The following is a 288358-nucleotide window of genomic DNA, read 5'->3' as shown; positions in this document are numbered from 1 at the left end:
GAGACGTTTAATAAAATATTATGCTAGACCATTTTGAGTATGAATATGAGCTACTGAATGTTCAACAGTTATTCCAATTGACATGCAATAATGATTAAAGGCCTTAGATGTAAATTTATTGCAGTATGAAGACGAATTGTCTTAATAGCATATTCTGAAAACTGTGTTCTTAATTGAGTTATTTGAGTAAGTAATCTAGCAAATGCCAGATTTCGAGTTGATAATAAACATACGTGTGACCATCTTATTGATGCATCTATTAACACCATAAAATATTTAAATGGTCCACATGGTGGATGAATTGGTCCACAAATATCACTTTGTATACATTCCATAAATCTAAGTGATTCATTTTGAATTTTGCTGGGTGACGGCCTAATAATTAGCTTTTCTTGAGGGCAAGCCAAATATAAAAATTCATTAGATTGAAGAATATTTTGGTTCTTCAATAGATGACCATAAGAGCTTTTAATAACTTTTTCGCATTATTGTTGATCCAAGATGCCCTAATCGATCATGTCAAATAAGAAAAATATTTAGATAAGTAAACTTCTGGTTTACTACCACATTTATTTCAATAGTACATATATATGTGTAATATAAGCCAGAGGAGAAAGTTGGTAATTTATCCAATACATATTTATTTCTCATTGTGAGGGTTGTAACATAGAGATATTCAATATTTTTCACATTTGTAGTTTCAATATGATATCCATTTCGGCGAATATCTTTAAAGCTCAATAAATCTCTACGAGATTTTGGGGAGAATAATACATTTTTAATAAAGAAATATGTACTTCCAGATAATAATATATTTATTCTTCAGAAGCCTTCAGTTATTCTTTTACTACCAAATATTGTATTGATATAAGTTTTTCGTATTTTTAAGTGAGAAAGATATTTTTCTTTTAATATGGTGTGCATAGTAGCACTCTCTGCAAGATATAAATTTACACCATTTGTTCTTAATCTTACTAATGATTGAGTAGGATCCAATATTTTCATAAAAATAAAATATATTTACAAGTAACAAAATAATAATTCAATAAAATCAATCCAAAAGTACTTAAGAATTAATAAGTTAGTAACACTATAAGCTAGTGTTTGAATAAAAACAATTATGAAAAAAAGCAAACTAAGAAGCTAAAGGAAACACATAATTTTAGGCATTCACATTGCCATCGTCGATCAAATGTTTAATTTTTCCTTCAGAATCTTCAAAAAAATATGACACCTCTAAATGTGTGAAATCAGCAAAATCATCACCAAAATCATCATCACTTTCTGCCAAATTTGCCTTTATATTTATATTTTTCTTCTTCAAGGACTCTTCATATAGATCAGTAAGGTACTTTGGTGTATGACAAGTACGAGATCAATGCCCTCTCATGCCACATTAATAGCATTAAATTTTTAAATTTTGCTTTGCTCTATTGTTCTCTTCACAATTCTTCTACTTCTGGTGGAAATGTGCATTATTATTTCTAACACTACGATTGCTGTTATTATAATTTCGGTCACATCCTCGACCATGATTCTTTCATCCTCTTCTTCTTTCATGCCCAGTATTGTTATATGTTGTCTCATTCACTTCAGGGAATGGAGTAGAACTAGTTGAACAAGTTTGATGATTGTTTAATAAAAGCTCACTATTTTGCTCAGCAACAAGAATACATGAAATTAATTCAGAATTTTTCTTAAAATCTTTTTCTCAATATTGCTACTATAGGAGTATATTCGAGGTATGAAAAGTAGTAAATATCTTCTCTAACATATCATGGTCAGTAATATTTTCTCTACATAATTTCAATTTAGAACTAATTCTAAAAAACTGCAGAGTTTTATTCACTTACAGTTTCGAAGTCTTGCAATCGTAAATGCATCCATTCATAACGACCTTTTGGAAGAATGACCAATTTATGATGGTCATATGTTTCTTTCAAATTTTTTCAAAGTACTAATGGATCTTTAATTGTCAAATATTCAAGTTTCAGTCCTGTATGAAGATGATGACGAAGAAAAATCATCGCCTTTGCGCGATTTTATAGAGATTCTTGATTATCATCTTTGATTGTATTTCCAAGACCCATAGCATCCAGATGTATCTTGACATCTAGTATCCACGACAAATAATTCTTGCCCGTGATATTGAGTGCTACAAATTCGAGTTTTGTCAAATTTGACATTTTCTATACAAAAATAAATAACATGTTAATCAGTATAAATCTCTTAGAGACTAATATATTTAGTCCTTCAGGAACATAAAAATATTTATACTTTAATAAATTAGGATACTAGATTTTAAGATATTTAGTTCTTCAGGAACTTAGGTCAAAATTCTTCAGAAATTTATATCTTAGTTATTTATTTAATTTAGTTCTTCAAGAACTAAAATTAATACTAGTATTTTAGGAACTAAGATTTATAATACAGTTCTTCATGAACTAGAAATTAATTAACATTAACTAATAAATAATTTATCTATGCAATTTATAAAGTCATACAATTCATGGTCATGTTATAAAAAGAAAATTCATTAGAAACAAAACTATATTGATAATGAAAAGAAAAGAAAAACAAAATCTATGAAGATGCATACAAAATTAAAGTGCAACATAAAACAAGACACTATTGTTAATTTGGATAAAAGAATTAACAAGATCCTAGCAAAACTCAAGGCAATAAATAAAAAAAATGGCACTGCACATTCAAATCAAAAGTAATAAATATTTTTCTTAAAAAAATAGAAGTAAAGATGGATCTTATAAATTCAAGATGAACATATATAAGTCATACCAAAAAGCATTGATAGGAGAGGAAAAAAATCAAAATATGTATATAAAACTAATAAATCAATATCTAAGCATTAGTAGAATGATTACAGGTCTATTATGCCAAAAAAACGTGCAAGATATCAGTAGAAATAGAAAACTTAAATACAATACCATAAAAGCAAAACAAATAATCTGTCTAAAGCAAGATTTAAAATCTTTTCAAAATATATAATATATAAATTATGTTATGTAAAAAAATTATGGTATATAAAAATTGAAAATGTCAATTTTACCTTGAGTTATTAAATTTTATTTAAGCAATCATACTCATAACGTATTGTGAAATAAAGAATAAGAATAAGAATAAAGAGTATTGTAAAATAAAGATTAAGAATAAAGTAAATAAAGAGAAAAGGGAGAGTAATTTTTCTATATCATTTCATTGATTGTAATACCTATTTAAGGTGTAAAGTATTGTAAAGATTGAGATCTATTTACATAAGAAAATATATCTATAGACATCCAATATAAACCAAACACTTTAATATTATCAATAACATTTCATATTTATTTACTTTCTCTTTTTCACTTATCTCTATCCTTATTTATTAATTACCTTTAGAATTTTTTTACTTATCCTAGTCTAGTCTAATTTTAAAATTATGACTAAAGCATTATATTTTTTATATATATATATATATTCTTAACTCTGACTTCAACAAGTTATATTGTTTTATAATCACCTTCCATTTGTAGGAGAATAAAATAAATCTTGTTTAGTTTTACATAATATTTTAGATTTTATTTATGTATTTCATAGTAAGATTTTGACTACTCTTTCTATTCATCAATCTATTATATAATATTTCTTTTTTTAGGTTGGTAATCATATTTTCTCTAAACGTATTTGATTAAATATGATATTAAAGTTGTATTTTTTAAATTTTTTTAGAACCGAAAATAGCACCGAACCGAACTGTATTGAACCGTAAAATTTGTACAATACGGTATTGGATCCTTTTATGTTTGGTACGGTACTGGTACCTTCAATTTTAAAATAACCGAGGTTTGGTATGGTACTGGTGATTTATAAATAACCGAATTGGACCGATCCGTACTCAGCCCTATGAGTGGTTGCCTGTTAGTGGTGGTTAATAAAGGGATAAGAGGGCGCTGATGTTGGTAATGAAGCAGTAAGAACAACATAAACATAATTTTGTTATCTTTGCTTGTATGTTCTTCATTGCCTCTAATGACATATTCAAGTTTCTCAACTACAAAGGAACAACTTTTATTAAATTGAGAGAGTTTGAGGTTTGTATATGGATTTATAGAATGAGGTTATTTTACTTTGGGGGAGCAGTAATTTAGGTCAAAAAGTGAACATTTGTATCTATAAGTTTTCAGTCCTTATTTTTGACAATGTTTAGTGAAGGCTCGATCTCTATGTTAAATGATGGGAGGAAAGTGATATACCGATAAAAACTTCTAGAAGAGAGAAAATGAGACGAGAATTAATTTATATTTTTAGAAAAATTTCAATAAACTATCCTGTGATTTAATATATCTTCACTTAAGGTATGTGGTTTACTTTTTTTTCACTGTGGTACCTTGTGAATATGATCATTAGCAAATAATGACTAAATTGCATAATACCGTTAGCAAGTATTGACGTGACAGTTGGAAGAACAATAGCTATTGCGTGTCACGTCAGAATCTCTAAATGGTATTGTACAATTTAATCATTATTTGATAATAGTCATATTCACAGAGTATTGAAATAAAAAAAAAAAAAACCACATATATCCTAAAATGAAAATACATTAAACTATAAATATTTCTTCTATATTTTCTCATCATTGGCATGCATGTGCGCCGAGTTATGCTTGGGCTATGAGCCCATATTATATGTCTTAATTGGTCTTGTATCTTTTACTTTCAATTTAACCAATCAAATACCTTAACTTTATTTTTATAATTTTTTGAAGTTTTTAATTTTTGACTTTATCTAAGACAGTTGAATCTATTTTTAATAATATTAGAACAACTAATACTCAATACATACATGTTGACATTTTGGATGAAGCCACATGTAAAATTATTTAACTATTATAAAAAATATAAATTGAAAGATTTATTAGGTTATATTTAAGGTATTAAAATAGCCAAATAACTAAAGTTTTAGTATCCAAATATACCTTTAGTCAATATATATACATTTAAGCTAAAATTTTAAAAATTTTGTCATTATTAACAGTATACAATATTTGTAGAATAACAAATTAGATCAATCTTGATTCACAGTTATCAGATTTACACTGCAACACTCTATAGCAAATTTTTAAGACGGGTAATAGCTACTGTAACTTTAGTGTAGAAAGATTTAATTATTTTTCAAATACTTTATATATATTAAATTGGACAATATGCTTTAATACCATTTAAGGCTTCCTATTTAATCTTTACCATTTATCATTTATATATATATATATATATATATATATATATATATATATATATATATATATTCTTTATCTTTTGGATACTAATAATTTTAATTTTTTTTATTTTTCCGGAGATTCTCAAAAACCATCAGTGCAGTTTTATGTGGTAAGAAGTAAATACATAGCCGCAGATAGTAAAAGATGAAAAGACTTTAGGTATATATATATAAAAAGAAGTAGATTTCCACCGACGCTGGATAGAGAAAGCGTCTGGTCGGGATCACCCCACCAGCCACAAACCATAACCACACAACCAAAACCCACACCCACCAAATTCTACCCGACTTCGGCTTGCCGCCGTGATCTATCTATCTATCTATCTACTTCCTCTTTTTTAAAAAAGTCTTTTAAATTCCGTCAAAACGGATATATATACAGATATCGATTGGAGCACTAACAAGATGACCACATCAGTCGGTGGCGGCATCACTGGCGGTGGTGGCGGTCGCTTTATGGCTTATTCTCCGTCTCCTTCTGCTCCTCACTCTCCACATCTCTCTGGCCTCCGTTCGGCCTCCTCTGCTCTTGTCGAGCAAGAAAAGTAACTCAATTCTTTCAGAGATCTGGATCGTTTCGTTTTCCTTCAGTTATTTTTTTGACTGGGGATTTTAGTTTTTCTAGATAATTGAGTATTATATGTTGTTAGATTTGCTAATACACACACTTCACATATACTGTGTGATCTCGCTATTGATACTTGTATTAAGTAGTAATTTTATTCTATTATGCTCGTCACTTTTCTGTGTGTATCAGATATTTTCCTTACAAGTCTTGAACTTCTGTTTTACTTTGCAAGGGTTTACTGTGCCTTATATTCAAAATAAACGATGTGTGTGTAACCTTCTTTATTGACAATGTACAATGCTGTGATTTCGGTTCTTGTGTTTTGAATTTCAGTGGTGGCTTTCATTTTTCTTTTTTAAAATTTGTCATCTTTCATCACTGGTAATTTAAAGTCAATGGGATAACTCAATCTTCATGATCTTAACATAGATTTTCTTGTTTGTGCACGTCACAAGTGCTGCATGCTTAACATATTTGTGTTTTTGTTGCAGATATCTTTCAGAGTTGTTAGCAGAGCGTCATAAGCTTAGTCCATTTATGCCTGTGCTCCCTCATACTTATAGATTGTTGAGTCAGGGTGAGTTTCTTGATAAAAGTTACTTCTCCATTGGTTCTACTTGCACAGTTATAGCAACAATTAATGAATCCAAAATGTATACATTGGGCTACTTATCCGCGAATGGGTGGAGGTTATGGTCAGTCCGTTACCCTACATGGTTGGGATTTGCATCATTTGATAAAGTGATTCATCAACTGATGGCTTTTTAGTGTTAGATGTTCGTTTGCTGATATATAAATTTTTAAAGCCTTTTTATCAAACAGGTTCTGTAATTTTGTTAATCTTTGTGTGTTTGCGGTTGTTTAGAGCACCACACTTTAGTGCACCTTCACTCTCCTAGAGTGCTTCGTAATTGTCTATAGGTGCGGTTTGACTAGAGATGGTTCAAATCTTTTCTTCTGGTGTAAAATCATGTATATTTTGTTAGGTAGACTGCGTGAGCAGAAACATCATCTTTGGCCTTCTATCTCCTGTATTTATGTACTCCTGTCATCATTGGTCTCATGGGGTAGGAACATCCTACTTGAACTGCATTCTCAGACTGGATAGTGCTGTTGATATCTATTATACCAAGAATAGGTGATGGGTTGGGGGGAATTACTAAATTGGTTTTCTTGAGGGTCTTAGGGTCTAGAGTCCACAAAATTATTCTTCCTGCATGAAAGGAACTTTGGGCTTCAGGAATTATTGGAGCAGCATGAGTACAACTATGTGAATATATTAAGCTGCAAATAAAAAGGAATTTATGTTGTCATTGCAATTTATTGTGTTGAGCTGCATAAAGCTGATTCAGTCACATTTCTTATAGAACTTTGCGAAACATATCCATTTGTCATAACAATATTTCTCTAATGCTGTTGATAATTTATGCATTTTTCCTGATAGTTTTATTAGATCTGAGATAGTCTTCGATTCAGATTTTCAATGTTTATACAATTTGTTATCTGATTTGTTGGTTGCTTCACTTTTGTAATCCCTTAAAAACATCTGAGGTGTTAAGCATAGTTTGTTGTTGAAGAGCATGTACATATAGGCAGATAGCATGCTGCAAAGGAACTTGCGTAAGAATTTTTTGGCTGCATAACTTTTAGTTGCCAAGTTGTTTCTTTTTCTATTATGATAGTCTAATGCGGGCATAAATGAAACCCCTTTTTATATTCCTTTCTTTGTGTTAAGAGTTGACTTCTTCTTAGTTCATTATGGAGGAATCCATACCTTAGAGGCTAACATATTTTGGATAAGTGGATAGGACAAGTATATGGAGTATAATTTAGGCAAAAAGCATAATTAGGTCCCTGAACTTTAACTTTTTTTGTAATTAAGCTTTCATGTTTAAAACGGTTGGTTTGGACCCTTTTACTTTATGATTTGGTGTCACTGGCCCCTTTAGTTAATAGCGTAATAAAATAATATTTTACGAGTTGAAGCTATTAAGAATATAATTAAAATAATTCTTTTCATTATTTTTTGAAAATAAGAAAAGGAAAAGATATAGAAGCGGATATAAAAACAAAAGCATGGGATTTTAGGGTTAGGGTTACATGTGTTCTTGATTTGGGGAAGAAAGGAGCTGGAATTAAAATCTCTCTTTCTCCGTCTCAAAATCATGCAATGGCGTCCCAACCAGAAAGTACAATGGTGTTCCAAAGCCAATCTCGAAGCACATATAGTTCAAGAGAACTTTTAAACTTGAAATGCAATTGTGGAACTCGATTGAAGTTGATGATAGCAAGGAAAAAGAACAATAAGGGGAGAAATTTTTGGGATTGTTCTCATGAAATTGTAAGTGAGAAGATTGTTTATTGAACTTTTGGATGAATGCAATGCAATGTTGCTACAGGAAGTAAGAGAAATGAATCGACTTGCTCAATTGGATCGGTATCGTATGATGACCGTTAATAATGTGAAGAATGAGATGCAGATTTTGAAGGATGATTTCAATGCTGAGTTAAGGGATTTCATTTTGAGTTAAGGAGTAAAATTGAAGCTTCTAAGCAAGAGACGGAAAGGGTGACTAAAGCTCAAAATGGGGATTTTTCAACTCAAAACACAAGGGCTTAATTATAAAAAATATTAAAGTTTAGGGGCCTAATTATACTTTTTTTCCCTGTTTTAATTTTAATTGAGGTGGGTATACTCGTTTTTATAAGCACTTTTAATACACGTGCAAATGGCCCTTATCTAAAGGGCCTTGTGACATTAAATCGTTAAGTTCAGGGGCTCAAATCAACTGTTTTAAATATCAAGGGCTTAATTACAAAAGAGCATTAAAGTTCAGGGGCCCAATTATGCTATTTGCCTATAATTTAATAGGTGTAGGGGAGGCTAATGTAGAATTGGATGGGGATAGAGGGTATTTTTTTTTTAATTGAAAAGGAGAAGTGCAAACATTTGTTATGTGATCATGGAATTTATGTTATGCTAAAATAAATATTTAAGATGATTAATAGGACCCTCTTGCGGGTTTGTGTAATCAACTTCAAGTCCATCTTGTTCCAAAATCTATACATTAGTTCTTAATGCATGTTTTTGGTGCACTTATATTCTTTCATTTGAAATGTTGGAAAATTTAAATATTGAGTTGCTGAAAAAAAATAAGAAACACAACTTGACCATCAGAATTACAGTCTTGTTGAGATTAAAGACTGCCAAACCTCTCACCACGTGCATATTCTCCTTCTCATGTATAAAATTTCACTTTAGCACATTCCTTTCAAAGCTTAACCAAAAGAATGGTGTCATTATTGTTAAAAGAAGTGGAGGACCATCCCGGCATAATGGAAGAAATCTTGAGCATAGCACAATCAGAACTAGTGCAAACAGAATGGATGGATTTAAGTAGTAAGACAAGAGGAAAGAGGTAGACCAAAACTAATGAGGTCAAAGTGGTGAAAACTATTCGGTATTACCATGGCTCACAGAGGGTTTGGCACTAAACAAAGTTTGATGGGGAAAAGATGCATGTAGATGGCCTTCTTTAGTTTGGAAGCCTAGAATTTAATTAAGTCATTATGTGGCTTTGTGTCTAAAGAGACTTATACCTTGCACTTTGGATCTTGTTTCTTGCACCAAATATAATCTAATAGAATTTTTGTGAAAGGATGAGACTTATATCTTGTTTCTTGTTTCTTGCACTGGGACATTCTTGATGTTATCTCTATTTACTATATCGTGACAACTAGGATGAGACCTTTTCATTCGTGCAGAAGAGGTTTTCCAACTCAATTAGGTGGTATAATTGCTGGTTGGCCTAGTACCATATCATTTAGTATGAATTTCTGGCATCTTGGGAACTACGAAAGATGATGCCAACAAAGATCTAATTGGGTTCTCACAGAACTACTCTTATGGTGTTCTGGGCTCAAAAATTGGAGAATTTAGATGCTGAATTTTCAGCTGAAAGGACTGTCTTGCTCTTGACGTAATAGCTTTCTGTTATTGCTTGTGTTCTGCCCTTTCTTTTCCACGCATTTCTTTTAACCATGTCTCTTCTCTGTGCCTTCTTGATGCATATAATAAATTCTCATATTTGCATGTGCTAACATTTGATGTTTGGTGCTTGTGCTTGTAATGGCGCTTGTTTTTAAAGTGGACAAACAAATGATCGCCTGCAGTCAGTTGTGTTTTGGTATTTATGTTTTAGTTAACTTGCTGTTTTATCAAACTAATTTATCAGATTCTTTGTAACTATATAATTTTCTTACCATTTCATAGCAGACTAAGTTCTTAAGTTTAAATACATTTCATGGGCAAGCATTAATTTACTAATTTATCAAATTATGTATTAACTTATGTTATTTGTTTACCATTTCATATCAGATTAAGTTCTGAAGTTTAAATACATTTTTATGGGGCAAGCATTGATTCTTAACTAACTCAGTTAACAATCCGTCTTGTCTCTCCATTTTGTGGTGACTGCTAACAAATCTGTTAACAATGCTAACCAGTACATCTTGTTCTTGAAAATTGACATTTTGGAGCAGAAATTTTGCGTGTAACCACACTGTTGGGGAATGCATCAGTTTTAGGTCAAAGTGGGCTTGAACATGCTAGCCCTTTGGCCTCTGGAGGAATGTTCTCAAATGGAGGAGCCGATGCAAATGGCTGGGCATCACGGTTTCAATCAGAAGTATGAATACTAACCATTAACATAACCTTCTTTTTCCATCTAATTTTACTTTTTCTAGAAGCATTTCTGACTAGATGCTTTACATTTGTGCTAACTTTAACTTTTCTTGAGATTGTAGTTCAAATTTCCGAGTTTTTATGACAGGTAGTATGAGTCTGAGGCTAACTTCAACGACCAGTGAAAGTAGATTTTAACTTTAGCATGCTGTTCCAGAATCTCTCTTTTAGTTAGCTGTTGCATGCTTTATTTATACTTTCATGGGACCTGATACAGGTTTTTTCTTTCTAATATTGATAACAAACTGGGGATTTATAACACAATTTGTTTTGATAGTTCACATCTAGTATGGCACTGCAACCTAATCTTATTAGGATTCCTGACGTAAACAGTAGTAAGCTATGGTCTATAGATTGCTAAGATAATTGGAATTCTGTCGTGTGAAATGCTGACCCTTTAAGTTAACTATTCTCATTTGCTCTGCAATGTTGCCAAAGTGGCTCTTCATATGATTTGTACAAAGTGAAAGATGACCAATCTTTCCAGAATGCTGGTTTTTGTCAAATTTATTTGTCATTTGGATTCTGTTACACTTTGTTATAGGTTAGAGCCGTAGTCGTTACTGTATGTCATTATGCTTGAATATGAACTGCTTTGAGCATTTTATCCTTATAGATGTCAAGGTGTTGTTGTTTTACCACTTTTTGGTTGTGTTTTCACCTCTCCTAGTGTAATGTGTTGTGCATTTTCTCTTGAAATGCTCCAGGGGAAGCTGTATATTGTTATTGACTTTCTGAAGCTTATCATTTTTGTTTTCTCTTCATAGAAAGCCAGATAATTGCACTTTTATATTTTGTGGTTTGACAACATTTAGAATTATATTGGTGGCAGATGTCGGGTTTAATACAGCCCTCATCGGCACAGAACTGGCTGAGTTCTCAAGGCAGCTCATCTGGTCTTATCGTTAAGAGAACAATCAGAGTTGATATTCCCATTGAGAGATATCCTAGTGTATGAGGCATTATTTCTCTCCCTTGCATATTTTCCCCCCTTTTCCTTTCATATGTCATCTAACATCACTCTTGTTTCAGTACAACTTTGTTGGGCGCCTCCTTGGCCCTAGGGGAAACTCTCTCAAGCGTGTGGAAGCAAGTACTGAATGCCGTGTTTTGATCAGGGGGCGTGGCAGCATTAAGGATCCAGCTAGGGTAATTACAAAATCTTCCTCCCTTATGTGTACATACATGTTCATTAATGTTCGTGCAATTCATTATTATTTTAAACAGGCAATACCATTTGGTATCGGATTTATGATATTGAATTTAATTACACTATCAAGTTGTTTGTAATTAAAGCTTACTCTGACCTCTAACAAGTGAAAGAGCAGTGTTATGATAGATTACTACAATTTCTCACATTATCAAATTGGAGATATCAGAATCAATATGGTCTATTTAAGCTTCTTGCGTCTGTGCTGTCAATTTTGCCTTGTTTTGGTAACATTACTTTGTTAATTTGTTAAAAGGAAGAAATGATGAGAGGGAAACCAGGATATGAGCATCTAAATGAACCTCTTCATATCTTAGTTGAGGCAGAGTTGCCAGTTGAAATAGTTGATGCTCGCATTGCACAAGCACGCGAGATACTTGAAGACTTATTGAAGCCTGTGGTAACTAAGTTTGATTCTGTGCATTGATATTGTTTCCAAACATGCTCTTAACCTTCCTGATTCATTAATAATGTTCCTTTCCCATAGGATGAATCTCAGGATTTCTATAAGAAGCAGCAGCTAAGGGAGCTAGCGATGTTGAATGGTACACTTCGTGAAGAAGGTTCTCCCATGTCTGGTTCTGTCTCCCCTTTCCACAACAGCCTTGGTATGAAGAGGGCCAAGACCAGGGGCTAATGGATCCCCATTGTTGGTGAGCTTTTTGGAGCTTGTGTGATATCCTGCCAGTAATCAGCAGTTCCCACGCCACAGGTGTTACTGCATCAGCCTTTGCCTCCGACCGCCATCGGGGCACTGGCACTTGGGTGCCAGTTCTAACTGTTTCTATATCAATTGTGTTTATCTTATGTTTGGGGGAGGTTTTAATGATGGTATCGGATAGTAAGGAGTCGGTTGAATTTGGGGAGTGCTTTTATATGTTGCTTAAGGCAGTTTGGACTCCAGGACTGCCCCTGTATTAAATTAGGCTCTACTATAAGCGTGTGTTGACAGTTTTGATAGTGATGGGGAATTATGTGAGGTTTGTATACAAATAGCGAGCTAAAGATGGTCTACTCTATTGCATGTTGTCTGAGATGGAATGTTTTGTAATTTCAAATGTAGATTGAGCTTGATTTTGAAGGCAGTCTTTGTCATCTTCCAGCGCAGGTGTATTTTTCTTTCTTGCCCCTTTCTCCCTTTTCAATGTCCTTTCCTTCTGTGCTACACCTTTGCGGCTGTTGAGCATGCAGGTGCTAGATTTGTTGTTGCTTGCAAATTCAACTAGTAATCTAGGTAAGCTGAATTTTGTTGCTATAATATACTATCATTTTGATTTTGGAAGTTTACAAGTTTGATGGAGAAGTAAATTTCCTGATTGTTCGGCACAATTTATATTTTCATGTCATTCTTCATGATGAATGCAAGTAACCCCGTCATCCAGACAGGTTGGTGCTTTTGTCGCAGGGTGACGTCTAGTCAATTAGAAGCCAGTGTTTTGAATTGAAGTTAAAAGGGTTGCGCACTAGATCGGTAGAGAAAATTGATTTACATTTTTTACTCTCTGAAGGATAAGCTGCCATGATTACTCTGTTCATGAATAGATTCTTGTTTACAGTGGTGTCAGGAGCAGCTTTCACAGAACATTAGTATTCACCTCGTATGATACGATGGTTTTATCATCTTATAGGATAAGCTGCCATGATTACTATGTTCATGAATAGATTCTTGTTACAGTGGTGTTAGGAGCAGCTTTCACAGAAGACTAGTATTCACCTCGTATGATATGATGGTTTTATCATCTTATAGGATAAGCTGCCATGATTACTATGTTCATGACAGTGGTGTCAGGAGCAGCTTTCACAGAACATTAGTATTCACCTCGTATGATTTGATGGTTTTATCATCTTATAGATCAGGAGATCTATTGCCGGAAGCATAGAACAGAAACTATTTTCCGCCATTTAAAGCAGCCAGATTATTCCCATCTCCTGCAAGGTATTATGGTTTGTTTATCCTATGGAGCCTATGGTCAGGTGGGTCCCTAAACATTACAGGAATAACCAAAGATGGAAGCCATTTGCAGAATTACTCGAGTTCAATTGATGCAGCTGTGCTTTGTTTAAGTAGTTATTATAGGAGTCGCTATTTGCATCTCACAAGGTAGTCATGACACCTACTGGCCGATGCAACAGAATATAATATGCTAGCCACAGAATTGGATTTCCTGAATATGGAAATAGAAAGTGACTTCTTAGCTGCAGGATGGATTCCTTTCATGGGTCTAACAGAATGTTTCCATCCCAAGTCCACACTATGGGAAACTTGCTCTTACCACTCATCAATAGCTTGTCTGGATTGAAGTTCCATTACAAGAAGAGAAGCAGAAAGTTTCTACTGAATTGCAGGTTTTCACATCCAGAGAATCTCTGTTTCTCACTAATGATTGACAGAAGAATAGCAATAAATAAGTCAAATTTTAAATGCATAATTTTAATACAGTAATTTTTTTATTTATTTATCAACAGTTTAAGGCTCTGAAGATGAGGATGATTCTTGGTTGCAGCACATAAAGAATTATGCCTCAGTTATTTTCTTTGAATTGTTCGTAAATTCCTTGTTAAAAGAAAAAACCTTGAATTATAACACATTACTTCCTTCAACCTGCAGACTCTCCTTCTAATTACAGTTCATATGCTGCATGATAAATTCTAGTTATATTTCCTGTGCTGATGAACAAAAAAACCTCCTGAACTGCAATTATACAATACACGGTGGTCTTTTTTTATAATTACGAGTATGATGGCACCTTATTGTAATACATTTGGAGTCCTAATCTTGAAGCTATTTACAGCACAAATTCAAGAAGGAACGAAGCATTACTCCTACACATCATTATCAACTTTATCATTATTGGAATGCAAACACTATCTTATGTAGGAACCTGACTTCTTGGGTATTTAATCTCCAGTTGTGATTCTCGAGTACACAGCTAGAGTCGGACCTTATCTTCACCTTCTTCTGAATCCTCCATGTCATCTATTCCTACCCATCGAGTGAAAGCGAACAGAAATTCCTTGAAGTTCACCATCCCATTTTTGTCCCAGTCCATCTCCTCTGCAATAGCAAGGAGATATACTTATTAATATTAAGAAAAGAAAGAAAAATAAAGTGCAGAAAGTTCTTACACCTATGAAACCGAAGCAGAAATGTGGACTTGGTAAAGGATCTAGGTATGCATCTCTCGACCTCTAAACTCTAAACCTTACGGAAAATATCAACATGGGTTTCAATAGAGAGGACAGAGTTTTGCAGGTTCACTCATGCATACAATGTGCCTATGTAACCCAAGAAAGACGATGATGGCCGCTTGATGGAGAATGATACACTATTCCTAGAAAATGGAGTATTCATCATATAGATCACACAGACACAGATACACAAATTTTCTTTCTTCTATATAGGAATATGCGTCCTGGAAGTACGTTATCATATTACGTACCTAATATGACTGACCATAAACAAATGCACAGAGAGAGAGAGAGAGAGAGAGAGAAGATACCAAATCGCTTCATCGCTATTCGTCCAGAAGAACGTTCCCCTGACTCATTTATAGCTTGAACCATTTCATTTTTGCTGACATAGCCATCCTTGTTCTTGTCCAAGAATGCAAATGTGTCGACCAACGTCTCAAATGTGGCTTCTAAATTCGGCATCCCCATCTTTGATTTCTAGTGCTGTCATGGAATGCAAATATAACACAGAAAAAAAAAAAAAAAGAGTATAAATTTGCTCACAGATGGTAACTGGGAAAGGCAAATGGTGAGATGCAAACCCCCCTTATCTGAGCCTTCATTTTTTATATTAATGGAGATTCAAATCATCTATTAACTTCTAGCAATGGATTGGAAATTTTAGATCCAATATCCAACAATTTCTCTGTTGCAAGAAGATCAGAAGTCCGCTTCATATCAGCAGATAGAAATCAGAATATGTGCATGAAAAGCAAGATATCTTCTAAGATTGCCAAGACATATCTATAAGTTCAATGCCAAATGCACTTTTGTCGGCAACAGTTTAACAAAGATCCATTAAATTGTCAGTCCTCACATATATGCAGAAGCTTGAAGAGGCTAGACTATAAAAAATTCAACGAAATAAACTTACCATTGTTTCCTAGATTCAGTTGGATTAGGAGTTGCCTATTTGTAGAATTTTGTTAAAATTCCTAAACTCTGACTGGAAAATGTTCTAATTCAAGAAAGAACAGCTAGAGAAAAGCAAACTCAATAAAGAATCTCTATGTTATTGAGCAATAAATATGCCATCTTCAATTGGAAACTTTACACTAAACTTAATCATGGGTCAAAAATATGTATGATTCATCGCATTGAAGCAAAAAAAAATGGTAGCTTGAAAGTTGGATACAGCATGAACAGCGGCTGAATCATCCTTAAGAAGATAGACAAGACAGAGAAGTACAATGAACTCATTGAACTTCATGCCCATATCTTCATTGATATCACATGCCTCAAAGAGATCATTAGTTTCTTCTTCTGTAAAAGAAATTTCCAGCTTACAAAAACATTTTCTCAGCTCTTCTTGATCAATTGTACCATTAGAATCCTCATCTGCAAAGACAAAATTGAAATACTTAACTCTTGCAAGTAATTAAGGTATAAAATGTACATGCATGCTTGCTACCTGTATACAAGCATGTGTGTCACTACCTGTATACAAGCATGTGTGTCGCACAGCATAAATAGGATTTGGATTGCCATAATTAAAGGTGTTCCTAAGTCTGGAAAAACATGCTGTAAATAAAAACTTCTTAAGAGGGATTTTCTCTTATAACTAGAACTCGGAATACAACTATGCTCATCTATTACCCAACCACATTAAAAGACCTAAAGGCTCGGAGTTGTACCCTTTTGAGTTGAAGTGTTGAAATTGAGAAACTTTCAAAGGCAAGTGAAATTGACAAAAATATTTGAACCATTTCTAGCTCCAACAATCTGCTGCATACATCAATATCTAAGAGCAAAATTCACAAAGATATTGATTGCTCAAGTTCCAAATTTCATTGAGTAAAGGCATATGAATGTTTGGTGTAAAACCATATGTTTTTCCCTGCTAAATGCACATAGTAACAAAAGAATACAAAGGCGAAAACCAGATTCATACCAAATTGCTCAAAAATAGCTTTACATTTTCTCAAGCTCTCGTCAATTTTGGGAAATTTTAAGATTATGCTGTTGAACGACTTTATGGAACATCCTTCAGCTCCCCTTCGTCGCATAGCTTCAACCATTTTTGCCTCGAGCTTTGTCTCTGGTGTATATATAGGTGAATCAGCCTTTCCCACTACACCTCCCATTGTCAAACTATAAGACAAAATGGGATGAGAAAGTACGCTAGTTCACTGTGTATCTAGCCAATATGCGTATGAAGATGTAAGAAAATACTTAAACCAATCATGGAACAACCAAGTGGCACTGTGAAGCATGAATAAATAAGTAAAAATATACGAGACAGTAAACATAACAAAACCCTTACTGTAAAATAGAAAGAAGAAACAGAAAATCAAGAATAACACCAGTAAATAAAATAACCATTGGTTCATTGGTCACACTTCTAAATTAAACTTCAAGAATTACACCCCATGGATGAAATATGTAAAAACCCACTTTGTGAATTACTTTTATTCTCTTAATTTTATTGAATCGTGTATTTAAATACCGAACCCTTGTATGGCACTTAGATCATGCTATACAATATCTATCTACTAGCATGTGTATTCCAAACTTTGAAACCTAACCAACCAAATTGATCTTCTACTTTCAAAATTATACAAGAGACAAACAATCTAACTTTAAAGCATAACTAGATATAGATAGATTAACAATAGAGCTTCAACTAGTCAGATTTATTTAGATGCAAATAGATACAATATACGAAACACCATGTTTATAATAACAATAATTGTCAACCGAGAAGAAAGGTATCCAAAATATTCGGCCTTCATAAATTTTGTCTTACGCATATAGCACACAGTACAGGGAACCCCACTTAATCTTTTTTCCATTGCAGATTAAAAATAAACCCCGAATTAATTAACAAACACCACAAATTAATCACAATAAACTAAACCTTTAACACAAAGAAAAAAAGAAACTGAAAGGGCGTAAACACCAAACAGAAGTAGCTCAAAACAGCTCAAGAACAAGCAAATGAACCAGATAAACGATATGATAACTGAGAAGCACCTTCCAAATAGAAAAAGGGCCAAGAGCAAGATGACCCAGAAAGTTAAAGGGTGAAAAATTAGTTCTTTATCATCAGAAAGTAAAATTTAAAGGAGAAAAAATCAAAAAGGGAAAGGAAAAAGAAGAAATGAGAATGTCAAAGTTTTATGGGAAGAAGGAGAAGTGCGGTCAAGTAAGTGGGAGTTATGAAATCCAAGTTTTGTGGTGAACCCAACACGTACACTCGATCTTGGCGCTTGTGGTTAGGCCACTAACTAACCACGTCTGCTGACTTTTCGTTTTCTTTTTTCTTCAAGAAAAAAAAAAAAAAAGCAACAACAACACGCACAAAACAGACATATACAAACACCAGATCACCAATAGCTTTTGTTCTGGTAAATGATATTAAAAACCCTTTAAAGCTTTGATTTATGATGGTATGTGCATTTCCATGTGCATTATTTAGAATTTAATCTTTCTGCTACAGAATCTGTGTAGAAGTGTATGATTTCAACAGACTAAGAATTTTATATTATTTCATCTTTGTAATAATTGGGAGAAAGGACACAGAGATACTGTTTCTATAATATATATTTGTTAAATCATCCATAAGAACCATGTTTTGACTCTTAGCAAAGACAAATAATTAATCACAGCTTTTATTGGATGAACAAGGGATCCAATTTCTAAAAATAATGATGTTTTCTAATTACAAACAAATAAAGGGAGAAATTTGACCTTTTAGTAGCAATTGGTTTATTATTACTATTCACACAGTATTCATAATTTTTTCTTTATTAGAGGTGCAAAGTAATTTTGTTAAAAAAATATAATAGAAACAAGTCTTTATATTTATCATAACTTATAAACGTAATAACTCACCTAATACAAAGTGGGAATTTCAACTCAAAATTTTATGTTTTAAACACTTATTATATAAATGCATTTTTGCGAGATTCTTTAAAATAATTAATTATATTGATATGTTATTATCTATATATTGTGCTAGTTATTGTTTTAATTATATAAAAAATATATTGGACAAGGTTTAATTTAATAATGAGTCGATTTTTTTAATATTTTATTATATTAAAAAGAATTTATTGAATCATCTTTTAGTGTAAAGAACCAATTCAGTAATTTAAAATTAGAATTTAATTTTTAAATTTAATATTAAATATTAAACTCGTGTATTATTATATTAAATTAGATTGGAATTATATTATTAACACAAATTATTTTTGGTGCTAAATAAAAATAATTAATTGATATTGTTTTACATGCTATTTATTTTTATAAAACAAAAATTACTTATATTTACCATAAGATTATTAAATTAGGTAGAAATTAATTTTAAATTATTAATATAAAAAAAAGTTTCTAATTAAAAATATCATTTCTATTATTATTTTTATTATACACTATATTTAATTTATATTAAAAGAAAAGAATTTGTTCAAATTTCTTAATAATATATTAAATAATTATATCTTAATTTAGCTAAATATTTTAGATGTCTATTAGTTTTATAAAAATGTAGAAGTTGAAAAATCCACCATCAATAAAAAAAGACTGATAATCTTATAATTTAAAAATAGAGTCTTATATCAATAATTCGAATAGATTAATGTGCGTAAGATTTTTATTTTTATATATTTTAGTTTTAAATCAAAAATAATAAAATTTAATCATTTATTTTATTTAATAGTTCAGTAATATTTCTCCAAAAGGTAAATATTTTTAACACAACTATTCTTTTGGTTAAATTGTGCTAAAAATAAAAGATTAAAGCAAATAAGAGAATACTAATTAATTATTTTGTTAAATATTAAAATTAATTTATATTAAAAATAAAATTTTATTTTATTTCAATTAAACCAAATAGATGAATTCGATATTTTAATAATTAAATCTAAAATTAAATTATAATTTTAAATTATTAGTTTTATTATTTAACTATATTAACCGAACATAAACTAAAATTAATAGTTAATCCTAGAGAAATTTAAGAGAGTTTTATTATTTAAAACAAGAACCGAAACCTCAAAAATTATTCCTATCTTTTCAATCTAAAAAAAGGAGCTGATAATTTACGATTTGACTAGTAATAAATGTTTTTAATTAATAAATTAATGAAAAAACTATCTTAACTTTATAACGTTCCTAATATATTAGAATTCTATAATTTTTAATATTTTAAAATTAAATATAATTACTATTAAGATAAGATTAACTTATTTTATGAATGATGTTATTTTTTATAACATATTAATAAAACTGTATTAAATGTTTAACTGAACATTGAAATTCATGCATAAGGGCATGCAGCTAAAGTAAATTTTATTATGAAATAAAATTTTAAAGCCTAAATTATTTATAATTCGTATTAAAGTTGGGTATATGATCCAATTAATTAAATTATTAAATAACTTAATTTATGAATTTGACAGTTTATACTATAATTTGATTGATTTTTTAACGGTTTTCTTTAATTCAATATTTTAATTGTTTATTATTTTTATTATCATATATATATTATTAACTGATTTTAGTATTATATAAATTAATACTATTAATATAATTAATATTACTATTTTTTGGGATTAAAAAATTTATTATATAATTAAAAAAATTTATGGTAAAAAATTAAATATACATATCAAAAGAATTTTAAGTTTCAGAAATATTAAATATATTTATTATTTAATTAAAAAAATGCAGTGTGATTATGACTTTTGTGTTATTTAATTTTTGTTTTTGCTTTTGATGTTAGATAGACAATTTTTTTCTTTATTTTTTTTAACCAAGATAATATATATAATATAAGAAGGATTAAAAATCCAATACACTGTGAGCTATGTTATGAGCCATAGTGTTAAAGGAATAAAATGGTAAGAGACAAATTTAAAGTCAGAAACTATTAGATGAATATCTGCATAGATAGCTTGAGCAATAAAAGAGGGTAGAATTTCTTGACGAGCAATTTGAATGACTTGTAAAGCATTATCTTCAGTACCCACTTGACTCCATCCCTTGCTCCTCGCCCAAACCATACAATCTCTTAAGGCCATAGCTTCCAGAATAAAAGGTTGGGCTAATACCAATAATTATTTTGCCATTTGAGCCTAAAAAGTTTCCTTGCCAATTAAGTGCTACAAAGTCAATGCTTTCCTAACTAGGTGACCTCTGTAGCTTGCATCAAAGTTGATTCTTACTGAATCTTTATCCATATCTAGCTTCTTCCTGACTCCATGCAGCCTAGAATTTTGAGAAATCATAAGGCACATGTGACAATAGAGATTGTTGATTCTTTAGCTTTGTAGAAGATTAAGTTGGAAATAATGCAGGTCAAATTTTTAACTTATCCCAGCAACTGGAGAAGGAACCTATTATCAAATTTGATATGAATCCCCTATCGGACAGTGAAAGAAGACATATTCCAAAGTTTCAATTAAACCACAAGTGCCACATAAATGAAATAGCTATAACCGGTTTTGGAGCAACTGACCAATTGGAAGGGCATTTGAGAATATCTTCCACATAAAATTTTTTTATCTTGTTAAGAAGTTTTATTTTCTAAAGATGCTTCCATCGAACAGAATCTCATTCCGGCTCCTGGGGGAGAAGAAGGCTTGCCATGCAAAGTATCTCGACTTGACTGTTTATTTCCCATATGCATGAAAATGCCACACAATATTGTGACCCTGATTGCAAATGATGCTTAAAGGAATCTGATATAGTCCTGCTTTCCAAACTTTGAGATTTTTATCAATCAAGGTGTTATTTTGATAATAAAAAAATAAAAGGAAGTAGTTATAGCTGTGGTAGCAATATATTTTATTATTTAATTTTTGGTTTGTGTATCTAATTTTATATTTCTTTATTCAATTGAAGTTATAGTTATTAAAATTAAGAAAAAGATTATAAAAAATATGGAAAGATTTGAATTTCGTGAGCCATTAGGTCAACAGTATTTGCCATGTGTGTTTGTTAGCATGCAATTTTACCACGTGTATTTTGCACATCACTAATTTTGATCCACCTTGGCAATTGGCTGTAATAATCCAATGGGAAAAGCACATAAATACTGAAAATAAGCTACAAATACTTATTTTTACGGTACAAAATGATAAATTTTGTTTTCTATGGAAAGTCAACTCAAATTATTTTATTTATACTGTTTTCAATTTTTCAGCATCTTCCCTATCAAAAATAAGTGTTTCCTTCCAAAATTGAAACTCTCATAAAACAAGAAATAAAATTAAAAAATCTGCCAAGAGAGCAGTAAATCTGCAATTTCATTCTGACATACAAAGTGAGAAAAAACTAGAAAATCATAGAAAAACAAATTAATCAAACAAAAAGAATATTACGACAGCAAAAGAGAAGAAATCAGGTTTGTAATGTAGCTGAAAGTCAGTTTTCAGCATTCAAATCAAGCTTTAACTCACAACTCATTAATAATATAGATGTTTTAGAGCTGAAACAGTAGATTGAGAAGAAATTGCATCAAATTATAAATCGAGATAAACACACAAAAAAAAACCTTCAATTAAAATTTAATATATTTGAGTACAAGAAATATATGTTTTATAACTCTGTAAAAAAAAAAAAAAACCAATTGTACATGTAATATTATAATAAAATATTGAAGAAATTGCTTGTATTAACGAACTATTTTGAATTTTGATTCAATTTTAAAAAATTGGTGCATCAATGTGTGTTTTTTAAAATTTTATAAGATTATAAGATATATAATATATAACTTTTTAGTTTATAGTAGTATCTTTTATAAATTCATAGTAATGAATATTGAGTATATAAAAAATATCTCTTTTACATTAAATTTTTTTTATTAACTTATGATTTTATATATATATATATATATAAAGATGTAGTAAAAATATTTTTAAATATTTATATAGTATATTTTATACAACTGAGTAATAACTTTATATATGACAAGTTTAAGTAAATCAATCATAAAAACAAAGCTAATCATATATTATGAGTATGTTATTGATATACTATACTTTATTTTATTCAAAAAAAATTATGCAGGAATGGAAGCAATACCAGTACTGTATAACACAATTGACAATGGGATGAAAATATGAACTTTTTAACTTCAAAGTTTGTTGCATTCTGATTCCAAGAATTTCAAGCTTCTATATATTAATAGATATTATATTAAAGCAAATAGAAAGCAAAAGAGAGGTGAATTGAGTGAACATTCAGTATAAAGTGAAGGACGGATATCCACCACTGAAAGTACAAAATGATTTAGATCTGCAATTCTATTTAGAGCTAAAAAAAAAAAGCAGATTACATAACTTACCTACTTTGCATTACATTTGTGACTAAGAGAATAAAAAACACAATATATGTATCATGTCCAAGATCAACAATATCGAAATCATAATTTTTCAACAAAATCCAGCACCATCAACATCAGCATTAGAGAAAAGTTCAACAAATAGAGCCGACAAAGAAAAAATTTCATATTTCATTGAATATGCAAATGCTATAAGCAAAGGTATTGTAGAAGCAAAAAAAAAAAAAACGGAATAGCAAGAATCAGAAAGTGATAGTATTGACCCAAGAATAATTAATAACATAAACCAATTAGAGATTGAGCAAGGACAAAAGTATAGAGACAAGGTAGTTCTTAAAATAGTCATGAGCTTCTATGCACTACGGAATCACTTTCAATACAAAGTGATTAAATCATGTCACAAGGAGTATCTACTGCAATGCATAGAAGACAATTGCAAATGGCATTTAAGAGCATCAAAATATTCAAAGTAAAAAATGTTCAAAATCAGAAAATTAAACAACATTCACACTTGCTCTTTAGATATCAGATTCAACGACAATCGACAAGCAACATCAGATATTATAGGAGAGTGGATCAAATCAAAGTACCTTGATGTCAAAACCATATACACTCCAAATGATATAATATAAGGGATATGAAGCAAGAGTATGATATTTTTATAAATTATGGAAAAAAATGGAGATCAAAAGGAAAAAGCTTTAGAGAAAATTAGAGGTACAATAAAAAAAACTCTTACGATTTAATGTAATACTTCTTGTATATATATACTGTTATGTCATATATTTAGGATATGTCATAAATATCTTTTAAATATCTCTTACCTAATAATTGAAACAAAAATTTAAATTTAAAAATAATGTGTGATACAGTTATATGGTATACTTATGATATACTAGTGGTATCTTATTTAATAAATTTAACTAATATTTACAGGTTACTAAATTAACTTGTACACATACCATAAATATCTTTTAAATATTTTGTTACTAAGAATCAAAAGAGAAATTTAAATTAATAAGTAATATTAAATACAGTTACGTAGTATATTTATGATATATATTAAGAGTATCTTATTTAATAAATATATATAATATTTGCAGGTAACCCAAAAGAGTCTTATCAATTAGTACCAAATCTTTTATACATGCTACAAATTTTGGTTCAATAGTTGATATTCAAAGAGATGACAACAACATATTTCATTATGTCTATATGGCTCTAGATGCATCAATCAAGGAATGAAAATACTGCAGGCCAATAATGGTGGTAGATGGAACTTTTAAAGACAGCCTATGGAGGTACTCTACTTTCAGCAACAGCACAAGATGGAGGTGGCAGAATCTTTCCTCTTGCATTTTACATAGTGGATTCAGAAAACGATGCATTATGGGAATGGTTGTTTTCTAGACTAAAAGAAAACTTTGGTTTAGGAAGTGGCATGTGCATAATTTCGGATAGGCATAAAACTATTGAAACTTCTATCAAAAAACATATGCAGAAGTATCTCATAGAGTTTGCATGTATCATCTGCTGAAAAATTTGGAAAACAAATTCAAGAAAAATGCGAAAAAAATCAAGGACTCTTTTTATGCAGTAGCAAAGTCATATACAATTGAGGAATTCAACTACTAAATAGAAGAACTAAAAATAATACAAATAGAGATGCTAGAGAACAACAAATTACGACTCTACTTGAGTACCTACAAGCTCTAATTCAAGATCGAACATGGAAAAACAGAACTATTGCAAGGACTACATTCACAAAGCTATTGAAAAGAGTAGAAAAAATGTTAAGTGAAAACTACATCTTATCCATGAAAATCTAGGTATGATTCAAAAAATATATATTGTCATAAAATATACTAAAAATATATCAGAAGTTGACGTGGCAATCAACATTCTGCAATCTAATGAGAATCAAGGGTGGGATGGTTATGAATTAATATGTTCTTCCCCATGCCTTTCTAGTAATCCCACTATAATAGTACAACCTAAGGATGTTATTCGAGTTACAACAATAGTCTCAACAAAAGATTCTGATTGTGTAGTGGATCTGCCATCTCAGGAAATATTTTATAATAACTTCCTTTAGGAGATGGAACCAGCATATAGAATAAAAGATGGAAAGTAAAGGCAAGACAGGGGGTTGTGATAAATAAGATATCATAGGCTTCTTCAGCAATCATTCCTTTTAAGCAAGGTTTGGAAGAAAATGAAGTAATAACTATAGAAAAAGCAAGGCTAGAAAAGTCTCGGAGGGCAGTTCTGAAAAGGTAAAGCAAGCTAGCCTTGAATGGCCCCAAGCTTCATCATGAGGATATTCAATAGGAACTGTCAAGGCATTGGAATAACCTTGATAGTTATGCGCCTAAAAGACCATATTCTTTATCATCTTCCATATTTTGTTTATTTCATGGAAACTAAAGTCTCAGAAGCTCGAGTGTGCAGGATTTTACATTCATGTGAAATTTATGATCATATAATAGCTAACCTTATAAGTACCTTGGGTGGATTAGCTTAAGGTGGAAAAACCTATCTATCTAAGTCCTATCTAAATCAAAAAAAAAATTGTCATTGTAAAGTTAGTAATTATGATTCAAATTGGGACTTGAATACGTAGTAATCAAATTAATAATTTTTTTGCTTATTATCGTGCTTTAAAAATTAAGACAAGCTAATTCTTGGGTGATTTTAATGTCATGCTTTCCCCTAAAGACAAAATAGGAGGCAATGACTTTATAAGACATAATCATCACAGCTTCATTCAATTTAACTTGGCTTTGAGTCTTAGTCTAGTGCCATTCTAAGGACCTTCATATACTTAAAATAATAGAAGATCTTGGCAATACAATATTCAAGAAAGGATCGGTTAAGGTCTTTGCTCACTAGAATGGAATTTGTTATTTTCTCAAGTTGTTATTTATCACCTAAATGATACAGGATCAGATCATAGACCAGTACTGCTATATAATTGCCCCACATCTCAGCATCACAGAAAAATATTCAGATTTGATAAGCGCTGGATTAATTCTCATGAGGTACAAGATTTACTTCAATCATCTTGGAGTAGGTATCATACTGGCTCGCGGATGTTTCATATAATGTCGAAGTTAAAAAATTATCATCAATCTCCAATTAATTGGTATCATCGGCACAATCAAAATTTAAGAAAGAAAATTGAGGCAATTAAAGCTAATTTAGCTAAAGCCAAGCTTCTTTCTAGTGGAACAGATATACAATCAATTAGAAGATTAGAAGAATGTTTATAGCAAGAAATGTCCAGAGAGGATAATTATTAGGCTCAGAAAGCTAGACAAACATGGATAAAATATAGGGACAAAAATTCGTGCTATTTTCATTCGGTTATAGCTCAATGAAGAAAGATAAATCACATATGGGGAATACTTAATGATCAAGGAGAATGGATATCAGATCGCACAGGCATAGCGAATGTAATCATTAGTTACTTTCCGTAGATATTTACTAAAATAAACCCTTCAAATTTTTAGGAAGTAGCGGATAATATGTACCCTAGATTCAATATGGAGAAATTCTTTCTTAGTAGCTCCATTTACAAAGGAGGAAGTCAGGAGTGCAATCTTTTCTATTCATCTTGACAAGGCCCTAGGATGGGATGGCTTTATAGCCATATTCTTTCAAAAGTACTGGGATTTTCTTCAAGAGGATATATTTCAATCTATTGAAAGTTTCTTTACAGAAGGCCATATGCTTCGTAGTGTTAATCACACTATTATCACACTGATACCTAAAGGCTCTAATCCAACATCCTTAAAGCAATGGCAACCAATTAGCTTATGTTCAATTTATTGCAAAATTTATCTGGAAGCTATTGGTTTCTAGATTGAGAAGAATTATGCCGAAATTAATTGGTGACTATCAAAATGCTTTCATAAAAGGAAGGTTGATTTCAGACAATATTCTGATATGCCATGAAATAATGCATTTTCTTAAGAACAAAAGGAAAGGTAAAATGGGCGGTATGGCTATCAAAATGGACATGATTAAAGCATATGACAAGTTAGAGTGGCCATATATCAAACATATTCTTAAGACCTTCGAATTGTTGAATAAGATGAATTATGGAATGCATTACATCAGTATCCTACTCCATCAACATTAATGGCTCATTTGAAGGATATATCTAGCCTTCTTGAGGTAGTAGGCTGGAGATCCACTTTCACCCCTCATATTTTTGCTTTTTGTTGAAGGTTTGTCTCATATGTGGATTAAAGCTAAGGATAATGGTGCCCTTAGAGGTATTCAAATATCTAATCATAGTTCCTACATCAATCATTTGCTTTTTGAAGATCATTCCATGTTCTTTTTTGAAGCATCAAATAATGAGGCATCTAGTCTAAAGCATATTTTCAAACATATGGCAAAGTCAGTGGACAGGAAATCAATCCAACTAAATCAACTATTTATTTTAGCGCATATACTACAATAAATATCCAAGTCCATATCGCGAAAATTTTCAAATCCCTAATATTGGTACATTAGATCGTTATTTGGGATTACCTACTATGACTGAAAAATCTAAAAAGAAGACTTTTGCTAAATTGATTACCAAAGTATGGAAGAAGGTGTCATGATGGAAGGAAAAATAGTTATCTCCGACTGGAAGAGAAATTCTCATTAAGGCAGTAGCATGCATCCTGTCTTTTCAATGGGTTGCTTCATGATTTCAATTAGAGTATGTCAGGAAATTAATCGCCTACTTTGCTAATCTCTGGGTGGGTCAAGCCAATGATGAAAATAGAATTCACTAGGTAGCTTGGCACTCACTATGCAAGAGCAAATCAACATGAGGGATGGGTTTAAGGATTTTCATGGATTTAATATTGCATTACAATTCGGTTATCTATAAATTACCAGTACCATACCAAATCTCGGTTCTTTTAAAGTTGAAAGTACCAGTACCATACCAAACATAAAAGGATCCATACCATATTGTACCAATTTTTACGGTTAAATACAGTTCGGTTCGGTACTATTTTCGATTCTAAAAAATTTTAAAAACACAACTTAATCTCATCTTTAATCAAACATATTTAGAGAAAATATGATTACCAACCTAAAGAAAGTAATATGAAAATCTGAATTAGAATTGCAATCACATTCTTGAACAAAATGTTTTGCAATTTAGTCACTTATAAATATAATAATTCATTCAATATTCAAATATAAATCATTAAAATATATGTTACTACTAGTATAAAAGTATTTTGTAGATGGCAATCATTAAAACGAAATATTTTTCATAGTTGCAGCCAACAATCTACCTAACAAAAATAAAAGTAAAAGAATAAAAAATAGAAAGAAAAATACCCGAGACTGAGCAATGGCGGCACAGTTATGGGAAGAGAGAACGCTAAAGAGGAAGACGTCTACGTGAGCTAATTCTTGCTTCTGTCTTTCTGCGAGCCAATTATGTATGGCGCTAAAGAGCAAGACGTCTAGGCGAGCCAATTTCTTCCTTCTTCCTTTTGATTTTCTGTCTAAAAATTTGCCTTAGGGATTTTGTCTTTCTGAATTAAAAATTGAGAGGTGCGGCGGTGTGTTCTAAATAGGAAGATGTCTACGCGAGCCAATTTCTTCATTCTTCCTTTTGATTTTCTGTCTAGAAATTTGCCTTAGGGATTTTGTCTTTCTGAATTGCAAAATGGAAGGTGCGGCAGTGTGTTATAAAGAGGAAGATGGTATGTTCAAATTATTAGGTTTAGGCTTGTAGTATGTGGTAAGAAAAAGTATTAGGGTTAAATTAGTAGATAGTAAATTATAAATTTAGTATTAGAGTAATGTATATTAGTATCAGTATACTGTATGATATATTAATATATAACTTATATTTTTTTATAGAGTATAAAGTACATTATAATATTATAGTTACTTTTAATATGTAGTATTTTTTTCTTATTTCAATAATAATTACTTGAATTATATAAAATGATAAATATAAAATAATTTTTTTATAGAGTATAAGTATTTTATAATATTATAGTTATTTTTAATAGGTATTATTTATATAATCTAAATAATTATTAATAAATATATGTAAAAATTTCGGTTCTATGGTTGGTCTGGATCAGTAGAAGACGGATCGGTTATGGTATGGTTATGGTACGGTTTTTACTAAAGAATCAGCACCATACCGTAATAGTAAAAAAATCTGAATCAGTTCAATTCAATTATAAAAAATTTCGGTTATTTCGGTTCTGGTATTTTTCAGTATGGTTATTCGGCTTCGGGCGAGAATCACCGAGATCCATGCTCAGCCCTAGTTACTAGCAAAGCAATTCTGGAGAGTGATAATCAAACCAAATTCTTTAAGGGCGCAAGTTCTCAAAGGGAAAAAATTTCCAACTATAGACATTCTTCATGGCAATATAGGTTTGAATCCCTCATGGGCATAGAGGAGCCTATGTGGCGGAAGAAGCTAATCTTCTTAGGCATCATATGGCAAATTGGTTTCAGTCACCAAACAATAGCTTTCAAAGATCCATGGATACTGCTGGAACATCCTTCGATGGTAAGGGTACTTCCCTTACAAAATCTGGTAGACATAATAGTGGATCACTTTATTGATTCTAATTATAAGGCATGGAAGATTTCTCCACTGTATAAGTATTTTCCTCCTAGTTAGGTTGTCGCTATAACCAGAATCCCCATCAGCACTAGGAATGCAAGACACATTAATATGGCATTATTATTCATCGGGAAGCTATACATTAGGCTCAAGTTATTTTATTTGGCATTCAAGAGATCAGTCAGGTCAATTATATTATCAATCTCCAAATTCTATGCCTGCTAATAGAAGATGGAAACATTTGTGAAAAATGAGAATCCTAAACAAAATCAAAGTTTTCCTTTGGAAACTCTTATAAAATGCCTCACCTATTGGAGCTCGACTTCAGTAAAGGCTAGGTAAAGAAGACTAGTGTCATTGGTGTGGAGCATCGGAGACCAGTATGCATTTATTCTTCCTCTATGCATTTACACAACATGTCTGGCGTCTCTCTCCACTAGGTATCATATCGATAATTTTTCACTTGGATTTAATCAAATCAACTGGGATAAACTCATACATGATCTTCAAAGTAATATTAATGGTGAAAAGGCGACCACACTAGTTAGTTTCATGTTGTGGAACATATGAAAAGCAAGAAATAAAGGTATTTTTGACGGAAAACAATCCTCAGAAAAAGACATCATCGATGCATCCCATAAAGAGTTAATGGATTATAATTCAGCCTTCCTAGAAGAATTGCAACAAACTGATAGAAACCAAGAATCTTTGGGACATAGACAAATTTCACAATAAGATTAGGTAAAGGTGAATTTCGATGCTGCTACTAGGAACCACATTAATAGAGTAACTGTTGGCTTTGTCACCCAAAATAACAATAATCAGGTAATTCAATCATCCTCCAAGATATACATAGGCAACTTGGATCCTTTCATCCTAGAAAGCCTGGCGCTTCGAGACTGCATGGAATTGGCAGTTGACTTTCATTTGCCAAAAGTAATATTTGAAGGAGATGCTTTGAAAGTCATCCAAATAGCTATGGAAGAAATTACGATTCCTTCCTCAGTTTGGACTATCTTTACTGATATGTTTGATGTAGTGAGGTCCTTTATACATGTTAAATTTTTATTTATTACTAGATCTTACAATATGTTGACTCATAACAAAGCCAAAACGATATTTTAAGTGCATTAATACATTGTTATGGGTCCAGCCCATCTTGCAATATTTTTATTACTTTTGGACACATGTATTATGGGTTTTTATGATGGACTTGTTATGTCTTATTTTTGGGTCCACTTTGGCATGGATTTTGTGGCTTCCAAGAGAAGCTTGTAGAGGCTATTGTGTAGACACTTAGTGTGTGAAGGGAGCAGCTAGGCCAGATATTGCACATTCTGTTAGTTTGGTGAGTAGATACTTACCCAATCTCGGTAAGGCTCATTGGGATATAGTAAAGTGGATCTTCAGATATTTGCGTGGCACCTCTAAACTTTGTTTTTGTTATGGAGGTGGCAAACCTATTCTTGAGGGTTATACAGATGCAGACATGGCTGGTGATCTTGATAACAGAAAGTCTACCTCAAGTTATGTGTTCACATTTTCAGGGGGAGCCATTTCTTGGCAATTCAAGTTACAGAAGTGTGTGGCTTTGTCAACTACCGAGGCAGAGTATATAGCAGCGGTGGAAGCAAGTAAGGAAATGCTTTGGTTAAAGAGGTTCTTTCAAGAGTTGGGTTTGAAGTAAGGTGAGTATGTTGTATTCTGTGATAGTCAGAGTACTATGGATTTGAGTAAGAACTCTATGTATCATGCTCGTACCAAGCATATTGATGTTTGATATCATTGGTTGCGAAATGTGATCGAGGAGAAGAAAATGAAACTGAAGAAAGTCCACACTAATAAGAATGGTGCAGACATGTTAACAAAGATGGTTCCCGGAAGCAAACTTGAAGTTTATGGTGAGCTTGCGGGAATGAGCTTCAAGTGATGATTGAAGCGTGATCGTCTTCCCCGTGTTGGGCTGGAGGGGGAGATTTGTTATGGGTCCAGCCCATCTTGCAATATTTTTATTGCTTTTGGACACATGTATTATGGGCTTTTATGATGGACTTATTATGTCTTATTTTTTAGTCCACTTTGGCATGGGTTTTATGGCTTCTAAGAGAAGCTTGTAGAGGCTATTGTGTAGACACTTAGTGTATGAAGGGAGCAGCAATTTTCAGATTGGAAAACATACACAAAAGAGAGAGGAAACTAAAGAGTTCCGAAGGGTGCTGTCCCGCTCTTTTTTTCAGCACCAGTCCTAGTGTTTTGATCGCCGGAGAAGATCCCACCGTTGGATTTTGCTGAAATTTTGTCAGCTTGTTGAGGACCCAGGGGCTACATTCTGACCGTTCGGATCGTCAATTGGAGCTCCGGTTCATCGGGAATTGTCTCTGGACAGAGCTACTTTTTTTGGATGAATTCTACACTTTTTTGTTCTCTATTTCAATTCTCTTATTGTTGGTGTTTGTTGGTGGGTTGTGAATCCTTTGTAGACTGATTTGGGGTTCTTTTTCCTTCAATTTATAAATAAGAGAAGTTAAGGGTGGACTCCTCAAAAGGTCCCGTAGTTTTTACTCTTCACATCGAAGGGGTTTTCCACGTATAAATCATGTGTGTTGTTTGCTATTATTTTCTTTTGTTATAGCTGGTTATTTACTGCATTTAGTTGCTGGTTTCCTTTGTTAATTTGGTTGTGTGACAATTTGGGTTGATTGGATTGCATAATTGGTTGGTTGTCTTGATTGTGTGACATTGTAGGTGTTGTTGTGACCCTCTTCCGATCCCTACATACATATCCACTTTTGCTTGAAAAAAGTGAGAATTTCTTATTATTTGGTTATTCACAAAAATTATGTCATGGTGGTAAATAGTAATTCGCTTAGACTTGGCCAAAGTTGGATAGAGCTGCTAATCAAATGAGTCAAATTCAGAACTGTCCTTAGTAAATTTAAACATTATTTAGAACTATTAAGATTTAACATTATGTTGAATGTAAACTATTTATGAACTAGAACCGGTAATTCAAATCCATTCAACCTTTAAGAAAAAATTAAATTGAAATTAAAAGTTTAAATTTATATTTAAATTTTTATAATTTATATAAAAATATGAAATATGAAAGAAATATCTCCTTATATTATTTAAGTATATAGTTAAATTCAAACTTAATTAGTAATTGAAAAGAATAAATTTTATCATAATTATGAACTCTCATGAAAATATATATAATAAATAAAAAATAAAATAAATAAATTAAAGAGTTTGATAAGTTGAATCTTTTATAGTCTTTGTAATTTTTAATTAAAATTTAATTTTCTTGTTTTCTATTGAACCGAATTTTAAACTGAACTTTTATATGCTGAACATTCAAGACATAGTCTCTCAATAATTTATGAACCAACACTTCAGAACCGATTTCGAGTCGGTTTAAGTCGTTGGCCAAATTTAAATTCACCCATTAAGATAAATTAATTAATAAATAAAAAAGTGATAGGTAATAAACAAAGGTTAATAAATAAATAAATAGAAAAAAAAAAAAGCAAATAAAAAAGCGACAAGTAATTAGCATACGTGGCAAATGGTGACCGCCACAATGCGCCTTACTGAAGCATCACTCAGAATCTCTCTTTCATCATTCACTTCTCTTTCTCTATATATTGACATATAAAATAAATATTTATCCCCAAACACAGATTACCGTCTCTGTTACGCCACTCTCAAATCAACACCACCTCCTTCACTGACACCAACCCGACGAACCCTAATCAACAGGTAACCTAATTAAACGCTAACGCTAAGGGGCAATTCTTCTTTTCTTTAATATACTTGTTATTAATTTTACGATTTTTTTATGGCTGGTCTGTTCTAATTTTTTTTTTTTTTTTTAAAGATTGAGGTTTTGGGGTTTTTGATATGGAATTTTTTTATCATCACCATCATCATCATCATCATTTTTATTATTATTATTTTATTATTATTATTATTATTATTAATTTTAACTGAATTATTTTAAGAATCTCGTGTTAACTGAATTATTATTATTTTTTATCATCACCATCATCATCATCATCATTTTTTTTTTTTTTGTTTATCAGTGGTTATATTTTATTGAATGCTCTGTTTATAGATCCTAAGTTTCCTGCCATGTTAGTGCTTCATACTGTGTTTAACATGGGTGATTCACTGATTTTCAAAACCCAGCTTTCTGTTTGGTTGTAGGGAAAATTAAGTGGGATTATCTATTTTGACTTTGAGGTGTTTGTTTCAAGAAAAAAGGGGACGGCAATTTTTATCACACGATGAAATGGATTTTTTAATACCCTGTATTCGTGATATGTTTCTTTGCTGTTATTGAAGATATTCTTGGGACCCAAAAGGATTCAATTATCTTGAATTGTAGATATTTAGTTGCAGTACTTTTCAGTAGTACTGAAGAGGATCGTGTCAATCTGAATCCCCTTTCACGTTGTGGCTTTATAACCTAATGACAATTGATGTAAATTTCATAACTTTGATGTGTTTCTGATATTCCAGAGAACTGTGATGGCTTCAAAACGGATTAACAAGGAATTGAAGGACTTGCAGCGTGACCCTCCAGCATCATGCAGTGCTGGTTCGTTTCTCAGTTACTGTATTATTCCCGTGTAGAATGATAAGTGTTGTATTGGCATGTATTGGTGATCGACATGTATATATATGTATGATTCACACTTGGGGATTTTAAATGATAAAATCAGTACATATTACATGGAAACATTTGAGTAGTACCACTTGATTATATTGCATTAGTTCATTAGAATACACTTATTGTCTGTTTGTTTGTTGAACTTGTGTTCCTCCCCACCTCCACAAACTCTCTCTGTGTGTAATTTGTGTATCTGTGAAGGCCCAAAATGTTTACAAGTTGGGTTTTTAAATTTGATATGGAGGTGTACGGAGCAGCTTATTAGAGAATATTTTCTAGAACTGCATGGTGGACCGGCTTAATTTTAAGTATGGGTCATGATATTGAGGTTTGCTGTTTCCTTTTAATCGTTAGACTGGGCTGCTGAAGAGTGTATTGGGTTACTTATGTTTGAGCTAAATATATGCTATTTGGACTTGAATATGTTATTTTAAAAGTGGGCATGTTTACAGGTCCAGTTGCTGATGACATGTTCCATTGGCAAGCAACAATCATGGGCCCGGCTGATAGCCCATTTACTGGTGGTGTGTTTCTTGTATCAATTCACTTTCCACCAGACTATCCATTCAAGCCACCCAAGGTAACGTTCAAGCTTTTTTTATCTGTGATAGCTTTTCAGTTCATTGATTACCCTTCCCTTTAGAAAATTGAAAAGAAGTAAAACCATCATTTATCATACCATGTTGTGTGTGTGGATTACAATAATTTATTCTGTTTAAAAACTTAAGTTTGTAAAACTTCTTTCCTCTGCTAACAAGGATATTTGAGTCGTCACCTTGGCATATTTGTGGATTGTGCTATTGCTGTTCATCGAATATTATGGGATTGGACAATTTGCAATTGATTGTGATCAGTGAAATGCGTGAGAGTAGTTGTCTTTTCTTCCTATTTGGATTTATAAATGTAGTTTATTTTATCATGTGTAGAAGTGTAGGCTCAGAATTTATGTTTTCAATTTAGTGTTTGAACAAACTGCTTTTTGCCGCTGGCCAATCCTCCACTAGATTTGATTGCTCAGGACTCGAGTTATCAGGTTCCATTTTACAAAACATCCTCAGTTTCCTGAATGAAAGGCAAACATATCATTTACTTGCTAATTGCATCTATTTGTATTTGAAGTTATTCATGAGTTCAGTTTCCTAACACCATTAACTATGATCTGGATAGGTTTCCTTCCGTACAAAGGTTTTCCATCCCAACATCAACAGCAACGGAAGCATTTGCCTTGACATTCTCAAAGAGCAGTGGAGTCCTGCCCTTACCATATCTAAGGTATATTATTATTTCTCCGTTCATGATTCATTTGTTTTTCTGTCATTTATTCAGGGACGCCATCCTACTATTTGCCTTGTTCCAATTAACAGAGATATTTTTTGAATATTGCCTTTATACTAGATGGAATGATTTGAACTTTGTTTTTTCCCATTATTACAACGCCAAGTATAATGCCTTGTGATGTTGTTGGACTTGCATTATATTTCTAAGGAGATGCATCATCTTTCATGCAGGTTCTTCTGTCAATCTGCTCACTCCTGACTGATCCAAACCCAGATGATCCGCTGGTGCCTGAGATTGCTCACATGTACAAGATGGATAGAGCAAAATATGAGACTACTGCTCGATCCTGGACACAGAAATATGCCATGGGTTAGGATCAACGCCTCCGCGGACATCATGTGCTTTGTCCTATTAGTAAATAATAGAAACTTCTGGTTCAGCTTTGTTGTCTTTGTTTTCAATCATGGTATGGGAGTTATCTCAGAATGAGACATCAAACAGTGGTACCCTGAATATGCAAAGCCTTTAGTGAAAGAAAAAAAAGCAGATCCGGTGTTTTTTTCTTTTTTTTATCTATACTCGATATATTTGGCATTCACTAGTGAATAAATTGGTGCATTAGAATCTCTAATACAGACTGCTAGCATGCATTTGTACGGAAAACCTCTTGGTCTAGAAGGTTGGAGCTGATGTTGGTTTCTAATCATAGATATGCATGCCATATTTTGAAGTAGTTGGTGTTGCTTGCTTAGCTGATGTTGGTAATGATAAATTCTGCTCTGCCTTGAATTGGGACTATAGGTTTACCACCCCATTCATTCAATAATTCCAGGTCAGGTTTCCTGGTGAGAATTGTGGTTGGAAATGCATCAGCCTATTCTATCAGCTTCCTGTTTCATTTGGAGCAGACAGCTGCCTATTCTATTAGTTTTCTGTTTGATTTGGAGGAACGTGCATGAATCCTTGCTGGTTTCTGTTTCATATTAATCTGTGGTGAAACCTACAGTGTAGGATGATGTCTGATTAGTTTTGTACAGACACCCAAGATTCAGCTGCTCTAATTAAAGAGATCAGTGAACTCCATCCAAGAGATGTTCAGCATACTTGAGTTGGCTGCCCTCTCAAATGAAGCCTAGCTTTGACCTTTGCATGTCGCTGCCAATATGCTACCAAGTGCCAACATCACTGTAAATTGGGCCGAGGTAGCCCAAAATGTCTCTACACTTCAAATTAAGTTTGAGCTTAGCTTAGATGGGACAAGTACAGTCCAAATAATTTATTAGAAACGAAAAACCCAATTATATAATTACAAAAATAATCTTTCCATTTATACAAAGCGATCCTTCAATTAAATTGGTCATGTACATTTACATCTTTAGTCATGCAACAAAACTGCTATTACCTATAAATTAAAAAAATATATATATCAAAGCTTTTTTTCTAAATTTTATCCTTTTATCTTAAATATTAAAAATATAGCAAGTGGAAGTAGTGCCTGAATATAGCTTGTGGACTTAAAGAGGTTTACTGATAGCTCAAACCTTAACAGCAATCTGTTTCACAGCATCATAATAGATGGGTACCATTGTGTATTTTCAGTTCACTAGCTAATTACAGATTAGCAAAAAAGCAAAAAAAGAAAAAAAAAAAAAGAGGGTCCACTCTGTCTACCCACCAACCATCACATGCATGGTAGTATGTTTGCCTGTAAGATATTTTTTTGTTTGGCAAAATTTTGCATATGTCCTCTGGTGTCAATGGCAAGAAGTGTAGCAGGGGGTCCATCATCCTCATCCACAGTCCATTATTAATCAATTGGTAGCATTGACAGCAACTAAACTGCCCAAGAGATAGAAAAAGATGAAAGAGGCAGAAAGAACTTAATAGGACATGTCCCTTTTCAATATGGTTTGCTAGCTTCATTTAATTCCATTTTCTAATTTTTGTTTTGGGTTTTTGTGTCTGTAACTAAGCACCCATTGTGTTCTCTTCCATAGTACTGCCACTCTCCAACCTAATATTTAGGAATGGATGGTCCTAACATACTTCAAAATATTAATGCAAGAGATGCTTGTCAAAACTTGGCAAAGGAAGGGTCACCATATGTTTGTTGTTTCTTTATGATATACATTCAATTGGAAGAAAAAAAAGAAGAATGAGAGGCATAATATGAGAATATTACAAGAGGTCATTTATTTTAATACTATGTTTGGATCTTTGAGTTGCTCTTGGGAGTTGTTAGCATATTTTCATTATTATATTAATAATCACACATTAAAAATATGGCATATATGAAAAGGAAAAAAATAAATAAAAGAAAAGAAAGATTCCAAATTAGCGCCAAGATTTACCTTTTCATCCACCCAGATATTATTCGACTTTTCTTGGAGAAATAACAAAAAAAAAAAAAATAAATGAAAATTAAATAATACAAAATCGTAATTTGCCTTAAGTCTCAAGTATTTGACTTTGATTCTGGGTATCTTGTCATTACAAGAGTTGTCGGTAGATTCACCTCTCTTTCTCTCGTACTTTTAGGTTCCTTTATGTGTAAATGTATACATATTTTATTAATATCATTAAATTCTGGAATAACCAGAAACAAAAATGTTTTCCAACATCTTCTTTTAAATGTATTCCAAATATGTATGTTTTGAGTTTCAGATACTTTATCACTTCTCCATTAACATCAGCTATCTAACAGTAGGAATCCATCCATGTTTAAAATAAAATTGGACTATTCGATTTTAATTTTAAATAAAAATATTAAATTAAATCTTTGTTAATCAGTCGCTCGATCATTTTTAATTAACTTAAAAAATTTAATAAAAATAAAGAGATGAAGGAAGAAAGAAAAAAAAAAAAGAGAAAATGATGTGATACCTCGTTTTTTCTTTTTACCTTTATGAGTTTTTTCTTATAAGAAAGTTATTTCTAAAAATAATATAAAATGTAGTTTTGAAATGTTATACAAAATAATATAAAAAATAAGCGATTAACTTTCGGTCATTTAAATTAAACATTAAAAGCATATCAATTAATCATATTTTTTAAAATTAAAACTAAAGCTGAACTACTAATTTAGTTAACTTACTCTTTTTTTATTTTTCAACGGATTGGATTTGTATGATTTTTTTCATCGATTTAGTTTAACAAATTATTTTTTTCAGTTGATTTGATCTATGAGATTTTTGATTCGTCCGTCACTTATTCTGATAACTAAGTCGGTAAAAATATTATAAAAGCCGAAAGCAATTGAGTTATAAATGAGTTGTGTGCCCTAATGTTGCCTTTTATATGCATTACAAAATCGTCCTTGTCCAATCAGAAAAGTTCAAACTAGGTTTGTAATCCTAGTAAATTTTGGACCTAATCAATCTCAATTTATTCGACTATGTTTGCTCGGCTTATTTTGGTCCATTATCAACACTATTTACTCCCGGTTTCTTTTACTAATTTGATATTGCTTTAAAATAATAATTCAGTTACGAAAACTATATTTCTTTAAATAATAATAATAATAATATTTACGTATAAAGCAAGGGATGTTAACTCAGTATTATAAAATGGTACGTTTTTTATTTATATATTACTATCAGCACATGATGAAATATTACTGTTAATGTTATTAATAAAATGAACTTTATTTCATAAGAATACTATAAAATTTATTTAATTGTCAACTAGATAAAATTGTTTATCAAGTCCGCAATATTATCATATTCTTTTTTTTTATATAATAAAATGGATTTAATGAAAGGAGTATGTTTTTGGTCAATTTTATCAAAATCAACCTAATATAACATTCGTATATACTTTACAAGTAACCATTTAAACTAAAATGATGTTCATTGTTAACTTGATTATCACTTAAATCAATCCGAATTAATAAATTTATCAAAAATTAATATTCGCTCAATGTTGTTATCAATATAATATATAATCTTGATTATTTTAAAATTTAAATTTAAACTTTTTTAAAAATATTTCAACCATTTTATTTTAAATAAAAAATAAAAAATTCAAACACGAAAAGTCATATTCAATATGATAGGATTTACATCCATTAGCCAACATAATATTTGCCATGTGACTTTAATTTTGACTAAAGTAATAAATTAGCTAAAATTACACCTAATATTTTTTTAGCCAAATAAAAAGGGAGGGAACGATCCGTGATAATAATTCTTGCTGACCGTGATTATACGGGTTTTCATCTGCTGCGGACTGTTCGTAGAGCCATAGATAGCTTAGACCAGACCTAAGCTCGTCATCGCAGCACTGACCTCAAAACCAGAGAAGGAAATCCAACCAATTGTCCTCAAGGAACCGTCCCGTTAGATATTACACTATTAATTTATTGAAAGGGATGGTAAAATTGATAAAACAAATAGAGACAAATAACATATTCCACCCATGAAGGGTAGGAAACAATTTCCGCAAAACTCATGGACTGTCAAATACAAAAACATTAGAAAAAAATAAATGATTTAATTTAAAAAGAAAACACACAAAGAAAGAAGAAGACAAGCAAAAGCTGAAGATAGCAAGTGGGTAAAAAGAAGCAAAGGCTTGAAGCACACTAGTTTCTGAGGGTTTCAGTTGAGTGCCCAACTGAGTCCACTTAAAACATGGCGTTAAAGAGGGGAGGTTCATTCTGAAAACTCTCTATATCTTTACTTTTCTATCTATCTGTCTGTCTGTAATCTTTACTTTTAACCATCAATTTTTACCCTATTTCTTTCTCTGTTTCTGTGGTCACTGCTCACTCTTTCTTTCTTCTCTGCAGCCTGTGTGTGTCGTGTTTCTTCTTGTTGTCGTCAATGCATATATATATATATATGTGGATAGGATAGGTATTAGCTAGAAGCTGCAGATGGTGGCAGTGGCAGATATAATAGAGCAGCAGAGATAGGATCACGGGTACTCTTTGATTACAGTGATCATGATTCTTTAATTATTCAAACAAAGAGAACATACATAATTCCTCAATCTTTATGAACATACAGAAATAACGCTAATGTCAAGCTGAAATGATAATTTTGATTAGATAAATATTAAATATTCTATTTTGATTTGTTTTAGCTCTTACTTATATAATCTGAATTATAATATTTTTATAAATTTATTTTATTAATGTAAAAGTATTAAATGGGTTATTTTCTTGAAAATTAATAATAATAAATGTATGTATGCTTTTGTCGATATGCATGTAAAGCACAAGAATGTGAATGTTTACTTGCAAAGCCGACACTCTTTGAGACAAATATGTCGCTGCTGCTGCTGCTGCCATTCTTATATATAAATACCAAAGTAAGAGAAGAAGAAGAAGAAGAAGAAGAAGAAGAAGAAGAAGAAGAGCCTCGAGAGAAGAGACCAGAGGAACGATTCAGATTTTTCTTTTTCTAATATATATATATATATATATAGAGAGAGAGAGAGAGAGAGAGTCAGAGAGAAGAATGCATGAAAGAGACTAATAACAGCAGCAGTATTTTCTTCTTGGGGATGGTGTTTTCGGTGGGTCTCTGTCTTTTTGAAAGTGACTTCACTACCGACTCTGCTCCCCATTTTTCTTTCTTCCTTCTTCTTCTTCTTCTTCTGGTTAATCTTCTGCTACATTTGAGTACCTTTTTGGATTTGGATCTGGATCGTGAGAGGGTCACTATCTTGTTGTGGTGTTGTGTGTGCCATCATTTGGAAAAACAAGACTCAGACCATTTAATCCTTTCCAATTTCAATGTCTTTGTGTTTCTATGTATTCTTTTTATGCACATATCACATTCTCATAAGGGTACTATATGAACTTTGTAGTACCTTCCTCCCAATCTGACACTCCTTTTTCAATTATAATCTAATTTTTTTAAAATAAAAAGCCCAACTGTTAACTAAATTATTATTTAATTTACTAAATCTAGTTATGACAATTTTATTTTTTTCTTCTAGTCTGCTCCAAAACTAAACCTAGATATAATTTAATTAATGGAGTATCATAGCTTTAAATAATAATGATTATTATAATAATAATAAAAAGAATTGGGTGCAATCCCTTTCTAATTTGGTTGAAAGGTGCGTCCAACATGAAATTGACAAATTGTTTTAATGGAATTATGGTACATATTGACCACTCAATTGGAACTTATGAAGCCAAAATTGACCAATCATTTACATTATTGCTCTTCTTTTATTTATTTTTTTCTTTCTTTTGGGCTGCTACATTATTGCTCTTCTTTCTAGAACAAATTCTAGGCAATAAGAATGCTTAACACATCATCTATTAATTGTGGAAAAGGACCTAAAGATTACTACTACGCTACTCTATTGCCTTATTATATTAATTATGGAAAGTTACTTGTATTTGAAATTGAAAGTTCAATATTTCGCCACTAGTTGAGAAAAAGTGTCGCTAATTACTTAAATAAAATGCTACCAACATTCGTACATTTCGCCGGTTCTTTTTAATATAATATAAAATGCGATCAGTACTGTGAGAGGAAAAATAAATATATTATTATTATTATTATTATCGAAGAGTATTGTTATTTCTTGATAACCAGAGTTTGATCAATACTCTAAAAAAAAGCTAATATAATGTTAAATCCTAAATATTTTATCAAATAATTAAAAATATAGTATCGTTTTAATATATTATAAGTGTATAATATTTTAAAATTTTATAACAATTGATATAAACTTAATTTTAGTAATTTATTAATATAGTTGGATGTTAGATTAATTAATTATATATAATACTTAATTATTGATTGAAAAAATATATTATTTTTATTTTTATCTAAAATTTTCATCTATTTCTAAAATTTAATCAATAATATTTAACAATTATGAGGTCTACTAATATAATTTTAACTTATATAAATAAAAAATATATATTTATATAAATTTATTGATAATCTAAATTAGTAATGTTTATGAAGAAGTAAATTTAAAAAGATAATAAGTTTACCTTAAATCTTAGTTTTCAGATAAAACGTAATGTTTATGTAGAAAATTTATATTTAAAAGTAAATGATATTACCATCTTATTTTAAAAAGTAATAATTCAAAAATTTAGCGAACTAAATTTTTATTACGATTGAGACTATATAATAGGTCCTTAATTACAATGTAATTACTTTAAAAGATATTTATTAAGGAGTACCCAAAATCCATAATAATCACGAAACTGTCACAAATAAGTTTATGATGGCAACTGCACCCTCCGTTCCATTTTGATCATTTTTTTTTCCATCCTAAAATATAATTGCTCCTTTCTAAAAGAATAGTCCTTTTCCATTTTTATCCATCCCGAATTATAGTTTATTTTTTTATTTTTTTATTTAATAAATAATTTTTAAAGATATCTTTTATTAATTAACATAAATATTAGTTAATTTTAAATTTTAAATTTGAAAATTATAACTTTTACATAAAGTTTAATAAGATATTTTAGAGAAATAAGAATAAGAGTTAATGACATTAATTAGAAATTTCGCTTTTTATTTGCATGTAAATTAGACTATATGAAAAAATTTGATAATCCGTTTTTAATTTGCATAAAAATTAATAAATTTATTTTCTTAATTAGTACTGCTATTTTTAAGAATTTTCTTACTAAATACTCATAATAATATTCTGACGCAGTACACGGTAATTTAAAATATTAATAGATTTAATAATTTACTTATAATTTTTAAAATTCAAATAAAAAGGTTATATTGAAACTAAGAAAATTATGTATAATAATTTAAAATTTTAAAATTAAGTAAGTGGAAATTAATTATAATTATTAACATTTAAGTTAACTAATAGAAAATATTTTAGACTTTTAATTATTAAACTAACCTATAATTTTACATGGATTAAAAAAGAAAGGAAAAACAGTCTTATCAAAATTGAACAGAAAGAAAGAAAGAAAATGTTAAGATCCTAGAATTGTACAACTCTCCTTCTTTTCAGAAATAAAAAAGATTTTGACCAAGGATCAAAATTCACAAATGGTTCTATTTATATAAAGGGGTGATCAAGTTCCAATACAGTATGATAATAGTATATAAGGAATTCAAGGCTGAAATGATTTGGTGGTGCATGTGAACAGTAGTAGAAAGCAAAAAAGGGCAGAAGAATGATACTAATTGCCTTTAACAAATGATGTGGATGGAGGGAGTATTGTTAATGCAAACAGCATGAAGAAGCCTGATGATGACTGGTGTGCATCTATTATGTCTTTTTGTATTTGGAATTTCTGATGCAACCCAATACTATAACCTAATCCCCTAATAAAATAATATTTTTTTTTATTTTTTTACTTAATTCTTTTCCCTTTTCCAGAATCCACATCTTTGAAATTTTACCTTTTGACTGCCCAATATTATGCAGGAACTGCATTGATGTAAAAAATAAAAAATAAATATTCACATTCTTCCAAAGCATTAACTCAAGAGGCATGGAGGGAGCACATGCAATTATGGCATTATCATCCACAGATTGGGGAATCTTTGTTCTTGTTTCTTCTTCTCTGTTGCTGCTGCTTGTAAATTTTCCTTTTTACCATCTCCATTCCCAAGAGTCAAATCTAAATTATTGGGTGAGAGAATTTATTGCCCTTTCTTGGACAAGTAAGAATATGATTAGGTAATCAAGGTTCAAGAAAGCTTCCATTTCTGTTAGGTTAACTAATTTCAAACAGTAATTCATTTAAAGAAGACAAAAGGAATTAAATGTAGGAAGACAGGGTTAGAAAATTTTTTTTTTTTTTTTTCTTTTGGATTGGGTTCTCTGTCTCATTAGTAAAAGTATCTAAACCAATTTTCTTTTTAATGACATTTCTATGTGATAATTGCATGAGGACACTGTGCTAAAAGATGAATCTTTTTTTCCCTTTTAAATGCCAAAAGACTAATTAAACTTAACTTTAGGTATTATGAGGAAACAATGCCTCATTAAGCTAATTAATATTATAAATCCCCCAATTAATCATGATATATAAGTATTAATGTGGACATGAGAATGCAGGTCTAGTCAGAGTAAAATGGTGTATGTGCTGTAGAACCAACTACAGCTTAAAGCCAAGTGGGTATAAGATTTAATAATTAATGGTAGGAAAGTAGGTCATTTTGAACCCTGCAAATGCACACATTCTCTACAATATTGGACTCTGACTAATCCATCATTTCTTCACCTCTTACATCCCTTTATTTTTTTTCCCCAAAAATAAATAATTAAAATTGTGAGCATTTTAAGCATAATGATGAGTTGACTACATATTTATAGAATTTGAAAATTTAAATTTTTTTCTTTTAATTTTAGTGATCTAGAGTGTGCTGAAATGATTTTTACATGTCAAAGATTTTAACATAGTAAAATTTAAAATTTTAATTAAATTAAAAAAAATTCTTAACATCTCATCTACACATTTTTTTAATAAAAATTTAGATGTTAATTTTTAAAATAGCATAACGTTACTATTAAAAATGAAAATCTTTTTACTGTATTTTAGAAGAGTTATTACTTTTAGAAAAAAATATAAAAATTAATTATGTGGTTTAACATCTTGACACAAGAGGTCATGCAGTTTTTTTGTAACACTTTATCCTGAAAATTAAAACATTAACAATTTGTGTCCAAATTCCTTAACACTGTTAATAGTTCTGAAAATCGATTCTCAAATGAAATCCGACTGCTACAAAATCGGTCTTGTCGAATAGACGACGAAATATAAAGTTCTCTAGTCTTATCAGATCATTTAAAATTTTCAAAATTGATTAATTTTTTTTAAAAAAAATCAACTTATAAGACTATTTTCTTTCTCTTTAATTTTTCTATTCAAATTCTATAAAAAAGTTCACATGGCTAATCTTTGATGAAAACTAAATTGGTAATGAATGAAATAATGGTAGAATTGTAACAAATTAACAGAATGAACTATAGTTCTTTAATTAATAGTGTTAGTAAATTTAGATACAAACTATTAATGTTTAATTCTCAGAGTACTAAAATATTACAAAAACATAAAATCTCTTTTATAAAAAAGGTTAAACTATTCTTATTTTTATAATATAATTATTATAGTTATAGATCTATTGGATCTCAATAGATTTTAAAAAAGATTTCTTTATATAAATGACTATTTTATTGCAAAGAAAAAAAGGGAGTAAAAGATACAAGTACAAAGAGATAAAAATAAGGTATAATTTTTACTTTAACAGATGATATAATGATTATACTCGAACATAATTAATGTGGGAATTTCCATTTTCCTCAACATAGGGCATGGAATCTTTTATTTCAGAACAATATTATTATTATTAATAATAAAATAATTATATACCACTGAAATAAGTACACAAACGTATAAAAGTCCAAATAAATGATTTTCTTTTCCTTGGGGGTAAATTAGGTAATCAACATTAAAATTACAATAAAAAGGTACAAAAATCAGAATTATTGGAGTAGGCAATAGGAGAGAATATGTTCCCTTCATAAGGCAGATGAATCGAATATTAAAAAATAAAAAATAAAAAATAAAATAAAATTGTCCATCAATATTTTGCTTGGTTGGTATCTTTAGTAACATTTATAAAATATTTATTTTGGTTGATAAGATTGGATTGGAGAAAGACAAATATTCTTAATCTTATGTTTATCACGCAAAAGGGATATTAATAAGAGAGATAGATTTTATCAAATTTTAATGCCCATTTTTGTTTTTATCTTTACCACAATATCTTTTAACATTTTATTTCAATTTTTTTGGTACGTAAAATTAATGATATATCGAAATATTTCATAAAGTTGGTAGAATAATAAATATGATTGATTTAAATAAATAATAAATATGTAAAAACTCTTAAAAAATAAAAAGATTTGAGTCTAAAGATAAAAATTAATATCTTATTTATTACTTTGATGTACAAAATGTTGGGAAACTAACTTATTATTATAAATATTATATTATTTTGTTTAATAATTATTTTAATTATGATAAAAATAGATAAAATAAAGAGGGTTATGGTCATTTTAGTGTCTATATTTTTAACTTTTTTTTTTCTATTTTATCTGTTTATACTAAAAACATAACTAAATAACAATTCATATTATTGTGTCCACTGTGTTATACGGTCCATTTTAATATACCAAATTCACATAAATTTGAATTCTTGGTAGTATCAAAAAGCCCTTCATAATATTATATTAGATGAGTTAAATATATAAATTTAATTTTTTTGATGTACACCAAAAAGAAAAAATGTAAATTGATAAGGTTAATTTTTTATCTTTTCATTTGATAATTGGAAAAAGAAAACAAAAAAAGAAAACCTAAATTCTTGCTTGGGTAGTATTAAATTGGACATAATAGGTGTTATATTGCTCTAGGTACTAGTACTATCATAGCCTTATCCACGAATTAATTAAGGAATACTACATTTCATGAATTTCGTGATGAAATAATTATATAATTAATATTCTATTTATTTCACATTAACCAATATTTATTATTTTCTTTATTTTATATATCTAATATAATATTAATTTTTTTAATTTTATTTTTCGTGTTGAAATAGATATAATAATTACAATATTTATAAAAAAATAAATTAGTATAGTTTAACTAGCTATTTTTATAATTAAATATATTAAATATTTTTTAATCCGACTGAACTATTAAACGACAGTTAATATAAAATAGTAGAGATAAAAATTTATTTTAATTAAAAAATATTTAAAGGCTGATTAAATTTTAGATGAGAAATTTTGTAAAAACATAGATCTAGCTTAAATTCATCATTTGACAAATAAAAAATAGTCTAAATTTATAGATTTTAAAAAAATTCCTTTTTTTCTAAATTTCTCATTTTTAGGGTTTTAATTTCCTACCTAAGTGATGAAAAAGTACAAAATCCATCATTTTAAAAGAATGATAGATTATTATATTACTTTTTTATTTTAATATTATCCCTAATAAATTTGTCTTATTCTAAAATTATCTTTAACTTTAAATAAAAATTTATTATTTTATGTTTAATCCAAATGATGAGATTTTAAAAATTCATAGATTTTAAATGTGTAGATTCCAAAATCTCCCAAATAATATCTTAATAGGCTTAATTATCAAAAAATAGTTAAATATAACTAAATTACCATTCTATAGCTATTATTAAAATTCATTATACTCTCTTATAAACTTATAAAATTTTGTAAAAGTGTTTATAGATAAGAGTGATACAAAAATGAAATAGAAAACGAAAGTTATGTATTAGATATATATAAAAAGATTAATTAATATAAAATAGAGGAAGTAACACGTTATTAAAAAGTTTAATTACTAATTAAATTATAAATTTTATATTTTCTAATAATTTTATTTAATTGTCTCAAAATTTTAAAATAAATATCTATAGTTTTAATTTATTTTTAAAAATATTTTAAATAATAATTTCTAAAATTTGACAATAAAAAAATAATATTACAAGTCAATTCAGTTTATTAACATTAAAATTAGTGAATTAATAAAAATTTATTACATTTAGATATAAAATATATAAAAAAATAACATATATATAAGATCTTGAATAATCATATTATTAAGTCTATGATAAACTATTTTTAGTTATTCATAATTATTATTATTTTAGTTAGTATTATAGATTTTTTCTCATTATTTTTTTATTTTAAAATTTAAAAATTATAACTAAAAATATTTTAAAATAATTAGATAAAATTATTAAAAAATATAATTTAATTTAAATTAAATCTTATTAAAAATAAAAAAAATACGTAAAGAAAAATAGTAGTAGTAAACTAATAAAACTGATATTTCAGAAAAAAACGTAAAACAGCTTAAAAAGTAGTATTATATTATATTGCATAATATTATATATTATTTACGAAGTAAAGCAAAGACACGAGAATCTAAACAAAAACAGCGAAAAAGGTGAAAAATGAACGGAGCACGCCGTTGCTTTCTTAAAAACATAAACCTATTCTTCCTGGTCGGTCCTCTTTTGCCTCCCATTAATCTTATACAAATTCAATTAGTTTTTTCTTTTCTTTTTTTAACTCCTTTTCAATAAAATAATAATATTTTTATGACAATAAATCACTCAACAATATTTATTCTTTAATAAACTAATCCCATATATAAGACTTTTCTTAAATTTAATTAAATTTATTTATTTTTCATATTTTAAAAATTTAAGTACTTTTCTATCTCATATTAATTATTATTATTTTATCTATTTAATAATAGTAATTTTTTTATTATTATATTAAAATAAATTTTATAAATTCTTAAATAATAATATAATATATTTTAAATATAGTGAACCCTATTAAATGTTTTTAATTCAGATAAACTACTAGAAAATAACAATTAGTATAAAAATAAAAGTAGTATTTATTTTCAAAACTAAGTATCGGTGTCTTGTTAATAACAAAATCCTAAAATAACAAAAAAGAAATTTGATATTCAGTTCCTATATCCGTATTTCTTTAAAATTATTATGGTACAAATATAACTACACAAATATATATTTTTCTCTTAAACTTTCTTAAACAATTTAATTAATTTTTAAATTTTACTTAATACATTTTTTAATTTGTTGCGCAACAAAAATAACATTAGAAAACAAATTTCTATATATAATATATAAAAGTATTTATATATATACACATATATTTTACCTACTCAATTATCAATGGTTTGGCCAAATTTGGCATTTAAACCTGTCAGGTTATTCACTAAATTTAATTTCAATTTAGCTGAATCAGAAAATAAATTAATAAATAAATAAATAATTAATTAACAAAAAAACAAAATTGGTTTAAAAGTCAAAATCTTTGCTGTTTTTTTTTTTTCGTAACTATAAAATACCAAATATAATTCTAGCAAATATCTGTAAAACAAATAAGAAAATTAAATGACACGTCAGCAGAAAACTGCGGTGAATAAAAAGCAAGCATTAAAACACACACTCCCTCGAAACTTCAGCACTTCGCATTTATTATTCTTTTTTTTTTCTTCCTTCTCTTTAAATTAAAAAGAAAAAAGAAAACAGAAGAATTTAATAGAGAGAGAGAGAGAGAGAGAGAGAGGTAGAGAGAGAGAGGTAGAGAGAGAGTGAAACACTTGCTTTTTCTTCTTCTTCATCATCTTCTTGTTGTTGTTGTGTGAACCGATGCTTGTTGGGTTTGTAGCTTCTCAGATTCATTCGGTGCGTTTTGTATAAGCATTGCTAAAGTTTTTGTTGTTTTATTTTGGGTGTATTTAATGGTGAAGTTATGGGTGAGATCCGTACGGTTAGTGTCGGCATTGGAGAGATTTAAAAGTTGTAGCAGTGGTGGTTTTGGTATAAATGTGACAACTGATGGTTTATGTACTGCGCTTCTCTTAACTGTTTTTGCCCTTTTCCCCTTGCCATTTATGAGTTTTAGAGCTCATTATTATTATTGCTATAATTATTATTATTCTTGTATTTTCTTTTTGCAGTTTTTTTATTTATGTTTTTTTTTTTTTTTAAAGTTTTGGTGTGTAATTAGTATTTCTTCTTGACAGAAGATTGATGCTTTTGGAAAGCTTATTAATTGGGTTCTTGGTTTGTTCAAGGAGATTGGAGATTTTCTTTCCTTTTTTAAAGTGCATTTTGGATTACCTTTTATTTTCTTATCTTTTTTTACAAGATTTAGATGCTTCAGATCCCTTGATAAATTTCCAGATATTGAGAATTGTATTTCTGTTTGATTTATTTCAGGTGATTGCTTGATGCCATTTTCGTTTTAAATTAGGATAAAAGAAACAACCATAAAAAATAAACTGGGATAGTTTGTGATTAGGCACTTGATTGCTCATTGGGTTTATGTGCTGTATTTTGTTCTTATTTTATTTTTTTAATTTTTCTGGGGACATGAAATTGCTGGTTTTTAATGTGAATCAGTTAAGATTAGAGTTTATTAATTATAACTTTTTGTTTGCTGTTTTTTTTTTCTCTATTCTGACAGTTTATGGTGGCATATATGTCTCTGTGGCTGCTCTGAATCTGCTTGTGGACTCAGATAATTAGGGTTTTCTTTTTATCGAATCAGAGATATGTCAGGTCAGTTTAGCTATTCCTTAGATTGATCCTTGTAAACTGTAAAGTGTTATTCACATAATTCACAAAATATGGTTTTCCTATTAGTAATATTTGGTCTTTATTTACTCATTGTTTTCTTCAAGGACTAGAAGGAATTGGGGCTAGTGATGAAATCCGAGAGAGAAGATCTGATTTTGAAAATTCTGAAGATGAGAGACGGCGATCGAAAATTGGCAATCTCAAGAAGAAGGCATTAAATGCTTCTAATAAGTTCACTCATTCTCTTAAGAAAAGAGGGAAAAGGAAGATTGATTATAGAGTTTCTTCTGTTTCCATTGAGGATATCAGGGATGAAAAAGAGGAGAGTGTTGTACTAGAATTGCGCCATACTCTTCTTGAAAGGAATTTGTTGCCTCCTAGGCATGATGACTATCATACTTTGCTAAGGTCAGTTAGTCATTTCTTCTCAGAAAAAAAGGCATTGACCATTAATGAATTTCAGCAAATCCTGGAAGCTGGATATTATGAATATACCAGAACTATCGATTATGATTTTGTTTAACACTTTGTTTAATCTTGTAGATTTTTGAAAGCTAGAGAATTTAACATTGAGAAAACAGTTCACATGTGGGAAGAAATGCTTAATTGGAGGAAAGAGTACGGAACAGACACCATACTGGAGGTATTTCAAAATAATTTATGCCATTATACGTGTTTATTAACTTAGGATGTAGACTTTACTCTCTTTATGGGAGGAGTTTATTTCTTGTACATTTTCTCATTGTAGAAAGAATGTTAGTGAAACACAAACTTGGAGCTGCATTTGTAGGTAATTGATTTCTCATAGTTAGCCATGTATTAGAATATTTTTTCACTTTTCTATTGGAATTACAATTTATATCAGTGCTTACAATTATAGTTCAATTCTAGCATTAAATGAACTAGTGTTCAATTGTTAGGATTTTGGATTTGAAGAGCTTGATGAGGTCTTGCAATATTACCCTCAGGGGTACCATGGAGTTGATAAGGAAGGCCGACCAGTTTACATTGAAAGGCTTGGAAAAGCTCATCCCAGTAGACTGATGCGAATCACAACCATTGATCGATATTTGAAGTACCATGTCCAAGAGTTTGAGAGGGCTCTGGTGGAGAAATTCCCTGCATGTTCAATTGCTGCAAAGAGAAAGATATGTTCAACGACAACGATATTGGATGTGCATGGCTTGGTATGTCAAATTGCATCCAGATATGCAATTTAATTTTCGGCCCCATGCATTACTGTAGAATTTCCATGCATAATTTTGCTATCAATGTAGTTGTAGGGAATCTCTATCACTCTATACCTACAACTCTTTCTGTGCCTTGCTTACACTTGAAGAGTGAATTGAATCCCAATATCTTTTTTTTATGCTTTTGCGGAGTAGCTTTATAATTAGAACTTTCCTTGATCATTTTTTATGGTGAGTCAGTTGGGCAAGGACAAGAGAGTAAGTTCAGTCCCATCTTACAATTTCTATGATTCATTCTTTGTGGAGTCGCTGGATTTGGGAAAGGATAAGAGAATAAGTCTATAACAAGGATGTTGATAGATTTTCTTCCTTCATCAGTATCTGGTGTTTTTGATTCCTTGCAATTGGTTCTATGCAGAGTTTGAACTGGTCACTGATGTTATTTTAAAAACAGGGCATTAAGAATTTCACACGTACTGCTGCAAATCTCTTGGCTGCCATGACAAAGATAGATAACAGTTACTACCCTGAGGTATTAAAGTTTTTCTGAAATGTTCTCTTTACCCTGTTTAATTGAATTCAAGTGTTAACCATGCAATTTTTACAGACATTGCATCGGATGTACATTGTTAATGCTGGCCCTGGCTTTAAGAAGATGCTTTGGCCTGCAGCGCAGAAATTTCTAGATGCAAAGACTATTTCAAAGATACAGGTCGGTAATATCACTAAGCTTATAGTTTTTGATATTCTTTTTCCTTTAATCCCTACTAGCTATATTTAAATTTTAAAATCGCAGGTTTTGGAGCCCAAGTCTTTGCCCAAGCTACTAGAAGTAATCGACTCAAGGTATGTTTTTCTTTTTCCTCTTTTCCTAATAACTGTCTTACCTTTTGTGTTTAGCATCTATAAATTGTGTGCACATCTTCCTTTTCAGTCAATTGCCAGATTTTTTGGGTGGCTCTTGCACTTGTTCTGATGACGGAGGGTGTCTTAGATCAAATAAAGGTCCATGGAATGATCCTGAAATAATAAAGGTTGGCTATCTAGTAATGCTGTTTGTTTATGGCTACCCCCGAATTTTTATATGCTGCATTCATTGTGCTTTAAAGTGATTCTGGGACCTTCATATATGGAACTTGTATTTGTAAATTGATCTTGGCCATACCTTTTGTAGCTCGTGCAAAATGGGGAAGCAACTTTTGTTAGGCAAATCACTAGAGTATCTAAGAACGAGCGGAAATTTGACTCATCCCTTCAGATATACCCACTGAAGGCAAGTTTCAGTCTTTCTGGTGAAAACTACTTTTGTTACTATATTATCTTGTTGCTAAATATTTGATGTATTTTATATTGTTCAGGGAAGAAGTAGCGAGACATCAGCAGCAGAATCAGGGTCCGATATTGATGATCCTTCTTCTCCGATTGAACGAAGTTCTATGTTTCCACGTTTGGCTCCAGTTCATGAGGAAGTAAGCAGTCTTTTGTGATTCTAAGTCGCTGTAATGTTCGTGTGCTAACATTCATGTGCATCTTATGAATTAATCTTGTATGTAATATATGTCTTTTGCAGGTCAGAGCATCAGATCCGAGTGCCTATTACAGTTGCGATGATACTTTTCCTGTTGTTGAGAAGGCCAGACTAAGCAACTTGGGAGTAGGACATTCAGGAAATTTATCACTTAAAACCAATTATTTGGGTAACTTTCCTAGTGAAGTGGCATTAAAACTGGAAGGTATATTCTAATGCTTTCTTACTGCAATTGTCAATTATTATCTCTACTCATCTCTCATACCAACAAAGTTATGTCTTACTTTCTAAACTGTCAAGGTTGATTAGAAAACGAGTTTTAGTCATAACGCCATTTAGTTGTTGAGTTTCATCTGTTATTGCTGTCTCTGGCGAATATATATTAAAATTTTATCTGATTTCAGGTTACATCGTGCACTGGTTGGACATAGTCAAGGAAAAAGTTAGGAGAAGGCATAATATGTGCGGTGCTAAAATGTTGATGTTGTTTGTGGACAAATTGGTTGCATTTTTCCAGAGTCTACCATTTGAATTTTGGAGAAGGCAGAACAATGTTTTTCCATCCAATCTCGTGGAACCTGATGCTGGTAGTCATTCAATAGCTGTTGAAACTGAGAGTGAAGACCACATTCGCCCATGTATAGAGCGTCTAGAGAGACTGGAGAAAGTAGTTGAGGAAATTGGCAACAGGCCTGCTGCGATCCCATTGGAAAAAGAGCAAATGCTGATGGAATCTCTAGAGAGGATAAAGTCTGTGGAGTTTGATCTTGAGAAAACAAAGAAGGTATGGCCTTGTTACTTAAGATTTGCGACTTTAGATATCTGGAAGTTGGACTTCTAATCGTACTAATCATCATTCTATGTAAAATCATGCTGTTCTTGCAGGTATTGCATGCGACCATTATAAAGCAACTTGAGATAGCTGATTTGCTAGACAATTTACGGGAGTCTAGATGCAGGGTAAGCATCTTGTATTTGACTATTCATATTGAAAACTCTAATTTAAATAGAATTATATCATTTTAGCTTCATCTTGTCAAGCAACATGGAGAATGTGACCTATTGGAGTTGATAGTCTGGAGTGAGGTAAGATGCCTGGCTGCCATGTTGAAAATAGGCGGGTGAGGTCGTTACATGACTTTGAGTTGCAGCTAAAATGACTGAAAGTCAACTCTTGAGCTGGTTTCGTAGTCCAGGGATTTTGTTTCATCATTATCATGCCATCCCATATAATATGTATATATATTTATTTGTTTTTCCTTGGACAATGTGACATTGATGAGGAACCTTCTTGCAGCAAAGAAGATTGTTCTGTTGAATACTTGAAGTTTGATGCCGGTACATGCTATAAAGTGGTGAAACTGGGGATAAGCGGAGATTGAATTGCACAGATAGGAAACATGCGGGCAGCCGTGGCCGTCGGAAGACGCATGGGGAGGACCCCTCCTTTTTTTTTTTTTTTTTTTATATTAACATGAGGTGAAGAACCCCCCCGCCCCCGATTTTGTTAATCCTTCTTCCCTTGAATCTTTTAATCTCCCCTTTATAGTTAGTCCTTACAAAAGTTACAGTTTAGCTGAGCAGTTGGTCCTGATCTTAGCTTTGAAACAATGTAGAGAAAGAAAGAAACAGAAAAGAGTAAATGAAATGCGTTATAGCCAAAGTATATATCCTTTTCCTGTCCCTCTTTCCCCAACTTACCATTCCATTTTCAACAATGGGGAGTTTACCATTAGTCGAGTTTGTTGGAGATAAAAAGGTTAAATTCGGAAGTGTTTTTTCTTCCAATTTAGGGATTAAGGTATCAATCCTTGTGATTTCCTTCAGAAGGTTACTAAAAGAAGAGGGAGGTGATGAGACATGGCTTATTTCCGGGCATCGGAAACTGGTTCATCATGGTTTAGGTTGGATATTTTAAATTTTTTAAAACTTTTCACTTGTTCTTATTATATAAATTAGAATAAATAAAAGAAAAATAAATTTTATTAATATTAAACTAATTTTGCAAAATACATTTTAAGAAAATTTTCTTTTAAAAGAATTAAATAAAAAATACCTTACTCAATATGTAAAAATTAGTATCATATATACAAACAGAAAAATATAAAACTTATTTGACTTTATCTAACAAAATTTATTTTGGAAACATATACATTTGTCTTATTAGTTTAAAAGTTTATGAAACACTAAATCAAATATTTGTTTTTTCAAGCTTGAATTAATTTTTTTATGATCTTAGAAATAATATCAAATTTGGTTCATACATTCTTTTAATGAGCTTGAAAGAGTTAAAAAAATGAGCTGAATTTAAGCCAACCTTGAATTGTTCATATTGTTTACATCATATGTGTGCTATAATTTTTTTTTTACTTTTCTTTTTCTCTTATTTTATTTCTTCATTTTCTATAATTTATTGTTAATAATTTATTATACTTTTTATCTTAATTTCATATTTTCAATATATTTATATTTTCATTAGAAGACTGAAGCTTTATTAATAAATCAGTTTTTTTATAAAAACATAAAATTTAATTATATATTACATCTTATTTCACAAACTGATAAGAGGAAAGATCTCCTTCAAATAAAGTACAAACTACTAATACTCTAAATTCCATCACCACGACTAGATTGGATGTCAAAACATCTCCATATAGAGTGGCAAATGAAGCAATGTTTTTAGTACCTTATTCCTATTTTTTAATAAAATTAACTTGAAAGAGCATATTAAGATAAAAAAAAAAATTATTTTGTTCATAATTAATTTACAGAACTTTAACGAAATATAGACTAATATGATATGAATAATTATTTCTTTAAATTCGCTGTAATAGTGATAACTTATTAATTTACGAGTCATAAATATTGATAAGACTATTTTATTTAGCACCACATTAAAATGAACATAGAGATAAAGAATTTAAATTCAAAGCCTTTATTTTCCAAGAGTACATATTCTTTATCAAAATTAAGTGTATTTAGTACATCTAAAGTATGTATGGCAATGAAGAGGCAAAAAAAGAGGAAAGTATTTTAAAGAGAAGGAAAAAGAAAATATTAACCTATTATGTTAGATAGAAATAATCATTAAACGGAAAAAAAAAAGAGAATTATTAAGTTTGAATCTTTTTATCACAATAATAAAGATAAAAAATAGTTAACAAAGCTACGAATTGAAATTTTTTACACCTCATCAATTTCATATAGAAAAATAAAAATAAATAGTTAATAAACAGAAGAAAATATACTTTTAACACTTTATATTTAAAATCTTACATTGATTAAAATAATACTTGGTAAATTGCTATTAATGGTATGTAAATTCATGCTCCCTTGTTGTATGTCAGTTGTATATGTGGCATATGTTAAATCACCAGCAATTGGAAACTTATGCAGCCTCAAGTAACCCATTGAGCCCTTTCCACACCTCATATATCTCTGCAGCCTCATTATGAATGGTATCCCCTACTAAAAATTCATGAATTGTGCCATCTACTTCAATGAAACTGGAGCCACAAGTTGTTTCCATCCCTTGATCCTCGATCATCTTCCTTATCTTAGTAGCTTCCTGTTTCTCTCCTGCATTGCCAAACATCAGCCCTGCTAGCTTGTACCTGTCACCTGACCTTGGCTCAAGCTCTATCAAGTGCCTGAATGCCCAACTCCCTCTATTCAGGTCATTGTGAGTTCTGCATGCACTGAGCATTGACCCCCATATGACTGAATTTGGCTTTTCTGGCATTGAAATGATGAATTCTTCTGCTTCTTTTAGCTGCCCGGCACGGCCAAGGAGGTCTACCATGCATCCATAATGTTCAATGGACGGTCTTATCCCAAGATCTACTATCATTTGATTGAAATATAGCTTTCCCTCTTCAACATAACCAGCATGAGAGCAGGCTGACAATATGGCCACAAATATTACCCCATTTGGATAGATTCCATCAGCAACCATTTCCTCAAACAGTTCGAAACATTTTTTAGCTTGTCCATAGATAGCAAATCCTGATATTATAGCTCCCCATGTAACAATGTCTCTTCTAGGCATTTTTCGGAAGAATTTATACCCAGATTGTATATCACCACACTTGGCATACATGTCAATGAGGGTAGTGCTAAGTCTAATACTCATGTCAGCCCCTATTCTGTCAATATATGCATGAATCCATCTTCCTTGATGCAGTGCACCTAAATGTGCACATGCAGATAGCAAGCTCACCAGTGCCGATTCGTTTGGCAGGGTATGCGAAACCATCATATCTTCAAAGAGAGCTAATGCCTCGGTATGCATACCATTCTTTGTGCATCCTGTTATAATTGCACTCCAAGATGCAACATCTTTTGCTTTCATTTGATCAAACATCGCTCGAGCCTTGTCTACGTGACCCTTACTCAAGTACCCAGAAATCATTGAGTTCTTAGCAAGCGTGTTTTCCTCTGAGAACTCTCTGAGAACGCATTCTGCTTCAACTATGCTACCTGAGCTAGTATACATATGGATTAGGGAGCTATGAATGTGCGTGTTCGGGGAGATTCCTGCCTTAATTATCTGGCAATGTACTTGTTTACCTTCAGGAAGAGCTTTCTGATTGGAGCATGCTTTAAGGACAAAGGTGTAAGTGTAGTTGTCTGGTTTAAGGCATCCAAGTAAAAGCTCATTGAACAGTAACAAGGAATCATATGGACGCTTACCAAGCATTAGGCCCCTTATCATCGTGTTATATACGAACACATCGAGGTAAGGTATTCTCTCAAAGATCGACCGGGCATAACTGATCTCAGACATTGTAACGTAGGACTCAAGAAGCCTCCTCCCGCAGAGAGAATGATGGTTAAGGAGTCCTGAGACGACAAATTGAGCATGTAATTGTCTTACTTCATGCATATTTTGGCACAGTTGAAGCAATATAACTGTTGCTGGTGATCTAGTTAGAGTTGCGAAAGGTAATTTTACCTCTCTCTCTTTAGGAAAAAATGGGGATGCCATAGAAGAAGCCATGTGCTAGTTATGGAGAAGAGCAGCAGTAAAGGCTTTTTGCAGCCAATCAGGGTTGGAGTACCTTTTCCCTTGCAGGTACTTGGAGGAGGTTTGAAATATCTTTAATCTGACAAGTTAAAAGATTTGTATCACTCATTCATGGCCACACAAACCCTACCCAGGAAATAATGACATGTTTGATGACAGCTACTGTGTCTTTAGCCCATAGCAGAACTCGCAAGCCAATCTGGCACTAGTAATATTACAGACGATAAAGGGTCAAATACCCGTCAAATAAATTTAATTTCGACTATTTTAATAAATAAATTCATAATTTTTATTTAAAAACCAAATAAATTCATATCTTAAAAAGAATTATAAATATGTATATCATACTCATTATTCAAATTAGTTAAATAAAATGAAATTTAAACAAATATTAATTTTTGATATTTAAGTAAAATTCAAATTTAATTTTTTTATATTTTATCAAAAAAATTAAAATTAACAATTACTGCTTCTATTTCACTGTCGTGACTTTATTATCATTAACACAATTTTCATCAATTTCATCAGTTTTAGTCAAAATTTGGATCTATTTAGCCTTTAAACAGAAGTTATGAAAATAGTGTAAAAATAATTAAAATTAAACTTATTTAGCCCTAAATTACAAGTTGAAGAAGGTATTTGACCCTTTGTCCATATTACAGATGCAAGCTGTTAGCATAACCCTTAAATAAATAGGAAAATAAAATAAAAAGAGGAAAAAGAATAGATTACATGAGCCCTTGAATTTAAATTTGGGGTACATATAGGTTTATACACGAATCTCTCGACAAATCACAAACAATATACAAATTAAATTTTTGGTATATGCCTAAGAAATGGTTTCAACTGGAGCACATTTAAAATATAATGAAGCGAATGTAGCTCAGACGTGGTTAAGACAAATCATTGGAGTGAAAGAATGGACTCAACATTTTGAGCCTTCAGAACAAGTGAACTAACAGCACAAGGAATCCAGATGTAAGCATTAGGGATGGATTCTGCATCATCTGGCCATTTTTATCATCAGCCAAGTGCGATGGTGGTGGTGCAGGGCATTCAAGCCCCTCCTTTCCTTCCCGGCATTCACTAGCAAAAAGACCAGGAGGGTATTTCCCATAGAGGTTAATGTAGCTGAACATGGTTGATGCGCAGTCATTGGTCAAGTCATTCAAGACATCTGCAAATGGGCAAGCAAATTCCTTGAATGCTGCACAACAGGTTTCAGGTGCGTACTTGGGCCCTTTACATTGACTTGTGATGACTGTATAGTTCTGAAACTCAAAGTTTACTGGGCAAGCTGCGGATGTGGCAATGTAAAAAGAAGAAAACATCATAGTCAGGATGCTAATCCACAATAAATAATACAGCATATTTAAACCTGGAACAGAATTTCTAGCTACATTTGACATTATGTTCCACGAGATTAGTGTCTTTTAAACCTTGTTTCTATTCATACGACACAGATGCACGAGAGCACCGAGGCCTCAAGAAATTAAATGAAACACTTCTAGTCCAAGATAAAGAAATCAATAGAAAAATTCTAAATACAGATCAAAGATCAACAAAGATAAAATAGCACCATTTGCATTTATTGATATCTAAGCTATCATTGTGATAGATTATGGAACAATGATGACCCAAACAATCAAATGTGTGCAAAAGCACCAGTAACATTCTAGGCCTAAATTAGAAAAGCTGAGTACACTTCTAGCATTTATGATTTCACTATACTGATGTTTTTCAGTATTAGATGTGTAAACCAGATCAGGAACCGGTCAATTAAATAACATTCTACCAATCACAATAACTTTAAGATTGGACAAATAATGGGAATTCAAGCCTTAAAGCTTGTAGTAGAAATATTGTCATCATTTGATCCTCTAACTTGCTCAATGGAATGTTTTGAATCCAACCAATTATTAGCAATTCCTACAGCAATTTATAATAATCAAATATGCAAGATTGCCAGGGTCTCGAACTAATAAATACAATGTACTATTCCTTGAAATCCTACTATTCTCATTTAATTTTTATAAAATCCAATTGAAGCATGAGCTCCCACACGATTTTTTGCTTCACAAGTACAGGACATGTGAATGTAATCTACAAAAAGATCAGATAAGTTAAGTTTTCAAGTCTCTTTAATTAAAATGTGTAGCAAACTTATGCAAGCGTTTCAAGGAATTCATAATCAATAAACATTGTGCAGAGAAATAAGAACTTAGAAGACAATAGTGAGATCACAACTGTGTCAACAGATAATGCTTGAAATAAAAAAGTCAGTTCAAAATTATGCAGATTTCTTAAACCATAGTCAGCTCAGGAGTGACATCCATCAAAACAGAAAGCATTATGGCAATTAAGTAACACTAAATTTCTCGTCAGGTTTTATTGCAATGTGTTAATTTTCGAGCACCAAAGGAGTCAGAATAAAATGACAAGAAGTGTTACTCTTACTGTATATCTCATTCTCAAAAACGACCAAAAAAAAACCACACTACTGGTTTGCTTTAATACATCAATATTTTCGTTACCAGAAAACACATTGCTCTAGGTGATTAAACTTGCTACAGAGCCTTATAAACTATCTTGATAAACACTAAAGCCAGGAACGCTACTATGTAAACAGAAACAAACAAGATAACAACTGCTGTAGATCAGCTAGCAATTGATCAAATAATTAATTGGAAAGTTCTTGCTTTACAACAAGAAAATGATGGTTAAATTAATTCTAGAGTAGAAGTGAAACAAGAAAAGCAATTCAAATGAGTATCATTGTTTGCTTCATAAAACAAATTTCGTAAACTTTATAGTAAATTATGTGGTATAAAATCAAAGAAATTACTGAAATTCATAAAATATAGTCTTGCTTATATAACATTATTTGTTGACCACAAAAAGTAACAGTAAAGACGTAGATCACATAATAATCCAAAATGATCAAAACCCAGAAAAGTATAATCAAAGTTTAAAATCCCACCTTGCACCCACAAATACGAAAATGAAAATTAAGCAATGAGTACAGAAGAAAAAAAAAAAAACCTTTCTTAGCCTGCAGCAAATTCCTCCCAATAGAACCATGAGAATCTAAAACAGAATCTGGATCCAAATCAACAACAAATAAACAAAAAGCATTAAACAATATTCTAAAACAACAAATTCAATTAACTAGCAAATTGACAACCTTATACATTTAACTATGCATCAACTAAATCAACAATACCTGAAATAAAACTGGAAGCAGAAGAAGCAGTAGCAGCAAAGAGTACCATCAACAACAAAAAGAAAAGACTTTTAGAACACAGATTCAAATCCATTTTTCTTTGTCTTTATCTAATTCTTTCTTCTGGGTTCTATATATATATATATATATATATATATATATATATATATATATATCTTTTGATTCTACTTCTGCAAATAATAAAGATTAAAACTTTAGAGAGATCTGGGACTTGGGTCAGAACAAAACAGAGAGAGAGAACTTATCAAAAAAATTTAAAAAAAATTGGGAAAAAGACAGAAGTTTATGTATATATATGTGTATATAATTGAAAGGGAGAAGTGGGTTCCAGCAAATAACGCGAAAACTGGGTCACAGTCATACTCTTTAGGGAAAAACAGCTGCTTATTGCTTCTTCAGTTTCTGCTGTCTGTTAATTTAGTAATTAAATTAATGCAAATTTAATACTCATTTTCTTTCTTTTTCCCATTTTCTTTGATGTTTCATGGTGGGTCCTGGAGACAGCTCAGGCACCCCGAGACTCTTTCAGTCTCTGTTAATTCTTTTGACGATTACACGACTGCGTCTGTTGTATTAAGACATTTTGTGCTTTGTGCTACACACGATAACTCTTTTCTTGACAAATTTGGTGTTTTAATTTTTTATTTTAAAATTAAATTATTTTATTTAGTTAAGTATGAATTTATTAATTTATATATATTGTGGTATATTTTATAAATTTTACAGGTTAAATTTTAACTCATTCTATTTGTAAAATAACTTAAATATTTTTATTTTTCATTATTCATAATTATTTTATTTTTTAAACACTAGAAAAGTAAAAATATTTGATTAATTTTTTAAATTATTTATTATTTTTCAAAACAAAAATTTCATCATTTTTTTTTATTTTTAAAATCTCATTAAAAAATGTAATTGTTGAAATGTCTTTAGTGACTACGGCACTGTAAGACTTTTCAACCTATTGTGGACCACCCTAACTACTCACTAAAACTAGCGCGAAGATGAGAGTAGCCATCCAGATAATCATCGAGATACTTTTACTAATGAGTGACGTTTTTCAGATTCCATAAAAGAAGCTTACGCCACAAATCTAGAAATGGATTTGGAATCTAACTTCTTTATTTTTGTATATTAGTCTTTGATTTTATTGTTTAATAAATCATTCCTTATAAACACAACAGTTCATACACAGATATACTAAATAATACATATAATTTACCCAGGTCTAGCCCATTTTATTAAGTTCAGCTCATATTAAAGTTGTATATCTAGCTTACTAATTAATTATGCACATAACTCACTTAGTGTAGCCCAATTACAAGTTATATTTTAACTTCCAATCTTTAAGTCTCATGAACTGCTTATTATGATAAAGCCATTTTTATGTGAACCTAATTCTAATATAGCCCAATCCTAACTAAAAACATGGTAAAACCTACTAAGTCTACTTCAATTTTAGAGTTTTAAGCCCGGTTAATATTGGTTAGCCTAATGAACTACAATTTTCATATTGAGTGCAATTTTAACCTAAAGTCTAGATGTCTATTTTTTTAATTAGAGAATCATATTATAATTATTTAACATATATTAAATCAATAAATAAATAAAAATAAAGAGCGAAAAAATAAATCTAACTATTACAACCCAGCCTATAACTAAAATTGCGAATAAAAGCTATAAAGCCTAGCTTTAATACATAAAATCAACAAAATTACATCAAATATCGCAAAACACAAAAAAAAAAAAAAAGAGTAAAGAGACATAAGGCCGATACAATCAATTGAACCAAAGATCCTAAAAGCTGATACAAAACCTAAAAACTGAAAACACAATGAACAGGATTTCAGATTAACCATATAACCCTAATAAATTAATTGGTAATAAAATTATAATTAAAATAGAAATCTAATCATATAATTCTATGCATGTGATTAATCAAATTCAAAATTCCTAATGCTGGCATATTATAAAATTCAAAATCCTAATATTCTTATTATTGGATTTCAAAATCAAATAAATCAGTAACATACAGATTTATAGGAAACTCTAATCTAATCATGTAAACGTAGAAACCAGTAAAAAAAATCCTAATCATGTTCCTAGAATTAGAAAAACACAAGAACCAGTTGAAGGAAAAAGTGATGATGATACTGAATGTGGAGAACTCTGAGGTTGTCATTGTAGTTTGCTGATCTGCGGGTCTCTGAAGATGATGAGGCTGTTTAATCAAGAATCGGTTTAGAACCCAGTGCTACTTAAGTTTGGAAAATCTTTTGTCATTCCACAAAAAGACTTCCTAATCTAGAATTCTTTCTTAGTGACTTTTCTCTTCAATTACCAAAAAAGCTCTCTACTTAATCGAACTTAGGTTGTTAGTATTTTCAGTAATAATATCCTATGATCGATGTAGCTCCTCTAGACCTAAGACATCATGTTCTATTTATAGCAATAGGGTTAGGAAACCCTAGATAACTACTAAATTATTTAAATTAAAAAGAAATAATTATCTTATCCTTTTATTGGATAAATAAATTTTTTAAGATTAATATCCAATAAAATACATTAAAATCCTTAAAATTTAAATAATTTTCATTAAATATATATTTAAAATCTCAATAATTATCATGAATATCTTCTATAAACTTATTTTTATTCATTTTAGTGTTTTAAGTCAAATACGTGTAAAACGACGTTCAATTTTAAAAATCAGCCAATCGGTATTGTGCAAAGCCGATTGCTCTATATATGAAAAGTTATGAAAATCTAATCAATTTAGTCTTCGAATTTGTATAAATTATCGTTTCACCTCTCAAACTTAATTTCTCATGCTAATTGAGTCCAAATTGATTCTAGAAAAGTAATATCAATTATCCTCAACTTTAACTTGGATTCATCCATCCTTAATCTCCCGATATTCGAGAAAAGCAATAACTTTTATCATAATTTTCCTTAATTCTCTCGATATCTGGATCCAAAAAATGAATGCTGACAGTAATACTTTCTTCTGTTTCTCTTCTCTTATTGTTTTAAGATAAGAAAATATATTTTTATTTTTTTCTTAGGTGAATACAAGAAAAAGAGATAACGTTTAGTTTTTTTTAATTTTTTATTCGGATAAATGAGAAAAAGTTAATTTATTATTCTTTCTTTTAATTTCTTGAAAAATAAATAAAAATTTTAAAAAATAGTACAAAAGATAGATGGGAAAAAACACTAGATTATTTAAAAAAAAAAGGTATTTCAGTCAATTTATTACTTGTAAAACCAATTAAAAAAAAACTATGCCGAATACTTTTAGCAGATTTAAATACATAAATGAACAAAAGATATTTTAGACACTAAAATAAAAAAATATACAAGATTTATAGTTTATCCTTTTTTAATGACAAAGAACAATCGATATAGATATTAGAGTAAAATACTTTTTTGCCTCTCCAAACTTGGATCATATTGACATTTTTATTACCTCTTATTTGAAAATCAAATTCAATGGCCACTGACTTTCGGTTTAATTTACACTTAATTTTTGCTTCAGATATTTCAATTAGTCAAAAAAACTTTATAAGTGAAAAAATCCACTTTGATTCTTAAATTTAATATTATTATGAAACTCAAATGCAAATAATTGTTTTTATCAAATTAGGCAAAAAAAAGTTCAGGTTCAAAAAAAATTAAATATTTTAACTATTTTTTACTTGTTTTAATTTTCATTTAACATATTGTTTAAAAATACCAATCAATAATAATAATAATAAAATTCGATATCAAGATTAAGAGTGGTTCTAGCATGCACCAGGTGTATTTTACATATGTACAAGTGACATGCAAATAATTCTTTTTTTTTTTTTTTTTATATATGTGACAAATATAATTATTACAAATTAAATGACCTTTTAAATAGTTTATGGGCTCAATCTAAACGGGTCCATAAGATTACCTTCTTAATCTTGAATTTATTGTGTAAAATTCACTTTTTCAAAAATATTGTCTTCAGTTCAATTCTCTCAATAAATAAAAATTTATTTATTAGTTTTTCTAGTACTCATTTAAGATTTAATAATATTTTCTTTTAAATATTTATAAGAAATATTATCTCCATATTATGATTATTCCTTCTAAATATTTTTATTTCTGAATTTACTTTTTTGTTATTTTGCAGTTTATTTAATAACTAAAATTTTAAAATCAATAGAATAAGGTTAAATATGTCCAATTAATTTTTTTAATAATTTTCAGTAATTATAATTATCAAACATATTAATTAAATTTAACGGTTAAGATTTAGTATTTAATATATTCAACCATATGAATATTTTTTTTCAGCACTTAATTTTCAATCTTACGAAATGCCACATTTCTCTCTCCTTCTTTCACACACAAACATGTTTAGATTGAAAAATTATATCTAAACACCACTTTCTCACTCTTTTTCTTCTCTACCTTCTACCCTCATCATTCTGTTTCTACTTATGTGGATTAAAAAAAAAAAAAAAAAGCAGAATTTTAAGGGTCATCTTTTAATTTAAGATTTTTCTTCTTTTAAGGAAATGGGTTTGTGTTTGTGAAAACAAATAGCAAAATTGATGGGTTTTCTTTTATAATTTGGTTGTTATTGTGTTGAAAATGGCAGTGAGGTACCTGCTCTTGTAGTGGCAGTAGTTTTGGTAATCACAGCACTAATGATTTAAATATTTACCGGAGGTATTTAATTGATAAAAGCGTTTATTTTTTAAAGCGAAAGATTTTAAATTTAAGTACTTTTTTCTATATTACGGGAATTTTTATTAAAATTTACTATCCGTTATATAGCTCAAAATCTATCGGTCCTTTTTTAAAGTATTCCTATTTTGATATAAAAGAAAAAAAAAAGATTGGTGGTGGTAGTAATATGAGACAGAAATCTGTTGTTATTACATATTTGTTGACTCCATCATCTTTATCTATTTATATATATTTTTTCTCTATTATTCATTTTGGTTTTTCTGTATTGTTTTGTGGACTGTGAGAGATTTGGACCAATTTGAATTTTGTCTATGGCCATATTGATTTAGCAATTTGCCTTTTTTTTTTTTTTTTTCTTTCTTATTTTGTGCTCCGTTGATTTAGCAATGGTGATTAGAAACAAAAATGAGGACGCTAGTTTAACAATAGTAATTTATTTTTATTTTTTTTTACAATTATAGTTCTTAAAATAGCAAATAGACAATTTAATATAATAATTATATATTTCTTAGACAGTAAATTACACCCTCAAGCTTTGATTCTATTTAGTGCAAAAAATATTTATTTGTTGAAAAAAAAACTGAAATTCAGCTTCTTTGACCCCTTGTTACAAGTTTAAGGGGTAAATTGATCATTTCTTCCTATTAAATTTGATTTTCAACATGAGGTATTAAAATATTTAGTATAATCAAGACTTCGGAAGGTAAAACAAATTTACTCTAGAAATTTACTATATATATAATAAAAATAGTTACTCTTTCCAACGAGCTCTTAAATCATGTTTCTTTTCTATTACAGATTTTTGTGAGACTCTCTAATTTATCCTTCTTTGCTAAAATGATTTAAGAACTACATTTTCTCTTTTTAAATTTAAAGAGGGAGAAAGTGGCTTTTAACATTATCTCCAATGGTGCTCTTTATTTTAAAGAGCATAATTTCTATAATAAAGAGCATCTTAAGGAATATTTACATATAAAGAATAAAATATTTTATTTAAGTCCAATAAACTCTTTATATTTTATTCTATAATTTGCTTTTATTTTCATAAGCATTAATAGTTTTAATTTCTTTTTTCTCTTTTTAACTTTTGTCAATAGAAAAACAAGAATTACAAATATTAATTAAATTAAATGTATAGAAATTTGCAGTGTATTTTTTAAATATAGAATAGAGAATGAAGTTTAGTTCTCCATATGTAGAGAGCCAAATTGACTTTCTTCTTTATATTTAAAAAAAAAAAGAGTGCATTGGAGAGAATCTTGGTTTGCCCGACATATTGATAATTGTAAATTATTGATTTTGTGAGTTGATTCTTGCAGGGTATTTGTAAGTCCTATGTTAGGCAAACATCAATTTCCATTTAGACAATAAAATAAATCGTGTATAAAAGTTCTATGATAAAACATATTAATAAAAGAGCAAACATTATATAATGTAACCATAATCAATCAAGAGTAATACTTAATGAATATTTGCAACATCTATAAATTATTGACACTTTTATTTATTTATTTTATGTATTAGATGGATGGTTAAAACAATAAAAATAATAGCATTGGATTCACCTTGCAACGCTTATATCATATAACTCTTGTACAAGTTGCTTGTCTTGTTGTTTATTGGATGCTTTACGAAGGTGAACTATTAAAGACAATCCTACCCATAGCATGATGGAAGAAAGAAAGCAAATAAGACAAGAAATTATGAGTAAACTTATTGGAAGTGACAAATATTATGACATAGTTCGATAAGTGCTAGCACATTTTAAATCTTTGTGATATATTAGTTAAAAAAGACGGACTTCAACCAACAAAATGTGCTAGTATAGAAGAATAAATAGCAAAATCTCTTTATATTCTTGGATACATAGTGAAGAATCGTGAGATATCATTCTATTTTCGAAGATAAGGAGAAATAGCTAGTCATCATCTCCATAATATCTTAACTTTGCTTATTAGATTAGAAGACTCGTACCTCAAGAAACATGACGGATAAAAAATTCCTCCTGAAATTCTCAAAAAAGATAGATTTTTTAAGGTAAATTAATAATTCATTTAAACTTTTTAAATTATTATTTTCTTTCGATTAACGATATTTTAATAATAAATTTATTAATATGATTGTGTGGGAGCAATTGATGAAGCTCATATTCATGTAAACGTTTCTCCTCGAGATGCACCTAGATATCATGGCAAAAAAGATTTTCCAACATAAAATATACTTGTTTGTTTTTTTAATTTAAAAGTTACATATATGGGAGGGAACAACATGTGATTACAGAATTATAAAGAATGCATTGAACTGACAATGTCCTTTTAAAATTTCACAAAGTAATTCAAAATTATTTCTTTTTTTAAATCCAGACTTAAAGTAAATAATAGTTTTTAATTTTCATAGAAAAGTATTATCTTGTCAATGCCAGTTTTATGTTGAGGAGTGAACTAATTCGATCTTATAGAGGAGAACGATATCATTTGAAAGAATATTCAAGAAAGCCACCACGAAATACTCGTGCACTATTCAATCTTCGACATACATGCTTAAGTAATGTGTTTGAAAGGACATTTGAAGTGCTTAAAAAGAGATTTCCAAGGTCATCAACCACAAATTTACCTACTTATGATCTTGAAACCCAAAAACTAATGGTTGTAGCTTGTTGTATCTTATATAATTATTTGATGGATGTAGATCTAGACGAGACTATGATTGCTGAAGTAGATGAGGAATTTAGGAACCAAAATCAACCACAACTAGAGCAATCAACCAACATAAATGAAAATGAAGAAATAAGAAGTGGAGAAATACCGAGGGATAATATAGTAGCAAAGATGTGGATAGCTTATCATAGAAATTAATATGTTAATTTATTTTTACTTTTCATTTATAATATTTTTTATTTGGATTGATCTATTAAAGTTGTATGCCAGTTAAATTTTAACTATAATTTTTTTTTAAATATATTATTGTTGCTTAGAATATTTTTTTATATTAAACATACATTGTTATTAATTATTATTTCTTTTCTTATTATTGATATTCTTAAATTGATAAAAGTATGTCAAAAAGAAAGCAACAGGAACAAAGTGATATTAAGAGCGGTCCTTGTCACTAGACAAAAGCAATGGATGATTATCTAATTAGTTGTTTAGTACATCAAAATAATATAGGATTTAGAGTGAATGAAATCTTCACTACTGAAGCTTTTAGTAATAAGGTTAAGGCCATCAGTGAATACTTTCGAGCAAAAAAAAAAGGCAAAGATAAAATTCAAAATAGAATTAAGTATATAAAATGCACCTTGAACAAATACTATGACATTTTAAAAAAATGAAGGTAGCGGTTTTGTTTAGAATCATGTGACTTGCATGTTTCATGTTGAACCAGAAATTTGGGAACAACTAATTGTGGTATATATACATATTTTAGATTTTTTATTGATTGTCCTACAAATATTTATTACCATTTAATGCTATTACTATCTTGATAGGATCATCCGAAAGCTCGTGCATGGATGAACAAACCAATTCACAATTATGAAAAATTGATGCAACTTTATGGACATGATAGAATAATGGGAGAGTTTGCTGAAACTGCATTTGAGATGAGGCAGAGACTTGCTACAACTAATGTTCCAAATAATAAAGATATTAATATTGAAAATATTGACAATTTGGTATCCCAAAATGAAGTTACTTTAGAGAATTGTGCGATTTTTTGTAATGATATTTTCCATATTGGATCTCTTGGGACATAATCTTAAAATACAAGCTCATCTAAAAAGGCAAAAACCAAAGGTAAAAAAAAAGAATCTAAAAGCATATAATAAATATGATCAAGATTGTGAGATAGTCAAGAAGGGCTTGGATAATGTTGCACTTGCAATTAGAAAGTCAATGAACCGATTAGTAAATGCCCACAAACCACTTCCTACACTAGAGCAACATGTATGAAATAAGTTGCAGGAACTAGAACTTCAACTTCATTACATATGTACTGCTTATCGCTATCTTGTAGGTAATGTTGCTGACTTACGTGCTTTTCTTAGATGTCCTGTAGAGCAGTGGAAAGAGCTTTTATTTGATATTATATCTATATAGTCTTTTGAACAATATGTGATTGGTTTAGCTATTTAGGTCAGATTTTTTTTTATCAATCTAAGGAATTTTCTTGGGTTGACTTTTTTCCTGTATCTTTATTATATTATAATATTTTAGTTTGAATTAACATAAAATATTTATTATCTTTATTTTATTAATTCCTCTTAATCTTTTTCAAATGTAATTCTTGAATGTCTCCAAAATCATATGTAAATTGATTGTTCATTTCATATTGCTGCATGAGATAAGGACTTGGAGCTAGTAAGTTTACTAATAAAGGAGGACCCAAACTGACTCCAGCTATAGATAATGTTGGAATTGTTGCTCTTCTTTATTGTGGATAAAGAATTTTCACAAGAATTGCTAGACATATTATGAGCTTCTCGTATGTGCTAGTATGGAGGAAGAAGTGGCATAAATTTCTTGTATGCATCTATTATTTGACCAAATCCTTCCAAGTAAGTTTAAATATGATTTTATATTATTTGTATAATTTCATCACTTTCCATGTTTCATAAATAATTATCTCATAGTTTTATCAAGGTAAAAAGAAAATTTGTATACATTTCATTATAAAATTATTTAAAACTAAATATTATTAATTAAAACTTATAGAACTTATTTGTATTTTATTATGTAGTGATATATCTTTGTGAGACTTATATATCAATTTAAGGATTATTATGATGTTAAATAATTATTATTTTCTTCTCCTACTCAAACAAATAAATATTACATATTTCTCTTCCATTTCCTTTAATGATTATTTTTATAGAACCAAACACAATAGAATAATATTTTTTCTCCCTTTCCTTTTATTTAAATTACATTTCCCTCCTCTCTCCTCTTTGTTGCCATGCATAGTGTAAGAGTCACATTCTCTCTCCTTATTTATTTTTTTATTTTATTAATAAAAATTAACTAGAGTAAAATAAAAAATGTTGTTAGAATATATATATATATATATATATATATATATATATATATATATATTTTAAGATAAGTTAAAATAAAAATTAATTATTTATAATTTAATAAAAAGACATCCATAAGATATTGAAGATGCTATTAAACATAATTTGTAATTAGTATATTGGAACTCTACTTAAAAAGGCTGAAGAAAACAATCTTAATAAAAATTTCTTATGGGTTTTGCCATCAATTGTGCATTGGAGCCTTAAATTGAAAGTAGATGAGTAAGGTGCACCATCAACTATATCATAATATATATAAAAGTGCAAAAAGGGAGAAAGACAGATAAAATTACTGAAAGGGTTTTATAATTAGTATTATTAAGAGTGATGAATTTAGTCTTTTACTAATTTAATATAATTAATAGAAAATAACATTATGCGGTAGTAGTATAGGAATAAAGTTTGTATAGAAATAGAACATTAAAATATTGTAAATAAAAAGACAAATTCTATTGAAAAAAATAATGATTGAAAAAAAAACTAAAGAAAATTATATTTTAAAAAAAAGAAAAAATCAATAAAAAATATGCATTTTTAGATACATCTTATGCCCTTGAAGTAGCAAATTTGGATATCAATCATTATTGTTATTATTATTATTATTATTTAATGCAAATTTAGAGAAGTAGTGATTAAGTTTTTTAAAATATATTAAATAATAATTTATAATAAAAAATTTCACATATATATATATATATTAATTGGAAATAAAATTTAACTTAAATTTTATAGCTGTAAACAATTAAAAATTTCATACAAAAGCAGGAATTATTTATGGACTAAATATACGATTAAAGTAAAATATGATTTTTAGCTTTATTTTCTTATTTTTTCAAAACAAAAGAATATTTCTTAAAAGAAAAGTTTTTTTTCATATGCATACAATCAATAGAAAGATTTTCGAATAATATATTTATCAAACATTCTATAAATTCATATCTATAAATTAAAATTATATTTTTTTTAATTTTATATATTAAGAAAAGAAAAATTTTAAATTAATCTCTTACATCTTTACATTGATTAAATTTGAGTATTGTTTATAATCGACTTTATGAATCTAATGACAGAAAAATAACATATACAAATATGAGACTCACGTGATTCATCGATTTCTACTCTTAAATTAAATATAAAAAAAATATATTCTTACTTTGTTAAGTCTAATAGTTTGTGAGTCTCATCTCAAAATACTAAATTCTAATTAATAGTGAAAATACTATAAATATAAAAAAAGTAAAGAAATACAGTTTCTAGATTAAAAAACAACAAAAACTAAGTTGAATCGCGTGGACATTGTTTAAAGTGGTAAAGATTGCCAGCGAAAACACGACACATTTTTTAATTATTTTTTAAAAATAAATCCAATTACTTGAGGAGTTAAGTATCTAAAACTAACATTTGGATAATATCTGAATTTTAGACTTTATGAATTTTAAACTAAAAATTAATAAATGTAAATAACATGTTTTGCATATCTTTTTGGTCAATAAATAATTTGGCCACATATAGTATAATGTTATTGAAAAATTAATATTTGGTAGTAGAGATAGAATATTAAAAAATTATCAATAAAAACTTAAAAATAATTCGATAAAAAACAAAAAAAATATTACAATTTAGACTGAGTGAGTTTTACAGAGAATTTATTATTACTATTCTCTAATAATATATTCTGAATAATTATTAAATCAATTTTTACAGTATATTAGTTGTGCATTAGTTAAAGTTATGAAAATGTAATTAAACTTCAGTTGTGACGAGATGTATTTAAATTTGAACTTTTTAATTACAATTGAGAAATTGGAGACTCCTTTCGAGTCTATTTAAATAAATATATTGGCTTAAGTAGCTAATTTTTAATTTTAAGTATTTCCATTAATTGATAAAAAATTATTTACCAAAATGAGAAAAAAAATTGAAGGTAATTATAATAAAGAAATAATTTTTTATTTTGTTTATTAAAAATTCAAATCAATGTTAAAATTTATTAGTACGAAGATGTGAATCTATTAACTAATTAATTGCACAAATATCTATAACTAACATGAGAAATTTTAAATAAATCACCAACTTACATGTTAACATTTTTTTTTATGAAAATTGAATTTCTTTAGATATTTAATGAAGATATAAAATATAAAATACAAAAAATAAATTAGAATAAAACTGAAAAAATCTAAAATAGATTAATACTTCTGTAATATTATTATCTAAAATTAATATTATTGATATATTTCATTATAATTTTATATTATGGTCAACAATATATGAATTTTATAATGATAATGATGATTAATTCTGTAAAAATATGCATCAAATAAAAAACATGACAAAATTAAAAATTTAAAAGAAAAATTTCAAATAGAGATAGTCCTATTACATTATACTTATTAGGAATATTTATTTTCAATACTGTCATACTATTTTAATAAAATTAATATATTTTTATAATATATATGAATCTTTAGTTTTCTTTAATAATAATATTAAATTTAAATATTTATAGCTATAACAATTAATTAATAAATTTTAAAAATTATAAAATGATTTATTTTTTGATGAATTTACTATAATAAAGAATTTTTTTTCATTATTTTGACACTAAAAATGTTTATAATACTAAATTTAAAAATATATATTATTTTATTTTTTGAATAATACCAAATCAAATAGTTAATATTCACTTCTAAATGTTAAAGCTACCCGATGCTAATCATCCTAATTAGTATGTTAGCTAATAAATTACCCTTTTTAATTAAATATGACTTTTTAATCTTAAAAGGTATCTATTATATTTTATATAAATTCATATAAATATAATCATACTAATTAGTTTTCTCCTTTTACATGGCATCATTGAATTATTAAGACATATTAGGAGTGTAATCGAGTCGAGCCAACTCGCGAGTTCAAGCTACTCTAGTATTAGTTTAACGAGCAGAGTTCGAGCTCTATAATATCCGAATCGAGCTTAGGCTTAATTGAAAAAAAAAAAAATCAACTATTGTGTAGAAAGTAGGATATCAACTTGCAACCTCAATAGGATATCTGTAAGCCTTATCCATTAGACTAAGTATAGACATATATATTAATTTGATTCCGTTATAATATATATAATAGTTAATAAAACTTGGTAATTTTAACATGAAAATTTATATATATAATTAACATAAAATACTTTATATTTTTATTTTATAAAATAATTATTTATATTTTATATATATGATAAATGATTAAAAATATATAATTTAATAAAAATATTAATAATTATGTGCATATTTACAACTATAAAATAATTTAATTAATTTAAATTTGATAATTAATAATTTTTATGTTAATTTTTTTAAAAATTAAATTTATTACTCAAGCTCGATTAGGCTCGAACTCGACTCAAATAAACTCGAGCTTGAACTTGAGTTGAGCTTTTCGAAACTCGGCTCGAGCTCGAACTTGAACTTGAATTTCTCAAAACTCGACTCGACTCAACTTGTTTACACCCTAATATATATATTGTTACTATATTCAATTTAGTACATATAAATATTTTTTAAATAAAAAATCTAATTTAATTTTTATAAATTAAAAATATAATAAAAGCCGTATAGCAGCGATTATACTACCCGTTTAAATAAATTTAACCCAAAATTAAACTTATAATTTTAACTTGACATTAGCCAAGATGTATACTTATCATGCTCTCCTATAAATACCAACCTCATTTATCAAAACAGGAATTTAATTTCTTTTTCAGCCAATCTCCACATATATTCTCAAGCATTATTAATTTCCCCTCTAACATGTCAACTTTATACTAAATTATTAGGCTAAGGATGTTCATCCATAATAATATACATAAAGAAAATTCCTGTGCATCTGTATAATACAATTTCCCCTTAGAATTTCCTACTAGAGCCGCTTATTTCTTCAATGACAAATAAAAAGAAATTCCTTCATTTTCTAATAATTTCCTTTCTAATTCTAATTTCACTTTTGAAATTAGTAAACGATACTCGGAACAACTATTTGAAACTTAGATACCCTTAAAGCCTTCGCAACAGCAACACCAACAGGCTCTTAAGTTATACTCTTCCTTTATTACAAATAACATATGTAAAAATTAAACTTCCAAAAAGACTTTCTAGGTCATTATTCTTCTTTAGGTATAGACCTTGGCTTGAGAGTGAGCAACTGGTTGAGACTCCCGATGGGAGTTGTTAAATTCAATTGTGATGCATCCTGGGTCAATGGGTCATGTAGAGCAGGGATTGGGATTGTGTGTGGAGATCACTCTGGTAAGCTAATGGATGGTAGAGCTGTCATTAGAAATTGTTTAAGCATCTTACCAGCGGAAATCACAGCAATTAGTGAAGCTTGTTGTATGGCAGAATCGATGGGAATGGCCAATACTATTATCGAATTAGATTCAGAAGTGGCCATGCTTGTCCTAAATGGCAAGAGGACAACTCCCTCGGAAGTTCAAGCTCTTGTGAAAGATATCCAAAGTAATCAGTTCTATAGCACCTTTTATTTTAGTTATGTTAGTAGAAAATGTAACCTTGCTGCAGAAGGTAGCCAGACTGAGACAATGTCCATATAATTGGTTTCATGTCTGCGCTTCTTCCTATCCATACTTTCAGCAAAAGATGTTTTTGATTATGGGCATTTGACCCGTTAATGCAAGTGATTACATCTGCTCAGATTTTTATTATTCTTTTTTAAAATGACTTAAAAATTACGTTTTCTTTTCTTAAATTTACTTAAAAATAATTGATTCATAAATGGCTTTTAAATAATATTCTATTATTTTTTTCTTATTCTTTTTAAAAGTCATATTCTTAATTTTTTTTTTATTTTATTAATAAAAAATTAATTAAAAAATAAAATAGAATACACACATTTCAAGACAAATTGAAATAGGATTTTAATTATTTATAACTTAATAGGAAAACGTACAAAGAGTATTATCGGAAATGCTCTTATTCATTTAACAGAAAGAGAGAAAAAAGAAGAAGCTCAAACCACATCATTACTGCGCTATTATACGAGCTTCAATTCAGATATCATATTTTACCATCAGGCGAATGCGGTGGTGGGGTTGCAGGGCAGTAAAGCCCCTTTTTTCCTTCCTGGCAAGCACTGGCAAAAAGGCCAGGAGGGTATTTCCCATAGAGGTTGATGTAGCTGAACATGGTTGATGCACAGTTATTGGTCAAGTCATTCAAGACATCCGCAAAAGGGCAAGCAAATTCCTTGAATGCTGCACAGCAGGTTTTGGGAGGGTACTTGGGCCCTTTACATTGACTTGTGATGATTGTATAGTTCTGGAACTCAAAGTTTACTGGGCAAGCTGCAAACAAGGCAATGTAAAGAAAATCATAGTCAGGGTGCTATTTCCATAATGGAAAAATTACAGCACATTTGAACCCGGAACAGAATTTCTAGCTAATCATGTTCTAGGAAATCAGCATGTGTATCTTTTTACTCATACCTGGGGATCAAGATTTTAACTGAAAACACTTTTTGATCCAAGATAAACAAATCAATAGAAAATGTATAGATGCAGATCCAAGAGATACTAAGCTATCATTCTGACAGATTATGGAACACTAACCAAAATCAAATGTGTCTAAAAGCAACAGCTAACATTCTTGGCTTCACGTTTCTGGCATTTATGATTCTGCTACACGACTCTCTTCAGTATTAGATGTGTAAACCAGATCAGGAAAGTCTATCAGAAAACTTTACTAATCAGAATAACTTTAAGATTGGATAAATACTGGAAAAGTTGAATTTTGAAGCTTGTAGTGAAAAGAATTTCCAACTCTGGTTTTTCTAACTTCCTCAGTAATCAAAGGTTCCAGATCACCAAAGTCATAAACAATGAATACAATGAGCTATTCCTAAAACTCCTGTTATTCTCATATAATTGTTACAAAAGATAATTAAAGCGTTCAATCTTTGTAACCTCTCGCATGACCTTTTGCTTCATAAGTAGAGGACATATCAGCATAATATACAAATCAGATAAGGTTAAGGCTTCAAGCCTCTCTAGTTAAAATGTGTATCAAACTTATCCTAGCGCTTCAAGGAATTTATAATCAATGAACACCATTTAGAGAAGCGGAAACTTGGAGAAAATAGTGACATCACACCTGTGTGAACAAGTGATGCTTAGAATAAAAATGTCAGTTCAAGGTTATGCAGAATCTTTTAAACCAAAATCAGCTCAAGAGTAATATCCATGAAATCAAAAAGCATGTTATGTTAGTCAAGTAACAATTAAATTTCTCATTGGTCTATGTTGCAATGTGTTTGAACCAATTTTTCTAGATGGATGGGGTAAGGTATTAATACATCCCGACACATAATTTAAATGTGGAAATTTGTCCTCTAAAAAGGAAATATTGAATGAATTGATCGTAATTTATGAGATTTTACTATCTCCCGACATTTCTCGTTCTAAAAAAATAGGATTTCGCATAATAAGTTTTTGATATTCAGCAATTCCTGTTAAAAAATAATCGCAAAAATCCAAACATTTATCTTTCTTTAATTCGCTCGCTAAAAAAGGTTCTAAGAGAATTCTTTGGGACAAAATAATAAACGTCATATATAACTGGTCCTATAATCGAGGTTACATAGATGCTTTTTATGAAATATTTGAACACATATGAGTCAGTATAGAATGATAAGTCGGAATCATCAGATATCTCATTCTCAAGAACTAAGACTTCTTCTCTCTGTAATGAATGATAAATTAAATTAAAAAAAAAAAAAAAAACCACATCATTACTGCGCTATTATACGAGCTTCAATTCAGATATCATATTTTACCATCAGGCGAATGCGGTGGTGGGGTTGCAGGGCAGTAAAGCCCCTTTTTTCCTTCCCCGGCAAGCACCGCAAAAAGGCCGGAGGGTATTTCCCATAGAGGTTGATGTAGCTGAACATGGTTGATGCACGTTATTGGTCAAGTCATTCAAGACATCCGTAAAAGGGCAAGCAAATTCCTTGAATGCTTGTGCAGTTTTGGGAGGGTACTTGGGCCCTTTACATTGACTTGTGATGATTGTATAGTTCGGAACTCAAAGTTTCACTGGGCAAGCTGCAAACAAGGCAATGTAAAGAAAATCATAGTCAGGGTGCTATTTCCATAATGGAAAAATTACAGCACATTTGAACCCGGAACAGAATTTCTAGCTAATCATGTTCTAGGAAATCAGCATGTGTATCTTTTTACTCATACCTGGGGATCAAGATTTTAACTGAAAACACTTTTTGATCCAAGATAAACAAATCAATAGAAAATGTATAGATGCAGATCCAAGAGATACTAAGCTATCATTCTGACAGATTATGGAACACTAACCAAAATCAAATGTGTCTAAAAGCAACAGCTAACATTCTTGGCTTCACGTTTCTGGCATTTATGATTCTGCTACACGACTCTCTTCAGTATTAGATGTGTAAACCAGATCAGGAAAGTCTATCAGAAAACTTTACTAATCAGAATAACTTTAAGATTGGATAAATACTGGAAAAGTTGAATTTTGAAGCTTGTAGTGAAAAGAATTTCCAACTCTGGTTTTTCTAACTTCCTCAGTAATCAAAGGTTCCAGATCACCAAAGTCATAAACAATGAATACAATGAGCTATTCCTAAAACTCCTGTTATTCTCATATAATTGTTACAAAAGATAATTAAAGCGTTCAATCTTTGTAACCTCTCGCATGACCTTTTGCTTCATAAGTAGAGGACATATCAGCATAATATACAAATCAGATAAGGTTAAGGCTTCAAGCCTCTCTAGTTAAAATGTGTATCAAACTTATCCTAGCGCTTCAAGGAATTTATAATCAATGAACACCATTTAGAGAAACGGAAACTTGGAGAAAATAGTGACATCACACTGTGTGAACAAGTGATGCTTAGAATAAAAATGTCAGTTCAAGGTTATGCGAATCTTTTAAACCAAAATCAGCTCAAGAGTAATATCCATGAAATCAAAAAGCATGTTATGTTAGTCAAGTAACAATTAAATTTCTCATTGGTCTATGTTGCAATGTGTTTGAACCAATTTTTCTAGATGGATGGGGTAAGGTATTAATACATCCGACACATAATTTAAATGTGGAAATTTGTCCTCTAAAAAGGAAATATTGAATGAATTGATCGTAATTTATGAGATTTTACTATCTCCCGACATTTCTCGTTCTAAAAAAATAGGATTTCGCATAATAAGTTTTTGATATTCAGCAATTCCTGTTAAAAAATAATCGCAAAAATCCAAACATTTATCTTTCTTTAATTCGCTCGCTAAAAAGGTTCTAAGAGAATTCTTTGGGACAAAATAATAAACGTCATATATAACCGGGTCCTATAATCGAGGTTACATAGATGCTTTTTATGAAATATTTGAACACATATGAGTCAAAGATAGAATGATAAGTCGGAATCATCAGATATCTCATTCTCAAGAACTAAGACTTCTTCTCCTGTAATGAATGATAAATTAAATTAAAAAAAAAAAAAAACCACATCATTACCGCGCTATTATACGAGCTTCAATTCAGATATCATATTTTACCATCAGCGAATGCGGTGGTGGGGTTGCAAGATAAAGCCCTTTTTCCTTCCCTCGCAAGCACCGGCAAAAGGCCGGAGGGTATTTCCCATAGAGGTTGATGTAGCTGAACATGGTTGATGCACAGTTATTGGTCAAGTCATTCAAGACATCCGCGAAAAGGGCAAGCAAATTCCTTGAATGCTTGCGGCAGTTTTGGGAGGGTACTTGGGCCCTTTACATTGACTTGTGATGATTGTATAGTTCGGAACTCAAAGTTTAACGGGCAAGCTGCAAACAAGGCAATGTAAAGAAAATCATAGTCAGGTGCTATTTCCATAATGGAAAAATTACAGCACATTTGAACCCGAATAGAATTTCTAGCTAATCATGTTCTAGGAAATCAGCATGTGTATCTTTTTACTCATACCCGGGGATCAAGATTTTAACCGAAAACACTTTTGATCCAAGATAAACAAATCAATAGAAAATGTATAGATGCAGATCCAAGAGATACTAAGCTATCATTCGATGATTATGGAACACTAACCAAAATCAAATGTGTCTAAAAGCAACAGCCTAACATTCTTGGCTTCACGTTTCCGGCATTTATGATTCGCTACACGACTCTCTTCAAAGATTAGATGTGTAAACCAGATCAGGAAAGTCTATCGGAAAACTTTACTAATCGGAATAACTTTAAGATTGGATAAATCACTGGAAAAGTTGAATTTTGAAGCTTGTAGTGAAAAGAATTTCCAACTCTGGTTTTTCTAACTTCCTCGAATCAAAGGTTCCGGATCACCAAAGTCATAAACAATGAATACAATGAGCTATTCCTAAAACTCCTGTTATTCTCATATAATTGTTACAAAAGATAATTAAAGCGTTCAATCTTTGTAACCTCTCGCATGACCTTTTGCTTCATAAGTAGAGGACATATCAGCATAATATACAAATCGGATAAGGTTAAGGCTTCAAGCCTCTCTAGTTAAAATGTGTATCAAACTTATCCTAGCGCTTCAAGGAATTTATAATCAATGAACACCATTTAGAGAAACGGAAACTTGGAGAAAATAGTGACATCACACCTGTGTGAACAAGTGATGCTTAGAATAAAAATGTCAGTTCAAGGTTATGCAGAATCTTTTAAACCAAAATCAGCTCAAGAGTAATATCCATGAAATCAAAAAGCATGTTATGTTAGTCAAGTAACAATTAAATTTCTCATTGGTCTATGTTGCAATGTGTTTGAACCAATTTTTCTAGATGGATGGGGTAAGGTATTAATACATCTGACACATAATTTAAATGTGGAAATTTGTCCTCTAAAAAAGGAAATATTGAATGAATTGATCGTAATTTATGAGATTTTACTATCTCTGACATTTCTCGTTCTAAAAAAATAGGATTTCGCATAATAAGTTTTTGATATTCAGCAATTCCTGTTAAAAAATAATCGCAAAAATCCAAACATTTATCTTTCTTTAATTCGCTCGCTAAAAAGGTTCTAAGAGAATTCTTTGGGACAAAATAATAAACGTCATATATAATCGGGTCCTATAATCGAGGTTACATAGATGCTTTTTATGAAATATTTGAACACATATGAGTCAAAGATAGAATGATAAGTCGGAATCATCGTATATCTCATTCTCAAGAACTAAGACTTCTTCTCTCCTGTAATGAATGATAAATTAAATTAAAAAAAAAAAAAAAAACCACATCATTACTGCGCTATTATACGAGCTTCAATTCAGATATCATATTTTACCATCAGTGAATGCGGTGGGTGGGGTTGCAGGCGAGTAAAGCCCTTTTTCCTTCCCCGGCAAGCACCGGCAAAAGGCCGGAGGGTATTTCCCATAGAGGTTGATGTAGGCCGAACATGGTTGATGCACAGTTATTGGTCAAGTCATTCAAGACATCCGCAAAAGGGCAAGCAAATTCCTTGAATGTCGCATGCCAGTTTTGGGAGGGTACTTGGGCCCTTTACATTGACTTGTGATGATTGTATAGTTCGGAACTCAAAGTTTACTGGGCAAGCTGCAAACAAGGCAATGTAAAGAAAATCATAGTCAGGGTGCTATTTCCATAATGGAAAAATTACAGCACATTTGAACCCGGAATTTCTAGCTAATCATGTTCTAGGAAATCAGCATGTGTATCTTTTTACTCATACCTGGGGATCAAGATTTTAACTGAAAACACTTTTTGATCCAAGATAAACAAATCAATAGAAAATGTATAGATGCAGATCCAAGAGATACTAAGCTATCATTCTGACAGATTATGGAACACTAACCAAAATCAAATGTGTCTAAAAGCAACGGTAACATTCTTGGCTTCACGTTTCCGGCATTTATGATTCGCTACACGACTCTCTTGGTGATTAGATGTGTAAACCGGATCGGAAAGTCTATCGGAAAACTTTACTAATCAGAATAACTTTAAGATTGGATAAATACTGGAAAAGTTGAATTTTGAAGCTTGTAGTGAAAAGAATTTCCAACTCTGGTTTTTCTAACTTCCTCAGTAATCAAAGGTTCCAGATCACCAAAGTCATAAACAATGAATACAATGAGCTATTCCTAAAACTCCTGTTATTCTCATATAATTGTTACAAAAGATAATTAAAGCGTTCAATCTTTGTAACCTCTCGCATGACCTTTTGCTTCATAAGTAGAGGACATATCAGCATAATATACAAATCAGATAAGGTTAAGGCTTCAAGCCTCTCTAGTTAAAATGTGTATCAAACTTATCCTAGCGCTTCAAGGAATTTATAATCAATGAACACCATTTAGAGAAACGGAAACTTGGAGAAAATAGTGACATCACACCTGTGAACAAGTGATGCTTAGAATAAAAATGTCAGTTCAAGGTTATGCGAATCTTTTAAACCAAAATCAGCTCAAGAGTAATATCCATGAAATCAAAAAGCATGTTATGTTAGTCAAGTAACAATTAAATTTCTCATTGGTCTATGTTGCAATGTGTTTGAACCAATTTTTCTAGATGGATGGGGTAAGGTATTAATACATCTGACACATAATTTAAATGTGGAAATTTGTCCTCTAAAAAAGGAAATATTGAATGAATTGATCGTAATTTATGAGATTTTACTATCTCTGACATTTCTCGTTCTAAAAAAATAGGATTTCGCATAATAAGTTTTTGATATTCAGCAATTCCTGTTAAAAAATAATCGCAAAAATCCAAACATTTATCTTTCTTTAATTCGCTCGCTAAAAAAGGTTCTAAGAGAATTCTTTGGGACAAAATAATAAACGTCATATATAACTGGTCCTATAATCGAGGTTACATAGATGCTTTTTATGAAATATTTGAACACATATGAGTCAGTATAGAATGATAAGTCGGAATCACTGTATATCTCATTCTCAAGAACTAAGACTTCTTCTCTCTGTAATGAATGATAAATTAAATTAAAAAAAAAAAAAAAAACCACATCATTACTGCGCTATTATACGAGCTTCAATTCAGATATCATATTTTACCATCGAGCGAATCGCGGTGGGTGGGGTTGCAGGCAAGAAGCCCCTTTTTCCTTCCCCGGCAAGCACTGGCAAAAAGGCCAGGAGGGTATTTCCCATAGAGGTTGATGTAGCTGAACATGGTTGATGCACAGTTATTGGTCAAGTCATTCAAGACATCCGCAAAAGGGCAAGCAAATTCCTTGAATGCTGCACAGCAGGTTTTGGGAGGGTACTTGGGCCCTTTACATTGACTTGTGATGATTGTATAGTTCTGGAACTCAAAGTTTACTGGGCAAGCTGCAAACAAGGCAATGTAAAGAAAATCATAGTCAGGGTGCTATTTCCATAATGGAAAAATTACAGCACATTTGAACCCGGAACAGAATTTCTAGCTAATCATGTTCTAGGAAATCAGCATGTGTATCTTTTTACTCATACCTGGGGATCAAGATTTTAACTGAAAACACTTTTTGATCCAAGATAAACAAATCAATAGAAAATGTATAGATGCAGATCCAAGAGATACTAAGCTATCATTCACGTGATTATGGAACACTAACCAAAATCAAATGTGTCTAAAAGCAACAGCTAACATTCTTGGCTTCACGTTTCTGGCATTTATGATTCTGCTACACGACTCTCTTCGGTATTAGATGTGTAAACCAGATCAGGAAAGTCTATCAGAAAACTTTACTAATCAGAATAACTTTAAGATTGGATAAATACTGGAAAAGTTGAATTTTGAAGCTTGTAGTGAAAAGAATTTCCAACTCTGGTTTTTCTAACTTCCTCAGTAATCAAAGGTTCCAGATCACCAAAGTCATAAACAATGAATACAATGAGCTATTCCTAAAACTCCTGTTATTCTCATATAATTGTTACAAAAGATAATTAAAGCGTTCAATCTTTGTAACCTCTCGCATGACCTTTTGCTTCATAAGTAGAGGACATATCAGCATAATATACAAATCAGATAAGGTTAAGGCTTCAAGCCTCTCTAGTTAAAATGTGTATCAAACTTATCCTAGCGCTTCAAGGAATTTATAATCAATGAACACCATTTAGAGAAACGGAAACTTGGAGAAAATAGTGACATCACACCTGTGTGAACAAGTGATGCTTAGAATAAAAATGTCAGTTCAAGGTTATGCAGAATCTTTTAAACCAAAATCAGCTCAAGAGTAATATCCATGAAATCAAAAAGCATGTTATGTTAGTCAAGTAACAATTAAATTTCTCATTGGTCTATGTTGCAATGTGTTTGAACCAATTTTTCTAGATGGATGGGGTAAGGTATTAATACATCTGACACATAATTTAAATGTGGAAATTTGTCCTCTAAAAAAGGAAATATTGAATGAATTGATCGTAATTTATGAGATTTTACTATCTCTGACATTTCTCGTTCTAAAAAAATAGGATTTCGCATAATAAGTTTTTGATATTCAGCAATTCCTGTTAAAAAATAATCGCAAAAATCCAAACATTTATCTTTCTTTAATTCGCTCGCTAAAAAAGGTTCTAAGAGAATTCTTTGGGACAAAATAATAAACGTCATATATAACTGGTCCTATAATCGAGGTTACATAGATGCTTTTTATGAAATATTTGAACACATATGAGTCAGTATAGAATGATAAGTCGGAATCACTGTATATCTCATTCTCAAGAACTAAGACTTCTTCTCTCTGTAATGAATGATAAATTAAATTAAAAAAAAAAAAAAAAAAAAACCTAGTGCTTTGCTTTGATACAAACAATATTTTGATAACCAGAAAAAAAAATTGATGTAGGTGATCAAACCTGCTACAAAGTCGTACAGACTATAATGATGAACACCACAGCCAGGAAAGCTACCACGTAAACAGCACAAACAAGATACCCAGTAGTCTATGTCAGCTAGCAATTGATCAGATATCCTAATTGGGTAGTAGCTCTTGCTTTACAGCAGGAAAGTGATCAATTAAATTAATTCTAGACCAGAAGCGAAACAAGAGAAAATGAAGAGCAACAAGAACAGCCATTCAAATTTCATAAACTTCAGAACGAATTAGATAGTGCAAAATAAAACCAGGTCATAGACACACACCCATAAAATATAGCCTTTCTTTATACAACATCATTTCTTGACTAGAATAAGAAGAATATAAACAGGAAGAACTGGAATAAATAGACAATGCATAATGATCAAAAACCAAAAGAAGTTCTCCAAGATCAAAGTTTGAAATCCTACCTTGAACCCACGAATTAGAAAAATGGAAATTAAGGAATGAGCAAAGAAGAGGAAAAAGAGAAAACCTTTCTTAGCCTGCAGCAGATTCCTCCCAGTAGAACCATGAGAGTCAAAAACAGAATCTGCGTACACAAAAAGCATTAGAGAACGTTAGAAAGAAAAAGGAAAATCAATTAAGTAGCAAACTCACAAATTTGTACGCTGATATATGAGTCTATTCATTAAAGCCACAATACCTGAAAAGGAACTGGAAGCAGAAGAAGAAGAAGAAGAAGAAGGAGAAGCAAAGAGGACCATCAACAACAAGAAGAAAATACTTTTAGAACACTGACTCAACTCCATTTTTTCTTATTTCTTTATTTACTTGTTACTTCTTGGTTCTACATATAATAAGGCGAGAACTGGGTAGCGAGGAATTTAGTGCAAATTTTTTCTTTGACGTTTCATGGTGGATCATCTAGACAGCCAGGCAGACCAAGACATTTCGGTCTCCCCCTGCCTAATTTGGATTCTTAATCAAAGTCGGCCCTTCTAGAGGATCTCATACAATCATTTTTCTTTTCTGTCTGAAATTCAATCGCCAATCTCATTGTAATGTGAATATTTTACAATCAATTGTTGAATGATAAGTAATTAATATTTTTTTTTCAAAAGGAAAAAAGTTAAGTATTTAATATTTAGATCATAGAAAAAAATGACATATACTTTCAATTTTGTGTTGCTATTTGTTCAATAATTTAATGTATATATAGCATGAATAAATAAGAAAAATCTGTTCTTTTTAAGGCAAATAAGGAACTTGCATTAAACAGCCCTAGAATGGGCATCTGAGTACAAAATATCCTCCATACTTTCTGAGGAGAAAAAACCCATTGACTTGTTCTTTGCTATCCAGTGAGCAGCTGCATTAGCTCTTGTATCAATAAGGCTAACTCTAGAATTCTCAAAGTATCCCAATACATGATGAATATCAGAGATGATGGGATCTACATCCCATTGCTTCATTCCTGCTGTAAAGGAGAGAGCGTCAGTCACTCTTTTTGCATCTGTCTCGAACAACATCTTCTGAAATCATTCTTCCAAGCCAACACATCCTTGCCTTAGTACAGGGGCTTCTCCAATGGTGGCATTATTATACCTGAACTTGAAGGCTTTTCCCTCTGTCACACTCCCATTCGAGTTCCTCATAATGATTGCTCCCCTCGCAAATTCTTCACCTTGTTTAAAGGACACATCTGTGTTGCATTTGACAAAACCTGCAGGGGGTCATCCATCTTGATCCTGGCTCCAAAATCAAGCCTGCATCAGCAGTAACTACACTCGCTTGTCCATCAGTAGGTTCATCCGTAACATTGGCTATCTCAAGATTGATTTGCTTCTTATTTACTTTTTGGGTATGTGAGAGCTTTTAATTTAATTTAATTTTTGAAAAATTTAAAATTTTATCTTTATGCATTATCATTGTTTTTTTTTCTTCTTTAAGTATCACTAGTGTCTGTATAAAATTCCCTCGAAACTGGGGAGAAATTACAATACAGTTAGCAGGACAATCGGATGAATGAGCCAACTCCGCAAGGCAGTCCGCCGCTTTGTTTGGCATCTCTTCTAACTACAGAAATCGATGCTTGGACCAAGAAATTACTATCCATTATCAGCTTTAATTAATTCCATTCCCAACCTGATATTCTTATCGCCGATTAACCATCTCCAAACTGAATCAGTTTCAGTTTCAAAAGTGACTACTGAAAATGAAAACTTTCAGAAGTGACTATTAATATTCTTACCACAACATATCATTTTGCCATTGTGGTTTCTGCCTATGATGCCCAGATGGGCTCCCGGGAGTTAGTCAGGACTCCAAGCCACATCAGAGTTAAACCTAATTCTATCTCTCCTGTTAAGAGTTAGAGGTAGACATCTGGCTGAGTTGAGGAGCACTCTGGGGCCTGCGTACACTGCCCACCTCGGGTATAAAGTTTTCCCTCAGCTGAAAATTAACTCAATTCTCTTTTTTTTTTTCTCCTGCAATTTTGCACAGGATCAGGGCTTGAGTTGAATGAACCATTGAACAAATACTGAGTTGCGCGCTTCCCATACGAACCAACAGGAATTAGCTAAATCTGTGATGGTATTCTCCCATTAAGCACCCCAAAAAATAGGATGCCACCATTTAACAGACGAAGAAAAACCCAAAATAAATGAGGAAATAGGGATAGCCCAGTTTGCTCAGATACCAGCTTGCTCTACCATGTGGACCAAAAAAAAAAAAACAAAAAACAAAAAGCAGAGCTCGTTCCCAATTTTCTGTCTTCCCCCCATATAGAGCAGGAACAAAGTTTCTTCGTGCAGATTGCTTTGCAGAGGGATTTGTTTTACCAGCATTTACCCACGGAAGACCCATCATCATTTGTTAAGTTCGTACCATGTAACACATGATTACTGATACAACAATAACTTTATGTGTATTATTTTAGTAGTATGAATTATAATCAATACATTGATGTGAGAGGGAATGTATATGGAAGTGGTAGGTGAAACTAGTTACTGTCTTCCTTCTATTACGGCTAAATATTCCAATACCTAATTTAACAATCCAATTGTTCTCCCTGCAAAAACAGTTGTCTTTTTTTTTGGGGGGGGGGGGGGCCTTTATTAACTAGGATGTTAGTAGCAGACAGCACTACTGACATAGGAAACTATTACTATTATGTTTGATTTAGGTATAACGAGAATTATACGAAAGCTATATATATTTATATTGCCTACTGGGCGCAATGGCCTTGCTGTGAAATGGAGACTGGGCAGATGAGAGAGAGAGAGAGAGAGAGAACTATTAAAATAATTCCTTTGCTAGCAAGATATATACAAGCACAGGTGAATCGTTGTAATAGCTCACAATATCTTCAACTTAAATATGTACCAAAAGATGCTTAGCCTCCTCTGATTTTAACGCGCTTAATTTATTATAGAAGATAATCGAGATAACAGTTTATTGGAGAGATAAGAAACGGCAGGAAAGAATTTTGCCACAGCAGAACGAAAAGAATAGTTTAACACAAACTTTTACCTTGTGAAATCTGGGCTTTAATCATACAAGAAAAACCCCTGGAAGGTCTTCCACCTGGGGAAGCCTGTATTTACCATGCCAGTTTGAATCTTGAATTCCGTCTAAATTGTTTCTTTGTCACACACCATGGTCCAGGAAAGGTGCTCAACTGCAATAAAAGACAGACAGGTGAACATGGTATGGGCAGACATAATGGTTTATGACCAATAGCCCCAAAGACAGGTGGACACTATTGTTAGAAAACCTAGCCTATCAAAATTGTTGAAAATCCAAACTAAGTTCTTTTCAGCAAATCTTAATGTAGGATCAATCTTACGGAATCTGCTTCCAGTTTGCATATCCAAGGAGGTAAAGTAGCTTACATTGCTGATAAGCTTTGCTCCAAACCATGCAGTGTCTGCACCATAGGGAGGAGGAATGACTCTTGTTCCATTGCAAATAGATTCAGGAAGAAGTCCATGCAATTCTTTCTCCAGTCTCTCTGAAAGTAAAAGAAAACAGAAGTTGGTACTTTGCCAGTTCCTGTTCACTAATTAAATCAAATTTTTTTTATCCCTTCATCTCATGTCAACTTATTCACTAGGTAAATAATTTCTTTAAACTTTTTCAACTCAATTCGACTTCCATTTATCACAACATAAAGGGGAACAGCGCAGAACTGTCTTTCTTTAATTTATCTACCTGCTAGCCCTGGTAAACATGCAGTCCCTCCTGACAAAACCACAGTCTTATACCAAGAATCGTCAGCAGTCAACTCTGCAGCATGACAGTGGTCCATGCAAAGTGCTACTGCCTGGTGCAAACCCATTGCGCGCCTGTGCCATGTTGCAAATGGATTATTTTAACCAATTGCATATGGTTTACAGATCTTATTGCTAACATTTACAAAAATGAATCTGGTTGTTGTATTGTGAAGAAAACTATACAAAGGAAATAGTTGTATATATAGGTATACATGCCACAATTAGATAATTACCACAAACAAATGCATCATTTTTCATTATTGAATTACTAGGTCTTGTATGTTCTAGGAAGAAACATTTCAAGATGCAAAAAAGATTCCTGTAGAACAAGTTTGGTGATCAAAAGTCATTGAAGAGATATTTCAATTTATGAGCATGCTTTAGCAAAAAAACCAAGGGGTATTTTTGGAATATATGGACTTACACTCCTGCTATACATGGCTGGAATAAGACCTCCCCTGTTTTAAAGCGTTCTTTTGAAAGAGTAAACCATCCTTCTCCCTGGACTTCTAATGAAGCTTGTGTATATTTTGCTAGCTCAGCTTCATAGTCAGCAGCAACATAGCAAAGCTTCTGTATTTCCAAAATTCCAATGGAGCATGGAAAAATCAGAAGGAAGTTGTATTCCATGAATGCTGAATTGCTGATTACACAACAAAAGCAAATTTGTAGTTTTGAACCCTATGTATGCAAAATAACCATCCATCTTCACTTTTCAAATTTAAAATGCAACAACCTATACACTTTCCAACCTTTGACACATAAGAAAATCATTCAAAGGACAAACGGAGCATGCAGACCTTTCAAATTTTAGTCCTGAAAGCTTAGTTTCAGGAACTGAAAGACTGCACAAGGTTGAAGATTGAAAAATGGAAAACTACAAAGATCCTTCAAGAATGTGCAAGAAAAAAAAAAGACATTTTAAGGTGCACTATCTCACTAAATTCGGTTTAGACTTTGACAAATCCATCAGTAATATTACATGGCCTGGCATATATTGGACGACTTAAAAGCATTATGCAGGGAGCAGGAAACCTAGAGACTGAAAGTGCTGTCACTGAGACCAGGGAACCTACACCAGAAACCTGAGAACGAGAACAACTAAAAAAGGAATCCTAGTAGAAGCAAGGCAACTACATCAAAAAGGCCAATCCTTCCTAATTCACGAGCCTCTTATCTATTCTCATTCGATCATAGCGGCGGGGGAACAAGTCAAAATAGAAAAACTCACATTGGGTTTAGGGATAATCAGGCTCGAACTGATGACTTCCACCACGTCAAGGTGACACTCTACCGCTGAGTTATATCCCTCCCCTTGCCCCTATCGAGAAAGAGAACTGACTAATCCTAAGGCAAAAGGCCGAGAAACTCAACACCACTATTCTTGAAGAACCCTTACTCTCAAGTCCGTACTTTCTCATCCCTGATACAAGTGTTTTCAGTCTTATTAAGTTTGGGCATGAACTTTTAACATTCGTAAAAGTTCTGAGCAGTATATTGAGAAAGTGCAATAATACACATGTGAAGCCTAATAGCAAGCTCAGTTGTAGATTTTTCTTTATTTCGTTCTGATGTTAATAATACAAAATAATTATCAAACCTTTTGCTCTTCAAAAGTTTAGACATTCTTATTGATCAGCCATTTCAAAAAGATATCAGCATAGCTAGAATATACAATGCCATTCTTTGTCACCAACTTTGGGTCCATTCATACATTACCACATCCATTTGCTACATTGGGTCATGATCGCACTTGATCACATTAAAAAAAAAAAATCAACAAGATCAAAAGAAAAAGCACAAAATTGTGAATTCTTTTATCAGGCCAAAACAACCTACCAATAAACCTAAATGCTTTGATCTAAGTTAAAGTTGAAACTTTTTCTGAACCTTAAACAGCCCTAAGAAATGAACTGAGCTCTGTGTAAATAACAGAAAAGGTATAGAATGAATCAATACAATTTATTACCTCCTTCAATGTGCGAACGGTGTACAGTGATTCAAAGTTGATGTTGTTCTGTTGCATCTGTTCTCTAAGGAATCCTGTAACCTTCAGTGCTCCCACACCGATGACTTCTACACCCACCTTGCGCATTACTTTGCCATTTAAAACTATAAAACGCAGCAGTCAAAGTGCATAAGTTTCTAAGTCCCCATAATTTTGAAGCCAAAAAGAGACACTAGAGAACAAAGAGTTTAGAACTGTGAAAAACAAAGCATAATACCACTGGCATATGCCAGATGATAGAGTTGGGGCAATGAATGAACAGAAAGAAGAACAAATCAGAAGGAATATACAACATACTTCCTAAGTAAGTGCAGAGGTGATCTTAGCATAAAGAAAATAGACATCATATAATAAGCATTGAGAATGAATAAGGCCTTACGTTCACTTGATTTAATCACAAGACATTTTGGAGGTTAAAATGAGATGATCACTTACTTGGTACAACAGACGTGACTTGGAAACCAATATTAACAGCAATTCCTGAAGTTCGCCGAGCAGCATATAGTGCTAAAGTTGCCTGCGCAACATTGTTATATTAATGCATTAATGTACAAAAATTGGAATGATAAAAGCTGATCTGCTATTTAAATGAGGAACAGTTGGATTTCAGCATTGCGGAACTTAAACGAAAAGAGAAACAAAACACCCATCTCAAGATAATAGATGAATAAAAAGCAACATAACAGAACAAACCTGATTAATAGCACAAACAGCTGGAGCATTCATGTCAAACAGCGCAGAATACATGGCTTCTTTTAGCTGTCGCCTTGATGCTTTGGCACATTCAGTATCTGAAAATGTAAAGAAAAAATACAATCATCAGGAAAATCTATTGGTAATGCACGCACAAATTCTTAACAATATTGGAAAATGCAGTTTTAACCTTAAGTAGCCAAAGCCCCCCCACAATTACATAAGAAACAGATAATTTATAGCCAACATTCATGAATATATGTTGCTACTGTCTGAAAGGCCATCATCAATTTCAGAAAGCAGAATAATAAATCATACAACACAAACGCTATATATTTGCAGAAACTAATTATCTTGCAGAAACTAATGATCTAAGCAGATACTAACCATCATAATGGCAAATTGGAAGGGACACAACAATTGGCTGGGCTGATGGTCTTACCTGCATTCTGTAAAAGATACTATAAGCTTCTCGAAGGTATAAAAATATAAATTAAAAAATCAAACAGATAGCAAAACTTGCATGCACTAACCCTTTGAGGAACAACAAACCTGCTATAAATAGTGGCAAAGAAATGTCTAAGCCTAGAGTACATTGGTGACTCAATGTTACCAAATTCCTGCCCGAAATAAATAAAAAATTTAGTGAAATTGCTTCCATAAAGCAGGGTTAAAAAGCAAATGCTCACCAAAAATGTAGCTGAGCGTCCAGATGGACATGCATACTTGCTCCATCCAAACTTGCAATACCCGGAACCACCTTTTTAACATACATTTTAAATTAAACAAACAATAAAAAAGAAAGATGAAAGAACAAAAAAACTAATCAATGAAGGGTTTCGAGAGCTCGCCAATTCTCATGGCCGGACCGTCCCTGATTGGCTATTCTGTTTAATATGTATGACACTTACCATCAATAATAACACAACCAGGCACTTGTTCCCGCTGTCCATATATTCGCATAAATGATAATTCATTCGTAATATCACCTGCGTATGTCCTGCATACAACATTCTCAATTTCACGGTAATAAATATTTAACCAGTACTTTTACAGCATAGTTAACAACAACAAAAGTGAAGAGAAATTACTGGATTGGGTAACCGGATCGGAGATGAGTTTCGGAAAAGAAAACAGAGTCCCACAAGTCATGATAATTCTGGAGAAAGAAAATCCAAAGGCGATTATCAGATACAATTGATCTCCATGACCTACAAACTACGCTCAATCTCGCTGCGTCTTTTGGTCCCACTAATTTCACTATTTGTAACATTACATCTATTGGTATTCGGTCAAAATCTCCTAGCGAAGCTGTTGACTCTGTATAACTCGATTGATTCGCTGAGTTAGTACTCGAACTCGAGCACGAACTCGATCGGTGCGACACTGACTCCCACACTTTTCTTAGGAGCATCGCCATGGTTGTCGAGCTTTTTCTTTAAAAAGAAAAGGATTTTCCCGGGAAAGTTCTGAGGTTTGGATTACTGGTTTTTAGGAAAACAGACAGGAAACCGGGAAGGTGAGAAAAAGTGTGTGTGTATATGGTGGACTTAGAGAAAGGGAGTGACGGATGATGACGTGTAAATAGAAGATTATGGCACGTGGCGAGAGCTGAGCCGGTGATTGGAAGTTGGTTGGCTCTCATGTTTTTCGTGCGATTACTTGTGTGATCACAAGCGGGGACAGGAAAAAATAATAATACGACCAAACCGACCGAAACTCAAATCGAAAGTGCACTAGAAAATTAATAAGGAAAAATGTTTTACCAAAAAAAGGAAAATTTACAGCCCTAGATTATATATCTCTTTTTCTTTTTTCTCATTGGATATCATTCAAATTATTTAGTCTTTGATTTCTTTTCTTAACAATTAAAGGACCTGCTGGATTAAAAGGTTCAGAAGCCCAAAAGTATTTACAAAGAAGGATCCATACCAACCTACATTTTAAGGGCCTAAGGCCCATAGTAATTTATAATTAAAATGATTTAGAACTAAGGGGATATAACCCAACAAATCCAACATTTCAGGCTGAGGCCTACAAATACTGAAAAAGTATAAAATGGTCCCTAACTTGATACTTTGTATCCAAACGTGTCCTTCTTCTTCCTCCAAAGCACAGCCATCATAGAAAGCCAGAAACCACAAGTCCAATCCTTCTCAAGCACCTAAAAACCTAAGTACCACCTGCTCTAAAAACACAACACCAAAAGCACAAGGAATAAACCATTGAAGCACAATCACCACTAGCTAATGGAATCGACAGAAATAATATGACATTGCCATTGACGATCTAACCACCTCAAAGCTTCCAGCTATAGTGAAACAGAGCATTAGTAAGTTTTGATTTGAAAAGTACCGATAATTACCCAAACTCTATAGAAGAGCCAACAACTCTCCTTCTCCCTTACCCACATCCATGAAAAGGCAAACTCTCACAGGACATTGGCAGGCTCAATAGGCGGACGGTGCCGCACTTCTAAGCCTAGCAAAGGCCGAAAAAAGAGTAACCTTGTAATAAAATAAATAAAATTCCAAAAATTTATATTAATACAAAAATTATAACTAAAATAAAGACAACATAAAACATATGCATGAAACAGAGGCCAATAAGACCACTAGGGAGGTAGCCAGTGGCATGAGCCACCCAAATCGCCTAAAGCACAACCTTAGAATAGCTAGGTAGAGAGAGATGCATAGAGAAAATGCTAAAAGTAAATACCATTTAGTCTTTAATGTATAGAGACATCAATAATATAAGATATTATTTGTAATACTCGGAATTTTACTTTAATAATAATAATAATAATATTAGTGATAATTGATAAATGAGTTTTTATTTAAAGTAATTTTACTTTATTTTTATTTGATTTAATTGGAATAATTTAAATGAAATTTTAATGCTGGACAACATAAGGGAGTTATTTTGTATATCTAATTTGTTTGATTTTTAAGAAATTAATTAAGTAAATTCCTTGGAAAATGAATTATATTTTCAGTCGTTCAATTTTTATCGGATATGAATATATAAATTAATTTCTATATTGAAAGTTATGAAAGAATTAGTAAAGAATATTTTATAAAAGAATTATTGGAGAAATGACATTTTAATTAACTAATGGTGTAAATTTTAATTGGAAAATATTTAGCAAATTGATTAATTAAATTAATTGTGTTAGGATTAAATTGAAAATTTATTTTGGAATAAGGATTAAAAGCACAATTTTATTAATATGGGATTTTAATAAAAATTTGTATGTTTGGTATATTTGTAATTAAATGTGTCGGCAATGGCACTTTGGTAATTTTACATTTAAAAAAGGATAAGTAAGTATTTATATATTTTTAATAATTCTAATTTGGCCCAAATTAAATAGTTAGGGGTTTAATTGAAAAGCTAAAGAAAAGTTGAAGAGTTAATCAGAAATTTTACTAGACGAAATTGTTGGTAATTAAAGAAGTTAAGGGACTAATCGGTAAAGACAAAAAGTTCAGGGACTAAATGCTGATAAGGGAAGAAAGGAAAAGAAAGAAGAAAAGAAAAAGAGAAGAAGGAGATCGGGGAAGAAGGAGAGAGAAGGGGAGGAGGTGCTGCATCCCGGCGGAAGAGCAGGGGAGGCTCGGTTGAAGGTGCAGCGGAGGTCGGCGAGTGCACCGGCAGCGGCGATGGCGGGAGAACGCGAGGAAGCGGCAGCGGCTTTCTTGCCGCCGTTCCGAGCGTTTCCGACATCTAATGGCGACATTTTTGGTCTCAAAATGACCAATGAGTTAAGGGCTTCCTTTTGAGAGTAGCGGTGTCGGCTTTGGTGGCCGGAGGAGGGAGTTCCGATAAGGTGTTGGCAGCCGCGTTTTCTAGCTTTTTCGGTGAGCTTCGGCGAGTTTTGGCTGACCGGAGGACATATCCGGACTCCTCTCAGCTCAAGCTTTCCAATGGCACAGGTTTGGTGACGATCAGACTCCGTTTGAAAATTGACGGCCGAGATCGTTCGTAAATCTCTCCGGATGATCGAGGGTTGGATCGGAAGATCGGAAGCTGGGATCGTCATCAGCGCCTCGTTTCGAGTCCGTTGGTGCGTTCGGATCGTCGATCGGATTCCGACGACTGGAGGCGAGTCGACCGAGCGATCAAGCATCTCAGTAGTTCTCTGGCCCATTAATTTTAGAATTCATTGGTAAATTTATGTGTTTATTGAATTGTGTTAAATATTAAAAAAATATTGTGAGTTAAAGTTATAATATTATAAGGGATATGACTTAAAGTTAAATACCAATGAGAAATTCAAAGTTGGAGCTAAGTGCGAGTGTGAAGGTCATCATTTTCTATTTTTATCTTATAAGATGTAAAGATGGAAGATTAATCATGAAAACTTGACTACCTGATCACAGTTGTTATAAGGTCTTCAAATATTAGTTAGCAACTAAATCTTTTTTAGTAAAAGAGTTTAAACACAAGATCTATAAGAATCCTAACACCAAAGTAAAAGACTTAGTGGCATATGAAGAAATGGATATAAGGTTGATTGTTTCCATACGAAGTTTAAAAGAGTAAAAAGACTGGTGAACATTGAGTTAGAGAGGAATTATAAAGTTGAGTTTGCCTACCTAGCAACTTATGCTAAAGTAGTTAAAAGTACTAATTCTAGCAGTATTGCTAAAATAGATTTATGTAAGGAGTTATTGAAGCAAGGAAGAAGAATTTTATTTATTTTAATGCACTAACAAGGGATCAAAAGGCTGGATGTAGACTTATAGATGGAAGTTTCATTAAAGTAATAGTTAAGGAAATTTTTTAATGACAATTAGGAATGAAAGATGTCAACAGACTCACTTTTATTTAATAAAAAATATAATAATAATGGTTGATTAGGTAAAAATGGTTGAATCCTTAGAAATAAAAAAATGGTTGAATCTTTAGAAATTAAAATTTTTAATGGTGCTTATTTTTTATAGTATATAATCACATAATTTTTTTCGTTTTAAAAAATATATATTTAAAATTATCAAAGAGTGAATCCTTTTTTATATTTTTCTACTATAGCCTCCCCTAAAAGCATAATTGATATATTTTTTTTTCTATTTGCCCATCTGAGTCATCTCGTACTTCAGAAAAGCAGAGGTGAGGTTCGAAGACTGGAATGGATCTACTTGCCCAAGGTGCCAATATAAAGTGGTTCTCTGATGAAATATGGCTCGTGCTTTCTTAGAAGGCAGTTCTGATTAGTCAAACTGAGAGGAGTCGGTTGTTCTCGAAGCCAACATGTTTTTTTAAAAGATATCTCTTTGTAGTAGTGATTCATATCGTAGTCAGCTTTCTCTCAGAGCACAACAAGATCTATTAGTAAAAAAGATGTGAATCAGATGATCAAGATTCGGGCTCTGTATTGGAACTAAGAGTATTACTCTTTTTTTCTAGAGGACAGTTCTTTGAACTCAAATAAAATGAAAGAAAAAACTCATTTAGAGGTTTCTTAGTATAACAACAACAAAAATAAGAAAGAGAATGAGAGTCTAACGAGCTACTATTGGCTTAGATGTAAAAGCATTAATTCTTCTTTTTTTCTTTTGAATTTCTACTTATCTCGTGAGTCGGTTAGTTAATGTAATAGACAAATTTATTAATAGCAATAGAAGGACCTGAATACAAATATCTACCTACTAAAATAGGCATTTAAAGAGTATGACTCTATTGCGGGTCTAGTTTTTATTCAATTTATGAATTAGTCCACTAGTGTTCACTATATTTATAAATTTTTATATATAATAATGTCATATGACTCGATCTGTGGGCCTGTGACCGGCACTAGGGAATGGGTAAGCTTAAGGCCGCCAAATCCCGTAGTAAGCCTGACTATTCACTAACTCAATCAAGTTAAAATTCGGACTCAATCCAAAGCACTAGTTCACAATTAACCTTAACCATCAAATTCTATATATTTAATTCGGTGTGCCAGCATAATTAGACGAGACCCGAATTTACATAAAATTACAACTGACAAGTCTAAAATTTTTACTATGGAGAATCTAAAATTTTACAAATCAAACATACTAAAATCAATTACATCAACCCAATGATGAAGGAGTCGGGTTGCTAGATAAGAACTGCGGGAAGACTAACAATCACCTGAAAATAGTGAAATTGAGACTGTCAGTTTCGAGAGTGAGTTAAAATCATATATCCCAAAAACGAATATAAACACTTCAATAAAACATTTACTTAATTTAAAAAAAAAAATACATGTCATGCTATGCTTTTACAAAATAAAATAAAATAAATTTTTATTTCATACCACAGGACAAAATAAAATAAAATAAATTTTTATTTCATACCACGGGACAGAGTACATCTGCAGAACCCTAAACCCAACGCTAACATCTCGACTCTCTCATTATAACAGAACTAGCGCCTAGAGAGCGAAGCTCGACCAGGGTCCTTAACTCCACTCCGGTCACTTAATTATCACTATCAGTCTTAGCCTTTCGGCTCCCTTACTCCAATAAGACTGGCACCCAGAGAGCGAAGCTCGACCAGGGTCCTTAAGTCCAGTCTGGCCACTTAGGTTTCCAAATAAGCCGGCACCCAGAGAACAATGCTCGACTAGGGACCTTTACTCCGGCAAACTCACTCTACTCAGCCTAGAGAGCAATGCTCGACCATGGTAAGTCTTAAATTTACCTTTTAAATTTACTCTTTTTACTATCTAACTCAGATTCCTACCGGTGTGCACACGGTCCTGATGCAACTCATCAAATAGCATGTTCTACAGTCGTCTCATCCCGAGTCAACACGGAAACACAAAACCATAATGCAGTAAATGAAACATATATGAATAGTGATTAAATAAATAATTAAATAATTAAATTATTTAATCAGAACTATCACGTAAAAATCTTAGCATGATAGGTGAACAGATATATGAATTTAACTCACAGTTTTGACGACCTCCTAGCTTTGCTCCGATGCCTCGAGTGGAACGAGCCGAACTGACAGATTATCTAATCATGGAAAATAATGTAATCAATAACATTGAAATTTGGATTGTTACCATCCACATTATGCCTAACATTTTTTCTTATTTTGCTTAATGATTTATATATTAATGGTTAACCTCTCACATTCATCTTTATCTTATGTGTTTTTTCCTTCAATATCCTCTTCCTAATTTCCTTCACTATCCTTCATATTGTCCCTGTAAATCTTACTAGCCCCATTTACTTCATGCCTCTCACTATAACCTCACTATTCTTATCTCCTTCATGCCTCTCACTAGCCTCATGTGTAGCTAAACTATCCCCATGAAACTCATTACTAGCCCTTTGAAACTCATTCTTTTCAGCCTCATTTCTTCCATATGCACCTCATGAGCCCCTTGAAACTCTATCCTTTTTAAACTTGTCTGTCTCACTGTGCACTTCACCAGCTCCATCACCGAATAGTTCAGACAAATATGGGTCTTTATCAATATCGGCAAATAAGTCCCTAAACTACCCAGTATAATTAAAACCATTTGCTTTACCATCACCAACATCATCACCATCGCTAGCACCTCTGCACCATCATAAGCCAAGTTGGTGAGAATACTCAACTTTTTTTAGTATTAGAATTCTCCAAGTCATTCTTACTTCTGGATATAGTTTCACTTTTTAAGCTTATGATTGAATCTAAATTTATTCAAAGCATGGACTTACTCGACTTCGCCGCATCTGCATCCCATTGTTTTAAATTGAAGGAAACTCAAGATAATTACTCATGCCATGAACAAGTGCAAAATTTGAATAATTATTCTTCATAGTATTATAGCCTCGAATATTTTCAAGATTAAATGAATAAAGATTAGGAAGAGTATTAGAGTAATTTATAAGAGTTAAATATAATATAAATCAATTAATTAGTTTAGATTTAGACAATTATTTCGCTATAAGTGAAAAGGAAAAAAAATATAAAAATAGAGAAAAGCAAAGAAAAGAGAGATAGTGAGAGTGAGGGCGAGGGTGTAGTGATAAGCTACGGTGTTAGTTGTAGAAATGAGTTTTAACTCACTCCATATACACTCATACTTTCCATTTTCATATCCTCCAATCCCAAAATAAAATTATACATGTTTGCATTATCTTCTTGTTCATAGCTTTTATGCAACTACTTATCTTTATCTCTATTCTTTTTTTTTTTTCTTTTAAATGATAAGGAAGAAAGAAAAAGGTCAGCTGAGGTGTAAGTATCATTTTCTTTACAAGCTTATAAATAATAGGCTAAGGTTAATTCCATTTAATTTTAAAATTTAATGAGGGGCTTAGGTAACAGTTTTTAATTAATTTAAGAGCTTATTTGAGCTCAAAAATAGTATTCCTTGAACGGTTATTAAGAGCAGCTTTATCCCATTTCTAAATACAAAAACACCATAAGACTATATTTGGTAGGATGTAATGAAATATATAACGGAATCACTATTAAATTACATGCTTCGTTACTTTGTTTGGTAATAGAAAACTTTTTGATATAATGTAATAATAAATACATCATCTAATCAATATTCTTAATTTGATGTAATGTTCAATATACAAAAAATCTATATAATCGCGATCCTTATAATATATATATATTTACCTTATATTTTATTTCTTATTAATATAATTTAAACCTTTTAATCACCACTAACAACTATTAATTTTAAATAGTTTATTTTAAAATTGTGATTGTATTATATATCCTAATTCAATAAAAAATTATTTTTATAGAATTTGACTTTTAGTGTGAATTCAAGAATTAATTGTAACTTTTTGTATTGGTTAAAATATTTTAAATGGGTTGAATTGATTACTTTTTCTAAATTACTTTATACACTCATTAGAAAATTAAAATATGAACAAATTGACTATTAACTCTAAATTTAGGAGGTAAATTGGCACTTTAATTATTGCACAACCATACAAAAATAGCTTGCGGATAAATGGTAAAGATAAAAATAAATTAAAATATCCTCATTCTCCCTTCCTCCCTTCTTGTCCCTCTCTTGATTTCTCGCGATTAATTCATTCACCGACTTTAGAATAATAGTCATAATATTAATAGCAATAAATATTTTATCGCCAAATAATTATAAACTGAATATAATAATATAAACATCAAATTCACCTTTCTCGCTCATATATTAACAATTTAAATTTGTCCTTTTCTTCTCATACATATCTGAAAACCGGAGGACCCTTCTTCTAACCCCTTAATTGCTCATAGGTAAAAATATTAATAATTTCACTTAATTAATTCTCTCTTTTTTTTTTCATTAATCAATTTGTTATAATGAATTATGTAAATCAATTTTATAGATTTCTCTGATTTTTGTTTATATGTAAATTTAATTAGAAAATTTGCTTTTAGGGATTTATGAAAAAGTCTCAATCTTTTTATCATTACTTGTTTTTTTTTCAAATTCTTTTCTTCTTTTGGGAATATAATTTCAATTAGGATTTTGATGAATTTTGGTTTCATACTCAGGTGAGTATTTCTCTTTATGGTAGGTTTTGTTGTTATATTTTGATAACAATGGAAAAAGAAAAGTAGATTTAATTTTGGTATAACCTAATAGTCATTTGAAATTGAAACTCTCTTATTCTTCGTATTGTAAGAATCTATTGAGATGTTGTAGAGAAATATGAGGAAATTTATCAACTTTGTTATTCATAAATAGAACGGGTTGCATGCTTATATATGATTATATTACCTATTAATTACTACTGCAATTTGTTTCATGTTAGAAATTTGATCATTGTGGCCTATCCTATTGCCATGATTTTTGAGATTTCAGATAATACTGTCTTTCTCTTGTGTGATGACTTACATGGTGTCATTTAGTTTTTCAATGTTATTGAAGGTAATTTGATTTGTTCATGGCTTATAGTTTTAGTTAAGGACCATTAATATGCGGGGAAAATCATAAATAAATCTGAGTTGGTATCTAGAATTATCAATACCTTTAATTTATTTATTCTAATGCATATCCGATAAGTAACTTAAACTTTCGAAGTATTTAAGTTTGTCTCTTAATAATTAGCTCATGTCTTATTTATATTAGGATTTATTTTGAAGTACAATATTGCCATTAGGGTTGATGTTTGATCAATTGGCTTAACTTTGTGTTAGTTTTGTATGGAACTTTTTAGGCAGAATATGTCCTATTACCAAAGGGATGATCCTGAATACATGGCAAATGAATATGAAATGGGAGATGTTGATGATGATATGGAGGAAGAGTTTCATAGTAGAAAGATGGGCTCAGACTTGGATATTGATGAACATGATTATATGGTTTGTGATATGCTTTGAAGAATTTGCACAATTCTTATCTATTACTGTTGTTAAATTAGTTTAATGTAAGGTTTTGCACGTTTTATTTTTGTGTAGAACAATAAAATATCTGACACTTCTGCTGCTGATGCTAGAAGAGGAAAAGACATCCAAGGAATTCCTTGGGATAGGCTTAGGATAACTAGGGAGAAATATAGGCAAACTAGGCTAGAACAATACAACAACTATGAGAACATCCCCCATTCTGGAGAAGCCTCAAGGAAGGTAAAAGCTTCTATTTTCCTTCTATTTTATTTTTTTCTTACTTTTTGTTTCAATAGGCTTATTTTTTATAGTTTTACTGATTTTCTTTGTTGATCTAATGTTTTACAGGATTGCGAAACAACTAAGAAAGGGGGCTTATATTATGAGTTCAGGCGAAATTCTAGATCTGTGAAGTCTACCATTCTTCATTTTCAGGTCAGTGAAATTCAATTTTGCTCTAAATAAGATGCTAATGATATTCTTTTAAGATTTTATTTTCTAGTTATGCACCACATAGTTATTGATAGTGTACCCATGAGGCTCTGCCTCTGCTTGTGAAAGGCAGGCTCTCTTGATAAGATGTATGCCTTAAGTTAGGTGCAAGGCACAGAAAAGGAGCACCTGATTAACATTGTCCTTATATTTGTGTTATTGTTATTATTTTCTGTTACTTTTTAGCAAGCAACCTGTACTATTAATGCAAGAAAAAGAGGTATTATGCTTCGATACACACTATATACAGTATATCAAATTAAAAGAACAAATATGCGAAAAATAAAAAGGAAAATCAAAAGAAAAATATATGAATTTGGCGGATTATTATTTGACTTAGAATGGGATTGCTAGACCTAGTAGAGTTGAAGAGGCAAATATCATGAAAGATTGGTTAAGTGCAAAATTGTCAATATCTAAAGCCACTCAAGTGTTAGGCCTAAAGCGATGGAAAGGCAAAAGCCTCTTTTCATTTGAAGACGGATAATCCTTTTACAGTTGCAAATGAAGAAGATATTAATATTCAAAGAAGTGTATAAGAAAATGAAGAAGAAAAAGAAATGGAAGTGATCAATTTGAATGTAATGAAGAAGAAGAAGAAGAAGATTAAGTTGAGTTCAATCATCAGTTTTATGGTTGCTTTAGGGACTTTTTCTATTTAGTAGGAGCAGGATTATTGTTAGTGTGTTTTTAACATTTTCATTTTGATATTTTCTTTGGATTTAGAAAACAATTCGATGATATGAATATTAGTAGTTTTTTTTGTCTTTTTTGGTTTTATATACATAAGCTTACTTGTCTTATATTTTAGAGTGTAGGCCTTTTCTTTTTAGCCTCATGGCACTCACATAGGTCAGACGCCTATATTGTGCGGTAGGTTCTAGAATAGGATTAATTCTCCTTGCTGTTTTAATAACCATGGTCTGCTGATTTTTCCTTTTAGGAGCACTAACCTCTCATTGACATATGCCATTATATGAACAATGCTCCAATTTATGTTTCAGGAGGATCTTGGGCCAGTATGAATTTGATCTTCTAGTTTATTTGTAAAAATGAGAATAGTCACAAAGCTTTTACTTTAAATGAAAAAAGAAAAGAAAGGAACTAGGATGTTAACCAAATTAGAGAAGTAATTTGTCTACTGCAATATGAAGCATCAAATGTGTATGCCACACTTTTGTTTCCTCATTCATGATTTATGTTTTCGTCTATTCACTTAGCTGAACAGAATTCTTTAAATTAACATGCAGCTCTCTCTCTCTCTCTCTCTCTCTCTCTCTCTAAATTAAGCACCAAACTTTATATTTCTCAATAGATTGGTCAGTTTTGGAAAATAAACTTTAATCTCTGTGATAGATCTACAATTATTTTTCTTCAAATATGCAGTTGGGCTGTACATAATATAATTTTTGGCTTGTGTATTTGTATTAACTTGCCCTTTAAATTTAGATGGCTTTATTTTCTAAAGGAAGCTTTATGCCTTTTATTGGCTTTTATACATATTTTAAGTAATTAGCTCATTCTATTTGATGTATGGTAATGCATTATTATGTAATGTCAATTATCAATATAAGCATATATGTGGATATTTGACAGCTTGCAGGCATATATGCCATAATAAAACATTGTGTACCGTTTAATTGACTGAAAACATATATGGCTTATGGTGCAGTTAAGGAACTTGGTTTGGGCATCCACAAAACATGATGTCTACCTTATGTCTCATTTCTCGGTTGTTCATTGGTCTTCGTTAACATGCAGTAGGTCTGAAGTTCTTGATGTTTTAGGACATGTTACACCAAACGAGGTGAGTCAATAGTATGATATTTTACCTTTGGACTTAAATGTTAGTTCCTAAATTATATACTTTTGTGCAGCTTACAAATTTTTTTTATTTACAGAAACATCCTGGAAGTTTGGTGGAAGGATTTACACAAACTCAAGTTAGTACGCTTGCAGTAAAGGACAAACTGCTAGTTGCTGGAGGATTCCAGGGAGAACTAATTTGCAAGGTAATTTGAAATACTTGCATTTATGTTTTGTGCTTTTTCTTTTTATTAATTCAAGAACAGAAGAATTGAAGCTATTTTTGTGATTGGGTAAAGTAGTGGCAGCATTTCAAATGTTACTTTCTCAGTTTTTGTAACAATTAATGACGTCTACAAAATTATACTAAAACAAGAATGAAAGTATTGTATTTAAGGAAAGTGTATGGCTTAGACTTATGGTAACTGTTATCATGTCTGTGATTCTCACTGTTCTAGAAACTGTTATATTGGTTTTTGCTAACTAAGAAATCAAGGCTAATGATCATTCTTTAGTGGGACGCAGCATTTAGATCGACCTGGAGTAAGCTTCTATTCTAAGACAACTTATGATGATAATGCTATTACAAATGCTGTTGAGATCTATACCAGTCCTAAGTATTTATCTTTCCTTATGTTGTTGGCATAACTATTAACCTATTATATGAACCTAACTGGACTTTGATTTCTTAAATTCTCAGTGGAGCAATTCACTTCACTGCTTCAAAGAATGACACTGGAGTCAGAGATTTTGATATGGAGAAATATAAACTCTCTAAGCATTTCTGTTTTCCCTAGCCAGTGAATGTGAGTTCCTCATACAGTATCCAGCTTAGTAATCTGAATCAGTATATATTGCATTTTGCACTTATGAGCTGTAAATAATTTTATATGGATAATTCTGTCGTTGAATGTGATAGAATTTTTCATTTTCTCTAAGTTGATATCCAAAAAGTAGTATTGTCTTCTGCAAAGTGTTATGTTATCTTGACAAAATAATTAGCTTTTGTGTTGCAGTGGTTAAGTTTAAAGCATATTTGATTGCAGGGAAGTAGAAATGCCATAATTTACATGAAATTGAGTTTTTTGGCAAACCATCCATCTAACCCCATTGTTTTATTTTTGTGATAGTAGGAAATGTATGATTAAGTGGATTTGATCATGAATTATACATGAGACATGGGTATTTCTATGCATCATTGTGGCCGCTACAAAGTAATTAAACCATCAACTGATACGTCGTTGTTATGCTTAACTTCTTAACTAATTCTATAGGTGTCTGAAATGGAGCTTGCAATATATATATAATGAAAAGACATTTTTTCATTGTTCTGACACCATTGCTTTATACTTTGCATGATCCTCCAATATTGCATTACTGAATAGTGTCCTATGTGGGTAGGCATGATTACCAAGATTTGTATTAAGGGAATGATTATGTAGATATTGTCTTGATATAGAATAGTTCTAATGATAACTAGAAACAGTTGATACTAATTGCTAAACTTTTGGCCATGCCCACAGCATACTTCTCTAAGTCCTGATGGCAAGCTTCTTACAATTGTTAGAGACAACCCAGATGGTTTATTGGTAGACTCTAGTAGTGGAAAGGTAATTCTTGTTTTCTTCTTCTATATAGTGTTTACACTCCGATTTTACGTATTGAAATTTATACCAACTTTAGACTTTTGAAGTTTTCAAAGAATGCAAGTGGTTATTTAAATTTTGAGTCTTTGCAGATAGTGAGGCATTTGTCTGGGCACTTGGATTTTTCATTTGCATCAGCATGGCATCCTGATGGTGTTACTTTTGCCACTGGGAACCAAGACAAAACCTGTCGTATTTGGGATCTACGGAATCTATCCAAGTCGGTTGCTATTCTGAAGGGCAATCTTGGAGCAATTCGATCTATTCGTTTCACATCTAATGGGCAGTACATGGCAATGGCTGAACCAGCTGACTTTGTGCATGTCTATGATGTAAAAAGTGGGTATGAGAGGGAACAAGAAATCGATTTCTTTGGTGAGATATCTGGTGTATCGTTCAGTCCTGATATAGAGGCTCTTTTCATTGGAGTGTGGGATCGCACATATGGTAGTCTCCTGGAATATGGTCTTCGCCAGAACTACTCATATCTTGATTCTTTCTTTTGAGTTGAATGAGCAACCTGCAAATAAGTGCGATTATGTTGTTGCGTACTTGGTGTAATTAAAAACCCGATACAACCAGGTTTAGGTGTACATGCAAGGTTCAGATGTAGGTTCTTATGTGGTTTTCATACTTTTGTTTTTGTTTTCTTTTTTTCTTTTGTTGAAGCTCTTATAAGATGTGTGTAGAAAGGGGAATGTACAGAAGGCTAGAAAGTGTCTTTTATGTGAGGAAAAGAAAGTTGCAATTGGAGCTTTACTCTGTGTTTGTGTAAGTATGGAAATATTTGTGATTGGTTGTTTTATATCCAAGGATTATTTCTCTTTGTTCACAACAAGTGTTTAACATGATTGGTCTTTGTTGTTTTGCCTTTGAAAAAAAAAAGTTTGGTCTTGAAATTTAATTTACTTTGCCTAAACGAATTCGAAAGAAGCTTTTTATGTGTTTTTTTTTATTTGACGTGATAAATATTAGAGAATCTCTTAAAAATACTTTAAAATTAATAAAATAATATCATTTTTACTGTGTAAGTTTTTCTTCAAAAGAAAAGTTTAAGGGTTAATTGGAATTTTTACAGGATGAAATTGTTAGTAATTAAAAAGTTGAGAGGCTAAATGGTAAAGAAGAAAAGTTCAGGGACTAATTGCCAATAAGGAAGGAAAAGAAAAGAAAGAAAAAGAAAGAGAAGGAGAGAGGAGCGTCGGGGGGGAAGAAGAGAGAGAGGAAGGAGGACCTTCAGCCATCCATGATGAATGGCGAAGGAGGCCCGGCCCGAGCGAGGTGGCGTCGGCTAGAGGTGCGGTGGTCAGCGGTGAGTGCAGTGGCAGTGGCGGCAGCAGCTACGGGGGCCGATGAGTGGCGGAAAGCGCAAGGAAGAAGAGGCGGTTGTCGGCGCCGTTCACGGCGTGTCCGCTGGCACCAAGGATGGCGATCGGCTTGTCGGAGAGTGAGCTTCCTTTTGGTGGCAGCGACGACACAAATGGTGGTCGGAATAAGAAGATCCGATGAAGTGAGGAAAGTAGGGGCAACCGCGTTTTCTGGCTTTTCCAGTGAGGGATGGATGATCGAAGGGCATATCCGGACTCTCCTCAGCTCAAGCTTCCCAATGGCACCGGTTTCATGGCGATCGGACTCCATTTGAAAATCGACGGTCGAAATCGTCCGTAAATCTCTCCGAATGATCGAGGGTCGGATCGGAAAACCTAAAGTGGGAATCATCATCAATGCGTCGTTTTGAGTACATTAATGCGTTTGAATCGTAAGTATATTTTCAATATCGAAATAGAAAGGATCCAATTCTAGCAAATTTCAAGTCCAAGAATAAGGTTTGGTCAATCAGACTTCGGCGGCTGGAGGCGAGTCGACCGAGTGATCAAGCGTCTCAGTAATTTTTTTCTCTGGCCCGTTGATTTTAGAATTCTTTGGTAAATTATGTGTTATTGAATTATGTTGAGCATTAGAAATATTGTTAGTTAAAATAATTATTTGTCGGACTGTCTACTTTTAGTCGTCAATTGTGATGTGGGGCGGAGTCGGAAAAAATAGTGAAGTCTTGGAGACCCGACTCCTGTTAAGAAAATTATTGAATATTTGAAGTGTTTTCTGGCAGGTCCTGGACCGTTTTACGGGAGGGTAAATGTCCATATTTTATGGGAGGTTCTACGAATTTTCGTAGAATTTACCTGAGTCGAGATTTTTTTAGACAGTCAAACCTAGGAATCTAGACCTAGGATTAATTGTCAAATGTTTCAACGTTATTGATAAATTATTTTTCATGATTAGATAATCCGTCAGTTCGGCTCGCTCCACCCGCGGCAACGGAGCAGAGCTAGGAGATCATCAAAGCTGTAAGTTAAAGTCATATGTCCATTTACATGTGTTATGCTGAGACTTTACAAAATAATTTTGATTACATGATTTAATATTTTAATAAGTTATTTTAATTGCTATTTATATAAGTTTCATTTTCTGCATTATAATTTTGTTGTTTCGTGTTGACTCGGGATGGGACGACTGTAACACTTGCTATCGATGAGATGCATCGGTATGAATCACAGACATAACATAAATGGGTAAAGGTTTGTAAATTTTAAAAGGGTAGATTAGGAATTGCCTTAGTCGAGCATTGCTCTCTGGGCTGAGTAAAGTGAGTGTGCCGGAGTAAAGGTTCATGGGCGCCGACTTATTTGGAAACCTAAGTTACCATACTAGAGTTAAGGATCCTGGTCGAGCTTCCATCTCTGGGCGCCAGTCTTATTGGAGTAAGAGAGCCGAAAGGCTAAAAGTGTTAGTGATAATTAAGTGATTGAACTGGATTTAAGGACCCTAGTCGAGCTTCGCTCTCTGGGCGTCAGTTCTGTTAGAATGAGAGAGAGTCGAGATGTTTAGTATTGGGATTAGGGTTCTGCTGAGATACTCCGTCCCGTAGTAGGTGAAAGTTATTTTTATTTAACCATAGCATGATATGTTTATTTTTGCATGACTTAATATTTATTTCAAATTAAATAAATGTGTTATTGAAGTGTTTGTAAATATTTTTGGTTATATGATTTTAACTCACTCTTAAGACTGACAGTCTCAAATTTACTGTTTTTCAGATATGTGATTGTTAGTCTTCCCGCGGCTCTTATCCAGCAACCCGACTCATTCATCATCGGGTGATGTAATTGATTTGGTATGTTTGACTTGTAAAATCTTAGATTCTCCGCAGTAGAAGTAATAGATTTATCGTTTGTAATATTATGTAGTTTCGGGTCTCGCCTAATTCTTCTAACAGGCCGGATTAATTATGTAGAATTTAATAGTTAAAAAATTGTAACACCAGTGATATTAGATGAAATGTAATTAAGTTAGTGAGTGGTCAAGCTTACTATGGGATTCGGTAGCCTTATGCCTACCCATTTTCTAGTGTCGGTCACGGGCCACAGATTGGGTCGTGACAGTATAAATTGATCTTTTGCTATTGTAATGAATATCATGTGGAAAGCAAAAATGCAAAGAGAAAATATTAATAGATTCATTAGATGAGAAGTAAAAAAACCAAAGATTGGACACTATTTGCCAGAATAGAAATATGTAATGATTTCATTATATTTGTCACAAAACTTTCTGATTGAGTAAATTTAAAATTGTAATCTAAATAATAAGTTATTATCTATTAGTAAATCATAGTGTAATTTAGTTAATGACAGATTATACTATCTACAGATTTCTTTTATTTTATAGTAATACTATATTTCTTTTTGTTGAATCCAAGAGGTGTTTAATTCATTAAATGGAGTTGGAATAATCCTGTTCCTATTATTATTGGGAAATTACTATTACGACAAAAAGCAGGGTAAGGAAAAAGAAAAAGAAAAAGAAAAGGCTAAGTAAGATCCGGAATTCAGGAATTGAACCCGACGTGAATCGAACACGCAACCTTCTGATCTGGAGTCAGACGCGCTACCATTGCGCCACGGATCCCTTCGATGTTTTTTGTTGCTAAATATTATAATTATAGTTTATGTTGTTGGCATTTGGAGCCAGGAATCTCTAATCCAAAAATAACCAATAAAGCAAAGCCAACTCATTTTTTCAAAATCTTATTCTATCATTCCCATCCTCACAACTCTAACTTCTCAAATATTTGATATCTTTTATCCACCACAACCCCAATATCCCCATCATCATTTCAATAATCCATCTCCCAAAAGCAATTCTCATCACATCCCCATTCATTAGCCGCCACCACCCACCCAAAAAAAAATGGCAACCTCCACCTTGTTCTTCACCCCCACCATCCAAAACCACCACCACCACCACAATCTTTCCCCGTCCAGCATCTCATTCCAAGGCCTCAGACCTCTGAGCACCAAGGCCAAAACCTCCCTCTCCAAACTCACCGCCAGCACCAACTCAAGAAGGAACTTTGCTATCAAAGCTGAGCTCAGTCCACAACTGGTCATAAGCCTAAGCACCGGACTGTCTCTCTTCCTGGGTAGGTTTGTTTTCTTCAACTTCCAAAGAGAAAACGTCGCCAAACAAGGGTTGCCTGAGCAAAATGGAGTCACCCATTTCGAGGCAGGAGATGTTCGTGCCAAAGAGTACGTCAGCCTCCTCAAATCCAATGATCCTGTTGGTTTCAACATTGTTGATGTTCTTGCTTGGGGCTCTATTGGCCATATTGTTGCTTACTATATCTTGGCTACTGCCAGCAATGGTTACGACCCCAGCTTCTTTCCTAAATAAACCATTATTCATGTTCTTGATTTACTTTGTATAGTGTTGCTAGCTTTTTTTCTTTCTTTTACTTCTGGAAAATCTTAAGTTACTGCTAATGTCTTTTTCTTGCATGTAATCTTGAACCTTGTTTTATTGCTCTGCGATTTTTCTATTTGATGCCTTGTTGTTAGCTATATATTTGATCATGCTGGAATCTTGATTTAGATGGCCGATTTATCTTCAATTTCTTTTAATTTAATAAACCATCAAATAAAATCTTTGTAGTTACTTTTTAATTTAGCTAATGTAACTTGATGAATTACTTTGAGAAATATTTGACCCTAGATTTCTAAAAATCTGATTTATATGATTTGTTTTGATAAATTTATAACAGAGTAAGAGATCATCTAAAAGAAACTTCAAAATTTGAATTATTATAACAATTTGACCAAATTATAGTATTTATGTTTGATAATCATGTTTAACTTAATTTGGCAAATCTCACTGCAACGTGGCTTAATTTAAATCACCTTTTTTTAGGTGTTGTGAAAAAAATGATTTAAAATCATTGTTATTCTGTTTTATAACTTTTATTATCCAAAGATGTTAGACTTACTTAAAAAGTTAATTTAAAAAAAAACCTGTAATTACTAAATTTAAAAGGTATTACGTTTTTTTAGAACAATTTCAATGATTAGTATCAAATAAATCTTTAATACTTAAATAAGTCTTTTAAAATATTTGTAAGGATTAAAATAATATTTTATAAAAATTATAAACACTTCATAAAAGATTGAAAATATATCTCCAAGAGTTAAATCCACTAAATTAAATTTTTTAAGTGCGAAGTTCTCTCTGAACTCATATTCAATAGTCAAATATATCAATTTTAATTTGTTTAGCAAATAAATTTTAATTTTAATTTTTTAAAATAAAATAAAAATAAATTTTAGATTCTAATTGGATTATAAAAATTAAAAAAATTATTTATTTTATTAATTTACTAATATAATATCTAGTGACGCATTATATAAGAGTGTGTTTAGCAAAATCTAAAATTCGGGGGTTGTTAATGAGACAAATATTATTTTTAATTTTTATAATTCAATTAAAAGTTAAAAATTTAATGTTATTTTATTTTATTAAAAAGTTTAATTTGAGTGTATTTGATCCTTGGATACAAGTTCAGTGGACTATTACTGAAAAAATTAAATTGGATCTATTTAACCATTAAACATAAATTCATGAGGCTATTTGCTAAAAAAGTTTAAATTAAGTAGATTTAACTTTTATAAATAAGTTCAGAGGCAAATTAACCCTTTGTTGAATAATAATAAAAATTTATTAGGATAAGTGTTAAATTGGGTAAAAAATTAGTTCAGGTGCCAACTGACTAAAAGTTACAAAATCATCATTCTGCGTATGCATTTGGCTAATAACTTAAGTCGGGCTTGTTGTGTATTGAGTCGGCATATCCTATGGTTAATTTTACTTGCAGCCCCTGAATAGATGTGTTTTCTTTATATATATATATATATATATATATATATATATATATATACTTTTTAACCTTTCATATCCCTTTTAAAGAACTCTTTATTTTTGTTTTTTTTTTTAATTTTAAAAGTAATTTATCTAGTTTCATTTAAAATTCATTAAGACATTGATATTAGAAATGTGAAAAATACAAAATTTTAGAATAAAAATAATGAGGAAAAGTATGGTGATTTTGTGTTCTTTTTAATTACATATGTGATTTAATTAATAATAATTCATACTTTTAAATTATAAGCGATTTCTAGTATATGTATTAATACTGTCAACTTATTCTGACATGACGATTCAATTTAGTTGTGATTATAGTTGATGATAGGTCTCATTCAACTTGTCACAACTTAGTCTTATACTATTTGGGAGAGTTTTTTAGGGGAAAATTTATATATTGATGGATAATTATATAGTCTAGTTTTAGAAATAAAATTTGGTATAGTTTTGGAGCTTGAGAAATATAGTTTTTAATTTCTGAATAAATTGTGTTAAAGCTTTTTGACTAAGTTCGTGAATATGAGATTAATTAGAATTAGTGAGAATTTTAAGAGGAATTTGAACATGTTCTTCTTGATATTTGTAGGTCTTAAAGTATAGTTTATTAGACAAAAAGTTTTATATCAATTCGAGGTGTATAGAAGACACATTGACCGAAATACTTAAGCATGTTCAAACTATCACGATCGGATGAACAATAAAATACTTTAATTTTTTGAAATATAAAAATAGATGATTTTGGAATTTCTCAAAACATAAAGTTATATTAAATTGATCAAAATTTCTAATAGGAAACTCGATTCATCATTTGAAATAGCATAAGATTTTAAATTTTGAAATACCTATGATATAAAATGTCATGCATGTAAAAAAAAAAGCAAAAAGTTGGCAAAAGAATTAGAATTCACGACTTGCATTAACAGTCATAAAACAAAGTTTCATGCCTATGTAAGATCTTTCTTGATCGTGAACACTTGAAAACCCGTTTTTTAAGGCATTAGAGTGGGAAAATATAGTTATTGCACTTTTCATGCTTGTAATACCTTTTAAATAATTATAACTTCATAAAAAAAAAACTAGTTCTTGTTTGGGTCTATTAATACTCATTCGGGAATAGAACTAAAAGGTTTTTAAGCTTTCTAAAATATATGTTGAAGTAATAATATCTTCAAACATCAATGTAAGATTAAATCATTAAATCATTTTCTTCTTCATTCTTAATATTGAAACTTTTTATTAATATGCTCACTTTACTTTTATTTTTAAGCTTTTTAAAAGATCGTGAGTTGGGTTTTTCTTATAACATCATTAAAAGATCTTTTAACAAGATTCAAGATTAAATCTTGATTAAGTTGTTTGGATAATATTTTTTAAACATTTCTTGGGCAAGGAGAGTTTGATTAGAAATGAATAACGCTTATTCTATTATAAAAGTTTAGGTTTTAATGATAGAAAAATATTCAGATTTAAGTACTAGTTATTGAAATACTAATAAAAACTTGAGCGTGAATTTGACGACATTCGGATTCGATCTTATACCCATAAAAGAAAAGAATAAAATTTTGGCCACTAATCTTGTCACCCAGACTCAATTTAGTTTTTTTTTTAAATTTATGAATTTTTTAGCAAAAATCTTTGTATATTTGACTCAAATAAATCTTATTTTAGAAAAAAAAAGAGAAACTTAAAAATAAAAAATAAATAAAAATTTTATAATATCTAAAGACTATTCTAAATATTAATACAATTAATATAATTAAGCAATAAATAGTTATTACCATCATTATTCTCGCTGAAACTGCTCTCACCTCCACTACCCTCGGCACCGTTTGTCTCTTTCGTTGTCATTACTAAGAAAAAAAATAGTAAGAATACTGAAAAATAAAAATATTTATTATTTTATTGTGTTGTGTTTTAATATCAATATATATTTTTAATTTAAATACTTTAATTTAATATAAAAAATTAGTGCTTTTTATTTTTTATTTTATCTTTTATTTTTTTAAAAAAATGTATAATTCACTTTTTTATTTTTGTAAAAAAAAAAGAGTAAAATTTAATCTCTACAATAAAATCGATAGCCAAATTAAATTTTATCCTTAAAAAATTTATTAATAATGAAAATATCGAGTGAAACTAATGGAAGCGCTCGAAAAGATTTCTTTTTTGTGGATGATTTACTTTATATTAATTGCATTTAAGTTTTTCAGACCTTTCAAATATCACCTCGAATTATTGCTCTTGACCTAATCTAAATCTAACCCTACCCATGTGTCCTGCCCTTTTACCTCAAACAAAAGGGGAGTAAGAAAGAAAAAGTTTTCTATGGTCTCTTTTTAATATTTTATATTTTCTCTTCAATTAGGTTCAGTAATTTTGATTAAAAATAAAATTAGAATTATAAATTATAAAAATTTAATTAAAATTTATCTTATAAATAATTTAAAATTTGAAAAAGCTTTTAAAAAGGACAAATCTTTAAATAAATTTTTTATTAGGATTAAAATACTTAAATTCTAAAATTTCATAAACAGAAATTATAATTTTTAGATTTTAATGACATTTGTAATATTTCAACCATTTGATTTTAAGAAAAAAGTTAAGTTCTTTTAATCCACAATATAGCCATCTAATTTTTAAATTAATCAGGATTGTTCCTTTTAAGTTAAATAATTAAACATAACTTATCTATTTAAAATTATTAAAGAATTTCAATTTTAAAATTTAAAAAGAAAATTTTGATCTAAAATCTAGAATTAAAGAAATAACTAACTAAATTATCTAAAAATGAGAATAATGAAATAGTTAAATTTCAGAATAAATCTCAAAATTTTAAAATATGACTAGTAAAAGATATAATTAAAATCTCAATAATCTTATTACTATCTTTTAGACCCACCTTATTTAGGCTGAATTTGTTACCTTATTCTATTCAAAGAATTAACAAGATATAAAAATGAAATTACGATCCTATTAGACTAAACTCTTTCTTTACCTTCTCTTCTAGTCTTAACCAAAAAGAGAAAAAAGGGGGAAAAAAAATGTCGACCCATAACCCAACTGCTACAGTTATTTCAACTCAACAGGAAGTACAGAGTGAGACAAGAAACTGCCAATCCTTCAGGTCTTACCCTTCACCAACTGCTCAGTTTGAAGATGTTGTTCAAAGTTCAGACCTTTTCTGGGAAAAGCTTAAATCTTTTCATAAATCATTTGGCACCAAATTCATGTAAGTGGTTTTTGTATAAACCCTTTTACAAACTACTTGTATTTTTTTTTTTTTTCATTAAGTCATCTTTTCTATCTGGGTCTTATGTGATTTACTTTTTTAATTGGTTTCATGTTATCTGCTTTGTGTTTTGAGTTTTCTTTTTTCTATTATTCAATTTTTTTTTGCTGGGTTTGTCTTAAACTCTTTGAATACGCTTTCTTTTTTAGCTACCCATTTTTCAGAATTTGGTTTTGTTATGTTCTACTCCTTGGAAATTATTTTGTTTATGTTGCTTTAGATTTTCTATTAATGAAATTCTTTTAAGCATGTGGCCCTCTTTTCCAGGGCTAATGGGAAATCGATATTGTAATTAAAGTTAAGCTGTAATCACTTTTGGGATTGAAGATAAGCTCTTTATCCTTTTTATGGGGACTGCCCTAAGTTCTTCTGCAGATTTAATAAGTTTCTTACCTCTTTTCTAGGTTGCATGTTAATTTGTAGTTGATGTTGTAATGCGGCGTTTTTCTATGAAATACCAGACGAAAGGGGAATCTTAAAAGGGGTATAGTGAGATTCATGATTTTTTTTTATTAGTTCTTCCGAGAGAAATAATCCTTTTATTTTATGTGACTGATAGGGATAAGCTCTGGATTGCTTTACTAAGTTATGATGGTTTAGCATTTTCTTTTACATTGTGTTTGGTTGAAATCCATAAAATTTTTAGAATTCATTAGCAAATCTAAAGTTTATGTGTTTTTATTAAAATGAAAGTTAATATAGAATTTTACATAATCAAATTTGTAGAATTGATTATAGCTAAACTAAAAAATTCTAATAAAATAGGTAGAATTTCTAAATGAATTTCATATTAGTAAGTCAATATATTTCATAACACTAAAATATCTCTCTCATGTCTTTTCTCTCAAATAAAATAAAGTCTTTAATGAATTTCAACCAAACACAATATTAAAGTAATTGCTTCATAGGTGAATCTTGAACTTCATTTATGGGTAGTTGAGAAAATGTTTAGGCCTAAATCTGGAGTAAAAACTCCGATTTTATTACTGTAAATGGACTGCTAAAGATATTTCTGCTAGAGGAATATCTATTAGAACCATGATTATCCGATCAGGTGCAGATTAAAACTCATAAATGAGTAATAAGATATTGTTTATGAGAAACACAGTGCTGTGTAAGAAGGTAACTAGGCAAGTGAATCTTCAACATTCATTACTTACACAGGAAGTACATAGTAACTTTGCAGGTGGCTATTAAAGAAAAAGTGATTCAGATACTTCTGGAGACATTTGTCTATTGCCGGACACAGCAATTGCAAAATTAACTATATCTGATCTAACTTTTGACTTTAATGACATTCTGAGCACCATTATTAAGTGTTATTTAATTGCATATTTACAGTAAGCAATGAATTCTGTATGATATCTCCTCTTTGCACCTTATTAAAACTCCAGGATTTTCTCTTTTGTTTCTTTTGTGTCTTTAATCTTCTTAGACATCGATTTCCTATTTTGATGCACAATTCATGTTACAACGGAAACATTTATGGCTTTTCTTTTCTTATCTATTATTTAAACTCTGGATGAAGATATGGAATGAAATCTTTCTTGCTATTTCTGCTTTGCACAGGGTTCCTACTGTGGGAGGAAAGGCTCTTGATCTTCACCATCTTTTTGTGGAGGTAACATCTCGTGGTGGCCTTGAGAAGGTATTTTCTTTTTAATTGGTTATGTAGAAATAGTTGTACTAAAAGTAATTTGCAAATAAAACTCGTGATTTACCATCTTATAAATATCTGCAACCTCATTTGTTTCATAGTTGAATAAGGAATAGTGTCTAGTGTGGTTTTTAGTGAAGTAATCTGCATATGTAAAGCTTTTTGGATTTCTTTGCATTATCTAGCTTGATTCTTGACTGTGGTTTTATTATCCAATGCTCTTGACATGGTTGCAGGTTGTTAGAGATCGAAAATGGAAGGAAGTGATAGCAGCCTTCAATTTCCCATCAACAATTACCAGTGCATCTTTTGTGTTAAGGAAGTATTATCTATCATTACTTTACCACTTTGAGCAGGTCTATCAGTTCCACAAACAAGTGCCTTCTGTCTCAGTTTCAGGTCAATACTTTTGGTTTTTCAGTAGTTTCTATATGCATATATACGTAAAAATACTTTTTGCTTTGTTTTTCCCAGATGATGTGAATGGGAATCTTGTTAATGGATCTGCAACTGTAGAAGGTGTTACGGTGAACCAATTCCCTGGTAAGAACCAGCCTTACTTACATTTCCATGTAATAGCTCTTTCAGTTGGGATGGACTATAATTATTCTCAGTTTTATGTGGGTTCTTATGTTTCCTGACTAGCTATTGCGGTATAGATATCAAAGTTTTGTTATGATTATTTTGAGCCTTGCTTATTTTTGGAGATAATTCAGTAGATTTCAGGGAAAAAAAATCAAATGATAAAAGAGAGTGGCCTCATATATTGGATAGCAACAACCTTTGGTAATAATTTCCAGAAAAGAAATATATAGCTTCTGTGCCTATTGCGGTATTGAATGTGTAGCAGCTGCAGTGAAAGAATTTCCATGCTTCATGTTGTGGCCGAGATGAAAGATCACTTCCCAATTTATTTCTTTTATGAGATGCATACTTGGATCTGTCGATGTAGTTGCAACAAAAAGCGCTTATGAGTACATCTAGTTTCTAATTATTTTTAATTTGTTTGAGTTGCCGAACAAATGTGCTGATCTATGATGATGTGACCTTGTAAAATGTCTCGTCTACAGGATTGTGCAGTGCAAGGTTGAAATTTATAGTTTTATCAGCTTGCACAGAAAATTCTACCATGCTATAGCAATTAGCTCCTTCTGCTATTTATTATCTTAAGACTGTTGGATGCACAAGTATTATACCATCTTGCGCAAGAATAAAATACCAGCCTTGTGGTTGCAGGTAGTTCACAATTGCAACTTGGCTCTTCAGTGAATGGAACCATTGATGGAAAATTTGATAATGGATATCTAATTACTGTGACTTTGGGCTCTGAACAACTTAAAGGTGTCCTATACCATATTCCTAATGAATTCTACATGTCTCAGAGTTCTCATAACTCAGATTTACCTCCTCGTCGTCACCGGAAAAGATCCCGGTTATTGTTACGTGATCCCTCTCGGCCCAAGTCGCACAGGAGCGGCTACAATTTCTTCTTTGCTGAGCATTATGCTCAGCTAAAGCCACTACACTATGGGCAAGAGAAAGTCATCAGCAAGAAGATTGGTCTGCTATGGAACAACCTTACTGAGGCAGAAAAGGAGGTAAGCACACATTCGTATCTCTTAAAGGTTCTTAACTGATTTATTTATTATGTCTTCCTGACATGATGTTAGAATTAGTACATTGTTTAAGCTTATTCTCTAATTTCTTGCTGATAATTGTTTCACAATTTTTTTTTCCAAATAACCATGCACTTCTCCCTGTCAGTTTATGCCAAACTAGTAACACCGCAATTATGGTCTTTCCATGCATATTTTTATTTTCTTTCATTTGCATAAAGTTTGCACAAGTGACCGAGATGCAAACAGAAAGCAGTTTCTATCTCTCTGTTTCTGTTTTTTTTTTTTTTTTCCCTTTACTTATTATTTCGAAAGATTCAATCAAAGTTTCTACATATTCATTATCATAAGCATATAAAACCTATACCATAACACACTGGATTTTTTTATATCTTACGTCAAAAAATGCAACTATATGTTTGATGACTCATATTCCCGTCGCCCACAACTCTCCATGCTGCGATGCAGATTTATCAGGAGAAAGGTTTGAAGGACAAGGAGAGATATAAGAATGAAATGTTGGAATATAGATCCTCTTATGCCCAATAGTATCAAAATTTTCCCAGTTAGGACATCGAATCTCGGTCTCATGTGCACTTTGTATTTGCTGCTGGGTGTGTGGGGTTCTAGCCTAGCGTGTTCATGTTCTGCCTCTTTGTTCTTGAGAATTCTGTCCCTTCTTGACAAGTAGGAGCTCAAATGTTGTAACATATATGCTGAACTTTATTTATCTAGTCAGTTTGGGTTGAGTATCTTCAGATTTGTCCACAAACAGGCTGTGGTGTGGTGCTTGCGGGGCAACCCTGTTTAACTGTTTATTTTTCTTTTAAATTTTTTTATTTTTGATTTTTCGAACAATTTTGACCTTCGAAAAATGGAAATCTTAGATGCAAATCTCATTTATATATGAAGTCTAATTATCTAAATGTGGATTATGTTACTTACAACAAAAATAGAAATATGATATTCCTCTTTTATGAAGGTTTGCAATGGTCTGTTTCTCAGCCTTTATATATTGAAGAAATTTCAGGAGCACTACTTTTTCTAAAAAGAAAATTATTTTTACTGTAAAAAGATTTTATGATTTCTTTTAATTTTTATTTATACAGTTAATACCAACAGTATACTAGATATTATTTTAATTTATATTATTGTGAAGTTAGTTTTTATTTTATATTTTTTAAAATTCTTTCAAAATAAAAGTATTAAAATATTAATTTTTTTTATTTTAATTCGTATTATTATGAATATTTTTTTTGGAATTTGTTTAATAGAAGAAATTAATTATATATTTAAAAGATGCTGAAAAAATATTATTTAAAAGATTCAGTTTTTATTTTATATTCTTTTATTTTTTTAGATTTTTATTAGGAAAAATATACTAAAATATATTTAAAAGATATTAAAAATTTGTTATTTTAACTTATATTAGTATTATGATTTTTTTTAAGAAAATTTTATATAAAAAAAATATTAAAAGTATATTTATAAGATACTAAAAGGAAATTATATTAACTTGTATTATTGCGAAATCAGTCAAATGAGATAAATTTATTATTTTTATTTTATATTTTTATGTTTAGTATTCGTAAATTAAAATTATATTTTTTTATAACTATTAATGTGTTGTGATGACACGAAGATATAAATTTTAAAAAATATATTATAATACATAAAAAATATATCAAATACAAACTTAAAATATATAAAGATGTAACTAAAATAAAATTAAAAAAGTTATTTAATAATAATAAAATTATACTAAAAAATATTAAAAAAATACTATAATGCAATTTTAAAAAATATATAAATAAAAGATATTAAAAATTATAATTTTATTAATAAATAAATTGACGGTACAAATAAAAAATTTCTAAAGCTTTCTTGTACTTTTGTAAAAGCCCTTATATATATATATATATATATATTGAGAAATCAACTTCTGGAAAAATTATTTATTTCCCGATGAAGAGTATAAAATCATATATTAGGATTTGGACTCTTTTAGTAATGAAAGATTTTAAACTGAATTCAAGAAGCTCTACTCTCTTTAGAATTTGGTTTGATCGTAGCCTAAGGGTAAATGCCAAACCAGATTAGTTTTCTCTGTCTCCTCAGTGTAATTATGCCATAATACATATTAAAGCTTAACCTTGTTTGACTTAATTACTAATCTAATAAACTTTTAATTAAGCATAACTGTGTTAAGTCGAGTATTATAAAATTCAAGTTATAATATCTACATCAATTTTTAACACTGTAATTTTTTTTATTTAACCTTACAGACGTCTGGATTTTATTTTTTTTAAAACATATTTAAATATTTTTAATTTTTAATATAATTTTATATGCACATGCAATTTATTTTTTAATAATATTTAAACATCTTTTGTTTAATACTTGTGCACGTATTAAATGAAAACATGTGTAAAATAATATTAAAATATCATAAAAAAAATTAAGTTAAGATATATATTAGATTACATAAAAAATTATTGGCTAAATGACAAAAGTTATAAGTAGCATAAATACTCATATGGCCTACGTTTAATAATTAAGTTAGATTTTATTGTTAGTTTCCAAATGTAAGTGTATTTGGTTTACGAATTTATAATTCTCAGGATTAAATTTAATTCTAGACTTAGTTAAGTCATAAAATTATTTATATTAAGCATTGATTGATACAAATATATTAATCAATAGGATTAATTAATTTTATTTTTGTAATTCTATATTTTATAGGATTGTTTAACTGGATAAATAAATTGTTATAGTAATTAAATTAGTAAAACATCCTTTGCTCTATATATAAAACTTGTATTTTCTAGTTTTTTTTCTTTTTCTTAAAACGTCTTCTAAATGTATTCATGTAGTCTATATCAACTTCCCGCTTGAACTACCATTTTTAGTACAGGTATATTACTGATAGAAGTATACATAATTGTAAAATAAATTAAAAAATTTAAAATTATTTTAGAGAAATAAAATAAAAACTCAAAATTATTTTAGAGATCAAAATATTATTATTTATGGATTAGTAATTCCGCCGGATATAACTTACTAAAATTATATGAAACTTAATCTTAAATAAAAACATAGATTAGCTAAGCTGTTAGAATTGTTAAGCCCAATATTTATTATATATAGCAATCATAATGTCATTTACTAATAATATAGCTTAGTTAAGCAATTCCGTGAAGCTAACCGACTGTGAGAATTCTATGTAAAGCAGGAAGCGGTGGATGGGCTAATCCATCTCGGAATAGGATTAGCCATGATTCTCAGCCATGGCAACGGAAGGCTCGTAACCCAATTTCCTAATCCTTCTAGGAATAGGATTTTAGTGTGAGACACCAACATAGGCCAACTTCAACACCAGACAAATTCCTTCCCGGATTACAATTCCTCGCTTCCCAAGTTTAGCCACTTTCTACCTCTCTCTTTCTCTATATATATAAATATTCTTTCATTCTCACCTGCTCATCTGCAATCTCGATCCCTTTTTTTTTTTTTTCCTCTAGCCTGCAATGAACGAAGACACTGATCATAGTAGTTCTTCAGTCTCTACAGGATCTTATTATGATCATGGTTATCACAAAATTGAATACTTTGCTGATTCCGCAGTTCCCATCAATCTCTCCAAGTCTTTACCAGGAAGTAATTGGTGCCCAACTCGCCAGGGAGCCTTCTCTTCTTCTTCTTCTTCTTCCTCTTCCAATCAAAAGATTCCTGATGACACTACGGACGTATCTACTACTTTACGACAAATCTTGCTCAGTAAAAAGAATGGAAGAAGCAGGAACGGCGCTAGTTATAGCTATATGCACAGCCGCAGCAGCTCAGGAGACTCGGATTTTCCTATTGCTGACAAGAACTATAAGGGGAAGCATACTGACATAGGAGTCGCTAACAAGATCATGAAAAAGAAAGCTCCTTTCAAGTCCAAGGGAAGTTCATCAGGTTCTTATGGATGCAAGATATGCCATCAGGTTTTTAGTGATTTTCACAGTCTTGGTGGACATATAGCTTCACACAATAGAAAAAAGAGAGCAGAAGAAGCTGCATTGGCTGCGCCAGGGCCGGAACTAAAGGTTCAAGCATTAGAAAAATTAGCAACAACAGAAGGTATCAATGGAGATACCGATAACTATATCTGTGAGCTTTGCTCAAAGAGTTTTCCCACCGGACAGGCACTTGGAGGTCACAAGACCTCTCACCGGAAACGGAAGGCAGCACCTCAGGAATGCACCGATCACCAAGTTGCATCTTCTGCAGAAAATCATGTTTATGAATTTGATTTGAATGAATCTCCAAATGAGAGCTTCTGGGGCAGAACCGGGACTGGTTTAGTGTATTAGAAACATTGGTTCTTCTTTTGGTTCAAGTACTTGAAAGTAGCATAGGCGATGTCTTTGATTAATAGATTTTCCAATTCCAAGTCCAATTATGATAGAAATTTTCAGTAGAAAACTTTGTTTTGGCAATTATGTATTTAGTTATTAATCAAATTACCATACTCCAATGTGTAGTATGTGATGAATTTTATAGAGAAGAAAAAAATTGGCATCTGATGACTTCTTCAAATTCAGGCACTAGATAGTTAGTTAATACTTCAAACTATAAAACATGTCTTGTGCTTTGTTCATAAAGAACAGCATGCTGAATTGCCCCCAATCAAGCTGTTGCTTGAGTTGTGCAAGCTTAGATTCCCTTGTCCTTGAGCATAGCCTCTGCCTCTCCTACCCATATCCAGGCAGCTTTAAAAGTATATTATGTTCTCTCAAGCTTGATACTTGGGATTCCAAGGAAATCGATTTGTCTGCTGTTTAAATTTAGAATCAAACTGTAGATGAGGTCGAATCACTGAATGCAGATCTCTCGTCTTTCAATACTGAAAACAGAAATCTAATGCCATCCAACATAAACTCAAGATTTAGCAATACTGTCAGGACCTGAATGGAAAAAAGACATCAGTAACAAGTTCAGGATTTAGACAGAAGGACAAGATTAGCTAGAAAATATCAGAAGTGTAACATGTGATACCTGAATTCGTGAAAGCACCTGGTTGGAGTTCAATTTGGAATTAGAATTGGAACATTAAAAGTTATATAATCATTAGCATTAAAAAGTGACCCTCAAAATCCTCATTAAATAATCTAGGATTGCCTCTTATCTCCTAGTCCTTGTAGGGAGTGGATTCTTGGTCTTCTTCCTAACTTAAGAATGCTTGGTGCTTCTTGGAAATCCTTGCTACCCAAGAATAAGAATTGTCTGTCCAGCTGACAGACAATCTCAGTGCAGTCTTTCTCTCTATCTTGTCTACGTACTGCTGTTATCAATTCCTTCCTCCATCAGATTCAATATGCAGGCAAGTATAGGCCATAGCAGTGTTGCACCAAGCAAGAAGGCTGTGAACAATGACACAAGTGATAGCTCGTCAGTTTCAAGGTCAACAGGATCTTATCACAGTCATATACATGATCACTTCGATTCCACTGCCAATTTCAAGCCCCTCAAACGCACAGGAGGTTGGTCCAGAAATCGCGAAAGGATGAGGCTCATAATTGGATCATTGGGATCAGGAGATCCTTGAAACAATCAAGCACCTCCTGCTCAGCAATCTAAAGGTGTTGGTGAAATAACATATCAAGGACTTCACAACAGTTTGCTGTTAACGAAAAGAGTAGCAGCAAGGACAGTCTCCAAACAGAAAAGATGCAGGAGTCTTCTAGCAGCATGCGCACTACCTTGGGGAATTCAGACTCGGATGGGGCTGATTCTGTTGCTCTTAGAAATATGAAAAGGAATATAGGTACGGGAGTCATCACAAAAAGTATGCAGAAGAAGAAGACAGCTATGAAATTCATGAACCTGTCAGAATTTCTTGTTTCGAGAAGCAGTTTGTATCCATGCAAGGAATACGATAAGGGACTCTGCGACTTCCATAGCCTTGGGAGACATAGGGCATCACACAACCGGAAGAAGAGAGCAGAGAAAGCCGCAATTGCTACCATGTTGCCAAAGGCACAACCTCTACGTAAAATATTTGGAAATAAAATTGATACTGCTGGAGGATGCGGCTCAAGTACAGCAGCAGAAACAGTTGCTAAAGAAAAGAGGCATGCGTCGAGTAGCATTGTGCCCTTGTTGGAGCTCAGGCCAAGAGATATATTCTGCACAAAATCCTGCTCTTCAACTTGATTTTAAAGCATTTAAGAGTTACAGGCCATAGACCCTGTCACCAGAAGACCGCACCTGTTGACGCTCAGGCAAACTCCTGCAAAATGATACATGCTGCGAATTTTTCAACTTGATCTGAATGCCCCTCCAGAAGATGAGAGCTTATGAGCCTATTGGGGCAGTCCGCAGTTATGCATTGTTTGGGTTACTAGAAATTATACGATTACGTTTGGGCCAAACGTAGAAGACTTTGGATTTCAAATTCGAGTCCTGCAGGGGGGGTTACGGGAACGGGAAAACTACTACAATTTCTATTTCTTAATTACTATTCCAATGTATAAATAAATAAACATATCTTGTTATCATAAGATGCTCTGCTGAAAGGAAATATTAAAACAATGGATTACGAATGTGCATGACAAAACCTGAAAACTTGGTTACAACTCCAACCTCCCCGTGACACCCAAAAAAGAAAAAAGAAAAGTTCTAACATCAAAATTTAACCTTCAGATCTTTGACTAGAAAAAGTAGTGAATACACAAAAAAGAATTAAAAAAGGCCTACCATTCTAAAATATTTAGGTGGGTACAACAACCCCAGATTGGGGTGATAAGTGTAACACTAACAACAAAAAGACCAAGATAAGCAAAACCAACTGCATGAAAAAGCATGAAGTAACCTTACATACTCTCCTCTGCATCCTTAACACCTCTTCAGTCCCTAAAATATCTCCGCGGTATTTTTCCACCTCCTCCACTTGTTTCATAAGCATTGCAGCTTTCCTCTCTGCCTCCCCAATCTTGTCCAGCATCTGCACTTGTTCACCAGCCAGATTTTCTTGTTGTTCAAATAGAGTCATTTGATCGCCTGCAGCAACTCTCAACTTCTGTATTGTCTTTGTTAGTGTCAAATACTCAACTTCAGCCTCAATCTTTTGCTTAAAAATGCCTTCAAGCTCAGTTTCAATCTCTCTAGATTTCTCCTGCTGCAACTCTATGTTATTTGCTGATTTGCCACTAATCAAGCTATTTTCCAGTTCTGCAACCTTGCATTCCTTCACCTTGAGCATAACCTCTGCCTCCTCCAATCTACTTTCTAAATATTTTACATTATGTGTCAAGCTTAATACTTGAGATTCCAAAGAATTTGATTGTCTGATATTTTCAGAATCAAGTTGTTCAGATGGGCTTGATTCATGGATTCCTCGGTCAGCAAAAGTGGAACTTTCTGCAATGCTGCTAACCTTGCCAATTTCCCCCAATTTTTGAACCTCTGCAAGTGCACCGTTAACTCTGTTAAGTTGAATATATAATACCAATTCATCAACTATTGCAGCACCAACAACCATAACTTCACTAAAGACAGACAAGATTTTCATCCTGAAAAGATCCTCACATCATATAACAAAAACTGAATATTCAGATACTGTCAGGCAACAGATCTTACAATACACAAACATCTAAAGAGATAAACATATGAGAGTAAATATCAGAAGCCAGTTCAAATTGCAGCAAAATGACAGTAACATAATAGAGATGAACTACTAGTTATCTGAAATGTGGATGGCTTAGTACATACATTATTGTCCCTGTATTTTATGGAGAAAGCCTGGTTGTTCCCTCAACTTTTATTTCAATCCCCCACATGCCCCAACTTATATTTTCTGTAACATCTAAAAGCTCTAGGCAGAAACCTGATGTGAAGCCAAGAAAACAATTATTTTCCTTCAGTGGCATCTTCATTTCTTAAACCAGAGCTAAGACTGACACAACTCTAGTGCAATATAGCTTCTGCTAAAAGCTAAACAGCTGATCAGTGCACAGATAGGCACATTCTGCTCTCTCTTAAAGACATCCAAAAAAGCAGGAATCATCAAACCCACTACAATTTAGCCATCTAATTTAACAGCCTTGAGTAAAGATTGACATCAAGTGTCAAAGCTGCAAATGTCTAACCTTGAAACACAATCAAAACCAACAGCATACTACCAGATTATTTTATCATTCCACTTAAGCCCTCAGGATGATCTTCATTCGCACCAATAACTATAAATTTTAATATGCTTCAATAGAGCTTTCTTCCCCACAAAGATCTTCATCCAAGTTTTCATTCATGAGCATATCCATTATATAATGGTACATTATCATTCTAAACCACCTCTAGAACCATCAAATCCACCAATTTTTTTCATTTAAAGCTGTCTTACCCACTATCTTCATTTTACTGCCATTATAATGAACTAAAATGTCAAATTATGGAACTAGGCAATAACTCTCTCTTAATCATGGGTATGTTTTCCACTGGCTACTGCTAGTTCTTCTGTTAGAATTGATAGTGCTTTTTATGGATGATAAATTTATGCTTTTCCTGAAATGTGTAAATGGAGATAAGACCAAGTATTCAAACACCTAAAACAAATATTACTGAGACACCAAAACAAAAAACTGATAAAATTGGATCAACACCAAAAACTTACAGCATCTGCAAGTTACAATGCTTTTTGCGATTCAAATAAGCTACAAAATAGTATGATACCGTTTTTAGCAGTGTACATAGAAACATTGTAGGTAAAGCTTATAAAAAATATAGGCATACTGACCACTTTCGAGGGCTTCCTGTACTGATTTGAGGGTAAGGATAGACTCAACTAAAGGATCCTTTTCTGTTGAGGGGTGATGGCTCTCGCTTTTCTCCTCCTTACCCTCCCAAGAAGCATCTGCAACTAAATCATCTTGAAAAGCATCTTCATCTTCTCCCGCATTCTCTTGGTCCTCGCTAAATCGTTGCCCCCCAGCATGAGCATCATCACTGTTTTCTCCATCATAATACATTGACCTTTCTCTTTGATTTCCGTTACTTGTCACAGAATAAGCACCCTGCATAAAGACAAAGTTGGAGCTTCTCGAGTCAGATTCTATGCTGGAATGAGAGTTTTCTTTCTCAATTTTGACCCTTTCTCCTCTAGGCTTCTTACTGCTTTCAACCCGTGCCTTCCCTTGTTGAACTCGTTGAGTTGATGGCCCAGCATTCTTCCCACTCAAATTCTTGATCCTGTTCTTCTCCTTCACATACCCCAACACTGTAGGAAGATCATACCTCAATCTTGGAGCACTGGCTGCTGTTGACGACTTGCTACTCCGATCTTCACTATTCTCAGAATCTTCGCCTGCTGCAAAAGCAGACCCAACTGCAAATCTAGATTCCAAATTAATCCCAGGACCCACCAACCCATCAACAACACCCATATTTCTTAACACATTAGTGGATCCAACAGAGCCCTCGCTATTTTGTATGATCTCAGCGGACACAAAATTTGTTGGTTTGCTTGGATTCCCAGAATTAGACAATCCGCGCTTCAAAACTTTACTGTTATCTGCATTCGCACTACCATCCTTAACAACGTCTCTCTTAATCCGCCTCCACTTTCTCAATCCATATCCTTTGGCTAAAGGAGGTGACCCCACAGAAGGAGATTTAGCTGATAATGACTCCTTCTCTACTTCATTTCCTATAGCTTCTTTAACTTGTTCATCATTAGCAGAAGTATTGGAATCAACAATTCTGCTAGTATCCGCATCATCATTCTCTTTTGAATAAGACCCATTTACCTTAACCTGGTCCTTATTATGATCAAGATTTGAAACATAATCTGGATTGGTGGCTAATTCATTATCTTCAACAGATTCATGAGCAGAACTTTCTCTTTCCAAATCCATAAGTCTTACAAAAGGGTCTCTTTGGATCAAGATCAAGAACAACAAACTATCATTCCAGCACTATCATTTTCAAATCAACCACAATCTGGAAACAAAAGCATAGAAATCAAACACCCTTTTCATTGAGTCATTCTGTAACATTAAATTGAACTCAATTTTCTCCAATAACCAAGTCGATTACAATAATCATCACATCTTTATCAACTATATTGTTTGCAAAGTAAAATTGAAATTGAAATTGAGATTTTTGGTAATTAAAAATTAACAGAATTAAAATCGACTCAGAAATGAAGAATTAATTAATATAAGAAGTAAAGGACATACCTTTTATATGTATCCCTCAACACAAAAAAAATGAAGCTTTGTTGGGTGATTAGATAATTGATGGTGATAAAGCTGAAATCACAAAAATTTGAAAGGAAAGGAAACCCTAAACTATGTTTGGATTTGCAATTTTATAGCTGTGAAATAATTGACATGATGTTCTTTTTTATTATTATTATTATTATTATTTTTTTTTTGGGTCTATAGTAATTTACAATAATTTAATAAGAGAATTATAAGAATAATAATATAATAAAGAAAATGAAGAAGGTAGACAAGATGAGATGGGCCACATGGAAGGTGGTGGCCCACAGCCCCAAAAACTCCCTCTAGAAGTGGAGAGTAAGTTGGCATTTGGCTACTGTCCATCTGATCTGGATTACAATTACACATGACAAGGTCAGGTTTCTATTTCTGCACTTTCCTTCAAATTTACCAAATTGCCACCACACTCTGAATTCTCTCCATCCACCTTCCAGCCAACCATTAAGTAATTTTATAGTTCAAACTATTTATACAATTTCTTTAATTTTATTTTTGTTTGATGTTTATTATTATTATTATGATTATCATACACATACTATTATTTGGTTTAATTTTCCAATAAATTCTATAATTTGAAGTTATTTTTAAATTTTTTAAAATTTTAGTAATATATTTTAATATTAATTTCAATTTTAGTAATTGGAGAAATTTTTAACTAAAATTATTCACTTGGCTATAATTTATAATAAAAAAAATAAAAAGACTGAATTACCATTAAAATTGTTGGCTTATTTCATAACAAAAAATATCGTTATTTAAATATATGAATAGATGAGCCAACAACAAATATTCTTTTCAATATTTTACTCATCTTTATTAGGATTTCGAACAAGATTTAACGATATAGTTTTTTATTCATCTTTTTTTGTTCTTTGTTGTAATTGTCAAAAGCTTTCAAACTTTAAATTTCTAAAATCTTAAACAGAATTAGCAAAAAAATTATCTACCATGTTTAGGGAGTTATTGGCTTTAATATTGAATCAATTTTTTTTGTCATTAATATTTTAGCGATGTCAATTGATAAATTAAAATTGACATGTCAAACTATATTATTAATGTTTAAAAAATAAAATATATGTGCTAGATTTAAACACAAGTACAAATTATAAGATTTATAATTAAGCCTTATCATTTTCATCATTGCATTATAAGCATAAGTATATAAAAAGTATAATGTGGTTTTATCATTTATCAACTTTTAACATGTGGTTCTTTTCAAACAAGAAGAGGAGTGTGATTACAAATCGTGATAAAAAAAGTATATTACTGTAAAAAGTCTCGATTTGTACGGATCCAGCCACCTTTACACCGATTGACCATCATTATTATGTTGTCTATATTTGAGAACATGAATTTGAAGCTTAATAACTTCTAATTTCATTATTTGACTGTTAAATCGCAATTTAAAAAGTTACTAATCCGATGATATTGATTTAACGGTCAAACAATAATGTTTTGAATTGTTAAGTTCTAAACTCATATTATCAATACGAGAAATAGGATAATGATGGCTGATGGGAATTAAATTGGCTAAATACTTACTAATTAAGATTTTTTTAATGATAAATTAGCTTTTTTTGTCACTATTTGTAACTATATGATTCTTTTTGTCTGAAAAAAAAAATCACATACTTAAAATTATTGAATGATGAAGCCACAAGATACTTTTATGTACTTATCATTTATTATTTTTATATTCAATACACATCATATTAAACACTTTAATTAAAATTCTATAATAAAATATAGCTAGAAAAATAAAAATAGTAGCTTATTTATAATATTTTATATATATAAAGTATATGAAAGATACATATATATTTAAGTATTTCAATTTGATTTCTAAAATTAAAAATCTTAAAACCAATCCAGAAATTCTATTAGCCCCCTTCTCATGTTATGTTAGGTTAGATTTTGGTTCAGCCAATAATTCAATAGGTTTCATATAGCCACCCCTAGACCCTAGTTGGTTAATGGCTTTGTGACCAATGGATTGGAGAGGCTAGTTGTGGGTCTTTAGTCTTTGTGCCATTTTATTGGACTAAGACAGTTTTGGTTTCTTAGCATAGTATTTTATTCTTTAAGAATAGCATGTTTTTTCCATATATATATATATATATATATATATTTGATGGTGCAGACAACACATGTGCATGAGAATAAAAGCATGCTATTCATCAGAGTAAATGGTTGGATGATCCGTCTAATATTTTGCTCTTACGAGAATTTTAGAGTCTAAGTTATCTAATAGATCATCATTGATAATATTATTAGTGATTGATTATCAAAAATATTTATTATACCTAATAGTTTATCCTTGCGTTGTAAGACTGTTGTAATTATCTTGAGTATAAATAATAATACAAATTGAGATTATAGATAAAATTTAATAAAATATTTAATATTTTATAATTATTTATAATATATAAAAATAAAAATAAAATAAATATGTTTCTTAATTTTTTAATATTTTAAGATTTTATTGGTTTCAATAAGATATTTTATTAGTGTAACAATATAAAAAATTATTTAAAAATATTTATTAATTAATTTTGGTATTATATAAATTATTACTATAAATATAATTAATATTACTATTTGTAAGTTTAAAATTTATTGAATAATTAGAAAACTAAATTAGTAGTTAATAAAATATTAAAATATTTTTAAAATATCATTTTATAATTAGTAATTAGAATATGATGTTAAAAATATAATTTAGGATTAGAGTTATTATTTAATTCAGAATATAACTTCTTAATTAATAAATTATAGATAAAATTACATATAATCTTAAATTTTATATGTCAAAAATAAATATTCGTGCAAAAATAATTTTTTTAGAAATAAGGTACAAATCGTCTCCTGAAGGCCAAATTAGTAAGTAAATATGGTGGTGAGGAGTTTGTAAATAGTGATAAGGATCGAGCAATGCCATTAATGATGATAGTGCGCCAATGAAGCAAAAGAGGCTCATTTGGTGGGTGCAGAGCTGGGATTTGACTGTAAAGTTATTTTGATTTGTTTTTTATTTTAGAACTTGCAATGGATTTCATTTAGACTATAAAGCTAAAAGAGTATTATGTTTGGTTGATTTATATTTTTCATTAATGATGGATCAATGATGGTTGAGCATGGTAGACGGTGATGGATTTGAATGAGGTGTTGAGTAGGTGATGTGGCGGAGACGATGGTGATGTTGGAGATGCAAAGTTAATAATGGCAGAGGAATGGAGGGTTAGTAAATTTTTTAATAATGAATTCTTTTATTTAGTACCTAAGAATATGAAAAAAAATTTCACGACTTTAGCCTGTAGCATATACACGTCTAAAAAAGAGCCACATTGATCCAAAAATAACAAGTTTTGAATTAAAATAACCTAAAAATGTTAAAAGGCCTATTGGCTCTGTATATAAAGTTTAGAGGCCTATTTGAACTTTATTCCAAAATTTTATATGCTATATATGTTTCAGAATTGAATATATATTAGTTTTATATATGTGTTGTAGGACCATTATTATTATTTTAATTATAAAATTAAATTTATAAAAAAAGTTTAATAGAGTTTTTAATATTTAATAATTATTTATAATATTTTAAAAATAATAAAAATTAATGCTATAGATTTAATTGATATTACTATTTCTTAGGATTATAAATTATTTTACAATTAAAAAGTTAATTTATTAGTGAATATAATATTAAATATATTCATTTATTTCTAAAATTGAAATTATTATGTAATTTAGAATTAATTTAATAGTAAATATAATATTAAAACATTAATAATTAATATATTATTATGTAATTTATCCCAAATGTCAAAATAAGCAGATCTGTGAAAATAAAAATTTTATGTGTCAAAATATAGAAACATATATGAAAAAATTCTTATGTCTAATATATATATATAAAAGATAAAATCAGTCCTAAGACAAAATTAATTATTTTATTTTAAACTTTAGGGTACTTATTATGAGAAGTTAAACTTATTTATAGAAGAATGAAAGCTAATTGTATAACATGTAATTGCAATAAATTATATATCAAGACTTTAGCAAAATAAGTTTAGAAATCAGCTTTTGATATATATAACTTTGATAAGAGATAGTTTCTTTCAAATGATGAAAGTTCTATAAGATTAAAATAGGCACACAAAAGTACAAAAATAAAAGAATTTCTTCACTAATAGAAAGTGGTCAAAGGAATTATTTAGGGGTAAACTCAAATATATTATTTTTGAGAATATATTATAACAACTTTGAATTTTGTTTTATTAGTCCAAGTGCCAAAAAGTTAGTCAAAACGTTTAATATTTATAAAATTTCTAAACCCTGAAGGGATATTTTTTAATTTTCTGATAAGTTGCTTTTTCTTTCTTAAAGTTTAATAAAATATGATAATAATCATTATACTTTTAATTAAAACATATTTTAATTAATAAAAAATATAACCTTAATCAATTTTTTATACTATACGATGCTATTCTACTTCACAATTTCTTTTTAATCGATTTTAAAAGCTTATTATGTATTAAAATATTAATATTTTATTTATTAAAAATTCTATATTATAATCAATATTAAAAGTTCTAATGATTCAACATTTAGACTTGATATTAATAATATTTTTATTAATAATTTAAATTAATATAGAATTAATTTAATTATATTAATTAAACAATTCGTAAGCTTTTTGATAACTTTTATATATATATATATATATATATATATATATATCATAGTTAATAAATTAATAATTTTTTATTAAATTAAAATATTTATTTATTTTATTTATTTAATATTTATTTATTTAAATAAATTTTTAAACTGACTAAAATATCTTTGTTAATTTTATCTTAATTCTATGTATAATTAACTTAACTCCTAATTCTAATCCTATAGAATCAATTAGTAATTAATCTCAAAATTCTAATAGAATTAATCTAGTTCAATCCTAATATTGTAATAATTCAATGTACATTCTTAATTCTATAAGAAATTGATGAATTACTATTATAGAAATTGAGTGTGGTTGGACGTTTCTTTATGAAGAAGAATATCAATTTCAACGCCATGAAACAGCAGCTGGCTTCTCTCTAGCGCCCTGTCAAAGGTGTTTGCATTAAGGAGCTAAGCCCTTCTCTGTTCTTATTCAAGTTTTTTCATGAGATTGATCTAAAATGTGTCTTGGATTCCGGCCTTTGGACGTTTGAGCAGCATCTGCTTCTCTATAAGCAATTGGAACCACAAGATCAACACACCAAGGTACCTTTATTCCATGTGGATTTATGGCTGCATGTGTCTGACCTTCTTATTGGATTCATGTCGAAAAAGGTAGGCTTTCATATAGACAACTATATTGGTTCCTAGGTGAGTAATGATCTTAATAATTCCACTGGGATATGGAAAACCTATATGCGCATTTGTGTCTGTTTTGATGTTCGTAATCCTCTAATAAATAAGATGAAGCTTAAGAAGGTGGGAGGGAAATGGTTTTGGGTTACTTTCAATATGAGAGGCTTCCCCCATTTTGCTTTATTTGTGGTCGAATGGGAAATCGAGATACCCTGTGTAAGAAACTTTTTAAAGCTTCAAATTGTAAAGTAGAACGGATTTACAGCATCAATCTCAGAGCTCTAGATCATTGCTATCAGAATCGTATAGGTGAGAAGTGGCTGCGAAATGAACAATTGAAAAAGGAAGAGGTTGTTTCCGGTGCCGAAGGAATGAGGGATATGGAAACTGATTTATTTCCTAGTTCGGTGACAAATTTGAAGGGAAAAAATAATGAGATGATGATGGTGTCAGATTCCAACAATTATGGCTATACAGAAACAAGTTGACTAAGGGACCAAGGATTCCTATGATTCTAATGGGTGGAAATAAAGTCAATGCGACGTTGACCAAGGAAGGTAACTCCTTTGATGGAAATAACCAATAGGATGGGATTGTGATTCTTGACCCAAAAAGACGTTGAACCGAAGAAGAAAAGGAATTTGAGTCAAGTTTTAGTAGGCCTACGGAGGAAATGGGCCAGTATGGATTAACTAATCCAAAAAATGGATTGAAGGCGGGCTTTGGAGAACAGGCTCGTCCAGCAATATGAGTACTCTAAGATGGAATTGCCGTGGGCTCGGCAACCCGCATGCAATTCAGACCCTAAAGAACTTAGTCCACTTAAAAAAGCCTCTATTCATTTTCTTATGTGAAATTCTTTCTACTCGATCTCGTTTAGAAGCAATAAAAACTGTCTTGGGCTACGATGGATTGTTTGTTGTTAATTGCACTGGTTATAGTGGGGGACTTGCCTTGCTATGAAAAGTTAAGAATTTTATTAATTTACTAGGCTTCTCTCAAAATTTCATTGATGTTGTTGCTACCATTAATAACATGCCTCCTTTTCGATTGACGAGTTTCTATGGTATCCTAGACCACGGTCGAAGGAAAGATTCTTGGAATATTCTTTATGATTTAGCTCTTCACATCTCTCCCTTGGGTTTGCATCGAGACTTCAACGATATAATAGTCTCCTTAGAAAAACAGGGTAGAGTTCCCCATCCTAATTGGCTAATGGAGGGTTTAAGATCTGTAGTTCTAGACTCTTGTCTCTCAGATTTTAGTATGAAAGGATACAACTTTACCTAGGAGCGTGGAAGAGGTAATGATGTTTGGATGGAGTAGAGATTGGACAGAGCTTTGGGCAATTCCAATTGGTTCAATTTATTCTCCAATTAAGTCGTTTGGAATTTAAAATTTTCCTTATCCAATCATTTGCCTATATTCTTATAGCTAAATCCATTAAGTTGTCACCATGTGCCTTGTTGTTTTTATTTTGAGAATTACTGGCTTCGGGATGAGAATTGTCTTTGGGTGGTTGGGATAGTTCAAGATTAGTCCCTACTCAATTAAATATCAAAACGGTTGGTGAGGCACTACAATCTTGGAGTCGCACTATAAATGGAAAATTTAAGCCCAATTTGAAAGCCTCAAAGAAAAGAATGACTTTATACCTCTATTTCAACAAGTTAGGACGTTGCACTAATAGGAAATATTTTGGAAGCAAAGAGCAAAGCTCTTTTGGTTACAAGAAGGTGACATGAACTTTCATTATTTTCATAATGTCGCTTTTTCCAAGCATCGAAAGAATCACATTTCCAAGATTAATGACAACGGAGGTAACTAAAGAGACATGGATAACGGTATTTCTGAAGTAATGCTTGATTATTTTAGGATCCTCTTTACAACTGGTGGAGGGGACATTAATGGTGTGATTGATTGTGTGGATCAAGTTGTTACTACCGAGCAAAATGAATTCCTCGTTGCCCTTTTTTCAGAAAATGAAGTTCAAGATGCTTTATGGGATATGCATCGTGATAAATCTTCGGGCATTATTGGCATGAACCCTAGCTTTTTACCAAAATATTTGGTCCATTATTAGTGGAGATGTGAGTAAGACATGTTTAAGCATCTTGGAGAAGGGTCAGATGCAGTGACTTTCACAATAGGTCAAATGAATATAACAGGTTGTTATCCCGAAACAAGTGGTTTATACGTGTATATATATATGGATAAAGCGCTCAACAATTCAAATACAGGCGATCAATCATAGGGGTTACAGATAGGGTTGAATGCTTCGACTACCAATGCACTGATCGAAAACACTAGGATTGGTTCTTGGTTGAACATGCTAAGGCTTATGGAGCTGAACCCAAGCTATATTGTTACTCCTATTCTCATATCACTATTGGGGTTTTGTTACTGGTTTTGGTGAGAAAGTGAAGTGATTTCATCCTAAGAAAAGATGTAGTAGACAGAATTACTTACCACTTACTAAGAAAGGGAAGGTAGAAAGTAAGGAAGGAAAAATGACGAGACTCTTTAGGCAAAGCTTCTCTTCGCCTTGACAACTTCTTGCTTTCTTCTTGGTTGAAAGAGAAGAGCTGGCCAAATGTTGGATGATGCTATGCATCAATGACACGAATGGCTCATTCAAGACAAAGGGACAAGGATGGGGTTGGTATACCTATTCGTGATAGACAAAGCGCCCCCATTATGGCGAGTCGGTGGAGGAGAAGTTCCTTTCTTACTATTCAATCTATATGCAATACACATGCAATTTGTCTTATCATAGAAATGCGATATCAAGAGATGGAAATCAACATACCGTTTCCTGCAAATAACAATTTGAATTAAACCATTAAAAGACGGTTTTGCTTTTTGGGACTCTATCGCTGGCAGCCCAATGTACTAGCTCGTGGACACAAACATGCTCTTTTTCTGATATGTGTTGGTGCTTGAATCTTCCTTCTTAATGCTGATTCCCCTTTTCCTGTTATACTGTTCAAAACATGTCGGCCATTGTAAGTTCTATGGTCGAATAAGACTAAACCAAATTGGCTGGATATGTGGAATTTGAACGGATTAGATCCAATCAGATCTGATCATAGCTTTGAGTTCAGGTTTGACCAGACCGGAAAGGAAGGGGACAACGAACCTCTGCCAAGGTTACTTACTAACTCTCAGCCACTTGTTATAAGGAAGTGCAACTTGATTTTCGGGGGGAATCAATAGGAAGGAAAAAAGAAGGTAGATTATTTGATTTAATTTCCTCATTTGGTAAGGATTAGATTTAAGTGATAAAGGATATGATTGAAATTCGTCTTTTCTTTTTTATATAATTGAGACACCTGAAGGGCCGACAATATAGACTTCGGGGCCTATGCAAATCAAAATAGATCGAGCACCTATGACTAAAGGGAACAGAATGTCGATCATAAGGTGAGATGATCTTCTAATACGAGAGCGAGTGACTGGACTACGGCGAAAAAAAAAGGAAATAATCTTGAGTATTATATATATATATCCTACTATGGAAATATATAGCCAACCCTAGAGATTGTTAGAGCATCATCCCATTAGCCTCCTTATCCTCGAGACTCTCGTAACAGCCTCGTATCATATCCACGTATGATTGACCAAAAGAGGGAATAAAGATATACGAATAGGAATTATAGTACCATTGGAAGAAAGGGCACCTATAGGAACATCTCTACTGACAAACCATTTCAATAGTATGGGTGATATCGTGCCACGAGGCATGACTATGGAAGTAATGAAAAAGAATAAAGGATTAAATGACATAACTATTGTTTTAATCCCAAAGAAAAAGCGTGTTGAAACGATGGTTGACCTCCGCCCAATCTCGCTTTGTAATGTCCTCTATAAAATGATCTCCAAGCTGCTTGTTAATAGATTAAAACAAGTTCTACCTACGGTAGTCTCGAATCACAAAGTGCTTTCATTCAAGGAAGGATGATTCATGATAATATAATGGTTGCATACCAGGTTATGCATTACTTAAAATAGAAAATTCAAGGAAAAGATAGTTGGGCTACTATGAAAATTGATATAAGCAAAGCTTATGACCGTATGGAATGCCCGTTTCTAAAAGCTATGCTTCTCAAGCTGAGGTTCTCGGTTTCTTGGGTTAATCTTATGATTATGTGTGTGACTACTATCAAATATTATATCACTTGTGATAACCAACTTCATGGTCCTATTGTTCCTCAACGTGGGTTAAGACAAGGATGCCCCCTCTCACCATACCTATTTATCCTATGCGTGGAGGGTTTCTCAGCAATTCTTCAAAAAAAAAAAGAGTATGGGTTTGATTCATGAGTGTAGAGTCTCAAGGGGAGCTCCTTCGGTGTCACAACTTTTCTTTGCTGATGACAGCTACCTATTTTTTAAAGCAAACCTAGTTAATAGTGGGCACATTGTAGATGTCCTTAAAAGATATGAAATAGTATTGGGTAGAGCCATTAGTTATCCTAAATCTTCGATTGTTTTTAGCAATTGTTACTTCTTTATCTCGGCATTTGGTTTGCAATCTCTTAGAAGTAGTTGAATCCAATGAACACAGTTTTTATCTCAAATTACCATTAACTGTTGGTCAGAATAAAAGACTTATGTTTGCTTATTTAAAGGATAAAATCTGGAGGAAAATTCAAGGTTATAACCAGAAATTTCTTTCTAAAGCTAGGAAGGAAATTATAATCAAGACAGTTAGCCAAGCTCTACCAAAATACGCTACGAGCGTTTTCCTTCTCCCTCTTAAGTTCTGTAAGGAACTTTGCTCAACTCTTTTTGGTGGGGCTCGAGAAAGAATGATCGAAGAGGACTAATATGAAGGAAATGGTAGAGGTTGTGCATGAAGAAATCTAATGGAGGCTTGAGCTTTAAACGGTTGCATGAGTTTAATCTCTCTATGTTGGGTAGGCAAAGTTGAGAATGCTGACTGCTCTAGATAGTTTGATGGCTAGAGTATACAAGGCCCATTATTTTTCAAGATACTCCTTTCTTGAAGCTTATATGGGTACAGTTTTATATGGCGTAACATCTTTTTTGCTCAAGACTTATTGAGGAATAGATGTCAATAGCGAGTGGGAAGCGGACACAAGATCTCGGTATGGACAAAGCCATGGCTACCTAATGTCCAAAATCCTAAAGTGGAATCTGTCACTATACTAGGGAACTTGCTTGGATGTTCTTCCCACCTGTTCGAATATGGTGAAAAGACGACTTGAGGTAAGTGAGATCCGTCCTTTATATGGAAATGAAATTGAAACTACCCTCCATATGTTTATAGATTTTCTAATTGCTCATGATGTTTGGTATAACTCTAGTATTCTACATTTTAGTGGTGCAGTGGGATCCTTTTGGGAATGGGTATGTGCATGCTTAGAGAAATTCTCAAAGGATGATTGTTTTCATATAGCAATGATTTGCTGGAGTATCTGGTTTCACCGAAATGAAGCAGTATTGAGAGGAGCAAATTGTTCAAGATAAGCATCTTATGGACAAGTCTTACTTCTATGAACCAATGGAGAGTCGCTCGGTCTAAACTATTTTGCCTGCAATCTCAAAATGGTAATATTGCTCTTTTCGTTATGGTTTGGAACACGCCATCCCTTGGTAGTATGAAGGTTAACATGGATGCGACAATCTTTTCTAATCCTGACAGCATGGGTGTAGGTTGTGTGATGAAGGATCATGCTGGATTGTTCGTCTGTGCTATGGCTGTCTCCTTTGCAGGTGCTTATATTCCGGAAATAGCAGAAGGTTTGGCGATTCAGGAAGCTCTCAGTTGGGCTCGAGATAGACAACTCTTAAATGTGGTCTTTGAACTTGATTGTTTGCACATCGTTGAGGCCCTACTTCGAAAAGGGACTGATAGATCTTCTCTAGGTCTGATTATTAAGGATTGTAAACTTTTGAGTTCTTCTATTAGCAATTGTTCTTTTGCTTTTGTTAAAAGATCTAGGAATGAGGTTGCCCATAAACTTGCTAGGGTGTCTAATTCTTAGTCAAGTCTTAAGTGTTGAGAATTTACTCCCCCCTGATTGTATTATTTCTATTCTCGTCACTTAAGCTCTATAATACTTATTTTTCTTTCAAAAAATAAAAATAAAAATTTTGACAAAAAATAATTTATATATTATTTTTATTATTATAATTGACAAAAAATCATAGAAAAAAGAGATGATATTTTTAATTTTATTTTATTGACAATTTAATTTATGTGTTATTATTATAATAATATTTTTATCGTATAATTATTTACTATTTAATAGTATATTATATATTAATATATTAAATAATTTATATGATAATTATTATAATAATAATTTACGAGTGTGAATAAGCGTATATATATATTGGGCCCAATAATAAAGGCTAATCCTTATAAGTTCAGTGCTATCAGTAGCCATTTGTTTGGCTCTTAACAATTCAATCAGTTCTCTACGAGCTTTAAAAAAAGAAAAAACATCAGTTCTCTGTACGAAAAAGGGAAAAGAAAAAGATATTCTACCATTTGAATTAAGATATTTCATGTACATTAGTCTCTACATGTGTATTGAGCATTTAAATGCGCATGTACATATATGCAATTTTTAATAACAAAATGTATTATTAAATCTTAAATATTTAATTTTATTTTATTAAATTTTTAAATATTTATTATTTATTGAATTATTCTAATTTTATTTTTTATATATTTTATATGATTTTTGTTTATTCTATTGGATTTTGTATTTTTACTTTATACTCACTAAAACTATTGGATCATTAATTAAATAAAAATAAAAATAAAGAAGCTCAATGAAATAAAATCAAAACTAAAAATTTCAATTCAATAAGATTAAAAAATTTAAGAGCTTAAAAATATATTCTGCTGTTTTTAATTAATGATGAAAATATTAATAGAAATGACATGAGTAGGTTATGCTTCTACTTACCAAAATATTATACTAAGGCAAAATTTATAATAATTTATTATCATTTCTTAACTTTATTCTAATAGATTTTTAAGGTTTTATTTTATTAATAATTTTTATACATATTGTATAAGATTTTTTTATTTATTTTGTTAAATTTTTATATTTTTATTTCTACTTTAATTAAATGTTTAGTAATTTTCAATGAAAATAAAAACAAAAAAAATATATTTTAATAAAATAAAATAATCATAAATAATTTAATAAAATAATGCTAAAAAGTTTAAGAGTTTAATATTTTAATTTGCCTTATATTAACTAAATAAAACCAAAACATCTATATAAGTGGAATATCTATCTATATAAGTGGAATATCTTACTTGCATGCTATATTCTAGAAGGGAAAAACAAGTGCTGGGGATTTTTTTATTTGCAATGCATTTATTTTCATTCCATGTAAGCATTTGATTATCATTATTTTTTATTTATCAATTGATCGATTATGAATTTTTATTTAGTGTCATATGATAGCGGTGTTATAAATTTTTTATTTTTAATAAAAAATAAAATTATTTTCAAAATATTTATATAACTAATAAATAAAATATAAACATTGCTAAATCTTTCATTTATATTGTCTGTAATTGGTAAAACGAGCAATTTATTATTTTATTAGTAAAAAAATAGCATATAACCAATACAATAAAATCTAAATATTGCTGATTTTTCATTTATATTGCATGTAATTGGTAAACAAAATAATTTATTATTTTATTAGTAAAAATATTGTTATGTAAAAAACTAGTAAGAGTAATAGTTTTATCTTTTATTCGTAATTATTTATTGTTATTCCACATCAGCAGTCGAGTAAGATTTTTTCTTTAGTCAATAGGTTTTTATTCTTTTAATAGGAAAATAATGACAGAATTAATAGTTATAAGAAATTTATAAATTTCAGGCTTAACAGTCTAAACAATTTAAATTTTTACAAAATTTTACTATTTTAACTAATTCTTTAAAAATTATCAATTTAGCCTCAAATTAGTAAATTGAGTGCAATTTTGAACTAATTGAGTTATTCATCAAAATTATGCAACATGTATAATGATATAGATGCCAATTAGGAAATGAGATATCCAAATTGATAGGTAATAATGTTACATTATTTGTACACGTTACTTAATTTAAAATTTTTATTTTCTAAATTGTATCTACGTTACCATCCACATTGTTTAATTTTGACCAGCAATTCAATTTGGGCAAAGTTACACTCAACTGGTCAAATCATGGCTTAAATTCAATTATTATTATGCATGGCATGAAGATAAAAGGGGAAGGAAATGTATTTTAAAAGGAATGGAAGAGAAAATATTTATCCTATTATATTTGGTTACATAAAAAATTTCATTATAGAAAATGAAAGGGAATTAATTAATTTTAAATTTTTATTACAATTATAGAAGATAAAAAGAATAATTAATTATATTTAAATTTTTTTAATGAGTTAGAAACTCTTTATACCTCAAATTGGAATGTAATAAATTTCAACTTCTACAAGGGGAATCATTCTCCTTCAACTTCCCTCCCATCCTAAAAGATTTTATTTGCCAAATGCGATTAAAACTAACTCTCCATCTATTCACTTTCCTTCCCCTCAAATTATCTTCCATCCATGCACAATTAGATAATTGAAGGTGAAATTTAAATTCATAAAAATTTAAATTAAAAAAAAAATTCAGATATTTAAAAAGGATAACTCTTAAAAATTTCTTAGGCTTAAATTTTCTAAATATTATTCTATATTCAAAAGATAAAATCTAAAATTATATAATCAAATTAAAATATTTAGCTAATTAATTTTTTTTAATGATAGAATATTTTTATTTAATAAAAAATCACTTTTCTTACTTTTTTATATTAAATTTTTAAATTTTACTTCAATTGTGATATTTAGTATAAATCTTTAACATTTTTTAAGGAAATAAAATTATCTATTATATTAGAAAGTTTTATAATATTAAAATATGTCAATCATTACAATTTATTATGAAACTCCTATGCAGTTTCTAATATGAATAGAATAGAATTTGAAATATAAAAAATAGAATTTTAAAATTCATCTGTTAAGAATAATAAATTTTAAATTCTTAGGAGTCATAAAGCTTGAGAAGGCCTAAATGATCCAAACTTTTACAAAATTTTATTATTTTGGCTAATTTTTTAAAATTAGTAAATTTAACAAAAATTTTACAAATTTAGTGCAATTTAGGCCTAATTGAGTTGTTTATAAAAATTAAGCAACACGAACAGTATTATGGACGCTAAAATAGAAAATGAAAAACCCAAATTGAAAGGTCCTAATGCCACATTATTTATTCACGTTATTTAATTTTGAATTCGTATTTTCTAAATTGCTTTCACTTATTATACACATTATATAAATTTGACCAACAACTCAATTTGGCCAAAATTGCACTCAATTGGTTAAATTATGGCTAAATTTATAATTTTTAAAGAACTGGCAAAATAGAAAAGTACAACAAAAATTTGGATTTTTTAAAACTATTAGGCCAGATTGAGAATTATGTCTTAAGACTTTAAATTTTTCAAAATTTAAATTTTTATGAAAAGAACAAACTCTATATAGATTTTAGATTCAATAGAGTGTAAAATAGCCAAAATTACAAGACAAGTGAGGGCTTGTTAGACAAGTTTTATCAAACCAACTCATAAAGGATAAATTTTCAAACAGGCTTTGTAGGCCAACTAATAGTATGGAATCTTCATGAATAAACTTAAAAACCCCTTTTGAATTGCAGAATGTTAATATGAAAATCTAAAGAATCAATTCTGTTTAACCCATAAGAAAGATGAAAAAACATATTACTAAGAGTAAAATGATCAAGAATTAAAATTTAGAAAACTTGTTCCTAAATCCCAATTTCAAAACATACCACAAAAAGATTATCAATCTACTTGAATGTTTCTTAATCACGCATTCTACACAAGAAATTCAATACAAAAGAAAAACAACCTTTAAGTTTAATAACCAATTCTCATTCATCAAATTAACCACTTTACAATGAAATTCATTTTAAGCTTAAATAAACTAAGAAAACCCTAAATCTTAACTAATAAGGATTTACATCTCATCTAAAATACAAGTAAACCTTTCTAATAAAAATAGATAATTCAAACAAAGTCTTAACTAGAATAAATAATATGTGTGGTCATTCATATTAAGCCATAAAATTCTAATTTACTTAGGTTTACTAATAAAGATATATAACTCAAATAAAGTCTTAACTAGGAAAAACAACATGTGTGGCCGTCCATATTAAACCATAAAATTCTAATTTACTTAAATAACGTAGATAGATCTCATAGCATAAGTTAAGTTCAGCCCAAAGTCTTCATATACTCAATCTCACTTTTTTTTTTCTTTTAAAAACCCAAATGAAAGATTAAGTAAGCCTATTAAATACTTACATTAAGTTGAATTCAACCTTCACTAAATCTAAAGCCTCGAACCCCTCCTCGTCCTCCTCGTGATTCATTTTAGACCGAGACCTTACACACGTTGAATTAAAAATTAACACTTCTTAAATTTTGATCTAGTTATTGAACCTTGAGACAATTGTAATGAATATTCATTACAATTTTATGGCTTAATATGAATGACCTCACATATTATTTTCGATCACATAAGAATAGATGCTTTGTCTTTTCAATATTAGAGACGCAACATAGTTTAGGTATTGAGATTGCTATTTTTTCTACTAAAAAAGAGGAAAGAAGGGTAAATACAAAAGAAACCTCTAAAAAAGAGCACATAGTAGCTAGATTAATAAAAATATAATAAAAAGAAGACAATATATAAGAATAAGAAGAAAATAGGTTGTTGTCGCCAGCTACCAGGTGAGGCGCAGGCGGCCACAAGAGAAGAAGAAGAAGAAGAAAAAGAAACTCTAGTTGAAAAGGGTCAAATTTAAATATTTAATTTGGCTGGTTCTAAGTTTCATTAATGTCAAAGTGCAATGATGAATAAGATGCCTGTCTGTCATCTTCTCATTCAATTGCCATGTTCACTCTTGCATATATTGCCACATACTTTTACATAAATTGACAAAATTAAGAGCACATGCCATGCCATGGTTCCACCCTCTCTTAACTTACCTTTTTATTTCTTTTCTTCTTCTTTAGCAAATCAAGTTTTTAAATTTTCAAATTTTATTTTATTAAATTTTTATTCTTTATTTTATTTTATCAAATTTTATATTTTAATTTTATTTATGTATGAAATATATTATTAAACAAGTTTTAATTATAAAAATAGAAATATTAATAAATTAATAAAATAAAATGAAAATTCAACAACTTAATAAGATATGACTAAAGATTCAAAAATTTAATAATGAAACATGCTTTTAATTTTTCTTTTAAGGGTCTAATACTGCGGCAGTTAAGGAAGCGACCTTAATTGTAACACTCTTTAGGTGTACTAATTTACACTTCTAAATTTGGCACTTTTGCAATGTTAAAGCTTGTTAAGGTCTCTAAATTTTAGTAGTTGCCATATAAAAATATGTAAAATTTAGCTATATTTTAGTCACTGATATTAAAAGTTCAATTATATAATATTTAAAAATAATTATTATTTATCCTTTGATTTTGAGTTCTCCCCCGAGTCAATCTTATTATATAAACTCTCTTTTATGTTTTTTATAAAATTAACTGTTAATCTCCTATATTCAAAGTCAATACAATCAAAAAATTAAATTGAAAAATAAAATTATAACTTTGAATTTTTATTAATATGGAATTCATTTAAAATTAATTTTTTTATCATATTAGAGTCAAATTATTAATTTTAGTCAGTAATAGTTAGTTTTACAATAAATTAATTTTAGTATTTAATAAATTTAATTAATTATTATTTTACTTAATTTAATTTTTAGCACAATTCAATCCGAAAAATTTAAATATTTTAGAAATACTTATATTTGGAGAACATTATAAAATTAGCATATAATTGAATTTGAACTATTAAAATAGAATGCATGGTTATAGTTACAAATATTTATCTTTATTATTATTTTGATAGGCATTAGAATTAGACTATGCTAAAAATGAAAACCTTATTTGAATTTGATAAAAAAAATAATTTTAGATGATTTTAATATTTAATAAAATGTTTAAGGATCAAATTATAATTTTATTTTTCAATTTAGTCCATTAACTATATTGACTTTTTGGATATAGAGGGTTAATAATTATGGTGTCACCTCAGCATATCTTAATATGCTTAACAATGGTGGTAATTTGGGTAGTGTTAATGATACTTTAATTACACTAATTCCTAAGGTCAAGAATCCGATGTCATTCTTAGAATTCTCTCCAAGACTTTAGCCAATAAGCTTCGAGAAGCCCTTCCACAGGTAATTTCTGAAAATCAAAGTGCTTTCCTTCCAAACAGACTTATAACCGATGATGCAATTATTAGATTTGAGTGTATCCATGCTTTGAAACATTGGAAGAGGAAGGATGATGGTTTTCTTGCTCTCAAACTCGATATGTCTAAAGCATTTAACAGAGTGAAATGGTTGTTTATTGAGAAAATGACGCTTAAACTCGGTTTTTCTATATCCTTGACCTCTAAGATTTTGAATTATGTTTCATCGATTTTATTTTCCTATCTAATTAATGGAGAGGTAAGGGGTTATCTAACCCCTTCAAAAGGTCTCCGTCAGGGAGACCCTCTCTCCTTATTTATTTTTAATTTGTGTAGAAGGCCTTTAATCGTTGTTAAGGAATGTAGAAGCTTTAAGTTTAATTCATGGATTTCTTTTTGGAGCAAATGGATTAAGCATCTCCCACCTTTTTTTCGCGGATGATAGCTTTCTATTTCTGAAAGCTAACATGAGCAAGTGTGCTGCAATTAAAGAAATCCTTGAGTTATATGCCAGGGTCTTAGGCCAAGTTATTAACTTTAATAAATCTGCAGTTTGTTTTTATAAACTTGTTCCTAGTCATATTGCTAATGATATGGTCAATACTCTTAATATGGAAAAAATGGAGTGTCGTGAGCATTACTTGGGTCTTCCTAGCTTTGCAGGCGGGTGTAAAAGATCCTTATTTGCAGATATTAAGGACAAACTAAAAGGGTGAAAGTCTAAGCTTTTCTCTGCGAGTTGTTGAAAGGTCCTCTTGAAGGTTATTGTTCAATCCATCTCGGCTTACTCCATGTACATATTTAGGCTGCCTAAATCACTCATAGACGAGCTCTATCATCTTTGTGCACGATTTTGGTAGGGCGGAGATGACAAAAAGAGGAAACTCCACTAGTGTAACTAGTGATCATTTTGTCACAACAAAAAGGTCAGGGGATTGGGGCTTCGTGATCTAACTTTGTTTAATAAGGCTTTGCTGGCTAAATAAAGCTGGAAACTCATTCACTATCCTGATTCTTTGGCTGCAAAAGTCTTAAAAGCTATATATTATCTTAGTGTATCTTTTTTGCAGGCTAAGAAGTCAAGTAAAACATCTTTTATTTAGAGGAGCATCCTTTGGGGGAGGGAAATTATTGAGCAAGGATTATTTTGGTGCATTGGAGACGGCAACTCAATATCTATATACAGTGACAGATGGATTTCCTTACTGTTCGAGTTTAAGCCCTTCTCGCGCAAGATGTTAGACGTGGAGACCCGAGTTAGTGATCTAATTATTGAGTCTGGAAGGTAGAATAAAAGGATGATAAAGGAAGCCTTCTTTCTTGAGAAAGCAGAGGATATCCTCCAAATCCCTCTCATATGAGGCCATAGGCCACCGGTTCTTTGATGGCATTTTGATAAACATGGTAACTATAGTGTGAATAGTGGCTATTGGTTAGCAATGGAGCTTAATGGGAATACAAGCTACTCATCGCATTTGAACGCTAGTTCATGTTGGACAAAAATATGGAAGATGTTTTTGCCATCCAAAATCAAGATTTTTCTATGTAAAGCTTGTCACAACTGGATTCCGAATGTTGATGATCTATGTCCTCTTTATGGCATTGATAAAGAGACAACTTTCCATGCTCTGTAGGGCTGCAATTGTCTATCTCAGGTACGTAAATCTGTTGACTTCATACAAGATTGTGACATTGAATCTTTATGTGATTTTCAGGACTTCTTTACAATGTGTTTGTATCGTCTGAATGAGGAAGAAACAAACAAGATTGTTGTTATAATATGGAGAATCTAGTTTCGAAGGAATATTGTTGTTCATTCAAAGAAGCTGTTGCCGGTGAATGAAGTCATAGCCTGGGTTTAGGACGATATTACAGATATATGTAATGCTAATCCTAAGCTTCCCTGCAAAATAGAATTACTCAATCTTGGAGACATACATACTTAAATAGTGTGAAATTCAATATGGATGATGTTGTCAATAAAGATAAGAGAATTGTTCGCCTTGGAATGGTGGCTCGTGATTGCCATGGCAAGGTGATTATGTCGAGCTCCAAGCCAATCAACCAGCTGCTCTCGGTGGACCTGGCTGAAGCAGTAGAAATCAAATGGGGCCTATCAAAAGCCTTATAAAGTGGCATTATTCTAGCTGTGGTGGAATCAGATTCACTTGGTATTGTCTAAGCAATACCTCTCATGAGAATTCCCTTGTCGAAGCTGGAATTATTGTGAAGGACATTATTAATCTTTGTGATAGTATTCCCTCGCGTGCTGTTAAGTTCACACTGAACAATGGTAATCAGGTTGCCAATGGACTTTCTAAACAAGCTTTTAATTGTCATTCAGAGATGGTTTGGTTTCAAAAGGTCCCTCAGTATATTCATCATCTTGCGCTGGCAGATGCCAAGCTAAGATCCCAGTTTTGTTGGAATGAATTTCCCCTTAAAAAAGTTCTTCATTTTTTTAAGCCATGTCGGTTGTTCTCTCAGTTTGTAGAAATTATTATCTTGTCCACTATAAAATAAACTAAGACTAATTACAACTCCATCATAGATTACATGACTACATGTATAATTATAGTATATGATCATAGTGTTTAATTATAAATATAATAATATCAATCAACATTCCTTCCTCTAAACTCAAGGCCATGTATCTAATGTCTTAAGTTTATACTGTGTTTAGTTGAAATCTATAAAATTTATGAAATTCATTTACAAATCTAAAGTTTATGAGCTTTGAATGAAATAAAAGTTAATTTAGAATTCTACTAATTAAACTTGTACAGTATTGATTATAGTCAAACTAAATTCTCACAAAATAGATAGAATTTTTAAACGAATTTCATATTAATTATCAAAATATTTCATAACACTAAAATATCTCTTTCAATTTTATCATTTTAATTTTATCTTTTTCTCCCATTTCTTTTTCTCAAATGAAATAAATTTATGAACAGATTTCAACCAAATACAGCATTAGATAATAGTTATTAGAATGAGCTTTAGCAAAAATTTCCGTAGGCCAAATGATTACGAATAAAGTGAGAATCAATTTCAATAGGGTTAATATGTTTAGGGAAAAGGCTCAAATTTGCCCCTAAAGTAAAACCTCAGGTACATATTGGCCCTCTATGTGTTCTTTTAGCCAGTTACACACAATATCTCGTCAAACAAAGTTCTTAAGCCCTTGTTTAGACCTGTTGATGATGAAGCTGAAGTTCAAAATATATGACAATTAGTAGGAGCCATATGTGGAAATAACTTAACCTCAGAAGCGGGACCCGTTTGCTAGCCACATCAGCTTCTAATATAAAAAATATTTATTGAAAATGGTGGGAGTTACTGTCCTGTACTAACTAGGAATTGTACCTTGCTGTAGTGAATCCCAACTACCAACTTGAGTTTAAACTGTAGGGGCTAAATCGATCGATTAGAGCTTATTTACTCTAACCCTAACACATACCGAAATTACCACTCAACCATATAGTAAGGAAGTGAGTTAGGGCTATGTTTAGGTGTATACCGTGTTTGTAAGTTGGAGTTACCATACATGTTAAAGTGAAACATGTAGGTCTCATTGTTTTATTCTATTTTAAAATGTAATTACTTTTTAATATTATATCTTGAGTTGTCCATTTCAAAATATTGGTTGTCATGTGGTGTAAACTGAGTTAACTATTGCAATAGCTTTATTACTTGAGCTATATGTGGTTGTATACACTACGTCTGCTTGTTGTCATAAGAAAATGATTTTAAAATTGTTCTTTTATTTTATTTTATGCAGAATAGATGGTGTTGTGAATCTGAGGTTTAATTATGGTGGTAGATGGCAATTACATTCAAAAATTGATTATCTAGAAGATGATATTGATATACTATATGATTTTGATTATGACTTCCTCTGCTATGGATATATTAAGGATATATATAGGAATATGCTTGGGTATGCAAATGTGGAACATATTTTTAAACTTGAACCTGGAAAAACACTGGAAGATGGATTGCATTTAGTTCAAGATAATGAAAGAATTAAGAGAGTCTTGAATTACATTAGCAAATACAATTGAGTGGGAGAAATAGATTTCTATGCTGATAAATCCATAAATTTTCAACCAAATATTTTGGGAATTGAATAAAATGTTGATATGGATGCATCTATTGCAGACATTAACAATGAAATACCTATATAGAGTAGTTATTTCATGCGGGTGATAGAGCTCATGTTAGTCAATCTGAGTCTATTGTTACTGAAGAACCTATTTATAATTCTAGACCTACAAACTATATTAGCAATGAGGAAGATGATGGTGAAGATGATAATGCAAACATAAATGAAAATGATGGAAGTCAAGAATCTAGCAATGAGAAAAGTGACTTTGAACAGTCTGCACCTAGGGAAAGGGTCAGATATGATGAAGGTGATGGGCAAAGCCATTTCATGCTTGGGATGACCTTTGCTAATGCTAATGAGGCTAAACAAGCAATAGTAAAGTATGGAGTAGCTTTAGGTGTAAAGCTAAAAATCAATCCAAATGAACCATTTAGACTTAGGGTTAAATGTATAAATAAGGAAAACTGCCCTTTTGTGCTTTTCATTTTAAAAGATGGCAAAAATCCTGGATTGGCAATAAAGACACCAATACTTGAGCATAGATATTTTAAGGATTTCTCACTCCCTAGTGCTACTATTAGGTTTTTAAATAATTATTTCAAGGGTAGGATTTATAAAAATCCTTCAGTAAAGATAAAAAAATAAAAGATGATGGAGAGAGCTTGTTAAAAATTAATATTAGTCTGGCTAAGTGTAAAAGGGCTAAGAGGATGATAATTTAAGAAATGGATGAGAGTTTCAAATTAGAGTTTGGTTATTTGGAAGCATATGCAGCTGCACTTAAAAGAAGCAATCCTGGTACAAAAGCAGAGATTTAGTTATGTAAGGAAGCATTGAAAGAAGGAAGAAGGGCGTTTAAGAGGATGTTCTTATGTTTTGAAGCTCTTAAGAGGAACTAGAAGAATGGATGCAGACCTATCATAGGTCTGGATGGATGTTTCTTAAAAAGGGGTTATTAAGGACCAGATTCTTACTGTAGTAGGCAAAGATAGTGATGACAAAGATAGTGATGATTAGATGGTGCCAATTGCATGGGCAATGATAGACTAAGAGAATAAGAATAATTGAAGATGGTTTTTGCATTGGCTAAAGTAAGAACTTCAACTTGGAAATGGAACAGCCTATACTGTAATCTCTAGCATGCAAAAGGTGAGCAACTTTCATTTTCTTTGCTTGTATTTTTATTTTTATAGTATACAACCTTTTATAGTTGTAGTATTGGTTACTCTTTTATGTTTTAGGGTCTCATTGATGTTATGGAGAATTTCTTACCTCTCGCTGAGCACAGATGGTGTGCGAGGCACATTTACTCCAACTAGTCTAAGCAACGGAGAGGGGGGGAATTGAAGAAAAAGTTTTGGATTTGTGCTTGGAGTACATTTGAAGAGGAGTTCAAAGATAATTTAGAGCTTCTTGGTGAAGTCTAAAAGAAGGTAGCAGAAACCCTTCTGAAACATCCACCCCATTATTGGTGTATGACCTAGTCATACATGGTTAATAATAACATTTCTGAATGTTTTAACTCCTGGATACTAGAGGCAAGACATAAACCTATAATTAGCATGTTAGAGAAAATAAGACTACAAGCAATGAGTCGAATTAAAGAAAAAAAAAATGGTTGACTGGTGGATTAATGACTGGAGTCCAGCTTGTATGGAATTGTTCCAAGACAATAAAGAAAATGCTTCAGGTTGCAGAGTAGTGTTTAATGGTCAAGATGGTTATGAGATTTGGGAAGGTAACAATAAGCATACAGTCTTTTTAGTTAGAAATTTGTGCACATGTAGAGCATATGGGATCTTACAGAAATCCCATGCAAATATGCCATTTGTGCTCTATATCATTTCAAGCTTAATCCTTTTTCATATATAAGCTATTTTTATCATAAGTCACCCTATCTAGCCTCATATCAGTTTCCATTATTGCCAGTCCCTGGGAAAAGGTTCATGAGATGTGAGGAATACTAGGGAATAGAACCTCCTCCATTGACTAAGATGCCAGGCAGGCCTAGAAAGAAGAGAATTTGAGGATCAAATGAGCCTAATACAACCTGCAAAATTGGAAAGCTTACTAAGAAAGGCAAAAAGCAGAGTGGGTTGTGTACAAAAGGACATAATAGAACTAAGTGTCCAAATAAGAACAAGAAGGTAAAATACATAGTTCTCAAAGACATTGAGTATTTATATTATTTAGTTTTTAAAATTATAATGAGTGCAATTGTTTGCATTCAACTTTATAGGAAACAACAACAAGCACACCAGCAAGTGCTCCAACAAGTACACCAGTAAGTACTTCAGCAAGCACACTAGCAAGTGCACCAACAAGCACAACATCAAGTGCTCCAACAAGCACAGTAGCTAATGTAACTGTAACAAGCTTAGGATGATAGTGCGTAAGAAATTCAAGGAGGACAGCTAGTTTTGGATGTCATATGGATTTGAATACAGGAAGAACAACTTATAATGTCAGGGAACTTTTCATACTTATTTTTTTCTTATAAATATTAGTTTGTGGCATGTTTCATATGACATTTTGACATTCACAGCCTAAATAAATTAATGAAAGAGCAATTAGTGAAGGTTACAAGCAGAGAAAATGGAAATTGATCCTCGGACTAGGTTCCCAATGCCATGTGAAAGAGACTTGAGAAAAAGCAAAAAGAAAAGGGATGCATCATCCATTACAAGGACAATCAAATTCACTAAAGATGGCTCAGAAGTTATATTTGCTACTAACCTGCTATTTGCACCTCGAGGAATGCAATGGAAATGGGGAGTTGCAATTACCTTTTTACAATTGCAAGCTCAAAAAGAGCAACTAATAGGCAGACAGAAAAAGATAGGCAAGATAATTAGTGATACTACTACAATATACCAATAGTTTACCACAAAATATTAGTTTGACTAGAGCACATTTTTTGTATTTTTGTTGGTACTTTGGTGTTTTGTGCCTTAGAGCAAGCAATTTTCTTTTTTTGTATTTTGTTGCTACTTTGGTATTTTGTGGCTTAGAACAAGTAATTTTTTTTTTTTGCTACTTTGGTGTTTTATGCCTTAGAGCAAGCATTATCTTTTCGGTCAATATTTAACTGCTGTAACAGGTGAGGCCAGTAATTAGTTTTTTATATATTGTTGCTACTTTGGTGTTATTTGCCTAAGAGTAAGTGATATTGATACTTTAGCTCAATATTGACTGCAGTATGCCAGCAAATGGTTTTTTGCTCATTGGTTATGATTATGAATGTCGTTTAGCAAAGCTTTTCCATTTACAACAATTCATTTTAGTGCATAGCCAGTATTCAAATCAAGTCTCATAATTTTATTTCTTCAATCTTTAACAAAATTACACAAATAATAGTTGTGCTACAAGCAATTTACCACAACTAATTATATTTCACCAAATTTCTATAAACAAACCAAGCTAATAATGCAATTAACAAGACAACAAAACCATTTTTCATCTTCTTGTTTTTATGTTGAAACTGTTCAAATTTCTGTTTGTTTGCTAGCTTTCAAATTCCTCAGCTTAGTCCATATCTTTTCCGTTTCAATCTGCAAATCAAGTCTACAAATCTCTTTCATTTCTTCCCTTTCATCTTTTTCTCTATCTTCATACTTGAACCGCCTAATCTCTGCCTTCAAAAAGGAGTTTTCAACTCTCAGTTCATTAATCACTTGGCTCATTATGTCATTCGAAGTAGCCACATCCCCCAACCTAGAAATCATATATATTTTACATTATAAACAAAACTTACGACATTCACAGAACCTTTGACATTCAGAACTTTCGATATTCATAGAACCTTAGTGTCATTGCTTTATGTGGTTATTAATGATGACGATGCAGTTAAAGAAGAAGCCATCATTAATTTTAATTGGAATCAATTGGTTAATTAATGGTTTCTTATTTTGTATGAAAAGGAAAGTGATGAAAGAGAACGGGAAATAGTGGTGAGAGTAGTTATTATTTTGTTACAATTAGTTGTAGGTCCCACTTCATTTGCCACCTCAGTTGGATTTAACGGGAGCTTCTTCCGTTCTTCGGCTCTATTCTAAACAGGGGCTTAAAAACTTCATTTGGCGAGATATTGTATATAACTAGCTAAAAAAATACATAGAGAGTCAATATATATCTAAAGTTGTACTTTAGGGACAAATATGAGCCTTTTCCCATACATTTATAGAAAATATGCTTAAAGAGCAATTAAAATTGCATGAGATGCCATAACAGCTTGTTTCTTTGCTTTGCTAAGAATGAAAGACTCAGTAAGAAGCAAAATCCAGTAGTGGAGCGTTTATCAGTTTAGTATTCTTAGAAAATGTTCACAGCCTTCAACAGTCTAAAGAGAAGAAAGTGGCTCTCTTACTTGGAAGATTAAATAAATAATAATAATAATAATAATAATAATAATTTCTCAAGAAACTTGAGGGCAATAATAGATAGTAAGAAACATGTAATCACAAGAAAGATGACACAATTCTCCACTAGAATGTCTATGATTTAAATTGGTAATATTTATTATTAAACCTTTGAAATTTTTAATTTTATTCTATTAAATCCTTAAATTTTTATTTTATTTTATTTGAATAATTATATTTTTATTTTATTTTATTAAAAACTTTTGACAAATATTTCATAATTTTTTATTTATTTTATTTATATTTATATTTTTATTTTAATTAAGGACTATTAGATCCTTAATAAAAATAAAAAATAAAAATATAAGAGTTCAAAAAAATAAAATAAAAATTAAATAGCTCAATAAAACAAAACTTAAAATTACATTTTACCATTTAAGTTTATATTATATGAAGATGGAGGTTCCACATTTAGATGATAAATGTATAAAATAGAAAAAACACATAATAAAATGAGAAAGAGGCTCATAATGCCACCACACTTTCTTTTCCATACTAGGCCACCTTCATTTTTATTTATTTACTTTTTTAATTTAGAAAAAGCACTAACACAGATGATTGAAACAGCTAGCTTTTGCTAGCTAAACACTAAAAAAGGCAGTTGAAATCTAGCTATCAAAAGTTCAGGAAAAAAGCAGCCAAGTGAATTCAGACCCCATGTATTACATATATATATATATATATAAATCTTGTGATGGCCAAATTAAAGGCTAACTAAAGAAAGACTATGATGCTTTAGGATTAGGCCAAAGGGTCATTAAATGGTTGACACTTGATTACTTTGACACATAGTCTGAGTCAGCGCAGCCTTAATTACCTCCAGCAACAGCAGCAGCTTGACCCTTTCTATCTTTTTCCTTTTAGAGATGCATGGAATAATTAATTCATGCAACAGGATGGTGCTTAAAATCTAAAATGTATCATTATATAAACTTACAGCTTATATATGTATCTAATATTTTTCAAACTTAATTAAAATATCGAGCAGCTATATTAAAACTCTTGAATTAATATTTTATTATTTATAAAAATTTAATTTGATATATTTTAAATTAATTCTAAATATATATAAAAAGTTTATTAATTACAATATTAAATTATACAAATTGAAAAGAAACTCTACCTTTATTATTATTATTATTTAAAAACATCTTAAAGCAATAGGGTTATTTGAGAAAGATGATGATGATGATTCAATACGCATTGCATTAATTAATCTTGTGGCTGAATTTGATTTTCAGTTGATTAGGTTATTATTATAAGGCAACTTATTGCGGTTAACATTTACAAAGTAATTATTAAATACATAGTAATACATGTGTTAAATATAAAAAGAATAATTAATCTTTTTAAATTTTAAATTCAAAATGGGATAAGGGAAGAAGGGGATAGGATAGCTGAATTCAATTTGAGAAAGTGGGATTGAAACCAAACCTATCAACTCAGATAGAAAAAAGTATTGACAATTAATATGTTGTTTTTTAGAAGTACCAATATGAAAAACACAAGTACAATCTTGAGTTGGTTTTCTAGGTGTTAAGAAAATGTAATAAATAAAGAATTAAAAAAGAAAAATTTGCCAAATATGCATGTCAGAAATATGTTGAGCAAATCGATAATATTTATTCAAGCCTTTAGTTGGACTGGTCTTTGGTCCAATTTCCAGGGCACAATAGTGTTAAATTTTGTCAGACAAGTACATACATATGATATTACATAGGGAAAAATCTTACAGATTAATTAAATTATTCCAGTGTAATTTTCAAGACCCATTATCAGCATCAACAAGTTTTGAGTTTCTTCTTTCTGTTTTTTTCTTTTTTCTCAGCAAATTCATTACTAAGATGAAGATTACAATGTCAACATAACAAAATAGCAATAGAACTATGAGGGAAATTTCAACTTGTAATGAATTTTTGCAGGTTGACATGTCCCATTTTGTTTTTTCTTTTTCTTTTTTTCTTTTCTTTTTAATATCTGTGTGTCTCCTTTGCATTGAGATCAGGAAAGCATGAGAACTTGGCAAGCTTCAGCTTTCAATTCTTTTAGAGCTTAATTGTAATGCATCTGTCACTTTAAATGGCAAGATTGCTGGCATTTGCAGAGTTCATAATCATGTTTCTTTCATGCTCCTCTTCTCCATTGGCCAGAGCACTAGTAGTTACTATAGGAAGCCATTTTATGATCTGCATGCAGCCTTAATAAAAATGTAGTGCCCTAAAAATTTCAGGAAAATTGTTCATGATGTTAGTAGCAAATCAGGTGGCAAATGAAATTAGCTCAAATTATTGGGTGGTGTTCTTGTCCCTTTAAGGTCTCAATTAGGGTTCCTCTCCCAATGCCCTCTTACTCTAGGTCTTTTCTGAACATTATTTTTTCTTGGGTTGCCCTGACAAAATGAGAAACCATTTATATTTAAATTTTCATACTATATGACAATGCACAACCCATAAAACAAAAAGAAATAGGCGAACCCCAAGGCAAAAACATTTAAATAATAATATTAATAATAGTATACAATGCAGCCCCATTAACACCTCTACATCTTTTTAAGCACTTGCTAAATAGAATATTTTTAAGTTTGAAAACTTAGCAGATCCAAGCCATACTCGTAGATTCCCCTCCTCTGTACAGCTTGTTGTTTTGAGATAAGAAGAGAGTGTTATTTTGATTTTTGAAGAGGTGCAAGCCAGGGAAGGACTCTCTTCTTCTTCTTCTTCTTCTTTTCTTTCTTCTTTCTTCTTCTTGGGTCTCCAGCTAATACAAGGTAACTAAAAAATGATGTATCAAGTAGTGTGTTCTTATTCTCCTTTGAGTTGTACCATTATTGGGTTTTCATGATTTCCACAGCTTTCAACTTTTCTTTTAATATTTTCTGCAAGTCTGAATTTTTTTCTCTTTTCTTTTTGATCATCTCTTGTTTCAGACCAAAGCTTGAAAAAGCTTGAAAGGTTCCATTCTCCAAGACAGCTACAAGCATTCATTCATGTTTGAACATAAAGGAGCAATTTCCCTCATTTTGGCAATTGTCTTCTGGTCAAATTAACTCTGAAGAGGCAGAAGTATACAGTTATGGGTCTGACTAAGAGGCCCACCATGAGAGGCTGCTACTACATGTATATACATCACATGCAGATTTCTCCTGTAATAACCCATTACTTGCTACTGTTGCATTCATCCTCTTCTGGCTATCCTTTTTCCTCACTTATTATTTTTCTGTCAGCTTAAACGGTAGCAAAGGAATCCAATCCAATAGAGAAAGATCTGCCCTACTCAGCCAAAAGTGGTTCTTCTGAAGCAAATAATGGAGCCTCCTTATCAACTTCCAGTCTCTGACATTATTCAAAGCAAATCAACAGAAAAGTACAAAGTTTTGTGAGAGAAAGACATCGTCGAGTTTAGCTTCCAAAAGAAGAGAGATCTACTTCTACTGTACATATCAAGCTTTCATTGATGGCCATGGATGAAGAGGCATCACTTTCTAGTGAACTTCCTCAAGACCCTCCAAGCGGGCTTACCGTCAAGATTTCAACTTCTTGCAATAGAAGTGGTAAAAACATCTTAACCCATCTTTCTACTTCAAATACAGATTTGCCTTCTCCAAACTTAAAGAGCTCCATTGAATCATCCCCATACAACTCTCCTCTTGTGTCACCACCATCATCAGCATTTGTTTCAGCTCTGCAATCACCATATATATCACCAAGGGCTATAAGCATAAACCCAAAACCCCAAGAGACGAAGACTCCACCCGAGAATCCAACACCAGTCACCCACCCATCATCGCCACCAGCCTCGTCATACAGGGGTTCACAATCTGATGATATACCAAGCAGCTCCTACACTCCCCCATCAGACCAATATGAATTTTCCGATGATCCAGCTGATGCAAAGCTCAAGTATGTGACCTGTGGGGCACTTCAAGATCCTGCTCCTCCACGTATCTCCTTCTCATTTCCCGTCCCTCGTATATCCTTCAAAGGTTCTGTTTCCCCAGCTTCCAATGCCAAACTCAGCTATGACGTCTATATTGGCTTCCATGGACAGAATCCTAATCTCATTCGGTTTTGTAAATGGCTTAAATCTGAGCTGGAGCTTCAGGGAATTGCTTGCTTTGTTGCTGATAGAGCCAAGTATTGTGATCAAAGCCAAGAGATTGCGGATAGAGTTATTTGCTCAGTCACTTATGGAGTTGTGGTAGTGACCAACTCTTGCTTTCTTAACCATCTGAGTTTAGAAGAGATTAGATTCTTTGCTCAGAAGAAGAACTTGATCCCACTTTTCTTTGGCACTGAACTTGCTGAAGTCATGGGGCTTCTTTACTGCAATTCAATCGATAAAGAGCGAAAAGAAGCAATTGATGGACTATTGAATTCGCAAGAGTTCAAGCTGGAAGCTAATGAGGGTAATTGGAGGAGCTGTATAACTAAAGTTGCTGGTCTATTAAGAGCTAAGCTTGGCAGAAAGAGTGTGGCTGAGAATGATGCAGTAGAAGGATTTGAGGAGCTCCCATTCCCACGAAACAGATTTTTTGTTGGTAGAGAGAAGGAAATGACGGAGATTGAAACTGCTTTATTTGGATGTGGGTGGGATAGTCTTGAACAGAAGTGCTCCATTCCAAACATAAAAGGAGAAGCCAGCGGGCAATCTGATAGCTTTGAAAATGAGGAGAGCGAGGAGGTCACTACCACTGCTAAAGGGGGAACATATATTAATTTGGAGTTGGGAGGCAAGTGCAAAGAACCAGATTTAGAGGCTTGGGTGGAACCAGTTATGGAAAGGAATTCATTGAAGAGGTCAAGATACAAGAAATCAAAAAATGGGACTCACAAGAGCTTGGGAAGCAACAGTGTGTTTTGTATAAATGGTACTGCAGGCATAGGAAAGACAGAGCTTGCACTTGAGTTTGCTTATAGATATTCTCAGAGATATAAAATGGTCTTGTGGATTGGTGGGGAAGCTCGGTATTTGAGGCAGAACATACTAAATCTTTCTCTCAATTTAGGACTGGATGTGAGTGCTGATGGTGAAAAGGAAAGGGAGAGAATTAGAAGCTTCGAAGAGCAAGAATTTGAAGCATTCAAGAGAGTCAAAAGAGAGCTGTTCAGAGACATACCATATCTACTTATTATTGACAATCTTGAGACAGAAACAGAATGGTGGGAAGGGAAGGATTTATATGATTTGATTCCAAGAAACACTAAAGGGTCACATGTGATTATCACAACCAGACTACCTAAGGTGATGAATTTTGAAATGATGCAGCTTCCACCTTTGCCATTATCAGATGCAATGCTCTTAATGAGAGGAAGGAGGAAAACTGACTACCCAAGTGAGGAGCTAGAGTTTCTTCAAAAATTTGACGAGAAATTGGGAAGGTTGAGCTTTGGTTTGTGGGTGATTGGATCACTCCTTTCCGAGCTTTCAATTTCTCCATCTGCACTTTTTGAAGCTATGAATCAAGCTCCACAGGAAGATGGTTCTGCATACTCCTATATGAGCATAAATGATGAGCAATACTGTAAAAACAGTCCTTTCCTAATGAAGCTTCTACGTTTTTGTCTCACAGTCTTGCAACACACCAATGGCACAAAGAACCTTCTTGCCTCAAGAATGCTTCTTGTTGGTGCTTGGTTTGCTCCATCACCCATTTCAGCAACTTTGCTAGGGACAACAGCCAGGGGTATGTCTGCTATTGAGAACAGATTTAAACAATGGACCAAATGCTTAAGCCTGACATTTGGATGCTTCTCTGGTTGTGGATTAGCACCCCAAAGTGAAGAAGATTCAGCAATTCTTCTTGTTAAACTGGGACTAGCGCGAAAAGCGAACAGACAAACTGGTTGTTGGATTCAGTTCCACCCTATAACTCAAGTTTTTGCAAGAAGAAAGGATGGTATATCAACTGCCAAGGCCACAGTGCAGGGAGTAAGTAAAATTGGCAACCCCTTAGTCAACTTTGATCATCTATGGGCATCTGCATTCCTTGTCTTTGGATTCAAATCCGAACCCCCAGTTATCCAACTAAAGGCAGCTGATATGGTTTTGTACATAAAGAAGACAGCTCTTCCACTAGCAATTAAAGCTTTCACAACTTTCTCAAGGTGTAATTTAGCACTGGAGCTTCTCAAAGTGTGCACGAATGTGCTTGAAGAAGTAGAGAAGTCATTTGTGTCGCAAATACAAGACTGGTGCCATGATTCACTTTGTTGGAAAAAGAAAATACAAGGTCAACAGAGAGTGGATGAATATTTGTGGCAAGACGTGACATTGTTGAAGGCTACCTTGCTTGAAACCAGAGCAAAGTTGCTGCTGAGAGGTGGTCATTTTGACAGTGGCGAAAAATTATGCCGGACTTGTATAAGTATTCGGACAGTAATGCTTGGCCACAGCCATGCTCAAACCTTGGCTGCACAAGAAACACTAGCGAAGTTAGTCAGGATGAGAAGCAAAATATAATGCTCTCTTAACAGTATGGGAGAGCTTAGTTTTGTTTACATTGTATTCATTTCAGTTAGAAATATAACCATAAGCTTTTCTTCTTCTTTCTTTTCCCCTTAATTTTGTTGAATCTCCATTTGCATAGTACCCATTGAAGTTCATAACACCAGCGATTTTGTTGACATTTCAGATACTTAATGAGAGTAGATATTAGATTATGAAAGCCCTTGATACTCTGAACTCTAGTGAGTATTTGACACAAAAGCAAAATCTTGCACCAAATCAGAGGATCATTTATAGAGAATGAAAAGGACATGCAAGAAAAACAAATGAAAGCAGTTGTTGAGAATAGTTAATATATTTGTCTGAATCTGAGTAATCAAAGATACTAAGGTCCCATGTAAGCATGGAGGGTAACATAGAGGGTATATGCTCTCTACAATAACAACTTCCAATAATGTTTTCACCTTCCATGTGATCAATCCTTTTTTTTTTCTTTCTTTTTTGTTTGAACAGGTAAGGAATTGGCTAAAGCAACACAACTCAAGCTCAAACCTCACTCAATAAAGAAATATAGATTAAAGAGGAAAAAAAATTACAGTTGTAGAGTAGAATCAAAGAAAACAAAATAAACTTTGGAAGCATCACAATCCAAGAACCACACACTTGGTTACACTCCACAAAAACAGTAAAAATAAAATAAGACTATCTCAGTCAAGTCCAAAACAAATTTTTGACCAATGAGGTTTGGCTCAAAGCTGTTCTGAGCTGTTAGCTGCGAGGTCTTGAGGTTTGAATCGCTGGATAAAGAAACTCACACAGTTTTTTCAGGTATGAACAATGAATCAAACAATTACAAGTCACAAAAATGAGTCAAAATTCAATTCTATAGGGTGAAAGATCCCCACAATCAGATTGCAGAAACAGCTCCATATCTAAGAGGACCAGAACCAGAACCAATCAAACTTCCAGAAGCTTCTTCCTGATCACCAAGAAACAACCCATCTGTATTCCTCAAAATGGCATGAAACCCGCATGCCAAAACTCCAATAACAATCCCCAATACCAAACTCCAGAATGCACCGCTTGAAAAAATCCCCAAAACAGACACCACAACTAAGCCTATTAAAACCATACGATCGCTAACTTGATACCCAAATAACACGAGTGGGTCTTCTCTAAAAAAGTAGATAAGCAACCAGAGAGCGAATATGAATGCGAATAGGATCAGAGCTACCGGCGATCCGATGAGTGAGACAGCGCCGCATAAGGAAACGATGATAGCGTAGTTGATGCGAAAATATCGGAAGTGGATGTGGAGGCGGGTCAGAGCGGAGGAAAGGGAGTCGGGGCGAGTAAAGAGTCCGGACGCGATGAGTTCGGGCCAAGGGCGGTGGGTGGAGATGGCGGTTGTAAGGTTATGAAGTGATCGGGAGAGTACGTCGGTGGATGAGATTGGGATTGATGTGTAGGTAGTTGTTGTTGTTGAGGTTGAGGTGGCCGTAGCTGTGGCGGCGGTTGATTGCGTCATTTTCGGAAGTTTGACCGAAGTTTGACTGCAACTACCGTTCAGTTGTTGCGTTGGGTTGGGTTGGATTGGTTGGTGGAGTTGTTGTCAAGTTATTGAAGAGTTCTTGTGGGACATCTGATCTGACCCATACGGGGCTTTTCACGTTGCTGGTTCTAAATTCACCAAGTCGACAAGAATTTTCCTTCTAAAAATGCCTATATTTTCTTAAATCTTAAAAATCAAATGTCCTTCAATAAATTGAGAAAGTGCAATTAGACCCTTATACTTCAAAAGATTCCAAGTAGACTCTTCAACTTTTTAAAAAAGTTCAATTAGACACAATCACTAATACTACTAATAACTCTGTTAGTACTAGAACTCACATATAAACCAATGAAATAATGACACCTAGTTGTATTATATTTTTTTCATTAATCAAAAATTGATAATTAAAATAATAATTTTATTGACCCTTATAATAATAATAATAATAATAAAATATATCTCTTTCTAAACTCTTTTTTGTCTATAACATTATGCATAGATGGAGAGTAATAATTTTAATCGTGTTTGGCAAATAAAATCTTTTAGGAGGGAAAGGAAATTGAAGGGGAAGAATTCCTCTTCATTTCTCTTATAGAAGTTAATTTTGATTATACTCCAATTTGGATATAAAAAATTTTGATTTATTAAAAAAATCTTAATATAATTAATTATTCTTTTTTTTCCATAATTGTAATAAGAAATTTAAAATTAATTAATTCCATTCCCTTTCTTCTAATAAAATTTTCTATTTAACCAAACACAATAAGATAAATATTTTTTCCTTTTTTTCCTTCTCTTCAACTCTCTTACCTTCCCTTCCCTAGGGTTGTAAATGAACTAAACGTCTCACGAGCTATTCAGAGCTCAGATCAATAAAAAAGCTCAGTCGAGGTCATTCATTAATTTAAACAAGTCGAGCTCGAGCTCAATTTCGAGCTTGATAGAGTCTGGTTCGTTAGCTCGAGCTTGAGCTTGGTTTGTTAAGCTCGCGAACAGGTTCGCAATCTAGCTTGTCTGTAAAGTTTATTAAAAACATTATTTTTATTTTTTTCCTTTTCTTAAAACAATACAATAAAAGTCAAATAGCACTTTGAAACTCATGCATATACAGACTAAGAATTTATGGCGTAGTATAATAAAAATAATTAATCTATTTTTTAGATTAAGTGAATTTTGATTGAGATTAAGACTTGATAAGCCCTCGTATCATATATATGCGAAACTCTTATTATAAGTAAAATTATTTATATTCTAAATTTTTTTTTTTTAGTAGAAAAGTTTTTAATTAAGCAAGCTCGTTTATAAGCTTGAGCTCGAATTCAAAATAATAATAATAATATAACTACAACATTTAAAAATGTAGCTATTACTATTAGTATGAATTACAACAAAAATAATACATAATAAATAAATTTATTCTATAATAATTTAATAAAATGAGAATTTTCTAATTAGATAAAATAAAGTTGACTCATCATTATAATTTTTATTTTACTTATGAGTTATTGTGTATTATAAAATTTAATTATATTTTTACGACGTAAAAATATTTTAAATGCATCCACTAATTATATTAATTTAATAAAAAAATCTTTATTTATTAAAACCTTAATTAGTATATAATAGGTCATGACTAACTAGGCACTAGCGTAGAAAGAAAAAATGAAATATTGTGTCTAAATGAATATAGTTAGTGATATTGTCATTATTGTGAAACCTTATATATCTTAACCTTAACACAAAGTATTTTCTTTTCAATCTCATACATTAATTCTTAAATATCTCATATTTGTCTAACTCGAATTTTGGAGTCAATATAAAATGGAGTGTCGATGTTGAATCATACAGTTTCTTTGAGAAAATCTTAATTTAATTAAAACCTTGGATTGAAGTTATATTTATATTTATAAATGGTAATTAAATTAAAAATTAAGCTAAAATAAATCAAGATTGTAATTTATATAAGTTAATATATTATTATGAAATGTTTTTAGCTATTTTATTATATCACACTTTGATTATTTTATATTTTAAAATTTATTTTAAATTTTATAAATATTATTCATTAAAAGGTGAATGCATAATTGGGCTAGTTTATATACTTTTTTTAAGTTAATAAAGACCTGTAATATGTTTATTATGATCTTCTTGCAATTTTTACATAACGATAGTTTTTACTTTCATTATTCATTTTATTTTACTAATTTTTTTTATATTTTGCTATAGTTTTAGGAGCTGAGTTTGATTATTTTTATTGCAAATTATATTTTTTTATTTGTTAAATTTGATATTTTCATAATTTTTTTTTATTTTTAGATGTTACAATTGATTAACTTAATTATTAGAAAATATTTAACGAGCTCGAACTCGAACTTTTTTATTATGCAACCACTTAATGAATCAAATTCGAACCAAGCTCGAACTATTTATCAAATCGAGATAGTTGCAAATCGAGGTCGAGTTATTCACAAGTCTAAATATTTTAAAACGAGCCGAACTCGAGCTCCATTATAAAAGCTCGAATCGAACTCAAATCTCTGTCAAAATTAAACAAACCAAGCTTCAACTTGTTAATATTCAGCACGGCTCACCTCTCCGCTCTTCATTGCTAAAGGTTGAAAATTGATCACCTCCAAACAAATCTACAAATACCCACCAAATTATCACAAATCTTCATCACCACCGTCAAACAAAAGCCTTACATTCCCATAACCACAAGTCCCTACCCAGGGGCGCCACCACCATCGTAGTAATAACCGGTGACGTCGTCGGCCGAGCGACCTTATCAAGACCTGTTATCAACCTTTCCTCGCTTTCTTCTCAGTGGGTTAAAAAGGAACAACTGCGGGTTGGAACAGTAGTGGAAGACTGGAAGCCTATTGACTGAAATATATATATATATATATAGTATTAAAAGGCGGTATATTATCGTCATTAACATCTGTAATGGATTGTGTATCAGTTCCAAAACTTGAAGCAACTGATGATAAGTTATCAAAAGATCTTTTCTGGGCCAATATCAAGTAAAGTAGGCACAAGAGCAGTTAGTATTCACGGTTATGCAAGAACATGATATGCGAGCAAAGAGAGATTTTTTTTGTTTTCAAGAAAGGCAACAAAGATTACTGGTTATTTATTTTTAATTGAGCTAATATTGTTCTATTTATTTTAAATTTAAAAAAGTTAAATGAGAGCCATGTGTCATTTTATCATTGGTCCATATTCTTAATGGATTTCTATAACTAATGGTGAAGTTAATGCGTTATCGATTTAGGTCTAATTGGACATTCTAAAAATTTTAAAGTTCAATTTGACATATTTTGCAGCATGAGAATTTAATTGTTAAACTACAACCTTTAAAATAACAAAAAATAAACTACAACCTTTAAAATAAAAATATGTTAAATCATAAAATAATTTAATAAATTTTTTCCTAAATTAAATGCCTATAATTACAGTTTTGTTACCTGATTTGCGAATGTAAGGAGAGAAGTACAAATAGCTTTTGTGTGCTCCGAAGAAATGCAAGAGTTTTAGGTCCAAAAAAGAGATTAGCCCATAAATGATTAAAAAAAAATTATAAATTTGGTATTTTAAGTTTATCTAAATATTTTTTTTATTTAATTAAATATTTAAAATTACTAAAAATGCTCAACATTTTAATATTTCTAGCTAGTTTTACAGATTAAAATACTTATGTTACCTATTTTGAACAGTAAATTAATATAAATAACATCTTTAAAAATAATATTATATTTTCTTCTTTTTTTTTCTCTTTTTATCCATTTTTAGCACAATTTTTTTAAAAAAAAGTTATTTCTCTTTTGAGAAATTAAAAGAAAAAATAGTAAAAGAAATTCTCATTCATTCAAATAAAAAATTAAAAAAGTTAAATATTACCTTTTCTACTCTTAATTTTTTTATTTTCATCTAAAAAATAAAAAAAAATAGAAATAGAAATGTATTAAGTTTTTAAAAAAATATAAATCCTAAAGAAATAATAACAATTAATTTTTTTCAAAAGATGCTCAATATAGTGTTTCTATCAGGTTCTACAGATTAAAATACTCACTTGATTTATTTTGAATAGTAAATTGACTTAAATATCTTTTTTATAATAATATTATATTATATATATATATATATATATATTTCTTCTCTTTTAATCCTTTTTCGGTATAATTATTTTAAAATTTTATTTATTTCTCGAAAAATTAAAAAAAAAAGAAATAGTATAATTTCTTACATTCTTTCACCTTAAAACAATGAAAGAAAAAAAAAATGTATTAAATTTTCTTTTAAAAAGATAATGTTTGAAAATAAAAAAAATGATGAGTAAGTTTTTTTTTTTGAAAAGTGAATAAACTATAAACATTTAAAAAGATCACAATTGCTTTTTGAGTTCTAAAATAAAATTTAATAAAAAAATATGAAGAATACCAACGAATAAGAAAAAGAGGAAAAAAGAAATAGAAAAATTATAAGTAATGATAAGTAAGAATATTCAGTTTAATTTCATATCTAAAATGAGTTAATAAATCATTATTTTTACTTATAAAATCTGTAAAATAAATATCATAATATATATAAATTAGCAAGTTCAGATACTTCATTGAATAAAAAAAATTAAACACTAAAATTTAAAAAAAAAATCAAAAAATTGAGACACTAAATTTATAATTATTTGGATTGTGAATTGATGAAGAAATCTAATTAATAACTAATGCAAGAAAGATTTATTAAAGTAAAGGAGGGAAAATAGGAACCATATTAACAAGAGAACATTAAAGCTGAGTTCTTAAATTCATAGAAAACTAAAACACAGATTAACTAAAACCCTAACTATAGAAAATAAAAATGAAAAAGAAAAGAGGACATAGGAGGTGATTTTGCACAGAAATGGGTAGAAGTTTTAGCCTAAAATTGACATCTTTTCATATTATTTTATTATTAATTTATGCGTTAGTCAGATTTAAGTTTAACAATATTAATACAAGATCATTCAACAATACCATTAATAAAAATCTTATTTCTAAAAGACAGAGCTTGGAGGTTTCAAAATGGGTCTCTGTTAGTTCAAGCATCGGTCAGTGCTCACTTTTAAATCATTCATTTTTCTTTTTTCTTTTGTGACAGTGCGCAAGAGAGAGAGAGAGCGCGAGAGAGAAGCAGGTGCTTGAGGTGAAGGAGCGAATGAGAGCTGCTAGCACAGAAAATCGGTCTGCAAGTGAAAAAGAAAAAAGATGAAAAAGAAGATAAAAAAGAGTTAAAAGTAAAAACAAAAAATATATTAAATATGTAATACAAGAGGCGCTTTTTAGGCGACTTTGTTTAAATTAAAATAATTTTATTTTATATTATACGGCATTGATTCTTTCTTAATTAGTTTAAATCCTATTTTTTAAGTCTTATAACTAAAGATGACTTGCAATCTGTTGAAACTTTTATAATTATAAAAATAATTTATATTTTATAAAAAATATGATAATTTTTTTATATTTTTGAGCAAATTATACTAATTTTTTTATAAGCGTTACTACTTGCGAAAAGAATGAATTATATTAGAATGAAATAATTATTTTTGTGAAATTTATTGACTTATGAAAAAGTTGATAAATTTACAAAAAATATTAAATTTTTTGTAATCGCGAAATATATTACTAAATTATAAAAAATGACAACTATTTTCATAATTTTTTACATATTAAACTAATTTTTCATAAGTGTTACTAGTTACAAAAAATTGAATGATATTACGAAAAAATGATTACTTTTACAAAAGTTAATGATTTATGAAGAAAATGATAAATTCACGAAAAATATTAAATTCTGTCGTAATCTCGATAACTTTTTTGAAATTTAATATTTTATGAAAAAATTGACAAATTTATAAAAAATATTAAATTTCTCATAATCAGTGAGATTTATTATTGAATTACGAAAAATGAGAACCATCTTCATTTTTTTCATAAATTAAGCTAAATTTTTGTATATTTTAAGTGCATATATTTTTAAAACTAACTTATGTTACTTTAACAAATTTTATTTTAATTGGTAACCTGTAATTACAGGTTATCAATCTTTTTTTCAAAAGAAATATATAAATTGTCATTACTTTATTTTAATTAGTAACATGTAATTATAGGTTACCAATCTTTTTAAAAGAAATTATATATATTATTATTATTTTATTAGTGGGTTAAATAAAATATGATTATTTTGTTTTAAAATAAAGTAACTATAAAATTTTTCAATACAAAAAAGACAAAAGTGTAAACTAAAAAAGAGGATGTAAAAATGTAAGAATTTTAAAATGAAGACATTATATGCATATTTTTCTTCATAAACCTCAAAACTCAGTAACCATATAATTTTTCAATACAAATAGGTAAGAGTATAAACTAAAAAAGAGGACGTAAAAATGTAAAATCATAAAATAAAAACATTATATGTATTTTTTTCTTCATAAATCTCAAAACTCGGTATAGAATGCAACATTCATTTCTTTCTTAAAATATATAATGATCTATACATTTTATAATTTCCACCATCAAATTCTAATCAAATAGCTGAAATTTTAATTTAGTATAATGAGTAATTATTTATCGAATAATTAAATCTCAATTATGAATTTAAATTAAGTAATTAAAATGTGTTAATCCAAGAATGGTCACAAAATATTTTGTAAACACATAAAAATAAAAAGCAAGAAGCAGAAAGGAAAGGAAAATTTATTAATTTGATATTCTAACTTTTCTATTTTTTCTATTATGGTATCTAAATTGTTTTTTATTCAACCAAGTATTTGAATATGTTAAAAATATTCAATATAATATCTCTAATCGGTAACTTATTTTAAATAGTAAATTGACTTAAATATTTTCTTTTAAATAATTTTTTTTATCCCTTTTCAGCACTAAATTCTTAAACAAGTTTATCTAGTTTCTCAGAAATTAAAATAAAAAATAAAAAAAATTTGAGTGATATTTTCTTGCATTTACTTAAAAAAATAAAATAAAATTCTTTCATCTCAAAAGAATAAAAAGGAGAGAGAATGAACTATTAATTTTTTAGAAAGAAAATGACATATAAAAAGTAACGAGTGAATTCTTTAGAAAAATAAATTAAAAAGTTAACATCTTATCTTTCAGTGTTAAAGAAAGATTTAATAAAAATAAAAAGAACTTAAGAATTAAAAAAAAAATTAAAACTAAAGAGAAATAAAAAAATTTAAATTATTTTATGTGTATAATGAATAAAATTATTATTTTAATCTGTAAAATTTATTAAAAAATACTATAATATATATAAATTAACAAATTTAAATACTTGACTAAATATTAAGTCAAACTTAAAATAGAAAAATCAAAAAATTATGATACTAAATTTATAGTTATTCCAGACCAAAACAAAGCTTTCTTTGGGTCAATTCCATTGCGTTGATTAAAAGCAATCAAGAAGAGAAAAGATGGGTTGGCCAATGTAAATCTCTCTCTCTCTCTCTCTCTCTCTCTCTTTGATACAAAAAGAAAGGCAAAGGCCTCATGCACAACACTACTAAACTGTCATCATCTGACCAAAGATAAAAACCAGATGGAGGGTTAACCAAAAATATGAAAAACTATGGAAAGATTAGTGGCATAAAAAGGTAGCCAATCCGCTGCGAAATTAGCTTCTGTATAAATGGGCTTCAAGCTGATTCTCCAATCTTTGCTCAACATATTCCGAATTTTTTGATCACCGGCTCATTTGCATTGTGAGTTTTCTGCACGCCTTGAATAATCTGAACAGCACAGAGGCTGTCAACCTCAACTTCCACACACCGAACACCCAAAGTCTTAGCCATGAAAGTGGAAAATACAAAGTCTCAAGTACTTTATCAATTTAATTAGTAGTATAAGCACTTGCTTATGTATTAAAAAAAGAGAAAGAAATTCAGATGCGCTTGATCTGCTGGACACCTCCTTTGGCGGCCTGGTGCAAGCTCAACACCGATGGGTCGTTAAAAAAAGAATGGTATTGCTACAACTGGAGGGTTAATTCAGAATTCATTAGGTGATTTTTGCTTTCAATTTCGTGTATTTTCCACTTTATTGCTACAGTGTTTTCATGGTCTCTTGAAGACATTTTCCTTCTTTACTAGAATGCTGTTCAGCTTTTCTGTGACCAATGAATGAACATTTATATGGAGTTTTGGAGGTAATGATGCCCGCTATATAATTCGGGCTTGTGATGTCCCAACCCCTTTCGGTTTTTGCATTCCCTTCCTCTTGGAAGCATGTCAATATCGCTGCAATGGTTGCACTAGCGCCATCGCAGCTTTCCAGGATCAGCTCTGACATAGTATGAAATGGAATGTAAGGCGTAGTTACTTGGTTATTGATCTGGCAAGCTCTTCTAAGGTGAAAATATCAAAAGACTGGTTTCAATTAATACTCTGATTTAATCATGAATAGTTTGGATTGTAGAAAAATATGAACCTGATTCAGTAAAATTATAGCTAATAATTTGAGAAAATAAAAATAAAAAAAATAAAATACACAATAAAACACAAATTTACGTGAAAAATCTTTAAATAAATTAGGGTAAAAACCACGAACAATGATAGAAGAATTTCACTATAAGAAAATAATAGGAGTTATAATCTCTCTATTTATAAAGGAAAAAATATTAAAATTCTCTCTTTATAATAGAAGAAAAATAATTACTTAACTCTCTAATATTTTCTTCTTATTTTTGGAATGAATGAATAACAAAGTGAGGCATCTATTATATAGGCTTAGAAAGTACTTCAAGATTATTAACTTAGTAATGTGGGAGAAATACTCCTCAAAATTAATAACTTAGCAATGTGAGAGAGATACAAACTCCCTAAATATCAACAATCTCCCAATTGAAGATTTGATTGAGGATCAGTCAGATCTTCACACCGTTCTTTCTTTCTTGCCTTTCCATGCTGCTTATGCTTTTGTCAGGCCACTAGAGGATTGACACTAAATAAATTTATCAGCATTAACTGCCTTCGTCAAAAAATCTGCTAGGTTGTATTTAGTATGAATTTTCTGCATATCCACAATGCCCTCTTCCATTTTTTCACGAACGAAGTGATATTGGACTTGTATGTGCTTTGACTTTGAATGAAAAGCTGGATTCTTTGCGAGATGCAAGGCACTCTCACTGTCACAGAACAGAGGAATATGCTCTTGTTCATGCCCGAGTTCCTCCATCATCATTTGCAACCATACTGCTTCCTTACTAGCTTGTGTAGTTGCTACATGTTCGTCATTGTTGATGTTGCCATTGCGATTTGATACCACTCACACCGCGAAGTGTGAACACATATCCTGTAATAAATTTGCTTTTATCAAGATCACCTGCATAATCTGAGTCAACATATCCTCTGATAATAAAGTCTGATCCTCCATAACACAATGCAACATCTGAGGTTCCCATAACATATCTTAGGATCCTCTTTACAGCATTCCAACACTCTCTGCCAGGATTCGCCATGTACTGACTTACTACTCCCACTGCATGTGTAATGTCTGGTCGTGTACAAATCATCGCGAACATTAAGCTCCCCACTATTGATGCATATGGTACTCGAGACATTTCCATCCTTCCTTCTTCACTACTGGGACTCATACTGGAGGATAATTTGAAACTAACAGGAAGTGGGGTAGAAATTGACTTACAATCTTGCATATTGAAACGTAGCAAGACCTTTTTCAAATAATTTTTCTGAGAAAACTAAATCTTCCTATTATTTCTGTCTCGATGAATTTGCATCCCTAGAATCTTGTTTGCTAGTCCCAAGTCCTTCATTTCAAATTTCCTAGCCAACTGTGCCTTTAGTTCCTCAATATGATCTTTGTTGGGGCCTATTACCAACATGTCATCTACATACAACAGTAAGATGATAAAATCACTTTTACCAAACCTCTTGAAATATGCACAAGGGTCTGCATTAAGTATATTGTATCCAAGGCTTATGATGAAGGAATCAAATCTCTTATACCAACACCTCGGCTCCTACTTTAGATCGTATAGAGTTTTGTTCAATCTACAAATCAAGTTCCGCTTTTCTTTTTCTTTAAAATCTTCTGGCTGGAGCATATAAATTTCTTCCTCAAGATCTCTATGAAGAAAAGCTGTTTTCACATTTAACTGCTCTAGATGTAAGTCAAATGTAGCACACATCGCCAAGACTACTCGAACAGTTGTTAAATGAACCACAGGGGAAAATATTTCGTTGAAGTCAATCCCCTCCTTCTGAGCATATCCTTTCACCACCATTCTTGCACGAAACCGCTCCACTTGATCATCACTATTTCTTTTGATCTTAAAAACTCATTTATTGCCAATGGCCTTTCTTCCTTGTGGTAGTAGCACAAGCTACCAAGTCTTATTCTTATGTAAAGCTTCCATCTCTTCTTGCATTGCTGCCATCCACTGAGATGCATCTGAACTGCTTATTGCTTCTTGGAGGGTTGATGGCTTCCCTTCCTCAGTTAGAAGACAGTATGTGACATTGCTGCCTATATCATAATATTTCTGCCAGGTTGGTGTAAATTTTGTACGTTTTTCTTTTTCAAATTCTGACTCTTCAAACTCGACCGGTTCTTCCTCTTCGTGCTCTGGTGCTACTTCAAAAGAATCTTCTTCTGTAGACTTTCTTTCCACCTGTATAGTTGTAGTCTCTGAATTTTCTTTTGAAGTATTATCATCTTCTCCCTTCAATTTATCTTCTAAGAAGATTACATCCCTGCTGATTATAACCTTGTGGGTAGTGGGATCCTACAAGCGATACCCCTTCACACCATCAGCATATCCTAAGAACAAACATTTTCTGGGTTTTGGATCCAGCTTTGTAGTTTATTGGGTATTATACATCACATACACAGGACTTCCAAATATATGGAGGTTTGAATAATCAACTAAATTTCCAGTCCACATCTCCATCGGTGTCTTTTGATCAATTGCTGTAGATGGAGACCAGTTAATCACATATCAGGCGGTGTTAACTCCCTCAGCCCAAAATGTCTTGTTCAGGCCTGCAGCTCCTAACATTGCTCTAGTTCTTTCTAACAGAGTTCTATTCATCTGCTCTGCCACTCCATTTTGTTGAGGAGTGTATGCCATAGTGAACTGCCTCTTAATGCCTTCTTGCTTGCAAAAGCTATCAAATTCATTACCTGTGTATTCTCCTCCATTATATGTCCTCAAACACTTGATCTTATTGCTTGAATCAAGTTCAACCCGCGCTTTGTAATTTTTAAAAATTATAAATACATCTCCCTTGCTCTTGATAGGATACACCCAACATCTCCTGGAGTAATCATCGATCAAGGACACAAAGTACATAGCTCCTCCTAGTGATGAAACTGGCGCTTACCATACATCAGAGTGAACTAATTCTAGAACATCCTTGCTTCTAGAATTGGATGTATTGAACTGTAGTCGATGCTGCTTGCTTGTTATACAATGCTCACAAAAGGGTAATGACACCTTTGTGAGACCAGGAAGTAGATTTTTCTCAACAAGAACCTTCATGCCTTGTTCAGACATATGTCCAAGCTTCTGATGCCACACCATTGCAGATCTCTCGCTCAAACTACTTGAAGCAACAGATGCTTCTGCTTCATGCATGGTCTCTCTCAAAAGCATATACAAATTAGCAGCAACTTTTTCTCCTTTCATAATTACAAGCGTTCCTCGGCTAATATTCATGATTCTTTTTTGAACTTTGATGATGCAATTAAGATCATCCAGTTGTCCTAGAGATAACAAATTCTTCTTCAGACCTTCCACATGTCGCACTCCTTGAATAGTGCGGACTGTACCGTCGTGCATCTTCAACTTGATGGTTCCAATGCCTATGATCTTTAAGGTATTATCTTCACAACTATACACAGATCCTCCTAAGATAGGTTCATAATGATGGAACCACTCTCTTCAAGAAATCATGTGATAAGTTGCTCCTGAGTCAAGAAGCTATACATCAGCAAATCTCTTCCTGCTCTCAATTGATATTGCTGCTTCACAGCACAATACATTTCCATCATCCGAAGTGCATGCCACATTCCCTTGAGGATTGGAATTCTTCAGACTCCAACAATCCTTCTTCAGGTGACCTTTCTTACCACAATGGTAGCATTTATAATTCTTTTTACTTTTTAATTTTGATCTACCATGATTGTGACTCCCATTTGGGCCACGTTCTGTTGATCTCCCTCTCATCACCATCAAGACTTCCACCTGTTGTGAACCTGCCTGCTTGTCTTCCTTGTTCTTTCGCCGATTTTCTTCTTCAAGAATAGCGGCTGCTATATCATCAAAGACTAGAACTTCGGTAATAACATTATTTGTCAAACTGATGATGAGTTGATCATACGAATCAAGTAGACTTTGGAGTAGAAGTTTTGCACATTTTTGTGACTCTATTTTATAGCCTAAAGATGTGAGTTGAGAAAATAGAGTATTCAAGACATTAAGGTGCACTGTCAGTGAAGTAGATTCTGACATTCTTAAGATGTAAAGTTTCCTCTTAAGAAAAATTTTATTGTGTAATGACTTGGCCTCGTACAGTTTAGTGAGGTGGTCCCAAATCTCCTTTGTCGTTTTCTTTTCTTCTATACTGGACAAGATCTCATCTGCAAGTGCCAGATGAAGGTTTGCAATAGCATTCCCATCCATCTTGTTTCACTTATTATCATCTGTGAGTGTTGTCGGTCATTCACTGATAGCCGCAAGACAATTGTCTTTTCTCAATACAGCCTTTATCTTTAATTTTCACAGTGAGAAATTACTCCTGTTGAACTTTTCAATCTCAAATTTTATCGCCATTGCTTCTATCACAAACGGTGCCTTTTAGCTTGTAAAACGAATCACAGTAATGAACACAACTCACTAGGTAAGTTCCCAGGAAAGACTGGAGGGTCACAAGCGGACCTCTTAAGTACCAATCTTCTTAGACAGAACCTTCCCTGAATTGTAAGTGTTCTTACTACTCCACACAAGCTCTTTTGCACCAAAGAAACCTCAAAACCCTTTTCTGATATGAAAGATCAAACTGAGCTGCAACAACAGAATTGTAAGGAATTTCTTGCCAACCAAGCTCTGATACCAACTGTAGAAAAATATGAACCTGATGGAGCAAAATCACAACTAATAATTTGAGAAAATAAAGATAAAGAAAAATAAAATACATAATAGAACACAGATTTACGTGGAAAACCTTTAAACAAATTAGGATAAAAATCACGGGTAAGGATAGAAGAATTTCACTATAAGAAAATAATAGAAGTTACAATCTCTCTATTTATAGAGGAGAAAATATTAAAATTCTCTCTTTATAATAGGAGAAAAATAATTGCTTAACTCTCTAATATTTTTTTCTTATTTTTGGAATGAATGAATAATAAAGTGAGACCTCTATTATATAGGCTTGGAAGGTACCTCAAGATTGTCAACTTAGCATTGTGGATGAAATACTCCTCAAAATTAATAACTTGGCAATGTGAGAGATATAAACTCCCTAAATATCAACATGGATTTGGAAGGATAACATGATGAACATATTTGAGTATCTTGGAGGACATCTTCAGACTCGCGAGATGTTGGTGAAAATCGAAGTCATGGAGATTTTTGTTTGAATAACTTTGGTGTGGAAAGGCATTTTAATAAACTGAATCCCATTTATATTCTTATGTGAACAGATAATGCAGAGAGGGATGGAACGTGTATGCAAAAGGAAAAGGGAAGCTCGTGTTTATAGATGCTCGCCAGTTTGCCTCTGCAGCTCGGAGTTATTGGTCTTTTGAGTTAATATCTGTTGGCATGCGGGTGTTAGCCAATCTTGAATTCCTTTCATAAAATCTCAATCAAGAATTCTCTTCCTCTCTTCTGCCAAACCAGGTCTCTCGCTCATATCTTTCAGGTTTCAAGATTTCTTCTGAATTCCAAGCTTTTGGACCGACATCATAGTGATAACATGGAATTCCAGAAAAATTCATTAGAATGTCAACAGCACATTTCTTTCACTGCTTTCATCCGCTGAACTGGAGAGAATCACTGAAACAGTATTTGTTATCTTTCGGAGAAGACTTTTGAAACTGTTAACTTGAAGAATTAGTCGTCTTATGGGCAACTTGGAAGGTTGGCATCAATAATTCTAGGGTCTGGCAAGCTTTATATTGGAGGATAAGAGAAATCTTGGATGGTTTAAATTGCAATTCATCCTGGAATGGTTTGATAGAGGAACTCTGTGGGAACGCAGTGCAGCAATGGAATGTTTATAGCAGGAAGTAAAAATTAAGAACCAGGAGAGTTTCCTCTCCAGTCTGCATGGAGATTCGGAAGATGCTTATAATACAAACTGGCATAAAGAATATGACTGCATGCATCTTTCCTGGTTGTTTCTTATGCCTAGTTGAACGCCAGCTTATTTTGTCATCATACTGCCAAGGATACTTCCTTGCTACAGAAACTTCTTTTCTTGATTGGCTCAGCTACCCGGAAGAAAATGTCAGAAACTTCTTTAATAAATAAATTAGTATTTTAATTAGATAATAATTTTAAATTTAAAAAATAATATTTTGAATAATTTTTATATTTTTATTAACTAATAAGCTAGTTTTCTAATTATATAATAATATTTAATCCTAATAAATAGTAATAATAATCATTTTATAGTATTAATTTATATATAAACAAATTGATATATTAATAAATATTCTTAAAACAATTTTATATCGTTACATTAATAAATTTATTTTATTTTGCTAAAATTTTAAAATAGTAAAAAAATTAAAAGAACTTACTAAATTTTATCTATATACTCAATTACATTATTATTTATAATTAAAATAATTACAAGAGTTATATAATATACGGATAAATAATTAATCAACTCTAATATTGAACAATCAAATTCATTGAAAACACATGTAAGGTCTATATATGACTGAAACACTGCCGAGTGACAGAATTATAATTTATTATTCTCTCAATACAATTAATAATTGTTAAAAATATATCTATTTTTTCTGTTTAGTATATATTCTTATTTTAGGATATTTATTATTTTAAATAAAAAGATCCAATTAATTATATGATTAAAAGTTACACATGACTCCTATTATCAATTAGAATTAGTTATAAAAAAAACAACTAGAATCAATAAATATGCGATTTAAAGTTAAACTCATATTTTTCATTAATAATCTAAAATAACAATAATAAATAAATATATATATATATATATATATATGAGACCAGTATATAAATTTAAAATAGTAATTGATAGAATATGAGTAATAATTTTTTTTAACTTTAATGGAAAATATATAATTATTTTATTATAATTTAATTTAAATATCGGAGTTGAATCGCCGAAATTCAGAATCCATTCTCACAGTTGCTTATATTCTTTATTCTGCAGATCTCTCATAATATCTCTCAAGTTCAGTTGAAGTTTGCCAAATCTATCGGTAATGATTAATTACTTTAATATTGTATGTCAAATTTTGCAATAATACAGCAAAACAAATTATGAATATAGCAAAACGAGTGTTTTAGATCCACCAAAGAAAAAAGAGTATTTTAGTATCGAACTAGACAAAATCTTTCAACCAGTAGGATGACAAAATATTATTTAATTTTTTATTTTAAATATTATAGAATCAAAATCAATCAAACTTGTCAATCGAATCCTTAAACCTAATCAAACTAGCTGATTAACTCTTTCATTTTTATTAAATTTCTAATTTTAAACTCTAACTAAATCAGATTAATTGCTAATTTTTAATTTAAACCGTTTTAACCAGTCAACTCAGTCAAAATTTCTAGAAATTAAGTAAAAGTTTTTACTAAATTACTATTATCAAATTTATTTTTCAATTATATAATTAAAAAAATGATATTTTAATCAATTTATTAATTTTATATTTATTATTAATTTAAATTTTATATCAATTTTTATATTCAATTTTAATTACTTATATAATATTTTAAGAATAATAGTTATTTATGTAAAATTAAATACACAGATGAATTTCATAATTCAAATTATGAAAACAAATAAAAAAATTAGAAGAATAAAAATAGATAGAACTTTAATAAAATAAAAAAGTAGACTTTAAATTAATAATTAATTATGTATATAATTAACTAATTTAATAATTAATTATATTAATAAATTACAATAAGAAAAAAAGCCAAACACATAATTATAACTCTGAATTTTAATTATTTAGTCAATTTAATATTTTATTTTTTGATATAATCTAATAAATACATAAATTTATAATTTTATGATATTTTAATATTTTTTGATATGCGTTGTTATTACATGTGTACTGCATATATATGTTTAAACATTATTAAAAAATAAAATTTAGGTGTATGTTAGTTAAATTAAGAATTAAAAATATTTAAATTTTACAATAAATAAAAATTGATAACTACTATTAAAATAAATTAGATATTGAATTATTGAATTAATTAATCAAATACAAATTAATAAATATAATTATGCATTTTGCCATAAAAAAGAAGGGTCTTAGTTCCTATTCTCACTTTCACCGTGCAAACACATTTCCACGTTCCGTCATAAACGAACTACAAAATTGCTTTCAATAATTAACCGGACACGTAATATGCCGATTAATTCTAATAATAATAATAATACTTATTATAAAAGAATATATAACAATTTAGTAGAATTTTAAAAATTTTAAAAATATTAAATAATTTCATAATTATTTTTTATACTTTAGAATAATATATATATATATATATATATTAAATAATTAATCTATTACTATATATAAAAAAACTATATTTACATATTAATATTTTATATACAATTTGTGAATTATTAATTTATGCATATTGAAGATGACTTGATATAAAAGTTATCAATATGATAACATAATATTATTATAGTACAATTTCATCGCATCAAATAAAAAACATTTCAGTTTTTTTTGCTAAATTATTAACTTATCAATTTAGATATAATTTATAAATAATTTTAATTAGTTAATATCATTTTAAATACTTCAATAAATAGTTTAATACGTATCAAATAAGAAAGTATAAATAGAAAAGATTATATGTAAAGCAGTCAGATTTATTAATAATAATAATAAAATTACATTTCACACTATTTTATTTAAATTTATAATAAAAATATTATCACTTCAATCATCTTTGAAAAAGAAAAAATTCAAATGATACGTAAATATCGTTTTCATCATTAGACTATTAAAATAATAGTTATTAAATAATAGTTTATTTTATTTATTTATTCAAACATATCTAATAATAAATCAAACTCATTAATATATAAAAATTGATTAATAAGCATGAAAATAATTAAAAATTATCAAAATAATTATTTTTTGGACAATTTAATTAAGAATACGCATCAGAACTTAAACTTATTAATCTTTATAAGAAAATCAAATAGTATATGAAAAAATATAAATAATGAGTGGACAACAAAATTCAAAATCATTATAATTCCTAAAGAAATCAGGTAGCTACCCCAAAAGCTATCATCTTTTGTTATCTAGTTCTTCTTTTGACTACATTCTCTCTCTTTTTCTCTATTATATATTAAATGGGGAAAGGTATTAGATAATTCTTTTCCCCTTTTGGCTATATCATAATTAAATCTTTAAATTTTAAAATAATTTAATAATATTTTAAGATTTTAAAATATAATATTCTTAAAATTAATTTAATTCTTACTATATAATGATATGAGATTTAATTAATTTTATATTCTAATTCAACATATATTCTTTAAATGCGATAGCGTTAATTTTCCTTTTTAATCAATAAAAATCATAAATTGTTTGATAAATAAAAATTCAAACTATAATAATTAGTTAAAAAAATGAATTTAATTTAAAGATATATTATTTTATTTTTCAAATTTTAACCTACTTTAAAATGTAAGAATTTCATTACATTTTGGAAAATAATTCAAAAATTTATTTATATCTTTTGCCTATATTAAATAAAATTAGAAAAAGTTGTAGATGGGTGGTCTCAAAATGCTTATATTTTTCTATAAAACGATGAAATTGTCAACTTTTCTTTTTATTTTAATGATTAATTATCTATCCATTAAATGAACGAATCTAAATCTTTAATAATAAATTATATAAAAAAAAATGAATCTGAATTGAAGTAATAATTGTATCTTTCGAGTTTCCCAACTTGCATTAAATTTGTTACATAATGAAGGAAAATGACTTTTCAATTTATAAAACTTAGTTTTCGTACTTGAACATAATAATTTAATCTTTCAAAAAAAAAAAAGGAAAAAGAAAATAAAATAAAAAATTGCAACAACATAATAAAATTGTTAAAATATTAAGTTTTCTCAAGTGCATTTTTTAAATACTAATTATAATTTATTAATAGTTGATTTATTTATGGATTTTTGTTGCATGGTAAGACTATAACGGCTATATTTCATGGTCTGTTTATCTTTCTCATATGACCACGTGTCCTTTGGCTTCCAATTGTAAGTACTAAGAAAGTAAGCATAAAACAAATGAAAACAATGAAATATAATGTCTGTCCAGTCCTCTCACATTTTTCTTTAATAATTCTCTTAACATATTTTACTTTCTTTCCTTTTTTCTCCCTGCCTCTTTAATTAGGGGTCCTACCATCTTTATGCCTATTTTTCTTTTCTTGCCCCACACCAAAAATAAATAAGTAAATAATTATATAGCCTTTTCTTTCTGCTTTTTTTACCCTTTCCTCTTCATCTTCTTATTTCTCAAACTCATAAAATAAAAACCTAAAATATCATTAAAAAAGAACAAGTAGATTATAATGGAGACAGTTCTGCATTACTACCTGGCTAATAATGCTCATGCATCTGTCATCTTTTTCTTCATCTTCTTCCTTTTTCCCAGAGTAATATGAAACACGCCATTACAGCTTCTTCACTGGTTTTACAATATGAATGTACATTGATCATACAAGAATAAAATAATAAATGGAATGGTCTCGAGCTAGCAAGCAAAGAAAAACAGTGCATGTGTTCGTGTATGTATATAATGGAAAAACACAGAAAGAACTTATACATTCTGTCTGCTGTGTTCATTTCGTTAACATCTGCATCACTATTTGTTGTGTACTCAGGCAAAGGCATGTGCCAACTTCTACCCAATATCACCACCACAACAGCAGAGATACCATGCATGCACCTTTGCATTGTTCTTTCTTTCTTTTTCTTTTTTTTTTCTTTTTTTTTTTTTGTTAATTGGCTTAATCTTTGAAAGTGACCTCAAGAAATTATTCTCATCATTCTATCCAAAATGACATCAGGCTAATATAAATCCACCAATGCACTAACATATATAAATACAACAAATGTGGCTATAGCAGACTATGTTTATCACCATTTTAGAGACAAGAAAGTAACTTCAATTATTACGTACCTATCTACCTTCCATTTTACTTCAGTTGCTCCACTAACAACAGTCCAAATGTGATGGAAAAAGAGAGGGAAAAGAAAAAAAACCTAAGCTTTAAATCATTCTGAGCATATCTGTTGAAGATGAAAAGCTATCAGGAAACAAGTTTATAAAGTGATACATGTACATATACGTGCAGCAGCACTGCCTGTAAAAAGAGAATGCAAATGAAGCATGAAAAGGAAAATTTATACAGCACAAAAGAACAAGGTGATATATTGTTTATATAACAACACTTGACTTTTTTTTTTAGCTCAAACGGGGATGGATTTTTAAGAGAAAAATTGGCGTAATACAAGGGTGAGAACTGAGAATTTTTCTTTATAGGAACATTTGACTTCATGTCTTTCAGCCTAGAGGTTCCATGTTACCTATTATTGCAAGATTGCTTATACATTATCTAATCTTTAGGAGAAGTTTTAAGATTTGCCTAAGCAGAACCCTAAAAGAAAAACTGCTTCAAATGAGACTCAACATCAGGTGCATCAGAAATGAATACAAACGTTTCTCTGAATTCCCAACTGCTAATCTTATGCCGCCTGTCTTTGATCAAACTTCCATTATTTTCTGCTGTAGAAGTCATTTTTTGAAACCCCAAAAGTTTCTGGCAACTCCTAGTTGGTGGAAGAAGCTCAAGTCTAGTAGAACAACTGATGAGCAACCTAGTAAAGCACAAACTCGAAGAAATGGCCATCCAAACACTATGAAAAGCCTGGAGAATAATGCAGTGCGGGAGATCTTAGATGACCAGGTGAGGAAGATGCAGCCGGAAAAGGACTTCGCTGCAACACACCAGAATCTTCTGAGATGCAACCCCACCTGATGGGACATGTGTTGCCTGGCTTAATTGGGGTTACATGCAAGCTGGCACCATGCACCATTGGTGATTTACCAATTGGAGTATGTTCTTGTGACTGATAACAATTATAAGGATGCACACGGTTTAGGTTATAACTTATCTGGCTTTCCCTCCTGCCTTGGGCGTATTTAGCACCATCACTGATCACAATGTTTTCACTCTCAGGAATGTCATCGATGATGATGATTTCTTTTACTGGATTTACGGAGGAATCTGAGTGCTGACAATGGCGGTCAGGAGTTGCTATCACTTTCTCCATGTTATCCATGGATGATGAGTTTAGTCTGTTCTTTAGCCTATTATGTCGGCTTGGAACATTGTAATCATGATAATCCATGGATGTTGTTGCAAGACCATAATCTGTGTGCTGATCTTGAAATATGCCTGCTGGTAGTCGAACATGTAAAGGCACGCTTGAATCAAATTGGCTTCTAAAACTGTTAGACAGCCCACCATCAAAGCATTGACCTGCTACTTTATGTGAGTTCTGACCAAAAATCACAGGAACTTGGGGACCTGTTGGATGCAAGGGGTGACACTCCCAATTCTGAATATTTCCAGGAAAGGGTCTAGAGAAATCTGCAAATTGAGGAGTGTGATGATTATTCTGAACATGCGGTTGGATCCCCCCAAGTGGCACAGGGGCGTCTTCATCTTTGTTAACCACCATCAAGTTCTTGCCCATCAACCTGAGTACTGGATTGGAAGCAGATGGACTTGCAGAATCAGAATCATTACGAGCTAGAGGCCTCACTCCAGTATTGGGAGAATCCTTGAAAGGAATGGGACTTGCAAGGGGTTTAGTGACTGGGAGAACCACCTTCTCAGATCCTGAATTTGGGCAATTACTTGGAACAGCTAATTCAGGCCTCACATCCATATCCGCAAGCCTCAGATTGGAATTGAAATCCATCTGCTTTCCACTAGCAGGACCTGTCATTGAAGCCATTTTACGACGCCTCAATAGTTGCGATTCTTGATAATTTAAAGTAACACCTTGATTAAATCTCTCCTTCCTTTGGCAACAGCATGGTTGATCATTCTTGTAAGCAAAAGATCCCTTCTCAATATAGATCCTATCAAGTTTCAAATACTCTCCACTGAAACTGGTTCTTTCCATATCTGTACTTGTTGCCTGTGGAATAACACCGGCACTTTGTACTGAAGGCTCAGCAGTAGCAATTGTTGACCTAATCCTATCTTGAGCAGCATAAGGTCCCAAGGATGATGATGGTTCTGAATACTTGAAACCTGCTGATGGGTTGGAGATGGTGGAGGCTGCAGACATAGGGGAATCTGAGGAATCTCCATCAACCACATCATGCTGATCTGGAGAAGAATGAACCCGGCTTGTGGTCAACGATGAGTTCCCTTGAAAATCCTCTGAGCCCATATCTCTAGGGCTTGGCAAAAATGACCCCGGTGGTCCTGGAATAGGTATTGGATCAACCTCAGCAAAAGAATTTCTTTGCTCAGCTTCAGAATCCAACTCCACCCCCATTTCAGCATGTTGCCTTGCCATATCATTACCAACTTCATCAGCAGAAAACATCTCTTTGTCATTGACAAAATCAGGCTCAGTCGGATCTGCTGGTGCTTCAGTCCCACAAAACAGCCCTCTATAATTAGATTGGACCTTTAAGGAATTATCAAGCTTGTAAAATTCTGAGTCTACCGGCTTAACCAAACTTGTCGTACTCCTACCATCAGAAGTCTTAGAAGATGGTTCAACAACAATGTTCTCCGCATAGACATGAGCCTGTTTTCTAGCAGAGTCCAAGCAATCAATTGTTTGTAGAAAATCATCACCAATCCTAACAGAAGAATCCGCATCCACCTGCATATCATCATCGTAACAATGAGTTGCAGATCTTGAGCTCCTCAAAGCCAATGCTTCCTCCTCATGAGAAAAGCATAACGTTGCTTGCCTAGTTTGCAGGACAGTGATTCTATTGAGAGAATCCTTCTCGGCCATTTCTTCTCTTTCAACTTGATTATCTGCATCATCATGCATTATTTCATATTGTTGATCAACTTCAGAATGCCAAGTCAATACTTCATCTCTTTTTTTCATGGAGCGCACTTGGGACTTCTTAAGGGCTGCCCACTTCTTAAGTTTACCAGGCATAGATTCAGCTCCAGAAGGTTGGCTGTTGACAGATATGTTTCTCCTAAAAGAGGAGAACTTCATTGCTTTAGTTACTATTGCATGAGCACTTCGAGATGACTTTGAGCTAGCAATGCAAGAAATATCAGAAGCATTGATCGAGTCTCCATGAGTATCAATTGTTTTCTTCTTCAGCAAAGAAGCATGATTCCTGGTCGACTTTGAAGGCTGCAACATACAGCTATTATAAACTGAAGTACCACAACTGCCCAATTGGTTGGGAATTTGTTTCATTGGAGGAGAAGAACTCTCCGGATTGTTGCTCGTCCTGGCTTCCAAGAGATTCCCCACTTTTTTACACCCAGGAGACTGCTCCCTCCTGTTGCTAATTTGGAGTTTATGAATTGACTTGTCTGTCCTCACACTGTTTCTAGAAGAAGACACAGGATTCTCAGACAGATAATTAAGTTTTTCAACATGAGTCCTCTCTGCAAGAGAATTCCCCAAAAATGATTGACCATTATCAACCAGTAAATCCCGAGGTAAATGCCAATTGCATCTCACAGGTTGATGACCCTCTTGACTAGCAATCTTCTTTGTAAAACCTCTTCGTTTAGAGCAAACCCACGGTCTTAAAGTCCCAGAATCACTGGGCTTGGATTGTTTTGACATCCAATGATGCTTTTCAGAATTCTTTGCCTCTTCTGGACATTCTTCTTGATCTCGAGAAATCTGTTCACAGAAAATTTGACAACCATATATAGCTGAATATTCATGCTAAAGAATTGTATCAAAAGATCATTTAAGACTAGTAATTTGAAGTGAGAGTATGCATCAGAAGTAAACATTACTATATGGGTTTGAAGAGGATAAAGAAATGAATATGATATTATTCTAGCAGCATTATGCATGTTCAGGAGCTAACATGAAACCACTAAGCACAATGTTAAAAGTGCTAAATGGCAAGCACATCGGAGGCAAACCAACACTGGTGGGAGCATCTAACATATATTTCACCCCAAAAAGAACATTGCGAAATGTCCCATGGCAATATAACAAGAATGTATAGTTAGCTGGTTTTATACATGCCAAGCTTATTCAGCCTCTAAATCAATTAAGGCAGTCAATCAGGAGATTCATATATTATGAAGGAGAAGGGAGAAGAAAAAGAAGGAACAAAGCATACGCAGAAAGCAAGAGAGCTGTACCTGAGATCCATGGGCTTTGTGGGAGAAGATTTTCTTGCTTTGTGGAGCTAGTTTTAGACACTTCTGATGTTTTTCTGCAAGGCGTTTTTTCTTCTTGTTTGAAATGTATTTGATTCCTTTATCTCCTTTCAAGAGTTTCCTTGTTCCAATATCTTCCCCTACTTTTGATACTGATGATTGGTCATTCAACTTGGATAAAATCCTAAGCTTAGTGCCATTTGCATCAATATAAACAGGTCCTACATCACCAACGTCCTCAGGATAATTCATTGACACCCTTTGCTTTTTCCCTTCATTATTATTTTCAGTCTTGTCATTCTCCTGAGTAGGTAAGCTTGAAACCGTGGCCCAGCTCGTACCATTTCTTCGATCAAGTTCTTCTAACGTGCATGGTCTAGCTGTACAATAGATATCTACCATCAACCTTGTCTTCCTGGGCTTAATCCTAGGTCTTGTTAGCTTAGAATCAGCTGTCCATTTGGGTGTTGACTCCACAGAAAGACACTGATCGATATGAGCGTTCAAGGTTGTGTTTGAAGTGGATGAGAAAGTTTTGCAAACAGGGCAAACTTTGGAAGCCATTGTTTCTGATATGGTAGTAGAATTAGAAGCAATATCTTCAGTAGAATTACGATCAGAATTGCCACCAAATTTCACTATCAGCCTACACTTCTTGCCTACTGACCTGGAATTGCTCTCAGTCTTCTTGTTCCCACAAGGTACAGCAGCTTCAACTGCAACTGTAGCTTTCCTGCAAGTCTCAGTTGGTGCGCTAGATTGCCTGTTATGAGGAAGTGACTTTATCTCAGTTTTTGTTGAAGGATACTCTATCTCAGATTGAGATACACTTGTTGTTGTTGACGGAAAATCATTTTCTTCTCCAGATCTACATGAACTTATGTCTACGCAAGATTCAGCTAGCTTATTATTCAACTGGGGATCATCTGATGAGTCTAGTAGCACATGCTTCTCCTGCCTAGAAGGCTCCTTGTCAAAATTGCTTGTGTTTTCCTTCTCAAGTGAACAACTTTCAACCGTACATGTCTTGAAAGACAGGTTCTTTGCTGTATCGAGAAGCTGAAATGGTGGCAACACGTCCTTCACGCCATGTTTCAAACAAAGCTGCAAGTTTTTCAGAGAAAAAGGCCAATTCTTCTTGATATCTTTACTCCGGGCTGTAAATACATAATCTCTGCAGCACCAAAAATCAGCACTTGTCATTTACTTGATATAACTTCATAACAAGACAGAAAAGGTAAAAGCAGCATCAATAATAAGCTATAATTCTTCAGTATCTACAGGAGTTAAAACCATGACAGCCATGAGACGTTTATATCATATGTTAACTCAAGAAAATAGAAACATATGGTTCATGGAAATCCAAGAGAAACCCAAAGAATGAACAGTAGATAAACAGCCAAGAAACAACCATGACAACTAGATTCGAAAAATAAATCTGGTGAAGTGAGGAAAAAAAAGGTCTGAAGCCAGTTGAGTGATATGGTTAAAAACAAGTACAGATTGTAAGAAGGATTGTATAAAGGTGACATGAAATCACAGGCATCAAGAAAGAAAAGAGCAGGTGAATATTGACTAAAAATACTTTCAAAACATAAATAATGACCCAAGAATCATATGTATGCTAGAGCTTGGTGGCTTTCAAGAGCCGTGAATGAGATCATCATCAGAGGCAAAGTAGTAAACAAAAGCATTCAAGGACCAAAAAGAGACAAGACGGGGGTGTATCAAGAATTAGGCCCCATCTCCAACTGAGCCACAAGGAACAACATATGCAACTCTTTGGATCTGACCCAACAAAAGATCTTAAAGATTAGATTACTTTGAGATCACCATGAGAAAGAGAAGCTAGCTAGCAGTTAGCTAGAGAGAACCATGAACCCAAAAAAAAAAAAGGAAATAAGATAAAAAGAAGCAAAAACGGAAAAGAAAATAGAAATCTAGCACTATTCATCCTGAAATGAGAGATGAATGAAAATTTTTACCTTATGGAGAAATTAGGGAGTGGGGTATGATGATCAAGGGGTGGGTTTGGTAGATCTACCTTTGGCTCATCACTACTAGTAGTAATCAGTTTTGGAAATTGGCAAGAACATGAGGGATCTGGTGGAGGGTTTTCAATGGATAACATCTGATGCTAAGCTTCTCTCCTCTTGTGCTGTTTTTGAAACAGTCACAAGCTTCTCCACAACAACAACAACAACTACTAGTACTAGTTCTACTACTTCTACTATTACTATTATCTCTTCCACTTCCACAACTGGGCCTTATCTTTAACTTCTTAGCCTTCAGCATATACAACATAACAATAACACTATTCACTGGCCTCTCTCACCTCTTACTCTCTCTTTTCCTCTTTTAATTATCTTTCTCTTTCTAATCCAAAACCCCACCACCATCACAGCAAAGCAAACCTCACATCACAGCAATACATACACATACAGCAGCTTCCAGCTGCAATATCAAAGGAGCTAGCTAGCTCTAATTATTTGCTTTGGTATTTTTCTTTTTTTAAAGATCAAGCAACACCACTAGAATCTGCATCCATCAGCCTCCTGCAAAGAGAAAACAACGATCAAGATGGTATTCAAGAAATGACCCAGAAGAAAGAAGATGGTGGAGCTAGCAGATGTGAATATTCTAGAAAAGATCGTTATTTTATGTGATGGGAATGAGTAAAATTGGAGCATCCGTATGTTTTGATTGATCAAGCAAGGCACAAAATAAGCAAAAGAACAAAACCCACAAGCAAAGATGATGTTGAAATTCTTTAAAAGTATACCGGGTAACCGTTATTTTATGTGGGTAAACCCAGAAGAAAATAAAAGTTGAAAGATTGAGACTTTGAAGCACTGTAACCCAATACCATAACCCGAAGAATCAAATCTAGAAAAAGAAAAACATATGATAATAGATAGAGATTAAACTCACTCGAGAATTTATTAACAGAAACAGAACTCGAAAGAAGCAGCAAATGAAGAAGCTGTACCAGTAACAAAGACCAAAGGAAAATCGAAAAAATAAACCGAAAAGATCTGGTATGAAAAAGTCTTAAGATAGCTGGAAGAAACTAAAGAAAAGCCAACAATTTTCAGGTTTTCACATAGTAAGTGAACAGTTAAAAACTGACCCAAAAAAAAAAAAAAAGAAATCCTGAAGAAAAACACAAGACTAGAAAGACCAAACTCTCTCTAATCCAACCCTTTGAGAATCAAAGAACAAGACTTTGAAAGTACTGAAGCTTACCCACAAACTAAAACGCAAAGAGATCATGAAATCACACGCACAAAAAAAAAAGGTAGTTTCTTCCATTCAACTCCAAAAACCAATCTTTAAAGCAACCAAGAACCAAGAAACAAGAAAAGCAAGAGCAAAAAGACACAAAATCAAAGAAAAATTGAAGAGGAGCAGCTTGTTGTAAAACAAACCTTAAGCTTTAATTTTTTTTCTTATTTTTTTTCCTGAAGGGTTTTTGTTTTTGTTCAGAGATGATGATGGAGAAAAGAGGAAGAAAATGAGAACTTAGGAGAAGAGTGAAAAAGATAAAAACAAAACAAACAAGAGAGAGAGAGAGGAAAAGAAAAGAGCACCACCCACTCACACATCAAAAGGGCATCAGGTTTCTAACCAAAAAATTTAATTTAATTTTAATACAAAGAAAAAAAAAAAAAAAAAAAGGGGGGCATCAGGTTCTTCTCTTTCTTTGTTTAATTCAGTCTCATCAAAAAGTACCCATTTTTACACCCACGATTCACCTCTGAATATGCGGTTTTATGACTCTCTTTCTTCTTCTTATCAAGAATTCTATTTAATTTGCAAGAAAGAAAAAGAATTCTCTTTTCTTTATTTTTACTTCCTTGGAAAAATGCAAAATGAAAAATGGTAAAAAGAAAAAAGAAAAAAGAAAAAAGAAAAAAATGAAATTACAAATATACAAAGCTGTCCTATCCTATACCTACCCTACATAACCCTTCTTCAATTTTTTCTCTCATTTTTTTATTCTTGAAATTGTTTTTTTTTTCTTTTTATCAATGCTTTGTGGGGTCCTTTGAATGAATTTTATGAATTTCCCTTTCTATCCTTCCTTTTCTTCCTATATTTTCAAACCACCACCACTATGTTAGCTTCTTGCCTTTACTACACGACAATAATAAATAAACAAAATAAAATATAAAATAATTTAAAACACATTTCTTTCTGTCTCCTCCTCCTCTTTACTGTTCACGATTATATCATTGCCTTTGATTTTTTTATCCCATTAAATTTTGATTTATTTCTACCTCTTTTCTTCCTTCCCTCGCCTGATATTATATAATAAAAAAATTAATTATTTTTTTATTATTTTTATAAGAGTTTTATGCATGCATCTCTTTCATGCTAAAATGAAGAGATGATAATCGTGTATATATATATAAAATTTTCTTATAATAACGCACTTAAAACTAAATAAAATTTATAATTATAATAATAATAAATTTAAAATAAAATAAATAAATATCTTATCATATTATATAAATGTTATTGATGATAAAATGATACTACACTAAAATAAAATATAATATAATAATATTTTTATAATTATATATATAAATATCATTATATAAAGAAATCTTCTCTTAATATGAAATTTAGAAAATTTATAATTTATTACAATAGAAAATTTTTTCTATTTATAATTGTTCTAAATTGAAACCATAATTTTTTTATCACTATATAGAGGTTATTCCTATATATAGTATCATTATAGCGAGATTTTACTGTATTGGCAATTTGCTCGTGTTGTTACATGATATTTTTTATTTATTTATATTTAAAATTTTATTTATATATATAATTTAATTTATAATAATATTAGTATTAAAACATAAATTTTACTTTTATCTTCATGATATTTCTATTTACATCTATTTTACTCATTTATAAAAATTATATAATATAGTTTTGTGAAATTTCTATATTTATTATATATTAAGATAAATATATATATATATATATATTTATTTATTTATTTATCAATTTTAATTATGTATTTATTCCATCGTATTAATAAGTTCTCATACGTCCATATAATAATTATTTTTTAAAAATTTTATTGTTAAAATTTTTGCTATTTATTTTATTATTATTATTATTTTTTAATATCACATGTATATAAATTAAGATTTTATTTTAATTATTATATTCGACCAATAAATTTTTAAATGTATCACAAATTTTTTAAAATTTCTTTTTATATTCTAAGTTTAGAATTCTTTTACTACTTTATTACTATTTTTTATTTATATACATATGTAAATACAAGTATATATTTATTGGATTATTATTAATATGTAATAGCTATAATAATTATTATATTTTTATTTTTAAGAATGTAATAGTCTTATATTTAAATAAGACATAAATTTTTATTATTAGTATTTAAAAATATTTTTATTTTTTATAAATATTATAATTAATATTTCTATAAATATGCTATGTATCATTTTTTTCATTAAAATACAACCTGACTTTATAAAATTTTACCACATGTAGTTTAATGGACGAATTTTAATATATATATATATATATATATAGAGAGAGAGAGAGAGAGAGCAACACAGTAATTTTTTGTAGACGGGATTTACTTGATTTGAGTGGAGGCCAGTCGAGGTATAGATAGACCCGTTTGATATTGAATAAAATTAACTTCTTAATTTAATTTTTTAAAAAGATAAAATATTTGTTATACTAATTAAAGCTTATATTTAAAATAATTAAAAAATTTATAAGTTTAGGTAGGCTGAAAACAAGCCGAACCGAGCTTTTTAATATTCAGGTTTGACTTGTAAAAATTTAATCGAGCTCGAGCTTGACTCATTATAATTTCAATACATTCGAGCTCAGGTCGCAATTAACTTGATATTATATATAAACAAGCTGAACTCAAGCTCGATTCGTTATTAGCTCAGTACTTATATAAATGAGCTAAGCTCGGGCTTGACTCGATTTCAAACTCGTTAAGCAAGCTTGATTTACCAAATATGTAGATATAAATTTTGCACTTATAAATAAACTATACACAAAAGTAAAATATGCATATAAATTTAAAAACTAAAATAATTAAATCAAATTTTTGATAAAAAAAGAAGAAAAAATTCAATAAACCCCATAGAATTCTATCTCAAATTCATTCCAAATCTATTTATAATTCGGTCGAGACTAAGGATGCAAACGAGTTGAGCCTAACTTCATAAGCTTCACATGAAGCATATTACGAAAATATTTACTAATATTATTCTATAAGAGTTCTTGTTCCACTACCTTTCCTTTATTAGTTAAACTATAATACTTTATACGTTAATTTATAAAAAATTTACTATATTTACAAGCTTCACATTAAGTATATTGTAAAAATATTTACTCATGTATTGTCAGTTTACAAATGTACAACCTATAATTTTTTAATATTTTTAAGTATTTACATAATATATCTTTATTTATTTAACACTAAAACTACATAATTTTATAGTAATATCTTTAAGTATTTACATAATAAATATTTATTTATTCAACACTAAAACTATATAGTTTTATATCAAAGCAACGCAATTTGTATTGATTTAAATTAACTATATTATAAATAAAATTACATTATTTTTTCATATATAGTTTTTATTTTATTATTATACTTAAATTAATTTTTGACCAAAAATAAAATTGGTAAGACATTAATAATAATTAAATACCAACTTAAATAACTATGTTATTAAACTAGCACTTGCTTAAGTAGCACTAAAATAATTCAATTAGAATATTTATAATTAAAACCTAATTTGTTGGTATATATTATTACTTTAATGTAATAAAAGTTTTTATGGTCTATTTATTTTTTTTATTTTCTTAATTAGAATATATTATTAATTTATTGAGCTAATACACGAAAAAGCTAGCGAGCTCCTTAAATGAGTCAGCTCACAAGCTCAGACGAGTCAAGCACTACTAGCTCGTTTAGTAAATGAGCTCGAAAAATGAAGTTCAAGCTCGACTCATTTATCCTGACGAACGAACTCAAATGAACTTTTATCGAACTGAATTTTGAGTAGTTTGTGAACGGCTCGGCTCATTTGCAGCTCTAAATTTAAATACTTATTTTTATAATTATTTTAAACAAGAATGTATATATATATATATATTATATCCTCAAATAATAATTTATTGACATTTTAGTTTTACAGGCAGATTAGCTCATGTATTTTAAGTAATCACTCCACGATCCTAATGAGTCAAATTTTTTCAAGTTTAAACTCGCTCGTAATTAGACAAACCTCATTAAAAGAGTTTTAATCAATTTTAGTTTACTAGTACTTTGAATAGCACACAAACAGCATGGTTCATTTACAATCTTAATTTGCACTAATTCATTTCTTGCAATAACTTCAATTTCTATACTTTATCATGAAGTAAAATCTAGGGTTATTAAATGAGGTGAACTTTGTATTCTTCTCCTAGTAGAAGTCTCCTTTTTATCAAAAAAGAAATTAGGGTTAAATATGAATTTTGCATATACTATGTTAATATAATCTATGTGCTTATTTTGGCAAAATTCATTATTAAACTCTTAAATTTTTTAACTTTTTTATAATTTTTTTTAAATTTTATTTTTTATATTTAATTTATTAAGAATATTTTACACATGTTTCATAAAAATTTTATTTATTGTATTATGTTTTTATAATTTTATTTTTATTATTAGATCTTCAATAAAAATAAAAATATAAATATAAAAATTTAATGAAATAAAATGAAAATTAAATGACTTAATAAAAAAATTTAAAAAATTAAGAACTCAAAAATACATTTTACCTTGTTTTTATTACACATTCCTTCATTTCATTAAAAAGCAACCTTTTTTTTATTACGATCTCCATATTCCATTTCAATCCTTCATGTCATAGTCCTTTACTTATTTACAATTTTTTTTGTCAATTGCTAGTTAATTTAATTTTTATTTAGATATTATTATTTATTAAAAAATTTAATGATATTTTATTTTAAGTTAATCTCATAAATTAATATTTTATAATTTATAATAAATTAATTATTATTTTAAAATTATATAATTAAATAATTATATATTATAGCATTTAAATTATAAATTTTTTATTAATAAAATTTAATCTGTATTTTTATTTTTAGAATAATTTTTATAAATTCTTTAATAATAAATTAAATTAAATTAAAAAATTAATTATAATATTTTTAATTATTTAAATTATTTTTATTAATTTATATCATTGAAAATAGTATAATAAAATGAAATATATTTAAACATAAATTATATTATCAATCGTGTCATTTAACATACTAATAACAATTACTAATAAGATTTTATCAAACAGTTTAATTTATCAGCTATAAGCTACCAGCTATTAACGACCAACTATTAATTACATTGATCAGTAGAACCAAACAAATCCTTAGCAAGTATTTGATTCAATGATTTTATGCAATCGGTAGCTATATTTTACCTAATAGCTTCATTGGTAATATTTAAAAATCAACATTTAATAGCTGATTTTTAATAGTTGATTTTTAATCCCAATCAGTTGTTTAAGCAATCAGTTGTTGATTCTATTAGTTATATTTTAAATAAAAAGTTTTGTATAGCTAATAGTTATTTCTTATCCAAACAGATCAAACATGTTTGGTAAGATTTAGAAAATAGCATATGATAATTGATTTAATCCCTGCTTTGGAGCTTTTTCTTATTAAATTATTAATAATCACTTATTTTAAGTTGATTTTTTAATTAATTTTTCATAATTTTTAATAAATAATTATTGTTTTAAAATTATAGTTAAAAGTTAAATAAATATAATAATCATAATAATGACAATTAAAATTAAAAAGATTGTATTAGTATTGTTTAAATCTTAACCCTTTTTTTAAGAAATTAACTTTCATAAATATTTTTAATAATAAATAAAATTGAGTTAAACATAATTGATTATAATATTTTAATTATTATAACATATTTTATTAATTTGTATCATTAAAAATAATTTTATTAAAATAAAATATATGTAAAAATAAATTATACCAGCAATGGTAATTTAGTACACTAACAACAACAAATGATAAAATTTTACCAAATATAATTTATTAGCTGTTAGCTACCAGCTACCAATTATCAGTCATTAGTTACCGATTGCATTGATCAACTGAACCAAACATGCCCTTAGAGTTATTTCTTATCAGCTGATAGTTGATTTTATTTATTTATTTATTTAGATATTATTCTTATTAAAAATTATTAGTAATAATTTATTTTAAATTGATATTATATAATTAGTTTTATAATTTATGATAAATAAATTTTTTTAAGATTATACTTAAAAGTTAAATAATTATGATATTTATAATTATGACATTTGAAATTAGAAATATTTTTATTAGTTAAATTTAGATCTTAATCCCTATTTTTAGAATAACTTTCATAAATATTTTTAATAATAAATATAATTGAGTTTAAAAGAATTAATAAAACTATTTTTTTATTATTATAAATTATTTTTATCACTAAAAGTAGTATGATTAAAATAAAATATATTAAAAATAAATTATATCCTTAATAATTATTTAACATAGTAATAGCAACAACTAATAAAAAAATTTAAATTATTAACTAACAGCTGTCATCTATCAGTCATCAATTATCAGTCACCGGCTACTAGCTGGATTAATCAGCCAAATCAAATAGGCCTTAATTTTAATCTTTGTGCTTTTTATTTTTTTACAATGTTTTATATCTTTATAACATTAATTTTAGCTTTTAATATTATAATATATATAAATGTATGAAGAAGAGGGAGGACAAACAAATTTACCGATAAAACTTTATCTATTATTTTATAAATATTAGTTAATTTGATAATTTAGTAATTAAATTAATTTATTAAATAATAAAAAATAATATCTAATTAAAATTACAACTCTTAAAGATTGGTCACTATATAATTGGATAGAAGATAAATATTATTTTTGTCCTTGACATGGTGCACGTGGTAATTTGAAGAATTCTAATTAAACAATACTTTATACTAGCTAATACATTAATAATAAATTAAATTAGCAAATTACTAAAGTAATCAATTTATAAGAGTTATAATGTGACCAATTTTATTTTTTAATAAAAAGAAGGCAAAACACCTCAAACAATTAAAATTAGGTGATATTTATATTAAAGTTATTTCAATTACAAGTACATTGAAAATATTATAATTTGGATAAAACGTATAATTCAGTTGATTACGAATATTATTTCTCAGTTGTACATTAATCTATAATCATAAAAAGAATTATTTACTTAAAATAAAAAATAAAGATATTTAAACATTTAATAACTTTAGTAATTTCTATGGATAATTAAAATTATTCAAAACATATTTAAATTAGTAATAACATGTAACTTTTATAACTCTTAAGCATAAAATTAATAATGAGTCCAAATTATACTTTAAAATGATTACAAATCTCTCATATTAAAAGGATGTAAAGCAAGAAGAATAGGAATATTCTTTTTATAATAGTTTAAGAAATCTTAATTTTTTTTAACATAAATAGAAATTTTATTTAATTAGGTAATCAAGATTTGGTATATTTCTTTAATCTTACCAGTTTAAAAATTATTTTTGTATTCATTTTTAGAAAAAATATCATATATTGATTTGTTATAAGATAATATGCAAAAATAAGTAAATAATAGCAGTGTTGTAGCTAATATATATTATTTATTACTTTTTAGAATTCTATTACCCATTATATTTTTTTAAATATAAAATTATTCAGCTAAATTTCTTTTTCTTTATATATATATATATATATATATATATATATATATATATATATATATATATATATATACTTATTTATTAATCGTTGATTCATTTTCTTATTTTTTTATCATTTATTTTATTATATTATTTACTTTTTTTAATTACCGTGAGAGATAATACTAAAGAAAAATAAAGTTGAACATCCTACCATTGATTACCTTCGAGAAAGAATCATCAATAATTGATACTTCGATAATTTTTTTTTTAAATATATATCTTTAAATTTATAGACAAATTTTAACAGATCATACTTTTTTAGACGATGAAATTAAACGAAGCGTTAAGCAACAAATGATTGGTGTCTTATAGATTAAAATTATTACTACAAATATTTTAAGAAAAAGAAAAAAGTAGTAATCTAAAGAATAGTTCATCCTGTAAAGTCTTTGCTATATTTACTTTATTAAAATAAAAATAATTTATCAATGTAAAATTCTTTTTATTGAATTTATATACATTATGATATATATTCAACAATATATAAAAAAAAATTATTGCTAACTAGAAATATACTTACCTATAAATCTTATGAGTTGTAAATAGGTTCAATAAATTTTTTTTATCATTATTTTAATATTAGAAATGTTTATGATGCTAACTTTTATATATATATATATATATATAAGTACTTAGGAGTATAGTGGCTAAGTAAGATAAGATAAGATAATAGGTTATGGAAGTAAAGTGGTTTTTAAGGACAGGAATTCACATACGAAATCGACAATAACTTTTGTTTAATAGGTATTTATAGAAATAATAGTCATTGGACCGTCGGACCTAACGAAATCTTAAAAATAAAATATATATGTTTTTTTGATCTCGTCTTTGCTATTTTTGATTCATTATTTTTGTTTCAATTTTTTCATAGCTTAGTTTTATGTGTATGTCGAACAAAAATTAAGAAAAAATTAGATAAAGAGTTAATTTGTCTACTAACTTATGTTTAAGAGTCAAATATATTAAATTTAAATTGTTTCAGCAAATAGTTCCATAAATTTATATTAAATAATCAAATACACCCAATTTAAAATTTTTAAAAAATAATCTCTTGAATTTATATTTAAGAGTCAAATATACTCAATTCAAAAATAATATTTCTTGCATTAATTTACTAGTTTACATAAATATTTGGCCCTCGAGATAAGTTCAGAGTGCAAATTAACCTTTTATTCGAAGAAAATTTAGTCTTTCTTAGCCAATTTTATATACTAAACTAGAACTCTACTAATATAACAATATGTGGATAATAAAACCCGTCGTCACTCAGTTTAAGATTTACAGATTACATATAATAAAATAACAATAAATATTAATAGATAAATAAATAAATAATATAACTTTTGTAACTAATAATAAATCTATTAGAAAATCTTGATACATCCATGCATGTTTTTATTTTATATAGTTTATTTATTTATTTAAATTATTTAATATAACAACAATAAATACTACCCAACAAAGGAAAACAGGCCTTTTGATGAAAGCAGGGGAGTTTTATTTAATAAAATTTGTTTAAAAATGAGTCAAACTCAAATTAATTTTTAATTTATTAAAATTGTTTATAAACTCACAAACTAACTCATATATTAAAATATTAATAGTTCAAGATTTGTATGTAGAATTTATATATATATATATATATATATATATACATTATCTTTTTTACTTATAGCAATTAAAGAAATATATTCTTACAATAATTAAAATTGCAAATTTAATTAAATATATTATAATATTCGTAATAAATACTTCATTTTTTTTGGATTTATAACAAATCAATTATTAATTTATATAATCGATTAAATTTATTTAGACAGATGTAAACTCATAAATATGAAAAAACAATAAGACTCCACAATAAATGAAGCAAGTCCAAGGAAGTCAAAATTTACCTCTGGCACGGTTGCAGGAATGTTTGAAATACTTATGACTTAACTTGGGTGATTGACCCACAATTACAACTACCAGTAATATCAAACAGTGAAATTCTGTTAAAAGAAAAAAGTATATTACACTTATTTCTAATTTTCTTAGTCTTAAAACTGAATAATTATTTACATCAGAAAAAATAAAACAATCTTCTGAAAGGAAAAAATTTAATGAGTAATAATATTACAATATTTTTACAAACGATGATAAGAAAAAAAAAAAAGAATTTCAGAAGTTCTCGATCATGAAATTCTTCTATTATTATTTTATATATTTCAAGCTGTTTATTTTAAAATTTTAAAATAAAATTTAAATAGATTCGTCGTTTTTTAAATATAAAATAGATAGTTTATTTGATTTTCTTACATATGGAGAATCAAACTTTATTTTCTATATTATATATGATACATGTATTATAAATTTTTTATGCACTTAATTAATTGGTGTTTATCTTTTTATTAATAAAAATTAAAAAGATAAATATTAATATTTATGAAAATAAAATAAAAATATAAAAAGTTCATATTCAAATAAAAAAAATTATATTTAAATATTTTTTAGAATTCGCCTTATTATAAAAATGATATTTTTTGAAATAAAAATACTATTAGAAAATGCTTTTAGTATTTAAACTAGAGCTAGAAGATACTATTTTAAAGTATCTTTACCTACCATTCATTTGCATTTATTCTTATAATGAGAGTAAAAAATAATAATAATTTCTTTAATGTAAGATATGACCTATTTAATTTTTTATATAGAAGAGAAAACACTAATAACTATAACAAAGTTATATTAAGATTTTAAAATTATTTAAGATATTTAATCCAAGTAATAAATGAAATGTTCCTTTTTTTTTTATGAATATGGTTTTGATCTTTAGAAAAGGTCGCAAGAAATTTATTTCTAATGCAATATGTGGATATGAGAAAATGCATTTCTAAAATAAAATATTAGATAACGAATATTCTTTTTCTTAAAATTTGGTTAATGAAACGATGTGTTTTAGCTTGATGAGGATATATTTAAAAAAATGGTCAAAAGTCAAGATAGATAGAATGGTGTGAGAGCGGTTTTCAAGGTCTGCTCTAAGTGATAGGCACCTCTTCATTGAGTTTAGATATTAATCTTCGTATAATGCCCGTTTCAGAATAAGCCGATCGGCTCAAGGCCCTAAGAGATTATGAAAAGTTTTTAAGACTAGTCGGAGAAGGAGGCATTATCCAATGAGATTGGGACATGTTTTGAGAGTGAGTATGGCAGATTTATATCTCTCGAAGAGAGCCTAAGTCCTCCCTCTCTAAAATTAGAAAATCTAGGTTTGGGAAGTTAGGTACGAGTACGAAAGGTTTAAGAAATGACCCATATTCGTGTATACTGTGACGCCTAGCCTCAACTAGAGTAGATAAGCCTTTATCTAGCCTAATAATATTATTTTAACTGAATTTGCCCTATTTTCTTTTTATTCATCAGCCTTATTTTTATCTTATTAGCATGAGGTGAGGAAGACAAGAGCTAGCCTAAAGAGTAGGTATTTTGGTACCTTAACTAGTCCTATATGAAAGGTATGTTGGTGCCTTTGCTAGTCTTAATTAGGAGGTACTTTGGTACCTTAAATTTTATTATCTTTACATATAAAAGGTGACCAAATCAGAACTCGGTTTTTTTACCTAAGTCTAGGTGCTATAATTATTTTATTTTAGCATTTGAGATGAACATATAATGAGGCACGTGAAACTTACATTGGTAAGTTTGATTTATTTTAGAATTGATGTATGAGGTAACCATATAAATACTAGATTGATTTTAGTTCTTTGCATATGTGAGTTGAGAACCTAGAGAGCAATAAAGTAAACGTATAAAGAAAAGGATTAAAGAGATCGAGATGCTTACGAAAAAATTATTACAAGTCACGACTTTAGGGCTTCAAAACAGATGAATATAAATAAAAGGCAACAAATAATAAATGGAGCATGCAATTATAGAAAAATTAAATAGCAGAATATAAGAAAAAATAATTAAGCAAGTAATTAATCCAAATTAGGTAGAAATTAATTAAAATAGGATTTGGCAGACTGAGCGAGCGCGAGATCAATCCAAGTGGATGCAGGGTTAGCCTCAAAAAACCTTAAAACAACAAAATGATGGCTAAAAAGAAGATGATATGAAATAAGGACTATTAAGATGCAAGTACATGCTAGGCTTGCGTGAGTTTAAGTGTTTAGAAGTCCAAAGTCACCAAAACGACAATGTATTTGGCTATTAAGGTTGAACTCGCGTGGGTACAAGCTAAGTCCGTGCGAATTCAAGCTTTCAGAAGCCTGAAAGTGCAAAATGACTGCTCTTTATGCTAATGACTTAAATATGAAGGGTCTGGAGTTGGACCCCCACGAGTATAGGGTTCAACCACACGTGTTCAACCTACAGAAATAGTAACAAATAGATTTTGTACCCCAACTCACAATACAAATGAAAATAAAAGAAAATATGATAAGAATAAAATTTAAGAAATACAAAATATGCACAAAAAATATTAAAATAAAATTAGATTTGGCCCTCAAGTGGTGGGTTTGAATGTGAAAATCAAAAGAGATGCTTCAAAATAAGAAAAAGAATGCAAAACCTTTAAAAAACACTTCCTAAGATCTTTTTAAGAGTGAAGGGAGTCGGGATTTTAGTTTTTTTGGTGTTTTGGAGAAGAATGGGAATAGAGAGAAAAAAGGAGCTAGGATCTTTTTGTGTGTATATATATATATATTAGGAAGAAAAGGAAGAAAAAATATAGATTTATACGGTTTTTAGGTTGAAAATGGAGGGTTAGAATCCATTTTAAAGTTAGAAATTGGAAGGCTAGGATAACACCACGTTATGTAATGAATTTTTATCTTAAAATGACATGCATAAGGCTGGAGAGGCTTTGCACTGACCTGAGCGTGCGTGGGATCAGCCTATACGCGTGCGAGCTTAGACTGAGCGTGGGCAGGTTCAACCTACCAACTTGTTAAAAATGTGATTTATTTTAAGGTTCCGAAGCTTTAGGGTCGATCTGCAAGGCACTTCCATAGGTTTAACACATGTCATTCATTCAAAAACATTCTACCAATTAAATTAACTACGATTTTGGTGAGGACAAAAACTAAGACATATCTAAATGTCATATTATTGAAAGTACATGTCTAAATGAGCTAGGATAAATTTAATAAAAAATATAAAGATAGTAGATTAAAATATTAAAATTTGAAAATAAAAAATATTTAAAAAATATATCTAACTAATTTTGAGTTTGGCCGCTTTGATTGATAGCACCTTTGCTCTGCCTCTTTCAGAAGAAAAACATGGAACCATTGACAAATGGGTATTTTATGTCAAAAGAAATGACTTTAATTTTCTTGTCTTACAATTATATTATATCTTTTGTGAAAAAATAACAATTGAGTAATTCCCACTCCTTACAAAACTTCACAGTAATCTGTTCTTTGGACAGAAAAAATCATAAAATTAAAAATTATGAGAAATTGTAAAATTTTATTACTTTCAACGGATTTCAAAAAAAAATTTAAAATTTTTTAGCTTTAGATTTTTTATAATTGGAAAGTTATTTTAGAAGTCCAAAAGTATATAATTTAAAATGATATATTTAAATTGATTAAGCTTTTAATAAAATATTAATTAGAGAAACTAAGCACCATATTTGATTTTTCTAGTTTCTAAATAAATTATAATTTTTAATATTAAATCTTTACTTGACTGCAATTAGAAATTTTAATATGAATATTTAATAATTTAGAAAGTAACTTCATATTAGCAAAATTCATAATATTAAGAATATATGATTTTACTTTTTGAAAATATAAAATCTTTATAATTTCTAATATAGAAAAAGATTTTTGAATATAGAGAACAAATTTTTAAAAATTAATTTATCCAGAATAATAGATTTTAAATTCTTAAAACTTTATTCTTCAATACTGGAATATAATCATTTGTCTTTTTAATTAATATATAATAATGTGAAACACTTTATTTCTCTTTTTGCTTTTGCCAAAAAAAATTTATTATCGTCAATTATTTTTTAAATATAGATCTTTTACTACTATTTATTTTTCTTTTTTAATAATTATTTGGATTTATTGATTTCTTTGCTTTTAGCTTTTAAGAGATTTGAGACTTCCTTTATGCGTATATTTATAAAATTTTATAAATTTGAATGTTAATAATAAGAAGTATTTTTGTTGATGTTATTTCATGCAGATTTATTTAATGACTAAATAGTTAATTTGTAATTTAAAATAGTTATTAAATAGAACACGTAGAAAGCCGAATTGTAAATTGTAAAAGCTCTATTAATGTGACAAAAGATATAAATATGTATTTTTACTGTTAGGTTTCTTTTGTATTTTTTAATTATAGTAATTTTTATTTTTATTATTGATCAAGTTATATTTTTTATTTTTAACAAAATAAAAAAAAATTTATAACTAGAAAAAGATCAATAATAAAAAGGGTTAATAATAAAAGAGGGGTTAAGACATTGACTTTTTCTAAAGTAACAAATCTAGTGAATTATTTTAATATCTTCTGAAAATAAAAAGTAGATATTCGTAACATTTATATATATATATATATATATATATATTATATTAATTTATGAGATTTGAAATATTTTTTATATGTGTACTTAATTTTTGATATATAAAATTTTTATTTTGACAATGTATATTTATTTTTTATACATGAAATTTAAACTTATATGTAATTTTATAATTTTTATTAATTTATTGATTAATAGGTTATATTTCTAATTAAATACTGACTCTAATCCTAAAAAAAAGTATATTAATTATATTAACTAATAAAAGGTTTCATAATCAAATAATAATATTAAGTCTATTTTAAAATATAACGTATTAATTATTATTTTAATATTATACTAGTAAATTATTTTTCTAATCAAATAATAATTCTAATTAGAAAATAATATCTTAAATTATATTTTTAATATTATATTCAATAATAAATTAATTTTTAATTATATAATAATATTTAATTCTAAAATATAGTAATATCAATTATATCGGTATTGTTAATTTATATAATATTAAATTAATTAAGAAAATAATTTCTATTTTATATTAATAAGTTTTAAATAAAGAAAAGAAATTTAAAATATTTAATTTACTATTATTTTTATTATAAATTAATATTAAATATTAAAATTTTTATTAAATTGTATCTATAAATTTGATTTTATAATCAGAATTATAATAAACAACTGTATAACAATTAGTTGATTTAGAATTTGACTGAAAAAGTAAATGAGAAATCCTGTATTTACATAATTAACCCTTTCTGTAATTATATTTTTAGTTTTGGCAAGGGGCAGTTCTGACTCTATAAAAAAAAAAAGAGTATGTATTAGGAGAGTTAAGGAAATATATTAATTCAGCTACTTGTTTAGCTGTGTCCGATAGTTGTTGTTATTGGCTTGATTATAATTATTCTCGATAATAAAATTTTATTTTTACTTTAGAATATATTTATATATCAAATTTGGCCAGCATTAAATTGTATTATGATAATACTTTATTTAAGAAATATATAATAGATAATAAGTCGTATAAAACTATTTTTTTTATAAATTTATTTGTTATATCTATATAAATTAATATTAAAAAATATAATTAGTCTATCACTTTTAAATTTAAAAATCATTATTTGATTAGAAAATAATTTAATAACTGATATTTTAATTATATATTTATTTTTAGTATTATTTTATTTATTTATTTTGGATTAGATAAATATATATCAGTTAGTACATTAATTATATGGTAATATTATTAATAATAACTTAAATAATATAAAGTTTTATTATTTATATTATATTTATGTGTCTAAAATAAAATAAATAATTGAGTGTGACTTGAGGTAGCAATTGACTTTTTTACAAGAAATAATTTTTAAATTTAATATTATTTTTTAATCTTGTATACTGATCGTATTTATTATTTCTTTTTTCTGATAAAATGCATTTATTATTTTTTCTGATAAAATGCATTTATTATTTCTAAAAAATATATTGATGTATTATATTATAATATTTTTTGATTATTTAACCTAAGCAATAATTCTATTTAAATAAATAAAAATCGTAGTACAACACATCACACAATAATTTTGGTTCTCGTTTTAAAATTATAACTTGGCATCGATTTTTTTAAAAAAGTAACGAATTAATATATTAACAAGTCATTAATTAATATATTAGGTGACATTGACACCTTTTAAAGATTTTTCTAATAATTTTTCTCAAAGAAAAAAATATCTTTCTAGTAATTTATTATTTGAAATTAAGTAAATTATTAATTGAGCACGGAACAAAAAATTCTACCAAAAATATCATTTAAAAATTTAATTATTAATTAATTATTATTTTATCAAAGATAATATTGAAGATTGTCCAATAAAACTAGACAAACGTTAATTTTTCGAACAATATTGTAAAAGTCATAAAGGAAGCAAGTACTACGAAAAAAGAAATAACAAGAATATGAGGAATAGGGATTAGAAAATAATAATAATAATAAAAGCTCATTTCCCTTAATTAAAAATAACTTAAGAATAATTTATTATTTATTGATGGTTGTTTAGGATTTTTATTATTATTTCAATTATAAATAACAATATAAAATAATATATGAAAATATTAATGAACTTTTCAAATCTATAATTATTTGTTTAATTTAAAACATTTTTAAATATCTCTTCTACTAAAATTTTCGTATTTTATAATTCTATTAATATAGTAAATACAAAAATTATTCCAAGATGTTTAGTAATTGTATACAAATTAGTATTATGAATATTATTGATATACTATAAAAGTAATTGTATATTTGAAAAATAAAATTATTAGTTAATATATCATTAAAATTATAATTAAATGTTATATTTTTTTAGGATAAGAATTATTATTTAATTATAGAATTATTTATTAATTAATATGTTAATTATATGATAAAATATAGAAATTATGTATGGCATATTTTTTATGTTTAAAAAATAAATATATAAGTCAAAAATAATTTTTATTTCTAAAATAAATATATTATGTCAAGTAAATTTAATTTCTTGATTTATTAATTATACTTACTAATTTTAGAATTAGAGATTATTATATAATTAGAAAATTAAATTTATTAGTTGATATGATATTTAAAATATAATAAAAATATTATTTTCTATAATTAAAATTATTGTTTAATAGAAGATAGTTTATTAATTATAAATTCACATAAAATAAAGATTCATTGGGAAAAAGAAAAAAACATATATTGTGGGAGCATTCATGCACCCTATAACAAGAAGTTGGCCATTTGCAAGCAATTTCTAAACAATGCTTGTCATATGGATGTGCCCCTAATGTCTGCCAAATAATGAAAGTAAATAGATGTTTTCATTTTCTTTCTTCACCGAATGTCCATTGATCATATACATATACAGCTATTCTCTCATTTTAAGAATAAAAAGATTTATCATCAAGTGTGCTAAACCAGTGATTGGAAGTGCTTGACCCATTTATTAGAGTCTTAGTAGATAAGACAGTTTTAAGACATTTATACCAGCGATTTGGTTGGATTTTTCCTATTTGATCCTGAGGTTAATATTTTGGTATATTTTTAGACATCCATCCCAAGCTAACTATGATTCTATAAATATTCTACGACGGAGGAAGTGACGTATAATTAAGTATATAAGAAATTGTTATTACTAGTGGTAATATATGCAATTTCATCATTTGACAATTTTAAGTATGTGATTTCTTTTAGACAAAATAAAAATATCTTATCGTTAAAAAATTTCAATTGGCAAGGATTTAGCCATATTCATTCTGATCAGCCCATCATTATTATATTTATGGTGTTTAAGAATAAAATTTAGAGTTTAAAACCTCAAAACGTCATTATTTGACCGTTAAATCGATATTATCGGATCAATAAATTCTTCAATCGCGATTTAACAGTCAAATATTGAAATTAAGAATTGTTAAGCTCCAAACTCACGTTATCAGATACAGACAACTTGACAATTTTATTTTACGTATCTATCCTAAATATTAATACATGTAGCAAAAGAATGAGAATATATATATAATAATAATAATAATAAAAAGAAAAGAAATTCTCTTCACTTGGTAATTCAAATATGAAATGCTAATATTCTTCTTTAGATTTTGATAAGAGAGGGGATTTTATATGCCTAACATAAATTCCCCAACGCTCCACGCATATAGCTAGTCTTAGGCAGTACTCTTTATTGTCCCACTTTATTGCATCTTCCACATATACATTGACATGTTTCGTATTAACTTATTTGGATGCAATATTAATTCCAATATTGCAGTTAATAGAACCTTCCACAAATGAAAAAGATAAGTTAATTGAACTTTATTGTCTTTCGACACACTTAATAAAGGAAAAGAAATTAAAAGGCAAAATTAGGAACTGTTGACAAAATTATAAGTCCTCAGTGTAATAAAAAGTAATAATTTGAGGGCTCTCATAAAATAATAAAAATTGGAGGGTTTCAGTGTAGAAAAAGTTTATAAGTTTAAGGGCCAAACAATGCATGTTTCCTTCTATTTAGACATATTTAAGTTGGAAAAATGTTCAATTTGGCCCCTCAACTTATTATTGAAGTTTAATAGTTCTTTTGACCTTTGTAGCTAATTTAGTCAAGAACTTATCTTTTTTGGTTCAATTTAATCTTTTTTGGAAAGAGTGAAATGCACTCTTTATATTAAAAGTGTAAACTCAATAAAAAATAATAAAATTAAATTTAACAAAATAATTAGTTATTAATAATTATATTAAAATTAACTAATTTCTTTCGTTTTTAAAATCTATAGTCACTGCCTACTGCCACCGTTAACCTAATATCACCACCAATTCATTGCCATATAGCCATTTTCATTAACAAACCCACTGACACTCCAATGATAAGCCTACACCACTGCATCAATAAACTTATCATCTATGTTCTTCAATACCACCACCACCATCACCACCGTTCTAACTCAACGCCGTCGCTATTGCTACTCATCATAAATTTAATCTATTATTCGCTTTTTTGTTGGCTCTGCTACAACTATTAGGTATTGACTTTCCTACAACAAAGTAATTTAATTTACTATTTTTGTTCAATTAATAAACTAGTTTTTGTCAAATTAAACTCGAAGTTTAAAGGTTGGCAATGATGGAACATGGAGTTGGTTGGAGATAGAACCCAAAGCTTCTTCATGTCGTTCAAAGCGATTTTGGCAACGACAGAGGCTATAATCAGTCATGTAAGGTTTCTCTTGACAGATAGAAGATCCGGGCGATCTTGAATTGGTGGATCTATGCAATCTTAATGTTGGTGATATTATTGTTATTACTTGTTGTAATTATAGTTGAATATTGATGGATATAATATTGCTTCAGCTACCACTGGATTCGAGTTAAAAGGATACAATGACTTAGATTTGATCTCAATAATAAATTAAAGGAGAAAAGATTTATCACTGTTCTTATTATTTGTGTTACTATTATCGTTGATGTTGCTATTATTCTTGTTATTTTGTTGTTGTTATGGCAGTGATGAGCGGTGGTAGTAGTAATCGGTGTGATGAAGTTTTTCTTTTCTTTTTATATAGAAACCATTTTTTAATTATGTATTTTAATTCTTTTTAAATTATAAATTAGCTTTTAAGAATTATTAAATAATTTTTTTTATTTTATTTCAGCTTTTCTATTCTTAAAAATAGTGACTCTTACTTTCTCATCAAAGGAATAGATTAAATCAAAAGTAAAATTTTAGATTAAAATGGTCCAAAAAGTTGAAAAGTACTAAATTAAACTTGGCTGCAAAATCCAAGGGACTAAATTGAATCTTATTCTATTTAGGTTCTCCTACTTGAGTATATAGGTTAGATTCGTGGACTCCAAGATTAAATTGTTGGGTAATTTTAATTACACTTTTTATTTCTAAAAACTTACTGAAATCATTCTTAAATCATATTTGAATTTTTTACTTTTAAAATCATTGTCCCTCATATTTTAAATAAAGTAAAATTTTAGTGTCTCATTTGTCAGCCTTTTAAAGGTTGAAATTTAATTCTTATAAAATATAAGGGTAAAAATATTAATATATTGACAGAAAGGATAACAATATTATTTTGAATAAATAAATTAGGAACTAAATATATCCTATTTAGAGAATATAAAAAATAAAATAATTTCATCTAATTTTTAAATTAGATTATAAAAAAATAATTAATGCCAAAATTAAGAGAGAAATAGTAATTTGCTTTTTTTTAAAAAAAAAAAAAAGAAAAGAAAAAAACCATAGATTTTCACATGCATGCACCATTCCTTTCAAACCTCCACACACCAGAGTTGCACAACAATAAAATAATAAACTGCAAAAGCTATTAAAATTAAAAAAGAATAAATACAATAAATATTTTAAATAAGAAACACCATGCATTTCTGGAGTGCATTGCATTTTGTAGGTTAGCTTATATCTTATGCTATTAAGTATTCTTATGTATAAAATTAAATATAAAATGGTAATATATTAATTTAATTTGGAACCCAGGAGGGGACAATGACAGGCCCCACTTGCCATTAAAGTTACACAAGGATGATGATCATTTCCAAAGAAAAAATATACATGCACAAACCATATATTTACTTATCTCTTTTAATATCTTATATAGAAATTGTCTCCATTATTTAATAATTAATTCAGTAATTTTGACTAATATCTTCTTTCTTTTGGTTTTTATTTAGATTCCTACACCTATTGGCATCTCTCCCTATGCCATTACTAGAACAAATCAGGAAAGGGTCTTGTACCCAAACAAAACAAAAAAAAAAAAGAATTAATAACTAGATAATAGAGTTAATAAATAAAAGATTAAGACCACAAGATTTTCAACAAGTACCAATGATTCTATACTCTCCTTTTGGTTATTTATTTATCTTCTTTATATATAAATATATATTGAAATCCCTTATTTTTCTGCCTAACTATTTCAAAGATTTAACCAAATTTAAGTCTTGTGGGAGAAATTACAATGCCACATTAAATAGTATGGGTGGACAAAATAGGATAAAAGAGCAAATACAAATTTTAAATGATTATGATACTCTTATGACTTACTTAATTTTTAGAATTTACTTACAATATAAATAGATAATCTTTTCATTGGTTATTTATTAAATAAATAAAGAATAAGATATAAGATATAAGATATAGATTATAATAATTAATCATATAAATATAAATAAAGAAAGTCCCTTAAAACAAATAAACTAGGGCTGCTTTCTTTAACTATCCATATCAATGAGTAGTTGATAAATCTAAAATTGTTGATATTTTGCTTATAAATATTATTAATTTATAAATTCTAAATTAAGTGTTTTCATTTAAAAATATTCATATATGTAAAAGATTTGAGTAATATTAAATTGAATGCATATAATATTTTTTCAATAAAAGTGTAACAGTATATAATATGATATTAAAATTTTATTTATTTATTGATTAATATATTAATTATATTTATATAAATTAATATCAAAAATATAATTAGCATTTTTAGAAATTAATAATTATTGTTTAAGTAGAAAATAATTCATCTATGCTATTCTTTAAGATTATAATTATTAATTAACTAAAAGAAATTTACTAATGTATTCATATAGTTATTTAAATAAAAATATTTAATACAATAAAACATAAAAAAAAACATTCAATATAATATCACATGCCAAAAATAATTATATTTGTCAAGACTTTTATTATATGTGTTAGAGAGTAAAACATATAATTATACGGATGAATAAATAAATAATTTTTAAATTTTAATTTTAAGATCCATACATTTAAATAATGTGGCATTTATAAAAAAAAAAAAAAAAAAAAGGAATATTCATCCTCTAGCTTTACATCATTGACGACACATATAAAATTATAAATCCAAAAAATTAATTTATTCGCTTATTCTTTTGTTCTCAAATAAAATTAGATCTTTTTTCTTTTTTCTAACACAATATAATTAATTGATAATAATGCTTGTGTATCTAATTTCGGACTATTTTATGCTTATTAAGCTCAGATTTACAATAATAATAGAGCATTAAGCAGCTAAAGCTATAAATTACTAGGCTTAAAACTGTACAGCTATAAGCTAATGGTCTAACTATAGCTAAGACGATCAGTAATAACTAATGGCATATTTAGTTGGAGGTTTAAGAAGCTTAATAATTAATCGTTAATATTTAATTTATTTTATCCTTATTTAGCATGAATTTTTATCATATTAAAAAAACAAAGTTTGATGGTCAACCTTTTTGCAGTGCATTTTTATTAACTAAAATTTAATTTTTATTTAATATTTTGTCACCAATATATTAATAATTACTCTTCGGTAGCATCAACCATCGGTAATTATTTAATATTGAGTTTTTATTTTCGAATATAAATAGTTAAGATAGAGCAATGTTAGATATAATTTTTATAAAATAGTAAAATATTATTTTAACAAACTTAATATAATTATATATTTAAATCTTAAATTCTAGAATTACGTCAAAAGAATTGGTAATTATTTGACGTGGACTCTCACTTTGTCAAAAATAAATTAATATTAAAATAATTTTATTTTTACTGACTAGGGTTACGTTTCACACATGGATACAGAGGGGCGGTTTCAATTAATTATGAAATTAAAAATAATACCATACAAATGAATGTGGAGAAACATGGATCATGAGCAACGCATGGATTATGGGTTTTGAAAAGGATGTGACGGTTTAGATGTTTTTGGGTGGTGTGTGTGGGTCCTTTTATTTCGAAAAAAGAAAAAGAAAAAGAATTAATATATGGATATAAGTTGTAATATAATAAGATAATGGAAATAGCATCATCATCATCACTGACGTAAGGCAACAGTGCCACGTTTACGAAGATGAAATGTATTGACCGGCTATCATTCTAGTGACGCCACGTTGACGCTGCTAATAGATCTTTTAGCCACCACTGGGGGGGCCTCTCTAATTGCATGCACTGTAGTTATGGTAGGCTGCCACACACTATTATTCCTTTCTTTTCTATTGTTTTACACTGTCTGTCTTCTTCTCAATCTGCCACCTGTCACTTGTAATCCTCATCTTCTTGTCCCCTCTCCTCTCCACACCACGAGTACGACATCGTTTAAGCACTCTCTTAATAGTCACGACTCTAGCTAATTTTTATTTATTATATTTCAGTAGGAAAAGTAATGATTTTTCATTATCAGAAGAAAGAGTACATTGTTGAAAGATTTGGAAGTTTATTTATGTTCAAATTTAATTTAAAGGTAAACTTATTCATCTATAAACATTAGAATACTGAAATTGACTCTAATTAAGATTTAATTGTATTTTATTAACTATTATATCAATTTAATATATTTCAATTATCTATAGTTAAAATATAAAATATTTATTTATATATGTTATTCTTTTATTCATTATAAAAATATCTTTGATGCAATTTAAATATCATAACACATATAAAAGTATAAACAAATAATAGAAAATTTACTAAAATGATTCTATTGGTATTGTAGTTAATTGAATTTGTTATATTATTTATTAATTAATTTTGTTAATAAATATATTAATAATTTATTAAATATAAGTCTGATTCTAAACGTTCAACTCTATTAGAATTTTAATTCAAAAATAATTCTAATTCTAAAGAATAATATTTTTAAAATTTTAAATTGTTAATATGTAATCAAGAGCGATGGTTACAAGTTGAGCCTAATGTTAAGTGGCTCAATGTAAACCTTAAGCCTGACTCAATTTTTGTGAATGTTGTTAATCATCTAGAGGTATATTTAAATGCTTACATCTTTTGGAGTTGCACATTCATAAATATATACATATTATAATATCATAATCATAATTATTAAAAGGAAAGAACATCCAAATTCATTAAAATGATATTATTAATTATTTAGTTAATTAATTGGATTAATTATATTATTTATTAATTAAATTTATTAAATATAAATAATAATAATTTATTAAATATAAGTCTAAATTTTAGAAGTCAATCTCTATTAGGATTTCAGTATTGGTTGTCCAATTCTATTAGAATTTTAGCGTTAGTTATTAAATGATTTGTTTGAAAAATATTAAACAAAATAAATTCAATAACATTTAAATATACATAATTATAATTACATATAAATTAATAAAAAAATCTAAATGATATATATTATGTATTAATATATTTAGAGATTCATAAAATTTATCATATATGTCTAATCTATTTAAGAGTTTGCGATTTACCCTAAAAAGAATAATTTCTTTCAAATGTCCAATACAAAAAATATTAAGTAAATTTGTAATGTATTACTAGTTAAATATTTATAATGAGACTCTCTATTATGATATTAAAATATATATATATATATATTATAAATATAAAATAATTAATATTCATGATTATCGACCCAAAAAGAATTAGCAAAAATCTAAAAATTATTATAAATTTATTTATTATTAAATTTAAAAAAGAAAGTAATTTTATTAATAATAAATGATTCTTCTATTTGTAAGAAGAATTCAAAATTTAAATAAACGAATTATAAATTGAAGATAATTTTACTTGTTAATATTAAAAGCTTATAATTATTAATTTGATAATTTTTTTATCTTAATTAAATTTAATAATTTAGTTAATAAATTTATAAATATAACACATGGATCAATTTTTTTCAAAAAGTTTAGAATTTAGAGTAATATTATAGTCTAAGGACTATACGGATTCTTTTTACAATTTAAAATCTTATATAATTTTATTAAATTTACTGATGAAATGTTTCCTTAAAAAATAAAAATATAAATTTTTTAAAGTAAAATCTTAGTTATATTGAAAAATTATGAAATATATTTATTAATTATAACAAATTAAATAATTAATATTTATATAAAAGACATAGAAATATATTTACTATATATAAATATATATATAGGCATAAGATTTAATCCAACGTTGTCACAGTGAGTTACATTAAATCCTCAAGAATCATGATTCTAAGAGATGTAACCAAAATAAAAACGTGTAAAATTGAAAGAAGGGGAAAAAAAGTTAGAAAAAGAAAAGAACCCATACATAGCTTAATTTAAGAAATGGGTTTTGTTAACAAATCTCCAAGTATTAAACAAAGGGAAATTGTAGTTTAATCATAGCTACCATTTTCTACAAAAGTACCCATACATAGCCCACTTTTTTTATTTCGCTCTTTACATAACATTTAATATTTTTATAAAATTAATATTTTAAATTATTAAATAATTTTATAAAAATATCAAATGCTACATCTAACGGGCAATATGTAAAATAAAAAAAGATGGAACGTATAGCATTTCGCTTTCAACAATCACACGAATATGAATATGAAGAAGTTAATTTTCTTTGCATTTGTTTTATATATAATTATGATTTTTTATTCAAATTATGATTATGAGATGCATAATCATCATCTCAATTCATAAGATATTAGAAATTTTATATCACTAATTAATAAAAAAGATAAATAATTTATAAGGGTAAAAAATCAACTAACCAAGTGAATAGCCTTACAGAAAGAGAATTTCAATTACTTAATTTCAAATTTTAGAGGAGAGAATTTCAATTTAAAATGACTACGATCCTATTAATATAAATATACATTCGCTCATTTATTTAACTCACACGTTAATTAAATTAATTTTAAATTTCAAATATAAATTGGAACTTTGCTTAATCCATATATAACTAAATAACTACCCTCATATATAACCTAGTATTTCATCTACAAATTAATATCAACATTTTTAGTTTATTTTATCTCTAAGGTCCTTAATTGTGAAGCCAGTGAAAATTTCTCTTTTGACTTTTCTAAATTAAAGTGGCACTAATCCAATTAATATCTTTAATCCTTTTTTCTTGGTGGTTTAATGATTACATTTACAATAATATTCACTTAACAAAGTGTGTATTACCCTTTCTCTTTCTTTAGCTTTCACATTTTCATCTTTTTTTTTCTTTAACATTATTTTAGTTTGTTTAATGTATGTCTTTTTTTTTTTTTTCTTGCTTTTATAATGGGGTCTTCAGTTTGAATAACTTTTTGTTTTAGCTTTTGCTGATGGATATTACTGAGGAATAATATGATGGCTGCTGGGAGAACCCAAAATTCTGAAACAATATCTGAAGAAGGTTTAAAGAGAAACACAGAGAATATGTAAAGATTTTTTTTCTTTTTTTCTTTTTTCTTTTAACCTTTTGGGTTTGTCTCTTAAAAAGTGCTTTGCTGGCTTCTTTAACTGTAGTATAATTAAGGAAACAAAATATCTTTTAATTTTAGCTTTAAAGAGGCTTAAGGTTTGTTTTAGAATTCTTTTAATATTTTAGAAAAATTCTTTTATCCATCTAATATGTAATTTTATACTAAAAACTCTTTATGTTAGAATTTATGTTAAATAATTATTAACTAGTTTTTATTTGCTTCATGATTCTTTTGTGTAATATATAAATTACCTCTATATTTTATTTATTACATTAAAATCTCATTAGATTTTAAAAGTCAATGCAATTAAAGGACTAAATTAATAAGAAATTTAATTTGATCTCAATTTTTTTATCAAAGTTATAAGTCTAGTATAATAAATCAATAATAAAAAATATATTTTATTTTAATAATTTAAAGTTAAGTTTTATGAATTTTTAATATTTTGATAAATATAGGTGCTTTGAAGATATTTAAATTTTATTTGAATTTAATTAATGTTAGAAATCAGAGTAATTAAAAAATACTAGTTAATTATTTTTGTACATACACTAAGTTTGATTTTTGCATTAAAATTTTAGATAAAGAGATTCTAGTATAATAAATAAACTAGAAGGTAATTTGTATATTACATAAAAAAATCAGAGGACAAACAGTATAAAACTAAACATAGTTAATGATTGTTTAACGAAAATTCTAAAAAAAAGAATTTTTAGTATAGAATTACAAAATAAAAATTAAAAAAATATAATTTTAAAATATTAAAAAATAACTAATATAATATAAAAAAATACAAGAGACAAATAGTTAGCATCATTCTTAGCACCTTATTAAGCAATGAATAATTTTATTAATAATTTTTTGTTAGTAATATGTTAGTTATTCTTTCCTAATTATTGATGCATTCTTTACCGTCTTATTTAGTAACAGAAGCTTTTATTAATAAATAATTTTGGTAAAATCATAATAAATTCGTCAATAATTATAAAAAATATTTGAAAAATTCATCAGCATGAAAATGATTCGGCAATAAAATGATTTCATTTGTAAATTTCATTGAAATATTGTCATATATAATGATTCTTTTCATATCGATATTATAATTAATTATTTAAAAATTATATATATATATATATATATATATATATATATATATATATATATATCAATTATTTATCTACAGCTTGAATATTCCAGAAATCAACAATCATGCCTAACCCCAAGTATTTTATTTCTAGAAAATTAAATTTTAGGACCAAAAATACTAATAAATAAACTTTAACACGTGACTTGCAAAAATCTCTCACCGGGGACACGTGCAGAAATTAAGGAAATAACAAGAAAATATGATTGGTTTGTATGACATGTAACTAAATAACACCATTTTCCCAAGTCCTACGAATTATTTGATAGAACCGTGTAATTGAATTTTTTCGATTCTACTCCCTCTATTTGTCTAACTAAATTAGTTAAGCTTTAACTTTTCGCCCTAACATTTTCCTTGCAATAGTGCCTAATAAATCTGCCAGCCATAAAAGGATCCAATCCGTATTCTTAATTTTATATATTGAGTACACAAATGTGGTGGTGTGGAGTTAAAATATTTTCAGTTTTAAACTTATTTTATTCTGAAACTTGAAATTTGATTCAAATTCGATCAATTTTTTTGAGATTAACTCGTGGCATATTTAAATTCGATTTAATCTTATTGAAAAACAAGTAAAATAGTAAATGATAAGAGTTTAAACTCGATCGAGCATCATTTAAGAGCTCAAGCTCGATGGCTTGATATACTTGACTTGAAATTGACTCGATTAATGTAAATATTAAGTAAAATAATAAAAGTTGAATTAGACTTATGAATTTTGTTAAGTTAAGTATTATGGAGTTCAATTTTGAATATTTTTTTAAGTCAATCTCAAATAGCACATAACGAAATTATACTTCTAAAGATTTTGAATTTGAATTTTTTTATTCATTGTTACCAAGATTTATAGAAAATTTATTATTATTGTTATTATTCCAATCCATTAGATTTCAGTAAGTAAATGAAAACCAAGTGTCTATAGTATTTTCAGCTATTTCATGGGCATTCGTATACTAAGGTTGTCACGACCCCACCCGTGGGCCCGTGACCGGCACTAGGGAATGGGTAGGCGTAAGGCCACCGAAACCCGTAGTAAGCCTGACACTCACTGATTTAAACAAATCTCATCTCAAATTAATATTATTAAAACCACAAATTATCTTAATAGCTACATTCTAAATAAATACTTCGGTTTGCCAGAAAAACTAGGCAAGACCTGAAACTCAGAAAATTTACAACCGATACATCTACTATTACTACTGCGGAGAATCTAAGATTTACCAATTTATATACCAAATCAAATACATCACCCGATGATGAAGGAGTCGGGTTACTGAATAAGAGTCGCGAGAGGACTAACAGTCACGAATCTGAAAAACAGTAAATGGAGACTGTCAGTCTCGAGAGTAAGCTAAAATCATATATCTAAAACAGTTTCAAATATCTCAATGTCACCTTATTTAATTTTAAAATAATTAATAAATCACGCGAACCATACGTGTCATGTTAAAACATATGTGTCATGCCATGCTTAAATAAAATTTATTCCACATGCAACGGGACGGAGTACTTCAGTAGAACTCTAATACCAACTCTAAAATCTCGATTATTTCAACACTTATGTCTCAACTAACCTCAAATCTATCATCTCAAACCTCTCATTCTAACAGGACTGGCGCCCAGAGAGCAAAGCTCGACCAGGGACCTTACCTCCAGTCCGATCACTTAACTCTTAGCCTTAGCCTTTCGGCTCTCTTATCCAATAAGACTGGCGCCCAGAGAGCTTAGCTCAACCAGGGACCTTACCTCCAGTCTGGTCACTTAAATTTCCAAATAAGCCGGCGCCCAGAGAGCAATGCTCGACCAGGGATCTTTACTCCGGCAACCACACTCTACTAAGCCCAGAGAGCGATGCTCGACCAGGGCAGGTCCTAATCTTTCTTCTTAAAATTTTTACCTCTTTACCCTTTCCTATCTCTCTCGGATTATATTTGGGACACTCATCCAACTCCTATGTTCTACCTCGTCCCATCCCGAGTCATCATGCAATATTAAAATTGGTAATAAAGGAAAAATATATTTAAATAGTAATTAAAAGCATCATGCAAATGATAATAATAATAATTAAATGAAAAATTGAAATTGCAAATAAATATTCACAGTAGCAAATCAAATTTTATGCATGACACGTGCGTAAGCGATATATGACTTTAACTCACAGGTTTGGCGACCTCCTAGCTCTGCTCCGGTGCCTCGGTAGGAGCGAGCCGAACGAACTGACAATCTAGTCACGGAAAACAATTTATCAAAACGATGAAACAATTACAATAGATCCTAGGTCTAGATTCCTATGACTGACTGTCTAAGAATCTCGACTCAGGAGAATTCTACCGAAAATCCGGCAGAACCTCCCTTACAACACGAACATTACCCTCCGTAAAAACGGGTCCAGGACCTGCCAGAAAAACACTCCAAATATCCAACAATTTAAACAACGGGAGTCGGGTCCCCAAACTTCACTATTTTCCGACTCCGCCACACAGCACAAAATACGAGGCAGGCAAACTGACAAACAATTATTTTTGACTCACAATATCATCAAATACACAATATAATCCAATAGACACAATTAGACCAAGAATTTCTAAAATTAACAGGCCAAAGAAAATTACCGAGACGCTCGATCGCTCGGTCGACTCGCCTCCAGCCGCCGGAGTCCGATCGACGATCCGAACACACCATCGGACTCACAACGACGCGCTGATGACGATCCCCGCTTCTGATTTTCCGATCTGACACCTGACCATCCGGAGAGATTTGCGAACGATCACGGCCGTCGATTTACAAACGAAGCCCGATCGCCACGAAACCAGTGCCATCGCGAAGCTTGAGCAAAGGAGAGTCGGGATATGGCCTCCGATCGTCCATCCTCCGTCGGATCTCGCTGGAAAAATCCAAAAACGCCGGCTGCCACTATTTCCTCTCTCCACCGGATCTTCCGATTCCGGCCACCACTGTCGATACCGCCGCCGCCAAAACAAAGCCGAGGCCAAGAGGAGTCGATCGGCAAGATCAATACCACCGACGAACGCGAAGGAAGCTTTGGCCATTTTCCTCCTCATGGCGAGGCTGCGCCGTCTTGACGCCTCAGCAGCCACGGCCACCACCAAGTGGCTCCGACGACGCACGCCACCGCAGCTCCTCCTTCTTCTTCGCTCTCTCTCTCTCTTCCTCTCTTCCTTCCCCGATCCTTCTTTTCTTTCTTTCAATATCGACATTTGACCCCTGAACTTTTTCTTATTACAATTTGGTCCCTCAACTTTCTTAATTACTTACAATTTCATCCTGCAGAATTCCAATTTAACCCCCAAACTTTCCTTTAGCCTTTCAATTAAGCCCTTAACTAATTAATTTGGGCCAAATCCGAATTATTGAAAATACACAATTACAAAAATACCCCTGACCGACATATTTATTTACAAAAATACCAAGCTCACAAATTTTCATTAAAACCCCATAAAAATAAAATTATACTTTTAATCCTTATTCCAAAATAAATTTCCATTTTAAAATTTAATACTACTAATCAATTATAATACCAATTTTCCCAAAATTCTTTTATAGAAACATCCTTTATAATTTCTTCCAAAATTTTTCAATATATAATTTTACTTATATAAATATGCATTTGGGAAAATTTTGAATAACCAAAATATAATCATTTCTCAAATAGTTTACTTGAATAATTTCTTAAAATTTCAAACTAATTGGGTATAGAAAATAACTCATTTATTTGATTAATATTAAATTTTTCATTAAATCATTCCAAATTAAACCCAATAATAATGAAGCTAAAATTAACTTAAATAAAAACTCATTATTAAATATATAAAAATTCCGGGTGTTACAAAGGTGTTGGAGGTGAATTACCTCAAATGAATGCAATGAATGTAGTTTAACTATGAAATGTGTAATATTTTTAGTTTCTAATCTAGGAGATTATGTGAGTAATAAAGAAACTTAGATTACTTTAGATTTTAGGCTAAATTGATACAGGTTTATTAATCAATATGTAAAACTAATTAACAAACTAAAATATGAGTTATAAAATTTTAAAGTTGTGAATGTATAATTAATAAGTAGAGAAGGAAAAATAAGTTTAGAAAATTGAGGTGAGAACACAATTTCTATAAACTAATAACTATGAGTGTGAAATATAAGTTGAGGAATTGAAAGCAATAAATATAACAATGAAATAGTAATTGAAAAGCTTGAAGAATTGATTGCATAAACTAAATGACTTATAAGATTATAACTTATTAGCGGTGACCAATGAAAGCTTGACCATACTAAAAAATTAGAGACTAAGGACTAATATTCTATTATAAAGATAATGTTTATAGATTCTGGATCTGTTTTGATTTTGTGTTTGATTGATAGGATGGTTATCACTAGGTAATCCTTGTCTATTTATAGAAATCTATGACTTGAAGACTATGCTTACATATATCCATTTCTTGGCTCTTCAATTAACTCTACACCTTGTGAGTATGTGTTGATGACTTTCACATTTCGCAAATATAAATTAAAATGTAACTTTCATTCTTTACTTCCTTAATTTTCTCACTTTTTTTCCATATCACAAGAACATGCTTTATTCTTTTAGGATATGCTTAACGTCCCTGCTAATTTCTTTTTGTTTTTCACTTGTGTTTCTTCTTCCCATTTTATAATAAAAAATTAATATAACTTTTCTGAAAACTCGTTAACTTTCTTTACATCTCCTTACTTTCTCATTTATTACATGTTAATAATCCTTAAAGATAATTAAATTGACTCCTAGCTAGTGGGTTGAAAAGTTAAACTGAGTCAGGAATCCGGCAATGAGACGGAGTCCACAAATTACAAAATTTTTGAATAAAAATTTATGGGCTTTTTCATTGAGTTTGACCAAATTACAGAGATTGAGCCAGTGTTAAATTTAGGCGTAAACAACCGAATAAACTCAAATTTAATTTTGGTTAATTGGAAGAGAAGGAAAAATGTCAAAATTAAGGGTATAATGCGTGAACATTGAATCTTAAATTAGCTACTTGGGAATTGGGTATAGCTAAGTACATAACTTGCCTTGGAAAAGTTTTCTAGATGTGGAATTTGCTGCCCCTATCGAACATCCAGAATTATACTGCATTACAATATTTATGTGCTTGATGAAGAAAAGTTCTAAATTTCCTTTTTCAATAGAAATTAATGTTGATGGGGAAATGGAGGATTGATCAGTTTTTAGGCACAATATGGAGAATCTACAAACATATATATACTAACTTTTTTACGAAAATGTGACTCATATATTCTTTAAATTCATATCACATTATATATATTTATATATATATATATATATATATATATATATATATATATATATATATATATAAATTGACTAATAAATTAATAGACAAACATTTAATTATTATAATTATAAACTTAGCATGGAAATTCAAAGTAGTTGATATACATTATGAATTTTGCTTTTTATTTTTATTTATTTAAAATAATTATACATTTTGGTAATTTATAATAAAATTATTTTTGTACATGACTTATTTTTTATTAAAAAATTATTTTTTCTTAAACGTAGCATATTAATATTATATATGAAATTAATTTATATAAATATTAATCAATAACTTATCATCATTATTATTATGAAATAGTTTTTTTTTAATTCTTTACTTATTCTACTTAAATCAGAATAATATATCTTATAGGTAGGCCAAATTTTGGTAATTTACTAGAAACTTATTTTTAAGTAGTAAATAATTTATTTTCAAAATAAATAATATTTCTTATAATAAAAACAATATATTAATTGTAACAACATTTAGTTATAATGTAACACGAGCTTTTAATGAATTTATCTACTCAATTCTTCCTTTTATATATATATATATATATATATATATAACTTATTTTATTGAAATCTAGCAATTTTATTGAGGTGTCAGATGATATAAAATCAACCTCATTAATATACAAACTAATTTATTAATTCTAATAAATAACTATCAAATTTTAAAATTAAACTTCTATTAAGTTAAAAGAATTTCATTAAACTACTTTAAATTATTATTATTATTATTATTATTATGTCTCGTATAATTTTCATATATAAAGGCCGAGTTCATAGATAATTTATATAAATCTCCTAAACAATAAAATTTACATAAAAAATAACAATTCTTGCAAATAAATCAATAAATAATATAAAATTTTATCGGATATTTTTATATCACAAATAATGAATTCAAGAAAATTACAACATAAGTAAGTGTGTGTGTGCGCGTACACACACTTGGACATGCATGAAACACAAAATCTCCTATGCGATTTTGATATCTGTAATTCAGAATTTGATTAATTCCTGTGGTTCTAACTAATAATGGAGCGTCGTTTTCAGCGCAGTGTTGGATTAGCGTAACCCATGCAGATTTCTCTCTCTCTTTTTTTTTTTTTTCAAAGATACTTACTTTCAAAACTCAAAGCATTTCCACTAAGAGTTTGCATAGGATCGAAAATGACATCTAACGGTGCCTCTTGCCCACCCACTACACAACAACATAACTTCCTGCCTCTACTCTCTAATCACATGTTTTAGGGTTCTAATTCTATAAAACTAGATTAAAAGAAAAAAAAAAACTATTTAGGGTAATATGCTTCACGTCTGTACACCGTAATAAATAATTAAGTTCGGTTTTATAATGTTTTTCACGTTGATTTTGTTATATTTTGTTTAGAACAACATAATTGGAATTGACTAAATATGATTCAGTTGAGTTCAATGCTTGTTTCGTTGTGAACTTTTCAAATGCATTCATAAATTGGAATCTTTTTTTTTTTTTCTTTTTTGATGATATTTTCTCTCTTGATATTATTGAAAATATTTCTTAATTGTATCATTGTGACCATCTTTTCAATAAATAAACAAATAAAATGCCTCTACTCAAGCTTTGGTGATGAATATTCTCGAAACCAAAAAAAGAAAAAGAAAAAAGCTTTGGTGATGAAGATTTCAAACATGAAAAACTTTTAGTATGTGATTCTTATGGTAGGCAGAAGCACATGCAAGAAGAAGAAGCAAAAGTTGTAAGCTAATTAGGCAAAGCCTATATGGCATAGCCCTTGATAAAAATGGCGTTGGTGGTGGTGCATGGCACTAGTGGCACGCACAATTTAGTGGCACTTAGGTTTTGCATAAAATTCTTGTCCAATCTAACTATATTTTTCTACCTATATGTAAATAACATCAAATCCTTATTTATTAATTTTAAATAATTAAATATATGTCAACTATTGAATGATAAATATTTATGTCGATCCTATTTTATTGAGATGTATCCACCTAGTGTAAGTAAAAACTAGTCTGATTTAGAAGATTAGTCTATGTTGCTTTATAATCCATGTTAATTTTGATACAATTACTTTGAATTAGGTGATAAAATATTACCTCAAGAATTTTAACATAGTTGCATACTCAAGGCTCGAACTTGAGACCTTAATTATGTTAGAAAATACTCTTATCATTTTATCTACATGCTCTTAGATTATGTGTGCCTTTTTTTTTAAAAGAATAATCTTGCTTAGGCTTAGTGTATGTTTTCATTAGTACATCAAACCAATAGAAGATTGACACAAATTCATTAGTTTTAAATGATGAAGCATGTGTCAATCATCCAATACCAAAGTTTAAAACAATTATACATACGTGTGACTCTCCTATTAATTGCGGTATATACATCAAATTTAGGTAAGATTTTTTTAATTCATAAATAAGAAAAAAAAAAATTTCCTATGTATTCCTACCTACACACTAAAGCGATAGATGAATGACATGTATCATTAATTTTAAATAATGAAATATATGTCAATCATCCAATATTAAAGTGTAAAATACTTATACATATATTACTTTTCTTTTAATTATGGTGTATACACCAAGCCTAGGTAAGAACCTCCTATAAAAAAAATGAATTATAACTTAATATCTTACTCTGGTTGAGATATACACCTACTATCAAATTTAACTTTTAATTATATTTTTATGTAAATTTTTACTCGGTATTCAAAATTAGTTTGACTAATTTAGAGCATATACTGAACATAATCATTACGGATAATAAAATACTGTCTCAAGAGTTTGACAAGTGAGATAACTTCTTTTATGAAATTAAGAAATTAGTAACCTTATCCTTCTTCTTTTGGTTAATGAGTTTATAGTATATTGGAGTTAGAATTTAAAATTGAGTTATTCAAACACAAATTCATGTGTGAGAATATCAAAAAAAAAAAAAAAAAAGAAAGAAAAGAAGAAAATGCATTCTTTATAAACCAAACAAGAATATAGAATTCCATCTCTAAAATGTAAATCTATCCCTAATTGCGACTCCAATCAAATACAAACTTCTCCATAATCGATCCTTATAGTATTTGACTCATGGAGCTATGTTTGGTTGGAAAGATCAATAAAAAGTAAGAATGGGTGTTGAGATAATTTTGATTTAGTATTATTAGAGATATTCTAGTTGTTCCCCATTAGGAGGTGAATAAGGTAATTATTAGAGATATCCAAACAATGGTACTAATTCAGCTTCTTTCATCATGGGTGGAATGGATCATCTCCTATAAAAACCAATTCCAATAAATTATAAATTATGAGGTCATCATAGAATAGAAAAAGAAAACATGAAGAAGAATTTAGAAAAGAAAAAAAAAAGGGATTGGAAAATGGTGAACCAAAACATTAATGACTGATTCTGCCAGCTTTCAAGCCGGGAACTGGTAGCCTAGGCTTCATCCTGGGCCAAGGGCCCTATCCGGCCCGGCCTGCAAGAAAAATAAGGAGGGTTCGGACACAGGTGGCATTTCTACATCAATTTTATTTCGTAAATAATCAAATAAAATAAATTAGTTCAAACTAGAGCTGGTTTAAAATTGAATTTAATTTTTTTATTCAGAAAAGAAGATAACTAAATTTCGTTCTAAAATCTTTTCTAATAAGATCTGTGTAATGGACTCCATTTTTGTTAAACAACCGAATATAAATATTTTTAAAAATTACATAAAATACTGAATTTTTAAAAATAATATCATTTATATGAGGATCACTTTTTTCTTTTTGAATTTACAGAAGTCATTTTAACCTTTTCAAAAAATACTTATAACTTTCGTTTACGGGATTATATAAAGTGAAGTTTTATTCTTTTTTTTTTTTCTAAATTTTTTTATTATTATTTTCTTCTACTCGTCGCTATTTTTTTTATTTTTTTGATATCCTTTTTCTCTCTCTCTCCCGAATGTGTATGCAAAAAGCATAAGAAAAATGGACGTAGAAATAACTATGATATCTTTCTTATACATATAACAGCTTTTTATGTTTATTTGATGAAGTTCATATTCTTAAGTGTATGGGCGTTGGAGGGATGAGAGTCTATTCAAGTTGTTCCAACTTTTAGTACCGAAAAATATAGAGTTTTTAAAAGCATTAAAGAGGGATAGATATTCTCATGTTTATTCTAAGTAAATAAGACAAATATATTTTGTAATTAGATTTAAGATACAATAAGTGTTTAACTCTCTTGCTAATATGAATTTTTATATTTCCAACTAAATTTGTGAGTCTCTGATTTATTGATTAATAGTAGAAAAAATATATTGAATTCTTTTAATTTGTTATTGATTATGTTTTCAGAAAATGTTGAGTTTTAGGAATTTGATAAAAGGTGTAATGATTTACTATTTTAGTATTAGAAAATATAAAAAAATACATAATTACAAATAATATTTGAATACGTGCTTATAGTGTTTGATAAATTTTCTGAATAATATATATTTTATTTTACTTTTGGTTATGGTTTAATGAGTATGGTGAGGATGAATTTTCTATTTATATTCGAACTATATATATATAACACGCACGAAAGATACTATAATATTTTTTTAAGCAAGTTTAGGAAAATAGAGATTTGTTTGTAACTTTGTTACTTTGATATGTTATAAACTTTTATGTGTAATATTGTAAATATTATTATTCTTTTTTATTTCTATATTTAAAAGTATATAATGAAAAAAGAGAAGAAGAATAATAAATTGATAGGATGATCAAAGAAAGAGTAAGTGGATTATTATACAACTAGCAAAGAAAGAAAATCGTATGAAGCATTAAATCAAGACTTGTTATTACTCAAGTTAATTCATTTTTTTTTCTTGTAATGTTGTTACCTATGTGTAGACAAGTAATGAAATGACAATTTGAATTGGCTAATAAATTAAACTAAATGAGATTATGTTTTGCACTGACGATGTTTGATAATATACTTATTCTAAGAAATTGGCAAAAATTTTTAAATGGTGACAAAGTGTGCAGGTGTCTAGATACCAAAGGTATAAAGTGAAAACTAAAAAAAGATGTTTCAGATATTGTTTATATACTTTCATTTACTAAAATATATGAAATGTATATCATCTGCCGTAACTTTTACTTTTATTTTATTAAAGATATATACATAGTAAGTATATTATATAAAGAATATATATTAAAATAAATTGAATGTATTCCATAATATTGCATGAACAATAATATTATATCCATTGCTACTGAAAAAATAAATTTTAAATTAAAAATATGTTATACAAATTGAAATTTTAATTAAAAATTATCTAATATATAACTAGCATATACATTTTATATCCAATTTCTATAAAAAAAAATAAGTGTATTATATATATTATTTTCTAAGATTTTATCTTCTTATTTTTATAAATCTGTAATTTATATGAATTAAAATGGTTGTAGATACCAAATATATATTTAATATAATACCATATTTTGTTGAGCGTATACTATTTGTTGTTATTTTTGGCTTTCTTTGAAATGCAATATTTAAAGTATACTATTAATATATGCAACATATACTAAAATAAGAGTATTGTATATATTTTTTAGGAATTTATTTTTTATATTTTAAATATAATATATATATATATATATATATATATATATTAAATATTTTACATATCAAATATACACTTAATGTATTTCATATTTCTTCAAATAGATCCCATTTGCTTCTACTTTTTTTATTATATTATGTTTTAAGTGTATAATATGTTTAATAATTTCATAAGTATAGAATAATAAAATAATATTATAATGTAATGACATTTTTTTAATTTCTAATAATAAAACCTTAACTAAATCAATCAATTAAAATTGGTATCATATTCATTACTATTGAAATTAAAATCTATTGGTTAAGAAAATTAAAATTTTAATTAATGTATACCCAACATATACTTAACATATACTTTTTACTGTACATTTATTAGAAAGAGTTTTTTTCATAGTGATTTTCATATTTTTTAAAAATAAAATTGACTTATATGTAAAATAAATTATATTTTTAATAAATTAATAATAATATTAATTCGATTTATAACTTAACATTAATAATATTTTAAAAAAAGGCTCGAAATTTTGTCAACATATATCATATGTATATAAAAGTATACCATTTTTGTATTTATGGAAAAAAATATATACCATTTATCTAGATGTTACATTTACCTGCAATTTTGAGTTATGATATTCAAAATTCAACTCAAAATTCTTTAAACTACTACCAACATCCTGCAATAATATTGATTTATCAATTGTAACTCAATTTCAACTAAATAATAAAAAATCTACCTAAAAAAATAAAATTATTGTTACTTGATCTACCTTGAATGAAGAAAAATGAAACTCTTAGATCTAATCTTTTTGCCCTGAATAATTGATTTAGTTTTGAAATCATTGTAAAAAATAATATAGGTAGGCAAATGGAAAAAGAAGTATGAGACTATAGAATATTTGGCTAACATGAAAATGGAAAGATGGAGAAGCTTTTTTGAAAAGATGAAATGAGAGCATTGAGAGAGTTAGAAATAAAATTAATAAGGCGTCCATGTACTTTTGAAATAAAGTTTTTAATTTATAGTATTTTTTTTTAAAATTTTAACAGTAAAAGTAACATATTTAATATATTTTCAATATTTATGAAAAATTTCAATTCTTTTAAAGATCCATTTAGGCTGGACCCACTTCTATAAAAGTCAATATAAGAAATTAAAGAGTATTGTTATTTTCTTAAAACTAAGGAGTAGCTACTATTTATCACTTATTTTTAAGTTTAATTTATTATTTTTTATTATATTAAATATTTTTTATATTTTTATAATATCTACTATTGCTTCTTTTATTCCAAAGTCAATGTATCTAAACAATCAAATTCATAAATAAAGTTATAATTTAATTCTTGAAATTTTTATTAAATGTTAAACTCATTTATTTTTCTTTTAAATTGAAGTAAAATATTTATTTTTGACATAATTTATTTTTATCTGTAAAAAACATAAAAAATTAGATACTTTTAATTATAAATATATATTTTATTTAAATAACTTAAATTAATTATATAGTAATTTGATAGTGTTGTTGTAAATATATATATTTTTAAAATATTTAAATTATTAAAAACTATTTAAAAATTAGAATTAGTAAAAATAATTAACTATTTTTAATAAATATTAAAATTAATTTATTATAAAATTAACTATTATTCTTATTAAAATAATAATGTTACATTAACATAATTAAAGTTAATCTCAAAAGAGTTTCATACTTAATAAAAATTTAAGAATTAAATAATAATTTTTTTCACTAATTAATTTTTTAGTTGTATTAATTTTGAACTAGGAAAAGAATAGTTAATTTTATAAAAATATAAAAATAAAACAGAAAAAACCCGTATATTAAAATAAAAATTAAGATATAAATGGTAATTATTTATAAAATTAGTTCTTACTCCAAATAAAATTTCATTAATTTATTAATTTAACTCTTTACTTGTAGTGATTTTAGATGGTGGGTGTGGTAAATAGTTTTATAAAAATATAGGGGTTCTAATATTAATAAAAGAGGGACCAATTTGTATAGGACACCAAACTTCAAGGGATAAATAGTAATTAACCCAGATGAGAAAAGGAAAAGAAAACTGAGAGAAATGAAGCAAATTCCACCCATCTGTGTCACGCTGATATGATATCTGTGCAGAAAGGAAAGGAAGGAAATTATAAGAAAAGAAAAGAGAACAAATACCCCGCATCTCCTCTTTTGGTCTTTGTGATCTCAGTAGAAATTACTATGGCAATTGTCATAAGTTGTTAACAGAGAGAGAAAAGCAGAAGGAAGAAGAAAAATGAAAGGAGGAGAATACAGCGATGAAAATCTTCTATTGAGATCTCGAGACGACGTCAATGAAAACCACGATGTTATAGACGACAATGACGATTTAGAAGGTGGTCAACTTATAGCGACGGCAAACAGTCCAGGTAGTAGCGGAGGAGGAGCAGCCGGTGTGATTAAAGATCTCTTTCTTAAACATTTGGATCGAGGCTTATCTGGTCGCCGTCTTTCTAGTTTCAAGCGAATTGATTCTAGTAGAGATAGCCCTAAGCCTTCTCTTATTCATAATCATAATCTTAATCATAATCGTAATGATAATGATGATGATGATGTTCTCGCTGATAGTGCACCTCCAGAATGGGTTTTGCTTCTTATTGGTTGCCTTCTTGGTCTCGCTTCCGGTCTCTGCGTCGCTGCTTTTAATAAAGGGGTTAGTATTTTTTTCTTCAAAAAGAAAATCATTTTTGTCGTTGTTTTGATTTTCTACTGAGGTAAATTATTGATCTGGATCTGTGACTGTGAATTTACTTTTGTTTCTTGTTATCAATTTAATTTCATGTTCAGTAAGGCTAACTATAGCTACTATGAAATTATATGCTACTTCTGTTTAAGCACCTAATTTGTTCCTCTATGAAAATGCCTGCTACATGCATTTACTTTGGAAATGCTGTTGACTAATTTTGGAAAGGAATGAGAATTGCTTTCTATATCCTCTAATACTTACAGGTCTACTTTGTGGGTTTGCTCTATGTAGCTTTTTGATAAAACAATGTTGTAATATCTTCAACTGCAACTACTGATCTGTATTCTGAGTGATCATGAAGATTTTTTGATCTTCTATTTACTTCACGTTTATGGTTTTATGGGTTCTTAATAACATTTGATACTCATCTAGGTTCATGTAATACATGAATGGGCTTGGGCTGGAACTCCTACTGAAGGGGCTGCATGGCTTCGAATACAGAGACTGGCTGACACTTGGCATCGAATTCTTTTGATTCCAGTCACTGGGGGGGTTATTGTTGGAATGATGCATGGCTTAGTAGAAATATTAAATCAAATAAGGCAGACCAGTTCGTCCCAAAGACAAGGTATCGATATGGTTGCAGGAGTCTTCCCTACAATAAAGGCCATTCAGGCTGCTGTTGCTCTAGGCACTGGTTGCTCTTTGGGTCCTGAAGGGCCTAGTGTAGATATTGGAAAATCTTGTGCCAACGGAATGTTATTAATGATGGAAAACAACAGAGAAAGGGAGATCACTCTTGTTGCAGCTGGTGCGGCTGCTGGGATTGCCTCAGGTATCTATAATTTCCTTATGTTTCAATTATTCTTAGGTTATTAGTTTTCTATTTGACAGCTGCTATTTAGAGGCATGTGTTTCATTATGCTTTAATGTAAGTTACATGCTCTTTCATCTGTTCCTCATTTTTCATTAGCCAATATATACCTAGTGTCCAAGCACAACTTGTTGAGGGTGTTCCTTAATATTCATGTTTAGGATGAGTAATGATTGTAGGAGCTCTGTATTTCATAACAATTAGAGTTCATGGTGCATATCATCTTAATATGAGGCCAGGAGCTTCTCTGTCTTAGTCAAATGGAGATTAGTTATAGATGAATCTTGCATACCCATAAAATAACCACACTCATGTATAGAAAAGACTTAAGGGCATGTTACAATATATTTATGCATCACTTAAAAGAAAGATCTGAGTTTCTTCGAAAAGAAAAAGGAAGATAGGGTTGTCTCTCTTAGTCAAAAAGAAAAGTAATATTAGATGAAATTCCAAAGCATAACCCTTAAACTAATCAATTATATAGTGAAAGACTTGAGGTAGTGGTTGAAGTATAAATACATATGTCGAAGTTATATAATAACAAGAGTTTGAGTTGAAAAAGGGAAGAGCTGCTTTTTTGGAGACAATATCAGGATGTTAACGTGGAGGAAGAAGACACAACTGAACCAAGATTGTCTCAGACAAGTTATAGTTGCTAGAGATCCTTTTCTACTACCATTGCAGTTGTTAAAGCTGCATCTCAGGCGCAACATGCACGAGGCTCAACTCTATGTGCCTCATAGCCTTAGAGGTAAGCAACTTTAGTGAGGTGTGTGCCTCAGGGGTGGTGGTGAGGTGCAAAAAGGGCACGCTTTAGTGAAATTGGACCTAAATTTTTTATTTTACGTATAATGAGAATTGGGCCATTGATTGTAAGTTGGGCCTCATTAATGTTAGACCTTATTACTTCAAGAAATCAAAAGAATATTGAATGAGATTTTGTACAAGTCAAAGAGCATCTTCTTGAAAGAGGGCTAATTCTCCTCTTCCTGTTCTATGATCCGATTGACGTTCTTCAATCACTAACCACAATAACAGTTCTTCCTTTAGAGTGCCCTCTTGCATCCCGTGATATTTGATGCTAATCTGTTCAATTTGGTCTGGCTATGTAGTGTACTTAATTTCGGATTCATGTGATTGTTTTTGCTTTAACAACCAACATTAATCAACACTGTTAGCTACCTCAAGATTATTTAGGATTTTTTATCTGGCCACTAGTGTCCTAATACAGAATTTCTTTGCAGTATTCATCTAATTTCACACCATTGCTTCTGTGTGGGTTCTGTAGCTAATCTAATTCAGAATAATAGTGGTTCCTTCTGCTGTTTCTATTAAATCTTTTTTACTAGTGAAGTGTTTGGTAGGGTTCTTCAAACAAATAAGAAGTCAGCAAATGCATTTGAGTTCGTTCTATGGCTCCGGTAGTTGAGCTAAGCCAGAAAGAATGATGGTTCCTGCTTCTATTTCCATAAATCCTCTTCACCAGTGAGCTCTTTCTGGTTCATTCATTTTGTTGATCTGTTCCCTCTTCTCTCCTTCAGGTTTCAATGCAGCTGTTGCGGGCTGTTTCTTTGCCATTGAAACTGTTTTAAGGCCTCGCCGTGCTGAAAATTCGCCTCCATTTACAACTGCAATGATAATATTGGCTTCAGTTATATCTTCAACTGTATCAAATGTTTTACTTGGTACACAATCAGCTTTTACAGTGCCACCATATGATTTAAAATCCGCTGCTGGTATGATTTCTCACTTATTTGTTTCTATTCTTAGCTTCTGCATCTAACATATAAATATTTGCTTTCCCGGGTTTTATTGCATAAACATGTGTGATGCTAAACCCAGGGACAGAGGGGGACAACAATTTCCCCACTCCCCCACTAGTTTATTGCTCTCCACAAGCTTAGATGATTATACTCAATAAGCCGTAAACCTTGTAGATGACTTTCAGTGAGATTATAGGAAATAAATAGTGGTGCTAAATTTTTTAATTTCAATTTCATTTGTACCTTTAAGCTTTATAGCAATCTTATTTAAGGTAAATTGCTCTTTGTTAAACTTTTGCTTTAGAACAATTCCTGGTTTAAAACTACTTTATAACCATGATGTTAATTATTTTACATGAGTTATTCATCATACAGCATTACGTGATTAATTAATGATCTTTTGTTTGATTATAGAAGTATTAATTAGTAATCTTGCTTATAGGCTATTTTATATATGTGTATATATAAGACAAAGTTAAACAAGCCTTAATATGAATTAGTTTGGCCCCCAAAAAGAATTTTCTAGCTCCACCCGGCTGTAACTCCCCAGTGCTTCTTTAAATGTCATTATCTTATTTATTCAAGAATTAGGTTACTTTTAGCCCTTTGCGGGTTTATTACTTCACTTTGAGGCCATAGGCTTTCTCTTATGGATGTAAAGTAGGAATGATTGTATTTGCTTTGATGAAATCAATATGGATCTTGATGTACTTTTTGCATCACTGGAGATATCAATGAAAATATAATTCCTGTTCTTCCTTCTCTCTCTCTTGTTCCCACTTTGGACCCCCAAAATAAGAAAAGAAAATAACTCAGATTGTTGCTTGTGAAACCTGTCTAGCTAGAAATTTGGAAACGAGTGAAATAGACATCAATGCATCTGCTGGCTATTTTTTTCTAATCTTTTTTTTTTAATAATTGGCAATTGCTTTGCAGAATTACCCTTGTATCTGATATTGGGCATGTTATGTGGTGTTGTAAGTGTGGCGTTTACTCGCTTGGTCTCTTGGTTCATCAAGTCATTCGACTTTATCAAGGAAAAGTTTGGCCTTCCTGCTGTTGTTTGTCCTGCTTTAGGTGGTTTGGGAGCTGGGATAATTGCTCTCAGGTATCCTGGGATACTATACTGGGGTTTCACAAATGTTGAAGAGATTTTACATACTGGAAAAAGTGCTTCAGCTCCTGGAATCTGGTTGTTGACTCAACTAGCAGTAGCAAAAGTTGTGGCTACAGCTCTATGCAAAGGTTCAGGGCTTGTAGGTGGGCTTTATGCACCTAGTTTGATGATTGGCGCTGCTATTGGTGCTGTATTTGGGGGTTCAGCTGCAGAAGTTATCAATTCAGCTATTCCTGGAAATGCTGCTGTTGCTCAGCCACAGGCATATGCATTGGTGAAGTATTTTGCCTTCAAAACTACCGCAATCTATGATAATTATTCATCTCTGACTTCGTAAATCTACCTTTTGCTTTTCATTAAGTTGATTGAATTATATGTATTTTTATGTAGGTAGGAATGGCTGCTACATTAGCTTCAGTTTGTTCAGTGCCGTTGACATCAGTTCTGCTTCTGTTTGAGTTGACGAAAGATTACAGGATAATCCTTCCCCTCATGGTACTTTACCAGATTTAGCTCAAGTTTTTCTCATCTAATATCCATAGGCTGTAGATTCCAACAAAATAGGTCAAGTGTGCAGATGCTTCTGCTCTTTAGTTTGAATTTTCCAATCATATTCTGCTGTCCCTACTACATGCTTACCCTTGACCTTGATTAGCAATTGGGAGAAAATGGGTGGTTTTCTTGTCCAATCAAACGTATGCCATGTCATTATCCTGGATCCTTTTTTAAACAAAAGCAATTAGAGAAGGGTCATATGTAATGAATCTATATAGAGACTGCATCAATTGCACCTGTGGTACTTGACTTGGAATCAAAATCTTAATACCAATTTGCTATCATTTCTGTCTTCTGTTTTTGGTTTCTGTTTTTGAAATTCAAAATGTTTATTTTTGGAAAACAAGCAGAGAAAATTAGGAAAACCACTGTTTATGGTTTTTCTGTTTTAAGAACTAAATGACAAAATAAATATTTAATTATTGTTATCTGTTTTAAAATTGAAAAGGACCAAAATCCAAACATAACTTTGATGCCAAATGGCCGTTAGTTCTCTGCTTCTCTCATTATATATCCATAATGCTACAATTTTTTTAATTAATTGTAATTCAATTTGTAACAAGAGTTTGCTGCTGCTGCTGTTACTATTTCTTATTCTCTATTGAGGAAGCTTTTGTTTGTTTTATCCCATTTGACATCTGAAATTAGAACTCTTTTAATGTGGTGATACTGTCTTCCTTTTGAAATTTGCAAGTAGGGTGCTGTTGGATTAGCAATATGGGTTCCTTCTGTGACCAACCAGGCAAAGGAGACTGAAGCGTCTTCTACACGTACTCTGACACGGGGCTATTCTTCTCTTTCAAATTCTGAAGACAAAAATGAGATCTGGAGAAGAATTGATGATGGAGATGATCTAGAGCTTTCTGTCATAGAAAATGCTTCTGATCACGAAGCAATCAATGAAGATTTGCTTTTGGATGACTTGAAGGTTTGGGTTATTTCCCCCTTATCACTAATTGTATTATCTTTTGTTTTTCTCTTAATTTTTTCCTGGATTCATTGCACTAATGTTTTTTAGGTTTAATCTGTGCTAAATGTCTTTTCATGTTGCCAATTCCAGGTTTCTAGGGCCATGTCTAAAAACTTTGTAAAGGTTTTAGGGGCTTCAACACTGAAAGAAGCAGTTGACTGTATGCACGAGAGCAAGCAAAATTGTGTGCTTGTGGTGGATGATGAAGATTTACTGGAAGGAATACTAACGTATGGTGACTTTAGACGACTGTCTAATAAGTCTGATGAGGCTACCATAGGCGAGTCAGCAATTAAAGATGTAAGGATGGAGGTTAAATTCTTTATGATATATAACTTGAGTGCTACTGGACATGATTATATATGCACATGTAAGTTGTCACTTACAACTCTCCATTATACCAACTCTCCCTATTTCTTTCTGTTTGTTTTCCCTTCCACACGCCCAACTCATACAAGGTACGGGTGTCACCCACCCGTCCTACCAATTTAGACCTGTGGTATGTAATTATTGCAAATAAATGCTATATTTTGTTGAGATTAATATCTTGCTTCAGATTTACACAGCACATAATTATATATATTTTTGCTGCCTAAGCTTTTAATTTTTATTCTCATAAATAATGCGTATGTTGTTTATCAACGTTTACTTCAGGTAAATACATGTCTTGTTTCCTCGGTATGCACCAGAGGGATTAGCTACAGAGGTCAAGGTCGTGGACTGTTGACCTGCTATCCAGACACTGATTTAGCAATTGCCAAGGAATTAATGGAGGCCAAAGGGATCAAACAGTTGCCTGTAGTTAAGCGTGGTAGAGGCTCCTGGAAAGAAAGGAAGCGAAGAGTTGTCGCTATACTTCATTACGATTCAATTCGTAGCTGTCTCAGGTTCTTCTTGCTCCTATGGTCTTAAGTTAAAATTTTAAGATTCCTTTCCATAGTCAGTGCATGCTACTATTTGATTCCAAATGCGTACAATTTTAACTACTTTGCCTTATTCTTTAGAAGTACAGTTGTTGGTTTTTAGTTCTATTTCTTGGTGGTATGATGCTAGTCTTTATGGTCCCAGTCTCTTTTTCTTGTTCTTACATAACATGACAATTATCAAGTGAAGCAATAAAGTTGGTTGAATGTGTTGGAAGTCCTAACAAACTTCTTAATATTGGTATTACCAAATATTTTTTGCCCTTGTTGGAGGGAAGAGAAATAATTGTTCGCCCCAACATACATTGAGCTCAAATTTTTCACACTTGGGTTCCTCTTGCCTAGAAAGATTTTGATCCATATCTTCTCTCTCTTTCTCTCTCTCTCTCTCTCTCTCTCTCTCTCTCTTTGTAATACACTCTTGTACACATGCTCTGATTTTATTTTATATATATATAATTTTTTTTTTTCACTTTCATAGCATTTGGTTCAACATGGCACGCTAGATGATGTAAAATCTCTATTCTTTAACTAGTGTAATGTAGAGGAAGTTTAGGGGTTCACATTCTGAATTGATTTGCATTGTAGACTTTTTGGTTAGGTCTGAAAGTTCTTTTATCTTTGCAGAGAGGAGATAGCTCGCAGGAAGTCCATCTATCAGCATAGAAAAGACAGCAGTCTTAACAAGATGATAGAAAGTGGACATTAATATGTGATAAAGGGAAGTGCTTGTCGAATTTCAAACTCGTTTGGATCTCCCTTGTAAGGGAAAGGTCGAAAGAGAGATATCACGGCTTTTACAATTGTCTTCATCAACAGAATTAGATCACTTATATTCGTCCGGTAACCAGTATATAATCATTTTCTTGTTTTGAGGGTCCAGAAATGAAAATACCCTACAAAGGATTTTAGCAATTGTGTAAGATCAGTCAAGCAAAATGCATATTGTATATGTAATTTTTGTAGTTACATTTCAGTGTTAGTGGAAAAAGAAAAGGGAAAGAAGAGTTCGATAGTTGGATCCAAGTTGAGCTCTTTTTGTTGATGGTGGTGGTGTTTTTTTTTTTTTTTTTTTTTTTCTCTCTGGTCTTATTGTCCTGTTGTTTTACTGCATCTATGAAATCTTGCTCAAGCTCAGCATGATATGCTTGTTGTATATCAACAGGCATTTACAAATAAGACTGCTGCTTGATACCAGAGTTACCAGGCAAAAAAAGAAAAGAAATCATATAGCTTTGATAGTTGTAACTAGCACTAGCATGGGATTTGGTGTTAGCCTTAAGCCTCCGAAAAGCATGTTAGGGATGGGTTGAAAGCTTTAGCCATGACATCACTTATGTGTGCTTTCGATGGAGATTGAGGTCTGATTGCTCAGGCGACATGCTGAGATTGTTTCACTAGGTTGTGCATCATTAATGTCTACTACCACTTTGGATCAAATACATTACTTCACTCGGCCAAATATTATTTACCCATATGTTATCTGATAAAACTATTCAACTTGATGCATTGATTGATCGTGAATCTTTTTCCTTTTTGTATCTGAAGCACAGAATATATGAAATAAATTACCAAGTATTAGAACTTAAAATTTCAGATCATGTGACTTGTTTGCAGATAAAACCGGTTATCAACAGATTAAACTGAATATATTTTATTTGTAGTTTATATTTTGTCTTGTATGAGAACACTAATATCACTGGTTTTTATGCTTTAAATATAATTTTCGGGAAAGTGGAAGAAAAAAGAAAAACTGTAATAGAAGGAAAAGGCCTGTACTAGAAAGAAAAGTGGTACATTGCATATGCCCTTATACTACTTCCAATTTGTTCTTTTTGCTTACCCATGTGTGAAAAACGACTGTTATAGAAAATTATGTTAGTTTTCTTAAAGAAAGTTTTAAATCAAAACAGAAATAGAATTTTGTGTTTATTTATGGTCTTTTTCTTTCTAAAACAAAAATACAAAATTATTTTTTATGTTTTTAAAATTATAATTAAACTATAAAAATCTTTTAAAAATAAGTTTAATTACTTGTTTTTAAATATAAAAAATATTTCATTTATTTTAAATCTATCCTTTATATTTAAAATATTACTTAAATAAAAAATAAAAAATAAAAAAATTTCATTTTTTAAAAAATTAGAAAATAAAAATAGGAAAAAAATTCTTAACATATCATAAATTCCTACGGACTTGGATTTCAATTGGTTTGATTTTAGCTTTCAAAATCATTTAAAACTAGTTAATTTGGCCTGAATTAGTTCTAGTACCAAACCATCCATTATCAATTATTAGTGTTGATACTGCCACATTGATATTAGAAAAATATATTAAAAAATTTCGTGATAAAAAATTATAATTTTAATTTCAGCTAATTATAAATAGGACTAAATCCTCTATTACAATAAGCTATAAGTCTTTTTAAGTCCCGTTTTAAAAAAAAATTCATATATATATTTTTTAAAAATATGAATTATACTATATTTTGTTTTACTGTAATATTACTTTATATCATTAATCTTATTTATATAATATGACAAGATATTAACGTATCTCAGTTCTGATTTATATTATTTATTTATAAGATTAAATATTAAATTTTTAAAAAAATTAATACTTAAATCTCTATTAAGATAAAACATTTTTATAGCCATAATTTTTTATTTGATTCCAAATATTGTATGAACCCTTGAACCCGGATGTAGCAAACTAAACTTCTCAGTAGCCTAATTAAACCTTTTACAAATGAGCGTCCCTCTGAAAGCACACAAACTCAAAACATTATACTGGCAAGACCTCAGCTATTTTGTATTTCTTTTTTCTTTAAAAAGAAAAGCCTCAGTAGTTTGGTGCGGATTAATAGTATCAAATTTATAATTAACTTAAAGTAATTAAAAGTAATTATTAATTCTGGAAGTTATTTATATTAACTTTTATGATAGAAGAAGTATTATAGTAATCTCCATCGCAATACGTCATAAAATATGGTGAATCCGAACACTCCAGTCTACAAACCATTTGGCTTAGACCCGTTATCCTGACCCTTGATCATAGCCAACGCCTCCTTAGAATCAAACTCAACCATCACATGCCGACACCCCAATGACCAGGCTAAATTAAGAACCCGACAGAATGCCCCATCACTCAGCTTCAAGAACCGAACAAGAACCAATTTTCTGCATAAACCCAGAAATCCATTGACAAGCGGAATTGCGTAACGGGCCTCCCGATGAAGCAAGACCATCTTTCACTCCACCATCAACGTTGAGATTAACCCAGTCAGACGGAGGAGGCTCCCAGCCAATATCCATCGAAGCGGATGCAACACGAACACCAGATTGCAACAGGGGGTTCCTCTATGGAATTTTTTATCCATGTACAATGCTGCACATATTTGTCTTTTCATGTAACTAGAAGTAAAACAAAAAAAAAAAAAGAATAAAGAAAAAGAAAATCCTCTCCGAATATCTTCTCGCAGTCCTCTTGTGCGTTTTTTTTAGCTTTGTGGGCCATTTGTTCGTCTGTCTCTTCCCTTAAAAGCTCTGCGCAATTTTAGCTTCGGATAATTATATTTTTTAATATTATAAAAAATGACGATCGAATTGTTAATCTTTTAAAGTTAACAATTAAATATTGTAATTTGTTTAATAGGTCACACATTATAAATACCGATGTAAATTTTTTTTATTAAATAAAATAATAAATAAAAAACGTGATAAAAATGTATTGTAAAAATAATAAAATGATAAATTTATATATTATATATAAACATGTTTTTATCAATTCATTAAAGTTTTATAGCATAATAAATATTAGGATTCATGAATTAAAAATTAAGAATTAGAACTATTAACTTGAACATTAATAGAAGTTAGAGAAAAATTTATATAAAATAAACTTCATCCTAAGGCTATATCATTAATAAATTCACTTTAATTTTTAATGTGTTTAATAATTTTTGCTCTCTCATATATATCTGTAAAAATCTAAAAAAATTTAAAAATCATCTCCTAAAAACACCATTTGTTATTTTTTTTATAAATTACTATATGCAATTATTAGCTTTAAAAATTCAATCACTCAAGTGTCATTTCTCCAAGTACAGTAAAAATATAATTATCCCATTTAGCTTCCCTTTATCTACAATTCTTTTGAAATATTACCTTTATAAGAATTTGAAGTATTGGTTACTTCCATATGATTTACATTTGTTTTAATAAATATAATACAAATTTTTTACATTCTTAATGAATCATGATCAAGATCATTTCAACAATGTTTGTGGCCCTAGGCCAAGAATAAATTGGTATCTCTTTAATAAAATGAATATATTATAAAAATCTGACAAATAGTATCAGCCTCAGTTCTCCACCCAAAAGATTTACTAGAGTTGGCTCCAATTAATTACTTGAGATCCCACATTGATATAAATCTGAATTCTGAAATCTCCAAGTCAGATAAAACCATAGAGATATTCCTTTTATATTCTTAGGAGCTTTGCAAGTAATCTCAGTAAAGAAATGCTATATAAGAATTACATTACATGCATCAAAAGATAAAATAATACAACCATTAAATTCCAAGTTAGCCATACACAATTGATACCTAGGTGCAGTACCAATTTGTATTCTCATTGATTTAGCAGATTAACCAAAACTTGCAGTCTCAATTTCTGAAAATTGTTTTATGTTTTAAAGAGTATAGAAATATATGAGCATCTCTCAACAGAAACATAGAAGATAAGATACTGACAGAAGTCCAGGCATCAAGAGGAAACTGAACTGATGAAATGCCAGTCTATGTATAAAGAAGTAAATTTCCTTTTTCTATTTTCTGACAAAATACAATAAATAATACCAATAAATTATAAATGTTTGAATATAAAAAAGGAAAAGAATTTACATTTGCGGTCCAAGCGGCAGCCTATTCATGAACTGCTGATAAACTGATGGATTGTTGGATAGATTCAGACTAGGTTCAGACATGGGCTCCATCTTTGGTTCTCCTTTGGGCAGCATGAACCCCATTTCGCTCATCGGACGTTGCTGTGCTAAGTAGGGGTGAACAGACATCACGGGCATCTTGGGTTGGCCAGGACCCAATCCAGCCATTGCCAGATTAGCCAGGCCAGGTTGATTCATTCCAAATGAGAAGCTATGTGTAGGACCCAGCTGCTGTCTTCCAGGAAGGCTGAAGGATCCATATGCAGCAGACCTCTCAAACCTTGTCATGCTGTTGGGAACTTGTGCTGGCTCTGGCCTGTGAACATGGGTTTGACCAGCTGTACCGCCTTGTGTGTTTACCGTATTAGATGAGCCAGAATTAACATGGCTGCTATTGCGAGCAGCAGGAACATCATGATTGTGTTTTCCCTCATATGTAGTGATCACTGACTTAAGGTCATGTGATGCCCTTTCCACATGCTTCCTCACTGTGCAGCCTGCATTAGTACACTTGTAATAACTCCTGCAATATTCGAGGCCATACTAAGTTTTAAGATGCAGCTATAGCAGAACGGCACCCAATCAAACCATTAAGGGTGGGGGCCAAAGAAAATGGTAACATGGATATTCATAATATAAATTACCTGGGATTTGGATTTCCTTTCACGACTTTCTGCCCATACTTGCGCCAGCGATATCCATCGTCCAGGATATCCACCTCACTGGTAGTCTGGACCACAACTCTAGGCTCTCGAATAGCTCTGGTAGCTCCTGCAATGTCTGTGGGGTATGTTTCAATCTTCCTGGTTGTCAAACACATATGTTATTGCATCGATAATTTGAAGCAAGGCATCATTCAAAGAAAGAAATAAAAAAAGATGTATCAGTAACCTTCTCTTTGACTCAGATTCATCTCCTTCACCATCATAACCTACACTTCCATGTGTAGCCCGATCATCTTCATCTTCATCATTAGAAAATGTTGACGAGGCATCAATAGCATCACCTGATTCAAAGTTAGTGCCATTCAGAGCCTGCACTGCAGAAGAGTGATTGCCAAATTCAGGGCCTACAGATGCTGAAGATGTGACCTCAACATTGTCATGCCTCCAATCAGGTGTTCCAGTAGCAGTTCCCTTTTGTTGACTTGCCCAAACAGGGTCATTTTCTGTACCATTCTGTAGTCCAGTTTGCTCAGGGACATCTAGTTGCATATCCATGATTGGATTTGATGATCCAATGGCTGACCGTCGATTAGGTGGAGGTTTGGGATGGTTGTGAGCTCCCTTGTATATGATCTCTGTTATGTGGCCCTCATGAGACCGTTCTACTTTCTTCTTAACTGGGCAATTTGGATGTGTGCATTTGTAATAACTCCGTGGGTACTCACTGCCCTTAACTTGTTTCTGTCCATATTTTCTCCAGTTATATCCATCCTCGGATGGTGTGCCACCACTGCCTGCCATGTACTCTGCACTAGCTCGTTGATCGCCTTCTTCATCTTGTTGCTCATCAAGAGGTGGAGAATGTTCAGCACTGCCACCAACAGTATCAAAGACCCTCCTTTCTGTCCTCATACTGTTAGCTCTATCACCTTTCTCAGTTGTTGCTCTGGAGAAATCCACTGGAAATTGGAGTGTGTTGCTCCTGTTCTCAGATTGGACTTTGGCTGATTCTATACCATGAGACTGGAGAAAATTCTTAGACTGAACTGAGACCTCAATGCTGGGAAAGGATTGCTGCAGAAGAATGACCGAAGTTATCTATATGGAGAAGAAAAATATTGCTTAACAAACTAATTAATATTGACTCCTTCCATTTAAACAATATTCACTGTTTCAAACTAATTATCTGCATGTCTCATAATGAGTAGAATATTTATTGTTCCCTAATTGTGAATGCCCCCATGCTGTCAAAAAGCAAGACTGGGGCATCTACTTACTCTGTTTGTTGCACCAAGGAAAAAAGAAGATCCGGAGTCTGGAACTGGCTTGAATGCAAATGAAGATGCATTGATGTCCTCAAAGAAATTATCTTTACTTTTATCAGTAGGTTCAGACATCAACATAGACCTGTTACCGTTAGCATTGGGGACAAATGAGAATTTTCCAGTTGTTGGAGATGGCTGTGCCTGAGGAGTGATAGTTCAAGCAAGCATTTAGTACACTTGGAGAACAACCCAACAAAGATCAATTTATGTTTTTAGGGCAATATTCCTATAATACGATATTTACCTTAGAGAAAACCAAAAAAGCATAGAGATTCAAGATACTTATGAGTTGGACTGATGCTTATGAGAAGAAGAAAAATCCTGGTACAAATCATTGAGAAGTTGAACATAAAAATAAGTAATTTCATGTCAATTTATCTGTGGCAGCTCCTCAGAAATCATGTATGGGTTCATGCTTGTAATCAAGTATAATAGATTGCAACCTAATTTCAAATCAAGCCCAGAGGTAAAAAACTATTGTTACACAAAGGCCACAAAACTGTTTTGGACCAACAATATTTTAATAAATGTGTCTTTGCAAAAAATGATATGGTTTTTAAATTCCCTAAAAGTTTATAAGATCCCAATTCAAAGAATATAGATAGAGAGAGAAAAGGTTGAGCTAAAACTACAGAAGTATGAAATGCAACAAATCATTAAGTATTGCCTAAAAGACTTTCCAAGCCATCAAAGCTTCCATTGATTTGTTGAAGATGCATAGGCAAGTAGTCAATGGCACCTCAACTAGAAACTTAACATGTATATAAATAGCTTAGCCCATTAAGTACGTCGAGGAAAGAAAAAGGAGGCAATCCCAGCATGCAGAAATTTTATTTGCACAATCAATATTAAACTCAGCAAAAGCACTAATCATAAATACATTTATTAATATTACTGCAGATAGAAGCTTAAGGAGACTCATGGCATTGAACCCTCAACTCATAGACAATGTGGTTATTTCCAAATTTAAGTGCCTCATAGATTTGATAACATGGTTTTATAATCTACTTGTATTCTGAGAGCTCTTGTTCTTATTACACTTCATTGCAAAGCATTAGAGCTTTTTAGTTACTATCTCTTGCATTTCATTGATTACTGAATATTTCTTCAAAAGCTAAAGAATCAATCAGATGATGCTCAAGAATTTTCAAGATTCTAAAACTTACCAAAGAATTTGAAAGGAATACTGGAGAATCTAACAAGGTTGTTGGACTGAGACCAGGTGGGATTGTTAGGTAAGGAGATCGAATCTCAGGGTTAAGTGAAAGGTCACCCGACCTTATGCTTTCTGTATTCAACCTTGGAGCATTAAACCCAGCTCTGGCTGCCATTCTTTCTACAAGACCACCTCGTGAACTGGATTTCTGCTCAGAAAATGAAGCTAGTTCTGTAAACTGAGCACCAGCAGTTTGTGTCACATCCTTTTTGTCAGTATTTCTTGCTGTTCCCGGTTCTTTTGGTCCCAGCATAAGCCCTTCAGTTCTATCATCACCTAAAATTGCAGAGAAAAATGCTCTTGGGCTTGGAGTGGGAGGCACCCAATCCCCAATTATAGCAACATTATCATCAATCCCAGCCATGTTTTAAACACTTTGGCTACAGGTCTAGACAGCCTGCAATCAAGTTGTTGGCTATAGTTGAATTCCTGGAAACCTTTGCAGCAAATATAGCAGATGATTCAATCAGACAAATCCTTGTAGTTTGACAAACGACATACACGATTAAAGGAAAAAGCACTTTAATTTGAAAACTCCAAAGTTGCAAAACAGGGTTAGAAAAAGAGAGGAGACAGAAGGTTGTACTTTTGAACTGTATTCTTGTTTTACACAAACTACTAAACCCAAAACTTCCACTCAACTGACTCTAAAGAATATGTTGATCTTAGCTGGGTTCAGTTTATAATTACTTGAAACCAGAACAGAAACAGAAAATTCTCATAGTAAGTTTTCAGTTACCAGAAAGTGATATAATATAGGAACAACGTAACAGCTTTGCCCTTAAATCATCCGATCCAAATCAATGGTTTTTATGTACAAAAGAAAAAACAAAAGTTTCACAAATATACTCAACCTAACTCAAGACTTGTTTCCAATTAAACACGATCATCTAAATATGCACAAGTTACATAGAATACATATAAAAAAAGAAAAAAAAAAAGAAAGAAATATTCAGAAGAGCTAAAGTAAATGCACAATTGTCCAAAATCAAGATTCAAGGGACAGTAATAATGATCAAATCAATTTCCAATTCTGTTGCCAAATTTACCTGTAAAAGTGTAGCAGCATATAATAAGATAAGAAACAACATCACAGCTTGATGATGTTTTATCAAGAAAACTAATCAAATGAAAAGAATAAAACTTCACAAATTTAGAAATAGCTATGAAAGCTTATATTTTTCACATCAAGATCCAGTAATTAGGAATTCAGTATTTGAAAAAAAATATAAAAATTAAAATTAGAATTATGAAAAAAGAAGAAGGAAAACATTAAAGTTTTGAGAAATAAAAGAAAAAAACCAAGTCTCAAGATTTAAACAACCAAAATAAGATTTCATACTAAATGAATTATGGCAATGGAACCAAAGAAAGCTACCTTAAATTGGCAGGAAAGATATGGATGTCAGACATTAAATAATCTTCAAAATTTGACAGACATATAATAAAAAGAGCTAGAGAGAGAGAAGAAAGAGAGAGAATGATTAAAAATGATTACCTGGTTGATTATGGAGTCAAGGCTAAGATGATGATATGAACAAAGACCCACCACCACCTCCACCACCAACTGACTACTGACCTAGACCCAGACCCAGACCCAGACCCCAAAAGAAAAACTTGTAACCCTTTAACAAATCTTGTTTCTTTTGTTACCTCTTTCTCTTCAATTTCAATTCAACCCACTTCTCCATTTTGAAAACAATTAACTCTCTCTCTCTCTCTCAGCCCAAAATGATATGATGATGTTTAATTTGGATTTGAGAAAATTACAAAAAGCAGAATATTAATATTCTATTATTAACATTTCCAAGCCCTTCAACAAAAAAACAAAGTAAGGTTAAAAAGGAGATGATTGTGGGAATGGTGGGGTGGGGGGACCAGAAATATGTATGGAATCTTTGAAGAATTTGAAGAATGAAAGCAAAAAAAAAAAAGGATATTGATAAAAAAGAAAAAGGAAACAGAAACAGAGGGAAAGAGATAGAGAGAGAGAGAGAGAGAGAAAGAGAGATGCAAAGAAACAAAGAAAAGAGCTCTCTTTAACACAAAAAAGCTTGCACATTTATCTTCCCTGAGATTGATTCTACAGTACTATTTAACTAATCATTTCTTGTTTTGGACTGGGCTCTCTTTTTAAAACAAAATTAAAAAAAAAAAACAGTAAGACACCATTTGGGTTTTCATCATTGGCTCTTGTTCTTCCTCCAATCACAAATAGTCATGTGGGTGTTAACTGGGTGAACTCTTGTTTCTATTACCATCTTAAGCTAATTGGTTGGATACTTTACATATAAAAGGAATTGTATTGTCTTGCAGTTGATTATCTTCCTTAATTTATTTTTTCCAAAAACAATTTAACAATTATTCTTATTATTGTTATTATTATTAACAAAAGTTATTATGGAAATTATGTGTAATGTTGGGTGTCAAGTTACATTGTGCCTAACACTTGTTACCTCTACCTTTTGAATATGAAAGATGTTATAACCAACATTTTTATGTTCCATTTCATTCTCTCTTCAGTTTGTTTGTTACACTACTAATCATCTATAAATTACCCTTTTCTAATTTTAGGGTTTTTTTTAAGATTTGGTTTACTTTAACATATTCTGTATATAAGTTAATCATTTCACATGTACTTCTAACGCTTAACACTAACATTGTACCAATAATAGGGTAGCTCAATTAGTACATTTATATAAGTTAACTAGAAGTGGGGGTCCCTATTTACTATTTATGGCAAAAGAAAACTGATGAGACATGTAGGATTACTCTAGAATTAGTGAAGTTTTAGGCAGAGTGTACTAATTCAGTTGCATTATAATAAGTATTATCATTAATTTTTATTTTTTTTGACTTACAAACGAAAAAATAGAAGTCGAACTTCAGACCATACTCAAATTGAAATATATACCTATTACAAGATTAAGTCTATGGATATGGTTATTGTTGATGTTTAAGGAGTGTGAATATGCATTTTTAGATGCATAATATAATATTTTCCTAGTTTTATCAATAATAATTGTTTCTGATTGTAATATCGACTTGCATGATTACTTAATTCCGTGGTCATATTTTTTTTCAAATTGTCTTCTGAATTTTCATTAAGGGGTATTTATATTGAGAGAGTTTTTTAAATTTTATATTCTGAATTTTCATTAAGAGATATTTGGATCGATTGATTTTATAATATCTATGAATTTAACTTAATTTTATTATTTTGTAAGCAAAAAATTGATTTTAATCTTCAAAAAATTTCTCACCCTCTAAAATATTTTTATTTTTTAAAGTTTTAATTTCCACCTAAATTTACCATTTAAAAAAAAATGATGCTTATTATAATATTCATTTTTCCACTTCAATATCGTCACTAATAAATTTATATTATTCTAAAAAATACTCTTAATTTTAAATAAAATATATTACTTTTATATTTAATTCAAAAGACAGGAATTTTAGAATTTATAAATTTAATATAAATTCTAGAATCATTCAATCCAAACAAGGTCTAAATAAAGTATAATATTTATTAGTTTAGAATATCTATATTCTTTTAATTCTGAGTCACGTAAATATGAATAACAAAATAAAAACTTTCAGTTATGTCTTTGACCAATCAATGGAATTAGGTACTTTAGGAGATTCCTAACTATATTTTAAGAAGCATTTTGCATTGGGGATCTAACGCAGCTTCCAAAGATAAAGAAGAAATAACCATTCAACTTACCAGGAAAATATTAAAAAATCAAAAATCAAAAATTCAGGCAACAATACCATTATTATTATTATTATTATTATTATTATTATTATTCCACACAAGAAACCAAAAGCTTATGGAGGACCGTCTAACCTACGTCGAAGATAAGATCCGGAAACAACTTTTCTTTTTTTATATTTATATATAATATATTAATTTTTAGAATTTAAATTTTTTAATAAGTCTATTTAATTTTTAATAGTTATATTTTTATTTTGATATATATATTATTTTTAACATATAGAATTTAAGTTTATATATAATTCTATATTTTTTATTAATTTATTAATTAATAAGTTACATTCTTAATGAAATATTGACTCTAATTTTAAAAAATAATATATTTATTATATTTTAATATTATATTAACTAATAAATAATTTTCTAATCAGATACTAATATTAATTCTATCCTAAAAAATAGCATGTTACTTATATTTTATATTATATTAACTAATAAATTAGTTTTTAATTAGATAGTAATTTTAATTTTAAAAAATAAAAACTTAAATTTTATTTTTAATATTATGTTTAATAATAATTAATTTTTATTACATAATAATTTTTTAATTCTAAAAATAGTAGTATCAATTATAGTATTAAATTATATAATATTAATATTAAGTAATAAATTATTTAAAAATAATTTTTATATTATTGCATTCATAAAATTTTGCTATTATTTTTATATTATTGCATTAATAAAATTTATAAATTTTAAAAACTAAAAATACTTAAAAATATTTAATTTGCTATTATTTTTTAAATTATTATAAATTAATATTAAAAATTAATTTTTATTAAATTATATCTATTAATTTAATTTTATAATCAAACTAATAATAACATTCGTGTAACGCATAAGTAAAGGACTAGTAAATAATTAATTTGAAATCATGCATCCATGAATAATAACTTATATTTTTAATTATTTAGTTTAAAGAAAAATAAATTACCGGCTGATTAAGAACTGCGATTTTTTTCTCTCTAATTATCTCTTCTTTCTCTCTTATTTTTCTAATAAAAAAATATTCTATTAGTTATTTTTTCTTTCTCATTTTTTAATTAAAAAATTCTATGAATATAGTGATATGAATATCGAATTTTGTCTTTATATATGAGTGATGGAAAAAATAAAAAGATTAAATTTAATATTTAAATAATCAGTTAATAATTTTTTTTATAAAATTCATATACAACACAGTTTTACTAAATCAAACTTATTTCACGTAAAATTATAATTTTTCAATATAATTAGTAATTATTAAAAATAAATATTTATATATATATTAATATTTAATATAAGTTCTTACTTTTTATATTTAAATTTTTTTATTAATTATTAACTAAATATTTATATTTCACTTCTGAAAAAAAAAAAAAGAGGAATGCAATCTTTCCACAATATTCTGTTGACCACATAATTATGTGTAGAGGATCCAATTCTAATATAGTGCCTTTCATCTGCTGTTTTCCTTTTGTCTTTTAGTGTGGTGTGGTTATGAGTTGCCCACTAAGTAAAATCATGTCAATGTTAATTATTCTTAACTATGTAATAAGAAACATAATTTAATAATAATTTATTTAAGGAAAGGATTAACATTTTAATTAATTAGTAGGTCTAATTTCAATCTTCATTGCCATGAGAAATTTTGGAGTTAGCTGTTTTTCTTTTCTTTCCACTTGAGAGGTCTAGATTCTTCCATCAAGAATTTTGTTCTCCCTAGGAAGGAGATGTGCATAAAAGTTATAATTAAAAGAAAAAATCAAAGAGGATCTATAGAGAAAAGAAGAAAAAGTTGCTCACATTCCTCCTACACTCTCATATATTTAAAATCAAATAAAATTTATAATTATAAAAAGATATCATTAGATGAAAAGAGAGTCATTAGCTACAATATCACCAAACTCAGGGGGTGGACAAAAAAGCCAAGCAAAAGAGAGACTGTCCTTCAATAAATCTTTTGCTAGCCACCTAGCAAGCTTGTTTCTAGCCTTATGGTGACAAAACATATCCTACTAATATTAAATTAGGAATGCACACGATTCGATAAACTGAATTATTAACTAAAATTTAAGACCGAACAGATAATTTTATTTTTTATTTTTATTTTTGAAATTCGAAATCAGATCGATTTATTCAAATCGGGGAATTTTATTTTACAGTTTTTAACTGTCACTTTTATTCAGCAAATATTTTCATAAAAATCTAGAGTAAAAACAATAATACCAGCTTTAACAAGCATAATTAAAGGTTACACTACAAGTTATATAACTAACATTAAAAGTACATTTTTTTAAAAAGTACATAAATTTCAAATATTTTGATACAAATTTACTTCAAAAGTTTCTTATGAACACCCTTCATAAAAAGAAAATCCAAATCTAAAGACGGATATTTTCCAGTTACATAAGATGACTTTGAAAAAGAATAGAACAAATAGAAGCAAGTTAGAACTGAATATTACAAATTAGTTAAATGAACACTCAAAAAATAAGAAGAATAAGTTGTACCTAATTCCACCATTTCAAATTCCTCTAAACTATGTTCAATTGATATTCGATTCTTTGAAGATCGTAACCAAGCTTGTCCACAAATGAGAGCCTCCACAACTCAAGGACTTAAACAACTTCGGAATGCACCAAGTACACGCCCTCCCATGCTAAAAGCAGAGTCAAATGCAATTGTTGTACATGCATAGTTAATACATTCTTAGCCATCAAAGAGAGCACTTGAAATCTAACTATATTAACTTTTTACCAATTGAGTATATTAAAAGAATCATTAGCTTCATCAACATCTTCACTCAAATACTTGTGCAATTCAGTTTTGGACTCCCTATAAATTTGAGCACCTTTTGCATCTTGTATAAATTAAAAGAAAACGCAGAAGGATTATTTGCATTTATTACATCCACTTTGTCCAAGTTCAAAGGCTGCTCGCTTGATTACATATAAGAATATGGTGCAGATGATCCATAACTTTCAAATATGGAATTCAAAATCGCTTTTACTTTTGCCTTCAATGTCTTGGCCTTTTCACATCATATGATTCATCATAATTTACTTTGAGGATCAAAATCGATAGCAATAAAAAATATGACATTAACATTTTTAACATTTTTCCAATTCTTGTCGTGCTTCTTTTTCATTTTAGTAGCCATCATATTTAAACCTAAATCACTAGAATCACACCATGAAGAAAGCATCAATCTAACACCATAAATTGGTTTCATATATTTATTGCCTGTGATTTAAAGAGATCCAGATAAACTCAAAGTAGTATCATAAAAAATTTAAGAAAAGAGAACAAGTTTTTAACATAATCCTAATCCATGTCACTAGATACACTTTTTTGAATTACGCTCAACCATGTACTTGCTATTAGAATTAGCTAGCAAATCAAATGCCTCCCGAGATATCAACGTTGATTCTAATATTAAATAAATGGAATTACATCTAGTTGGCACATCTGAACACAAAATCCTCTATTAAAGATTGCTCAACATATAATTTAAATCTTTTTAACCTAGCAGAAGAACCTCTCACACCGTATTCTCTTAACAAAATCATCTACTTCACTCAACCTATCTTCCACAGTTAAGCTTAAAATATGAGCAAAATACCTCATATGCAAGTATTCACCTTTTAACACACTATCCTTCCAAATATTTAGTCTTCCTTTTTAAGCAATTAATGCCTAAATTGTTTGAGGTTGCATTGTCAATAGTTATAGTGAACACTTTATTTATTACCTAATCAAGTAAGCACCTCTCAATTATCTTACACATTGCTTCACCCAAATGACTAGAAAGTGGACAAAAATTTATAATCTTTTGCACAATTTCTAATCACCATTAATAAAATGAGTTGTAATACACATATAACTCGAATTTTGAATAGATGTCCATGCATCAGTGGTATAATTCAAATGGATTGTAATACACATATTCTAGAACATAATTTTTTAAAATACTTTTTAATTTCATCCTTTCTTCATTATAAAGATTATAACAACTCTAGCTATAGTATGGCATGAAGGAACTAAAAATTGTGGTTGCATAACACAACAAAAGTCACGAAATCCCTTACACCTATTCAAATGATAGCTCAGACAACTTGTGCCACTTAAAAATGTACATGCAAGAGATTTATCACGATATTTATATTTAGCTCTTTGACCTATAGGATCATCATATTCAAGCTCATCAAAGTGATCTCAAACCCAAAATTCTTTTCCTTTTGCTAACCTTTGTAGCATGTGCTTTCTTTGAATTTCCACCAGCGCCTGAAAGGTACATATTTGCTTTGAGGGAGAGCACATGAATTATCAACTATAGTTTTTGTGTTATTGTTGTTGCCGGTAATTAACATCTGTTAAAAAGATCACATATTAGAAAACATTAATTACTATCAACACACATTTACTTTTATAGATTATTATGAGGAAAATGCAAGAAAGGATTAAGCATATCATTTCTATATGAATTAATACCTGAACTCTCATTGGAAAAACAAAACATGTTCAAGCATTCAAACAGTTATATCAATCGAAACATGTTGAATTAATGTCACATTATTAACGTCATGTCTCCTATTGAATTTAATTTTTTTATTTGTTTATTTATAGGTTTCAACATTAATTATGTGTGGAAAAATATTAGTTACAATATCCTGCAGCTCTGATAAGTATCCATGTTGCACTTTTTTGAGTTTGCTTTTTTTATAAAATGTATACCACTTCCTTTGAATTTTTATATGTGTATGTTAAAATTGAATTTGTACACATAAATTTGTGCATTTGTACAGAGAAAGACAAAATCTAAAGTTTTGTGTGCGTATGAATCGGATTTTTTTTATAACCATCACATTTTATTGAAACAAACACTAGGAAAAATTTAGTATAAAAAAATAAAAGCAATGAAAATCTAGTCATCCAAAAGCAAATAAAATAAGAGAGTCCAACATACAATAATCCAAAAAAAAACTAAAATAAATGGCTAAACACAAAGCCATCTAGAAGGATATAGCAAACCAGAACACGCACAAATAGTATAAAAAAACATAACATTAGATCCAAGCAATAAACTAGAATTTCAATTAATTAAATAAATAAGAGCAATGATTACATTAATTATTAGTATGTACTTTACTTTATAAAATAATTTAGATCCAAATTTTAGAATTTTTGTAGATACGATGGTGTCTTCTTTCCCTCACAATATCCATGACTTTCTCTTTCTCTATCACAACACACCGAGTAATCATTTCTCTATAAAATAAAGCCTTGTTCAATAAAAACTACTTCTTTTACTTCATCTTTGTTATCTTATTTTTAAAATAAGAAAATGCAAAGGGAAAAAATATTTACCAAATGAAGCAAAAGTGAAAAAAGAAAAAGCATACCTCGGAATACAAAGAAGCGAGTGAGCAGAGGGAAACAAAGAGAAATTCAATGGATTTATAGAGAAAAGAAAGAAAAATTAACAGATAAGAGGAGAGAAGAGAGGTGAGCGACAACAGTAGAAAAGAGAGAAGAAGTAATTTTAAGGTTATTGGACTTTTATGTGTAAAAGGTGTTTAAGAAAATTTAGAGAAAAAATAAGATTATTTTAGGTATATTTATAATAAATATATAAGTATGTAATATTTTTTATCGATTACCCAAAAATTGTGGTCTTTATATTAAAAAATCGAGACTACAAAAAAATTAAGACCTAAACCTAAACTATCAACTCATTTATCTAATAAGTTTGCTTCAGTTTAATCGGTTTCGGCTAAAGTAATGGTTTAAATAGTTTTTTTACTCAACTCTAATCAAAAGTATGACTTACTTAATCTAGTATTAGAAATCTCCTAACATACTTGAATAAAGTCTGAAAGAGCATAAACAATATAATTATTTAAAAAAAAATACAAAGATCAATATCTTGAGCTAATTAGAGACAAATCAATACAACCAAAGCTTCAACATCAACTTTTGATGTACTTAGAAATGAAATAGTTAGTCCATCCACCATAGTACACTTGTCTTTCCTGCAAAGAGTAAACACAAGTGTCAAATCTTTAGAATTGTCATATTTAACAATAATATGAGAAGTGAAATATTAAGTGGTAGATAAGGACTCATCTGCTAAGAAGTCTCCAACTTTAGTAATTTTAACAAGGTTAAAGGGCTTCTCAGCAAAAACAAACTCATTTCTGCCCCTCTATATAGCCCATATTATGAACCCTAATCTCATTAAGATATCATTAACCTAAGATCCTCTCCAAGTTCTCATCATAATTATCCATCAATTAGCAAAAGAAAAATTAATTAATGCCACAGGCACATAGGATAAGTGAGAGGAGAACTAAACCTTGCATGGTTCTAAGGCAAAAAAAGGATGATATCTTCAACTGTTTCAATTTCTTAGGAGAAAAGGTTACAAGTCTCATCCCTCGAAATTTTTATCTAACTCATAATAGCTCCAACTAGAAGAATATGTTTCACAACTCTTGAAATAAAAAGACTTATTTTTGAAGGAAGATTTAACCTCTAAATAGATTTCTAAAAGGTAGGGCTATAACTTTTAGATGATGATATATTCCTATTGTCGGTAACCTTTAAATGGTTATGTAAAGCCCAATATCTAAATTTGACAGAGTAAGAGGTATTTTTTATGAACCTCCATATTTATTTATCCTGCTACTACTTGGACCAATCTAGCACATTTGAATATATTTAGTTCACTAAGACTAAGAGTATTAATCAACAAATGAGTATCTCAGTTATCATTACTAATAAGCTCACAAACCCTATAAATATGAAAATTAGCAAGTTTAAGAGAGAAAAGTTTAAATTTAGGAAGATTGATGAGTCAAGTATCTTCCAGATAAATATAAATTGGTCATTACCCATAAGTTTGAGCATGACTAAGTTGAGCACCTACCTCGAACCTCCAACTCTAGGAAGGTCTACTGCCTAACTTTGCTTCTTAAAAAGAGTAGTGATGAAAGTATACAGCCTTGAAAATTCTTGGCCAAAGGGACTCAGGATTTATAACCAGGTTCTAGGCTTGTTTAGCTAAAAAAGCTAAATTAAACAAATGCAAGTTTTTGAACCCCAAACCCCTTATGCCTTTAGGCTTTGATAGGTTCTCCCAACTAACCAAGCTAAGCTAAGGATTATTAACATCTTGACTTCTCCTAAATTTATCTAAAATGGAATTATAATTCATCATAAATACATTTGGGAATAAAAAGACATAGCATTATGAAGGAAGGCATAGAAGTAAGAAGTAATCTGATTATAATATCTTTTCCTCAATATGATAAGAACTTTTATTTCAAAGACTTGACTTTACCTAAGATCCTTTCTTTAAGGTAGTCCAAAGTATTCCTTTTACTTCTTCCCTAAATAATAGGGGCACCCAAGTATTTGTCTGTGTTAGATATCTGCCTAACACTAAAGCTAGATATAATTTAGACTTTCAAAGATTTATGCATAAAAGAGCAAAAAATAATGCATGATTTGGAAAAACTAAACAACTGCCCAAAGACATGTTGGTAACAGTCCATAACGCTCTTAACCCTTCTAATTTCTTGAATATCAGCTCTGAAGAATAAAATAGTATCATCAACAAAGAACATATAAGACATAATAGGGCTCCTCATATTAAGCTTGACCTGGGAGAATTTTTCTTTAGAAATTACTCTTTTTATATTCATAAATAAAGCATTAGTAATTAGTAAAAATAAGTATATAGACAAAGGATCCCTTTGCTTGAGCCTTCTAAATGAGAAGAAAGTTTTAGTAGGACTCATATTGATTAGGATAAAGAAGGAAATAGTAGATGCATATTGATTGGTTAGCTGAACAAAGTCCCCATGAAAACCTCTTCTCCCTATAACCTTCTAAAGAAACTTCCAATTAACCATATCATAAGCCTTTGCAATATCTAACTTAAGAGTTAAACATGCATTCCTTGCAGCACAAGGCTTTTTTTAAGAAGTGGAGATATTCATGGACCATTGGTATATTATCTTGTATGTGTTGATAAGGCACGAAAGCAAGTTGGTTTTTATTAATGATTAAACAAAGGTAAGGTTTCAGCATATTAATTAAGACTTCAACAAAAAATTATAGGCTACATTACAGAGGCTTATAGGCCTATATTGATCCAAAGATTCTAGACTTAAAATTTTAGAAATGAGGATAATATGAGCCTAATTAAGGGCTTTGAGTAAGTACTTATTCCTAAAGAATTTATTTATATCAACCACTAAGTCATATTTAACAACATGCCAGAACTTCCGATAAAATACAATTAAGAACCGATTAGGATCAGAAGCCCTGTAGGGCTCATACTAAAAGACTACTTTAACCTCCTCTTTAAAAGCCTCTTTAAGCATGTCTATATTAATTTTCTCTAAAATTATTAGGGAAATACAATCTAAAACATCATTAGGATTCTGTATCCCGTGGTTAGAATAAATTTTCTAAAAGTAACTACAAACTTCCATACTAATATCATCCTTATTCTCCAAACATCCTCTATGGTCATCTTCAAGCATGAGGATCCTATTCCTACTCCTTATATGAACCACACTAGCATGAAAAAATGCGATATTTCTATCACCATGTTAAAGCCATTGGACACTAAATCTTTGAAACCAATATTGTTCCTCTTGCTTTCAAAGTTGATTGATTTGGTTAACAAGATTATTTTTCTCAATAACTTGGTGAGCACTAGGATTTTATTGATACTGGTTAGTTTCATGCATGAACTAATTGATTTTGCTTCTAGTGTTACCTATAGTTGTACTATGTAAAGTCCTAAGGGCCTTAATACAATTTTGGATCTTATTCAAAATAAACTATGCAGACCTAAAGCATCATAGCGCCAAACCTCATTAATCACATCAGGCATTCAGGAAATCATGTTAATAGGCAACCATTAATTGACTAGTTACCAATATAAGATTAAAAAAAGGCGCAAAAATATCACTCTCATGCATATGAAGAAAAAGAAGATGTATAATAGTATATATATAGTGTAGAGTGTCCTCAAGGAAGAGAGAAAATACAAATGGAGGTTCTATTTTTGCAAGTAGGCTTAGTGCTATGTTCTTTGTGAGGTTTGGAAGTAGATATCCTTAATTAATATGAAGTTATTGCTATCTATATATATTATTTTTGTTTGATTAAGTTAATTTGTGGTTATGATTGAATAAGGAGAGGTTTAAGAAATGGGAATTTATTATGTACATTTTGGAAATGAAATGAAAGTATTTTTTTTATTGTTTCTATGAACTTAATTTAGTGATAAATACATATTTTAGTTTGAGTAAAGTTTTAAGTATGAGTTTTTTTCCCACATTTGTTACTAAAAAGAAAATAATTCAATTTGCTTTATGAAATGCTAATAAATACAACAACAAAAAAATCATAGAAGAAGATATTTGATGCATAAAATAAGGACATTGATATTGGAGCAAAACAAACTACATTAGCAATAGCTTCAACAAAATAAAAATCTATTAAATAGATTACATAGTCATGAAAAGACAAAGCTTACTTTCCTTTAGTTTAGAGAAAAAGAAAGAAAAGAAGAACTAATCTTATCAAAATCCCAAATTCACTTTCTATCATTTAAATCTCATGTTTTAACACTTTTCACAAATAACAAAACATTTAATCTCATATTACAATATAATAAACAACAATAAAAAAGAATAAGTTAATTTAATCCAACCTATTACATAATGCAATCCCAGGCAAAAACCCTAAGTTGATCTTACCTTATAATAATCGATTAAGAAGAAGTGTGGTCGGTTAAAAGGTTAGTATCAAAAGATGACTACTATATTATATAGTCCAAAATTCGGTGAACCTCCCGTGAATAAGAAAACAGTGCTACCTCCATTCCTCTGTCAAATTTCTTTTTTTAATCTGATAAAAAAATAAGAAAACAGTGCTACCTCCATTCCTCTGTCAAATTTCTTTTTTTAATCTAATAAAAAAATAATCGATTTTTTTTCTTAATTATCGTGTCAAAAGATAAAAATTAAAAATATATATATATATTTACTCACTCGAATTTGTTTTTATATCATAAGCACTAGCTTATGATTAATTTAAAAGTAAATAATTCATTTTTACTATATTTATGATCTAGCGGGCAGAAAGCTAAAAATATGTATGAATCACCATTGATTTGAAATCTAAAGAAAGGCAAAAAGGGTTAACATCTTAGCCGATTTATTATCTAAAATTATTATTTTACTTCTCATACTTATTATTTACTTTTGCAATTGGTGCAAAGAAAAAAGTAAATATAGACAACAACAAATTAATTTGAAATATGTTTATTAGGTGAAGTCGGCAATGTCCAAGTCTAGAGAGAGAGGGAAAGCTTCGTTTTAATATATAATATTGTTCGGGTAAATCTTTAATTTTTAATCATTTTTTTTGAAAGTGACAAACACTAACATACTTCCTCGTTTAATTATTTTTGTTATCTATTAAAAAAAATAGGTTATTTTCCCCTACTTCTAACACTACGTAAACTGTCTATAAACATAGTGCTGATAATTATCTATTTCCTAAAAGAATCATAACCCAGCAGTTATGAGCCAATTGTCAATTCAATTCAGGCTCTGGGATAGTTCTAGATTTAACAATTCCTTATAAAATTTATGTGTAAATTTAAAATTTAAAAATAAAGTTCAATTTTACTATTAATCTTTTTATTTGAGTTCAATTTAGTTATTTTTGTACATTTTAGTTGAAGTATTTATATATTTAGTTCAAATTAGCTATATTTTTAAAAAAAATGAAAATAAATTTATAAACTTCCTAAAAAAAATGGATGGAATAAAAAATTAAAAAATATTAAATTTTATATTAAATTATTTAAATTAAAAATTATATATTAATATTTAAATAAAACAAATAAAAATAAATATTGTCGTAATACTTTTACTGTTTATTTTTTAATAATGACAGTGAAAGAGATATTTACAATAGTAGAGGTGCCGAGGGCGGTAGAAATGAGAGTAATTTCACTAAAAATAACGGTGGTGTAGCTACTTATTACTTAATTATATTAATATTACTAAAATTATAAAATAATTTAAATAATATTATATAATTAATATAATAGTTTTTTATTTTTTTCAAAATAGAATTAATTTAAATAAAATATTCAAAAATTTGGGTTAGAATATTCATAAATTTAGAAATGACTAAATTGAGCCTATGTGACAAGGTTAGTGGCCAAATTGCACTTTATTTTTAAAATTTATATGTTTTAATTGAAATGAAGATTAATTTAACATTACACATAATTAATTTTTTATGAAATTAGTTATAACTAAACTAAATTTTAACTAAATAGATAGAATTTTTGAATAAATTCATAGTCAATGCATTCCATAGTATTAAAATATCTATTTCGGTTTTATTATTTTTATTTTATTTTTTTTATAAACGAGATAAGTTTCTTTATAAATTTTAATTAAATATATTAAAATATTATTTTCTATTTTATAGAAGTCTCGTGGAAAACAAAGAAAATAAATAAAACAAAATAAATAGAACTTATCAAATAAGAATGAAACAAAAACTGGCATCTAAAAACTGGAAGAGAGAGATGCATTTGTCATATGTTAAGGATGTGCCAATTGGAGGGATTAATTCATCAAAAAATTAAACAGCAAACAAGACAACAACTTAGTCCACACACACACACACAACCCAGTCAAAAAGATGATCTTTGACCAAGTCTTTGTCTTTTTATTTATTTATTTTCTTTAATTTTTTTTTTAACAATACCATTGTTGTTCTTCCAATTTTTGTCTTAGCAAGCCAAAAAAAAAAAAAGGGCATGAAAATGTGGACCCCTATGTAAGACTGATTCACCTTTCACTTTGCTGAGCTACCCAATGTGATGCCACCCCAAGCCATTTAAAATTCAATGCAGCCAACACTACTCATGTCTCAAAATCAACCCTATTCTTTTGGCTGGCCATCCCAGATCCCATCCCTACATGAAATGCTGGTTCCAGCAGCTTCATTCCATAAATTAGAGGTCACTACTGACAACCCAAATCTTGGAATCTTCTATTGAACTGCAAGAAAAGGGCAACAACAGCATTAGAGCTCACACCATATGTTTTTTTTTTCTTAATACTCATAGGAATATTACAAATTAGAGAAATAAATTAATAGGAATAGCAATGAGATGAGTAAGACGGATTTTAAGTTTTTCATCACTGCTTTATAAAGGGTCGAGACTGAACCGAGCATGGCAAATAAGGTTTGAAGCGAATATAGGATTGAGATGGAGATTTCTGGTTATTTCTTTTATAATTTTATTAATATTATAAACTTAAAAATAATAAAAAAAAATAGTACCAAATGACATATTTTTAAAGAAATATAAATTTTAATTAATTATACACATGTTGTATAGTAGAAATAGGTGTAGACAAAGTGAAAAGACTTAGATATAAACTTAGAATTTAAGTCAATTTTAAAATATAAATCTGCTTTGATAATTTTGGTTGCAAGATATGTCCTAGTTTTCATGGTAGAACGAACAGCCTCCTTCCTCCCTTTGCTTATGCAGCATCACTGTCCCAAGCTTCTTGTCTCCAACTGAAAGAAAAAGCTGAGCAATTTAGTATTGGATGGGACCCCAAAAAGTGGGATAAATTCAAAAAAGAGGGAGAAAAAGGTTGGGAATTGAGTGAATGAATCAAAGAAATTTGGACTCTTTCAGGTAAACACTTTTGAGTCAGAAAGAAAAACCAAAATTTTTCCTGTCAATGGACCTCTGCTTGGACTGAATTCCATGCCTGCAATGATTTCCTTTTTTCAGGTTTTCTTTGCTTGTGGGCCATATGGGGCCCACTTCTTGGACTTTTTATTCGATCATCATTGGCCCATATTTTCTTGCTACAAGACTATTGGGTTTTATATCCCTACTTGTAGCCCATCTTTTTATACTCATCAAGATTAGAAGTGGGCACAGAATATATCTTCAAATATAGACACAGAATTGAGTATATATATTTTAAGAAAATTTTCAGAAATATCCTAAAAAGATATCATTTTTATCAAATAAAGTTTTTTAAAAATATTATGTTTTATTTTTTAAAAAAATATGGTGCAATTATTTTTTGATTTTTTTGGTTATTTTTTTAGTATAAAATAACCAATACCGTATCTTTGAAAAGAAAATTTTAAAACTGTGTTTTTGATATTTTTAAAACTTTATTTTGATAAAAAAAATAAATAAAAAACAAGGGTATTTTTATTATTTTTCTAGATTTTATAATTTTGGGTTTTTGTTTATTTTAAAAAAAAAAGTTACAGACAATCCATCGATGTATGTAAATTCATGATTTTAGAATGGCTTAGCTTTAAGATTTTAGAAATTTGTTAATTGTACATTCTATTCGGTTTAGTTGAAATATATGCTCAGGATAAACAAAAGAATTTATTTTAATATATTCATCTTTTAATCATTTACCAATTGATAAAGAAAGAGAGATTACTTTTTCTTAAATTAATCAATGGATATCAGTTTATTCTAGTTATATATATATATATATATATATATATAATGCTTTAAGTTTCAAAATAAATGGGTGTGAAAAATGGGCCCACACTAGAGTATAAATTTTATTTATTTATTACTTTGAAAAGAATGAAATGATATTAGTGGGAGAGGCAATTATAGGAAAGGAGAATCAGTAGAAAGAAATTTTAAATCAGGAATCATGGGAGATTGACATGTACATGTTAAGGGTCACAAAACGTATAATTATCAACCACAGGGATTGTGTCAAAAACATCATGGGAGCATGCTTGATGAATAAAGACAAAGATCATTTGGTATTATAAGCATGTTATTTTAATATTCCTAATCTTGATTCAAACAAAGCAAACACAATCTTTGGATCATATATAGAAAAGGACCCAAAATATATATACATATGTATTTGCATGAAACATGCAGATGGTGACAGAAAGAAACATAAAATTAAGAATTTGACCAACTGGGCAGCACCTATAATAATAGATGTGTCTACTTTTATTCTCAACAACAGCAAAATAGAAACATAAATGCTAGCTTTTGTCTGTGACTTAGGTGCAAGATTCTTTACTTTCTGTTTTATACACAAACACAAGAAAATAGGGCTCCTACAGTAATGATAGAATTCCCTTTTTTGGTTTTACTCATTCCACCTTATACTCTTATTAATACTGTGAACAGATGCTTAAAACCTTCTCCAAATACTAATCAAGTCATTTTCACTTAACTGGCAATAAGAATTACTAAAAAGAAAACATAAAGAGGCAAGCCTGTGGTTGAGATCATGGGCTCATGACAAAATCACAAAAGAAAATTGAAAAAGCTTTGATTTAAGCAGTCAGTCATAAATTTGGATTTTAGTTAGTATTAGTAACCCTTTTAAACATTTTAATACTTGAAAGCTAATGCAATTAGATGGAAGCAAAATTTCTAAATCAGTCATAAATTTGGATTATATTAGTATTAGTAACCCTTTTAAACATTTGAATACTTGAAAAGCTAATGCAATTAGATGAAGGCAAAATTCCAGTCCTGTAGCATAAAATCTTGCACTTCTCGAATCAAATATTCTGCAAGCAAAACCATGAAAGGCAAAGCATGGTGATTGCTGCTAAAATTCTGTCATGTGATGTAATATCCAAAATGGAAGAACCCAAAACATGAACTGAGATCCAACTTGCTGTGGAACTAAATACTTTGTCTAGTTGACTTGAACAAATTCGATACTCAGAAGGAAACTGCACTATCACTATTGAAGAACATGGAAAGTTAGTAGCAACTACAAGAAAAGAATAAAGAGCCCAATTTGTCAACACTTGAACATGTTAAATTGAATCTTTTATGTGACATGCATGTCCTTACTGAAATGGGTCAGAACCCCTCTTTTACCATATACCATGGAAATTTTCATTTTTTGCTGTCTTAATTTGAGTTGGGCTGTTTCCAAAAAAAAGAAAACTTGAATTGGGCTCAGCAGAAAACATTTCAAGTTTATCCAAAGAATTCTGGCACATACATACAACATTCCCCTCATAATCCATTCAGTTTACAGGTTAACAGTAGTCTTACAGTGCTTTGTTGTATTATAAAAGAAGAATGTTTGCCATTTAACATGTCATCTGTCCTGTGTTACCTCTAAAGAACAATGTTGAATTAGCGTTTTTGCTTGTGATCTTGATTGTAGCGCAGTTAAAATTTAAAAAGAAAAAAATTACTATATATATATAAGGTCCTCAGAATAAAACCAATATTGATGGAAAGAGTGGAACAGAAACCAATCCATTTCCTTCTGCCACGAAACTTAAATATTGCTGAAATGCAAAAACTTGGAAAAATAGCCAGCTATGCTTGAAGTTCAATGAGCAGAGATGTACGTCGATGCAACAGGGTGTTTAAATGTCTCACGGAAAAAGGAAAGTAGTAAGAGTTTAATGCTTGAAACAGAAAACAGGAAATAGTTGGCGCTGGAAAAAGTCTCAGTAAAACAAAAAGCAAGTGATAAAATTATGATCTACTTCTCAATAATAATGCTATTACTACAAATTTACAAAAACACTGTCCTCATTTCTTGAATTCTAAACTCCTATAAACAGCAGAAATTGCAAAAGAATCTTAACAAATAAATAGCGAAACATCAGTTAGCAAAACTGTGACAGATAAAAGTAGGTAACGGAAAAGAAGCAAAGTTTTATGGCTCGAGTAACAGACATGATGACCAAAGAAAAGTAAGAAAGAAAATAAAAAATGCAAGTTACCCATTGTTGAGAAACCGATCAAAGACTCATTACTTTGTTCTCTCCACATTTCCTGCAACTTTTCTCTGTCTAATTGAGTTTTCTATTATTTACAGTAGGTGATATTTGAAGGATAACCCCATATCCTCATCCTTTGCCTGGGCAGAAGCAAGCTGGCCCGAAGAACAAAACCTTCTAGCTATTCCAATCAAAACTTGATCATCATGAACTAGATTCTTTCTCTCTGAATTCATCAATAACTGCATCTTTTAGTGACAAACCGTCCAGGATATCATTTTCAGAATCAACCTGAAGCTCTTTGAACATGGCCATTACCTGTACCATGGTTGGTCTCCTGAAAGGCCTGTCATCAAGGCATTCAAAAGCAATTCCCAGATACTGATGTAATTCAGCCTCGCAAGATTGCTGCGCTGTTAACTCAGAATCCAGTATCTCATTATTTCTCTTTTCTCTATGAAGCTGCTTCGCCCATCCAACAAGGTTGTTGTCATCGCCGAACTCAGATGGGTCTATTGGCTTCTTGCCTGACAGGAGCTCAAGCAGTATGACACCATAGCTGTAGACATCCCCTTTTGTTGTGCACCTGAAGCTCTGATAATACTCAGGGGGAACATAACCTGGAGTTCCTGCAAGTGTGCTTACGCTGAGATGTGTGTCAAGAGCGTTCACCAATCGTGCCATGCCAAAATCCGACACCCTGGCCTCAAAATTTTCATCTAGAAGAACATTGCTAGACTTCATGTCACGGTGGATAATATGTGGTATGCAGCTGTGATGAAGGAATGCAAGGCCTCTTGCTGATCCTATGGCAATCTTCTTCCTTGCTGTCCAGTCGAGCCTTGAGCAGCCTCCTTTGGACCTATCATGAAGTACAGCCTCCAGACTTCCCCATTTCATGTACTCATATACAAGCAGCCTCTCGTCTCCTACTTTACAGTAACCCAGCAAAGGAACCAGGTTCCGGTGCTTGATTTTTCCAATAGTTTCCATTTCTGCCATAAATTCTCTGTCTCCTTGCCCTGTAACATGAATAAGTTTCTTAATTGCAACAACACAGCCATCTTTTAGTTGTGCCTTGTAAACCTCTCCAAAACCTCCAGACCCTATCAAGCTGTCAGCACTAAATCCATTGGTAGCTTCAAGTAGATGGGCAAAGGTCAGCTTGCGAAGAGGTTTTTCAAATGTGGCAATGTTTATGCTAAGAGGCTCAGGAACACCTGAAAGTTTCCAGCTGCTGCTACCTGAAGTTGGAAGGCTTTCGATGTACTTTTCTCTCTGTTCCTCCTTTTGCTGGAACTTCTTCACTCGGTATAGGGCTAAAGTGAGGCCAAAGATGCACAAGACAAAAAATGAGAGGCCAATGACCATACCTGCTGCCATAGACTGCTTCTTTCCCCCATGATAAGAACTTGGTGGGCGTGCCCCAGATCCACATGGGGACAATGGTACCCCACAAAGACCAGAATTGTTTTCATATCTTGATGCTGGGAAAGTAGTCAGCTGACCGCCAGAAGGAATGAGACCAGAGAGATTGTTATTGGACACATCGAGATCACTAAGAAATGAGAGCGTCCCTAAAGATGACGGAATAGATCCTTTAAGATCATTGTGAGAGAGATCTAGAACTCCAATTTCTTTCAATCCTCCAAAACTGTCAGGAATAATTCCAGTTAGCTTGTTGTGCCCCAAGTTCAGAACCTGCAAATAGCTCATCAGACCAAAATTCTCAGGGATAGTTCCTGACAGGGAATTGTAGGAGAGATCAAGGTATATCATGCTGCCATTGCTGGTAAATGTGTAAACTGTCCTGCCAGAATATATTCTGGTTGTTGGACATGAGTGGACCATTGGGAAATTTTCCAGCCTCTCCGCTCGAATTCCCTCAAATTCAACGAGTCCTCCAGCTCCTCTGCAAGAAGTCCCCCCTTCATTTCTTACAAATGCAAACTGCTTACCTGACACAATTCCAGGAATTATTAGGCCAGTTTGGTCTGCAAGTTCAGGTGGTAGAGAACCAGAAAGGTCGTTGCTGTTCAAGTCAAGCCAGATGAGGCTTCTACACTTGCCAAGCTCAGGTGGTATTTGTCCAGAGAGTGAATTGTTACCCATTTGGAGTATAGCGAGGTTAACGAGATTACCAATACTAGAAGGAATTTCTCCAGTAAGCTGGTTGCTGGAAACTGAAATCCAAATCATACTGGTGCAACTGCCAATGGACTGTGGAAGGCTTCCAGTGAGGAGATTGTTGTTGAGAATCAAAGTCTCAAGGTTTCCTCCTTTCCTACAAATGCCCTCTGGAATTTCACCCGTGAGGTTGTTTGCCCACATAACCAAGTCGGAAAGATTTGGCAATGTCCAAATCTCTGGAGGAATGGGACCATTCAAATTGTTGAAGCTAAGATCAATTCTCCTCAGGTTTTTGCAGCTTCCAAGCTCTGAGGGCACCTTCCCAGACAGGTAATTGTTAGCCAGAAGCATCTTGTGCAGTTGAGTGGATTTTGAAGGCGAGCAGAATATAGAAGGTACATTGCCAGTAAAGCCATTAGAGCTAAGGTCAAGCACTTCAAGTTGAGTACAATTTGTCAGAGACAAAGGCACAGGACCAGTTATGTTGTTGAACGGTACATAGAGAAATTTCAGATTCTGCAGATTACTGACAACAGTAGTGAGGAAATCTCCAGAAAGCATATTGTTTCCAAGATTTAGGCTCCTCAAAGAAGAACATGATAAGAAATTCATCGGCAAGCCACCGGTGAGTTTATTTGCTGATAGATCCAGCTCTTGAAGACTTCCGCAGGCCTGTCCTAACTCAGAAGGAATATCGCCGAACAACTGATTACCTGCTAAAGAAAGCTGCCTCAAAATCTTGAAACTTCCTAACAAGGCACCAGGAATCTTGAGTTGCAACTCATTCCGGGAAAGATCAAGTGTCTCCAAAACTTGGCAGTTGCTCAGACTATTTGGAAACGTAGTTCCAGAAAGCCTATTTTGTGACAAACTGAGTAAAGTAAGATTGTTACAGTGCCCAAACTCCAGATTGGAGAAGCTACCAGATAAGTTATTGCAAGAAAGATCCAGATGCTTGAGAGATGGTGGTGAGTCTGCAACAAAGTTAGTAGGTATCTCCCCAGAGAGCAGATTATTTGAAAGGTCTAAGCCTGAGATACTCTTGCAAGATATAGGAGTAACATTAAGTTTTCCTGACAGCTTATTACCAGAAAAATTTAGGTAATTCAAGTTCTGGCAGATAGAAAGAGAACGAGTCAAGAAAGCAGAATCAGAAATCTGATTTCCTGAAAGATCAAGCTGAAGTAGGGAAGGACCAAATTGAAGAACTCCACCAGGAATAGAATTGTGAGAGAGATTAACAAAAGCCAAATAATTACAAGAAGAAAGGAAAGACTTTCCTGGAAGAGGGTCAGAGATATTGTTGGAGGAAAGGTCAATAGTCTCAAGAACACAAGGTGTAGCAGTAGAGGCAGACAGATCCCCAGCAGAGAAATAATTGCCACTTAGACTAAGATGCTTTAGAGATGGCAAAGCAGTGAGGTCAGGGAGGTGCAGGCTGCCAACGAGGCCAGCGCTACTGAGGTTGAGAGAGGTCACATGGCCATCAGGAGAGCAAGAAACACCAAACCATGAACATGAGGTTGGTGAATTTGCAGTCCAGTTGGCTAAGGACTTATTGGGATCAGATTGAACAGAGGATTTCTTGAAAGCTAACAATCTCACAACTTCATCATTGCTGATACTTTGTGTTGAAGCCAATTCTCTAGCTTGTGATGGTATGATTAGTAGCAGAAACAATATATAACAACCAAAGCTATAGATTCCATCTTTTGGTGATACCATCTTCCATTCTCTCTTCATTTTCTTGTCTCAAATTTCTGTTTCAACAATATAATCCCAATTGAACCAAAAAAAAATATCTTATTTTGTTCTCATCATAGTTCTTTCTGCTCCGGGGCAAAGCTCTTTCCTTTTATTTTTATGCAGTTGAATTATAAGGAATAAACCCCAAATCTTCCTCTTCCCCTTTGCTGCTCCATATCAGTTTTAGATCTGTTCTCAATTCAACTCTTCTGGGTTTAATCTTTGCAAACATGTAGCCGTGATTTCTTGCTTCAAAATCTGAAATTTAAAAAAAAAAAAAAAAAGAGAAAAGAAACCCAACATGTATTAAAAAAAAAAGAAATAAAAGAAAAACAAAAGAAGAAAGAAAGAAAGATGGTGGAAATCACTATAAACAAAGGCAATCAAGTAGAGAATTAAATTCAAGAAATCATGAACACAATAAGAGATAACAATAATAACAACAATAATGACAACAATAATGGCAAGAGATTTAAAAAAAAGAAAAGGGAAGGTGAGGAGGAAAAAGAAAAAGAAGAAAAGGAAAATAGAGACAATACCTGGTGTTATTAAGTGATGTAAGAGGCAGTTGTGGAGTTGTGACAAGTTGGAGTACAAGTCCAAGAAACAATAAGAGAAAATCCGTTAAAGAAAGAAAGAGAGAGATGATACGATGTAATGTAATGTTGCAGAACTGTCGGTTGTCACTCTTCAGAAAAAAAAAAAAAAAAAAACCTTCGTACTTGAATTTAGGTTCCACGAGTGGACAATAACACCAGCACCAAACAAAAAAAAACAACAATAAAAGCAACAGATGAAGTTTTTTTTAAAGAGACAAAAAATTGATATAGTAATACAAATTTCAGATTGGACCCAGAAGAGTAAGTGACTTGTTCCGACTCAAAGTTGTTTTCTTTTTTCTTGTCTTTTGCAGCAGCAGCAGAAACAACAGCAGTAACAACAGACCTTGTTAATTCTGCTGCATCAAAGCAGTACTAGTACTGGTTTAGGCAAAAGGTATGAAGAATTATTGAAGAAGAAGAAGCAGGAGGAAATATTGGCACAAACCAAGGAAAGAAAGAGAAAGAGGAGTCCTAATAGACCAAGTAAAGTGACATCAATGAGAGAGAGAGAGAGAGAGAGAATAGAATTAAAGAATACAAGAAACTATAAAGAAAGAGAGATAGATATTAGATAGAGAGGCAAGCAAGAGGAAATTGAGGGAGAGATGCCATGCTATTGCCACCCTCTCTCTCTCTCTCCCTCCAAAAATTTTCCATTTTTTCTCAATTTTTAGGGGGTCCAGTCAAACTTTGGATTTGATTCTTATTATTATTATTATTATTATATATCTGTATCTCTTTCTTCTATAAACTTTACTGCCTTTTGGCTCTCCCATGGGAGGAGGGAGGAAGCTCAGCTGGGTACCCTCTTTTGTCTTGTCTGAATTTTGCTCTTCTTGTACGTTTCTCTCTCTGTCTGTCTTGCTCACTTTATTGCTCATCTTTTTAAAGGATTTGTTGTTATTGTTGTTGTGTATACAAGGAAAGGAAAAGGGCTAAATTTCATTGTTCTTGATTTACTACAATAATAAGCATACTGTAACTCTTTAACCCAACATTTGCACAAGACACTAACTGACTGAGCTCACAAACCCTAAATTTGTGTACAAGTTTTGGTGATTTTTGGTTACATAATCACAACCCAAAAACACACTCATATGTTTTTTAAATTTTATTACTACTGAAGCAATTATTCCATTTCATTACCTCAGTAGTTCTTTTTAATTAGTACTTCACTCTCAATGCATTCCTCTATTATTAATTTTTTTTATTGTCTTTCTATTTCTTTTACTGCAATTGTTGTTATTGTTTTTTTCTTATTTACTTCTTGTGGGATTTTAAATTTTGAATAATTAAAAAAAATAAGTAATTCATGCCAATATTATATTAATTACATAAAATCACCTTCTATGATTTTTGGCAACCTTTAAATACCAATAACAGAGCCGATCATGGTGAAAAATTCTTATTTGATTTTTATGATTTTATTTTATATTTTATTATAGACTAAGATTTTAATTTAGTAAATTGATAATTTTTAAATGATATTTTTAAAAATACTAGAAATATCATAAAATAATTTTTTACATGTAACATAAACATTATTCCGAGAGATTAATTTTTATAAATAAAATGAGCTTCGGTCACAATTTCTCCTTTCTATCTTTATTTTTTATAGGAAAAACTCCTAAAAAGTTAAATTCACTATTAGAATTTATTTCTTTTTAATTTACCAAAGTAAAATTAAATAATTTTGAGATCTCAACATAATAAAAATAATTATAACTTCCTACTTGCACATATTCAAAATAATAATAATATGATTTTTAACCACATAATTTTACCACTCTAACTATCACAAGAGATCTTTCTTTTCTTAAACAAAAAATAAAAAAATAAAATTGAAGACAAGTAATAACTAAAAAGTAAATGTCCCTAGGGAAGTTGTTGAGGGTTGGAGTACCAGTGAGGCAATTCAAACTAACACTTTAACTTTTATTATCATTATATTTATTGTCATTCATTTTTATATTCTCTTTCTTTCTCTATTTTGTTGGGGGGAGACAAATGCATCATCAATTGGCATAATTTTATATGCATATTTTTATTTGTTTTCAAAAAGCCTCATTTTTCTTAAGCTTTACTTTTGCCTCCTTTGGATGACTTACTTTTTCTCCATTTGAATAGTAAAGGCAAATGTGTATTCTCCACATGAAAGGACAATAATAGTGACAAATTGCTTTCTTTTTTTCATTTTTATTTTTATTTTTATTAATCTTGCTATTGGTCTTTTAATGCATATCCTCTTGGAGGGTTGTGCTTGTAAGAAAGAAGTGCTATGCTGCCATGGGTGATACACACATGCATGTCCAATTGAAATTATATGCAATAATTTGTTATTATTAAAGATGAAACTGTTAAGTTTGTCTCAATCAAGGGTCACTTTTTATAATTTTACTAAATTCTTAACTTTGGATTTCTAATATTTGTAGAGTTTATCATATTATTAGTAATTATATATTATGTTACTCACAGTCTATTGGATTCTAATAAAAAAAATTATAAAAATTAATTTTAAGATAATTTTATAATTTCTTTTGAGGTGTTGAACTATTGATCTTTAATTTGTTTTTATCAGAACTATTGATCCATAATCACAATGGTAAAAATTGGCTACTGGAGATTATTCTTTTTGGTGATCAGTGGGGGATTACTTGAGATAATAATATGGTTAAATAAGACTATTTTAAAAATGGAAATTTTACTAAATTATATATATATATATATATATATATATATATATGATCAGCAAGGACTCAAATCATAATAATACTAGTGGTCTTTGTGTAATGATAATTACTAAACTGTTAGATTAAATTCATTTAGTAAAATCCTAAGAATCAAAACCTGATACTGATTTAATTTCAATCACCTAAGACCTACTCCCTTTTTAAAGTAGCAGCTGATATGATTTGATTTAGTTTTCTTTTATTTAGATAATGTTATTCTTATAAGAAATACTAATGAGAAAATAAATTATTTTAATTTAATTTCTTACAATTCAAGATAATTATCTTCTAAAATTATAATTAATAATTAAATAATTATTATATTCATATTTAAAGCATTTGAAGTATGAACTTTATATTAATGAAATTTAATTTATAACATCTACATTTGAAATAGTTCTGTAAATAATATATTATATATATAATATATTAACAACAATAACTAATAAAAATTTATTAAAATATTTATATATTTTAGCTGTCGATTATCAACTATTGGCTTTCAACAACAACTATCAGCTGCTACAATAGCTAAATTAAATAAAATATTTATATATCAACACTATTTATAAAATGGTACACTAGAGTTTTAATAATGGGATATAGGTATTTTCATATATACTCTTAAAATCTTATCTAGTACAATTCTTATATAAAAAAATAAGATTTCATTTAGTGTAAAAATAGGGGTTTGAACTCAAAACTTTCACTGCTCAAGAACAATCGCTACTTAAACTAGACCTTAAGTGTTATTTTTAAAATCTTTAATTGATCCATATGGACAGAATAAACAAACAAATACTATATTATACTAGCGAAGACAAATTAAAAAGAAGATAAGCTATAAATTCATTAGTTAATTATTTGGGTTTTCTTAATTTTCTCAACATAATTGAAAAATAATAAGCATGAAAGAAATGGAAAACCTAACCACACATTTGTGTTGTTAGGTAGGGATAGAACCAAAAAAATGAAAGACCAAGGGCAATGCATTTGTTTAGGTCAATGCTATTAATTATAACTAAATGGGAGCATATAAGCATGCACATTAACCTTACATCATGATATTGAAGGAGATTGAATATAAAAATGTGGCAAGAAATTGAGTTTTGGAAGAAGATAAGAACAATAAAAGGGTTTTCGATAATGGATATATTTCGCGATTAATTTTTTGTATGAACATGTTTATTATTTTATAAGTAATTTATTAAAAATTTAATTACATATGTGTAATATTGATTAGTAAATTAATATTTAAGATATTGTTATTATAATTATAAAATTAGTATGAAAATTTAAAGCAATATTTGACAAGACAGAATAATAGTTATATTATACAAAAAATTTGTTTCTTTTCTTTTTAATTTAAGAAATTTGAGATATTTAGTTTTTTATTATTATCTTATTCTACTCAAATCTTACAACATAATTGAAAACAACATTAGACGATTAATATTTATTTTAAAAATAATATATTTTAAGTCATTCAAATTTCTGGTGATTTATTTTCTCCAAAAAGAAATTTATAATGGTATGAATTTAACTTTAAATAGTAATTAAGTTATTTCTAAATTAAAAGTAAATCTTTTATTCTTAGAATATCATATATATCAATATTATATTTTTAATACTAATTTATTTAAATTATTAATTTATATATAATGTCAAGGATATCCAGCACTAAAATCATTTAAAACTCTAAAACTATATTAGCTGCAGCATTAATGATGTCTAGTGATTTTGAAGAAGTATTTCAACACATTTATTCATGCTGTCAAAATTAGATTTTGTGAAGATAAAATTTATATTTTATTATTAAAGATTTAATAGATCATGGACCACATAATAAAAATAGTCATTTATTATTTTTATATAAAAATAAAAATTCATAGAGTGCATATGAAAAGGGTGAAATTTAAAATATTTTATTTTTAAAAATAAATATTTTTGACACTTAAATTAAACCGTAAAATCTCTTATTTTTTATTAATTTCTATTAATATTAATAAAATTATTGTTCGCTGTTCTATTTTGCGAGGAAAAAATTGTTTTAGAAATAAAATCAAACCGAATTTCTTTAATTTTTTTTATTTGGACACCAATCTTTTAGATTTGTTTTAATTTGATAAATGATGACGATTTAATGCAACTCCTTTTATGTTTGGAATAACAGTAATGATGGAGGAGGATGTGACTGGTAATTTTGCTTTTAAAATTATAACCAGAAAAAAGAAATAATATTTATTGAAAGAAGAAAAGAAAAGAAAAAAAAAAAAAAAAAAAAGGGGGCGCGGGGCGCGGGACGTGGGGCAGTGTAGATCCGTAAATGGTTTGGTAGTAACTTTGTAATATAATATTTTGCCATAATTATTATAAAAAAAGAGCATTTGTCAGTTAGCTCTCCACACGAGCGTATCCTATTCTCATCTTCCTCTAGATTCCCACTTTGTCCCTTCTTTAAATTTTTTAAATCATAAATAAATAAAATTCAAATTTAGTAAATAATAATAATAAAATATTTTTACTATTTACTTCGCATGTAATACATTAAATACATTTAAGTTTAAATCGTATATTAATTATATGATTTATGATTATTAAGGTTACTATATGTTTTTTATAATATTTTCAGTGCAAACTTTTAATTCATTTCAAATTAATGATACCGTGTATTATTAAATAAATAAAAATATTTAATGAAAAATTAGTCTGATATGAAGTTAATTGAAAATAAAGGTATTTCTTTAATTTTACTTAATAAATATGTCGCATAGGTCCAATTTATATAACTTTGGTGCAATATAATCTTTATGAATCATATTTTTTTACATAAGTGTGAGTATTATTTCTTGAAACAAGATTTATTAAATTATGTTTGAATTCAGTCATCTCTTCCAGGATCTACTATTAGCAATTTAGCATGCGTGTCTCTCGCAGATATTGTTCAGATTTTTCCAATTTGTCCATTTCTTGCATTTTAATTTTTTTTATCTAAAAATATAATTAGTATATATTAGTTGTTAGTGATAGTGTTAGTGGAAATAAAGAAGTGTTTAGATAAGCCATTATGGATTTTTATATTTTTTTATAATCTTAACCCCGTAAGAAATTAATCTCACAAGAAGTGGAGATAAGTCTCGAACTCAAGATCCCGTCTAAGGACAAGAGCTCTTACCAATCCTGCTAGACTTGGATTGGTCTAGCATTATAATTTATCTTTTAAAAATCAGATTAAATATCCTAACTAGGAGTGAGCATTTCATCGGTTCAACTCATATCATTTTGAACCAATTTTATTAAATAAATCAAATTAAATATAAAAAAAGTTGAATCAAATTAAATTTGAAATTAAATATAATTATATATAAATATAAATTAAACCAAATTTAAAATCACTTTTAAAATTAAATTTTATAATAAAAAATAAGAATATATATTACCAAATAATTTTAAAACATCTATTATTTTGGTTTATTCTGTTAAACCAAATCTTTTAACATAAAATCAAATATAATTTCAATTTTTAAAAAAGTTAAACTAAATAAGTGAAATTTACAAAATAAAATTATCAATTTGGTTCGATTTTCAGGTTTTTGGAATTTTATTAATCTCTAATAGTGACTTTGCCCCATCATATACATTCACACTAGTCTTGTATATGTATGTCATTTGAGTATATAATGATTCATTTTAATTGTCTCTTAGTACTATAAGAATGACTACCAATATACACAAAAAATAAAATTTTCATAACAACTCAAGCCATATTGCAAATGGTGGTCAAAACTTTCAGCCTCATAAAAGTATATAAAAAGAGCTCACCACTTCAATTCTCACTATAAAGATGGATGATTTACTCCAAAACATTTCGAACAATATAGTGGTGAAAATTGGCAGGGAGACTTAGCTTTAAAATCGTGGGATTAGCTGAATTATTTCATAGAAACCAGTCAAGGTTTTGTAATTTTTATAGATCAAACTTGTGCCGATTTGAAACTCTAAAAAAAAAAAAAAAAAGAGAGAGAGAATTGTTACTGATAAATCACTTGGCTAAATAGATGAATATCTAGCACAATCATCCTGATAGGAAATCATCATTTTAGCAACCATATATCTCAATAACTAATGCATTATGATACATATGGAATGCAAGAAAACACCCTTCAATCAAGATGATTCCAAAATCCAAGGATCTCCTCAAGTAAAGTTAGGAAAAACTAGTTCCAACAATGAAACTAGTACTTGAATTCAACTCCAAACGCCACAAACCAAGTATGATTTGATAAGTTAAGAATCAAACACAAAATTTTGGTTAGAGAATACCACAAACTAAAAAATAGTTTGATAAATTCAAAGTTCATGCAAAAATTTAAGCAAAAATACTCACAAAAGGCAAATAAAAATTAGCATCCATCAATTATTCTTACAAATGAGTTTGACTTTGATATTTATAGCCAAAACAAGATAAAAAAATCTAAATGGATATTTTTTGAGCTTTCTCACATTTTTTCATGCACATGATTAGTTGTCACTTGAAAGTTACAAAATGAGTACCATCAATATAAAAACAGCCACTTTTAATGAGTTTTATGGGGAATTAAAGGAGAGAATATGGGAAAACAGTCACTTTCTCGTCCTATTCAAGTACATATATAATTTATACATAGTTATCAATCACTTATACTTCAATTTCGAATGATTTTATAGCATCTCATGAATAAAAAATTATTTTTATTTCATAAAGTAAGATATGAAATTTGATTTCCAATATATTTAATTATAATAAGGAATATACAAAATTGTTTAACTATTTTCATAATAACAAATAATGATGAGAGATGGACTTGAATAAGGATGCCGCTTTATGAGTTATTTTCATAAGTTTGAGAATTCAAATTGGACTATAATATTTGATTCAAGAACTCACAACTTTATAGATATTTTATTATTATATTTGTTATATTTCAATATTTTTTTCTTCAGTCTAAATCTAAGTTGATATAAGATTGATTAAACTAATTAAAATTTATATGAATCTCAATAGATAGTAAATTTTTTTAAAAAAATTAACACAATTGAGTCCAACTAAGCTTATCCGTTGAATCTATTTTTTTCTTCCAATTAGAGCTCAACTTTGGCAATATTTCAAATTTACCCATTATACTCCAAATGATGATAATTAATACACGTGCTTCATATGTTAATTGGTTTTATTTATCAACTCAATTAATTTACTTTAGATGGTTTTGTCACAATTTTTTAAAACATAAAAAATACCAAATTTTGGATTTTTAAAATTACTGAAATCTAATAAAAAAATAACAATTTTGAACCGTGATTTTAATTTATTATTTATTTAAATATAGTTGTGCACAAAATAATATAAAATAAAAACTATATTAGAAAAAAAAAAGATAAAAGAAAGTTAACTGGAGACAAAAACAAAACAAGTAACACATCAATTCGAATACTATAAAGAAAACTAGCAAACTTTTACAAAACCATGTCCAATAATTAAACATAAAAACAAATGTTTTATTTTAATAAGCAAACAAACAACGGAATCCTCGCAAAGAAACCGGGCACATTTTTGGACCGTTCCTTTTATTTTTTATTTATTTTAGTCATTCATTTTAAATTTGATACGGGAAAAATGATTATCCTTGCGAATAAGCTTAAATAAATTTATTTTCTAAAAAAGTGAAAAAAGGGAGTGTGGCCCACTTTTCTTTAATATTATTACGAGTTGTTTGTCTTAGGTGGGTCCAAACTCCAAACATCTTTTTCGCTGCCACACGAGTGTGTGTTATTATCCATTCGTGGCCCCATTATGATTATTATTTTGACTTTTTTTTTTTTGCGTGGGTTTGTTAGAATTGGGATTTTGAATAGGAATTATTGTCAAAATGTCAATGGATTGATTTGTGTCACATTAGCGGATTCTGCTACTTAAATGTGATTTAACATGTTTGAAATCTTCAGATTTGTGATTTGTGAGGTTGAATATGAATAGTTTGATGAAATTTGATTTATATTACGAATAATAATTAATAATTAATAATTATTTTATATATAATAAAAAATAAATATATAAAAGTATTATGTGATTTTATAATTTTGATAATTTTAAGTATATGCGGTTTTTTCGGATAAAAAGAAAAATATAGTTATAAATCGTGATAAAAAAATATTTCATTGTTAAAAAGTTTTAATTGGCAAGAATTTAATATTTTATTTTAATCAATTATTATTATTATTATATTTTTTATTTTTAATAATATGTGTTTAAAACTTAACAACTCAAAACATCATTGTTTGACCATTAAATCGTGATCTGACGGTCAAATATTGAAATTAGAGATTTTTAATCTCCAAATTCTTATTATCAAATATAGAATATTAATAATGGCCGATCAATGTAAAAGTAGTTGGATCTTTGCAAATTAAAATTTTTTAACAGTGAGATATCTTTTTGTCACGATTTGTAATCACATTTCTCTTTTTATCTAAAAGAAATTACATATTTAAAATTGTCAAACGATAAAACTAGATGGTACTTTATGTACTTTATGAAATTCTTTTTTATATTTCGTAACAATATAATCTATAATTGTATTTTTACAGTTGATATTAAACATAATCAAATATCATTATCGTAATTTGGTATAATTTAATTTTTTCCGAAAGCCATTAATAAATGTTTCAAAAAAAATTACTTCTTAGAACAATTGAATTTCATACAGATAGTTTCATTAACATCACTTTATTTAGTTAAACATAACAATTCTTAGTCAAAATGTATAATTATGATTTTCGAGTGAAATTTTTTTAAAAAATATTGCTGTTTTAATATAATTTATAAATTTTATCTTTTAAAAAATAAATTTCTAATATATCTTTTCAAGAAGATGGAGTCCTAATAAATTGACTCAATAGCCAACAATACTACTCATTTGCAATTAAAATTTCTCATAATATTCTATAAAATTGAGAAATAATCAACCATTTTAGGGTGTCAATTTGAAGTGAAAGTTACTTCTTTGGTGTTGGCAAAATTGAAAGGAAAGGAGTGAACCAAAAGACAAGGAATTGGCAAAACCCCCACAAAAGAGGGAAAGGGAAGAAGTAGAAGAAGGAGATATCTAATCTAATTAGGCTCTTATTTTCTTTTGTTGAAAACCATTTCTTGACTTTTATTATTATTTCTATTTATTTAAAGTATTTTGATGAGCTGGAACGGGCGAAGTGGGCCCCGTCCCAAATATTTGACTTTAATAAGACAAATTGCGTTTGCGAGAGGGAAAAGGAAAAATTATGCAATACTTTCACCTAAAAATAATAATATAATTATTCAATAGTGTTTTTTTTTTTTCTTTCGTGTCATCTGTTTCTTTATGTTAGTTGAGATTGGTTAGCTTAAAATAGACGTTTTTTTTTATTTTCTTTTTATTTTCACTTTTTTCTGCCCTTTATTTATTTTGAATTTCGTCATCCAATAGATTTCCCATATCTTATCTTATCCGGGGACTAGGGTTAAGAACTTAAAATTGCATTAATTTCTTGCGTAGCACGTTAATTATTTTAATATAGTACGTTAGAATTTAAATTTTATAATATAAAGTAATATATGTATATTGTATGTTTAATATTTATGTAAATATTGTGCTCCCAAATTTTAAGAGTGTATTTGTATATTTTAATTTGAGTAAGGTTTAAGTTCAGTTATTTTCTTTTTATTTTATGATTAAAAAGATGTGTAAATATAAAACAAAACACTTTAAAATAATTATAAAGAAATAGTCTCAACAGAACTAGACTTGAAAAAGGGGTTAAATGGGCCTATAGGTTTAGATATATCTCCACCCCCTCTATATAAATATTAAATTTTAAATTGTCATGCCAGTATTAGTCCAAAAAGTAAATTAGAAAATCCATTTTATTTTATTGTGACAAGATGGATAATGCAATTTTATTTAAGAATTGATACTATTATTAATTTAAAATGAGAGCTTGCTTTAATTTTGATAATGCAATTAATTTAATTAATTTAGGGTATACTGCATAAAATTCTTGTAAGTGATAAAATAATATTTTAAAATTTTTAATATAGTTGCATGTATAAAGCTCGTATCTACGATCTTACATACAGGCTGTTAGTTTTAATTATTACATATTTAAAAGAAAAAAAGGATTTGATTACATGCTCCATTAGCAATTTCCTTTTTAACACTGTGTTAGTCATGGTGATGAACTTTATTACAAAACCCATATCTTTGTGGGATCAAAATGGTAAGGATTTTATTACCTATTACTTGTAATAATGGGAGTGGAAAAGTAATATTATTCAAGTAGAGGGGGACTTAATGTAGTGGGAACCCACGTTGTCTTTTTCTAGCCCTAAAATCTTTTGCCTCCTTAAACCATATGCCAATTTGGTTTTTATGGTTTTGCTTTCCTTCTTCCTTCTTTTTTTTCAAATTTTAAAGCTCTTTTTGTTGCTTTGACATTAGAAACCGACCAAATTATTAGAGAAAGCAATTCCAATTGAAACAATCAATCAAATTACCCTTTAATTGATTTTTCATCATGGCAATATGTATTTATTCAAAAAGTTAATGTTTTTTTTTTTAACTTAATATTATGGGGATGATGGGATTCTGATAATTTCATGATTATTTTCAAATTAGTATTGTCATTTATTTATTTATTTGGGCTCTTGTCACATGATAGGAATTCTGGTGGGATTATGATATAAGTAGTCCGAAGCCCAAAGCCATCTCAAGATTAAGGTTGCTTCCTAAACATTATAACAAATCACCAAACTGGCCTGCAATGGGGGCCTTGCCTGCCATAAAATATGCATGCTGGGGAAGTCAGTCCAGCAGGTTTTGGTGGGTGCATGATCCAACCGAACTCTATTTGGGTTTGGGTTTGAATTGTAGGGTTCAGAGTACATCCTCGGATATCTTTTATCTTCTTCTTTTTTTTTTTTTTCCCGAGATTTCTAAAAAATATCTTATAATTAATAAAGAATATTATTATTATTATATAAATTTTATTTTTAAAAATACTATTTTTATTTTTTTTAAATTTATAGTATGATTATTGCAAGACATCAATTCAAGTGTAATTATAGAAAAAAATAATTTTTAATCTAATACGCACATCTTGAGCTAATTTCTTAAATTTTGACATGTAAATTCATTTTAAAAGGTTGGGTAATTTACCAAAAAAAATTGCATTAATAGCCTTGTAAGATTGGTTAATTTAGTTATTTGTCATCTAAATATAATTAAACCTTTTACAAATCTTAATATGATATTAATTCTATAAAAAAGTTTAAAACTCTCAAACGAATAGTGTAATTACATCCTCGGTTCACCTACTCTGAAATGTAAGAGTTTTTATTAAATATTCTTTTAGAATAATTAGTGATATTTATATATTAGGCAAACAATTTTGATAAAAAGGTGAAGCTTTAAGACTTTCCACAAAAAAAGTTACCATTAAGGAAGTCTTAAATTTATAAGCTAACATAAACCTCATAATCAATATTTAATGGTTAAGGAGTGACATTTGACATCTGTTAAACTAGTCCTAATAAGTTCTTAAATTAAAGTCATTTTTTATTGTAGAGAATATATTTAAAAAATTTAAAATCTAAGTGATGGTCTAATTTATTTTTATTTTCTAAAAATATTTAAGAGCCGTATTTTTTATTAAATTTTAAAAAATAACTATTAAAAATATTTTATTAATTTTTCTTATTTTTTTAAAAAAATCATATTGTTAAACTGTTATTAGAATGTAAATAGATTTATAAATTTATACATAAAGTAGTTGAATAAGATAAAAATAGACTAAATTACTCTCACCATCTCTGAATTTTGAGACTAGTATCACCAAAGTCCTTAAATTTTAATTTGTAACATTAGACTGTCTAAACTTTAATTTTAATATCACAAAAGATGGCATATGACATATGTACAAAAATTTAATTACAAATATTATTAGATATATACAATGTCATCAAATGAATTAAAAATAAATGGACTAAAAATACATGGACTAAATTGTAATTTTTCTTTTCTCTATACAATTAAAAGAAGTTCTCTTTCTAATATTTCGTACTTTCTCTCTCTCGGCACTTCTTTCTGTCTAGTTTATTTAAAAAAAAATTAAATAATCAAAGGAGATAATCGATGTTTGGTTACTTATCATCTTCAATTCTCCTTAAACTATTAACGATGGATTAGAATTAACACAAAAAAGGAAGATGTGTTTATTGCAACAGCAACGACAACATCGAATTGAAATGATGCAAGCGGCAACGAATCGATTATTGCGACGGTTGGAGACAATAATAATGAGAACAACAGCTGAAAATCTTTGATTTGCTTACTGTTGTGAAAACAAAGCTTTAACATTTAAATGTAGCTTTTTAATTTGAGCTTTTTGTTTGGCTAGTGTGATGAAGAAAAAAGTTGAGGACTAGTGGTTGAGATTTCGGTCGATGTTGATGGGAACCTTCTACCTTTTTTCTACTCTATTTCCACTTCAGTCAACCACCATTCTCTGTTGCCATGGTCACCAGATAAATTGTCATTGTCTCCCCCACCTCTATTCAAGCTCACAGTCTATCTCTCCCCTACTGCTGCCATTAATAGTACCCTCTTCTTCTCCTCTCTTCTAAATTCTTTATCTTTAATTTTACTTAACCTTGCCCCTTGAATAATTCACGTTAAAAATAGAAAAAGATTTAATAGAAGCTTGGTGGAGTTTCTGGATTGGAGATTTGTATGGTGAACATGTTTAATCTAGAGAGAGAATATGTTAATAAGATAGAAACAATTTTAATTAGAAAATAAAAAAAGTTACACTTTAGTTCTTCAATTTTTAGTTTTCTATTTTTAATATATTTGATGACATGACATATATTATATGAATTAGAAATCAAATTTTCTTATAAGTGGCACGCCACATCAGTTTTCCGGTGGATTCATTACCATAAATTGGTAAAAGTAACTTTTGTAATATCGAAATTAAAGTTTAAACGATTTAGTGTTACAAATTAAATTTTAAGGACTTTGATCATACTAGCCTCAATATCTAAAGACGATGAGGGTAATTTAGCCGAGAAAAATAGTATTTGAAAAATGGTAAAGTATAGAATGAAACTAATTAAACTTTTTAAATAAACTAATAAAAATAATTCGTGTAATCTTTCATGTAGCTCTTCTATAAAAAAATATAAAAATTTTCTTTTTAAAATAGTCACCAGTCTTGTTTTAGAAATGAAGATTCATGAGAACTTTTGAATATCTTATTTGTTTTGTAATATTTACTTTAAAATTTAAGTTGGATAAGGTTAACTTAGCTAGTTTATCATAATATTTGTTAGGATAAGTACAACTAAGTATCTTGTGATTTCACCATTTAACGACGTTTACTATGTCTTTATCTGTTTTAGATAAAAAGAGGTATATGATTAGAAATCGTAATAAAGAAAAGGCATTCTCACCGTTTAAAAGTCTTAATTGTAAGTATTCAACTATGTTTACTATGATTAGCTATTATTAGCATGTTGTCTATATTTGAGAACATGAGTTTGAAGCTTAATAACTCATAATTTCATTATTTTACTATTAAATCGTGGTTTAAGAAGTCATTGGTCCGATGAGATCAATTTAACAATCAAAATAATAACGTTTTGTGTTATTAATCCCTATACCTATATCATCAATCATATGAAATATAATAATGATGGTTGATCAGAGTATAGATGGCTAAATTCTTGCCAATTAATACTTTTTAATAGTAAAATATTTATTTGTCACGTTTTTTAACTACATATCTTTTTTTCTGTGTAAAAGCCACATATTAAAAGTTGTCGAATGGTCAAACTACAAGACACTTTTTGTATTTATCCCATTTAATAGCTGATCTTATATTATTTATGAATGCGTTATATTTGAGTTGCTTAGAAATTTTTTATAAGGCATCAAGCCAAAAAATCGACAAAGTAAGATTAGGGTTTACACTAGTTAGTTCAGTTATTAAACTGATTTAAAATATAGTAAATATTTTAAAATTGAAACTGAACAAAGTTAAATAAAAAATATATAATCGGTTTGATTCATAAGTTATTTATATATATGTTTTATTTTTTTTGACAAGAAAATGATAAAGCATCAATGGTTTTTATTTGTAAATTAGGATTTACTATATAATGAAAGGGACATTTTATTTGATGGTAAAATAAAAAGACCTTAAATTCTTGAACTATTTTAGTCGATTTTTATCCAAAAAATATAAGTAGACTTTAGAAAGATCATTTTTCTTTCTTTCTCCCAATGAGTATAGTGGGAAAGTAAAAGCAAATACAAATTTTATCTTGGAGTGTTTGCTAGTCTTTAGCCGGCAAACATCTCTTGTCCTTTTTTGCTCCTCCTATCCTTTTCTTCTTTTTTACTTTTGTTGTTTAGTTTAATTATTCAGTCTATTTAGTTTTTTTAAGTTGTTTAGTGCAGAGTTTTCTCTTTTGTTTTTGCAGTGTTCATCTCTTACTGCTATCAAATCTTCCATTTAGATTTACCTCGTTATCCTCTTGATCTTGAAGAGGAAGAAGATTTGTGGATTTGCTGTAGCCTTGTGGATAGATCCAAATTTATTAGAGATCTTCTATATTCAAGGAATGTCTTTCGAAGGTGGAAAGGAATGCGATATCCATATTGTAATTTTAAATATCAACCTTGGAGTTTTAGATTTGATTCTTCTTGGTTGGATGTGGTGGCTTGGCTATGGTGGAGTTTTAATCCATCCCTCCTATATGTTTTTGAGACTTTGAAGACCTCAAAGAATTAAAATGGACCACCTTACATATTTCAAGCTTGCAAGTAAATCTAAAGTTGCATTTCTGCCATTTAATTATAATATTAAATTGGATTAGTCCTCAGGGGCTTGTTGTATTTTTTTAAGCTTAAGCATTTTTTAGTAATAAATATTAAATTTATTATTATTTAAAAATAATAGAGAGACCTTCTAATTGGACTTTAAAATTGTGGAGATATATTAATTATTATGCCATAAACTTAGGGGCAAACATTAATTCATGCAATTATTAGTTAGTGCACAAAATCATTATAAAAATAGCTCCAAAACTTGATTTTAAACATATTTGATTTAAAATGTAGCATTTAAAATTTATAAATTATAAAAGAAATATGATCTTTGAGATATAAGCATTTTATAATTTAATAATTTAGAAACCAAAAGATAAGTTTTGTAATTTTGATATAATCAAAATACTATAAACTAAAATATATTTTTGAATTTTTATATTTGCTTATAGAGGGTGAGATTTAAACTCAATATTCATTTTAAAAATATTTTTACTCAAGGTAGCGAGCCATGTTGGTGGTGTAATTGTCATGAATTAAGAGTACTATTCTTGAAATAAGAACATAATAATTTCAAGTGCTAAAAATGAAAGGCAAAACATATATTTTGATCCCTTTACTTTATAAGTTTATTCACCTGGTCCTTATTCATCAATGGCGTCTTAACTCTATTTTTATTTTTGCATTATTTAGTCCTTATATTAATAGTTAATAACAGTACTGTTAAAATAATTTTCACATAATTAACTTATAAAAATATATTTCTAGTCATTATCCAACCGGATGATGAAGTTGACAAATATCTAGGGTTTGAATATAAAAAGAAATGTTTGGATTCACCTTAAATCACAACTCTCTCTCTTTAGACTTATAGATTCACTTTAAATTCACAGCTCTCTTTCGGATTTGTTCCTTTTTCATCTTCAGAATCTCTGCTTATTTTCATATGGGAAAAACAATTACGAGAGCAATATTAAACAAACTAACATAAGATATAATATTAATTGATAATTAGTACACTTACAAAAAGTAAAGTATAAAAAAATCCATTATTTGAAACGGGTAGTAGAAAGAAAAAAAGAAAAACAATAAAGGTCCTGATTAATCAAAATTCACGGTCATCTTTAATAATTAAAGAGTTTTACAAGGCTTTTAAGCCATAAATATATTAAAATTGAACAACTAAGTTATTTTGTTTATAGTAATAAAAAATTATTCTGTTTCTCTAAGAGATTAAAAATCTAAGCAAACAGAAAATAAAAAAAAGAATAATTTTTTATATTATTTTGTTGAAGAAAAGAATGAATGAGAGAGAAAGAGTTAGGAGGTGTCTTTCTTGGATATCTATACATTTTATAAAAAACAATGAGATATAGTGAAAGAGAAAATTAACAAGTAGGAATTTAATAGAAATAAATTTTACATTTACTAGAAACACAGTGATATATTTTTGCATATTAATTTTCTTTGTTTTCCTTTTTAATGTAAAATTCATATTTTGGTTTACAAATTTATTTCACTTAGTCAAATCACTCATCCTTGTCAGCATCCAGGGTGGCAAGTTACGAAACATCTACATGCATATAATGATGCAAATCACGTCTTTTATTGTAGGGATTAATGAGTACAAAAATAAAAAGTAGAGAGATTACTTAAGACGCAATCGATGTATAGGGACTAAATAAAATAAATAAGAAAAGTAGAAGGACCAAAATCTGGGTTTCGGCAAAATAAAATACCATGGAGTTATAATTGTTGTTAAAGACGGATCGAAACGACGACGATTTCAGATATACAAAAACAGAAAAGAAAACCTCTAAAACCCTAACTCTACATATCATCTTTAGCCACCGTCGTGAAACACTCAATTCTCACAGGACTTCACTGCGACTGCTGTTCGGAGAAAGTGGTTCGTTCTTTAATTTAAATAATCTGGGAAAAAGGAGGTGGGGTTTTTAATTCAATGGCAATAGTAGAGGAGAAAAACATGACGAATAGCGTATCAGTGGATGAAAAGAAAAGAAAGCGAAAGCGAAACAGAGTAAAGAAAGTTACAGCAAAGGAAGAAGAAGAAGAAGAAGAAGAAGAATCACACCTACACAACGTTACTTCTGCTTCTCAAATTGAAGCAGCAGAAGAAGACGAGAGAGAAATTGAGGAAGAAAGTAAAGATAAGAAGAAGAAAAAGAAGAAAAAGAATAGTGATTATAATAATAATGAGGAAAATGAAGTTTCAAAGAATGAAGGACAGGATGGTGATAAGGTGAGGAAGAGAGGGAGTGGGATTATGAGTACAGATTCTTTTGAATCTTTAGGATTGTCTGAACCTACTCTTAAAGCTATTCAAGAAATGGGATTTCAGTATTTAACTCAGGTACTATTTTCTCATTTTTCTTTAATTAAGTTGTTTTTAGAGATGGGGATTTTATT

The 288358-nt window shown here is 29.9% G+C and overlaps 20 protein-coding genes, 1 long non-coding RNA gene, 1 other non-coding gene and 1 pseudogene across 50 annotated transcripts in view; 12 read left to right on the top strand and 11 right to left on the bottom strand.

The window, feature by feature from the left end:
• Positions 1 to 5436: 5436 nt before the first annotated feature.
• Positions 5437 to 12898, top strand: LOC8276545 (KH domain-containing protein At5g56140). Its single transcript, XM_002532892.4, has 7 exons — positions 5437 to 5819; positions 6334 to 6419; positions 10385 to 10530; positions 11419 to 11538; positions 11619 to 11735; positions 12053 to 12196; positions 12284 to 12898. Exons 1-7 carry the CDS (start codon positions 5680 to 5682, stop codon positions 12431 to 12433), a joined length of 903 nt encoding a protein of 300 aa, XP_002532938.1. The 5' UTR covers positions 5437 to 5679; the 3' UTR covers positions 12434 to 12898.
• Positions 12899 to 14467: 1569 nt separating this feature from the next.
• LOC8276550 (probable calcium-binding protein CML21) lies at positions 14468 to 18326 on the bottom strand. Of its 4 annotated transcripts, none has more exons than XM_015727668.3 (5): positions 18001 to 18326; positions 16919 to 17118; positions 16163 to 16365; positions 15297 to 15456; positions 14468 to 14851 (listed from the first exon to the last, which is right to left on the bottom strand). In XM_015727668.3, the coding sequence occupies exons 2-5, from the start codon at positions 17109 to 17111 to the stop codon at positions 14727 to 14729; spliced, it is 681 nt and encodes a 226-aa protein (XP_015583154.2). In that variant the 5' UTR covers positions 17112 to 17118; positions 18001 to 18326; the 3' UTR covers positions 14468 to 14726. The 4 variants fall into 4 exon arrangements, with proteins under 4 accessions (XP_015583154.2, XP_025015529.2, XP_015583153.2 ...); XM_025159761.2 differs by having other exon boundaries at positions 15297 to 15465; positions 16919 to 17164; positions 18001 to 18309; XM_015727667.3 differs by having other exon boundaries at positions 15297 to 15465; positions 16919 to 17156; positions 18001 to 18309.
• Positions 18327 to 33510: 15184 nt separating this feature from the next.
• LOC8276549 (ubiquitin-conjugating enzyme E2-17 kDa) lies at positions 33511 to 36505 on the top strand. The gene is made up of 5 exons (XM_002532890.4): positions 33511 to 33683; positions 34446 to 34524; positions 35049 to 35176; positions 35764 to 35868; positions 36105 to 36505. Exons 2-5 carry the CDS (start codon positions 34455 to 34457, stop codon positions 36246 to 36248), a joined length of 447 nt encoding a protein of 148 aa, XP_002532936.1. The 5' UTR covers positions 33511 to 33683; positions 34446 to 34454; the 3' UTR covers positions 36249 to 36505.
• A 13424-nt stretch (positions 36506 to 49929) lies between these two features.
• LOC8267941 (phosphatidylinositol/phosphatidylcholine transfer protein SFH13) lies at positions 49930 to 55365 on the top strand. Of its 8 annotated transcripts, none has more exons than XM_015726958.3 (15): positions 49930 to 50084; positions 50869 to 50963; positions 51092 to 51389; positions 51525 to 51624; positions 51902 to 52168; positions 52626 to 52703; positions 52779 to 52883; positions 52968 to 53017; positions 53106 to 53205; positions 53346 to 53444; positions 53530 to 53640; positions 53742 to 53904; positions 54104 to 54483; positions 54585 to 54659; positions 54997 to 55365. In XM_015726958.3, exons 2-15 carry the CDS (start codon positions 50957 to 50959, stop codon positions 55015 to 55017), a joined length of 1854 nt encoding a protein of 617 aa, XP_015582444.1. In that variant the 5' UTR covers positions 49930 to 50084; positions 50869 to 50956; the 3' UTR covers positions 55018 to 55365. The 8 variants fall into 8 exon arrangements, with proteins under 8 accessions (XP_015582444.1, XP_015582440.1, XP_048234015.1 ...); XM_015726954.3 differs by having other exon boundaries at positions 51086 to 51389; XM_048378058.1 differs by having other exon boundaries at positions 49950 to 50219; positions 51086 to 51389.
• A 1563-nt stretch (positions 55366 to 56928) lies between these two features.
• LOC8267940 (pentatricopeptide repeat-containing protein At5g66520) lies at positions 56929 to 58833 on the bottom strand. 2 transcript variants are annotated; one of them, XM_048376566.1, is made up of 2 exons: positions 58654 to 58790; positions 56929 to 58541 (listed from the first exon to the last, which is right to left on the bottom strand). In XM_048376566.1, exon 2 carries the CDS (start codon positions 58483 to 58485, stop codon positions 57088 to 57090), a length of 1398 nt encoding a protein of 465 aa, XP_048232523.1. In that variant the 5' UTR covers positions 58486 to 58541; positions 58654 to 58790; the 3' UTR covers positions 56929 to 57087. The 2 variants fall into 2 exon arrangements, with proteins under 2 accessions (XP_048232523.1, XP_002531775.3); XM_002531729.4 differs by having other exon boundaries at positions 56929 to 58833.
• A 598-nt stretch (positions 58834 to 59431) lies between these two features.
• Positions 59432 to 77816, bottom strand: LOC125371099 (GPI-anchored protein LLG1-like). Of its 2 annotated transcripts, none has more exons than XM_048379205.1 (3): positions 77380 to 77816; positions 76840 to 77115; positions 59432 to 60022 (listed from the first exon to the last, which is right to left on the bottom strand). In XM_048379205.1, the coding sequence occupies exons 2-3, from the start codon at positions 76955 to 76957 to the stop codon at positions 59667 to 59669; spliced, it is 474 nt and encodes a 157-aa protein (XP_048235162.1). In that variant the 5' UTR covers positions 76958 to 77115; positions 77380 to 77816; the 3' UTR covers positions 59432 to 59666. The 2 variants fall into 2 exon arrangements, with proteins under 2 accessions (XP_048235162.1, XP_048235160.1); XM_048379203.1 differs by lacking the exons at positions 76840 to 77115; positions 77380 to 77816 and adding exons at positions 61768 to 61824; positions 61949 to 62372.
• A 4430-nt stretch (positions 77817 to 82246) lies between these two features.
• LOC8267938 (GPI-anchored protein LLG1) lies at positions 82247 to 86633 on the bottom strand. The gene is made up of 4 exons (XM_048372767.1): positions 86301 to 86633; positions 86130 to 86186; positions 83853 to 84128; positions 82247 to 82377 (listed from the first exon to the last, which is right to left on the bottom strand). The coding sequence occupies exons 1-4, from the start codon at positions 86404 to 86406 to the stop codon at positions 82247 to 82249; spliced, it is 570 nt and encodes a 189-aa protein (XP_048228724.1). The 5' UTR covers positions 86407 to 86633.
• Positions 86634 to 87174: 541 nt separating this feature from the next.
• Positions 87175 to 94278, bottom strand: LOC8267936 (actin-related protein 8). Of its 5 annotated transcripts, none has more exons than XR_007216243.1 (13): positions 93667 to 94277; positions 93487 to 93575; positions 93265 to 93335; positions 93128 to 93195; positions 92963 to 93024; positions 92576 to 92673; positions 92318 to 92399; positions 91844 to 91986; positions 90299 to 90447; positions 89813 to 89946; positions 89448 to 89612; positions 89132 to 89279; positions 87175 to 87363 (listed from the first exon to the last, which is right to left on the bottom strand). XR_007216243.1 is itself a non-coding variant. In XM_048375428.1 (13 exons), exons 1-13 carry the CDS (start codon positions 93993 to 93995, stop codon positions 89233 to 89235), a joined length of 1320 nt encoding a protein of 439 aa, XP_048231385.1. In that variant the 5' UTR covers positions 93996 to 94278; the 3' UTR covers positions 88896 to 89232. The 5 variants fall into 5 exon arrangements, 3 of the variants coding, with proteins under 3 accessions (XP_048231385.1, XP_048231379.1, XP_048231383.1); XR_007216244.1 differs by having other exon boundaries at positions 87179 to 87363; positions 89494 to 89612; positions 93667 to 94273; XM_048375428.1 differs by lacking the exon at positions 87175 to 87363 and having other exon boundaries at positions 88896 to 89279; positions 93667 to 93734; positions 93852 to 94278.
• Positions 94279 to 101855: 7577 nt separating this feature from the next.
• LOC8267934 lies at positions 101856 to 107677 on the top strand (annotated as a pseudogene).
• Positions 107678 to 110733: 3056 nt separating this feature from the next.
• TRNAW-CCA lies at positions 110734 to 110805 on the bottom strand. Its single transcript has one exon. It is a non-coding gene; the product is annotated as a tRNA-Trp (tRNA).
• A 153-nt stretch (positions 110806 to 110958) lies between these two features.
• LOC8267932 (photosystem I reaction center subunit V, chloroplastic) lies at positions 110959 to 111715 on the top strand. The gene has a single exon (XM_002531721.4). The coding sequence runs from the start codon at positions 111088 to 111090 to the stop codon at positions 111568 to 111570; it is 483 nt and encodes a 160-aa protein (XP_002531767.1). The 5' UTR covers positions 110959 to 111087; the 3' UTR covers positions 111571 to 111715.
• A 4342-nt stretch (positions 111716 to 116057) lies between these two features.
• On the top strand, positions 116058 to 123008 carry LOC8267931 (high mobility group B protein 10). 4 transcript variants are annotated; one of them, XM_048371905.1, is made up of 6 exons: positions 116060 to 116317; positions 117947 to 118025; positions 118271 to 118433; positions 118509 to 118577; positions 119271 to 119632; positions 122883 to 123008. In XM_048371905.1, the coding sequence occupies exons 1-6, from the start codon at positions 116130 to 116132 to the stop codon at positions 122997 to 122999; spliced, it is 978 nt and encodes a 325-aa protein (XP_048227862.1). In that variant the 5' UTR covers positions 116060 to 116129; the 3' UTR covers positions 123000 to 123008. The 4 variants fall into 4 exon arrangements, with proteins under 4 accessions (XP_048227856.1, XP_048227862.1, XP_048227860.1 ...); XM_002531720.4 differs by lacking the exon at positions 122883 to 123008 and adding an exon at positions 120119 to 120576 and having other exon boundaries at positions 116066 to 116317; XM_048371899.1 differs by having other exon boundaries at positions 116058 to 116317; positions 118271 to 118577.
• Positions 123009 to 123177: 169 nt separating this feature from the next.
• On the top strand, positions 123178 to 124197 carry LOC8267930 (zinc finger protein AZF2). The gene has a single exon (XM_002531719.3). The coding sequence runs from the start codon at positions 123178 to 123180 to the stop codon at positions 124006 to 124008; it is 831 nt and encodes a 276-aa protein (XP_002531765.2). The 3' UTR covers positions 124009 to 124197.
• Positions 124198 to 126208: 2011 nt separating this feature from the next.
• Positions 126209 to 130031, bottom strand: LOC8267927 (WPP domain-interacting protein 1). Its single transcript, XM_015726962.3, has 3 exons — positions 129871 to 130031; positions 128430 to 129631; positions 126209 to 127102 (listed from the first exon to the last, which is right to left on the bottom strand). The coding sequence occupies exons 2-3, from the start codon at positions 129544 to 129546 to the stop codon at positions 126408 to 126410; spliced, it is 1812 nt and encodes a 603-aa protein (XP_015582448.1). The 5' UTR covers positions 129547 to 129631; positions 129871 to 130031; the 3' UTR covers positions 126209 to 126407.
• Positions 130032 to 139955: 9924 nt separating this feature from the next.
• LOC8267924 lies at positions 139956 to 141343 on the top strand. The gene is made up of 2 exons (XM_002531713.4): positions 139956 to 140505; positions 140619 to 141343. Exon 2 carries the CDS (start codon positions 140793 to 140795, stop codon positions 141282 to 141284), a length of 492 nt encoding a protein of 163 aa, XP_002531759.1. The 5' UTR covers positions 139956 to 140505; positions 140619 to 140792; the 3' UTR covers positions 141285 to 141343.
• Positions 141344 to 147647: 6304 nt separating this feature from the next.
• On the top strand, positions 147648 to 150211 carry LOC125371089. Its single transcript, XR_007217305.1, has 2 exons — positions 147648 to 148574; positions 148719 to 150211. It is a non-coding gene; the product is annotated as an uncharacterized LOC125371089 (long non-coding RNA).
• An 8536-nt stretch (positions 150212 to 158747) lies between these two features.
• LOC8267920 lies at positions 158748 to 162726 on the top strand. 2 transcript variants are annotated; one of them, XM_025159556.2, is made up of 2 exons: positions 158748 to 158944; positions 159104 to 162726. In XM_025159556.2, exon 2 carries the CDS (start codon positions 159631 to 159633, stop codon positions 162634 to 162636), a length of 3006 nt encoding a protein of 1001 aa, XP_025015324.2. In that variant the 5' UTR covers positions 158748 to 158944; positions 159104 to 159630; the 3' UTR covers positions 162637 to 162726. The 2 variants fall into 2 exon arrangements, with proteins under 2 accessions (XP_025015324.2, XP_048231092.1); XM_048375135.1 differs by having other exon boundaries at positions 158748 to 159321; positions 159401 to 162726.
• A 435-nt stretch (positions 162727 to 163161) lies between these two features.
• Positions 163162 to 164325, bottom strand: LOC8267918 (PRA1 family protein G2). Its single transcript, XM_002531708.4, has one exon. The coding sequence runs from the start codon at positions 164147 to 164149 to the stop codon at positions 163529 to 163531; it is 621 nt and encodes a 206-aa protein (XP_002531754.1). The 5' UTR covers positions 164150 to 164325; the 3' UTR covers positions 163162 to 163528.
• A 19521-nt stretch (positions 164326 to 183846) lies between these two features.
• Positions 183847 to 191649, bottom strand: LOC8267943. Of its 3 annotated transcripts, none has more exons than XM_048371573.1 (4): positions 191299 to 191649; positions 189856 to 190425; positions 187853 to 189044; positions 183847 to 187376 (listed from the first exon to the last, which is right to left on the bottom strand). In XM_048371573.1, the coding sequence occupies exons 2-4, from the start codon at positions 189999 to 190001 to the stop codon at positions 184380 to 184382; spliced, it is 4335 nt and encodes a 1444-aa protein (XP_048227530.1). In that variant the 5' UTR covers positions 190002 to 190425; positions 191299 to 191649; the 3' UTR covers positions 183847 to 184379. The 3 variants fall into 3 exon arrangements, with proteins under 3 accessions (XP_048227530.1, XP_048227536.1, XP_048227531.1); XM_048371579.1 differs by lacking the exon at positions 191299 to 191649 and adding an exon at positions 191117 to 191280; XM_048371574.1 differs by lacking the exon at positions 191299 to 191649 and adding an exon at positions 190802 to 191100.
• A 39559-nt stretch (positions 191650 to 231208) lies between these two features.
• Positions 231209 to 239121, top strand: LOC8285121 (chloride channel protein CLC-f). 2 transcript variants are annotated; one of them, XM_002529155.4, is made up of 9 exons: positions 231212 to 231841; positions 232307 to 232709; positions 234290 to 234484; positions 235448 to 235902; positions 236019 to 236123; positions 236881 to 237111; positions 237244 to 237453; positions 237808 to 238040; positions 238704 to 239121. In XM_002529155.4, the coding sequence occupies exons 1-9, from the start codon at positions 231425 to 231427 to the stop codon at positions 238783 to 238785; spliced, it is 2331 nt and encodes a 776-aa protein (XP_002529201.1). In that variant the 5' UTR covers positions 231212 to 231424; the 3' UTR covers positions 238786 to 239121. The 2 variants fall into 2 exon arrangements, with proteins under 2 accessions (XP_048232146.1, XP_002529201.1); XM_048376189.1 differs by lacking the exon at positions 238704 to 239121 and having other exon boundaries at positions 231209 to 231841; positions 237244 to 237523; positions 237808 to 237985.
• A 3740-nt stretch (positions 239122 to 242861) lies between these two features.
• Positions 242862 to 248230, bottom strand: LOC8260453 (probable WRKY transcription factor 2). 6 transcript variants are annotated; one of them, XM_048376564.1, is made up of 6 exons: positions 247727 to 248230; positions 246179 to 246625; positions 244965 to 245153; positions 243914 to 244785; positions 243667 to 243825; positions 242862 to 243545 (listed from the first exon to the last, which is right to left on the bottom strand). In XM_048376564.1, the coding sequence occupies exons 2-6, from the start codon at positions 246590 to 246592 to the stop codon at positions 242978 to 242980; spliced, it is 2202 nt and encodes a 733-aa protein (XP_048232521.1). In that variant the 5' UTR covers positions 246593 to 246625; positions 247727 to 248230; the 3' UTR covers positions 242862 to 242977. The 6 variants fall into 6 exon arrangements, with proteins under 6 accessions (XP_048232521.1, XP_048232511.1, XP_015580905.2 ...); XM_048376554.1 differs by having other exon boundaries at positions 246179 to 246665; positions 247727 to 248228; XM_015725419.3 differs by having other exon boundaries at positions 243914 to 244761; positions 246179 to 246665; positions 247727 to 248224.
• A 17336-nt stretch (positions 248231 to 265566) lies between these two features.
• On the bottom strand, positions 265567 to 271073 carry LOC8260452 (receptor-like protein kinase BRI1-like 3). Its single transcript, XM_015725416.3, has 2 exons — positions 270238 to 271073; positions 265567 to 269956 (listed from the first exon to the last, which is right to left on the bottom strand). The coding sequence occupies exon 2, from the start codon at positions 269693 to 269695 to the stop codon at positions 266027 to 266029; it is 3669 nt and encodes a 1222-aa protein (XP_015580902.2). The 5' UTR covers positions 269696 to 269956; positions 270238 to 271073; the 3' UTR covers positions 265567 to 266026.
• Positions 271074 to 287696: 16623 nt separating this feature from the next.
• LOC8260455 (DEAD-box ATP-dependent RNA helicase 51) overlaps positions 287697 to 288358 on the top strand; it is a 5638-nt gene continuing 4976 nt past the window's right edge. The window contains exon 1 of the mRNA XM_002529159.3: positions 287697 to 288302. Within this exon, the coding sequence (XP_002529205.2) occupies positions 287892 to 288302 (411 nt within the window). The 5' untranslated portion in view covers positions 287697 to 287891. The remainder of the gene's footprint in view (positions 288303 to 288358) is intronic.

This window comes from Ricinus communis, chromosome 1 (assembly GCF_019578655.1).
Source record: "Ricinus communis isolate WT05 ecotype wild-type chromosome 1, ASM1957865v1, whole genome shotgun sequence".
Taxonomy (NCBI): domain Eukaryota; kingdom Viridiplantae; phylum Streptophyta; class Magnoliopsida; order Malpighiales; family Euphorbiaceae; genus Ricinus; species Ricinus communis.
This window is presented reverse-complemented; position numbering and strand designations above follow the sequence as displayed.

Bases quoted from the DNA above. Each gene is read 5' to 3' on its own strand.
- LOC8267924 (XM_002531713.4), top strand. From the start codon at position 140,793: ATGAACCAATGGAGAGTCGCTCGGTCTAAACTATTTTGCCTGCAATCT.
- LOC8267920 (XM_025159556.2), top strand. From the start codon at position 159,631: ATGGCCATGGATGAAGAGGCATCACTTTCTAGTGAACTTCCTCAAGAC.
- LOC8276545 (XM_002532892.4), top strand. From the start codon at position 5,680: ATGACCACATCAGTCGGTGGCGGCATCACTGGCGGTGGTGGCGGTCGC. The intron at 5,820-6,333 runs GTAACTCAATTC...TTTTTGTTGCAG, and splicing joins GCTCTTGTCGAGCAAGAAAA to ATATCTTTCAGAGTTGTTAG. The intron at 12,197-12,283 runs GTAACTAAGTTT...CCTTTCCCATAG, and splicing joins AAGACTTATTGAAGCCTGTG to GATGAATCTCAGGATTTCTA.
- LOC8267943 (XM_048371573.1), bottom strand. From the start codon at position 190,001: ATGTTATCCATTGAAAACCCTCCACCAGATCCCTCATGTTCTTGCCAA. The intron at 189,045-189,855 runs GTAAAAATTTTC...TTGGTGCTGCAG, and splicing joins CTCCCTAATTTCTCCATAAG to AGATTATGTATTTACAGCCC. The intron at 187,377-187,852 runs GTACAGCTCTCT...TTCTGTGAACAG, and splicing joins ACAAAGCCCATGGATCTCAG to ATTTCTCGAGATCAAGAAGA.
- LOC8267930 (XM_002531719.3), top strand. From the start codon at position 123,178: ATGAACGAAGACACTGATCATAGTAGTTCTTCAGTCTCTACAGGATCT.
- LOC8267940 (XM_002531729.4), bottom strand. From the start codon at position 58,698: ATGGCTTCTTCTATGGCATCCCCATTTTTTCCTAAAGAGAGAGAGGTA.
- LOC8267927 (XM_015726962.3), bottom strand. From the start codon at position 129,546: ATGGATTTGGAAAGAGAAAGTTCTGCTCATGAATCTGTTGAAGATAAT. The intron at 127,103-128,429 runs GTCAGTATGCCT...GTGCACTTGCAG, and splicing joins ACAGGAAGCCCTCGAAAGTG to AGGTTCAAAAATTGGGGGAA.
- LOC8267932 (XM_002531721.4), top strand. From the start codon at position 111,088: ATGGCAACCTCCACCTTGTTCTTCACCCCCACCATCCAAAACCACCAC.
- LOC8285121 (XM_002529155.4), top strand. From the start codon at position 231,425: ATGAAAGGAGGAGAATACAGCGATGAAAATCTTCTATTGAGATCTCGA. The intron at 236,124-236,880 runs GTACTTTACCAG...ATTTGCAAGTAG, and splicing joins GGATAATCCTTCCCCTCATG to GGTGCTGTTGGATTAGCAAT. The intron at 237,454-237,807 runs GTAAGGATGGAG...CGTTTACTTCAG, and splicing joins GCGAGTCAGCAATTAAAGAT to GTAAATACATGTCTTGTTTC.
- LOC125371099 (XM_048379203.1), bottom strand. From the start codon at position 62,042: ATGGATTTGAATCTGTGTTCTAAAAGTCTTTTCTTTTTGTTGTTGATG. The intron at 61,825-61,948 runs GTATTGTTGATT...ATTTGGATCCAG, and splicing joins TGCTTCCAGTTTTATTTCAG to ATTCTGTTTTAGATTCTCAT. The intron at 60,023-61,767 runs GTTTTTTTTTTT...CCACATCCGCAG, and splicing joins TTTGCTGCAGGCTAAGAAAG to CTTGCCCAGTAAACTTTGAG.
- LOC8267936 (XM_048375422.1), bottom strand. From the start codon at position 93,995: ATGGCGATGCTCCTAAGAAAAGTGTGGGAGTCAGTGTCGCACCGATCG. The intron at 90,448-91,843 runs GTAATAAATTGT...TTGGAAATACAG, and splicing joins CCGTTCGCACATTGAAGGAG to AAGCTTTGCTATGTTGCTGC. The intron at 89,280-89,447 runs GTAAGATTGATC...CTTTTATTGCAG, and splicing joins GCAAACTGGAAGCAGATTCC to TTGAGCACCTTTCCTGGACC.
- LOC8260452 (XM_015725416.3), bottom strand. From the start codon at position 269,695: ATGAAGAGAGAATGGAAGATGGTATCACCAAAAGATGGAATCTATAGC.
- LOC8267941 (XM_015726954.3), top strand. The intron at 53,206-53,345 runs GTTGGCTATCTA...TACCTTTTGTAG, and splicing joins ATGATCCTGAAATAATAAAG to CTCGTGCAAAATGGGGAAGC. The intron at 53,641-53,741 runs GTAAGCAGTCTT...TGTCTTTTGCAG, and splicing joins TGGCTCCAGTTCATGAGGAA to GTCAGAGCATCAGATCCGAG.
- LOC8276550 (XM_025159761.2), bottom strand. From the start codon at position 17,111: ATGGGAGGTGTAGTGGGAAAGGCTGATTCACCTATATATACACCAGAG. The intron at 15,466-16,162 runs GTATCCAACTTT...TGACAGCACTAG, and splicing joins ATTCAGCCGCTGTTCATGCT to AAATCAAAGATGGGGATGCC. The intron at 14,852-15,296 runs GTATCTTCTCTC...TTGCTATTGCAG, and splicing joins AATAGCGATGAAGCGATTTG to AGGAGATGGACTGGGACAAA.
- LOC8267938 (XM_048372767.1), bottom strand. From the start codon at position 86,406: ATGGAGTTGAGTCAGTGTTCTAAAAGTATTTTCTTCTTGTTGTTGATG. The intron at 86,187-86,300 runs GTATTGTGGCTT...TTGTGTACGCAG, and splicing joins TGCTTCCAGTTCCTTTTCAG to ATTCTGTTTTTGACTCTCAT. The intron at 82,378-83,852 runs GTAAAATATGAT...CCTTGTTTGCAG, and splicing joins CCACCGCGATTCGCTCGATG to CTTGCCCAGTAAACTTTGAG.
- LOC8260453 (XM_048376564.1), bottom strand. From the start codon at position 246,592: ATGGCTGGGATTGATGATAATGTTGCTATAATTGGGGATTGGGTGCCT. The intron at 245,154-246,178 runs GTAAGTTTTAGA...ATCACTCCTCAG, and splicing joins TATTCCTTTCAAATTCTTTG to GCACAGCCATCTCCAACAAC. The intron at 243,826-243,913 runs GTTACTGATACA...TTTGACAACCAG, and splicing joins GAATCTGAGTCAAAGAGAAG to GAAGATTGAAACATACCCCA.
- LOC8267918 (XM_002531708.4), bottom strand. From the start codon at position 164,149: ATGACGCAATCAACCGCCGCCACAGCTACGGCCACCTCAACCTCAACA.
- LOC8276549 (XM_002532890.4), top strand. From the start codon at position 34,455: ATGGCTTCAAAACGGATTAACAAGGAATTGAAGGACTTGCAGCGTGAC. The intron at 34,525-35,048 runs GTTCGTTTCTCA...GCATGTTTACAG, and splicing joins TCCAGCATCATGCAGTGCTG to GTCCAGTTGCTGATGACATG. The intron at 35,869-36,104 runs GTATATTATTAT...TCTTTCATGCAG, and splicing joins CTGCCCTTACCATATCTAAG to GTTCTTCTGTCAATCTGCTC.
- LOC8267931 (XM_048371899.1), top strand. From the start codon at position 116,130: ATGTCGACCCATAACCCAACTGCTACAGTTATTTCAACTCAACAGGAA. The intron at 116,318-117,946 runs GTAAGTGGTTTT...TGCTTTGCACAG, and splicing joins TCATTTGGCACCAAATTCAT to GGTTCCTACTGTGGGAGGAA. The intron at 119,633-122,882 runs GTAAGCACACAT...TATGTAAAGCAG, and splicing joins TTACTGAGGCAGAAAAGGAG to GAAGCGGTGGATGGGCTAAT.